General features: G+C 35.3%; 2 protein-coding genes across 6 annotated transcripts; both read left to right on the top strand.

Annotated features, from left to right (window-relative positions):
* The first annotated feature begins 72,403 nt into the window (after window positions 1-72,403).
* ADGRL4 (adhesion G protein-coupled receptor L4) lies at window positions 72,404-197,556 on the top strand. Of its 5 annotated transcripts, XM_036829550.1 has the most exons (18): window positions 72,404-72,774; window positions 74,126-74,275; window positions 139,923-140,075; window positions 149,560-149,709; window positions 150,179-150,249; window positions 151,038-151,217; window positions 151,329-151,512; window positions 152,952-153,068; window positions 156,706-156,911; window positions 162,855-163,028; window positions 164,252-164,455; window positions 166,530-166,750; window positions 166,881-166,947; window positions 193,298-193,389; window positions 194,969-195,137; window positions 195,492-195,550; window positions 196,269-196,285; window positions 197,282-197,556. In XM_036829550.1, exons 1-17 carry the CDS (start codon window positions 72,753-72,755, stop codon window positions 196,282-196,284), a joined length of 2,235 nt encoding a protein of 744 aa, XP_036685445.1. In that variant the 5' UTR covers window positions 72,404-72,752; the 3' UTR covers window position 196,285; window positions 197,282-197,556. The 5 variants fall into 5 exon arrangements, with proteins under 5 accessions (XP_036685445.1, XP_036685436.1, XP_036685462.1 ...); XM_036829541.1 differs by having other exon boundaries at window positions 196,269-197,556; XM_036829567.1 differs by lacking the exon at window positions 139,923-140,075 and having other exon boundaries at window positions 196,269-197,556.
* Window positions 197,557-254,799: 57,243 nt separating this feature from the next.
* LOC118899041 (jupiter microtubule associated homolog 2-like) lies at window positions 254,800-276,432 on the top strand. The gene is given in 3 exon segments (XM_036859996.1): window positions 254,800-254,937; window positions 275,852-276,191; window positions 276,194-276,432. Coding segments are annotated over 3 exon segments (717 nt in total).
* Window positions 276,433-288,358: the final 11,926 nt, after the last annotated feature.

Here is a 288,358-nt window from a genome sequence, read left to right as displayed (position 1 = left end):
AAAATCAAATACACTTTGCTATATACAATCTTGTTTATTTAATTTCAGAATTTGATTTTTTTAATTTGTGTCTTTTGACCACCTTCATCTAATTTCCCCTCCCCCTACCTGCTCACCTCCGGTAACCACAAATCTGATCTCTTTTTCTATGAGTTTGTTTATTTGGTTGGCTGGTTTTTGAAGTATAATTGACCTCCAATACTATGTCAGTTCCTAGTGTACAATATAGTAATTCAATATTTCTACACATTAGAAAATGATCACCATGATAATTCTAGTTACCATCTGTCATCATAGATGTCACCAGAATTTAAACAGGAAAGAAGATTGAAAATGAATAAATGAAAAGCATTAGTAAAATTCTATAGATTTTTCAATCCAACACATATATTTGGAAAAGTATATTTGGAAGGAAAAGGGATATTACGGGATCTCCAGGTTGTTTATTACATTATATAGAGATCTCTGCCAGGTAATTTACTATGATCAAATGCATCTGGATGGGTGTGTATGGAGCTGTTCCATTTCAAAAAAACAGAACTGTGTATTAATCTCCAGATGCAGTGTAAGCCTTTGTAAAGCACCAAAGTTCTGTATAGCTCAAATGAGAATTAGCCTCCAAGTGTGCAAAATAGATCAGGCTGTGAACACACATTTCTGACCTGTAGTTAAAAGGGACTAGTTTGCTTTAAAGAGGACAAAGAAAGATTTTGTAAACCAAAATCTTTAAATCAAAGAAAGAAAGGGAAAAAATCTGGGGTGCTGTCATTTTTACTGTGGGCCACCCATGTTCTTAGAGCAGCAGTGCTAAGGTCACTGGGCTATGATTAGCAATGAAAGGCTCTTTTATCATGTTGAGAGATTCAGTTCATGTTCCCACCAACACTTGGATGTTTTCGGCATTATTTTAATACTGTCTTCTGATTTTAACTTCTATTTAAATGCAACCTTTCCTATAAAGGCAATGGGTCCTAATTCTTTCCATCAATTCTGATCTTTCACTGACATTCTGTTACAGCTTCTCTACATTCTGATTCTAAATTTGCATTGTCTTCCTTTTCTGATGTCTAAAATCGTGTAGGGGTGTAGGTGGGTTTGGCCCTTATAACTGCTGCCTTCATCTTATCTGTACAAGATCCAGCCATGTGTTTAGCGGAAAGGAAATTGACGTAATATATGTTGTTGTAAACTGTGATAATTGTAGAAACTTTGCTGGACCTATCCATAGGAGGGAGTAAAAAAGTTTAGTAACTGAGAACCGCAGGAGCTTTCCCGGTGTCTTCCAACAAGAGCTGGAGGTCTTTGTTGTTATTGCAGTTTTTCCACTTGAGAAAGACACAGTGAAAGAGGAAAGAGGAGTCGTGATGTCTGTTTCCAACTTCAGGGTAATTGAGGGATTGGATCATTCTGCTGAGAGTGCACCAAAGAGAAGAAAACCCATTACTGGAAAGGGGCGAAGAAACCCGGGAGAGGCCAGATTGCCAGAAGTGTGGATCTCACAGCACTGAACGCAGGCGTGAGACAGGGTCCCCCGCAGCTTCAGACCGAAGGACTCCTTCCTGCCCCTACACTGATCGTGAGTGAGTCTGAGGACATGGAACAAGCTGGGCTTAGTGGGAATTTTCAGCTTTCCATATGCTATTCACTACTGCCAGGCTGCGTTATGTTAATTAAACCTCTTCTTCCAAAGTGGTGATTACAAAAGAGGTCTGCCAACGTCCAGCATAGTGTAGAAGCCCCGGAAGAAAGGATGGAGATTCTGCCATGAGACGAGGAGAAGCCCAAACACCCAGACCCAGGCATTTTGGGGAAAGTATAGTCAAAACAAGATTAACTGGTTTTTGGATGTACAAATAAAGCAGTGAGCTCAGACCCCAAAAAGAGCACAGTGAGTGATAGATAACTTGTAGCCAAATTTACTAATTAGAATCATCTCAAATGACCCGGCATCTCCTGCCAAGGACATCAGTAAAAAAGAGTAGATGAGCACTTTCCTCTGCAGAGCCACTGTGCCTTTATACCCACCTGCTCCCCCTTACATGGTGTGGTTTGAAATGGGAGGTTTCACACAGCACTGAGAGAATACGATACTGAAACATTTGTGTAAGGAGACCCCATTTTTGTAAAGTAATGGCAAAATAGCCTTATATGACTGCTGATAAATGACTAATAGATGATAGATAGATAGGTAGAGATTCAGAAGTGATACAGAAAAGGACAGAGGAGAGAAGAAGATAATGAAATTTAAAAAAATACAAAAAAGAAACTTCTTTTTAAAAGTCGCAAGCATGTGTATTATTCAATTTGAATGCTGTATTTTTATAAGATTTTGTGTGTGTACATGTAATGACAAAAATTTGAAGAACCTCAGGTAGTCTGAAATACTGATTCTTGAAAAAAGTAAAAGTTACTTCTATACTCTTTTCATGTTAATTCCCGAACAAATAAATATCTGAACAGCCATTAATTGTTATGATACCTTTATTGGAACCAACAAAATGTCAGGCATTATTCTAATTTGGGGGCCCAACAGTCTCCTTCCTTCTCATTATTCCTCTTTACACTTCGTAAGGACAATAAGGTAGTGTGATGTGCCATGGGCTATGAACAAGAGGCTTTATGGTGGAACCAACTCTACCAAATAAGAGTAGAGGGAGTGGGGGACACTTTCCCAATAGGGATGAAGAATGGAGATGTTCATACATCCATAGTACAAATGTGAAAGATAAAAGTTTCTAACCATGTCCTGGACACACACACACACACACACCCCTTTACTCTAGAGTTAAAATTGTCTCCAAAAACTTAGTGATTTTTTAAATATATAATTTTTAAAGTATTACTTGATTCTCCCTTAACTTTTCATTTTCTTAAGACATTTACTTTTGGGTAATATAAAGGAGGATCGATTCTTTACAGCAATTGAATAATCACATAGAAAATCACCCATCTCAAATAGGTACCCAACCTGGGGTATTTTTGTTGGTTTTTTTTTGTTTGTTTTTATACCCACCTTGTTTTTATTCTCTCCGTAGTCTACAGTATGTGGCTGAAGATGTAATTTGATTCTTGGCTATCCTGTAAAAAATTAGTTTCATGTCAGGAGCCCAACACTATTGTCCTTTCACTGGCAAAACTCCCACTGTGGTCAATCAGAGCTTTCCTTCTGACCTAAGGAGAGTGCAGTTGGGTCCCAGTGCAGGAGAAAATGTGAGCAAATACAAGGGCTGTTTGGTCACCATAGATTGCTCAAACACAGGAACATTTGAGTTCCTCTAACTCCCGCTGGGCTGCTGACCTTAAATTTGAGCAACAGAACATCAGGAGGAGAGGCCTGCTTTGGAAAAATCCTGTGTCCTTTTTCTTTAGGTATTTCTGCAGCCACTTAAAAATTTCTCATAAGTTCTATCACAGGGATTAAATTCAGATACTTGGTTAGCTGAGTTTGTGAGGGTAGAAGCAGGGATGATGAAGTTGGTAAGAGGAAGAGAAGGGAGGAGAAGGAAGAGGATTGGACCAGATGAGAAATTACATGGGGGGATGAAAAATAACTTTCCATGACTATTTTTTCAGAGGATCCATAATTACAACAATCAATACAACAGAGAAACTACAACAACATAACCTAGTAAATTATGTTTTTAATCCCTAAAGCATTTTTAATATTTTCAAAGTCAGCAAAGTAAGCCTATATGATTTTTCCTTACCTTATGCTATTACAAAACAAAAATATTTACTAGAACACAGAATATAATATCTGAATTATCGCTTGAGTCATTTCACTTTAGTCATGTATACTCAGGAGCAACTTGACTATGAAGTATTCTAAGACTGAAACCTTTCTTTCTCATTATTATATATTCTTTCTTTTTTTTTTGATTCATTGATTGAAGATACTTTATTCACTATGCATTACAGAAATTATTATTTATTGACAGGATTTTCGGTTGATATTTTCCTCTGAGGTGTCATCTTTCACTAAAAGAGCATGCTTGAATTTACATTTGTAATGAGTTTCTAGTGAAATGTAAATGGTTCATGGAATTTTATTTCTTATTGTGGAAACAACACTTAACATGAGATCTACCCCCTTAACAGACTTTTAAGTGTACAATACAGTATTTTTAACTACAGGTACAATGTTGAAAAACAAATCTCTAAAATTTATTCACCCTGCATAACTGAAATTTCATTCCTGTTGATTAGTAGCTCCATGTCTTGCACTTATCCCAGCCTCTGGCAGCCATTTTTCAATGCTTTGCTTCTATGAGTTTGGCTACTGCAGACATCTCATATAAGTGGACTTGTATGTACTTAAAAGTATTTGTCCTTTTATAAATGGCTCATTTCACTTAACATAATGTCCTCAAGATTCATTCATGTTGTCACATATTGCAGGATTTTCTTCTTTTTTTAAGGCTGAATTCTTTATTTTTTTCAATTCAGCTTTATTGTATTTGACAATAACAATGACATCTCTTTTTTCTATAAGTATTTACTGAAATATAGTTGATTTACAATATTTCAGGTGTACAGCAGTGATTCAGTTTTATACATATATTATATATATATATTCTTTTTCAGATTCTTTTCCATTATAGGTTATTACAAGATATTAATATAGTTCCCTGTGCTATACAGTAGGTCCTTGCTGTTTATCTATTTTATATATAGTAGTGTGTATCTGTTAATCCCCAATTCCTAGTTTATTCCCCTTGCCCCCTTTCCCCTTTGGTAATCGTAAATTTGTTTTCTATGTCTGTGGGTCTATTTCTGTTTTGTAAATAAGTTCATTTGTAACATTTAGCAACCTAAATGTCCATCAATAGATGAATGGATAAAGAAGATGTGGTACGTATATACAATGGAATACTCAAGCAGAAAAATGAATGAAATAATGCCATTTGCAGCAGCATGGATGGACCTGGAGATTATCATACTAAGTGAAGTAAGAGAAACACAGATATCATACGATATCACTTTTATGTGGAATCTAAGGCTGAAATCTTGACAGAGGTTTGAATAAGGATAGAGAAACACTAAAGGAAACAACTGTTGATTAAAACAATTAAAATACTGTGGGGGCCAAGATTGAAGAGGTCAGAAAATATGGACACTCTCTCTTAACTTCAGGACTGGTTCAATCAATTTGAATTTTGCTAGATTTTGTGGTTTGCCAGCCCCAAGTCTATGATTCTGAAGCCTGTTGTTTTTGAGACTTGATGCACCTTATGGTAAAAATAAACAAAAATGAGATTCAGTGACTGAAAATCTAATTATAGAATTATTCTTTTCCTTGTGTTTTCATATGACTTCCAGTTCCAATGGACACTCACTATGGAGGCAATTAAGGTACAAAAACCCATACTGAATTTGGAATCAGAAGGCATCAACTTGAAATGTAGTTTGTTCATTTACTAGCTATAGGATTTGGGGAATTCAGGGTTGGAGTGGAGGTTGTTAAAACCATTCTTCTCTTGATACACAGTTAACTATTGATACACAACAAACATGGATAAATGTCAAAAGCATCTATTAAGCAAAACAAGCCAGATGCAAAAAAATGTATACTCCATGACATAATTTTTACGAACAGACAAAACTAATCAGTAGTGAATCAGAAGGATGCTTGCTGCAGGGTGGGTGGGGAGGGTGAAGACAGAGGTGAAGTCTGACTGGAAAAGAAAATGAGGAAACTTGGTGATGGGTATGTTTAGTATCTGGATCTTGGGGTGTTCACCAGGTTATATATATTCAAAATCACTATGCAATACTTAAGCTTTGTGCTTTTTATTCTACATAAATTATATCTCAATAAAATACTATAAAAATCCATGGAGAAGGGAGAAAGAAAATGAAAATATAGAAAAGCTTAGAATAACTTGAAGTAAGGCCCGAATATCCAAGAAGGGAAGAGAGGACAGGACACCAAAAACCAATTTGGTTTTTTCCATTTCCTCAGCCTGTGAAAAATGAAGAACTACAACTAGACCCAAGAAATCCAAGAGACAGAATATCCACTTTAAGTAGGATTCCTTTCTTGACAACCATGGGTCTGTCCTTCCCCATTGTCTTCATGATTCCCTCAAAACGCAAATTGCTTTCCAATGCATGCTAGGAGTTCATGAAACAAATATAACCTGTTTTGTTTTCTTTTTAAATCTCTACCTGAATCTATAAAAGTATCACTTACAAAAAGTTCAAAGTAGAATTGTTTCAAATTCTATCCCAAGTTCTTGAAATAAGCTGATGTGTGCTGTCCATAGATACAATACCATGTACTACCTGGAGTTCTACATTATTTTGCATTGTAATTCCAGAAGACTGCAGCCCCCTCCCCCCATACTCCATAACACGCACCACAACCCCCCACCCCAACACACACACACACACACACACACACACACACAGTGCAGCGTCGCTGGGAAATACCTTACTGGAGAAAATACCTTATTGGAGATCACACGTGAGTATTTGGGAAGATATGGTCTGAAATGAAATAGAATTATTCATTAATAATCACAGAAAATGAATCTGAGGCATCCAGTTCATCTTCTTGCCATTTCAAGATTTTTCTCTCCATTAAGATACTCATATAGTAATATAAACAAGTGACATTGCATTTTATTAATTCACGTTCTAATATGACTTTTGTATTCCATTTTCTATTTCACTAGTTGTCATGTATATTCTTATTGTTTTCATATTCCTCCTTTTGCCAATAGTGTTTTTTTAATAAGATTTTCTTTATAAAGTCAAATCTAAAATGTTTTGGTGTTCTATATAATCAATTTCCATAGTTCTATAATGATTGCTTCATAACATTCTATGGCTGGTATTATTTCCTTTGTTTTCATTTATAAAACTAATATAGGAATTGAAAATATAAATGCATGTGTGCAGTTTTCCATACCACTGCAAAGATTTAAATTTAGAATTTTTGCAGGACAGTTTGTAAAAACATAACAATATAATCAGAGAGTTAAAGGATAGTGATTTTCTGAAGGAGTATTGTTTTTGTAAAGCAAACTTATAACTGGATACTGAATGACCTGAGTGATTATATTTCTGGTTAATAAGCAGGTTTCTGACTCTCCCAGTATCATCATTGCCTACTAGGACTAGTCAACAAACCTGAGCATCTAATGGTATTCTTAAATTATCTAAAAAATTAAGGAGATATCAGTCAACAAATTACTCTAGTACTTGGCATTTTTATTAGTTTATTTTTTTGCTAAAAGACAAAAAAAAAAAACAAAATAAACAGTGTATGCAATAAATTAAATTGATGAAATATTTAAGTAATTGCCTCACTGATTTTCCATCATTGGAAACACATACACAAACACACACACAAACAAATGAGATGAGAATTAGTGATAAGAAAAGTCTGGAACATATTATCCTGCAGGAAAAAAAAAAATGTTGCAAGCAGAACTATTCCTAGAAACTTTTAGTATCCGGAACTATCCTTTTGGGTACAAGACTCCAGGCCATTGGTTCTCAGTCCCATCAGACTCAATACCTCCTTTATGCAACAAATATTTTTATAATGTCACTTTTATTCTCCCAACACAAAAATCACAGGTAATATCATGTATCAATGAACAATTTTAAAAAGTAATCATTAACTGTTCTATGAAGGAGAAAATAAAGAAATTGATTTATAACAAAATAATCTACATTAATATTTACATTTTAGACATGACTATGCTAGTAACCATAATGAATTGTATAGATGCTCACTCCTATAAATATCATCACTGTGAATGTACAGACAAAAATGCAAATTCACTGTATTGTTGCCTCAAAAATCAAAGAAATCACAGTGTGATTGTGAGAAATGATGAGTCACTCTTGGTAAAGTTCTTAACAAAAACAAAATACAATCTTTCCTAAATTTGCACAGTAGTTGCATTACCGGAAAAAATCTTCATATACTAAAACTATTCACAAAAATACTTGATTTTACTAGGCTCGGTTATTGATAAACAGGTCAAGAGCCATAGAATCAGTCATTGTACAAGACTTTCTACACAGTCAGGGCACCCAGCATCCCTAGCGATTGCCCATTAAATGACAGCAGTGTCTCTCCACTGGTCATGACAGCAAATGCCCCAACACATTTCCATTTCCCAAAGAACCTCTAGGGGATTGTACATCCAGTTAAGAACCACTGTTCTAAATAAACTACACTATGTCTGTTTGCTACTACAGGCAAAACATTGGTCTAAACAACTATAACAAAGTTAAGTCACTGTAAAAAAGAATCCCTGTACCTTCTTACTTTTCTCTTGCTTTTAGCCTAAGAGCCTTGAATAGAGTGGAGAGAAGCAGCTCCTGCACTCATTCCACCGTCTCTGACATCGGAGAGGGGAGTGCCTGCTATTACTGGGCCCAAATGTCTTGCCCAGGACAATCATGTTTTTTTAATTCAGTTTTTCCGAGAGCAACTAGCCCTGTTTGAGGTTTATGTGTAATCATAAAGCATGAGCCTAAACTTACCCCATTAAATAGTGTGACATCAGTAACAAAGGCTAAAACTTCCAGGGGCTGCTGACTCCTGTGCCAGGCACTGCACTAAGCCGTGTGGTACGTATTAATGCATTTCATTCTCATGACCCTATGAGGAAGGTGTTATCATTCCCATTTATAGATGAGGAAAATGAGAAAACTGAGGCCCAGCCTAAAGCCACACAGCCAGAAAGTGGTAGACCAAGATTGGAAACCTGTCATCTGGTAATCTGGCCATCTGGTTCCAGAGTCCTTGTGCTTAGCTACATATGCTATACTCTTCCTGGTGCACGTGGGTAAAAGAAGGGAAAGGGATAGTTATAAACTAGTCTGTCTAAAAACTTTAGAGCTTGTTGTTGTTATTATTATTTTTTTAATGTCAGATGATGTAGTTACTCCCTTCTTCTCTATCAGCTGCTTCCTCAAATTACCACTGTTTTTCTAAGATAATATCTGAAGCCCCTAATGCATAGGTCCTGTGGAAGTTACTCTCAGCTTGCTGCTCTTGGGGATGGCTCTGATTTTAGACTTATGGCGTCTTCCAGAATATGCACTGGCACATTGTGTTTCTACTTATAAATCTTGGTCCTCCACTTTTGCAGTTTTAATTAAATTGTCCAATGAACATTTTTATTCCTCTGATACACTCTAGAACAGTGAATTTATAGATACTTAGGAAGTCCGGAGATCTCATGGATCAGAAATTATAGTAGTGCAGGTTATAAGTTCTCTGAGGGCAGATAATGTGTTTGTTCTAGTTAGCACTTTATCTCCTAGCACAGTGCCTAAAACATAGCAGGTGTATGATAATGGTTGTTAAAGAAATAAATTAATAAATGAATTATATATAAGATTTGAGAAAACAGCTTGGCTTGAATTCACTCATCTTGATACTATTGCTATGGCTACTCTCTCTTCTTGATCAAGTTCTTTCACCTTTTATCATAATTGTCCAAACCTGTCAACTTTCTGTGGTTCTCTGTCAGACATGATCCAACTCATGATCCATGAGTTATCATGGCCCATAACTCTTGAAATTAAAAACAGCATCAAATTTGTATGGAAATTATCCCTTTAAAACAATCTCCAAAATCTTTTTTTTTATAACACTGTATCGCCATTTACTATATATTTATCAGAAATCAAACTACATAATAATCTTGTTGTATTTTAAGCATATTTTTTCTATGACAATGAAAGTTTTTCATTTGGAGAAGTTCCTCTCTAAACATTGAAAGGGAAGAAAAGGAAAGTAATATTTATATACATAAAGGTCAAAAATTGCTAGAAGAGTATTCAAAAATGAGTTCCTTCATTATATAATTTTCCTATGAAATCAGAACAGAAAACATTTAAGAGTCTATAAAACATTCATGGCATCATTAAATTGGCTTGTCTGTAAAGGTTTGCCTTCATTGCAGTGATATGTCGATGTGGGTTGATGTGGCATACAGCTGCAACAGCGACAGTACTCCACGCATGCATTTTGTTGGAAAGCACAAAGATTCAAAATGACAAAACAATTTGAATATAAAATATGTACATATGACAGTAAAATGAAGTGAATTAACCTTATATTCATTGTAAAGAACAATTCCTCAAAAAATATAAACCAAGCTTACAAATGCAATATTTAAATACTGTCCTGAATTGTATGGACAAATCAGAGTACACCTCTCAATGACACCCCAAAACAATTTTCCCCAGTTCTGATTGCTACTAGGTTTTGTCTTTTTAAAGGGAAATCCAACTTTTACAAGAAAAAGAAATAACTCAAACCAACTTCAAAGATTAATTGAAAGTCCCAACTAGGAACAGACCCTTAATTAATTCTCTAAAAATAGTTAATGAGAGTGGAAATGAACTACAGTTTCCAATGTAAAAATACATAAAAATATTCCCATCAGAGGAAATAAAGTAGAACCAAAAATTGGCTCTGGTATAGGGAGTCTCAGAATGGCATATGGAACAGGAGATCAGATGCTTAAAATCTTAGGGGGAAATAAATATTTACAAATGAAAAAAAAGTAAATGATATGTATGATTTTTAGATATTTGCAAGAATATTTTTTAAAAGTAACAAGAGAAGGAAAATAATCAAAGACTTGTCACTTTAGCATCGCAGACCATGGTTCAATCATAGCTCTCACTGTTGTCAAACTCAAAATTACAACATAAAACGTGTAGGAAGACCTGGAGAGAAGGTTAACCTTTTGGTAACACTGTCTGGAATTCTCCCATCCCTGCTTTGTCATATTTTAAGTCATTTTCCCTTTATTAGTGTTCTCTGAAAGTATTTGCATCTGCTCTCCTTCCAATTTATTTTCCCTCCTTGCATTCTGAAGTGTACCCTAAGCCAAAACCCCTGTTCATAACCCCCTCTGCCATCAGAATAGAGTAGATAGGTGCTGCTATGTCCACAGAAGTGCTTCTGGTCTGTCATCACACCCCTCAAGGACTGCAGATATTTTTTCTATTAGTCACCAGTGTATTTTCTTAAAACACTTCTAGGTTAACCAATTTGTACCCATTTGATAAATTCATTCATGTATATACGGAAAATAAACTGAATCACTATGTGCTGAATACACAGATGCTTCAGTGTCCTAATATTTAATATAAGTGTTTCTTTAACTATTTTAAAGTAATTTAGGGAGGATTTAAAACTTTTGGTAGCCAATCTGCAAACTGCATCTAACCAAAAAGGTGACAATTATAGACTTTGTTTAATGCTCCCCAAATAACAGCAATCTGGTCTTTCAACACTTCCAAAATCAGTTGAATGTATACAGAAGAGACTTCCTGGGTACCACATTCTGACTGTTAAATTAGAGGAGTCCTTCACTTAGCGTTTTTTGGTTTCAATTTTGGAATCAAGTAACTTTTAGAGAAGATGGTTTGAAACAGGAGAGTAATTAAAGACTCAGACCAGCTCAATGACCTTAAAACAGCTACTTCTCTGTGTCTCTGTTGACTCTTCATTCAAAAAATGATGTAACTGATAATATCAATTTCATAGGGTTAGAGAAAGAATTAAATGAATTAATATGTATAAAGTGTTTTGTATATTCAGGGTATGGCAGATAGTAAGGGCTATAAAAACATTTAGTGTCATGAAGATGCTGGTAATGATGCTCCAATCCAGAAACAAATGATGCAATTTCAGAAGCTATTCTAACATGACAAATACAATTATATATTTATATTTATATATCTAGTAAAGGCTTTTTAAAAGATTTCTTGTCAAGATTACATGACATGAGGCACATATGTGTACTTTTCCCCAATATAACAAATATCTACTATTATTTTCTTCTTTTGCTCTCTAGACTGTATAATCTGAAGACATATCTCTTCAGCTTTTCAAATAAGGATCATCATTGGGAAAGCCTTGATGGATTATATCTGTAAAGATGGCCCCATATAACTGAGGGCAGAATTCCAATGTCCAGAATTGATTTCCCCAGGGAGGTCTTACTGGATATGAAGTTTCACTGAAATTCACACCCAATAGCAAAGTGCAAGGAAGGTCACCATTAACCACAATGTGTTCACTTCTTCAGGTGAGCTCTTTACAGAGACAGCTATATTTAACCTGGATGTTCCTTTCGTAATCCACCAGGGATATATATTAGTTGAAAATATAAACCAGAAAGCTCTTGGATATGACCTAATAACTAAAAGAATTTTGTAATTCTTTGTGTTGTTTGCTTATGTAAAAACATCAACCTTTATAGCTCATGGGAGTGAAGACACAATTCCTGATCACCAAGATACATTTAAAGGTGTGCTTATTCCAGTGGAAAAAAGGATAGAATAAATGCTATGTTACTGCTCAAAAGTCCAATCTTGAACAGAGTTAGAAATGAATAAGAAAGACTGTTTTCCTTATTTAGTTACTTGGTGGAGTTTTTAAAAGCTATCTCTCCAGAAATAACAATTTTATTTCTCTCAATAGAAAAAAATATTATATTTGGTAAAGATATTTTCTTTTAGTTTGTATATATACTTTTTTCATTTATTGGGGGGTGAGGACTACATTTATTGATCAAGTGCATTTGGTGCTGTGGTAAGTATACAAGAGACCTTATTTAAGGCTTATTACAAAGAAGTATGATTATATTTTCTAACTTTATAGTTGAGGAAATTGAAAGTCCTTAAGCAATGTCCAACATAAGTAGAGCCAGCAGCAAAGTAAAATTTAAACCTGATTATGTTCCACTCCAAATTTTATGTTCTTTATACTACACTGTGCGGTTGTTCTACCTTACATACCTACTACTTTGGGTAAATTATGTTTTTTTTTTTCAACTGGTTGTTTAAAAAGTGTGGAAAATAAGGCTAGGTGTTTTTCTCAGCTTCCCTTTAAGTAGCTCAGCTATTATATTTTTTATTTTTCTGCTTCTTCCATTTGGTTGAAGTATCCTTTCTTTTTTTTTTTTTTTTTTTTTAAATTATTTATTTATTTATTTATTTATTTTTGGCTGTGTTGGGTCTTCGTTTCTGTGCGAGGGCTTTCTCCAGTTGCGGCGAGCAGGGGCCACTCTTCATTGCGGTGCGCGGGCCTCTCACTATCGCGGCCTCTCTTGTTGCGGAGCACAGGCTCCAGACGCGCAGGCTCAGTAGTTGTGGCTCACGGGCCTAGTTGCTCCGCGGCATGTGGGATCCTCCCAGACCAGGGCTCGAACCCGTGTCCCCTGCACCGGCAGGCAGACTCTCAACCACTGCACCACCAGGGAAGCCCATGAAGTATCCTTTCTGTTTCATCTTCTGGATTAGGGGATGCTATTGCTTAAGCAAAGATACTGATTGAATCATGAGTACAACAGATTTGTATGACCAGATCTGTGGCTACCAAGTGCCAATTACAACATCAAGGTAGCTTCCATGGTGCAGGAAATCTACTATGGAACATTTCTTTCCACATGAAAGCTAAGTTATTATAACCTTTGGGAACTTTTAGCAAAATAACCAGCATGCTATTAAGAGCCACTTCAGGAATAATCAGTCCCTGTACCCGAACAGCTGCCTCTTGTCAAAGGAGGAGCACCTCCACCAAGCTGAGGCTGAATATGCTACTTCAAAACCTGCCAACGCTGGCACCAAGACCTCATTCCCATGGGTAGATCCTGAGACACTTATTACCCAAATCAAAGAAAAACAAAGTGCTCTCATTACTAAATTGAGATTTTTAGAAGATTTTTGAATGCTGCAAACTATATTATTGGTTTTCAAAAGCTATTGGATTTAAAACCTGTTAATGGAAAATGAGATGATATGAAATATTCTCCAAAAATCTAAGAATCTCTAACGACATTTGCGAAGTCTAGAGCTAAAGGCCAACACAGCATCTACAGAACCATGAGGCCCAATCATAAAGCAAGAGTCATTAGTTTTCACATTTCTGGATGAATAAAAAGTATAATTACTTTGGAAATAGGAGGGAGACTATCTTAGAGTATTAAAATTAATCTTGTCTTTAGTTAATTAATTAAAATTAATCCTATGTCGGAGTCTATGAAGGCAGGGACCTCATCTCATTAATCATTCTACCCGTAATACCTACTCTGATATATGAATGATATGGTGCTTAATAAAATATATTGGAAAAAGGAATTAGTGAAACTATGAATGGATGACTTGATAGTGGCCACAGGCAGGAAAAAAAAAAAGAAAAAAAATGCTACATGACTCCAACATAGGATAAGAAGCTATGTCGGAAACTAAGAAGGAAGGTGAAGAGACTACACAATAAATAGCTTTTTTTCCAATTTGCCTACTACTGTCTCTGATGATATACAATCCTAAGTGAAGGTGTTAGTGAAAACTTTGTTAGTACTCATTTCCTATGTTCCAACCCCAGAAAAGTTGTATCTCGGCCAGATTGTGGTTTATGTCTTCTGTCTTCCCCCTGTTGGTCACTCTCCCATTTTTCCTAATGTCACCCTGACTGTAGAGCATACATTGCAATATTCCTAAGTCCCCCTGCCCTAACAATCTTGTATTACTTTTTAAAAAAACCAAAAAAACTTAATATTATAAAGGTTATACCAAGGCAAAGCACATCAGTCATCTTAGAATCTCCTCCCTAAATACACACTCAACTTCCTTAATCAATGAATCCAAGTCACCAGTTGTCATTAAGCATTCTTATTCTAGGGTCTGGGAGCGGGGGAGGGCTGTAAAACTGATGGGTTAAGTAACTCATCAACTCCTCCACATGAATGGCCCAGAACCCTACCTCAATAACTCACTGTGTAGATTTATTACACATTCTCAGATAAGTGATATTCACACACAATAGCATAGTAAAATCCCCAATAGTTTTTTTTTTCCACATAAATTATGCAACTAAAGTAAAGGAAATTGCAGGACATCCAACCTACACATTGCTAACACAACTTAGTAACCAATGATTATTTCAGGGTGTTCTTTTCCTCAGTTAAACCTATAGAGAAAAAGAAACCTGGAAACGAGAAAGACACACAGCTTCAACAGAACCTAGAAATGTGGCTAGTACTTTGTACAGTGCTAACAATTCTAATATTTTGTGAAATATATTTATAATTCAGTTCAAAGTAGTTTTACAATCCAGTCCTTGCCAATGAATAACCTTTTGTTTTGAGAATTCAAAAGTGGATAAGAAACAGTTTCTTGACCTTACTAATCAAATGAGGGATACTATTAGCATGCAAATAGTATTAATATAAAGCAGAAAATACATTTCAGAAAGGAAGTATTAAATCTTATGGGAGTAAAAGGAGAAAAAGCTTATATTTAGTTGGACAGATGGTTAGATGTTTTAGAATGAAGATTAGAGACAGGCATGGATACAGGGGACAGGGGTCTAATTCCATCCTGGTACAAATACTTAGTGTACTTATAAAACAGCAAATAAATGTGTTTGCTGAAATATAAACTATTTTCTACAGTGCTAACTCTATGCTATGCCCTATCCTAATAACTGTACATCTATTACAAAATTTATTATTTTTATTGAGATATAATTGATATATAAACTCATATTACTTTCATGTGTACAACACTGTGACTCAATATATGTATGTATTGTGAAATAATCATCATAATAAGTCTAGTTAACATCTGTCACCATACATACTTATGAACTTTTTCTTTTGATGAGAAATTTTGAGTTATTCTCTTAGCAATAGTTACTCTCTTTCAAATACACAATACAGTATTATTGAAAATTTAATAAAATATAATCCATACAACAACAAAGTGAGGGTAAGGTGTTAAGATGTTTTTATTATTCCAATGACAGAGCTGGGTTGGACCTGGGCAGCCTTACCCCACAAAGCTTGCTCTTTTTTTTTTTTTTGGACAACAAACATTTATTTCTCACAGTCTGGAGGCTGGGGAGTCCAAGATCAAGGGGGCAGCACTTGTCTGGTGAGAGTTGTTTCCTAGAGACGTAGTCTCTGGGTGAAGACAAAGCTTGCTCTTAAAGACTGAACCACACTTCTCTCACTTCTTCTAACTGTCTTACTGGGACAATGGCGTGAATGGTACAGTCATTAACAAAAGCATAGATGTCAGAAGGAGGAACTTCTCTGGGCAGAGAAGAAGATGAGTTTAGATTTCTATATTTCAAACGATACTCATGGAATTGGTTTAGAGAGGTGGAAAAAATTCCAATTTTGATTTGGAAATTAACTTTATAGTGCTGAGATTGGAATAAGTGAGATTACCATAGAAGGGGCAAAGTGTGAGAGAGAAGATGATGAAGAACAGAATCTTGAGGAAAGTCTTCATTTAGAACAGAAAGTAGCCTCAGAGAAGGAGTAGGCACGGTTGCTATTGTTTCCTAAGAGTTGGTTATGCCCTCTTAGGGCAGACTTCTGATTAGGCCAGCTGCTCTAAGTGGACTACATTCAACTTCTGACCCATCCAACACTCTCTGCAAGGCTTTGTATCTGGCACATAGGAGACTTTCAAAAATCTTTTCAAATTAAATTGGAAAGAACTAACATTTCCTGTATGTATATAGTATGTGTCATAGGTTTTCATAACTCTACCTTATTGACTATGCACAATTTCTTTTTAGAAATGAAGAAACTCATACATTCAGTAAATGGGGAATCTAGGAGTAAACTACAGACTTGTCTAATTCCAAATTGATTTTCAGCTTCTAAACTGTATATCAGAGATGTCTGTCTTTTGTTCATTGAGTTGCTTTTAGTGCAGTTTAGTTTTTATTGTTGTGGTGATAATGATTGTTTGAAGAAATGAGAAGGCTTTATCTAACAGGAAATAGTGAGCTGTCATTTTACAGTCATACTCATACTCTCGTGAAACAAAGTTCATGTGGAAGAAGAAACAAACGTGGTGACTGGAATTTGTGTTTCCACTAATTATTACTCCATCTAAACAAAATGAAGCAAGTAGTTAGCAATATATAAGATTTGTGAGGAGATAGTTTTGTAATATCACTATAGTTAGCTATAGTAGGCAAATATCATCCATCAGTCAAGAGATAGGAAGGTATCAAGACTAACAAACGCACACACACCCTTGATATTTGGACAAAAGTTCATTCTGTTTATAAGCTTTTGTACTTGGTGTTGTTTTTTGTTTGTATATTAGAATTTTCTTTTTTGTCACTTAAGACTTTGGAATTTATTCTAGACAAAAATCACCTGATTTGAAACTTGAGGGAATGGATTTAAATCTTCCTTTAAGGGTTATCAATGAGAACAAGAAGCATGTTAATAAAACACCATGACCAGGTGGATGAGCTATCTGTTCTCTCCTCCATATTCTCTCCAAATCCCAGGAAGAAAGGAGCAGGTCATGCAATTTCAGAGGAAGGGGAGGGGAACTGGTATTTCCTCTTTTATAAGAGGAGAAAGGAAACCCATCCATTTAGGGTGTTTGAGTTTGATCTTAATCCTTGTGATCTAGAGTTGTCATTTTTTTGTTAGATAGGAAAGAAAGTTGTGCACTGACCCAAAGAAAAACATAACAGCTGAATTATGACCCCTCTCCCCCCACCAGTAGCCACATGAAAGAACCTTCTGCATTACTAACTATTCAAGTTGACAGGGAAAGTTTGAAAGGGAATGTGACATAATGCCATAATGTAAAAGTTGGAAGGAAGAGACAAAAAGAAAAAAAGGATGGCACTTTATTCTCTATTTAGAGTTCTCATTCATAGGAGGAGAGGTTGAAGAAACAGTAACACTGTAAAAGGCAACATCAAAAGTATACTCAATTCTGACTATATTTTAGCCATTCACCTGTTTGCACTGTTCCTCATCCCTTAAAGTTTTTTTTGTGGTTTTCATAACAAATTTGATGTGTTTTAGAAAGCCAGTGTAAAAAGGGGAGAGAAACTAGAGTTGAAACTTACTCTTTCTTAACATCTATGTGGATGTTAATGCCTCATAAAGGAACTACTTGTATTTCCCCCTTAAGTTTGAGTTGATTTTGATAGTTAATCCTGATGGTCTTCAACATTATTGACCCATTATAATTTCCAGATAATGTTGATATTGTATGATTGGACAACACGAAGGACATTACATGATTTATTTCTTACATTAAAATGTCATTTTCCATAGCATGACCTCTGTCTCTCTGAACTAACCTATGGATTCATGCAACACAGTGAAAATCAGTGGAATATGAAGTACCAGTAATGATACATAATATGTTTGCAACAGATGTGATATTCAATGTGATTGAATGCACTGTGGTTTGCTGCTTCATTTAAGCTTGGTTGACATGGCAGATTCAATGTTACAGAAGAAGATATTTTTTCAAAAGCACCCAGTCCTCCAGCTTCATTATTTCAGTATTCATTGTATAATTTTACATTTCAATTTTAAAACACTCTACTGCGTCTGTTAGCATTTTAGGTCTTTAAAACAAAAATAGCACAACTATTGTTTTGAGAACAGAAGGAAAATTAATCTAATTAATAGAAAGTGCTAACTATTTAAATGAATTCAAATTTTGTCATTTGTTTGAACATACAATCTTTTTTATATATTACTATAACTTACATCAAACGTAATATGAAAATATTATCCTATCAGATTCTGTAAAAACCAGAGCTTAGTGATTAAGTCTAAAGCCCAAAGTAGGTGCTCAATAAACATGTGTTAGATTAACTAAAAGTTCTGATTATTATTTCTATTAACTAGCTATTTTAAGTTTGCAAGTTATAGAAATATAGTCACATAGATTCAAGCAGAAATAAGGGGGTGGAAATTATTGACTTAATAAAACTCCGAAGTCCCAAATTTTACCTTCAGGTATGGTTATATCCAGGGGCTCAAAAAGTCATCAGGACTCTGTTTTGTTTTGTTTTGTTTTTGTTTTGTTTGACCCTCAAGTCCCCCCAACCCCCCACCATCCACCATGGCCCTGCTTTTCTCCATATTAGCCTGATTTTAAGGTAAGTCCTTTCTTTCTAATGGTCCTGGCAGCTCCCAAATTCCATCTTACTACGTAAGTAAACAAGGCAGTGGAAAAGCTCTCTTTTCGAATAATTCTCAAAAGAAGTCACTGTTTATATTTCACTGGCCAGGCATGAATTCTGTAGCTTCTCCTAGATCTCAGAAGTGACATCATCTTACAGTAAAGGTGTGGATTAAGAGTGAAGAAGAAGTGATTTCCCAAAGGAAAACATAAGCATTATTTACACAGCATGCATCTTCTACACAATCTCACCTGAGAATCCAACACTTTCTTTTTTTTTCTTTTTTTTTGCCATGCCTAGTGGCTTGCAGGATTTCAGTTCCCCGACCAGGGGTTGAACCCGGGCCACGGCAGGGAAAGCAATGAATCCTAACCACTAAACCACCAGGGAACTCCCAACCAACTTTTTAGAATGTATTTCAGTCATGGAATGTCACCAGCATTACAATTCTGCAAGGAGTGTCTAATCTATTTCTAATGGTCACTTGTAGTTTTGAAGGTTATTATTTTAACCTTTTAGTACTTTAATTTTGTCTAATTTAAAGGAGTAGTTTATGGGAAGAAAGTATTAGTTATTATCATAATTCTCCCTGAAATTAGGCTCCCAAGCCACTATTTTGAGAACAAGTTTAACAACATGATTTTTTAAAATATTTATTTTATTGAAAATAATTCCATCTGAAAAATGACTTTAATTATCTAAAGAATCTGATCAGATCTACTAATAAATGAAATTGGTGCTAACAAAGTGATGATAATATGGTTGAGTTGTTCTTCTAGGACTGAGAGAAATTTATATATACATATAAATTTCTCTATATATAAACTACATGTATATATATATAGTAACTTGCCCATTCTCTCATGAGTGGTTCATATGTGCAAGACACCTGACTGGCCAGGGTTAGCTATGCAGTCTGTGATCATGTGTAAAAAAAAAAGCTAATTAGCCCACACAGGGATCAAACCCTGGACCTGTAGATCCAGTGTAGATCCGGATCAACTGTACTTACCAGCCATAGACAAGCAGGAGTGTCATTAAGTGTCCCAGAGTTCCTGACACAGTCTCCTTCCAGACCACTCCACTACAGAATGTGGTGATGATTCACCCAAGAGGCAGCCATGCATATCTCAGCTTCCTGAGGAAGGAACCAGAAGAACAGGCCAAGCAATCTTTAGAAGCTGATAAGGTTTAAGTCAGCACCCTCTTCATCAACATCTCCCAGGCCCCTCCACTGACCCCTTTCCCTTGGCACGCTGACATGTAATAGTTACATCATTTCTCAGAAAATGAAGCCCAGAGCCCAATGCTCTCCATAGAACTTTTGTTATTTGAAATCTGAGTTATTCTTTTACAAAATTTTTCTTTTAGAGGATAATAAATACAATTGGATGCATGTCTGGTTTCAAGTACATTAGCATTTAAATCTCAGTGACTAGACTCCAAGTTTACTTAAGGTAATTTGAACACATTCTTAATTGTTCTCTGTGTCGTATTCTACAAATTAGTTTGCAAAAGTATGTCAAGTACTTTCTTTCAACATCTAGTGAACATATCCCATCCTCTCATCACCACAACTTTTGGTTTCTCCCTACATGAGAGATGGTTTCTAGTCCTTGACCTATGTGATTAAAAAGACATATTTATATTTTATACATTTGTTAAAATGTATTTTGTAGGATTTCATAATAGAGCAATTGACCAAATGCACTTAAAGTGCTTACTTATATGTAGTTAAAATACTTTAAAAGGTTGGTTTTTTTTTACCACAGCTTTTCCAATGCATGATGCCTATAATTATATCAACATCAGATCATCACTCATTAAATGTTTTTGATAATGATCACCATGATCAGAATTTATAGGCTGAGCTTATCTTTTTAAAAGATATATGTTATTTTACAGGCCTTTGCTAAAACTATTCTTCTATCTATTACTTTATGGTGATAGTAGCGTTCAAATTTTCTGAAGATTGAATCAGAAAGTTTCTGATTTGATTTCCAGATACATGGATAAATAAACCTTAAGAATATAGGGTCAATTTTATTAACTGTTATTTCAAACCAAGAAGGAAGAAAGAAGGGAATGAAGGAACAAAGAAGAAAGAAGAAAATGAAGAAAGGAGGGAAGAGAGGATGGAAGGGAGGAAAGAAGAAAGGGAGGAAGGGAGAAACAAAGCAAAAATTGCTTAGAGATTTCCCATATATTTTTAGTAGTATGATTACATATGCTGCTTAAATCTACCTCTAAAAAACCAAAATTTAAAAACTGTATAGTACAGAAACTATCCCTAATCGAAAACAATTTCGTTAAAGTCAATCGGATATGAAAACATAGCTTTACATGCAATAGATAGTGAATGAATGTATTAAAAAACAGATTAAATGGCTGAGACATTTCTAAAATAGATTTCTTTTTTTTTCTCTTTCAAGCCAAAATACATGAGATGGAAAGCATTAGTCCATAAAGGAAAGAGAAAGGAAGTGACCATTTTATTTTAAACAATTTGGCAAGTCACTTTGCCCATAGTATTTGGAAGGACTCTTTATGTGAGTTCAGAAAACTGTGAAAATATTGTATGTTGTATCACTGAAAACATTACAGACAACCTGAAAAATAACAAAGTAAATACAATGCTATTTCAATCACAGAGAGTTAAATATAAGGATTTAAAATAATGTAACGTATATGGAGAGTTATAAACACATAATTCTAGGCACATATAGGAACAAGTATAAAATACTGTAATGAAAACATCCATTAAAATACATATGGGGGCTTCCCTGGTGGCGCAGTGGTTGAGAATCTGCCTGCCAATGCAAGGGACACGGGTTCGAGCCCTGGTCTGGGAAGATCCCACATGCCGCGGAGCAACTAGGCCCGTGAGCCACAACTACTGAGCCTGCGCGTCTGGAGCCTGTGCTCCGCAACAAGAGAGGCCGCGACAGTGAGAGGCCCGCGCACCGCGATGAAGAGTGACCCCTGCTCGCCGCAACTAGGGAAAGCCCTCACACAGAAACGAAGACCCAACACAGCCAAAAATTAATTAATTAATTAATTAATTTAAAAAAAAACCATATGGACTTAAGAGTGTCACTGAAATTCCACTATTAACTTGTAAAGAGTATTAAAGCTGCTAATTCAGCTGTTTAAATAATAGGAAGACTTGTAATAGGAACATATTAGGTCATTGTAATAGAAAAGCCTACATTTTATACCTCTTTAATGTTAGTTTTTCTGGGATATTCCTTATGTGTTTTATTAATAGCAGGACCCTTGTCTGGGTGTTATTTCAGTTACAGAAAGTCTATCTAGAACCCGTGTGAATGTATTTGGTTGGGTAAACAGCATAAATGAAAGTATTTTTAAATATCTTATGTCTGGTTAGCAGGAAGTGGGCTTAGGATGGCAATTTTACCTCTTAATAAGAATTCCATAAGGGGTCAGCATCCCGCAGTGTCAGCGTTTAGAACGTCTCTTAGAAAGGAAAGTTTGGGTTGCAATGAGTTTAGAGAATAGCAGTCAAGTCCTCATGACTGTTGAGAAGTGGAATCCTAGGAGATTTACTTACATGGTATTAAAATTGGTTTCTCTTGTGAGGTCACTTCTCAAAACTCTCTCAGAAAGTGTTGAAGTGTAGGTAATGAATTATCCATGATAAAGAAGGCGCGTCATCTATGGAATCATAGGGGGAGAAATACAGTATATAACATAGCTTACAAGGTAAATATGGATCAAGAGTCTCTACAATGGCTGTACACTTCATTTTTTTCCTTACATTTACATTACACTTATTTCAGGCTGACTCCATTTGCCTCCTGAGTATCCATGTTAACTCCAGTATTCATACCTTCAGTCTTATTCCTCTCCTCTGCTGGAATGTCCATTGCCTACCCATGTCTGTCCATCATTCAAGGATTCAGCTGAAAGATCACTCTCCCCCCATTACCCTGTTGAAAAGATCTTCCCAGTCCTTCGCTGTCTCTCTGCCTTCCTGTCTGCTTTCCCCTTTCTTTTTCTTCCCCCTTCCTTCTAGTATTGTGCTAGAAGCAGTGTCATAAATCTGTTTTGTTTTTAGGGGTTACACTCTCTTCCTTTATATACTGTGCTCTTGGTAATTGTCTAAAAATTTTAAAATGTTGATTCCAACTTTTGATCAATCAGTTAGCAGCCATTTTCTTATATTCATGTATACATTCAACACAACATTAAACTTACCCTTTAAATAAGGAACCTCACAGAAATGAGATCAAAATCTCACATACAGATCTTCCTTGACTTATGATGGGGTTACATCCCGATAAACTCATTGTAAATTGAAAATATCATTAAGTAGAAATACATTTAATACACCTTACCTACTGAACATCATAGCTAAACCCAACCTACCTTAAATGTGCTCAGAACTTACATTAGCCTACAGTTGGGCAAAATCATCTAACACAAAGCCAATTTTATAATAAAGTGCTGAATGTCTCATGTAATTTATTGAATACTGTACAGAAAGTGAAAAAACAGAATGATTGTATAGGTACAGAATGGTTGTCAGTGTGTCAGTTGTTTATCCTCGTGACTGCGGGGCTGACTGGGAGTTGGGGTTGCTGCCTGCCCAGCATCACCAGAGTATCCGCATGGCGTATTGCTAGCCCAGGAAAAGATCAAAATTCACAATTTGAAATGTGGTTTCTACTGACTGCATATGGCTTTTGCATCATTGTAGAGTAGAAAAATCCTAAATTGAAACTTCTTAACTTGGAGACCATCTGTATTCAACTCTTCCTAAAATAAAGACTGCTAGACACGTTTACAAATTATCTCATGGAAACTTTCCAACAATCTGTTCTCTCCAATTCCAACTGGGTCCACATTATGTAGGAGAGAGAACATCTAGCCAGACAGCAGAAAGCCTGTCTTCTGACTCTTCTCCGTTGCTTACCTGCTATTCAAAGATGGGCATCTCACTCTACTGATTTTAAACCTTGGTATTAAAATCAACTGGAGATAATAATGGCCAAAGTCCACACATGAAGATAGATGTGAAAATTGCCTCTGTGTTTCAAAGTGCTCTTCAAATATCAGGTACTAGAATCTCTTGCAAAGGTACACAAACACGACCTTCAATTTTTCACATAATTAACTTTTTAAAATGTAAATTAGAGCCACTTGAAATTTGTTCCTATAACAAAGTCACTATCACTTTCTAATGCATTCCTATATACAAGAGCTCCTATAAGAAGGAGCTGAGGTAGGGTGGAAGGATGGAATTATAGATTATTAGGATAGTCAGTATCCTTAAGCTTCTTCCCTGCAGTTTTTTTTTTCTTTTTTTAAGTTAATTTTTATTGGAGTATAGTGGATTTGCAATGTTGTGTTAGTTTCAGGTGAACAGCAAAGTGAATCAGTTATACATATACGTATATCCTCTCCTTTTTAGATTCTATATCCATATAGGCCATTACAGAGTATAGAGTAGAGTTTCCTGGGCTATATAGTAGGTTCTTATTAGTTATCTATTTTATATACAGTAGTGTGTATATGTCAATCCCAATCTCCCAATTTATTCCTCCCCCCAATCTTTCCCCCTTGGTAACCAAAAGTTTGTTTTCTACATCTGTGACTCGATTTCTGTTTTGTATATAGGTTAATTTGTACCACCCCTGCAGTTTTTTTTTTTTTTTTAAACTTTGGGTTTATTTATTTATTTATTTTTATGGCTGTGTTGGGTCTTCGTTTCTGTGTGAGGGCCTTCCCTAGTTGCGGCAAGCGGGGGCCACTCTTCATCGCGGTGCGCGGGCCTCTCACTGTCGCAGCCTCTCTTGTTGCGGAGCACAGGCTCCAGACGCGCAGGCTCAGTAATTGTGGCTCACGGGCCCAGCCGCTCCGCGGTGGTGATTCTCAACCACTGCGCCACCAGGGAAGCCCACCCCTGCAGTTTTTAAAGCTATCGAGAATCAGGCTCTTACTCTGTGACAGGGACTAATTTAAATGCTTTATATATGTTTCAAAAAGAAAAAAAGACAAATTCCTTCTGGGAATGAAATTTTTTAAAGCCCCAGTAGACATGGTTTCAATATTCTGGAAAAAAAGAAAAAAGAAAAAGAAAAATTAGGCTGAATTGCCCTGTTGTTAAAGGTTGGGAACTGGGGACCAAGGGAGGTGCTGAAAGGTGAGACTGAAAAACAAGAGGCAGGATCCCAATTAGGTTTTGACTCAGGGCAAGTTAGTGACAAGTTTCTGGTTGGGGAAACGTCTGAGGAACTTTTGAAAATCGTATAATTCTAGCACACTTTATTGAAACACCTGCATATCTTTGAACTTTAGTAAAGCCTTCACCCCCTTCCACACCCCCAAATACATATACGCTCTTATGGTAGTGGTACTATGGGGAGGGATTAAGAATTTAGACAGCATCGGGTATATGATAACATGGAAAAGGAGACTAGGCAGGTGGAGACAAACAGAAATCAGAACTGAAAGGGCCTGGTACACGTGTGCATCACTACGAGGCCTTAGAAACGGATTCAAACCTAGGATCTTGCAGTTATAAGTGGTGTGATCTTGGGAAAGTTCTTTTTCCATTCTGAGACACTGATTCATCAGGAGTAGTTGAGGATGATGTTCACCTCCACCTTGAGAGATTGTTGTCTAGATTGAATACGAAAAAAATATATGTATGACCAATGATGGTTATACGGATATACTCAATGTACTGTAGCCTCCTTATGCCTTTCTGTCCTCTATGAGTTAAATGAATGTTAAAATGCCATCCCTCCCTCTTTGACTCTCTCCAGTATTAATGAGGATATTTCTTGGAATAAAAGTTAAGGACACTGCTATAGAGAACCAGGTGGTGACCTTGACTACCTGCTATATATACTCCTTCCATGAGTAAACTCTCCATGCCCGACCTTTGGTGTGGATTTTACTGTAACTGTGAACTGGGTAAAACTACCCCTGCCAGTTCCTGTGACAACACGGGAAGCAAATCCTGAATATTTCTTCATCTTTTTAGCAAATTTACCTAAGACTCTGCTTCCCATCTTGAAACCATCTTGAAAATGGGAAGTGATCTGATAAACTAGTTTCCTTTAAGGTGGTATTAAATGATAGTCTAATGTGTAAACTTCTCTGAAGAATATGTATATGTTAAAAATAATAATAACAGAAAGCATATACTGAGCACTTCCTGTGTTAACAGGCACTTTTCTAAGCCCTTTTTATGTACTGTGTATGTTATTTAACTTCACACTACCACATGACAAAGCTACTTTTAATATTCTTATTTTGAAAATAAAAATAACAGTCCATGACTTTGAACTGTTAATTAATACTTCTGAGCGCTAGACCTCTATGTCATGTCACTCCCTTTTTATACTCCCCCGGACTTTTCTCACAGCTCACAGAATTTAGTCCACATTTCTATAAGGCTTCAGTGATCAACTTTTCCATCTTCATTTTGTAAACAGGTCAAAGTTTCTTCTATCTCTGTTCCTCCTCTATTGCATGCAGAGCTATATCCCCACATCCTTCATAACCTTGCCAAACTCCATTCGTCTCCGGGACCAAATGAAACGTAACTGTCACTGTAAAGTGTTTGGAGATGCTGTGGTTAAATCCACCTGTTCAGAACCTCTTATTACATACTCCGCCACCCTGTAAAACACTAACATGGCACTAATTAATATTAATTTTTATAAGCGTTAGCTCTATTTTTTCCCATAGATAAAAACTCCATGAAGGCAAGAATATGCCATCTGTTTTGTTTTTCTTATTTTCACCATTTTATCCCATTTCCTATCATACAGTAAACTGGACCCAGTACCTACCAGATATTTTCTTATATTCACACAGGTACATCAGACTCAAAATGTCCAGATTCAGCTCCTTAATCTCTCGCCAAAACCTTCCTGAGAATCTGTCTCCATCTGAGCAATGAGCATCTATCTCTCTACTTACACTCGGTCACCCAGGGAATCATTCTCCACTTCCCACTGCCTTCCCTCTGCTCATCCACAGTCATTAAGTTGTGTGGATTCTGCTTCTGAAACTTCCTCTTCTCCATTTGCAAAACCCAACATTCAATCTGTCTTGAAATATCCTCAGAACTTGTCTGGCCTCTTTGTCTATACTCAACCCCTCAAAAAGATACATTTTTTTCCCCAAAACACACAGCTGGTCAAGTTAATTTTTTGCTGAAAGTCTTTCAATGAACTATTTAACTGTCTTCAAAATATTGTCCCATATTTTTCTGTTGTCCTCCTCCATCCCCACATTCACCCTCCCCTCCAACCATATTGCACATCTCCTATTCTCCACGAATATCTGACCCTTTATGTACATTTTTCCCCTGCTTAGATTACTATTTTTCCTTCGGGAATGTAGCTAACTCTTATTTATCTTTAAGAATTGCCTGTCAATTCCTCTAGAAAGATTCTCCTCACTCATTCTTACCTCTTGCTTAGTTCTCCAGGGTTTGATACTTTCATAGCGCCCTATGATCAAATATAAATGTTTCATATTGTATGTTCATTATCTTTACTGAAATAAGGAAAATCAGATTTGGTTAGAACAATTCCAAAATTCAAAATTGTTAGAAAGAATACAATTTTTCCATTATTTGTAGTTTTGTTTGCTATTCAATATTTCATTCCTGTTCCAGTTTCAGTGTGAAAGAAAATCCAGACACCACAAGAGCACACTGAGGGTTGTGGTTTTGTTTTAATTTAATAATGAAACGTTTGTAATAAAACCCTTCTAATGGTATCATGAAGCCTACAGGAACTATAAAAACATTCAGCTTCCAGGGCTATTTTTTTTTTTTTTTTTGTAGCTCTAATTTATTGGTTTTTGAGATAAAAGCTTTAAAAGCTTCAAAAATAATGTGAGGTGCTTCCTGCTTTTTTAGAACTACAAAGACAATATTCCAACCAGAGTAGCATTTTCCTGCATTAAGGGAACCCAAAGGAATCTCTCCACGGAAGTGGCTGTGGTTTGCGAGAGATACGAGACCTGACCCCTCGTCTTTCACAGAAATCATGTGCTGATTTCCAAGAATTGGTTTCCTCTTCCTGTTTCACTTCCTTATGTTAGAGAGAGAGAGAGAGACAGACAGACAGAGGGAGAGAGAGAAAGGGGTTGGGGGAAGGAGGGAGAGAAGGAGGAAGAGAGGGAGAGAGTTTGAAGTTCTTTCCATCTGCATGATTTTCTATTTATCCTTTACAGTTTTGTGATTTATAAAGTTAAATGTTTGAAATGTGAAAGGAAAATGTATGGATTCTTTTTTAGCTCAAGCTTTGTGTCTTTTCAATGTTTTCATGAGCATTACATTCAAAATGAGTACTAAACTTATTATTTTACTTTTTATATGAAAGTTGATTAAGTAAGGTTGAGTATATATTAAATGTAGTTAAATTAAGAAAATTCAGACATTACAAAATAAGTAAATATTTAAATTGACTATGAAATATATATGTATGTATATATATGTATATGTATATATACAGTGAAATATCAATTTATATGCATAATTCACATAAAACTATTGACAAGGTAGCAATCTCTTGGCAGGATAAATTCTGAAAAACATTGCTTTAAAAATAAAAAAAAATCTGTCTTTATTAACTTGGCTGAATTTCTTCATCTGTGTTGTTCTCAGCATTTTGTAGCAAATAATACCTACCTCAGGTTTCTGCGTAGGTCAAATAAAATAATATACATAAAATTCCTGGCACAAATCTAGCATGTGTAAAACCCTCAGTAAATGTAAGTATTCTCTCTTCAGACATTTGAAATTATAATAGTTCTAAACATTTAATACTTGTTTTATGTTTTTGGTCATGGCCAGGTAATATTTTAAATTATCAGAAAAGAGAATGTACTCTTAAACTGAAGTCATGTCCTTGTTTAGTTACAATGATTTAGATGACCTGAGCATATCTTTTAATCTACCCACTATTTAGCATGGTAACATAGTATAAAATTAATGTCTTTGTTTTTTAATATTATAGATATATGATCTCAGGCACAAGGAGTGAAACTTGTGGTGCACAAGAAGAGGAGGGGGAGTTCTCGTTTCCCATTGTGGGAATATTTCTTGTGCCTTTGACACGTTTACATGATTTTTTTCCCTGCAGAATTCAGTAATCCAATTTCTTAATCTGTACAACAAGGATAATAACATATAATCTTATAATCTGTTCAACTTTCTTTCTCTTTCTTCCTTCCTTCCCTGCCTCTCTCCCTCCCTGCCTCCTCTTTCTTTTTCTTTCTTTCTTTTTCTTTTTTCTTTCTTTCTTTTCTTTCTTTCTTTTTCTTTCTTTCTTTTCTTTCTTTCTTTTTCTTTCTTTTTCTCTTTCTTTCTTTCTTTCTCTTTCTTTCTTTCCTTCCTTCTTTCTTTCTTTCTTTCTTCTCATAACCCAAAGCAAGGAATTTGCAGGAATGTTTTTGCTTTAAACAGTTTCATTGAGGTAAATTTGAAATAATAAACTAGACATACTTAAAGTTACAATTTAACAAATGTACTTAAAGTTACAATTTAATAAGTTTTGACATATTTATACTCTTGAGAAAACATCACCATAATCAAGGTAGTGAACATATTCATCTATATCTTCACCACCAAGGTTTCTTCATGCTCTTTTGTAATCCCTCCCCTCCTATCCTGCCCCTCCCAGTGCCCATGCAACCACTAATCTGCTTTTTGTCTCAATAGATTACTTTGCATTTTCTAAAGGTTTATATAAATGCAATCATACAGCGTGTAGTCTTCTTTTTTATTCATTCAGTTAATCATCATTTTGATTCATCTATGTTATTGTGAACATCGATAGTTCCTTCTCTTTTACTGCAGAGCAGTATTCTAGTGTGTTATTATTTCCAAATCTGTTTGTCCTTTCACCTGTGGAAGGACATCTGGGTTGTACTGCTATGAGCATTCTTGAACAAACCATCCTATGGATATACGCTGGAATAAATATCTAGGTATGGAATGGCTAGGTCGTTTGGCAGATGTATGGTTAAACGTTTTCAGGAAATGAGCAAACACTCTTTCCCAAAGTGGCTGCATAATTTTACACTCTGACCAGCAGTATGAGAGTTACAACTACTTCAGATCATTGCCAACACTTGGTATGATCGGTCTTCTTAAAGTTTAGACATTCTAATAGGTATATAGTAGTATCTCACTGTGGTTGTGTACATTTTTAACTAAACTTTTTATTTTGAAATAACTACTAATTCACATGCAGTTGTAAGAAATAATACAAAGAAATGCCATATACCCATTGCCGAGGTTCCCCAATAATGACATCTTGAAAACTATAGGACAATCAAGATATTAACATTGATACAGTCAAGGTACAGAACTCTTCCATCACCACAAGGATCCCCTCCTGTTGCCTTTTTACAGTCACATCTACCTCCGTTTTGTATTTGTTTTCTTTGCTTCTTGTTCCTCTGCTTCTCTTTCCTTAGCTTCCTGTGGGTAATCTGAACATTTTTTAAGATTATACCTGGATTTATTTATCGTGTATTGGAGTGTAATAGTGTGTATCACTTTATATGATAAAGTGGGTAGAGTGGTCATTCCAAGTATCACAACATACATACATACTTTATTACAGTAGATAGCAATCACTGTTTTACTGCTTTGAGTGAAGTATAGAAATCTACTTCAATTTAGGTCTTTTTACCCTTCCCACCTTTGAAAAATAATTATCTTAAGTATATATTGGGTACCACATGTAACTGTGTTATTTTTGCTTCAACCATAAATTATGATTTAAGAAACTCATAAAAAGCTGGATATTCTGTTACTTATCCTATTTTTATTCACTCTAATGTCTTTCCTTTTAGAAGTTCCAAGCTTTCTTCTGTTACTGTTTGTTTTCTGTTTAGAGAACTTCCTTTAGCCATTCTTTAAGGATAGTTTTGCTAGCAACAAATTCTTTCAACTTTTCTTTGCTCAGAATATATTTATTTCCTCTTCATTCCTGAAGGATATTTTTGCAGGATTTAAAATTTGAGGTTAGCAGTTTGCTTCTTTCATTATTTGAAAAATATTGTGTCACTTCCTTCTGACCTCAGTGATTGCACATGAGAAAACACGCTGATATACATTGATTTTCCTCTTTAAGTAATGTGTCATTTCTCTATGGTTGCTTTATATATATATTTGTTGTTGTTCTTGTTCTTAGTTTTCAGAAGTTTGATTATGTGTATTGGCATGGATCTATTTGAGTTTATCCATTTGGGGTTTTGCTCAATTTTTTGAAACTGCAGGTTTATGTCTTTCCTCAAATTTGGGAAGATTTTAGCTATTATTCATTCAAATACTTTTTCAAATACTTCAAGTACTCTCTTCTTCTCTCAGACTACAATGATATGGATATTAGCTCTTTGTTATTGTCCTACATGTCATTTTTTTTTTAACATCTTTATTGGAGTATAATTGCTTTACAATGGTGTGTTAGTTTCTGCTTTATAACAAAGTGAATCAGTTATACATATGTTCCCATACCTCTTCCCTCTTGCGTCTCCCTCCCTCCCACCCTCCCTATCCCACCCCTCTAGGTGGTCACAAACCACCGAGCTGATCTCCCTGTGCTATGCGGCTGCTTCCCACTAGCTATTTTATCTTTGGTAGGTAGTGTATATATATATGTCCATGCCACTCTCTCACTTTGTCACAGCTTACCCTTCCCCCTCCCCATATCCTCAAGTCCATTCTCTAGTAAGTCTGTATCTTTATGTCCATCTTGCCTCTAGGTTCTTCATGACTTTTTTTTTTCCTTAGATTCCATATATATGTGTTAGCATACGGTATTTGTTTTTCTCTTTCTGACTTACTTCACTCTGTATGACAGACTCTAGGTCCGTCCACCTCACTACAAATAACTCAATTTCGTCTCTTTTTATGGCTGAGTAATATTCCATTGTATATATGTGCCACATCTTCTTTATCCATTCATCTGTCTACATGTCATTTTTTTTTAAGTCTATTTGCTTTCTTTTGTTGAGATTAGGTAAATTCCATTGATCTGTCTTTAAATTCACTGATTCTATCCCTGTCATCTTCACTCTAGTGTTGAAACTATTCAGTGACATTTTTCAGTTATTGGATTTTTCAGTTCTATAATTTCTATTTGGTCCTTTTTTACAACTTCTATTTCTTTGCTGATATTTTTCAATTTTTTCATTTGCTCAGAAGAATTTGTAATTGCTTGTTGAAGCATTTTTGGATGGCTGCTTTAAAAACCTTGTCAGATAAAATCAGCATCTGATGCATCTTAATGTTGGCATCTGTTGATTATATTTTCTCATGTTGTGATTTTCCTGGTTCTACATAGAGTTGACATTATATTATGAGACTCTCAATGTTATTAAACTTTTTAAAGGAGGCAGTCCCCTGGGAAGGTGTAACACTAGGCTGATGGGTGTGTCCGCTCACCTTCCCACCGTGCCCCGCTGACACTGCTCCCACACTCATGGGCACTGACTCACACTGCTGAATTGCAGACAGCTGGGATGGAAGATCAGCTTCTCCTTGACACTGATGACACTTCCCCATTAAAAATAGGGCACCTATTCACCCCACCTCATTACCTCTGAAGGGGTGGTGGTGGGTAAGATCAGCTTTCCATTGATCTTGCTGCCCCCAAGAAGGTGGAAAGTGACAGACTGAAGCCCAAACTGCCTTATTGCTGGAGTCAGAAGCTTAACTCTCCACTGGGGTCCCCAGACACCAGGAGGAGGGAGGTGGGGCGAGCAGCATGTCAACCAATCCCATTCCCATCACCTCCTTGTGCCTCCTGCGGTAGGTGCTCAGCAGCCCACTAAATCTGCAACCCATGCTGACAATGGAGGAGCTGTGTGCAGAAACAGGAGTGTGGTCGGCCTTGCTCCAAACAGCTTATTCAGTCTCATGGCTGCCGGGTGGATAGGAAGTTCAGCTCCCCACTGGGTTTCTGAGACACCAGGAGTGGGAAGGAAGTGAAATACCCACTAGCATTTACTTGTACCACCTTGTTTTATTTTATTGATGTAAGGTGGGGTAGAAACTCATCTCCCCACCACCATGGAGGAAGGGGATGTGAATTCTAGGGATAATCAGCCATACCTGCACTGCCTCTTTACATCTCTTTGCTTCTGGGTGTGGCATGGAGGCTAGCTGGCCCCTAAACCACACTGATGTTATCCTGGTGGAGGAATGGGCGTGGCACGTGCATCTGCTAGACAGGTTGATCACCTCCCTGCTGTGCCTGCCAATACTGGAATTGGCTTCTGTGGGCAGGGATTTGGGGTGGAACAACACTTCTCCTGAAATATAGTATCTTGAAAACCAGTGTTTCGTATATTTTATCCAGGTTGGGGGCATTTCATGCAGAAAGGTAAACTTAGTCACTGTTACTCCATCCATTTATTTCAGGCTGGAAGCAGAAGCCTGAAATAAATCTTTTAAAATAATTATCAAACTTTTTGAAAAGATGGCTTTGAGTTGAGCAAAAGTGGTCACAGTAGCCAACATTGCTGACGTGCAGTCAAATGTAATAAACTGGAGTACATCAAAGTACAAGATCAAAAAATGTGTCACACTGGTGTCCTCTCCATAATGACCGCTCCCATGAGTGTGGGAGCAGTGTCAGTCGGGCACGGTGGGAAGGTGAGCGGACACACCCAACAGCCTAGTGTTACACCTTGCCAGGAGATTGCCTCCTTTAAAAGGTTAAATAAGATTTCAAAAATGGAGTGTTCCCCCAAAAGATCCAATCATTAGTAAACTGATGGCTTATGTCTAGAGTCTGTTAAGCATTCCTTAGTGTTTCATTGAAATGCAAACAAAAATAATGAAATGGGGATGGAGAGATACTTATTCAAATAAGTAAAACTGATTATCACTTATGTACATTTGTGAATAGCATTTATAGTTTAGCTAGTAGTTTTGGAACAATGTAAATTTCTTAATTTTGATAACTTCACTATGGTTAGGTAAGATGTTAACTACGGGAAGTTAGGTGAAGGGAATACAGAAACTCTTTGTACTAAGTTTGCAACTCCTCTGTAAATTTAAATTCATCTCAAAGTAAAATAGTTAATTAAAAAAAAAATTGTTCCCTACATTGTTATTATCACAGCAAATGACTTGAAATGTCAGAGTCATTTTCATACTACTCCCTGATCCAATCAGTCACCGAAGCTTGATTTTTATCTCTGCACTATCTTTTGTCTTCTGCAACACACTCTTTGCTCAAGTTCCCATTAGTTCTAGTTGGATCATTGCAATGACCTGCACATTAATCTCCCTATTTCTATGTCTGAGAAGGAAAAACTAACTTAATTGGGTCTCCCTCTGTGAATTGGCTAGAAGTGACTCATCTCATCATTTGGTAACCACTTAACTCTTCTGGACCACAATGTCTTCAACTGTAAAATGGGAATAATTACAAAGTAACAGTGAGACACAAATTATATACAATCTTGGAATCAGTGAAGTGTTTGCACTTTTAAATGCTAATGCATAATTACTTGCTAGACACAGCCAATAGCAAACAACTGCTTCCAGGAAAATCATTTTACCCATATGTTTTAGTTTCACAGGCTTCCTGTGATTTGCTTGCATAAAAATAGCCTCCAGTGGTGACACTAAAACCCAAAGCACACTGACATGCTTCAAGCCAAGTCCATCTTGGGGATTGCAATGGCCTCTTATTTCTACTTTGTTCAATTTCAGCCATGTAATATATAGTAATACAGGGCTAAAGCTGTTAACTTTCATTTTGTCACCTTCAGTAACTCCTTAAAGCTATATAGCTCCAGAGCTGCCTGCAAATTAACCTCAAGTAAAATAAGTCACCCTCAAATGATTGAATTGCCTTCCTGGATACATGTAATAACATTCATTGATGAATGCACCTGTGAGTACATGGGTAAAAACAAACAACAAATGTTTCAAAAAGAAATAATTTTTTTTGCAAGTTCAATTGCAGTAAACAATAAGATATGCTTTTAAGATTATTTATAACCTTTAAAAACCATCATCACCTTTATAATTTTTATAAAATTTTAAATATCCTTTATGAGAGGGAACACAAACTTTAGCATGCTTTACAGTCTTTTAAAATTAACAATATTTTGCAGAATTTTCCTTTACAAGTCACTGACTCAACTCAACCAGGACAGAGGTCCAACTCCTCCATTTTTTTCCTTTTTTTTTTTTGCCTTCATTACAAAGAAATCATCAGAAATTTCTTAATGACAAATAGCAATAAGATACCTTATGTTTTTGATTATGAACTGAGCATATTTTTAAAATTAACATAAATACTTGAAAAAGATGAAAAAGACCAAAGCAAGCCTTGTATTTTAGTAGAATTTTCCAGTTTTCAATAAAAGTAGCACCCAGACAGCACCATATGTTGGCTAGGTAGAGGGCGGAAGGGTGATGAATAATTCAGAATTGCCGCCAGAACCTTAACATCGTAATGGTTTTCATACTGCCTGGTTATTTCTTGCTGGACTCACTTAACTGGCAGAGTCCACGTTTCCTCACAGCTTTATTCAGTGAAGAAAATCTATAAGGAGACCTTAAGCCTTAACAAATTGCCAAGGGATGAGGCTAAAGATGACTGCAGATCTCTGCATATTTAAATATTCAGGAGCCTAACCTGATAAATATGGAGGGTAAAGCAGAAATTTAAGTGAAAGAAAGGTTCCTATTTGCTTCCCAGGTAGTTTGCCAGTTCACTGTGATGTTAAATAAGAACCTTGGCTTTCAATATTGACAGATGAATGATCTGACTCTTGAGGAAGAGTTATTATCCCGTAAGGACTCTGTGTTATACAAGCAATTCTGTTTTAGTTCTGGGGGCATAAAGACCCTCCACTATTACCTGCAGCTTGAGAATGCACAGCTGGAATGGCAACAGATTTGTTATTTGTAAAACATCCATGAATTTCACCACAGGCCTTCTACCAACATGGAAGCATCTGTGAGTCAAACCGTTCCCCAGCTGTTCATCCACTACCTGCGGGTTCTTACAGCATAACGCCCCTATTAATACTGCCGGTTACCCTGCGCCCCTAATGAGTACATACAAAATCATTCCTTTTATACTGCAGTTTAATGTATGAAATCCCTCCAGATAAATCCCTTAAGGTTCTTTATAAAAATGTCTTTTGGGAATTACTACCAGAGTTTCTGGGGCAACTCTCCACATTTTCATCTGAACCCCTGTTTGTTTCCTGAATTTTTTGCAAAGGGTCCTCCCTTCCAGGCAGATGCATTCTTGGTGCTTTCTTGCACAAATAGAGAAAATGTCCATGAAAGCAAGATTCAAAGGCTAAATAGAATAAAAACAAAATACCAGACTGGAGTTGTTTGAGGAGTTACCTTCAAAAGCACAATTGCTTCAGGACCCCTTAACAAATAGCTTTTCTTTTTAAGGCTCTTGAAATTGTAATTTCTTTAACAGTGACACACATATTTTAGGCTTTAATTAAAAGCTTTAGTGATACTAATTTGTATCATTGCACTACTGTACTTTTATTTCAAGACAAATTGTATGTATAAATTATTTGGTAAAAGGTATTTAACAACTTTACTTCAGGAAATGGAAAAGGAGTAAACTTTCATATTAAAAGCAAAACAATAATATATATAATGTTTAAATTTGCAAGGAACATTTATTTAACTTAAACACTGACTAATAATTACGGTAAATGAATGATTACAAGATTTAGTAATTCAACACACTTCTGCAAGTTTGTTGATTATTATATTTTGTTTTATAGCCCCCAAATTTCAGTAAGATCATGTTAACTGAGGTAATACACGAACCCTCTCAGCAGCAGCTTGCCATTTCTTCCACATCAGCAGTTCTCCATTTCTTGACATCAAATTGAGTACTCTTTCCAATACCTAACGTTTGTTTTTCTCTGGATGTATGTTTCTTTGTATCTAAAAAATATAGATTCAGTTTAATAAGAATATAGTATCAAGTGAAATAGCTTTAATCTGATATATCACTCATTAACAAAGCAGTATCAATAGAGTTTCACTTCTGTGTGCATGTCTAGAGTCCATTTGGATCTTGGTGTGATTTTTAAACTTCAGATATTGACAATCATTTTTAGATTTTAGCTATTTATTAGATTTGTTTGTACTCATAAATGAACACAAATATGATGTACTTTTTAAAATAAAATTCCTGTTATAGAGGCCACTTTCAAATGGGAAATAATATATTTGGCTCTGTACTCCAAGAAAGGAAATAAGTCAAATACCTTCTGCCTGCTTACATTAAAAGTAACACATTACCAGTTCATAAGTAGAAGAGTGACTGACAGTATGTATTGTGTATCCCAGTGATAAAGGATAGTGGGCTAAGCTCATCAGCCTCTGGTGAGTGGCCTGGTTACCCCCACTAAGCAATATTTCTCTAAAGATATAACCATTCTTTTTTCCATTTATTATTCCCATTCATATCATTACTTTATACACCTCTTTCTCACACCCAGTCTCCATTGAACGACTTATGGAGTCTTCAATCTCTTAGTCATGGAGAATGTGTGTTATAAATAGTTCCTCAGTGAAAGAATATCGGCTTAACTGAAGTTCAATTAAATAGCAACTTTGACTTATGTAGACCAAACTTATGAAACAAATACTTCTGTTTTAAATTCTCACAGAAAAAGTCTTTACTATTTTCAGTTAATTGTGTCAATGGTTATTTAAATTTTTGTTCTGAAGAATTACCATGTAGCATCAGAGGATTTTCTCAGTTATCACATTGTTTTGATTTGAAAGAATTCTAGTACTTGAAGTCTAACACTTACTTTTCTGTAAAGGTAATAATTCCTATCACTTCGCCATCCTCTTTCTTTCACGGCCAATCCCCACCAGTAACAGAAATGGGGCACAGCATGATTTTGATCAAGCACTACATGCTAAAACTCCACCAGCTATCACATATATAAATGTTTCAGAGACTAAGAAAGGTATTTTTAATTCAACTTCTGTAATACTATAGATGAATGAAAGATTATTATTACTATTGACTTTATAACGTCTCAATTTAATTTCTAAAATGCAGCATTTCATAAATGGCAATCTGTTATACGTAAATTAAGAAGACTAGCTACTTCCTTATTTAGCTTAAAATGAAATAGGCACGTAAATACCTGCTATATATAGTATGCATATAAATAGTTTAGTTGGAAGGTGTTCAAGTAGTACTTTTAAAAAGACTCTATGTTAAAGGAGTATAACTTGGTAATTTAGTAGCTCTTTCAGAATATAAATACCTATAGGCAGAATGGGAAAATTTCTGCCCATAGAGCACCAATCATAAGTTTCATAAGTAGGCATAAGTAGGCTGCCTGGGAAATGGTTAATTTTGTATTCCTTGGCCTTTGATATTGTTGGAAGCATGGGAAAAAATATTAATTGTTCAATTTTTTTTCAGTCCATTTGAGACTAGTATAAACAGTGAAAGCCATTTACCCAGTTTTCACCACTTGGAGCAGAAATTTCAAAATAGTAAAGACAGAGCAGTTTCCACTGGTCCACAGGGAATTCTCCAGTAGTGTCTTTAAAGAAAAATCATTAAAAAAAACTGGTGTAATCCTTTTTAGGTTCTCATTATTATACAATAATTATTGAAGGATATTATTTTAAAATATCAAACAGTTGCTTTTCCAGTGAGGGGACTGAGGTACTGAGATACTCTCTCTTAACTGAATTACTCAGTATGATAGATTTGCCTTAGAAATGGTGTTAAAACTATAATCCGAATTTCCTGACTCCTGAGCCTGTGTTTGGACAATTCTTTTGCCAGGATTCCTAATGTTTCAGTAACTGGAAAGGATCAGTAATTCTTTCAGGGCACAAGGGCATCATTTAAATACTCAGGAAGAAACAATTTGTCAACTGTGACATCAACTCCCTGAAACAGTTAATAGAATGGAGAGTTTACACCCATCAAGTATTTTATAGACCTTGGCTCATTCTAGAATCAGAAGTTGTCTTTAACTTTTTACCTTTTAAAATAAACTTAACTTTAATTGAATTTATGTATTTGTTTGTTGTTTGTTTGGAAGTCCAGGCAAATAATTGTAACCTTGTTTGTTCCATATACTCTCTTGCTTATCCGTATGAATTTTCAAAGAAGGAGTAACATGAAAGTGACAGCAAGGACAAACTTGCAATTTCAGAGTTTCAATCTTTTTACTTTAGATTACATTATGTATCTATTAATAAAGACTAACTCTCAATATTCAAATCTTCTCTGTAAATAATAAAATTGGAATGCCTGGTAGTAGAGCTAATAAAAAGTTGGCAGGTAAATATATTCCTATATTGTTACTGTTTTTGAAATCAGAATGAACATCTGAACTCAACTTTAGTACCATTACTTAAATGACTCAGTTGCAACTGTTTAGACTCTTTTTTTTTTTTTAATAAATTTATTTATTTTTATTTTTGTCTGTGTTGGGTCCTCGTTGCTGGGTTCGGGCTTTCTCTAGTTGCGGTGAGCGGGGGCTACTCTTCGCTGTGGTGCACGGGTTTCTCACTGCAGTAGCTTCTCTTGTTGCAGAGCACAGGCTCTAGGCGCATGGGCTCCAGTAGTTGTGGCATGTGGGCTCAGTAGTTGTGGCTCACAGGCCCTAGAGTGCAGGCTCCGTAGTTGTGGTGCACGGGCTTAGTTGCCCCACAGCATGTGGGATCTTCCCTGACCAGGGCTCAAACTCGTGTCCCCTGCATTGGCAGGCAGATTCTTAACCACTTCGCCACCAGGGAAGTCCCCTGTTTAGACTCTTGAAGCAAATTTTATCCATGTGTTGCTGATATTCTGATAAAGTCAAAAATTTGTTTTGCATATGACAAGATGAAAAATAAAGTAAAATGTCTTGACTGTTTTTTTAAAGGTTTAGACAAAAACAATTCATAATGGTAATATTACTAAGACCACAAGACCTGTAATCATGGCCAGCTAGTTCCAAATATAACATTTTTTCTAGAGTTTTATTTATAAATTGTACATCTCTGAGTTTGCGGAATATCCCATAGGAAAGATAAGGAGAATGAGGGAATGAGGGAGGGAGGGTGAGGAACGGAATGAGAGAAAGAGAGAGAGAGAGAAGAAGAAGAAAAAGAAGAAGGAGGAGAAAGAGGAGGAGGCAGGGGAGGAGGAAGGGGAGGAGGGGTGGGGAGAGACAATCACTAGAGAGAGCCCAGTGTCTCCTCCTGATATATCCTGTTTTGGCTAAAGGAAGGAAGGCTAAGCAAAGTATGGTTATGTAGTTTTACGGAATGTATTTACAAGGAACTCTGCACATAACACATAAATACCTAACTACTGTTAGATGAAGGCCACAGACCCTTCCTCCTTCCCTCCCTGTCTCATATCACTGTCTTTGTTTCTCTTGGTTTTCTCTTTTTCTTCAACATTTCCCTTTCCTCGCTTTCTAACTAAGTGCAATCTATCCATCTGAAACACAATAGCATGCTGACTTAAGTCTTTCTGCTTCTTTATCTTTCAAAAAAAACCACATTCTACAGTTGAAAACCCAAATTACAGTAAGAAATACACAAGGCATTAGTGATTCTGACTTTGATCACCAATACCAAGTAATGGACTTTTTTCTTCCTTAAAGTGAAAAGTTTATCTTGCACATAAGAGAACTGATAGTAACGAGGACACTTTATATCAGAACATTTACAGTTAAATTTGGTTCTAGAATTTGTAGGTGACATGGGAAACATTTCTTTCCTATTAAAAGGTTTGTAGTATCTTAAGAACATAAACTTTTTTTATTAATGCAATTCTGATTTGAGAGAACATTAAAGAATATTAATAAACCTAACTTTGGGTACCTGACTTTTTTTTTCTTTTGAAATGCTTTCAAGACTATGACGCTCTTATATGTCTATTATTTCCCTATTAAATACTTCTGGTATATCTGCAGATTTTTAAGTATATTAAGAGATTTAATATTGCAAAATATTTATGACCTATCCTTGAGTAATTTTATAGTTGCTTCTTTTGACTAAATACTGAAATCTATTATCATTTGTAAGTGTCAGTTCATTTATTCTAAATGTTTTCTGTTCATATGAAACAAATTGGTACTTCCTATATATTTAAATGTTGTATTTCAAATTTTTCTTTATGTAATATATTTTTCCAAACATATTTCACCATTTATGTACAGATCACAAGTGAAGTTATCAGTGCTGCTTCCACTGAGAGTAGATAAGTAAAGGGAATAATTGTCACTCAATCTGTCTGATTATTCCATTTTAATTTTGGGAAAAAATTGAAGTTGCTTAAAAACTTGGCTCTTGACATATTGCAGCTAAAGTTCTTTAACTTATGTCTTGAGTTTGCAAACACTGAAGGAAAGTGCCCATAAATATTCAGCTGCCTGAATAAATTAAGATCAAATATACTTGAAAAAGGATGATATGATAATATTCCTTTTGGAAAGAGGTTCTCACCAATTTACATGCAAGAATGAATCTATATCATTTAAACTAATTTTCAAAATGTTTGACAAAGAGCAGCATTATCTTCAGCTCAAAATTTTCTTCCCTAAAAGCATTTATATTGCTCGTGGAAATCAAGCTGCTGGGTTTTCTCTTGATCCTTCTAAGGGTTTTTGATCCTTCTATGGATTCAGACTCTGTTGTGCAGATATTGTTAGACAAAAACCATGAATATTAAGCCATTATTTTTACATTAGCAAGATTTCCCAAGGTGGGTTTTTATCATTTTAAGACATTTTTGTGTGTGTGTTACTCCCTTTTTGTCTAATCACCTCTAAAATTATGAACTCTACAAGAATAATACATGCTGAATAACAAAACAGCTTGAAATATTCATAACTAAGAAAGAAACTGTTAAATGTTCATAAACAAAGTTGTTTGGAGACTCCTTTATTAATTTTTAATTTATTTTCAGTCAATTCCTTATTTCTTCCAAATTCCTGTAGGGGATTTTGTTAATTAGTCATGTGTAAAATATTCATTAAAACCAGCTTCCTATTTTCTTCTTTTATTGCAAATTTACATTTCTAATCTTATAACCAAAATAAATGCCATTGGGTAGAAGAACCACATTAATTTTGATCAACAACTTAAAATAGAAGCTCATACAACAAAAGATATGGTAATATAAACTAGACTAATATTGAGGTACTATGTTGGTAGATGCTGATATTGAAATAGCAGATGGCTATCAAGTTCATGTTTGAAAAAAAGTCACCACTACATAAAATAGAGTATTATGAAATGTACTCTAATCTAAAATATAATAACACAAATGATATAATAGTCACTTTGTGCTTTTGTACCTTTGTATGTTAAGAGTGTTTCAGAAACAACATATACTTTAGTTAGGGATTCAAGGTTTATCAACAGTGGCAAAATTGATATTAAATTTAAATCATTGAGTTGCACAAGGTTTGCTAGAGCAGTAAACTTCACATTTTACTTTTCTAATTGGTTTTCTTAGTTGTTATTTATTGCAACTAAAATATTTTTTAAAATTTTGAATATTACAAAATATTTTACTTTTCAGTTACTGTTATTTGGATTCAATGTTACAAATAGCAAATACCATAGGATATGGCACATTTATGTGAACTTAGCATTATTAATGTAGCTACTGACTATTCCTGATAAGAATGTCAGTAAAACATTCATACAAATATCCTTAAAAGTAATATATGCTAGCTTTGTGAGAAATAAAGTTTCCAATGCCAGATATATAGTATTGCAAAAGGGAAATTCTTAGTCTGGTGGAAAACTTTTTTTGTAGTGGGGGGGGATACATCTTATAGTCTCACATTACTCTACTGAAACACTACAAGTTGTCTGTTCATACCACCTCTCTGTGGGAAGTCTATATCCCAATTTTAAGTCTTCAGACATGCAATTCAAATATGCAAAATACAACTCCATTTGGAAAAGTTGCTAAAATAAAGTAACATTATTATTTAGAAAAAAATCAAAAACAGATATTTTGTGAGAAGGAAAAGGAAATTATCCTTAAATAAATGGAATATTTTATTTGTTTGTTTTGGGGAAGGGAGCAGTAATTTTACTACCAAATTAAAGTCATGGTTAGTGACAACATAGTTGTACCATGGAGACATTTAACAACGTTAACCAAAGGTCTCTCAGTTCCTGCTTCATCTTCTGACACTGAGCCGCATGGAGGCAAAGATGTAGGTAGCACAATTTACTGGTTCTTTTAAAGAAGATCTACTGATTTAATAACAAAAACTACTGATCAGAACGTTAGGATATATAGACCAACATTTTAGGATTTTATTTCTTAAACAGAAAGTCTAACAGAAGTCTGAATTTTTGAAAGACATATGGCACTATTAAAGCAGATCTCTAAGTAATAGATAAAAATATATACAAAAAAAAAAAAGGTTAATCATAGAAGCATATGGCCAATCCTTAGAGACCACTTGCCAGGCTAATTTGAACTATCAGTCAAACTCTTTTGGGTTGTTTATTCTCCTAAAAATCCATCCAACCTGATTTTGATCTAGTCTGCACTGACTTCTTTATCTTGACCACAAAAATATCAAGAACTCATTCTATGGTGACGTACACACATAAGTTTATACCAGTCTAGTATTGTAATAAAAAAGTTAACATGCCTTACTGGGAAAGGATCTATGCTTGCCCAGTCTTAGGCAATGTTATTCTTCAACACTATGTTCCCTAATTTACACAGAGCCCTTTAGGAGATCTTAAGAGTCTTCTCTCTGTCTTGTATGTATAATTCTCCTTGATTATACACGTTGCATACCTTTCAGTTTGAAAATCATTTTCACATTTTAGGATGTAGGGTGGGGAGTAGCTAAAGAAGAATGTGAAGTTCAGTCCTCTCTTTTATAGATGAGGGCCCTGAGGTCAAGCACAGGGTGTTCAGTGAACAGAGGGCTGGCACCTGGGGCCACTCCACTAGCTCATTCTTCCTGAAAAGGAACTGAATCATGTGTGTGAATGAGTATATTATGAGAAAAAAAATAAGTAAAAATACTCAGCTCTGATCTGGGTTTAAATTTCAGTTTAACCCATAGGCTAATTTTTGAACATAGTTTCCTCATCTGAAACAGGCAAAAAATGTCTTGTCTGTTTTACAACACTGTTGTGAGACCCCAAATTGGAAAACAAAGCAAGAAAACCGTAATTGAGTATATAAGCGTAAGTTATTATAATTATATAGTAAATTATACCATCTATCGCTTGTTCTGGCTATAAACTTTAAAAAAATTAATATAGTCAATCCTTGCTGTTTCTCAAAACTGTTTTAAAATCCTCAGAGTGTTCTTATCTTTCTAGGCTGTATTCCACAGAAAAGACCATGAGTTTTTGCATAACTCAACAAAGTCTTTTTCCTAACATACCTTTTGATGATAATCAGTGTTTAAAGTTTTTGAAATTGTGTGTATGTGTGTGTTTTCTACAAGAGTAATTTGACAAATTTAATTCCATTTGGTGTTAGGATGGTAGCTCTCCCAAAGAACTAGTAACAACACTTTCTCAGAACTGTAAGAATGAGATATTTCTGAGAATATTCTCAGCTGTGTCTGAAAACACTTTTAAATGTAAGCTGTGGCTCCTTTTTAGAAACATCTCCTGACAACGAGTTTTTCCCGTTTAAGACACTGCCATATGCTCTGTTTCATCTCTGCAGAAATGTATTGTGTTGTTTTCTTTTGAAACTATTGAAACTTTGAGTAAAATTAGTGTCTTTTTTAATAAAGAATACCTACATTGTACTTTATTCTAAAAATATGTTCTCTCCGATCCTTCAATAGCTGCTAGTAAGTTGAGTTTTATAAAAACAAACAAAACAAAATTACAGTCTATAACCTAGGCAAATGATCAAAATATATTTTGTTTTTACTACAACACACTGTGAAACTTGACTAAAGAAAACTAATTAATTATTATTGTAAATGTATCTAGTTCCTTCATGGATATACATGAAATAATTTCTCATAAACATTTTATATCCAGTTTTAAAAGTGCCTACTATCTCAAATACATTTTATGAAATAATTAGTGACCAAACTCATGTAAAAAATCATAAAAGAGAAGTTTTATGAAGAAGATAGTTGATTTTGATTTTGGTTTTATTTTTTTAAAGAGTTAATTAAGCAATTATCCACAACCCCAAAACTTATTCACAGGAGAGCAAAACAATTAAATATAAAGTAATGTTATTGGTTATACTCCTGGGACTTTGTCATAACAAATATTTTTACTTCACTATGCAATAGAAAAGAGAAATTTATTTTCCACTATCATTTCAAATTCTAATAACAACTTATGCTCAGAAAGTCATGTGTGAAATGTAGTGCCCTGATAAGAAATTTGAACACTTTCTTATTCACATTCAAAAATCTCTTTAAGTTTAAATTCAGGTTGAAAAGGGAGGAATTTAAAAGAGAATCAAAGATTAAGAATTCATCATTGCAGAATGACATTTCTTTTGACAACGTAATTTGATTGCTACTCAAAAATAAATAATTTATGATTCAAATGCTGTGAATATTTATTTAGTGTCATAACTGTCATTTGTTTGGCTTTTTACCCCATGGATAAAGAAGAACAATTGCATATCTCTTATTACACAGCCAAAATGATTCCTGGTAGCAGAAAACCACAAATGGTGTGTACTTTAAAATGGGCAGCAGATTTTTTCAGTTGTCCTAATAAACCACAAAAAGAACCAATAGAATTTTCTTAATACCACTCCACTTGCTCTAAAGCCAACCCTTTATAAAACATGATTCAAAAGCAACATTAGAGAACTGTATCCAGGCTATTTGATAGATATTATTGATTTAATAAAAGAATAAAAAGATTCAAATTTTGAGGCTTTTCCAAAAATTAAGTCTCTGTGGGTTCCAAATAATATCTTTGTTTCTATATTGTCATTTTCTTTAGGAACTACCCATAATCCTGACTTAAGGGTCCAACACGGCATGCCAGAACGGATCACAGGTTAGGAATTAAAAACAACTTCTAGGAAATTAAGTTAGACAAGTCACCACTGGATTCTGGGCAGGAGTAAGTCATATTTTAATTAGAATACAGTGTTCCTGTTAAATAATGTTCTAACATTTTAAAACAACAATTTAAATTAATTTATGTGGAACCTACAAAGCTTCTAATTTATCATTTTTTTGTAGATCAGTAAATTCAACATCAGAAAACATTTTTCTGGATGAAGGATTTTGGACAAAACATTAACACTGTCTAAAATGCAATGAAATTTCTATCTTGTACTATTTTTGCTATGTACTATTTAGCAAAAATAGTACAAGATAAAAATTTGTACACTATCAAATAAATGGATTACTATGCTGATGGTAATGATTAATATTTTTGGCCTATTTAGCTAGACTCATTTTCATCCACACTTAATGTACTATTGGTAGTTAAACCAGCCTGCATAAACTAGATATATTTTATTAGAGAACTGAACCTTAATGGAAATCTGTTGACAATAATAAGATAATGAATTAATATACAAGTCAACTTGTTATAAAAAAATGATAGTACATTGAAGTAAGTCAGGAATTTTGAGATATAGTCACTCAACAAATCATGGACTGGGTTTCTCTTGGTCTGTAAAATATATGGATTGAATTATACGTTCCCAAATGTCTACCCAGGAATAAAGTTCTATGTTAATGGTCAGAATCAGAAATCAATATTGTTTTATAGATCACTAATAACATATCAACACTGATACTAAATTGTACTTTTGTGAGTCAAACATTATTCCATATCCATTACTTCAAATGATTCTCACCCCACCTTCAAAAAAATGCTATGAGGGAGCCAGGATAGACATTGCTATTATTACTATCCCCTGACATTGCTATTATTACTATCCCCATTTTACAAACTAATACTAAATGAGATTGTGTAATGTGCCATGGATGGAAACATAAAATATTCAACTGGGGATAGAGTTCAGATTATTTTTCATCCCGGGAGAATGAAAGTATTTTAGAATTCTTATGAAATATTGTCTCAAAAATTTTTTGAAAATCTCTGATCACAGAGCATTTTGATTTATATTAAAAATTAAATTTTTCATGGGCTAAGGGATAGATTAAAATATACAAAGATTGAAATGTTCTATTCCACATATGTAATAATATGTAAAAGCAAGAAAACTAACCCTATTTCTTTATTCTTCATTAAATATTTTTAGGAAATAGTGGGAAAATGATCATTTAAGTTTTTAGGTATTAGGTACTTCACCTTAGTAAGTTTTACTTGCATTTCAAACAGTATATCAGAACTTAAAAATAAATACAATTATTATGATGTTTAAAAGTACTCATTTTTCTCTGGGTTTAAGTATGAGTAAATAAATTATATTTAAAACCTCTAGAGCTGATTAGAATCAAGTTTAATCACATTAATTTTAAAGCCAATTAATTCAGTAAATATAAATGTGCACAAACTATTAATACCAATTTCTTTTAGATACCTAATATTAAGATTCCTCTGATTCAAACATGATCATGTTTCTAAAATATTTACTTACATGGTATCTTAAAGCAACCTCAAGAAATGATTATCCTTTAAATAATATGTCATCAGTTTTGTTGCAGTTCAAAAAATTTGAAATGCAGAGATAGAGATGTGTATCATTTATATGTCAAAGATATTTGAATATTAACTCTTGAAAATGTTCTTTCATTTCTAGTACTGATTTCCTGGTGAAGAATAATATATTTGAATGAATTGCAGGTAGATGAATGAATATGACAAATTAAGACAGTGAAACCTATATACTTCCTTCAGTCAGTTCATTTTGGTAGAAAGTTCATGACAACTTGCAGTTTTTCTTTTTTTAGTTCAGTGACAGTAAGTAAAAGTATATAACTGCCAAAAGGTTATTAGCGTATAGACTAAGGAGAGACTATTTTTGATTTGCTAAAAAAAAAATACATTTTTGTAGTCCAACTTTAAATCTTATTTCTGGGTGGATTCCATTCCATATTTCAGTAGACAGAAATTGTCTTTTAACTCAGAACAGAGTGACATATCTATTGAATTTTGATATCTACTTTTTTACAAAATTTATGAAAATAAAATATCATAATAATAGCTTTGGAGAGCATTGTAATTTTTTCGATCATGAAGTGAACTGAAAAATTAGGGAAGGAAGGAGGGAGTCCTGGTAGGAACAGGGAAGGGAAAGAAAATGGGAGTGGAGGGGAGGGGAAGGGAGAAGTGAGGAAAAAAATAATCCTGATTCCCTAATAAACACACTTGCCTTCCATTGCCTCGTATTCCATCACATTTAGCAGTTTGTCAGTGGCAGAATGAAGCAATTCACAGATTCTGCAGATTCCAGTTATACTTACAGGAATGGATTCAGGACTTCCTAAGAACTCACGGAGAAGATGAAATTTGGCAGGACCCAAGTGAAAATTCATTTCATCCGTTTTCATTTTATAGTGTCTAGCATGTATTTTTGATTACTAAATGGAAAAGAAAAAATGAAATTCTACCATATGAATTTCTATTAAATATCATTTTAGCTATCAGTTGTAACACACCTGTTATTTGATGCATTTCAGTCAATTGACATAATTATATATTTTTGCAACCTATATCATTCTATGAAAGAGTATTATTTTGCAATAAACCCAATTTATTAAAAATGTATTCAAACATCTTAACACATACCAAATATTTGTTTCCAATATATTTAAATATTCTTCAGTCTGAATCCATAAGGGATTGATAACATGTGGTTGTTTTTAAGTTAAAATGAGTCTCCGTTTCCATGATAATGTCATAATAGCCCTGCAAGCTATCTTTAGAAACATACAAGTCAGCACATGGCACTTAGATTTGCATACAATTTCAGGAAGTTTTGAGGCTTCCTGATATCTCTTCACAAAACCCTCCCAGATTCTGCAGCTCCATCAGATCTCTATAGTTTACCAGTTGCCTCCAAAATTTTATCATTAAACTCACATATCCATTACATTTTTAGTATTCCCCATATACGTACATATGTATTAACATATTCAAAAGTAGATTTTGAAAGGACGAAATAAAGATGCAATTAATAATATTTTACTGCATCCTTATTGATATGGCTTCAGAGTATCATCACCTATATTCTTGGTTATGATTCATAATTAATGATAATATATTATGTAAAACTTTGCTTCGAAAAATTCTTTAATTTTTTGGCTAAATTGTTGTCAGATTATATATGTCACTGTTTTTACTTCTTAAAATGATTCATAGTACAAGTATCAATATCTCACTTTCAAAACTGGCAGTCTATGTATTACAATTTTTATTTATATACATACTGGTTTTATATATATGTGTATATATATATACACACATATGTACATATATCATACTGGGTTATTATTTTGTATCTCATGAAGATGGCTCATCAACCAATCAAATTTTTAATGGGTAGAATCTTGCCTAAACAGGAATTTCTCAGAGAGATGCTGAAAACAAAAATATCCTTACATGTGTATTTCTATATACATATATTTAAATATCTTTAGTTGTGTCATGGTCAACTTTAAGTAAATGTTTAAATGCTTCCATCTTAACTTATTTAAATCTTCCCTAGCTTAAGTACACTAAATATGCACTTCACTGAAAATATTTAAGGGGATTTTCTGACTCATATTTCTACACTCACACATCTTGTTTAGATCTTTTCTTTGGCTGTGTCATTTTATAGAAAGAATAAAAGAAAATGCATTTTTCAACAAATATATTCTCTTTTGGATTTTCACTGCCAAATATGTTTTTACTGTGATGAGAAATGTTATCTTCTGTGAAAAAACACTTTATGTCACCCATTTCTCAAATTCACTCATTAAAAATATATTTGAATACATATTATATTATTTATTCATACAGTATTCTGCAAGGTACTGCAGATTCCTTTTTCAACAGTTGATATGTGTTTCCTTCCTTTATATAATAACTCTCAGTTTTAAATTAATTGAATTAACAGGGTACCACCCAAGTTTCCTCTGACAGTTTTTTTTTTTTTCCTACTCAGATGCACACTTCCTAAACAGTAGAAAATAGGTAGTGCTTATCAACCACAAAGAATAACTTAACTCTGTATAAATGGTCACATAAGAATCAGTCCCCACCCTCGAAATCTGAGTTTAGAATAAATCCTGGAAATAGTTTTATCAGGGAATATGAAAGTTGACTTTTCTAAAGTTAGCATGCTTATTCTTTACTGGTAAAAAAAAAGAAAAAAAAAAGAAAAAAAAAAGACTGATCTAATCATTTCAGAATTCCAAATTACATCAGAGATAGTGATTCTTAAAAGAAAACATATTTCATAGACCTACTCGGTAAGGTTTATATTCTATACCATGACAAGGTATTTTGGGAGTGAAAATGACAGATGTGAGGTACATTAGCAAAATAAATAGTCACTTCTTCCCACCAGATGAAGAGCTTTTATCACAGCAATTTATCATAAACCAGATAGTGATTTAAGAGGAGATGTTTGAACTACAGTATATATTGCAAAGTAAGTTAGCAAATTTGAAATTATGACTATACAACTGGTAAGCACTTTCATTACCTATTTTAATATTTTGAAATTAAATGGCATCATTTCAAAGGTGAAGAAGAGGAAAAAATACACAGTTATCAGAATACTTCAGGTAAGAGTTAGAGAGGAAGGCAGTTTAATGATGATTTAGTCAGTAATTTCTTGCATTTTTCACTCTGCATTTGTCCACTTACGTTTTTGGGGATCACTTGACTGATTTTGTGGGAAGTACTGATTCTTCCCACTGCCTGAGTCACTGGTTAAAACTTCCATGATTTCTGCTCAAGCATCCTAGAAATAAATACAATATCTAAGTTCAAAATTCAAATGTTTACAGCAGAGAATTTTGTATTAGTTCTATTTGGTTTTATTTCATTATTCTTATTATATCTGTTGACATTCAGGAAGAATTGTTTGAAGGCCATGTGTATCCAAAAAGACCTCTGCAGATAATTATACATAGTAATTTTTTTTTTTAATTTTTATTTATTTATTTATTTATTTATGGCTGTGTTGGGTCTTCGTTTCTGTGCGAGGGCTTTCTCTAATTGCGGCAAGTGGGGGCCACTCTTCATCGCGGTGCGCGGGCCTCTCACTATCGCGGCCTCTCTTGTTGCGGAGCACAGGCTCCAGACGCGCAGGCTCAGCAATTGTGGCTCACGGGCCCAGCTGCTCCGCGGCATGTGGGATCTTCCCAGACCAGGGCTCGAACCCGTGTCCCTTGCATTGGCAGGCAGATTCTCAACCACTGCGCCACCAGGGAAGCCCCCCATAGTAAATTTTAATAAATGACAGAATTCCAGAACGGAAACATACTTTGGTCAGGGAGAAACATTCAATCCCTAAGTTTCTCACTCATTTCATTAGACATTATGAACATATTCTGTCAGGCTCTGGGGGTGCAGAAATGTGAAAGACATAGCCCAAACCCTCAGGAACAACAGTTTATTAAGACAGTTAATATTAAATTCAAATACAGTGTAGGCATGATGTCATAAATTGTGTTTAATATATCATCAGAGAAACATGAACAGAATATTTCAATCTGTGAGAAATCCCCAGAAAATGCTTCCCAAAGCAGGTGATCTGGAGATGAGAGGGTGGCAGGACATAGAAGGTCTCCCATAGTGGAAGTCAGCTTTACCTCTGTCTATCTGGAAGGGTACATCCAGCCAGACAGGATACTTCCAGTCTTCTGAGCAGTCATGGCTTTAGGAACTGCTCCATGAAGTGATACGAGGCAGCATTAGGGGGGAATCTGTAGGCAGTAGAGTTCTAGAGAAGTTTAGGAGAAACCTAAAAATGGGCACACAAAGACTGATATTTCCTCTTCCAGCCTTTGTGCATACTGTGAGAAGGGATGATGTTAAGAGCTGCCACAGTTTTGTTACCTCTCTAAGGAGAAATAAGAAAGGAAAATTGGGGGAGGTCAATTGAACTGAACACAGTCTGAAACTTATTCAGTTACATTTTGCATCTGAAAGAACAATGACTTAAACAGCTTTCCTAACCCATCAAGAAAATCCAAAAGAGTCAAATATAGTTATAGATATTATAGATATATATACTAGTTACCTCACCATCGGCATATAGGCAGCCAAAAGGTGAGACAGAACAGGCAGTTTGAAGAACGTATCCCATGCTGATTGATCTATTTAGTCCTAAAATTCCATCTTAAGTGATTCACTCCCTTAGGTCTTGATATAAAAGCTTAAACATCCTTGCATAAGCTAAGTTATTATTAGCTAACATAGCAATGCACATTCTGTATATTGTTACATGATGCTATAATTACATAATGTAATAATATAATGGGTCAGATTTGGAGAAGGTGGTCGATGTTTGGGAGAGGACTAGAACAGGGGACCTAGTCAAGGGTACAAACGAAAGGAATGGCAAAAGTGGAAGTGAAGTTAGAATAGAGTCCAAATTTGCTTGAGTCATAATTTTGTCTAGCTCTCCTCCTAAACACAGTCTTCGAGATAAATTCTATATATTTCATTCCAGAAGGATGTATTTTACATCTAAAATTGCTTTTCTATTTACTTATTAATCAAGTCTACTGCCAACAGGGGGAGAGTTAGAAGAATTTCACAGTAGTATTTGCAGGTCTATTATGAAATAATGATCACAAATTGCTGCTGTTATTAAAAATTACTACATGCAGGAATTGTGCTTGATGTGTATTATCTCATTTAATGCTCATAGCAAAACCTCAAGGCTGCTGCAGTCTTTAAACTCCTAGATAAAAGCAAAACTCAATTGACCAAAACCACAGAACTTGTCAGTAGCACAAGCAAGATTCAAATCCAGGCTTTCTGAACTCAAAGCCAGGGCTCTTAACCACTAGGTTTGATGTGCGGCTCCTAGGAAGAAACATGTCAGTAATTAGCCATGGGGTATGGCACCTCTTTGCTCTAGAGATAATTATTCCAATGTTTTATTTTTGAAGGCTGAAGGAATTTATGGCAGTGTTTCTAAAATCTTTATTATACAATCATATCAAATTTCCTTGCCAAAAAATGTTGACACTGCTTTCTAAACTGAATACAGACTAAGTATTTACAAGGATTAATAATTCATTTTTAAAAACCTGAAAACACTCCTGTAACACCTGATGACTAATTTTCTTCCAACTATACGCATTTATAAAAATGAATATTTTAAAAGTTATGTTAGGATAGTGATAGATGCTCTTGAAATTTTATAGGAACAAAGAGTTAATATTCATAAAGTACCTTGTAATTCCTAGCTTAAAGGTACTTAATTTAAGAAATATACGGACTCTAATAAAAAGGTCAGGTGTGAAATGTATTGAACTGAAAGCCAGTTGTTCTTTGTGTGTAATTAATCCTGGAACTTGTATTGATGTGGACTGAAAAAGTATGGTTCACTGTGAGTCAACCTCCCTTGGACAGTTAAATGGAGAAACAATTTAAAATTGTGTCCAAGTAACATCAGTCTGAAGGACAAAACAGAACTTAACATAAGCATAGATGTATGATTACCATCATCTGATATTTGCTGGCTGCCTGCTGAGTGGATATAGCTAGGATAAATGCTTTAAGAGCTTTAAAGAGAGGGAGAACATCAAGGGTCAACAGCATAGGAAAAATAAGTTATATGATATGATCTAAATAGTTCTAGAATCTTCTTTAGATCTTCTTTCATTTACATCAAGCATTATTCACTCAGAAGTTTATTCTTTTGCTTATATGTTATTCATTATTTCATATGAACTATTCGATACAGATGAAAGACCACCTATAGGTATATACAAACTATAAAGCAAAATAACAAATCAGATACCACCGTATACATTGTCTACTCCTCCTGTATCTCTTATTTTTGTCTCTCATTGAGAAGTAAACACTACCCTGAAATTTTTTTTTTTAGTATATTCCCTTGTTTTTAGTGGTTTTAGCACAAAATAAAAAATAAATTAGTTTACTTCTGTTTGAGATTTATAAAAATGCCATCACACTTTACATCAGCTTCTGTGACTTGTTTTGTTTTTTCTCACCTCATTATGTTTCTAAGATGTATCCATTTGTTTCATTTTTGGTTTTATTTATTTTCATTAATAAATAATATTCTATTACATGAATATACTTTAGTTATTTATCAGTTTTCTTCCCTACGTTCAGGTAGGTTGTTTCCAGATTTCTGGTTTCTGTTTGTTTGTTTTTGGTGTTATAAACAGAGCTGCTATGAACATTTTTGTGTATGTCTCCCAAGCCTCATGTGCAGCAGTTTCTCAGATTATATACCTAGGCATAGAATTGCTCAAGGGTAGATATTAGAATTTTTTCCTAAATAAATACACTAAAATATAAAACTTCACTTGATCTACATCCACACCAACACTTGATATTGTCAGGTAACTTACTTATTGCCAACCTACACTTATCCCAATAAAGTTGGGACAGCAATATTTTGTTTTTTTAAAACTCTATTAAGATTTCCTTCCAGTTTAATTCAATCTATAGATTAGTTAATGGAGAAATGACTGCTTACATCTCTCAATTCATTTAAATTTTCTATAAAGACTTCCACTAAAATTTCATAATATTCTCCACACAGGTCCTCCAAATCAGATTATATATTCCCATATATTTTGTATTTTTTGTTTACAGTGTAAGTGGTATTTTTTAATTGTTTCAAAATGCAGTTAATTTTTATATATTGATCATCTATCTAACCATTTTGTTAATCTTCTTTATTTCTAATAATATATATATTATATAAGACAATATGTTATAATAGCAGCTTTGTTTGTTCTTTTCAATCCTAATTCATTGTATTTCTCTTTCTTACTCTGTTCACAAGGCTTTCAGTACAATGTCTCAAAGAAGTGAAAAGTCATTTTGGCTTTTTTTCCCTAATTTTAAAGCAAATATTACTAAAGCTTCCCATTAAGAGTGATATTTGCCATAATCTAAACATATTTTATTCTAATATGCATTTTAAAAATCAGGAATGAGTATTAAGTTGTATCTACTGATTCTTTTCTGTACATGTTGGTGCCATTGTATTACTTCTGTCTTCATTAGCCAGTTAATGCGATAAATTCACTTAAAGGTTTTCTAAAGTTGCATTCTTGGGATAAACTTAAACTGGTATTTCTTACACATCTGTGTATTCGACTGTTATTATTCTTTTCTGTACTATCCTTGCTTACTTTTGGTTTCAATGTGATACAGGCCTTATAAACTTGTTTGCCTCTTTTTTCTCTATTCTCTAAATAGTTGCATAAGATTTATTAAAATTATATGTTCCTCGAAAATTTGAAAAAACTCATCTGTAAAATTGTCTGGATTTGAAGTTTTTTCTATGAAAAGACTTCTAAATACTATGAAAATTGTTATAGGACTATTCCAATTTTATATTTCTTTAATCAGTCAGGAAAAATTATTTTTCTTATGAAATATGTCTTTTTGGGCAAATGTTACAAATCAATTGCAATAAAATTATTTATAATACTGCATTTATCTTTTTCTACTGAAAAACCACCTTTCTTGGCAAAAACAGCAAGAGTTAAAACAAGGTGCTTATTATAAGTTCTAACTGCTCTGCATATAACTTATATAATACTTGCAACAATCTTAGAGGCAATCTATTATCATTATCCCCATTTTAAAGATGAAGAAACAGAGGCACAGAAAAGATTGCTCAGCTCATAAATGGCAAAGTCTTAATCACATCTAGACATTTGCTCCAGGGCCTGTCTCCATGAAAACTGTCCACTGTAGTCCTTTATTTCATATCTTTTGCCTTTCATCACAAAGGTTATGGCTTTAGCTTTTTCCAGTTTAAAAATTCTGAGAAAAGTATTCAATTGGATTATGTTACTCTCTACTCAGCAATGGTCAGGATGTCAGAGTCTGTAGAAACATGGCTGCTCCCATACTCACCACATGGTTGAAGTAGAATTAATTTTACTTCCCAAAATAAAGAGAGCTGTATTTATAAAAGATGGTCAAGATTCTGGGCAGACAGAGGAATTGGACTAGGAAAATTATCAGAATAACAGGAACCATGCTATACTCAGAAGGAACCTTTTCCTTTTACAAATGGAGTTTTGTGTGTAGTAAGGAATTTCACCTTGTCCAAAGAGAGGTCTGGTCTTTGCCTTTGGTTCCAGAGTGGTAATCCCTAAGCTCTTGGAATGTCTTGCTTGCTGAAAGTATTCTTTTACCTGGAGGCTTTTGTCCACATCGAATAGACTATGCTAATAATATGATTTATTGTGTAGACTCTGGGTCATGCAGTATCAGCTTAACCATCAAAGGGACTGGAGAGTAAATTTAGCCACATAAGTGGCCAACCATCTCTATGTGACCAAAACCTCTGGACACTAAGGCTTGTGTAAACCTCCCTGGTTGGTTATGCTCCATCCATATTTTCATACCATTGCTGGAAACAGTTAACACTCTCCATGACTCCACTGGAAGAAGACAACTAGAAGTCTTGTGTTTGGAACACTCCTGAACTCAGCCTCAGGTCTCTTTTCCTTTGGATGATTTTAATCTGTATCCTTGCGTTGTAATAAACTATAACCATGAGTTTAACAGTTTTCAGTGAGTTCTGTGACTCCTTTTAATGAATTATCAAATTGAGGCTTATCTTGGCAAACCCTGAACTCTATAGGTGATTTCAGAAATAAGAGTGGTCTTGTGGGCTGTTTCATAAGTTTTGTAATGGCACAAATTTGTATGTCTCATGCCCTGTTCTCTTAGGATAGATCCTCTTTCAGAAAGTGCCTTGGTCCCTAATACAAAGATGTTTGTGGCAAGCAGCCTGAACAGGGAAACTAATATCCTCAATTTTTTATAGTGGATCTAATTCATTCTTCCTAATATGTCTATCTGTGTACATATTATGTATATAATATAAAACATAAAAATAAAATTGCTTGTTTAATGATCTATCCTTCTAAACTGTGAATTCCAGAAGACAATCATCTTGTCTGCCTTATTCATTCACAGGGTCTTTATTCATTTACTATTCAAATTTGATGAATTTATTGTTTAATTGATTTAATCATTCAATGAATATTTATTGTTTGTTATATGTCAGGTACTGTCCTACATACTGTGGGCCCAACAGTAAAGAGTTCAAATTAGACCAAAGTCTCTACTCTCATGGATCTTACAATCTATCAGGAAAAAAATATATAAACAGAATAAATAATTAAAATATATAGTTTCTCAGATGGTGATAAATGCTGTGGAAAAAAATAAAGAAGAGAAAGTGGAAAAAGCAGTGATAAGTTTAGGGCTGAGGTTTTAGGGTTATTAGGAAGGGTCTCATTTATAAGGTAGCATTTCAGCCAATGCCTGAAGTGCAAAAGCAATGTGACAATGCTGAGCAGGACACTGAGATGGACAAAGCATGGAAAAGCTAGGAGGCAAACTTTTCAGATGGGGAACCTGTAAGAATAAATTCCCCAATGAGGGCAGTACTAATGGAGTTGAATGGGGGAGTGTGAGAGAGGAATTATAGGAGGTGAAGTTAGAGAAGTAAGAGTACAGATTATGTAAAGTCCTGTGGTCAGTGGAAGAACTTGGGCTTCATTTCTGAATGACCATAAGTTGTCATTAGATGGTTTTGACAGAGGAGTGTCATGGTACAACTTACGTTTTAAAAAGATCACTCTGACTGCAGTATTGAGTGCAGATTGCTTTAGGGTCAAAAGTGAGAATATGAAGTCCAGTTAAGGTACTTATGAAGAAATCTAGGAGAGAGAGATAATGGTGGCTAGGACCAGGGTGAAGGTGGTGGTGGCAGTGAAAAGTGAAGTGATTCTAAATAGATTCTGAAGGTAGAGCTCACAGAATTTGCTGATGGGTTCGATTTTAGGTGTGCAAGAGCAGAGTCAAGAGTGATTCCAAGGACTGTGTCTCAAGTAACAATTAGGATGGCATTGTCCTTAACTTAAATGTGGAAGTAAACACAGTTTCAGATATTTTGTTTGGGGAGACGAAGGAGAAGGGGAAAGTTTAATTTTTGAAAATGTTTTAGGCATTCAAGTAAGTAGTTCTAGGTGCTAGGGATATAGTTTAAATATGGCAAGTGTAAACAACAAAGACATTAGTCTCGTCAGGCTTCATCGTGTTCATTTTGTTACGTCTTCACTACCATGCATAGTACATTGCTCTTAAGTGCAATATTAACAAATATTTAAGACATGAAGGAACAAATGTTTTATTAAAAACATCTAAAATCCTGCCATGAATTTGCCTTTATGGGAGCTGTGCAGTAAGAGTACTTGAGGATAGGGCCAGGAGTTTCCTCAGAAGGCAAAGCCAGATCTATTTGTTTCTGACCTCTATCCTTCAAGCAACTTGCTTCCTGTAACATGTTTGATTTTGAAGAGAGATATCCACGTGAGTCGACTAGGACGTTAGTCAGAAAATAGACCTCCAGATAAGTGAACGAGTTAATTTGAACACAGTTTAGTTTTATCTATTAGAACACCAGGTCACTTTGTGTAAAGCAATAACTGTGATTTTTCCATAATTGATATTCAGATGTTTTTCTGACAATAATTGGCCAAGGTATTTGGCTACCTCTCGTAGCCACTCCTGAAAAGAGGAAGTTTGTTTTCCTGTTGCTCTGACAGGAAGAGGTGGATCTACATCATCAAAATGCAGAACCAAATTGTTAGGACACAAACAAAAAAGAATGACTAAGTTAGTATAAGGTACTCTTTAAAAAATTATGTATCTGTATATACAAAGTTATGTGTGTGTTTATGTGTGTTTGCTGAGTTTGCAATGCTATAAACAAATCTCTTATTATGGATTGCAGGCAGACTGACTTTAAAATGCTTATGTGACAGGTGAAACCATGGGATATGAGATGGGATCCAAATACTGCTACTCACCAGTAGATAACATAGGACACATTTTATTCTTGCTAAGCCTGAGATCTTAACTTCTAAAATGGTAACACACCTTTAGCTCATGAAGTTATCTCGAATATACATGAACTTTTATCCACCAAATGCTTTAAAGTGGCTGGTGCATAACAAACATATACTATTCAGTAGTTATTAGTTATTACTGTTAATACTATTGTGTATGAAAATTTGTAGATTGCATAGAAAGAGTAGAAATTTTCTTTCTGTTCTCTACTTAGACTTATATTATACTAATCTTCCATATCATTGAATAGTCTTTATAAGTAACATTTAAAATAGCATTTGTCATGCTTATTGTGTTCAGTTTTTCCAGTATTCAAGGCTGTTTTTAAGAATCAATACACTAGTATCTTTTGTTACCATTATGTCATCATGTTGGTATTTTAAAAATCTGAGATCTGTATCATTATTTTATCCAAATGAAGATAACTACTATATAGTTAATGTGAAAAGACAAATCAATTGCTAATCTATAAGTCTAGCCAGTTCTGTGCCAGTGAGTCCAAATAAGCAAATGTATTGTGATATTGCAAATCTTCTTTTTCAATAACAATTCTTACTCTACTTCAAAGACATTCCAAATAAATGAAATATGAACATAACAGTATTGTAACTGTTATTTGGTAAGTCTGCATCAACACTTCCATTTATCAATGATAAAATGAAAGAAAAGGACAAACCAGGAAACTACTTTTTGTAACAAAACCAAAATATATACTTTGTCATCAATCTAAAAAGATGATATAAATGAATTTATTTACAAAACAGAAACAGACTCACAGACTTAGAAAATAAACTTATGGTTGCCAAAGATGAAAGGTCAGGGGGAGGGATAAATTAGGAGTTTGGGATTAACATATACACACTACTATTTATAAAATAGATAATCAACAAGGACCTACAGTATAGCACAGGGAACTCTAGTCAATAGTCTGTATTAACCTATATGAGAAAAGAATCTGAAAAAGAATGGATATATGTATATGGATAACTGAATCACTTTGCTGTATACCTGAAACTAACACAGCATTGTAAATCACCTATATCCCAATATAAAATAAAAATCAAACGTAAAAAATTAAATAAATAAATAAATAACAAGTTTGCAAAGCCAGGAATAAAACATTAAAATCTTATTTTAAGTGATCTCCTCAAAGTTATCTAAAGCATGTATTATTTGAAGACGAAAGATAAAGAATGAAGTATCTGGAGTTATTTTATAGCCTATCTCTGCATCATTCTATTGAATAGTGTAGAGTCCGGAGGAGCTTCTGCAGCAGCAGGCAATAATCTACAAAAAAATATACTTGTGAGTTAACATTGAACTATCGACACTTTTTTAAAGATAGTGCTTTTTAAAAAGAGATCAAATATCATTTTGCTTTAAATATTTCATAATTAAAACTATTTTTTCACTTTATAATATTTTGGTTCACCAAAAGTACTTTATTATATTAATTTATATTTGAGTGAAAAGTATATATTTACAATTCTACTCCATGACTTATTATACATTTATAGTTTATTGCATTTGAAGTATATCATATATTTACTCTCATCTCATTTTGTGAATTCAAAATTGTGTTGGTTTTAAATAAAAGAATAGCACTGATATCAGCACTTTGAAATTAGCCAAAAACCCCACAAAATATCCATTTTGCCCTATTATTACTATCACTAATTTTATATGACCATACAACATTGACTAGTTGTGGCACAGTTTCCTTAATTATTTTCTTTTGGTTGAGTTTTTAAATTGTTTCCAATATATGAATGCTATAATAAAGTGGCTGTACATATTTTGGTGCATAAAATTTGTCAAAATGGAGGAGTGTTTGTTTTTGTTTTTTTAGAATATATGTAAAGGACAGGAACAACGGAGTCAAAGGTGAGAATACTCTGAAGGCTGTTGATAAACACTGAGAAATTGCTCTCCAAATCAGTTTAGGTGTTTGTTTTTGTTTTGTTTGTTTGTTTAACTAATTAATTAACTAACAATTGCAGAGAATTTGCAGTAGGAGGTCACTCGTGTAAAGACATTCTTAGGCATTGTTGCTGTAACAATAATCACAGGATGGATTTTACAGGATAGATTTTCACAGTGGGCAGCAATGAGTAAGCATAGTATGTGATTCAAAATTCCATACTTATAGCTGAACAAGACAGGGTTTGTCCCTGAGGGAACTTATGGTCTGATGTGGGGCATTCTACTTATACGTAAGTAGCAGCATTGAAGCAGACCATGGTAAGAGTCGAAGTAAGGAAGTAAAGTCAAACTACCTGGAGAATGAAGAAATCAAATTTCATAAACAATCACAAATCACAAAGCGAAGGGTGTCCCTCATCACTAATGTGTACTTATAATGTGAAAAAACTTTAAACTATTCTTACTTTGTTCCTTAATGGACCATTATATTGAATCTCTATTTTATTTATAACTGAAAAACGTACTTCAAATTTTTCTTCATGTTTTCTCCCAAAACTTATTTTTGATTGAATCTCATCAGTATCAACACATTTCTCAGATAATAGGAATTGTAAAATAAAAAAGTTTATTTATGATCATGCAAAATAAATTTTGATATATAGCAAAAGATTTAAGATGCTTGATTAAAACGACTTCTTATCAAGATCTTATCAAGATCAAAATGTTATCCTCTTGCATGAAAATCCACCAGTATCTGCAAGAGAATATTACCTAATAATTGCACTTGAGAGGCAAAGCAGAACTGACAATTTTACTAACAAAGCTATTAGTTCTAAATATGTCGCTTAAGATGTCAACCACTTAGAAACCACAGGACGTTATCAATAAGCCACATTTACTTCACTCTCAAAGCCCAGGATCGTGTTACAGAAACACGTGCTATAGTTATAAATTAATAAAATTTCCCATTATCACTTACAGCACACTGGGATGCTTTTTTCATGTTACTCTGATAAACACTGTCTTATTTTTTTAATGACTGTCTTCATAATCTATTAAAGTCACCATGTCCACCCTCTAGAAATGTTTCAGTAACCCTTTGATTGAACAAAATCCTTATGGATTTCTTTGAAATCTTGAAGGTTTGCCATTATTTTTAATAGACTAAGCAAAATACTCAGAGGATGGAGACATGAGCAGTTAAATTACTTGGATTTGGGCTTGCCACACTGAGGTGCTTTTGTGTAGCATTCTTATTTTAATCAGGGACAATCTCTTTAATTTACAATTTAAGGATCAATTATCATAAGCGAATTATGCTCAAAGAATTGGGATAAAGAGAGATCTAACATTGAAAGATATTATCTCATAATAAGTACTGAGAAAACATTTATTTTACCCTAATTTTGTTTTAATCCCTGGACTCAATAAATAAGTGAAAAAATAATAATAATCTGAAAATAAAGATTTTAATTTCAGATATTTTTGTTGTGTTGATGTATGAAAGGCAGTCATACTTTTAAAAAGTTACTATATTTGTGTCTATGTAGAAATACACTCACATATATGCACATAGATACATATATATTTATACACATGTATAAATATACACATACATAGATATTAATATGGGTATGTGTATGTGTAATTCCCTCAACTGAAGTTCAGGGCCATGTGGTAGCCCTGACTTATCCTAACGTTCTTACTTCTTGCCTGAGCCTCAGTTTCCCTTTGCTGACAGCGTCTGATCAATACCTACTGGGAGTCAAGAACAAATTAGGTGGAGGCCTGGCATTACGTTGGTACAGAGTCCACTTGCAGACCGCCATGGTATCCATGGCTTGGTCCTGGTGTATCAATCACAACTCTGTCCTCATCTCCACCTCTCCCAAATCTAAATCATTGCTAGTTCAGAAAAACATTGTCAGTCGAGATTAGGTTTATTTATGCTTAAGAGTAAATCCCCAAATAGCAGTGGCTCAAACAAGATAGCAGGTTATTTTCCTTACATTAAAGAAGACTAGGGCAGCCAATCCTGCCGGCTCCGGGAGGCGGCCTGGATCCACGGTCGTCACGGACGATTCTACGTTATTACTCCACCAAAAGAGGCTGCAGCTCTTCCTCCTAGCCTAAGATAATGGCTAAGTTGTGATTTTTACCGCTGTGTCAAAAACAGCAGGATGGAAGAAGCAGTGAGAAAAATTAGTTTATTGAAAGGAGGTTTCTAGAAGTGAAATCCAAACTTGTGCTTATACCTCAATGACCAGTACTTAGTCTCAGCACTCCCAGCTGTAAAGTAGACTAGAAAAAGAGTAGGCCAAGTTCACAGCCTCAAACACAAGGTACCATTATTAGGAAAGACAGAAAAAAATATTTGTTAAGAAGCCACCAACAATCCCTGCCACACCCCTCATGACAGGCTATGTTCTTTGTACCATTATTGACAATTATTTCTTAGTATAATGTTTTTTTAAATTTATCCTTGCTTAACTATACCATTACTGAAGTCAGGAACATGCCATATCAACTTGTGTGATATGAGGAGCAGGAACTGCCTGAAAGTAACCCTGAGGATTCATGCTAGGTTGCCCGTCAAGATATCTTAGATTAGGAATTCTCTTTTCTGCATTAAGAGGCCGTTTTCTCTCCTACCCCAGTCACTCACAGGAGGAGTTACAGCCTCCCAACAGCCTTATAGTCCCCGATGTTAGGCAGCTGGTCCATGAAGCCAGATTTCTTGGTTCTCAGGAGTCTGTTACCCTCTGAAAAAGTCAAGTCTATAAGGTTTGCCTTATAATAACGGAGAACAGAGGGACAAGTCCCCTTCACTGGACTCCAAACATACAAGGTGTGTTCAGCAAAGCACCTATGCAGGGAAATTTGCAAGCCCAAGGTCAGAAATAGAAAAGCAAGTACAGGTCCTGCAGTCTTCCCATCATCCCCAGGGTAGGGCTGCTGGTCAAGGCTTTCCTGCTGTACATGAAGTACAGACATGCCTTTAGTGGAGAGAGCCCTGCCTTCCCTTTTGGTAGGATCAGTAGGAGACCAGTCTTGTCAGTTGTATAGGAAGGAATTATTGGTCAATTTGGGTGCCAAGAAGTCTGAACTTTGATATCAGCTGTTGATGAGAGCTGTCTGGGAAAGTACCTGGGCACCTTGGGTCCCCATGAGAAGTCAGGTTTGGCACAGCCTCTCCTGATAAAGAAAGCAGAGGGGCATCTCCAGTCCCGGCTCAGGAAACCGGGAATTAGCCCCTAGGACCATCCTGGAATGTTTCTGATTGATACAATGTACTTTCGAATCTCCAGATTATCACACAGAATTTGCTATTCAGTAGATACTCAGTTATGTTGGCTGGAGAATGAATGAATGAATAGAGGATATCTGATGCTACACCTGAAAGCAACATTGAGAAATACACTAATACTTGAATTATTTGTTCCTTTATTTAAATGAAAAAAATAAATAAATTCACCTTTGTATAGATTTGCTGACCCGTCAGTGTGTGTTTTCTCATGAAAGAGCGAACCTTTCTATGACCCTATCAAGGGAGATACAGAGTGAGCCTGATTGGAGTAATGCTAAGAGACTTTATCTTGGGAATTGCTCATCAGAAAGTTCTTTTTAACTTATTATATTTCTTTCAGTCTGATTCCAATCACCTTATTGAATAGTTCCTTTAATCGTAAAAGAAAAAAATATTCATGATAAAACAATTTCTCACTGAGGACAAGAGGGATAAATAGGCCATTGCAACTGGTTTGAAGGCACATGGAAGAGCAGGAAGGCCAGGCATAGTCAGTGCTGAGTTTCCTTTTCTGATAGAGATATCAGGCCAGGTAGGTGAAACAATACCTTTGGCTTCAGATGATTAAAGAAATTTGACATCCCTTGGGTATATGATGTGACTGGAAGCCAATGAGAATGTGGTCTTAGCAGTGATAAATATGATCTGGAGCACAGTTCTCCAGATAAAGCAGAGCACTTCAGAAATGGTTTATATTCTATTGTTCCTAGTGCCTTAGTTAATTATCAGACACACTGTACAGACTACTGCTTTTATTGGGTAATAATACTTGGAGATGATTCAGTGTTAGAGTGATTTGATACTCTAAGTACAGATTATTAGATTGAGACACGTAATACACATTAAAAGTTGCATCTGGGCAAGTTACTTTACCATATACATACTTCTTCAGTGCTCTGTAGCACTCCACATGAACCAGGAAATTTACTTTTAAAGATTTGCTAAGACTAGAATAATTTGTTGGCACATTATCTCTCAGTAAATTTTTTGCACAGTGAAAGTATGAGTTACAATTCAAGGATAATTCTGTTAGGACTGAACATTTTATGATGACAGAAGTACAAAATTAATCCATTTTTGTTGACAGCCTTATAAGTCCTTTAAAAGAAATAAAAACAAAAAGAGAAAGATGATATTTAGCCATTCTATTGACAAGGATAGTAGGGAAATGGAACGAAATTAGTATATTTATAGGACAACCCCTAAGACCATAATTATGTGGTTCCTCTCAAATGCTTTGGTAATGGACCACAGGACATTGTAAACAAGACACATCACTTAAAAATTTTACACCTCGACCTTAACAATCTTAGCACTGAAAGTATAAACAATACATAAAGTTAATTTCAGCCTTCAAAAACAAAAAGAAGACAGTCAACAGAGGATTCATGATTTTAAAGTAATATGCATTGTTTAAATGTTTTTAAAAGTACTTTCTTGCAAGTATAAATAAAACTCTTTAATTCTTATAAATATGAGGGTAATGGGGGACATATCACAAAATTCATTGCTAATGAGAGAATACTGAAATTATTAAAAATAAATGAAGAATAATCATTAAAAAGAAATCTGGCCAATAGTATAAAGTAGTATCCTAGAAGTCAAATAAAAACTACTGAAGAGTGTTTAACATGTAGCTCATTTTTTTTTAAGGAGAGGAAGTGCCTAAGTTAACAAAAATGTCAACTGCTTACATAGAAATCTTATTTTTATTTTCTGATTTAAAGAGGCAAAGTGAAAAAAACACCTTGAAATAGGATATCAACCTCAGGATTAAAGGGTCAATTAAGTGATAATAATTTAACTGCAGCTTCTATCTTTCACAGCTAGACAATTTCACACCTAAACAATGTCATTACAATTATAGTTTAGAATTCTTTTAATTTTAAACCTATGTGTTTATATCAGGAAAGTTACTTATAAATACCTGAATACCCACTAATGAAAAGAAATTTTTAAAAAAACAAAAACCTCTTGATCATTCAATGTTCTGGACTCAGCAATCATATTTGTCACAAAAATAAAATAATGTGAGAATTTTTTTTCATATCATTGCTCTTTGCACCATAAATAATTTTGTTTACATTTTACAAACGAGATTCATTTCCAAAAGACATCATTTTAAATACATTTTCCCTCTGTGGAACTCCATTCACAGAAAAAAATGTTCTTGGAATTATCACGAACTGATCATCATTTTAGGTTTCCATCACTTTCTTGTAAGTCATTGAATAAAACAAATGTGTTTATATAATTTCATATGACAAAGAAACCTATTTTTATTCATACATTTTTAAAATATCATTATACTATGTTACTAGAAAAGTAGTAGTATAACTAAAATTTGGAAAAATCAATAAATATTTCAGAATTTTGAAAGAGAAACTAGTGCAACTGGTTTGTGAATAATTTTTGACATATATGAGAACTAAACTCTGTTATCTTAGCCCTCCTTGTTTGACAGTGTTAATGTACAAGTTATATGTCGATGATGCCTTTATATTACCATGACTTTGAGAAGAGTAAATGTTACCTTTAAATTTTTTTAATTATTTCTGTATAGGCAAGACTATTTTAGCAATTGGTTGGCTAGAGACAGTACTTTTATATTTATTTATGGTTGTAGATGGAGATGAGGGGACAACTCATGGTCTGATGTCCACCTGTAATAAGATTTTTAAAAATGAGATCAGTTACAAATGACTATAAGCTAATGTATTTTATTTAGACCTCCAAATAGCTTTCTGTTTTTTAAGTCAATCCCTTCTTACAGAAGGCTATTAATAAAACAGATTACAATAGGAAAACTAAATCTTGTCTGAGATTAAAAGTTTGTGACAAAGTAGTAAGTAAAGAGTAAGAATAAAAAGATAATTCTCAAAGTGGTAGGAAGTTAATAATGATGACCCCTGGAGATTTGAACCAGAAGCTTGTGTCTTCAATATGCATGTTAATAATAATGGATGATAGTCAAGAACAAGCAGCTGAAATATGCTGACAGTTTGTAATTACAATATTTAATTTTGCTAAAAAAATTGAGCCATATGGAGAATTGTAAGAAGGTATAATAAACTAGTGATTGAAGAACACAAAGGTAGATGAAATGCAATATAAAGCACAAAGTATTACATACTTAAAGAAATAATTTAAGTTACTTGTACAACCTGATGGATTCTGTAACCTCTCAGGATATTATTTTGGACAACTCAATGAAGAAGAGCAATCAACTATAAATGAATCAATGCTACAACATGTTAAAAGCATAGGTAAAAAGTACAACAATATTAAATAGATGGTGATTTTAGCATGGTTTCTATTTTAGAAATATTGCCATTTTTAAAAAGTGAGGTCAGTTTCATATTTTTGTAACATGGAAAGGTTCAAACAAAGGAAAATGCATTAATAAAATAGCATAGAAGTCAGTTATAATGAAAACAATTAGCATAATACACATACTTCTCTTTTTTTGGCCAATGCCTGGCTTAAAAACATCATTTCCTAAGTGTGGGTGCTAATTTATAAATCTTTATGAACAGGAACCATAGAACAGAAAAAACATACAAAACAGAGAGATTTGCAAATGTTAAACAGAATAATGGAAATATTTAGTGGGTTTTATGAAGGCCACAAAACAATTGAACAAAGCAGGCTGGGAAGGAACTCGGATCTCCTCTCTGCCAGCCAAGGTTGAAAATTACCAGATGCTTTTTGCATCTCCTTTCACTAAAAACAATTAGTACCATAAAAGTTATTTAAGTGTTTCTGTTTGGAGCTTTGGAAACTCAATTTTTAAATTGTTCTTTTAAATACTAACTTGAGTTTTATAATTAGAAAATTAAGTTGTTAAAAGTGCCTCAATGGAAATGTGTATTAAAACATTAAAATTGTTTGATACAAGATGTCGACAGACATATAGACTCAATATAGATTGAGAGTCACAACTTACCAGGTAACTTGGTTCAGGAGTTGCAGCATCTCTACGCTGACTATTTAAGATCATTAGTTTAACAGTAGACAAAAAAATGGTTCCCTACTGTTTGGGAACTATAGATTACTCTACAGTTAACTAAGAATTTTCCTGGCTTTTTCTTTAAATTGAAATGCAAAAGATTGAGATTGCCTATATCCCAATGACATGAAATGTATCTAGAAACCTAAAAGACATTTGAGGCAAACAGTTAATCTCTAAAATGAAAGATTTTTCATTTCTGATAAACTTGACTACACACTATTCTAGGTATTTATTAATTTATTTATTCCTTCAATCAGCACCTTTAAAATTACATGCCTATTATCCTCCAGACACTGTGTGAGGTGTCATGAAGGAAAAAATAATTAGATTTCTTACCTTCAAGTTCTAAGAGACCAGGTTAAGAACCATTAATAGAGAAGTTCACCTTGCGGAACCTCAATCCTTATCCATTCATGGAACTTCCCTTACAATGAGGAACTGATGTCCCACTTTGGTAAAACTCTTCTTGGTGTGAACATTGAGTGTGTTGCCATCCAATTACTCTTCCCAACCTTCCACATAACTCAATTTTCTTTTTCTTTTTCTTTTTTTTTTTTTTTTAACCTTTTGCCGTCCTTTTGCCAAGTGTACATTGTTAATTCTAGGTTTGACTAAAATTGACTTGTGGTGGGAAAACATGTTTGGTAAACTGTAATCCTTTTGAGGGTCTTATGGGAATAGAGACAATATGAAGAAATCAGGAGCTACCTAAATTAAGAAATTGGTGACAAAGTTTCCATAGTTGAGAAAATTCAAATGATGTGTGAGTAATGATGATATTTAGAGATATAGTCACAGAGCTGGCCAAACACTTAGAATTCAGTCACACTACCAACGCTCAGGTGAGGAATCAGACAGTCTCACAGAGGCCTCATGAAGGGGGTCCAGAAGCTGCATGTGTTTCTCGTGCCAGTCTCTGGGGCACCATAAATACATCCATGGATAAGGTCTTCATTTCAACTGTGTACTAACTTCCTATATTTGATGTTTTAAATATTAAAGGTACTAAATGCCCAATAGTTCTGAAATGTATGTTAATGACCTTAACAACCCACAATGATCTACTAAGGCAGGCATTGTTATTTCCATGTTACAGTGGGTAAACTGGTCCCCGAAGAGGCTAAAGAATCTATTCATAATAAAAGTTAGAGCTAAACCCAGGTCTTCACAGTAAATACTTTCCATAGCAAACTTCAACCTGACCAAGAACCTTTCAAGGAAACCTGTTTAAATCCTGGCACCTTACAGACAGACCCAACATAGAACTAATCATGGATTTGATAAGATCTCGCATTGCAGGATGAATGTTTATACTAGTGTATTAAAACTGCAATTAGGTAGGCAGCTTAAAAGGATTTTACTTCCATGTGTTATATTTAGGCCAAAATCAAGCTCTAAAGGATTGTTATATCTTCAAAAGACTAGAAATGTCTCAGTGGTACCCAAATGAAGATCGTTGATAACATTTTAAATTTAAAGTTCTATATTTCTTTGAGAATACTTCTTTAACATATACTTTTCTCTCACAAGTAAAATATTTGGAATGAAAATTCAATATATTTTTTCTCATTAATGTAAAGACAACATATCCAAAATTATTCAGTTATTATATTTATTTCTCAGGAAAATGACTTTGAGTAATAAATTAAGTAATTTTGATTTTTACAAAGAACAATCTTAAAACTATAAGCATCATTAAACACTTCATGCTCACATTTTACTCTCCTGTATTTTCTTGATAAAAATATATGAATATGTGACAAAGTGAGAGAGTGGCATGCACATATATACACTACCAAATGTAAAATAGCTAGTGGGAAGCAACCGCACAGCACAGGGAGATCAGCTCTGTGCTTTGTGACCACCTAGAGGGGTGGGATAGGGAGGGTGGGAGGGAGGGAGATGCAAGAGGGAAGAGATATGGGGACATATGTATATGTATAACTGATTCACTTCGTTATAAAGCAGAAACTAACACACCATTGTAAAGCAATTATACTCCAATGAAGATGTTAAAAAATATATATATATATATGTGAATAAACTTTTACTTTTTAATAAGAACACACATGCAAAAAGAAAGTTTGGAAAATATTTTTAAATTGCATTTTACCTCATTTTTGTTATTTTTAAGCAATGCATGGAGAAAAATAATATTTTTTTAAATTGGTTGTCTTCTATTATCTTTAGTATAAAAATCAAGACTAAGCATGTGTGGCAGATCTATGGTGTAAACTATTTTATGACAGTGATTTTAAACATAGGTACAGTGTTTCAGTTTATAATGTGTCTTAGGAAATAATATATTTCTATATTTATGCCTTTTGAATGATGAGTATACACAATGACTTCATATGATAAGTACAGTGCAATGACTTCGGAAAAACTAGCTTCCCATAAATGGAGCCAGGTCTTCAGAACACCTCGAATTTTATATTATAAAACTGGGCTTGTTACTTTTTCCCCTTCGAAGCCACTCTTCATCCTATCTTTCCTCTTTTCGTGAATGGTTCCAACCTTGTGCTCACACAACTAGAAAATCTTCACACTCTGTTTTAAACCTATCCCTCAACCTTAGCAAGTCAACCAGATGTCAATTTTCTTTATCTAATCCTTTCTCCAATCTGTCCCTATCTCCCCCATCCCAATACTCCTATCCTGGTTCAGGCATTTGTAGTCTTATTTCCTGGACTATTCTGGCTTCCCTGCCTTTGATGTCTCCATAACATCCCTCATTTAGACTGCTGCCAGAGAGTTTTATTCACTGAATCACTGCCTAGCTTATTAAAAAAAAAAAAAAAAAAGGAATTTAGGGCATTTAAATCACCTTTCCAGACTTCCTGGGTAGCAATAACTGATGACTACTCATTTTTGCAATACCCTTCTCAGAGTGGTACCACTATAGAAGGAATATAGCAGGGTGACTGAGAGCACCAACTCAGAAGCAAAATAGCCTGGGTTTGAATCAAACCGGTCAGCTAGACTAGCTGTGTGACTCTGGGCAAATCACACAACACGTCTGTTCCTCATTTCCCTCATTTATTGTGGGACCACACTCAGGAGCTTTTTGTAGGAATTAAATTGAGCTAGAAAGGGTCCAGGAAAATGCAATAGAGAGCCAAGGAAATATGTCTATACATAAGTACTTGTATCATTGTGACTTGTGTCACTGTGACTAGTTTTAGCCCACTAAAACTAGTTGCCCCACTATTTAAAATCTTTTTGGAGTCCAAGGGTCATGGCTTGATCATCTTTGTGAGGGTACTCTCTGTACAAAGTAGATTCTTAGCAGAAGTTTGTTCAATTAAACAGAATGTATATGAAATGTGACAAAGGTGTGCCCAACTGTTTTTAGGTGGAATGACTTGTGTCAGTGACACAAACATCCGTTATTTCTTTTCTTTAAATCAGCTTTATTGAGGTATAATTTCCATGTGATAAAAGGCACAATTTTAAGAGATGAGTTCTGCCAAATGCATGCATTTAGGTAACCAGCCTCCCAATCAAAATGAATAGTATTCCCATTACCCCACATTTCCCTCTGTGTCTCTCTGCAGTGAATCCTCACTCCCCACTCCAACCTCAAGTGACCACTGGTCTGCTTTCTGTCTTATAGATCAGCCTTGCCTGCCAGTCATTTTTAATTTTTACACTAAAAATCTTTCCGTGTTTCAACCTGAACGATCCGTATCTATGTAATCAACTCATATGTAGTAACATGAAAGGAAAGCTATACACGATGCACCAGGTGTTCTGGGGAGGGGGCTGGTGAGGAGAAGGGTAAATTTTAGTTGAAAGTGGAAAACAGCATCTTGTACTTCATAGCCATTTAATCCTCGACACTTGGCTTTTCTGTTTGCTTGTTTTTTACTCGGTCATTTTAGACACGATCCTAACCTGTAGGCTCTGTAGGCAAGACAGAGTATCTTTATTCTACACTCTGGAACCCGGAGGCCCCACAAGGTGCGGCCTCAGTGCTGGAAACCAAGGCCCTGTTGTTTGGATCCAAGTTTCCAGCCTACTTCTGGGCCCAGAGTTCCTTAGGGAAACGCGTTAGTGAAGAAAAAAAAAAAAAAAGAAAAGCTGTGTCCCGGAATTGAGGTTGTAGGAAGGACCCCTGATAGGCAGTTCGGTAGGTTCTCTCGGGCCGGGGGACGCTCCACGGGACTCCGGAACGCATTGGCTTTGAGGGCGGCACCCTGAACGCTGCCTGCGGGAAGGGGACAACATCCCCCCGAGGGGTGCGCGGAGCGCAGCGGGCTGGCAGCCCCGAGGCCGGGGGTGAGGTCAGGGTGGCTTGGGGGCCGGGCCCGGACGTGGCCTGCAGACTCAGCGCTGGACGCGCGCACTCACACAAAAGAGGCCGGAAAGTGGCGGGAGGAAGCGGGCGCGTCACGGGGGCCGCAGCCGGGAGCCTGGCGCGCCCGCCCCGCCGCGTCCCAGGTACACGGCCCGCTCGCCCCGCCGCTCCGCCACCGCCACCGCCACGACCGCGGCGCCGCCAATGAGACTCCTCCCGCTCCTAGGTGAGTGCCCGCGCCCCGGTCGCCCGGGCTGCCCCGGGCCAGCACCTGTAGGGGACAGGCTATTTCCAAGGTGGAACTCACATGCCGAGTGCGTTTGGCCAAGACTCCAGGGGGAATTGACACAGTCCTTCTCAGGATGTTTTTCTCCTTGGCCTTTCAACTCTGGAGTTCGATATTCAGTACCCAGGGACCAAGTCATCTTTTTATTCCTGCTGACAGTCCTCAAAGTCCCAGACTTTGACCTTTCTTCTCATCTTCCCCCAAGACATTTGGGAAATCCAAACCATTAACACTTGTGGGAGGTTTCCTGGCCTTTCAAGGGGACTGCTGGCCCAGACTTTGGGTTCCTTTAAAATACCATTTCGATGATACTGTGCAGAAAGATAACAAATCACATCTTTGAAGCCGAATTAATTCTGGTTTAGACAGTATATACAGCCCTATGTGAGGCTGGGATTTAGAAATGAATGTTTAAGAATCTCTTGTTACCAGATAAGGACAACTTATCTCGGATGACTGTTTTCAGAGTAATGACTTTCAGGATTCATAACTGTCCATCCCAAGCGGGTTTGTCTTGAGAAGGCCTAGGACAACAATAAAAAAGGAACGTCCTACCCTTTTCCTTATCTTTTCCTAACAGCCCACAAAATACCATTGCCAACTTTGTTTTCAAAAACTCTGAAATAAAGGCTTGTTCTCGCTTATACTACACGTTATTGGTCATGTTTGTCTGGTGTTCCATTTCTGGAAGATCGATCTTTGACCAGTATGTTGAGTTGATTTTTTTCCCCTCTAATGGGAGAAAATGTAAAGGAAACTTTATTATGGAAAAGGCAGAATTTTAAAAGATAATTAGAACACAGAAAAAATATAATAATTGCATTTGTCCTCCTGAATGGTATGATATGTTGCTCTTCACCTTAAAATAACACAGATTTGACTTTGACAAGACACAAATACTCAGTTCACCTTGATTTCTTTCTGCACAGAATCATTCCCAGGGGAGGGATATTACTTTACAATCATGCAGCTACCTTTAAAAGTATCTCACCTCAAGGTGAAGGGTCCAGTGATGTAAGAATGCTGTTTTCTTTATAAAGCCAGGTTGCTTACTACATTTTAGCTTGGTTGAGGTTTACTTGATAAACACTGAGACTGAAGAAAAGCGTTACATTTTTTACTCACTTGCTCATGTCCTGTTATTTACCTAAATTCTCCTTTGGGAAATTCTCATAATGCATTTATCTAAATGGAAAGAAAGAAGGATAGTAATGTATATATCGTCTAACTCAACAGTGGGAGAAGGTTTTTCTTTTTCTTTTTGAAAAGGTGTATTCTCTATTTTCTTTAGTGGGTTTTTCCACTTTGCTGAATTGTTGCTACACTCAGAATTGTACCAGGACACCTTGTCTCCCAAATGCAAAATGTGAAATACGGAATGGAGCTGAAGGCTGCTATTGCAACATTGGGTTTTCAGGAAATGGTGTCACAATTTGTGAAGGTAAACAATCTTTATTACCTCTTTTGGAGTATATTGTAAGATTAAATTCTGATATGATTGCTTTTTTCTTATCGAAAAGTTAAGTTGTCTTACTTTATACTGTTTGGTTTCATGCTATTGATTAAAAAGCTTAATTAACGAAACGATAAGTTTAAACTTCCCAGGTCAAAATTTATACTTGATTATGGACTTTTGATGACTCCATGCATACCTTATTTTGGGTAAAGATTGCCCTTGAACTTAAGCTGGAAAACTAGGTTCTGAGAGCAGAGTCAATACCTTCAGGAACAAAAGAACAGAGAATTCATGAAGTCCAGGCTATACCCGTATGTGTTGCCCTCAGATACCTTCCTTAGTACTTGCCTATCTAAATTTGAGAATACCATTAAGAGATTCGAGGTTTTCTCCTGCATACCCTGGATATATACCCCGGAGAAAGAGAGAGAGAGAGAAAGAAAATTTTGAAATATATTCTTTTCTGAAAAAGTAGATCCCATTTATGGAACTTTAGGCTAGAGCCCAGAGCAAGAATGCCAGGAAAGTTCCTTCTAGGCTACAATTTAGCCCATTGACTTGATGAACAGAACACTATCCCATAATCAAATTTAAGTGATTTCTTGTCTGTGGTCTCCATCACCACCATGCCTCTTCTTTCCTCAAGCTTCACCCAGTCTTTATTCTCTCTTTCATTTTTAGTAGAATCTAGTTTAACTAGGTCAATAGAACAACATTCTGTGTAGGAGAGAGCGAGAAAAAAAAAAGTTCCAAGCTATGTAAATTAGTCTTAAAATATGATTAAATGGCAGTTTCAGACTGGAACTGTGTGGTATTACACTCCTAAATGTATTTAAGATAACATGGACTTTTTCTAATTAAGCCAGGATATTGTACATTGTTAATATTGCATGTGTTTGCTTATAGCATAAACAAGTTGCGTCTCGTGATTCAATTTGATAGGCTCTTAAAAAAGATTAAATACGCAGTATATAGTAAGACCAGACCTCATCATAATTAGTTTAATGCTTAAAAATGTGGAGCAAAGCTACAGTTGCTTAATGGTGCATTAGATCAGGCATTTCTGCTTGTACATGCAGCCGGGATTTGTAATTTACTATTCTACAAGCACTACAAAATTCTTTCCATAAATAATCTTAGATTTTTATTGTGCATTTAATTGAATGGCATTATGGCAAGTTGATAGTTGAGTGACCTTCAAAATATGGCATCAAACATATTAGTGCGCTTTTCCACTAATCATTGCAAATTGTACCAGAGTACTTCATAAGCAGTGTTGCCTTTTTGTTATTTAGATACTTTTCAAGTGTCATGACTACCATCATTAACATCAATAATTTTTCACAATTTGGACCTTCAGCAGCCAAGCAGTTCATAATCATGTTTTTAATGATTTTTTTTTAAAAACACATCTTCCATTATCCAATGCAATTGTTTTTCCGCCTGCTGTTTAGTAAATAGTCAGCTGAAGGGCAGAAAATATTTTCTGTTGAAAATAAAAATATTTCAAGAGCTTTGGCCCTGCAATTTCTTTTTATACAGAACACAGTTTGTAATGGGAATTTCTTTTCTTTTCAAGTTCTTCTTAAATTCCCTTATTTAAAGAATGGTACATATACACTTGTGTTAATATTCACTATCTGAGGTTTACAGTATCCTCTTAAAACTGTTCAAACAGTGGTTTTCATCTTTTTCACATTTTATTAATCCACTGACTAATTTGGGACACTTTTTTCAGTAAATATATTTAATATGATTTTTGGAATCAGAACACTGTGTTTTCAACTGCTGACTCGTCTAGGTTATATTTTGGGTTTGAAGAATCTTGTTGGCTTTTTTCATCTCTAAAGAGATTCCCCATCTTTCCTTATCTTTCTCTAAGATTGTTAGTAGGTCTCTAAGAAATCATTGGACAGAATTTTTGTTACAGAAGATGCCTGCTTTTTGAGGAGTGAAAATTGTTGTTTTTTGGCATCATTAACATCATCTTCATCATCTTCATAAAATCTGACTCCCTCCAAGGCATGCCAAATAAATGTCATGATAATAACCCAACCTTACTAAATGTATTCTGTTCCAAGAGCTAGTTTTGAACAAGTTATTTAGACTTTGGATTACGTGGTCCCACAGAAACAAGTTTTAATAGTAGTGAATTTATTTCACTTAATTATCTTTTTATTGAACAAGTATTTGTTGAGCACTTTCATCATCATCATTATCATTATCACGATCATCATCAGGATAGTTAAGATGTATTGTTCACTTAGTCCAAGATATTAATTAGCATAACATCTTCATCCGTTATTATTCCCATTTTATCTATAAGGAAATAGAGTGTTAAAAAGGTTAAGTGAAAATCTCAAGTGACACAACAAATAAGTAGTGGAGCCAAGATTTGAGCCCAAGTCTGTCTAATTCCAGTGCCTGTATTATTACTCACTGTGTTTGACCATAAGGCCTCTGCTTAACAGATACTGCTATGCCCTTGGGTTAAAATAATCAATAAGAAATTGACCTTGATTTCTAATATATCTGAGGACAGTTACAGAACTATGTTAATAATTTGATACAATGTTATAAAAGGTATTAAAAGAGGTAAGTTTGAGATGTGCAGTCAACAGCAAGGAAGCTTTCCAAGTGGAGGTGACATTTATGCTCAGAATTGAGAATAAATAGGTTTTATTAAGACCAACAAAGTGACAGAGAGAAGTCAGGCAAAAGGAATCAGCAGTAATAAAAGCCTAGAAGTTGAACATGTGTGTGTTTTTTTTTTAAGGAGCTCCAAGTATTTCACGCTGGATATATATCACAGGTATCTTAGTTGAGGGGTCAATGGCAATTAAGTCAAGATGTCAAAGGTATGGACTTTATTCTGTTAACAAAAGAAAGCCTTTGGCAGGTATTAAGTAGCTGAGTTACATGATAGATTATATGTATTAGAAAGATGACCCCATTAGGTAGAGTAAGAACGGATTAGCAAGGGTCAACTCACAAAGGCCATTTACCCAACCTGTAAAACCAATAGTACAGTTCATTATACTTTATGCTCCATCTACCCAATGTACTTTAATCTTCATATCAAGCAGTTGAAATAAAAACTACAGATGCTGTATTTTACTTACAAACAGTATTATTGCTGGTTATAACTAGCTTCTGTTGAACTCCACACTACAGCCCTTTGCATATGAGAGAAGCAGGACTCTGAAAGCTTAAGTGAGTTCCCCAGTGTCCCAGGCTAAAGTGATAAAGGTAGGACTCAAACCCTGGAATCTCAGCCTTCTCTAAATTACCAAAAATGTCAGCGTATTACCAGTCACCTGACATAATTAGTTTAGTACAGATTTTTAAACCAAAATTGGTATAACAGTATCATTTTAATAGGAATTTATTTATTACCACTTTATTGAGGTATTAATGGGAATTTATTACACACTTATCTTTATGCTGACATGTAAGTGTATTTTAAGATAGGAGGTGAAAAAGTGTGGAGAAATTTGGGGGAACATTTAAAGGCTTTTGAAATTGTTGATGATGTTTAACTATAAAATGTAGGTTATTTTAGTTCTTTAAACGTATATTACTATTGCCATTCCTTATGGTTCTCAGTACATTTTTGGCTACCTTCTAGTGCACAGTAGTTACAAATATAGGAAGTTAAAGATCCCTCCCTCCTCCCCCAGGTAATTATGAAAGTGTTAAAAAAGGGAAGGAAGGTTAGAATGGCTGAAAGAATCTTTGGCTACACCTAAAACACTATATTGCTTGAGTTGGAATAAACTGAGCTGTGAGAAGCAAGAAGCAGGAACCAGGGGAACGATGCAGTGCAGTGCATGTTTGGGTGTAAGGATGGGGGGTGGTGAGAAAATAGTCTCCCTACTCTCATCTCAGCTCAGTAAGTGGGGCTGTTTTTTGGGAAGTTTCATGGAACAAGAATGGGTAGGAAGAAAACAACTGCCCCAGGTAAGGAGAGGAAGGGTCAGGAAGGACGTAATTGACTACCAGTACGCATGTATAAAAATCTTTTCAGAGGTTGAGACATGCCTATTATGAACAACATCACAAGCACTTTACAGAAAATAATGAAGTCTTGGTGCCTGACTCAGGGAGACATACTGTATGATTAAAAAGTAGTTTTTCATTATTATCTAATAACCATATGTATGCTTGTAAAATTCAACTGGAAGAATATCATAATAAACTAGAGAGCAGTATGAGGCTGGTAAAGGTAAAGAGAACAGTGTCACAATAGCTATCTAAAGAGCAGAATGTGGGAGAAGTATTAATTAAAATAGTCCACTAGCATGAATCAGCCCAGGATAAAATAAAAGTGCTGAGGACATGTGATTGCTTCCATAACAATTTTTTCTTTAGTAATAAAGAGGATGCTCATCAAAATAGGCAAACCAATAGTCATTAGAACAGATTCAAAGCATAAAAAATGTATATGTCATGAATATACACATCAGTTAACACAATTAGATATACTATCTAAACTATGTCCTACAAATAATAACCGTAGCTGTAAATATTTAATGAAATGATGATATCCGTAATAGAAATGTGAACAGAAAAATAACTCTTACATACTCTTCTTTCCATCACATCTCAATGATATTTCATATTTAATAATGACATATACATATAGTCAAAGCTATATAACATACATATACCTTTTCACTTTTATGAGGTATAGTCACATTCTGTATGTGAATGATTTTTCAGAACAAACATGCCAGAATAACAAACTAATTGGTGTCACCCATTTCTCACTCAATTAAGTATCATTGTGTAAGATGGTTTAATTATGAAAATGATGCTATCAGTGCTTAAAATTTTATTAGAACTCTTACTTTATAATTTATATGTGTAATATAATAAATTAAATTTAAATAAATTATTTAAGTATATATATATTTTTTCCTATCCTCAATGACAGTGAGATTTGGAGAGTGGATTTAATCTTCAGAAACAACTAAGAGAAACTTTTAACCAAATCTGATGGGTGAAGTGGAAGATTAATTGCCAAAATGGTTTTAAGAAAATGGTGTGTGGTTATAAAGTAATATGAGGTGAAATACTTTTCATGAGTAGCATGGAACAGAGACAGTTTTTTAAGTTTTGAAATGTTTTGATATTGCATATAATAGCGAGATCACTAGAATAAATGTACTGACTTTCAAGTTGTTAATTCTCATTGGGATGCTTATGTTCTGTTATTTGTTTAAAGATAGTTGTATTATTTTCATGCATTCATTTCATAAGCATTATCTGTTCATCATGAATCCAATTCCAAAGGGCATTGTTAATATCTCTAGCTCTAAAAGTAACAAAGATAAACCCAACACATTGTTGAACTAGATTCTAAGTGTATACCAGCTTACTTAGAAATATTTTTGTTAATACAAATATTTTATGAAATAAACCTTACAATGTAGGACAAAAATGTCATAAAATGTATCAGTGCATTTTGGGGAACAGGTCAAGCATTTTCTTATATGATAAACATCATCATTACCTTTTTAAAACATCATCATTACCTTTACTTATTTAAACAATTGGAATATTCATTTTGGCCCTGTCATTTTTGAAACCTAGCTTTGAAAATTTAAAATATGGTACCCTTAATAATTTAGCATACCAACATTTTATTTCTGTTACCAAAAAAGATGGTCCATCAGTTTAGTTCTGTCATGAACATGGCAAATTAAATAGTCTGGTTACCAAAGTTAGTCTATTTATTGAGTGAGACAGTTGGAACAAAAACAAGGAAAGTTAAAGTTTATAATCGTCTTTAAATTGTACTGATATTTAACTTCTGTGGAGTTACATACCCAGAAGATAGAGTGGATCAAAACTTCCTGCATCAGGTCCCTCTAGAAAAGTGATTTTTCACAGCAGCTTCTAAATCTTTTTTGTCTTAAGGCTGCAAATGGGTATCTTTTGAATATTTGTTTTCATTTCTCATCTGGCATCATCAGCTCTCCTAGTAGTTCATCTACAACTTTTCTTATCCTTTTACATTTATTACATTTTGTAGTATTGCAACTTAGGAGTACAGCATTGAGTAGCAGCCAGGGCTAGCATTTTCTTTAATTTTTCCCTTTCTCTCTCTCTTTTTCTCTCTGCCCCCCTCTCTATGTCTTTCTCTCTTTTCTTCTTATTCCAGTCCATAGAAGGTGGTGTCTTCTGGTTTTTAAGTAATATTTAAGGAATATTTGAAGATTTAGAAATCTATGTCTCAATAGCATTACATCCACATCTTCCTTCATATGTAATATGTTACTAAAAACTCTTGAGGAAGCAAAATTTTTTTTGTAAAACAAGTGTATTTTTACATACTCCAGAGGAATTTCTTAGGAAAATGAATACTAACACAAACTTGGAAAAGTATGAACTCTAACGTGCTTCTAGATAGCTGTGTATCAACTTTTTTTAAAGTGAGGTGCATATTTCCATGGGCATTCTTGTACTGAATGGAAAATGTAACCTGTTTAAAAAATGATAATCTAAGTTAACCCAAGGCTTACATTCCAGGATGCATGATTTCTGTGAACTTCATCCAAATAAATAAAATACCTTTGCCAATTTCAGAAATTCTTTTCCTTGTAATTAGAAATATGACCTCTTTCGTCTGTTGACAAGAAGGGTTACACAATAGAGAGAACAAACTCAAGCACAATAATTAAGTAGAACCTGTTCAAAAAATCCACTCTATAAGATTACAAATTCTTTTACCAGATAAAAATAGAAAAATAAAAGAATAAACCATTATAGAAACCATCTTTATGCTAGTATTTTATTTATTTATTTATTTTTGATTTCTCAACTTTTTTATTTATCAAAATTGTTATAAAAAAAGCTTCCATATTTTTTCCTAATAAATTGTTTCCAATCCAAGTTGTCACTATAATGGTTCTATGATATTAATAATTTGAGCCCTAATACCCTGCTTAAAATAATCATTTATTTGTCTTATGAATAAGTTCAGGGTTCAAATGCAAAAGTTTTAAAAGGATATACTGTAAAACATCTATGTCATCCCTCTGAAGGAAAGAAGGAGGGGAGAAAGGAAGGAAGGAAAGAAGGACAAAACATTGAATTTGCCCTCAGTTTAGCTGCCACTTCCTAAGGGAAGCCCTTCCCAACTCCAGACCCCCAGGCATCACAAATAATTGGCAGTTTGTACATATTGACCATCTTTACCCATTTCACCCACCCTCCACCCCCTGCCTCTGGTAACCACCAGTCTATGTATCTATGAGCTTTTTTAAAAATTCCATATAAAGTGAGATCATACAGGATTTTTCTTTCTCTGTCTGACATATTTTACCTAGCATAACGCTCTCACGGTCCATTCATGCTGTCACAAATGGCAGGATTTGCTTCTTTCTCATGGTTGAATTTTATATATATATATATATATATAATTTTATATATATATAATTTTATATATATATAAATAAATAATTTGGCATATTATGCCAAATGTCCTTTATCCATTTATCCATCGATGAACACAGGGGTTTCCAAGTCTTGGCTGTTGTAAATAATGCTGCAGTGAATACGGGGGTACAGATTTCATTTTGAATTAGAGTTTCTGTTTCCTTCATACAAATACCAAGTAGTGGAATTGCTGGATCATATGATAGTTCTATTTTTAATTTTTTGAGGACCTCCATACTGTTTTCCATAGTGGCTGCACCAATTTACATTCCTACCAACAGTGCACAAGGCTTCCCTTTTCTCCACACCCTTGCCAACACTTGTTAGTTCCTGTCTTTTTGATATTAGCCATTCTAACCTGTATGAGGTGATATCTCTTTGTGGTTTGATTTGCATTTCTCTGCTGATTAGTGATTTTAGGTGCCTTTTTAATTACATGCTGGCCATCCCTGTATCTTCTTTGTAAAAATGTCTATTCAGCTCCTCTGCCCATTTTTTAGTTGGATTTTTTTCTTATTTTTTTGCTATGAGTTCTTCATATAATTTGAATACTAACCCCTTATAAGATATATGATTTGTAAAAATTTTCTCCCATTCGGTACGTTGTCTTTTCATTTTGTTGTTGGTTTCCTTTGTTGTGCTTTTTAGTTGGATGTAGCCCCACTTGTTTATTTTTGCTTTTGTTGCCTTTACTTGGATCAACGTCTTTGCATAAGTTCTGGAAACAACTCTTTCATAGTTTCCATGGATCGTTTTTAGGGGAGAGGGTGAGTGAGATGAACTACTGGTGAAAGGAGGGTCAGTGTGTCGAACTATAGCCTCTGTTACTGTAGGTGGCCTCAAGGCCACAACTGATAGTCATTGTCTATCACCCCAAAAGGAAACACTGTACCCATTGAGAAGATACTACTTCTCTCTCTCTATCAGGCCCTGGAGACCACCAATCTGCTTTCTTTCTCTATGGATTTACTTATTCTGGATATTTCAGATAAATGGAATCATACAATGTGTGACCTTTGTGTCTGGCATCTTTCATTTAGCATGATGTTTGTGAGAATCATCCACACTGTAATATGTATTAGTATTTCATTCCTTAAAAAAATGTTTTTGGCCGTGTAATTGTTTGATATTTAATTGCTCCATTCCTTTTTATGACTGAATTACTATTCCACTGTAGGTATATACCACAATTTGTTTATTCATTCATCCATTGATGGACTTTTGGGTTATTTCTGTGATTTTTCTATTGTGAATAGTGCTGCTATAAACATGTGTGTACGTAGGTTTGTTTGAGTGTTTGTTTTCAATGATTTAGGAGTGGAATTGCTGAGTCATATGGTAATTCTATGTTTATCCCAAAAAACACACCCAAAGAAACTTCCTGAAAGTCTGTCCTTGTCTCAGAATCAACTTTTCAGGGAACATGACCTGCAACAGTATGGACAGTGTCCCATGAGAGCTTATTAGTATTTTATTTTTAAAAAGAAAAGGAAAAAAGAACTTGTGTCATTTGAGTTTTGCTGATCAGCTCCACAGTTTTAAAACTAAAAACTTCTCCATATCTCTTCCCTCTATTTGTATAGCTGATTCACTTTGTTATAAAGCAGAAACTAACACACCATTGTAAAGCAATTATAGTCCAATAACAATGTTAAAAAACTAAAAACTAAAAACTTCTCTTATCTAACTGGACAAGGTCATTTTTTGCAGACTAAGTTTCAGGAATCATTTTTCTAAGTCATCCTGTTTCATGTTTATCTCACTGGACAGTTATGACAATGAATGAGATACAAACTAAGAAGTATCCTGAGATCTTAAAGAAAGGTGTAATATGAATCTATGATTTTGGATTTTCCCAACTAATCTATAATGAAACGTGAAAATGTTTCTTCATGTAGAAGTCTCATTTATTTTTGATTACTTTTTAATCAGTATTATCTACATGGATTCATTGCATATTTAGAATCAGAAAAGTAATATCAGATAACTAATAGCACAGAGCATTAAACAGAAATAGTAAATATCAACACAGAAATTCTGAGTTCTAATATCAATAATCAAAAACACTTATTCAAATTTCTCTGTTAAATCAATCCTATATAAGACTTACTATCTGATTTGACATTATCAGAGTGCTGGGTTTTTTTTCAAGTGAAAACTATCAATTTGTTTTTACTGCAGGCTAAAATGTTGATTCATCATATATATATATTTATATACGTACGTCATATAATATGTGTTGCTGATGATAAAGCATCAATAGCAATAAAATTGTATATCATTTTTCTAGCATTAGTTTTCAGTTTTGGCATGCAAAGTGAACATGGCAGTTGTACCATCTTATATTTTATGTTCAGTCATATCTTTAGGAACTGCTAGGAAATTTAAATTAAGTGAAAATTGTGCTCTAAATGTGGAATTTTCATACATTTTAAACCTCTGTTGCTTTTCAAGAAAATATTGGCATAAAGAAGAACAAAGGAATTTGGAGATAGCACCTTTAACACCATAAAGTGACTCACTGAGTCTCAATTTTTTCGCTTTGCTTATTAAAATTCTATTATTTTGTCAATATTTTAAGATTGCTAACTTCATTTTGCAAAATTGATGATATTTCTTTTGTTGTTGGAATGTCAGTTTTCTACAGTCCCAGTTTTAATAGGGCATTAGCATACTTCATAGCCAACTCCCAGTTATTTTGGAAGCAAATTAACCAGTCTTCTGATTATCCATTTTCGCATTATTTCTCTTCTGCCTTACTTAGTCTCTTTAATGCTTAAATAAGGAACTTCAGATTTACAGCTTATTCCGAAAAAAGAGTAATAATATTGGTATTAATTTGAGTGCTTTCTCTGAGCTACCGTCTATTCTAAGCACTTTACATGAATTTATAAATTTAATCCTCATAACAACTCTGAAGTAAAAGCTAGTATTATTCTCAATTTATAGGTTAAATAATTTTCCCAGAGAAAGTAGCTTCAAACAATCTTCTCATATGATCCTCAAACTACTATGTGAATTGTCTGCAAATAATGAAATTGAATCTCATTAAGAAAAAAATGAATTATTTTGGTTCTACCCCTCCTACCTCGATTCTGCTTTTTTTGTGCTACATTATCAAAACAACTGATAAAAAGAAAAAAAAAATGTGTGGTGTGTATATTTATGATACCTTAGGAATAAGTGCAGAGAAGTTAAAACTATTTACAAGTTTTAATAGCTTGATGAAAATCATAGGCCAGGAACAATTGTTTAACTCCTGTTTATCTATCTCTTTCAAGCCCAGTGAATTGAAAATAAAATCAATGAAATCAAAGGAGGCTCATGAGAAGTCTACAAATTAAGAGTGAACTTCTCAAAGCAGAATCCAGTGCTACAAATGGGGTTAGTTCAATGTACACAGAGAAGGCTTCAGTGAAGATGGTGTCTTTTCCCTGTGGTGGTCATATTCCCAGAAAGGGAGTGGAAATCTAGGTGATTGGTTGGGACATTATTTTCCTAAAACTGTACAGATTGATCTCCCTATTTCCCATTGGTGTTTGCTCCCAAATAAAGCCAAGAAAATACTCTCAAAGGAAACTTTGTCATCTGCCTGTCATCACCTAAGGTGCAAATTAATACTACCTTTCTGCCCACTCCCCACCTATGCTACCTGGAATAATGCCTGAAACTTGCCCCACCCATGTATGCAGCAAACCCAGAACTCTTGCGCTAAAGAGGTTGTAATTGTCAGGCAAAACCTGGGTCATGGTACCTGTGATAATCAACATTGTTCTTTAGTTATAAACATAAGGGTCTTTTAAGGATAACCAGTCATTGGAGAAAAGCCAAAAATACAAACACAAAGATGAATAAATAGAACTGGCCTGAAAAAGATACTTTCTAGGGAGAGAAAAGAGGTTGAAGGAAAAACTCCAGTTGATACCCTCAAAGAGATTCTCAAAACTTTTGCATCCTAACAAACAAAACAAATAGAATAGGCTTCTGTGTGTGAAAGAGCTATTATACCAGAAAAAATACTTTCTTCTTTGGTATATCCCATAACCTTTGTGCTACTCAATTCCTTGTACCTCCTTTATCCTTTTATTCATCCCCTTTCTTAGAAATCCATCAAGACAATAAGCTGGTAAAATTGTCAGTAATGCAAGCAATTCTTAAAAATCACCAGAAGATTGAGACTAAAGTCTCTATTCCTGGGTTTTCTCTCCTATGAAAATGATCACACACCGAACAGGGAAACTACAAATTTCAAATTTTCTTACACATTAGTAGAAGATACCCCTGGACTGCATAAGTCAGGATATTCTTAAGTTCATCAGCTGAGTACAATCCCCCTTTTTATAATAACCCAATTTCACCCCCTTGTGATCTTTTCCATTATCTCTGCCTTCACCTCTCCCAAATTCCTCCCCTAGTTTATCTCAAAGGTGAAACAGGGTAGTCAATGTGTCTTTTGGCCCTAATTCCATGATTTGCTGGTAATTTTTCACATATAATCTCATTAATATGGGGATAGAGCCCATACTTGGTAACCAGGAATAGTGCATTGTTGTTGAAGAACTTCTGCTCCATTTGATTGAACTCAAACTTTGTTTTTGACTTACTTACAAATTCTGTGGTTATAATATTGTAATTATCTGCAGTTTCCAACCTATGTTGTTTGTTTTCCCTGAGTAATTTCCTGAATTCACTGGCTAATACTCTTGATAGTTCATAAAAAAGATCTATTTTTCTCCTCCAATAAAATATATTTATCTTCTGATCTATGTTATTCCCAAATTGAGGCAATAATGTGCAATAAAGCAGCAGAAAAATAATACCCAGAGACTGCAGAACTAAAAGGCAAAGATGGAAAAATACGAGAACAACATGGAGAACCTAATATTCATCTAATAGAAGTCTTATTAAAGTAGGATCAGACAAGATTTAGCAAAGGAAATAACAAAAGATATAAGACAATTTCCCAGAGCTTAAGAAACACATGAATCTTCAGTTAAAAGAGTCCTCTAATATTCAACTGTCTTTTGCATAATATGTTTGTGCCTTGCTTCTCAGCTTATGTTTAAGGAATACCTATTGATATCTTGCAATAAAAGAAGAGTATAGTTTACTCCATAACCTGTCATTTTTATTGATACATTCAAGATGTTTATTACCTTTATGTACCTAAATAATAGAATATATAGGCTGCTTCATTCCTGTAGCATAGGTGAAAACCTACTCAAATCATGGGGACAGAGTGAGAAAAAGTGCTTTTCAAAACAACAGTTGAGTGACTCTTACCATCAGGAGAGTGAATAGATGCCAAGCAGCCAAAAATCAACAATGACCACTACAAGAAGAGTTTCTATCAATCCTTTGGGCCTCCATTTCTACATCCATCTACTTTCATTTAACCCTTTTCTGAGACTAATTCTAGTTTAAGAAAGGAGGGGTATATTTTAGAAATACTGTGATATTACCCCATCATCTAAAAAATAAAATAATTACTACACCAAAGTCTTATCTTCCAGGTTCCCATTATTGGATCCCTTTGTTATATCCTTGTATCTCAGTAACTGAGAGCCAGCCCTGTAATTTGAACCCTCCTAGTATGTCATGCTCGAGTAACTAAATTCTCTGATAATAAATTCTCATATGACTGTGATGAGGTCTCCAAGCTTGTTATATATATTCTAGTCCTGTTCAACTGGGACTGTTATGGTAATGGTTATTAATGTCTCTCTCAGCTTTAAAATTCTTTGATTCTGTTATTGTGAGACTTTCATTTGGACTGTAGTCAATATACAGTTCATCTACTTTTTGGGTAACTAATGGATTTTCGGCTCAATTTAAAACATGAAAGTGAAACAGATATGGATTTTGGTCTCTTGCCTCTAAACTCAGTGCACTTTCCACTCTACTACCCTGCTTTTTACTGCGATCTCTGGAGCTGGCATGACCGATGCAGGTGAGGCTTTCATCTACTGCTTGTTCTCCCTTCTCCCTATTCATGGCCGTAACACCATCATGATACTCTTTTCTGCTGAACCAGGATGTGACCTCAAAGTTCTTCTCCAGGCAGATGTTACAAATCAGTAGAGGCAGGCACATAAATAAAACTTATTTTCCATTATTTCCATGATTGTTTTCTCTGGTGATTTCCTCCTTTGAAAGGAACTTCTGGACAAATCTTCAGTGAACCCCCCTGTATTACAGTGCTAAAAAGTAAGGTATTAAATAGGATATGATCAGCAAGAGGAGTGCTATATCAGAGTCACCTGAATCATAAAAAAAGAAACAAGAAGGCTATAAACCTTGATTTTTATATTTGCTCCCCTCTGGGAAAGGTTTAGTCACTGTTGTATGTGGTTGAGAGAACCCCTTTTGAATAAAATGATACACATATTCATTATGTGGGGAGGAGGGTTATGATTCATGTGATTTTATAAGTACCATTTCATGAACAATCTGGAACCAAATGCTACAAAATAGAACTTGTCCTTGTGTTGCAATTTCAAAAGAACATTGATGATTGTTTATTTATAACTGTGATGGGCCAGGGATGTTGAGAGTGGACTTGATCAGAGGGGCAGTCTTCTCAGCTGGAAACCTGTAGCTAAATTTCTCCATCCTGAGGATTTCATATAGTTCCAGGCATCAAAATACTTTGTGTCAGACTCAATAAATGGGACAGGATAATCAGCTGTGTGTGTGCTCAGGAAAGAAATCAGGCACTTTTAATGTTGGAAAAATTATAAACTGAGATTCATTGTCTAAAACTCAATACACATGTCACTTTCTTTGCAAGGCCTTATTTCTATATGTTAAGAAAAATTGTTTGCTTTTTCATCTTCTCATAATTTCTTTTTTATTTTTGCATCAGTTCATGATATTGGAATAAGTGTTGATGGAGTCTGCCTGCTTTTTTTTTTTTTAACATCTTTATTGGAGTATAATTGCTTTACAATGTTGTGTTAGTTTCCTCTGTATAACAAAGTGAATCTGCTATATGCATACGTCTATCCCCATATCCCTTCCCTCTTGCGTCTCCCTCTCACCCTCCTTATCCCACCCCTCTAGGTGGTGGCAAAGAACTGAGCTGATCTCCCTGTGCTATGCAGCTGCTTCCCACTAGCTCTCGATTTTACATTTGGTAGTGTATATATGTCAATGTTACTCTGTCACTTCATCCCATCTTGCCCTTCCCCCTCCCATGTCCTCAAGGACAGGAATAAAGACACAGACATAGAGAATGCCTGCTTTTTAATAGTGCCTGGGGAATCCCAACAGTGACTGCTGTTTGAGGAGAGTAACTAATTCTTATTCTTGAGTGGATCCTTGGAAACTACCAAAATTCCTTGGATCCAATCTGTAAAATACTATGGATTGTTTGTGAGTGGTTACTCTGATTGGTTGGTGCCCCATTCTTATTGTTCCTTGCCTATGCTGAATTTATTAAGACACTCTGGGTGGTATTCCTGCTTGCATGGACCAGCACCTAGATTTGCTTGAATTCTATACATTGTAAGAGACCCATATAGCAAGATTACATTAGGTATAACCCCATCCCAAATATTTTGCTGTAAATAAAGACTATCCATTATAGCCAGATAGAAAGTGTGCATGAATGATCAGTTTGCTTAATAAACTTCACATTGGTTTTCTCCAAACTGTCTTTCCCTATTTCATTTTGAGTGATCAACTGTGCAAGACTGAATTTCCATTAACTTATCTATTGCTCTTTTGAACATTTTCATGAATTAGGAAGCAGTATGTCCTAAAGCAGGGCCATTTGCGATATTGGCACTAATACCTTGTGATGACCTCCTGTTTTTGAAGCACCCTGGCCCTAATCTTCAGAGTCCCAGGAGTCACATTGACTACGGTATTTTTTTTCTGCATCTGATGTGTCACATATGCTGTTTTCATAGAAATCCTAGTAATTGTGAAATTATTAGCACTTGGAAAAATGATATTTTCACTTCTAAGCATATTAGTACTTTGTTCTTTCTTTAATTTCAAAACAGAATTTTATTCTGTGTTGTTGAAAATATCTGTCTCACATTTATCACTCTTTCCCATGAACTAATCTTTTTAAATACAACATTACATGAAGCTGTATTTATACTTCAGTTACCTACTTAAGGTGAAGTTTTATCTTTTTTTGCATTAGTATGTACAAAGTGAAGGACAAATTTTATTTTGTTTTTTTATCAAACTCTAAATTTGATTAAATAGAATAAATTATCACATGAATGAATGGGGAAGAAAAAAATATTCTTACTCTCTGTAACTTTAAATTACTTCATTAGAATTTTAATACTTCCAATATATAAAGATTATGAAGAAAATAGTCTTCATCTATAAAAATGTTGTGTTTAATTTTTTAAAATGTGTTGTAACCCTTCCTAAGAGTTATTCACTTCCTTGCTTTAGGAAACATTCCTTTCATGCTATCTAGCAGTGCTGAAATCAACTAAAAGAGTATATGTTTAGGAGGATGTGGGAAAAATGCTTTGAAAAACTCTAATGTATTATCTCAGATAATTTCTTCTTCTTGTCTTCTTGAGATATGATTTTATATCCCATATTTTACCAACCATCAAACTGGTGCCAAGAATCTGAATTTATTTATTTATTTATTTATTTATTTTATTATTAACTATTTTAATAGCACTAATCTGTGTTTCAAAAGATAGTTTAAAAGTTAAACCTCCTTACATCTTCATCAGTAAAATCAAAATATATATCCCAATACAAACGGGCAAAGGACAATTTATAAATAAATAAATAAAATGGTCAAATTGAGTAAGTTTACAACATCATTAATAACAAAAACCATTGAAATTAAATGAAATCTGAATTTATAATAAATAGATTTTTTAATTTGTTGGTCAGCTGTATGAGATAATACCACTATGTAGTGTACATTATACAGCATCTGTATAAATGTATCAAGCATTTTGAATGTTAAAAAACAGAACAAATCATTTTTGTCTGCCATGAAAGTTGTGATTTTCTGGATATTAAAACATTAAGGCAGTATTATTGATACATTTCAGCTCCTTTAACTATTTTGGTCCATTGCCATTGAGGGAAAAGGTACCAGGACTTAAATTACTGTGGTCTCATATGTAATTGTGGGTAGAGTGAGAATAAGGATTTTAGGAGAAAAAAACATTCTGTTTAAAGAAATTGGAATATAGAGAAAGAACTCCAGCACCTGAATGTAATAGACGATGGTATTTTATATTCAAGTCAAAGAGTTTTCATTAAGAATGTGATTATTTTGAGTGTCATTGGCCTGAAAAACTCGATTCCTGCAAAGTCCCTTTAAATGGAATTTACTGCATGGTAATGGTATTTCCCATATTAACGTGATTTTTCCCACAATGTTATGTTCTGATAATTTATATTACCAAGAAATCTGGATTAGTATACAGTATCAGAGATTCTCTTAATAACTGTTTAAAAGTTCCCAAACAAATTGCTAGAAGATAGAATGCCAGACTGTTCAAAGCCTGTACTTATTTTAAGGAGGAAATTAACACTTTGGTCCTTCATTTGCCATGGAAAAAAATAAAGACATTCTCTAGGAAGATTAGAATCCAGCCAAACATTGTAGGCTATATATAGCATACAAAGCCTTGTGCCATTTATGAAAATGCTATCAGGGAGAAAACCCAATGACTGAGTTTCTGTACTGTATATTTTAGGGACACAGATTTAATTTAGAGATTATGGTTTGAAAATAAAATTTACTGTAAGAGTGTTTTTAGCTGATAAGAAATTGATTTTGTGACCTTGTTACACATTAATTGAAATATCTGGCAATATGTCTTGACGAGGTTTAAGGAACCATACACACTTGGAACCATATCATTCCTTCATGTTGAACTTGCTAGTTAATCACTTTGTTACCATTACAGGGAAGGAAACTACTTTTTGTGTGGGGTCTGAATAATCTCCTATGGCATAACAAGTGGTTTTTATGTAATTGACATTATATTTAGTTGTTTCACTATATTGAAGGTGGAGTCATTTAAGAGTGTTATCCTTATAGATTAACATGGTATTTTGTATTTTCTAATACTTTAAAGGTTATATTTATAAAATCAAAAATAAGAAAGTGTGTGCACATGAGCATAGACATAAAAATTATTTGTTATTTAAATTATTCAGTGAATTTTAGAATGTAGTTTTTAAGAACTTACAGTAGAATGAAGTTAGTCAGGTTATCAGTGTTCTACATGTCTTACATGCTAGCTTATTTAACAGGTGTTAACTCAGGACATATTTACAGAGGAAAAAATGAATTGCCGAGGAGAGTTCAAACAAATTGTGAAATTTGTAAAGTCTTACCAAAGAACACTAAAATATATATTTTTTCCTTGAGATTCTTTGGGTTGACTAACCAGGTCAGTTATATATGCAATAATTATGCAGGAAAGTGGGCATCTCCACTTTTTTTCTCTTTTGTGGATATAACCTCAGAACTAAAATTTGGGTCATGTTTCTTTAGTGACATCATGCTGTTAGCCTTCTGCAGATCAAGAACACATACTGAGTCTTAAAGAATTTGTTATTAAAAATGTCATTGGAGTCATGTTTAACATTTAAGTGGGAAGGAATGTGCTGTTTTTTTGTGCATTTTTGATAATTAAAGTTGACATGTGCAGACAACTAAATCAATTTTGACGAGATTGAACAGAAGTTGAGGTGGTTCTAACACTTGCTTGATAGTTTTGTATTTGTGGAAAAATTTTGATATTTTGAAATAAGAGCGTTCTATATCCTTTGTGTCAGAAAGGTTCTTACGCTAGCTAGGTTTCCTGGTGCCATATGGAGGATCTGTTCTGAAGATAATTTCTGAACCTTTATAAACACAGAAACCTATTGAGAATACTAAAAAAAGTACAACAAATCTCTGTTGTATATGCAATGCAGGAAAGCAAGCAGATGCTTGGTTATAGTGTTGTGTTTGTTTAACGAATGTGATGTTCCCTGCAGCAGTTTCATAATGGAATACCATGTGGAGAAGAATTTTTTTTAAATATGTTTTGGACTTTGAATTTCAGTTTATTAGTAGACAAATATGTCAGAAAATTTTCAATAGAGGCATTAATTGTTGTTTAATAGTCAATAATCTCTTTATACTTATCCTTTTAAACAATCAGATGGTTGCTTTAAGAATAAAGAAGTATGAAGTTAATATGAATTTAAGCAAGGTTTTAGATTATAACCCATAATACACTTTCATTATTGTGTTTAGAAAAGAAAACTTAAGTCTTACTGATTACTGGAGATAAAGTTTTCAAAAAAAGATTCCAGCGATTCATAAATTATGATCCAAGGACTTACTACTACTAATGCCTTAATATTTGCAGATCAATTCCTTTATTAATTGAAAAGAAATTGTCCTTACAACAATATTAAAACCGAATGACACACTTACAAATATGACACACTTAGAGAATAGAATTTAAAATAAAATTTTGACATACGGTAAGTATTCAAATCTGGAATACCAAGTACAAATAATAAATATAGGAGGGAAAAAATGGCTATAGTTTATTTCAAAGTAGATTTCAGCAGATGAAGCATTGTAATGGAGACCCACTTTGAAAATCTGTACCTCAACTTTTTAGATTCAGACACTGTTGACACTTTGAACCAAGATCGATCAAAAGAAGCAGAGCTATAGAAGAAGCAGAGCTATAAAAGAAGCAGAGCTTCTGAGGAAGGCATCCCTGGGATCGAATCCTGGTTCCATCATTTGCTAGCTGTCATATTTGGACCAGTTTCTATGTCTTTGGTATATAAATAGTCTTATCAACTTCAAAATATTTTTTGAGGATAAAAGAAGATAATAAAAATATAGCACTTAGTTATGATACTGACCATATAGAAAGGCCTCAGTAAGTGAACCGTTATTAATGTAAATCTGTCAGTCACTTTCTGCCGCATTGTTTTGGGTAGGTTCATTCTTTTTCTACTTTCCCAAACTATCCAGAAAATCAGATGAAGATCATCTAGGCAGTTATGTTATAACAACAAGGTGCTCTTCTGCTTTTCCCAGACTCCACGAACAGCAACACATATGAGCACTTAACCATATACCTAGAATGAGGGTATATTAGTCCCTACTTGCTAATAGTTTATTAATCCTCAGCTTACATTTTAGGCTTCCTGTGTCTGAAGGAAAAAAAAATTAATCATTTACTTATTAGTAAGCTTTCTTTTTTTTTAATACATCTTTATTGGAGTATAATTGCTTCACAATGTGGTGTTAGTTTCTGCCGAACAACAAAGTGAATCAGCTATATGTATACACATGTCCCCATATACCCTCCCTTTTGAGCCTTCCTCCCACCCTCCCTATCCCACCCCTCTAGGTGGTCACAAAGCACCGAGCTGATCTCCCTGTGCTATGCAGCAGCTTCCCACCAGCCATCCATTTTACATTTGGTAGTGTATGTATGTCAGTGCTACTCTCTCACTTACGTCCCAGCCTCCCCTTCCCCACTGTGCCCTCAAGTCCATTCTCAATGTCTGCATCTTTATTTCTGCCCTACCACTAGGTTCATCACTACCATTTTTCTAGATTCCATATATATGCATTAGCATACGGTATTTGTTTTTCTCTTTCTGACTTACTTTACTCTGTATGACAGACTCTAGGTCTATCCACCTCATTACAAATAACTCAATTTCGTTCCTTTTTATGGCTGAGTAACATTTCATTGTATGTATGTGCCACATCTTCTTTATCCATTCTGTCGATGGACATTTAGGTTATTTCCATGTCGTAGCTATTGTAAATAGTGCTGCAATGAACACTGCATTACATGTATCTTTTTGAATTATGGTTTTCTCAGGTATATGCCCAGTAGTGGGATTGCTGGGTCATAGGGTAATTCTATTTTTAGTTTTTTAAGTAATCTCCAAACAGTTCTCCATAGTGACTGTATCAATTTACATTCCCACCAACAGTGCATGAGGGTTCCCTTTTCTCCACACCTTCTCCAGCATTTATCCTTTCTAGGTTTTTTGATGATGGCCATTCTGACTGGTGGGAGGTGATACCTCATTGTGGTTTTGATTTGCATTTCTCTAATGATTAGAGATGTTGAACATCTTTTCATGTGTTTGTTGGCCATCTGTATGTCTTCTTTCGAGAAATGTCTATTTAGGTCTTCTGCCCATTTTTGGATTAGGTTGTTGTTGTTTTGTTTTGTTTTTTTTTGATATTGAGCTGCATGAGCTGCTTGTATATTTTGGAGATTAATCCTTTGTCAGTTGCTTCATTTGTAAATATTTTCTCCCATACTGAAGGTTGTCTTTTTGTCTTGTTTATGGTTTCCTTTGCTGTGCAAAAGCTTTGAAGTTTCACTGGGTCCCATTTGTTTAGTTTTGTTTTTATTTCCATTACTCTAGAAGGTGGATCGAAAAGGATCTTGCTGTGATTTATGTCATAGAGTGTTCTGCCTATGTTTTCCTCTAAGAGTTTTATACTGTCTGGCCTTACATTTAGGTCTTTAATACAATTTGAGTTTATTTTTGTGCATGGTGTTAGGAAGTGTTCTAATTTTATTCTTTTAATGTAGCTGTCCAGTTTTCCCAGCACCACTTATTGAAGAGGCTGTCTTTTCTCCATTGTATATTCTTGCCTCCTTTGTCAAAGATAAGGTGACCATATGTGTGTGGGTTTATCTCTGGGCTTTCTATCCTGTTCCACTGATCCATATTTCTGTTTTTGTGGCAGTACCATACTCTCTTGATTACTGTAGCTTTGTAGTATAGTCTGAAGTCAGGGAGCCTGATTCCTCCAGCTCCGTTTTACTTTCTCAAGCTTGCTTTGGCTATTTGGGGTCTTTTGTGTTCCCATACAAATTGTAAAATTTTTTGTTCTAGTTCTGTGAAAACTGCCATTGGTAATTTGATAGGGATTGCATTGAATCTGTAGATTGCTTTGGGGAGTATAGTCATTTTCACAGTGTTGATTCTTCCAATCCAAGAACATGGTATATCTCTCCATCTGTTGGTATCATCTTTAATTTCTTTCATCAGTGTCTTATAGTTTTCTGCATACAGGTCTTTTGTCTCCTTAAGTGGGCTTATTCCTAGGTATTTGATTCTTTTTGTTGCAGTGGTAAATGGGAGTGTTTCCTTAATTTCTCTTTCAGATTTTTCATTGTTAGTGTAAAGAAATGCAAGAGATTTCTGCGCATTAATTTTGTATCCTGCTACTTTACCAAATTCATTGATTAGCTCTAGTAGTTTTCTGGTGGCATCTTTAGGATTTTCTATGTATAGTATCATGTCATCTGCAAACAGTGACAGTTTTACTTCTTCTTTCCAATTTGGATTCCTTTTATTTCTTTTTCTTCTATGATTGCCATGGCTAAAACATCCAAAACTATGTTGAATAATAGTGGTGAGAGTGGACAGTCTTGTCTTTTCCTGATCTTAGAGGAAATGCTTTCAGTTTTTCACCATTGAGAATGATGGCAGTGGGTTTGTCATATATGACCTTTAGTATGTTGAGGTAGGTTCCCTCTATGCCCACTTTCTGGAGGGTTTTTATCATAAATGGGTGTTGAATTTTGGCAAAAGTTTTTCTGCATCTATTGAGATTATCATATGGTTTTTCTCCTTCAATTTGTTAATATGGTGTATCACATTGATTGATTTGCGTATATTGAAGAAACCTTGCATTCCTGGGATAAACTCCACTTGATCACGGTGTATGATCTTTTTGATGTGCTGTTGGATTCTGTTTGCTAGTATTTTGTTGAGGATTTTTGCATCTATGTTCATCAGGGATATTGGTCTGTAATTTTCTTTTTTTGTAACATCTTTTTCTGGTTTTGGTATCAGGGTGATGGTGGCCTCGTGGAATGTGTTTGGGAGTATTCCTCCCTCTGCTATGTTTTGGAAGATTTTGAAAATGATAGGTGTTAGTTCTTTTCTAAATGTTTGATAGAATTCGCCCGTGAAGACATCTGGCCATGGGCTTTTGTTTGTTGGAGGATTCTTAATCACCGTTTCAATTTCAGTGCTTGTGATCGGTCTGTTCATATTTTCTATTTCTTCCTGATTCAGTCTGGAAGGCGGTACTTTTCTAAGAATTTGTCCATTTCTTCCAGGTGTCCATTTTACTGGCATATAGTTGCTTGTAGTAGTCTCTCATGATCTTTTGTATTTCTGCATTGTCAGTTGTTACTTCTCCTTTTTCGTTTCTAATTCTGTTGATTTGAGTCTTCTCCCTTTTTTTCCTGATGAGTCTGGCTAATGGTTTACCAATTTTTCTTATCTTCTCAAGGAACCAGTTTATAGTTTTATTGATCTTTGCTATTGTTTCTTTCATTTCTTTTTCATTTATTTCTGGTCTGATCTTTATGATTTCTTTCCTTCTGTTAACTTTGGGGGTTTTTGTTCTTCTTTCTCTAATTGCTTTAGGTGTAAGGTTAGGTTATTTAAGATTTTTTTCTTGTTTCTTGAGGTAGGATTGTATTGCTATAAACTTCCCTCTTAGAGCTGCTTTTGCTGCATCCCATAGTTTTTGGGTCGTCATATTTCATTGTCATTTGTTTCTGGGTAGTTTTTGATTTCCTCTTTGATTTCTTCAGTGCTCTCTTGGTTATTTAGTAGCATGTTGTTTAGCCTCCATGTGTTTGTATTTTTTACAGTTTTTTTTCCTGTAATTGATATCTAGTCTCATAGCATTGTGGTCGGAAAAGATGCTTGATGCGATTTCAGTTTTCTTAAATTTACCTATGCTTAATTTGTGATCCAAGATGTGATCTATCCTGCATAATGTTCCACATGCACTTGAGAAGAAAGTGTATTCTGTTGTTTTTGGATGGAATGTCCTATAAATATCAATTAAGCCCATCTGGTCTAATGTGTCATTTAAACTTTGTGTTTCCTTATTTATTTTCTGTTTGGATAATCTGTCCATTGGTGTAAGTGGGGTGTTAAAGTCCCCTACTATTATTGTGTTACTGTCAATTATCCTTGTGGTAATTTTTCAGACACCTCCTGCTTAAAACCCCAAAGGTCAGAAGAATTTTGAGGCCCAGCCTTCACACTCTGTATTCGTACTGAAAATCAAGATCAAGTGAGCTTTTGCCCTTCTGCTCCACAAGAAGTTTCTGTCCTCCCTGAACTCCCCTTAGGACACCTACATTACCATTTGACAGGTGTACCACCCCTGTCAAACTCCCCACCTGGCACTGTCCCTGGAGTGGATCACCCCTGGCCAGAGTGTGACCGGGCACTTGGTTCCAGAAGCAAGAGGCCCTCGGGGCTAGCCCCCCCCACCTCACCAGGTCAGTGAAAAAACGATCAGAGTAGTGGTATTTCACTGGCAGCCCGCAAGTCCGGTGGATCCCGCCCCACCCTCTCACAGGGAGCGTGGTGTGCCAGGGGCCTCCCACTTATTCTACATCTCTCATTCTCTTCACCATGCCAGACTAGAGTTAAGCTCAACAGGGTCTTCTTTCTCCTCTGATTCCGCCAAGCCTGTTCCCTTGGCTGTGTTTTCGCTGGATAGTAGGTAGGGACAGTGGGAATCTCATTCATCCATTCATGTGCACCACTAATTAGATGACGAGGTATTTGGCTACCTGAAGAGAGTCATAGTTACTCCCGCCATTTACCCAAGCGTCATTGAATTTCTTCACTTTGACATTCAGAGCACTGGGCAGAAATCACATCGCGTCAACACCCACCGCTGGCCTTTGTGAAGTAAGCTTTCTTTAAAGAGCGATTTTCATTAAATTACCTTTGTACCAATCACCTGGTCAGCTTGGTGGAAGACTGAATTTAAAGTAGAAGCACGTTTAAAAAGAATATTTAGGAACTAATTTCTTCCAAATTTATATATATATATATATACATATATATATATATATGTATATATATGCCAATAAATTATTTTTAAAAATGTTTAGCATTGAAGACGTGGTACCTAGTGGAGGAGGTAAAGTACAGTAGGAAACATTTAAAAAGTGTAAATTCTGATAAAACAGTTTAGTCCACTTACTGTGAATATTTATCATAATTGAGTAATAAATATATTAATATTGCTTGAAAACACAGGATTTACATGAAAACTTGAACAAATCTACATATTATGAAACTAAATATTTTTCTTTGGCTTAACAAATCTCCCATTGAAATTAGCTATTTAAAAGTATATGAAGATTGTATAAAAAGTAGATGTTAAAAGACCCCCCCCCCCCAAAAAAAAGAGTAAAGAGAGAGCTTCTCAACCCTGCTTACATATTAGAATCCACTCTGGAGCTTCTAAATTGCCATTCCTGGGCCCCATCCATGGCCAGTCAGAATCTCTGGTGGCAGTGGCACACAAGCATTGGGAGTTGTTTAAACTCCCCAGGTGATTCTAAAGTGCATGAAGAATTGAGAACCTTTGTGGTAGATGAAGCTTTAAACCCCTATGACCCTTAACATTCTGGAAGTGAAGCTGCTGGTATGGGAAATGAATATAGGATTTTACCTGATCCTAATGTTAAGCTTTTGCAACTTTGAATTAAAAGAGAAAAATAAAATGGAAACAAGAAAAACCCCCACAAGCATATAAGAGAACCAGAGAAAATGCTCTACGGACATTCTCATATCTTATGGAAGAGTGACCTTAAGAATGCTTATATTAAAAAAAAATGCTTATATTAAAATAAAAAAGTATATGAGGATTGTAAATCAACTATATTTCAATAAAAATTTAAAAAACAAAACAAAAAATGAAGATTGATAAACAGATACACAGAAAAATAGATATTTCTCTATATGAAGTTTCTTTTTTTATTTAAATATTTATTTATTTATCTAATTTATTTCGACTGCACCAGGTCTTAGTTGCGGCACACGCAGTCTTCATTGCGGCATGCAGACTTCTTAGTTGCAGCATGTGGAATCTTAGTTACGGCATGTGGACTCTTAGTTGAGACATGCATGTGGGACCTAATTCCCTGACCAGGGATTGAACCCAGGCCCCCTGCATTGGGAGCATGGAGTCTTATCCACTGTGCCACCAGGGAAGTCCCAATATATGAGGTTTCTTTTGATTATTATTATGCAATTTTAAAAAAAGACTTGCAGGATACTTTAGCTTAAAGCTTATTTGAATAGAGAAATATATATATATGTGTGTATATAAATAACAAGATCATTATATATAATAACAAGATCACATATATATGATGCTTATATATAATAATAAGATTCATTTGCCATTGAATAAGGTCATTCTGAGAAAAATATAAAGAAAATAATTTTGCAGAATGGAAGGATGAAATATTTGGCACAACTTTGTTTCAAGGATGGGAATTTCAATATAATCTCTAGGTAGAGTCTTAAACTCTGAGAGAAATCTAGCATCCATAGAATAACCTCCTAGGACAGCACTTATCAGGATTTTCAGTGTCTTGGAGAAATGACATGTGTTCATTGACAAGAACTCGTTGAGAGGAATGATTGGAATTACTCTGTTATGATTCTGCTCTTCCAAGGCTGTTCAAACATTCATCAATGTAACATCTCATTCTGAATGAGGATAGATTTGAGTGAAAATGTGTCAAGACACCTTTATTCAGTTCAGCAACATTTCTGAGTTATGGTTTAACTTCTGTCACCCCAAGATGATCAAATATTTACTCACTGCATTTGAACCATCTGCACTTTCTTGGAAACCTTTCCAATAAATGAAAAGTAAGCTAAATACAAATTCATTTGATTAAGAATGAAAAGTCATCTTTCTGAAACTAAATCTCAACTAAATATATATATATATATTTTTTAATATTTATTGAACAGCTACGCTGTGCTAGGTGCTGGGGGTATAGCTGTAAATAAGAGAAAGTCCTTGTGTTTTTTTTTTTGTTTTTGTTTTTTTTAATTTATTTATTTATTTATTTATGGCTATGTTGGGTCTTCGTTTCTGTGCCAGGGCTTTCTCTAGTTGTGGCAAGCGGGGACCACTCTTCATCGCGGTGCGTGGGCCTCTCACTATCGCGGCCTCTCTTGTTGCGGAGCACAAGCTCCAGACGCGCAGGCTCAGTAGTTGTGGCTCACGGGCCCAGTTGCTCCACGGCATGTGGGATCTTCCCAGACCAGGGCTTGAGCCCGTGTCCCCTGCATTAGCAGGCAGACTCCCAACCACTGCGCCACCAGGGAAGCCCTCAACTAAATATTTTTTAAAAGTCAAAACAAACATCGCAGCAGTTGGCCAGTGGTGAAAATCCCAATCAGTCTCTCCTAAGTCTAAATTTACTCTATTATTTTTAAAACTTGTCATTTCAAAATTATTGTCAAGGAGGGGCTTCCGTGGTGGCGCAGTGGTTGAGAATCTGCCTGCCAGTGCAGGGGACACGGGTTCGAGCCCTGGTCTGGGAAGATCCCACATGCCGCGGAGCAACTAGGCCCGTGAGCCACAACTACTGAGCCTGCGCGTCTGGAGCTTGTGCTCCGCAACAAGAGACGCCGCAATGGTGAGAGGCCCGCGCACCGCGATGAAGAGGGGCCCCCGCTTGCTGCAACTAGAGAAAGCCCTCGCACAGAAACAAAGACCCAATGCAGCCAAAAATAAATAAATAAATAAATAAATAAATAAATAAATAAATAAATAAATAAATAATATGGGAAGGATTGGCTTTTAAAAAAAAAATTATTGTCAAGGAGCTGATGATGAATTTAACTTTTGAAAAATGTGACAAAGTGTTTAAACCCTTAATATAATAACATTTATTTGCTTTTCATTACTTTTATTTTGTAACTTGGCAAGAAAGTATCAGGTTATGTCATAATTCTTCACTTTTAAATTTTTAAAAATTTTTAATTCTAATACATTTGTAACTTTCATTCTAATTTTTCAATATTCCTAAATTACAGACACACAAAAAATGCAGCTGCTATTAAAAATATTTTAAAGAATATGATAATACCTTATCGTAAATTTAAAAATCCATACTGTAATGTAGATTACGTTTTTTAATGATAGAGCAATAAGGTTGAATCAAATCAGGTGTTCTTTGGTGTAGTTTGCCATTCATTAATTCATGCATTCATTCACTCAAAAAATACGTGTTGAGCACCTATGATGTGATAGGCACTTTGTAGGGTTAAATATAAAGCAGTGAATAAGTATATGTAGCAGTTATGGATTCTAGAAGGATAGAGAAACATTTAAACCACCATTACACAATGATTACTTAATCATTTGAGTGGTTCCAGTGATCATGGAAGCTTCATAAGGAGACAATGTTTAAACTGAGGGTTGAGCTGGGAATTAGTTTGATGAAGCATGTGCTTGAGGATAGAAATGGCAGGTAGGAATGAGCATTGTATGCACATATGAAAGCTCTAATGAACGATAAAGAAATACAAATTCTAAGAACAAATATAAGTTGCTGAAGTAGTTAGTGAAATGCTGTAGTTGTAGAACATGTATCTAAAATGTAGGTCAGTGGTCATATTATGTAGGGCCCTGATGTTATCCATAGAAAAAAATGGATTCTATTTTCAAATATTCACATTTTCTTCTACAAAATAAATGAATTGAAGGCCAGCAAAGTGTGGAAGCAGGCTCAGCAAGTGGAGGATGTCTCATGGGTTGGGGGTAGTGAATTTTGGCTTAGTCAAAATTAGTGACCAAAAAGACGGAAGAAAACAGATAGGAATGATATTTAAAATGTAGGGATCTATAGGTCTTGATGATGAATTGGATGTTCCAGGTGAGAGACAGGGAGATGTGAAGGATATCTCTTAGGTTTGTAGTATGAACAATTGGGTGGATATTGATGCATTTGATGAGAAAAGGAAATATACATGGAGAAAAATCATTAGTTTTGTTTTGTATGGTATCACTGTCATGCTATTCATACATCTAAGTAGAGACAACAGTACATGTTGGTCTGGAACTTACAGAAGTCTTGAATAGACAGAAATTTTTTGGAATCATTAGCAGAATGTTGGTGTTAATGGAAGCCATGGAAGTAAATATGATTACCTATAGAGACGACATAAAAGAGATCATCGAATGAAAATAAAGAAGAACTAAGCTCAAATCTTTAATCAGCAGAGAAAGGAAAATTGACATAAGGAATTTAGAAATGTGGCCTTAAAGGAAGGGAGAACTTGTGTGTTATCGTTAAAGCTAAGGGAATGGGTATTGCAAGAAAGAAGAAGAGTTCACAGTTTCAAATGCTACCGAAAGGCCCAATGAAAATTAAAAAACACTCAATAACTGTTTTAATATAGAGATCAATGGTGGCATTAGCAAGAACTACTTTGGTGAAATTTTGGTGACTGAATCCAATCGAGAATGGGTTGAGTAATGCCTGAGAAGTAAAGACATTATTTTAAGTAGTATAGCTATGAAAGTAAACAAAAAAGCCAGTGTGGAAATTGACCAAATATAAAGGCTGTTGGAAAGAACTGAGCAGAAAAAGAGTAGAAGATGAGAGAAAAGACTAGAAGAAAGAATAGGTTCAATGACGACAAAAATGGATGGGATTTTGAGCAGAGAAAAAGTGAGGCTAAATGAGGGTTTAGAACAAAAGATTCTGGCTTACTTGTAGACACAGGCGCAGGTTTGTCATCTAGAGCATCCTCATTTGCTATTTCAAATCCTTCAGTGGTGGGGGACGGAAGAGGGAATAAATGTGGCTTGTCTAGGAAAATGACAGGAGTCTTGGAATATTGAAAAGGAAATGATAGAAACAAAGAAATTATCCACATAAATTAACCAAGCAGTATTATTTGCCAGTGCCTAGAGCAGGATGCCAGATTACCATTCCAGTGATGCCATGCTTCCTGTCTTCTCCCATAGACAACCGTCATGATTTCTGTCTTAATCAATTCTGGCTGCCATAACAAATACCATATACTGAGTGGCTTAAACATCAAACATTTATGCTGGAGGCTGGAAAATTCAAGATCAGTGTGCCAGCAGAGTAGATGTCTGGAGAGAACACTCTTCCTGGTTTACAGATGGCCATTTTTTGTTGATACTCTCACTTGGTAGAGAAGGGACACTCTAGTCCCTTCATCCAATTAAAAGGGTGCTAATCCCACTCATGAGGGCTCCACCCTCATGACCTAATTACCTCCCCAAAGCCACACATTCACATACTATCACATTGGGATTGGAGCTTCAATATATGAATTTTGGGGAGATACAAATATTCAATCCATAGCAGTATCCCTTACCAACACTGACTGAACATTGCCTTGGAATTTTCTCAAAACAGTGTACTGATCAATAGCTACCAGATAATTAGAATTGACATGGACATCAATCACATTCTAATTAATGATGGTGATTTTTTTGACTCTGTGCTCATGCTATAAATTAGAATTTTTAGACTGCACATCCAATATATATACATTTACTTATAAATTATGGCCTTCTACGTTATGATCAATAACTACTGAACTGTAAAAAGGAAAAGGTATTTACAAGTGAAGAAATGTTAACAGTTTTCCTGTATATCAATGGATTGTTTTGCACGTGCTTTGCGGTGCATTTCCCCCACTGTAATTTGGAAACAACTGGCACTGATGAGGTCCTCTTTGACAAGTATACCGTGATAGCCTGTCTTATATATGCCATGTAACTATCTGAAGTCATGCATGGAAATTGTAATTATTGTACTTTCTGTTAGATATTGATTTAGATATTGAGACTTGAAGCTACTTTTAACTCATGTCCTTGGTAGTAAAAAAATTCATCTGAGATTGAAAATTTACTATTAAAAATAGCACTTACAGCTTCTTCCAAAATATCCCTTTTAAATTATACCATCATGCCACCGTGATTTATCTGTTTTTGTCCTGTGACACATATATTGAGATTAAAGTGCCTTCAAAGCATCTTATTGCTACAGAATACCTCCCTTATGGTCAAATACATTTTTAGATTTTCTATCCAATCTCTTTTGCAAAATACATTTTTTTTCTGTTCTGATAATCTTTTGAGGTGTTAAATTGTTAATAGTCATTTTGAAAAGGACATCAGCTGCTTTTATAACTTGGAAAATATTTGAATTTGAGTAGAAACCTAGTTCGCATTTGCATTTCAATTGTATTTTATTAGTTGCAAATATTATTTCGTATCACATCTTTTGAAATTCTGAATAAGAGAAGAAAAAATGATGAATACTGCTTTTTTTAAAAAATTGATACCTTTGTTGCAGATTTCATTGCCCAAAAGACACTTAGTCATATTTCTGTCATATCAAAACTTAAATATGAACCATATTTTTCACATATTGCTTAAGCTTTGCCACTCATGTCTTCTGCTGTCTGAGGATGTTATTATATGTAATTTTTGTTTATCATCTTCATTTACATGGGCAATGAGAGATTATATATGATAGCTATTAACCATCTGAAATTACCATTGGAGGAAGCATATTATGTTAGTTGTGCAAAACAACTAAAAAATCAAAGACAAGATACTGCTGTTAAATTTATCAAATCAGGAACAAACTCTAATCTTTTGTTTATAAATACTATTTTTGTTTTATAAAAGTGATATATATGTATATATATATATATATATATATCCTCATTATAAAAATTTCAAGCCATGTAAAAAGTACAAAAGAGAAAGCAAAACATCACTAAAATCCCCAGGCCCCCAAGTCAGCTTTTATGTATTTAATGAACACTATTCTGGAGATCTTTCTATAGGTACCTATAAAAGGACATGATAGATAAGGGAAGTGATTGATAAGTGATAGATCGATAGATAGATAGGTAGATAGATAGACGGACAATTATAACAGTTGGATTATTATTTTACTGAAAGGTGTCCACTCTCATTTTACTAGATTTAACAGAAGAAAAAGAATAGACTGTTATAACTGAAAGTATATAATATACTATATACTGAAAGATGCTGACTCATTTTACTAGAAGTTAACAGAAGAAAAAGAAATTGAAATGAAACTGAAGGAATTGCTGATTGCAGGTTTCTTTTTTTAACCACAAGAGAAATAAATTTTAAAATAACTGTGTAAATATAAGAAAAAATATAAATAGAATCAGCGTGCTGAGATAACTTTTTAACTGCTTATTTTAATTTCAAACAGTACTGGTTTGCCTTTTGCTATAAAAGATTAATTGATTATCACAGTAACACTTCTCCCTTACTTTCCCTTTTTACCTGGTTTTTGTTGCTTATCCTATCAAGCCTTATACTACTGATATTCTGTTCTACTACGATTCCCATAGAAGTTTAGTCTTGCTTTTATGTTTAAAAGCTTTTAGTGCTTCCCTTGAGGAATTTTCACTATCGATGCTGCATTTCTGGGGATTAAAAAAATATCTTCTCTAATTAGCTGAATTTCATCATTGAATATGTTTTTTCAAGAAGGTTTCTGACCGCTGTGTCCTTTATGCTCCTGTATATTTGAAAAGGTTTAATAGCTCCTTTCATACTTGAAAATCTTGTCTGGACATACTATCTTTAAACCAAACAGTCTTTTCTTTAGAACGTTGTACACCATTTTTTATATCTTCTGACACTGACTGCTCTCATGTCAAAGATTCAGGCTAGTGTGACTTTTAACTTCTCATAGATGACATGCCTTTTCTGTCCAGATGGATACATTCAAAATGTATCCAGACTATTTGCTAGAAGACATTTTCCTTTTCTATGTATTTTCCTTTAGTAGTATCCTTGATCTTTAGCTTGCATAATTAACAAAACGAGACAAAGACAATCATTATCTCTACGGACATAGAGGACAGACATGTGGACACAGGTGGGAAGGGGAGGGTGGGACAAATTGGGAGATTAGGTTTGACATAAATACACTACCATGTGTAAAATAGATAGCTAGTGGGAACCTGCTGTATAGCACAGGGAGCGCAGTTCAGTGCTCTGTGACAACCTAGATGGGTGGGATGGGTGGGGATGGGAGGGAGGTCCAAGGGGGAGGGGATATAGGTTTACACACAGGTGATTCACTTCATTGTACAGCAGAAACTAACACAACATTGTAAAGCAATTTTACTCCAATAAAAAAAAAATTTTTTTTAAACAACTACATTTAAAAAATATATATATATGACTTAAATATTTCAACACCTGTCACTCACTCTTATCTGAATTATTACTATAGTCCTATGTTTTAGTTTGATATTTTTTGTCCCTTAAATTAAGCACTATTATTTTGAAATAATAGTGGTCATATTCATAGAAATATTAAGAGCTATAACTTGCTTACTTTGTGCCTGGAACTTTTCTAAGATCTTAGCTTGTATTAACTCATATAATCCTCATGATACCTATCTTTCAGATGTGGAAACTAATATATTGCCAAGGATGACCCAGCTAACTAATGACTGAATGGAATTCAAAACACAGGCAGGCCAGCTTCTGAAATGTTCTGAACCACTGCTCTGCTGTCTCTTTGAGTGTACTATTGTATTTACATAATAATGTTGTTTTAAATTTACCTGGTTATTTATCCATTTCTTTCTCACCATTCTGTCATGTTTACCATTCCTTCTTTCTGGGTTCAATATTCTTTGCCCTGAGGTTCACCATTGGTGTCACATTTTACAGTGTTTATTTGAAAATGTCTGAATTTTTTCTTGTACTTTAACGTAACATTCTGAGTTAACATAATTTTCTTTAAGAACTTTGAAGGTATATGGTATAGTATTTGTTTGATGTCACTGTTTTACAAGTCTGTTGTCATTTATCTTTGTAGGTCCTCTATCTTTTCTCTATAGTTGTATGTATGAGTCAACTCAGGCTGCCACAACAAAATATCATATACCGGGTGGTTTAAACAACAGAAATTTATTTTCTCACAGCTCTGGAGGCTGAAAATCAGAGATCAGGGTGTCAGTATGGTCACGTTCTGGTAAGAGCTCTGTTGCTGGCTTGCCGATAGTCACCTTCTTGCTTTGTCCTCACATTCACCTGGTAGAAAGAGAGAGAGAGAGAGAGAGCTCTCTGATGTCCCTTCTTATAGGGGTCTAATTCCATTGGACCAGGGTCCCACTGTCATGACCTCATCCAACCCTAATTACCTCCCAAAACCCCATCTCCAAACATCATCACATTGGGGGTCAGGGCCTCAACATACAAATTTGGGGGGACACAAACCTTCAATTTATAACACTGTTTATAAGAGCATCTGTTTATAAGATCATCTCTGGTGTTTCACAGTGATGTGTCCAGGCTTAGATTTCTTTCATTTATCTGCCTTGGAATTTTATTTCCTGTATTTAAACATTCTTATCTTCAATTCTGTAACATTTTATTTACTAACTCTTAAGATAATGACTCATCCTCATTTAACCTCACTGGAATTCCAGTCGAATATTCTCTTTCTATCCTTCATGTCTCTTAAACATTTTTTTCATTACCCTTCTCTTTGTCTATATACACCACCTGTTAGGTAACTTCATCAGATCTAGCTGTACATCAGTATTTTTAACAGCTAGAACTAATCTGTTGTGTAACAGTCTGCTAAATTATTAACTCCAACTAGTATTTTTTATTCTAGAACTTCTACCTGATTCTTTTAAACTCTCTTGAGTCCTTAATAGAAATATTTTTATTGCTTTCAGATATTTTAAATTTCATCACTTATCACTTTAATGTTTTAAACATAGTTATTTTATATATGTATTCAATAATTCCATTTTGTAAAAGATCCTAAATTTCTTACTTGTTGGTGCTGATCCTCAGAAATGGCGTGTGTGTGTGTGTGGGTGTGGGTGCGTGTGTGTGTGTGTGTGTGTGTGTGTGTTTAGTTTTAGTTATAGGACTTATTTTAGCCACAGTCATTATGTGTGGGGTCCTGTGATGCCTGTGTCAAGGATCTTTCTATGGAGGAAGAATATTCATTTTTGCTCCTTGCAGCTCCCATGCCCCCATCACTGCCACCTCAGAGTCACTTTCTACTACTTTGTCAGCTTGGAGTTCCTGCAGACACAGGCATGTAGCTATAGATTCTGAAATGTGTTTTTTGCCCCCCACATATTGCCTAGGCCAAGACAGATAATTTTTGTCCCCTCTTTTCCCTGGTGAAGACCTTGGTAAATCCATCCTATCACTGAGTGTGCAGTCCTTTGACGATCCTGACTTTATGCAATGGTTTTAGTCCCGGCCTCCCCTTGTGCTGGCTCAGTCCTTTCCTCCCAGAGAAGTCATTGAAAATTATCACCCCTAAAAAGTCTTTTGAGGCTTAATTTTACATCCTAGTTTTTATCTTTCTCTTCATTTTTGTCTCTGAGGATTTTTTGTACTTTCTAGTATTCTCAGTTTTACCTTTAAGAGTACCTTTGTTTTATTTGTCATATTTTATCTAGTATTTCTATTGTTGGAGAAAGATGTTAAGATTATCTAGTCTTTATATAGTTACAATAAAAATTCAAAATTCTTTGTAAGTCATCTTATGACTATGAAGAAATCTAGCCTGAGGGAAAAAGTATCAATTCTGGGAATGACAGAGCAGAAAGAGGAAATAACCTTGATGACATGGTTGTGCTGGTAAATTAATCAACCCTGTAGTCACTCTACTGCTGCACTTTTTCTTTTGTGAGATAATTAATTGCCTCATGGTTTAAGTCACTTCGAAATGGGTTTTCTGTTACTTATAGTCAGAAGCACCTTACACGATCTATAATCAGTTTGTTTGCTTTGATTTCTCAACCTTCCTGACCTTGATTGTAAAGCCGTATTGGTGTGAGCTGTTGCCTTACCTCTCATAGAAGAATGTTAAAGCAAGGTGTTGTCTGGCTCTAACAGAAATGCACACGTATTTTGAAATGGTGCTTGCAAATATGGGAAATATAAGTGAGATTTTCGAGGTAAACTGCTTAAGTTTAGAATTGCAAAATGAATCAGAAAAATATTCAAAAAATAATATTTAATTAAAATATATGAATGCAAAAATTATATAAAGCTTAAAGAAGAAAATTATGCCATCATTTTCTTAGAAGACCCTGAACTCAAGAGAAAGCAAAATAGACAGGTGAGGTAGATTGCAAAGAAGACTGAAAATAGAGGTAAAAGGTGAAAGTCCAAAATGAATTGTAAGATATGTACAACACGAAGTGAAAATAGTGAAATCTTCTGTAATTACATTAAGGACATTAAGGGACATAAAAGAATGTTTATGTAATGATTTAAATAATTCAATTTTATTAATTTCTGTTTTACATTAATTATTATATGAACATAATTCATAACACAAGAAAGAGATATTTTAATAATTTTTAACAGCCACTTTTATAAAACCAGGGAAAACTAGGATATCAAATAGACTTTTATTTGTTCTTCTAAGACAATATCCCTAGCCTTTCAGGGCTTTTATGAGAATTAAAGTTATATTATATGGTTCATATGTTTAAAGAGAGTAAAAGATCATCAATAGTACTGTGAATATTACTAATAATAACTGCTAACAATTACTGAGCACCTACTCAATACAGTAACTTTCATTTCAGTCATATCATCCTTATCAGTCATGTGAAGTAGGTGTTCTTATTGTAACCATTTTATAAGTGAAAAAATAGTTATAATTTAACTTTTATACTTAAAGCAGCAGTGGAGTAAGCAGACACAAAATAATTTGAAACATCTTGAAGGGAAGGGGCATGATATAATCATGGCTTCCTTGTAACCAGTCTTTGTCTGTATTAGTCACTTCATATTCACCTTTTTTTTTTTTTTTAATTTTTATTTATTTATTTTTATTTATTTATGGCTGTGTCGGGTCTTCGTTTCTGTGCGAGGGCTTTCTCTAGTTGCGGCAAGTGGGGGCCACTCTTCATCGCGGTGCGCGGGCCTCTCATTATCGCGGCCTCTCTTGTTGCGGAGCACAGGCTCCAGACGCGCAGGCTCAGTAGTTGTGGCTCACGGGCCCAGTTGCTCCGCGGCATGTGGGATCTTCCCAGACCAGGGCTCGAACCCGTGTCCCCTGCATTGGCAGGCAGATTCTCAACCACTGCGCCACCACGGAAGCCCCATATTCAACTTTTTTACTTTCAATAGACATTTTTTATACTGCCTTCTTCGAAGTTTGCTTGATAATGTGACTGCTTTTGGAGGAAGGGCTTTTGAGGGGCAGGAGTGACAATTAGAAGGCTGATGCCTTTGGCAAGAATTCTGAGAGGTGTCACAAAGATCAACACAATTTTGGAAAATGACTATTCAACCAGAGACAAAAGGAGTACTCAGGGCTCCAGTAATAGGCTACAGTGTATAAGCTGCTTACATGGAGGAGATTAACCTACTGTTCTCAGGCTTAAACAGTTATGGTGCAAGAGGAAAGGGGTTTAAACTCTAGCAATAGAAATTTAGGTTACATTAAGGGAGAGTTTGTCAGGGTAAAGGTGTTATGTACTAGAATGAGTACAAAGAGAAGTTGTCATATCTACTTTTCTGGAGGTTTTTACAAATAGTATAACTCCTCATTTATCTGGGATGATTTAAACATGAGCGATGAACTAAGTGACCCTTCTAGTTCATTTCCAGCTTTGTAATTCTTTAAAGAAATAAAATATTTCTTCAGAACCTCTCATAAATTCCATTAGGCTGCAGTTAGTACTCTCAATGGTAAACTAGTTACTAAAGATTTCATCTAAATTTTCTGATTTTACTATACAAATAAAGCTTTAACTCCTCAGTGGCTATAAAATTTTCTGTTTTAAGAATATTAAGTAAAACTTTTTTAATTGTAGAAGTTAGAACTCTTTTTCAGTGGAACACTCAAATGGACTTGATTTATAGGTCTCTATTGGAGACCATTATATTGTAAAAAGCAGTGTTTTTTAAACTAAATATTTATTGTGTTCTTATCTGAAAAAGTTGGAAAGAAACAAAGATGTCCGTACTCTTCAGAAGAAAGGCCAAGTTAAAAAGTCTACAGTAAATAAAAAAAGGATTGAAACTCACTATGAATAAGCGTTGGGAGAAGATAGAGCACATGGGAGAAGGGAATGCCTTCCAACTGGGAAGTGTGTGCCTATGCGTAGTTGAGAAATTAGCAAGGCTGGAAAAAGATTAAATCTGATTTATGTCCGAAAATATTAGTATTTTTTGTTAAAGTGAGGTTAAGAAAGAATAATATGTCAGAAGTAATATGTTAAATGGTTCTGAAAATGAGAGATATGAGTTTGAAAATCTTCAAGTATTTCGTAGATCTGAAATACTGGCTGCAAGGGTAGGGTGAGACGAGAGACATAGCCAAGGGCTGGATCATGAAGGAACATCAGTATCAAATGATGGGGAATGGACTTAAATATCAAGCTATGGGATTTGAAGTTAGTTTTGAAAACAAGGCTTTTTAAGCAGTGAAAGGCCGTGATGACATTTATATTTTGGGTCTGTAGCTCTCACGACTGTGTGAACAATGTTTATTTTTGAGGGTTATGCAACCATTTAAATTATGATAAAAGTTTTGTTTCTACGTTCTTAGGAAGGCCAGCCACATTTGAGAGATAATTATGTGAGCTATAGATAAGACTATGGTGTTTTCTTGGTTTAAGTTTTAGGTGTATTTGGACCTGTGTTTTTGTTAAATTTTACCCATAACTGACTCTAAAAATTGCTGCTGCTGCTAGTGGTAAATGATAAGTATTGACAGTCCAAAATTTATATTAAAATACTTAAAATATTAAACATTGTAAAATAGATATTAATTTATTCATTTAAAAATATTAGTGTTAAAACATTAAAATGTAGAACATCAACATTAGATTATCAATCTAATATATAGAATAGAATATGTTAAGATAGAGATGAAAAAAAGAATAAGATCTTTGGCATTCGATTAATTTAGTCCTAACTCCAAGCTTTCCAGGTTTGTAAACTTTGAAAAGTCAACCTCTTTGATTCTAATTTTCCAACAGGTAAAATAGAACTAATAAAATCTAACCCACAGGAATTTTTGTGAGGATCAATTGAAACAACACATGTAAAGCACTTACAGATTTGAGTACCTGGAAAGTACTTGATAAATGTTAGTCTGCTCTTGTGCATATTTGTAAAATACTCTAAGGTTTCTTAGGAAATCCTTCTAAAAGGGAAGAATATATCATATATGTTGAAGAGGAAGGTTATAAGAAAAAGATGATAATAAAAACAGAAATATCTGGCAACAATGGCCTGAAGAATTACACAGGAGAGGAATTGAGGCATTGATTATTGCAGGCAATTTTCTACTTGGAAATTGTAGCTTTTCATCTTCCACGTTCTTGTGGGCAAAGATAGTGCCTTTCACTTTTACAGTGTCAGCTGTAGGGTAGGCAATACATTTTTAATACAAAAATAGTTGTGTAGGTAACAGAACCAGTGATGCCAATAGATGGTCTGCACTGATCCTTTGTAGAGGGCAAGAAAATTCCCCAAGAGTACCCCAAGCTCCAAAAATCTAGAACCTGATTAATAGCACAGAGATTAGAGTCAGGAATATAGATCACAATGGGTACTTTTAAACTTGAAGAGAAGTGGAATGCTGATGATATGTGATTTAGGGTCCGAGAACCAAGTGGAAGTCTTACTATTTTGGATGACAAAGAAGCTGATCCCAAACCTTTTTCACATGGCCATTGTAATAGAGGATGTAGAGCAGAGTGGGAATTGGTTATGGATATTTATATGGTTGCAAAATTTGGTGGGGGGAATGCTATTAATTTAGAAATGTTAGTTATTCATTAATGTCTGATTTATTTAATGAGTTTATTTTCTCGTCTAGTGGCTTATACTTCTTAGGTAATATTTTCTACCACAAATACAAGATAGGGGTGACTGTCTACTATTTTGATTATGTTAGTCTTTGCTAATTAATTCCAAGTAAAGGTTATACCTGTGTTGTAAAATGCAATCACTAGTATAAATAGTCTATAGCCAAATTCTAGTAGTACCACAGGAAAAATAGTACTTATTCTCCAAACTACTCACCAATCCACACACATAGTATTACTACTATTACTATTACTGCTACTACCCACACATATATTTGTACATGGATCTGTTTCTGGGTTCTCTATTTCTTTGGTCTCTTTGTCTATTCTTGTATTAGCACCACATGGTCTTAATTACTGTAACTTAATTACTGTTAAGTCTCTACTGATAAAGTCATTTTCTTCTCTTCAAGAGTATCTTAGAAGCATTTAGCCTTTTGCATTTTTAAAAATCAACTTTACTGAGGTATAATTTGCATACAGTAATAGTCACCCATTTTAAATTTATATTTGATAACTTTGATAAATTTATAAAGCCGCATAACCAACACCACAATCAGTATATAAAATATTTTATCACCCCCAAAAGTTCCCATATAATCTATCATAGTCAATCTTGTCCCCACCCACAAACCAGACCTGAGGCAACCACTGATTGACTTTCTGTCACTTTAGATCTGATTTATCTCAAATACATACAGTCATAAATACATACTTTTTTGAATATTGACTGCTTTTTTTAGCATAATGATTGAGATTTATTCAAGTATCAGTAGTTTATTTCTTTTTCTTTCTGATCAATATTTATAATTTATTAATCATTCACTTGATGGACATTTGGGTTGTTTATAGTTTGGGGTATGAATAAAACTGCTATTAAAATCCATATACTAGTCTTAGTATGGACATATGTTTACATTTCTCGTGAGTGCCTAGAAATTGAATTGCTGGTTCATTTGGTAAGTATATGTTTATAAGAAGTTGACAAGATGTTTTGCAAAATGATTGAACCATTTGACTTTCCCATAGATAATGAGAGATTCAGTTGTTCCACATGCTCATCAACATTTGCTGTGGTCCATCACTTTAATATTAGCTTTTCTATTAGGTATGTAATGGTAGCTCATTGTGGTTTTAATTTGCATTTCCCTAGATACTAGCAATGTTGCACATCTTTTTACATGCTTCTTGGCAATCACTATCTTTGCTGAAGTGTCTGTTCAACTCTTTTACCCAATATTATTGGTTTTTCCTTATTATTGCATTTTGAGAGTTTTTAAAATACATTATGGATTGAAGTCTTTTCTGAGATATATTCTTTGCAAATATTTTCTCCCAATTTTTGACTTTACATTATCTTAACAGTGTCTTTCAAAAATCAAACATTTAGCTTTTTGGTGAACTTTAGTTTATCAGTTTGATCATTTATTGATTTTGCTTTTTATGCTGTATCTAAAAAATATTCTTATAATTCAAGCCACAAAAATTCATCCTATGTTTTACATTGTGGTCTATTTTGAGTTTTTTTTTTATATGGTGTGAAGTAGGGATTAAAATTCTTTTTTTTTACATATCAGTATCCAACTATTTTGTCACCATTTTCTTAAAAAACTATCCTACAAATAAAAAGTGTAACTTCTTCCCCTTACTTTACTTCCTTTTACTTCTTTTTATTCCAACCTAAATGCCCTTTTTTTCTTTTTCCTGCCTTGTTACACTGGCTAAAACCTCTAATTTAATGTTGAATAAAAGTAATGAGAGCAGATATCCTTATTTTGTTATTCACCTTAAAGAATAAAATTCAGTCTTTCACCATTAAATATAATTTAAGATTTTTTTGTAAAGTCCTTTATGAGATTGAGGAAGTTTCCTTCAATTTCCAGTTTGCTGAAGATTAGTTTAGTTAGGAATAGATTTTGAATTTTGTCAAATGCTTTATCTGCATTAATAGAGATAATCAGATTATTTTTCTTTTTTAGTTGGTTAATATAGTGAATTATATTGATTGTTTTCAAAAGTTAAACCACACTTACATTGCTAGGATAAACCCAGCTGGTCATGATGTGTTACGCTTTTTATGCATTATTGGATTAAATTTGCTACAGTGGTGTTTAGAATTTTTACATCTGTGTTCATGAGGGATATTGACATGTAGTTTTCTTGTAATACCTTTATCTGATTTTGGTATCTGGGTAATGATGACCTCATAGAATTAATTGGAAAGTATTTTCTTTTCTTGGATTTTCTGAAAGAGCTTGTGTAGCACTGGTATTTATTTCTTAAGTTTTTGGAAGATTTTACCATTGAAGCCATTTAGGCCTGGAGTTGTCTTTCTGGGAAAGCTTTTAATTACAAATTCGCCTTTACCAATAGTTATAAGGCTACTCAGATTATCTTCTTTAGTGAGTTTTGATAGGTTGTGTTTTTTAAGGAATTTTTCCATTTTATCTAGGTCAAGGATTGGCAAAGTTTTTCATAAAGACCAGAAAGTAAATATTTTAAACTACACAGGACAAAATCGAGACTTTTATGTATGAATAGTGTTTATGTAATTATTTAAAATGTACTCACTTTAGATTATAAAAACCATCCTTAGCTCATGGGCAATACAAACAAAACTAAACTAAATTAAAATGAGAACAGACATGAGTGTATTTTTCACCTCAGATACTGAAGATTTTATTTTGAGAATTTTTAAAATATTCTATATCTGTGTGTAATTTTTGCACATATGAGAGAAACTGCTGAAACCCAGCACTATTAAACATACTACCTAATGTCCTGTTTTCCATCTGGCTTGTGGGAACAGAACTGTTGCTATGTGAGCAAGGGGTACTGTTCTCTTGCTCTTTCAGATGGTTTGTTCTTCACATGAAGCACTATTCAGTATTTTGCTGAATCCTCAACATGAACTTTGCAGTTCTTTAGGATTCTCTCTCTCTCTTTCTCTCTCTCTTTTTTTTTTTTTTCCTGTTCTGCAAACTCTAGCCACCTTGGTCTTCTGGCACTATTAGCTCCATCTGCTCAATTCAGGGAATTCATGAGACTGCCTCTGGGTCATGGCCAATAAATTTTCAAGGCAGTAAGCTTGCTTCACTTTTTTTACTCATCTCACAGGGATTACTGTCTTTTGATATCTGTTGTCCAGTGCCTTGAAAACCATTTATTCATATGTTTTTCCTGTTTTGTTGTTGTTGTTGTATTGTTATTAATGTTGGTTATTTCTAGCAGGAGAGTAATATGATCTCTGATATTCATTTTAGCTCTTTGTGTTTTTATGTAGATTGAAAGAACCAGCATAACTAGTTCCACAAAACCTAATTTTCTGTGGTTGGGATTTTGTTTCAAAATGCAGTGAATCTATACATTTTTTGAAATGAATATTTTGGTAATGTTGATGTAACCAATCCATGGACATGGTATATGCCTGCTTTACAATAATTTAACATTTCTCAGTAGTGATTAATGATATTTGTAGTGAGCTTGCAAAATTTTTTAGATTTATTTCTAGATATCTGTTACTTTTCTGTATTTTAAATTATATTTTGATTTTATTGCCTATTTCTGTAAAAAAGAAATGCAAATGATTTTTTACCTTGATGTTTTATCTGATGAGCTTGATACATTTATTTATATTTCTGATAATTTATCAAATCATCTACTATTTTATTTTTTTCTTTTAATATTTATACCTTTCATTTATTTTTATTGCCTCACTGTATCATCAGTACAATGATGAATAGATGTGGTAAAAACAGACATCTTTATCTCATTTCTCTTCTCAAAGGAAAACTTTCTTTTCACCATTAAATTTTGTGTTTACTGTATTATCCCTTTTATTACTTGCTTATAGAAATTTTCATCAGGAATAGATGTTGAATTCAATAAAGTCTTTATGCTTTATCTATTAAGATGACCATGCTATTTTTTCTTTACATTACTAGTGTGGTAAATTACATTGATTTTCAAATGTTAAACCATCTTTGTATTCTTGTAACAAGTCAGAGTTAGCCATCATGTGTTATCCATTTTTGTATTTTACTGGATTAGATTTGCTGCTTTTTTTTTTTTAGCATTTTGGCATTATTATTTATGAATGAAGTTGATCTGTAATTTTTCTTTCTCATAATGTCCTTATCAGTTTTTCAGATTTTTATATTTTTCTGGCTTCTTAGAATTAGTTGGATAGTATTCCATCTCTTCTGTTCTCTGAAAGAATTTTTGAAATGGCATTATTTCATTATATTATCCAGATGGTGCACCATACAGGCCTGGTGTTTTGTTTATTTTTAATTACAGATTCAATTTCTTTAATAGTTAATTTTATATTTTTTTACTTATTTTGGTTTACAATAACACAGGTATTACAGAAAATGGAGAAAGAATGGTCTTTTCAGTAAATGGTGATGAAACAATTAAAGATCCATATGGAAAAATGAAAAGCATACCCTCTATTTACATCATATATAATAGTTAGCTCTAGTTGAATTGTAAACCTTTATAAGAAATGAAAATCAGGTCTTCCCTGGTGGCGCAGTGGTTGAGAATCTGCCTGCTAATGCAGGGGACACGGGTTCGAGCCCTGGTCTGGGAAGATCCCACATGCCACGGAGCAGCTGGGCCCGTGAGCCACAACTACTGAGCCTGCGCGTCTGGAGCCTGTGCCCCGCAACGGGAGGGGCCGCGATAGTGAAAGGCCCGCGCACCGCGATGAAGAGCGGTCCCCACACCGCGATGAAGAGTGGCCCCCGCTTGCCGCAACTAGAGAAAGCCCTCGCACGAACCGAAGGCCCAACACAGCCAAAAATAAATAAATAAATAAATAAAGTAGCTATAAAAATTAAAAAAAAAAAAAAAAAAAAAGAAATGAAAATCAGAACAGCTTGTAGAAGATTAAGAGGATGTTAAGAAATGATGTCTTCAACAGGACAAAGTAGTAGTAACCATAAAAGTAAATATAAATGGGATTAGATTAAAATTAAATATATTTTTTTCTTCAAATGACATCATTATGAAAAGGCAAACCATATAGTGGGAGAAAATACATGCAACACATATTATCTGTCAATGACTGTTACATAGGATATGTAAATGCATTGTGAGCATAAGAAAATATGATCACACTTATTAATAATCACAGAGATTAAAAGTAAACAAGTCAATACTACACACCTACCAGGATGGGTAAAATGTTTAAAGATTGTCAATATCAAATGTTAGTGAAATTTTTGGACAATGGGAACTCTCATCAGTGCTAGTATGAAAATAAATTGATATAACTACCTTGGAAAACAGTTTGGCATTTTCTAGTACGCTTGAAGATAAGTATGCCCTGTAACTCAACAGTTCTACTACTTATGCACCAAAAGACATAAAAATATTCATAGAGCAATATTTCTAATAGTTAAAACTGCAAACAGTCCATTTGACCATTATCAGTAGAATATATAACTCAATTGAGGAATATTCATATAATGGAATAATTTTCACCATAGTTTCTATATTATAATTGTCATATCATTAATTTATCATGAGATATTTATTCTAAGCAATCATTAGTGTTTCCTTCATCATAGTTACAACTCAGAAACCATTTTGGTCCTATTGATGAGAGATATCCAGAAACATAGTAGTCAAGAGTTAAGATTACTTTATAATCATATAAAGAAACTCCCAATTTCAATTTGGTGCTAGAGAGAAAAGTTGATCTATTTATTCATTTTTTTTCTCTCTGTGATTGTATGATTGTAATAAGATCTGAAAAACAAATGTTTTCACCTGCCCACTGCGGTCTATTTTCTAGTCTTGTTAGTGTTTCTTCAACATATTAAATAGGTGACTACTGGTAGGCAGAATAATGGCCTGCAAAGGTATCCATGCCCTAATCCTTGGAACCTGTAAGTATATTATATTACATGGCAAGAAGAAAGTAAGGTTGCAGGTGAAATTAAGGTTGCTGATCATGTGACCTTAAAGTAGGACAATTATCCTGTATTATCTAAGTGGGCCCAATGTAATCTCACAAGTGCCCCAAAATGTGGAAGAGGAAGGCAGAAGGGTCAGTGTCAGAGTAGTGAGATGAGAAAGACTCAACTAGCCATTTCTGGCTTTGACAATGGATGGGGGGCATGAGCTAAGAAATGCTGGTAGCCTCCAGAAGTCAGAAAAGTCAAGAAAATAGATTCTCTGCTAAGGCTTCCTAAGGGGAACTCAGCCCTAGCAAATTATTTTAGCCCAGTGAGATCCATTGCCATTTGTGCCATTACCACCAAGTCTGTGGTAATTTGTTATAGCAGCAATAGGAAATTAATACAGTAGCTGAGTATGTTTCCTTGGGTATAATATTACATAAAAGTGAAAAACATAACTGAGTACATTTTTTCTTTTTTTTAACCTCACAGGATTTTGGAGTCATATTTTTAAAAGAGACACTATAAAATTTTTTTTAAAACCAAATGGCACAATTGGATTGCCAAAAAATACCTGGAAAAGTAGAAGAAAATAGATCATGGTACTAAAATTCACCTGTATCTACAGGGAGACATAACACAGGGTTGTGATTTTTAGCCCCAATTTTGTAGGTAATTATTAAATAATAATTTAAATCAGAGTACTTACCCCAAGAGTGCACGTGTGTGTGTGTGTGTTCAATATGCTGATTGAGCAAGAAACGAGAGTGTATTTTTCTCTAAAAATTATTGTCAATATATTTCAATAATTAAATAAAGAAATCAAAGTTAAAGCTCATGGATAACTACCTAAAGATTTTGTCAGTTGCCCTAAGCTTAATTTTTAATTAAATTAGTCAAAAGTCTTGGAGTTGTTGAAAAGGAGAATTATAGAATATGAACATATATGAGGAAAACAACATAAAACAAAAACCCTTTAGTAGTAATGGATATTTTAGCACATTTTACAAGTGGAGATGGATAACAAGCAGGTCAATTTATCATAAAGATTTTAGATGGCAAAATTTGTTGAAAAATGTGTTTTATGTGTTTAACATTATATAAATAGACTTCCTTCCTTACTTATTTCTTTTGACATTTAACTATTTTCATATATGATACATCTCACATCACTTAGGAGAAATTGATATATGTTACATTTTATTCAAATTATAGTTGCCATATGTTGTACTTGCTCATAAAATACCCCTTATCTGAAACTTTAAGTATAGTCATAAGAATACCTTTTAAAGCCATATACATTTACATGATAGGTTTTAAAATAATATTTTTAATTATAAGTAGAACAGTCACTCAGAATCTTTCATTTCTTTAGAAATGAAGGCCGTCTCTCTCTATATATAGCTGATATATAATACCTACACATATATGAAAGGAGTTACTAGATATTTGCTCTGTTACATGGAGCAAAAATAAACTCATTTCTTTTTAAAATGAGTTTATAAATTAGGGGATAAAAAGAGTTCTTGGTTTAACTCTAAGATCTGAAACAAAATTAAAGAACCTGTTTTTTAAAATGCTTTGAAACCAGCTCATAAAGAAAGAAAAGAAGACTAAATTTGGAAGTAAATCAAAAGGAATAAAGTGGAGCAAACTGGATATATGAAAATGCAAATGCTAACAATCTAAGGATGCGACCTGTCTGGCTTCTTTTAAAACCACAGAAATATGTGCTTTGCAGATGAATTCAGTCTGACATTCAAAGCTGAGAGGCCCACACCTGGTGGCAACAGGGTCCAGGGGCAATCTTACTCCTCAACCAGACTTCCCACACTTTTGGTGAACAAGTGAGGCGGCAACAACAGATGGAGTGTCGTTGTGGAACAAAAAACATTTGGGGGGAAACATGTGCAGATGTATGCTGGCCATGAAACTATGCAAAAGGTCTTACAATTTGAGACATTAATCAGAAAACAGAACCCTTGCAGAGAATTTGAATAAGATTTGGCACTAAGATTACATTCGTGAAACCAAATAGCCAATACCATCCTCCTCATCTTCAAATAATAAATTTTATTTCCCAGCATGTTCCCTTTCTAATTCAACAAACTCCTATCAGTGTGCTAGTTGTGAATATGTACAGTTCTTACATGATAAAAGGTTTGCTATAGGAACGAAACTATTTTTTGTATAAGTTCCTTGTTCTGGATTTTATTCTTTTTAACATATTTATAATTTCCATTTGTTCTAAATATGCTACATTAGAAAACTTATGAGTCAGTAAGATTTACAATGAAACCTACTAATTCTGATCTTAGAATTACACAGTAATGTGTTTCTGTTTACTGTCTTAATGAAGATTTGGCCATAAATATTAGACCTTAGCATTCATACTGATATAAAATCCAGTCAGACTTGTCATCCTATTGATACAGTATGGTGATAAATACATGCTTTACAGAAACAGAGGTAGGATTCCATAACCTAAGCAGTGGGCTAAAAATAATTATTTACTTTCCTACATATTTACTCAACAGTTAGTATGCTTTGTTATCCATAGTATTTGTACAGAACCTTCAATGTACCGGTTACTCCCTGAGGACATTTGCTGTTTTATTTTTAAAGTCTTTACTTTTAAAGCAGCTTTAGGTTCATAGTAGGTTGAGAGAAAGATACAGAGATGTCCTGTCCACCCCCTAAGCCAACACTTGCACAGCCTCCTCCATTATCAACACCCCCCCACCAGAGCGGGATGTTTCTTACAATTGGTGAACCTGCACTGACACATCATTACCACCCAGAGTCCATAGCTTATATTAAGGTTCACTCTTGATGTTGTGCATTTTATGGGTTTGAAAAAATAAGTAATGAAATGTAGCCACCACTATATTATCATATAGACCATTTTAACTGCCCTAAAAATCCTCTGTGCTCTGCCTATTCATCCCTCCCTCCCAACTTCAATGGATTTTTAATGTTTACAGTAACTCTTCAGTGGACATTATTAATTCTGTTTTGCTGATGGGGAATTTAAAATGTGGACAAGTCACATAAGATTCGAACTTTATTCTACATGACTCTTCAGTCTGTGTTTTCTCTCAATCTCTTATGGCTCTTTTCAACCAGGATTCCAAATAAGAGTTTCATGGTTTTTTTTTTTTTTTTTTTTTTTTTTTTTTTGTGCTGTCATCACTGTTAAACTGAAATGAACTTTACTTTCTCATTGGAGAATAGTTTTTTTGGCACTGTGTTCATTGGAGATAATGTAAATCTTGCTTAATATTTTAGAGTGCCAGCTCAGCTGTCAGATTTATAACCCAGCTCTGACCCTCCAGTGCTGTGCCCTTCAGCCTGCTGCTTAACGTCTGTCTCTGTGCTTTCAGTATTTGCATCTGTAAAATGGGGGCAATAGTTTTCAAAGGTGTGTTTTAATATTTAAATGACACAGTTAATGTAACTGCCTAGCACATAGTAAGTGCTCAATCATTATTATAATATCATTATCATTATATATCATTATATATATCATTGTGTAATCATTATTATAAGAGATAGATGGAAATGGGTATAGTAGTTTTAATGCTTACAGTATCTTGTTCTTTCCAGCTATTGGTTTTCAGGGTAGGTTATTTAAAAGAGGATTCTGGTTTTACTTGTTATTGGGAAATCATTTTATTGTTTGCTACAGAAATGTTGGGTTGTGAGATAAGGAAGTGATCCATTTTTTTCCTTAAATGAACACTTTATGGTTTAGGTATCTCCAAGAATACTATAAAAACTGAAATGTTAGCATGTTGTTCTATATTATTTATTTTTATGTTAGCCTACAAGTTTTGCCGGCTATGAACAAGAAAGTACAAGGAGTTCATTTCAGTTTCCAAATATCTCCTTTTCTAGCACAGTTAAAATTGAATCATCAGTTAATATTTCACTTACATTTTATTCTTATAACAAAGTAGTCAATATTATTCAGATTATAGGGGTTTTTAGTCATATTTAAGTGTGATTATTTTTAGAAATTTAGAATTTTAGCCTTTACATTAAAAAAGGAACCTCCAAAAATATATATTTGCATTTTATCAGAACTGTGGACTATACTATTATAAGCATCAATTAGATTTCTATACTATGACTTAGGTGAATTTCTGTTTTTAAAGATTAAAATACTAGGAATAAAATAGCTTCACAGTTTAACTTATTCAAATCCATTACAGTCACTACCTGATTTATTGCTGAAAGCAATTCTACAGAAATTGTAAAAGGAGCAATATTAATATCACACCATTGTAGGTGAGAATACAGAGACACAAAGTAGTACTAAGTGACTTGCCTGGAAAAACAGCCACTTGTGGTAAATAAATGTTTATCTTCCTGATTTAAATTCTTCATACTTTTTAACACACCAACAAGCAGAACTGTATTCTGATTACACATCTTTTCTCTTCCAGAATATCTGGTACAAATCATTTAGCCAGAACCAAGGAGTTCCCATTTTCAATGTCTGTACAACAAAGGCATTAGGCATAACTAACTGCTATCATCACAGGCATCGTTAAATGGGCTTTGAAAGAGACAGTTTTGATACTGTAACAGAAAACATCACAGAAGCAGAAAACAGTATTTTATTTGATGAGTTTAACAATATCTGAACTAATAAATTAGCTGTCATCCTTGCCCTGTGTGGAGATAAGGGGGATGAGGACATATGCAGATGCTTTTCTTGACATGCCAATTTGCAATTATCCCATGACAAAGCACAGTTGTACTGACTGATGAAATATTTTAGATAGACAAAAAGGACTTAAATGGAAGAATTTTATTAGGTTTTGAAATGACATTGCTAACAATAGTGCTAGGGGAAAAATAAACATGAATACATTTTAAGTAGATAGTAGGGATGCAACCTAATACCAACAACCTAGAATGTCCTTGCTGTTTTCACTCACTTTTGCATCATATATGGGGATGTAAACAACTTAATTCTAAGGTTATTGTTGCAACCTTTTCTGCTTTGTACTTTGATCAGAAATAGTGTCTGAACTAAAAATGAGATACCTCTAAGACTTCAGTGGCTTGTCATAAAAAGATGTTATTAAACATAAAAAAATGCAGTAACTGCATACTCTGAGCTAGAAAGGCACTAGAGTGATAAATGTACATTATACAGTAATATCAGGATCACTCTGATCTTGAACATTCATTTTCAAGTTGAACAAAGTTTTTGAATCAGTCTCCTTTGCTCTTAAGTATTCACATTTCAAGTTATATAATCAGTTTTACCATCCCATATTTATTTTCCGGACCAGTCAGATCACTGGTCCGGAAAATAAGGCATCATGTCTTTTCCCAGGGTCTGAACTATTAGCTAAATCATCCTCACACAGCTCAGTGTACCTAAACAGTGGTATAAGGCTGCAAAACTGATGGTGGAAAGCAATTTCTAACTGACCCTTAAGGCAATTATGTTAGGGCTAGAAGCGTGATGTTTGATTACACCTAGTATTATTTTCAATTTAAATAGCTATAAATTACTCATACATTTTTTTGAATAGCAACGATTTTTTTAAATCAGTGAACTCTTCTAAGAATTGAAGAAATGTCCATATGTTTATTGTATGCCCCATAAAACAGTTTCTTTACATGCTTTAATTATTTCTTGGGGCCTTAATTTTATTATGTGTAAATTAATTTTTATCTTTTTTACTAAGAAATCCTATAAAACAGTCAAGTGACTATGATTTAAGACCAGCCAGACATAAATGATAAAATAATCGTTTTGTGGCATGCTTTAAGATAAAGGTAGAGTTGTCCTAAAATATGAACAAATGTCATATTTAATCCTGCTAATATGAAAACTAGGAGTACCAGGTTCATTTTACACAGTCCCAAAGGAGACCTCAAATATCCAAATCCAATTAGAGCTTTCCGTTTCGCTAGAGACTTCAGAAGGCAGAGAAAGATAATCTTGGCAGCACCCTGGGAGTCCGAATACTCCTAACTAGACAGGGTGTATTAACTTTTTTTCTGGGCGCAAAGGAGTTTGGGATCAGGTAGGAAAGGCAGACAGGTATACAAAGCAGCAGAGAAAGGTTGGAGCAAAGGAAATATGGAGCACGAGTTGCCTGACAAGCAGCATAGCCTCTGTGTTGCAGTGGGAACACTGGTACAATTTATACCTCTTACAAATCCCATACTAAGTTTTCAACAGTTTGTCAATAAAAAGTGCAGGACATACTCTGATCTGGGTGCAAGCAAGAAGATTCAATATCATGGTCTCCTCATTGAGCAAGCATTTCCTATGCATCTGCTATGTGCCAGATATGTACACTTGACTGAAAATACAAATATCAATAACTTGTGGTCTCTTTCCTTGAGAATCTCACAGTTTAAAGTAGGTGGCATATTTGTAGATAGTTCATCAACTTACAATGGTAAAATACAGAAACCATATTTTAATAATAATAAAATGTGAAAACAAGCTTTTATGCATCCTATACTTTTGCATATCAAGTATTCCTAAGAAAAGGTAAGCTTCCATGGCCATTTTTCTCAAACAGATTGGCACCGTATCTTGTGTTACTTAAAATTTGTTATTTGATTAGTTCTATTAGCCATAGGTTTTATGTATGTCCTCACCATTATTGCACTTTATTTTGTACATAGTGAGATACCTGTCAGATATGAAAGGATGGAAAGAAAGATGGAAATAGTATTGAAATTAAATTACTGTATTCCTTTCTTTTAAAAAATAAAAACTATGTATATTATATATTATATATATATTATATATATTATATATATATTATATATATTATATATTCACACATATGTATATACATATATATTAGTTATAAAACAAAATACATAAATGACATATTTTTGAAGAAAGATCAATATGATTTATGGGAAATATTTAAAGAAAAATATGTCATCCTGACATTGTCAAGATAAAGTTTATTCTTGGTTGGAGAAGACAGGGAAGAGAAAGGAATCAAAGATGTCTTCAACATAGGACTGCAGGAGGACTCATGAAATGATGGTGTGGATGCAAAGAACTTGAGAGAGGCAGAATGGCTGTCATCTTTGAAGAAGGAGGTAACATATGAAAACTTCCCGTGTTTAGTATAGGGAAATGCTGAGAGAGATAAGTGGGAGTATCTAGTAGCTGTTGAATTAAAATGCAGAGAGAGATCAAGGATGTAAGGGAAAAAATGTAAATCCCCAGGGGTAATAGTTGAACACAGAGAGTGAATGATGTCTAAGGAGAAGCACAAAGGCTGCTTGCTGACTGAGGCACTTTAGGGATGCATTAAATGTTGATTACAGCATAGCCTGAAGTCTTGCCCATGCTCTGCTCTCCAGGCCCTGTTCCAAGATGCAGGGCTGCTTTCACACGGAGGAGGGGATGCTTCTTACAAATTGGTGCAAAAGTTTCATATGCTCACTTACTCCCATGCCTACAAAGCTGTGTCCACTCAGAGAGGGCACATTTTTCTAATACGTACAATGGCGCCATATCAAGGACATATATACAGTGGTGCCATATAAAGGTTATACATGCAGCCCTGATGGCCTGGCTCCAGGGTTGTTGTGACTGCCAGTAAAAAAAAACATTGCTTGGCTTCCCTGGTGGCGCAGTGGTTGAGAATCTGCCTGCCACTGCAGGGCACACGGGTTCGAGCCCTGGTCTGGGAAGATCCCACATGCCGCGGAGCAACTGGGCCCGTGAGCCACGATTACTGAGCCTGCGCGTCTGGAGCCTGTGCTCCGCAACAAGAGAGGCCGCGATAGTGAGAGGCCCGCGCACCGCGATGAAGAGTGGCCCCCGCTTGCCACAACTAGAGAAAGCCTTCGCACAGAAACGAAGACCCAACACAACCATAAATAAATAAAAATAAATAAATAAATAAAAATTAAAAAAAAAAAAAAAAAACATTGCTTGGCCTTTGGCATACAGTAGGTCATCAACACATGGTGTCATAAAATGTGGAACTGACACTAAACAGAATCAAGTGACTCTAGCCATCTGTGCTTGTTCAAAATGTAGTTTATGTAGTTAAAATGCCAAACAGTCGATGGAGTAGATCATGACCAGCTTTTTAAAACATACTGAAATAATATAGAATTGGAAATATCAACGACAGTAAATGACAGAAGGGTAAATATTTTTTATGAAAAAGTTGTTTCACTGTATTTATAAATATATCCAGTCATGGGGATGTATGCATTTCCTACCATAGGCAACTGTAAAAAAAAAAAAAAAAAAAAAGTTTGCAAACCTTAACCTAGGAAATATATAGTAAAGTAGAAGAGTTATGACAGTATCAAATTTTCTAACTCCACATCCAGATCACAGTTGGCTTTGCAATCTATATGGTCTGGGATAGAGGTAATTATGTTAGATCACTCAAAATGGGTGTCAAGGTATAGTTAATGTTTCAAGAGCAAAGGGTCATTGTCAGATTTATGGTCTATTCCAAAGGCTTATGGTTGCCAGAAACCTGATTTAAATATTTACTATGGCATTTGTGTGACAATTTTAAACTCTAGATATTATTTACAACATATATAAAATCATAAACTGCCCATGGGCACAGATATAGTTAAAAAAATCTGAATAACTGTTGTAAAATGTAATAGCTTTAGAAATATCATGGTGCAAGCAGATGCTTTAAAAAAAAGCCACATTTTTATTTCAGCGAAATAATTCATATGAGGATATGCCTCCAAGTAAGCATCTTTCTTAAAAGGTGTCAGAGATATTTCAAATAATTAGTAAGCAATAGGAGGTGGGATTCATCATTGTGTTTTTCAGGATGTCTCACTTATTAAACTATGGATGTTATCTAAAGTTAGCCAGTATTCTTCAAAATGTGATTTTGAATGGCTGTAAATTATCACATAATTCAAAATATTTGTAATGGGTATTTAGGCGCTTGCTTATTCTTACCATTATATAACTTCAGTGAAAATTCTTGAACTAAATTTTGTTGTATCTTTGAACCTTAGAATTATTACCTAGAAGGGAAATTCCTGGGGAAAAAGATGTGGCCATTTTTTCAGGCTCTTGATTTAACAGTGAATATACTTCTGTTAGCAAGATATGTGAGTGCTCTTGTAACACCAACTCTGGCTCAGTATTCTCTTAAGTTCCTCTGTTTTCTTCTTTACAGTTACGGGAAATTAAAATGTTGAAGTGTTAAAGTAATGTAAAAAGAGTTCAGACCAATAAAATCAAAGGAAATACAAGTTGAACTGCATTACTTCTGTAAATTGCTATTTTTTGGAAAAAAAAAAAGGTCATGATACCAGGTTGCCCACCAGTCCATACACTGTTCTAACACTTTCCCCAAGAGAAAAATCCAAAAATCAGAGTGGAGGCAGAATCGGAGTAAGATGTTATGGAAGATGTTCATGGGTCTTTGCTTTTTCTGCCCTATGCCCCAGTCTGGTTTTAAAACTTTAGTAGTAGCAAATAAGGAATACAGTGTGGGATAGTGTCATAACCAATGACCATGGACTATTTATTGATCACGAAATAACAGCAAATCTCTAGCTTTAATAAAAATGGTGGTAAGAATTTTTAAAGGTGTCGTGCTAAATTTATAGATGATAATTGACCTTCATTTGCTCTTTAATTTGAGTTCCTTTATTAGTAAGGATAAATATTTATTTGCAATTTTATATCTCGAGTTTCTTTTGTGAATTATATACTCATTTCTAGTGTCAGAAAGCTACAAAATTTCCATTATAATTTCTGATTTCTTCTGTCCTATGCATTATTTAGAAGTTTTTGGGTTTTTGTTGTTGTTGTTGTCTAAAACTTTGGATAATTTTAATTAAAAAATTTCATTAACTTTTAATGCTGTTGATAACTAATTTAATTCACTGTTGTCAGCAATACTATTTTATATTATATATTTTGAAAAATAATAATAGGGAAATCTAATTTAGCATGTAAGAATTGAAAAATAAGGAAAAAGTAGATTAGATTGAGGAATTTGAAAAATGAGAGTTAAACTCTTGCCTTCCCCAAAATAAAAAGGTAACATAGAATTGAACATTAGACAAATACTGCTTTTCATTGTTAGTTTGATATCAAGATGAACTTGTTGGCTGATAGAGAAATAAGTTTCAAGTCTGTTGCCATTTCTTGCTCAGATATTAACACATTTAGGAATGGATAATAAAAGGAGCAAACCTAGGAGAAGTTGGTATTACCAATGTGGGCATCAGGAACAAATATTACTCAGGCATTGGAAATCTGTCAGAGCCTAAAACTGAGTGCTGAGAAGTTATATAAATTTTCAGGGCTATACAATGCAACAAAAGCAAGCAAAATCCTAGTTTAGCTAAAAAGAAAATGCAAGCAAAACTCTGATAGCTTTTGCATTTCAGTAACATCTGCCACATCTAAATGTAGTGAATATAGAGGTGAAGGTTATGATCACAAGTTAGGGAAGTCATCATATTATCATAATATATGTACTGTTGGATACCAAAGGTAATTCCAAATTATATTAGAATATAATGTGAAAAAGGATGAGTCAATTTTATGATAAAGAGAGTACTATGTATTTGTAGGGTAAATGTTTAAACTTTTAATAAGTGTAGATTGGATATAGTTTTTTCCCAAAATATTTTATCACATTGATGAAGTGACAAAATTTATGACATCTTAAAATTAAGGAAACAAGGTTTCATTAATAATTAAATCAGGCTGGCAGTAATGTGGGTATTTTTGATAATAAATGTGCCATCCCTATTTTCGTTGTCCTCCGATTTATTTTCAAGCTTGCTTTAATTTAAAGTTTAAGTGTTTTTATTATTAACAAAATAGTTGGATTGCATCTGTAAACTAATCTAACACGCTGTGTCTTATAATGGGGAAATATGAGTCTTTTCCACTTAGTTGATATATTTGATTGATATTTTTATTCTATCAAAATTATTTCATGTTAGCTATTTTATTTTTACTTATAGTTTCATTTTTTTCTTTTATTTTTTTCTTAATCAGTTTACTTTTCATCCCCTTTCCTCTTGTTTTTTTAAAAATTAAATTGTAAATTCTGTCCATTTACTTTTTCTATTCATAATCAAACTCACATTTTTGTACTTTACCAAAATTAGGTACACATTTTGTACTTTCCTTTCTACAGTGTGCTTTACTTGCCACTGTACTCTATCCTCAGCCTGACCAAAGTAATATGAACCCACTATATCCAGACTATTAGGTTTTCCTTCCAGTAAATTTTTATAAGAATCCTAATTATCTTTTATATTGCACATTCATAATCATACAGTCATCATTCATTTGAATTTACATACTGCAGGATTTGCTGTCTACCATTGTTACACCTCCATCTCATTTTCCCTTGTTGAGCTCTGTCTCCTAAATTCATTATTATTTGATTCAAAGGTATCTCGAATGTTTTCTTCACAGAGTGCATGGGTGATCTACTCGTTGAATACATGTATTTCTACAAATGTTTTTCATCCTGATGAGTAAAAGATTTCTTTGGCTGGTTAGAGAACTAGAGAACTGGTCTCATAGTCATTTTATCTCAGTGACTTACACATGGTACCCTACTGTCTCTCAGTTATGTTAGCAAGAATCTGATACTATTCTGATTGTTTTTCCTTTGTAAACTGGCAAATTCTTTTGCAACTGAGAGCTTGTTACTGAACCAAACTTGGGTCTGCTTGCCCGAAGTGCAGCAAATCCAATCTGCTGACACCAGGTTGTGGTGAAGGGAAGTACAGCGTTTATTGCAAGCAAGGAGAACAGGCAGCTCATGCTCAAAAGACCTGAACTCTCTGATGGCTTTTAGGCAAGGGTTTTTAAAGACAGTGTTAGAAGAGAGGGTCGTACGATGCATGATCAGGGCTTTTGTACCCAGAAAGGCCCCCCCGTGCAGTCCTGCTTGGTTTACGTTCCCTCTTTTCTTTGATACTCATCAATCCTGAGGGGAACAGGGGTAGGACAAGAAGGGGATAGAGAAATTATTTGTAAACTCAGCAGGGGAACTCAGTTTTAGAGGGACTCGGTTTCAAGTTTGTAAGATTTTTCTATCATGGATTTGACTTTCCCCTGGAATATGTATTATTTAATGATTAGAAACAAAAATCAATAAAATTAGTTTCTCAAAAACTATTTCATAGCCATCACTCAAGCACCAGAAGGACTATATATGAGAGTATTATTCATTTTTACTGTTACAGTTGATAGATACAATGAAATGAAAAAACTTCAGAATAATTAATTTATAATGTGAAATAAATGTATGAGGATTTTTATCCTACCGTTTGTATCAAACGAACAAGAGAAGTGGTTTCCAGTGTCTAGTGATTTATTTTTCTCCTGTTTGCCTACTCTGCTTACACTTGGTTTTGCTTGTTTGCTCTAAAATGTGTGTGTTAATAATTCCTACCAAGAATGGACCAAAAAAGTGACAGTAGTATAAAATGAGAATACTTTCTTAAGTGCTACATTTCCCTTGGAAAATAAGTAAATGCAAAAGCAGCAACAGAGACCATCCTATACATTTTTTTTTTCCTGGCTTATATAGCCTTTGCAAAATCTGATCCATAGTCAAAGGCACACTTCTTTCATAAAATTTTCAAGTGATACTTGTTGTTTCAAACAATTAATAAAACACACATTTCCACTAAATAATTGTTTTTTAAATAATAAATACCCAGCATGAACAATTTATTCTTATGTAATTCTACTTTCTTTACCATGGTAAATTCTAACATTTTGCATTTGATGTGTCTGACTTTTCCTTTACTAAATTGGACTTATTTTATAGTTATGGGAAACATACATTTTATACTATGTGTTTTATAATCAACAGTGGTAACATAGGAAATATATCTTCAGCACTGGGTTTATTTTTTTCTCTGTCTTCTTAATAATTCTGCATATGTCAGTATGTTTATGTGGAGGGGTGGGTTATGTGTGTATCATACTCATATTCTGGGCTGCACTTGAAGAGTCAGGTGCAGAAGAAATTCCCAGAGGGGAAGAAAGATATAATTCCACGTGTCTCCTTTGATACCTTTCCTTGTCTTGTATAGCAGTTGGTAATGATAGTTCCAGCGTGGAAACAATAACTCCATTACTTTTCTTGACTGACTGAACCCATTCTGGTTTCATTGCAGCTCTCCTTATTTTCTTTCCCTTCTGCTGACCTTTTTCTCCCCCTTACCTCCATAACTATGTGTTTACCTTCATATTACCCAGAAAAATATAAACCATAGGAAGTCCATAATTGAGGGGGCTCGTAAGGATGATTTTTCTAAGTTCATTAAAGAGTGCTGGATATGAGAAGAGAATTACCAGTGTTACTGAAAACAAATGAGCCTAGGAGGCTGCCTTGGGGAGAAATAGGAAAAAAAGCTTGTGAGTTGCTCCACCTTTGACTTAGAGGGCCTGTTTCACATATAATCACACAATGGTTATAGTCATTTTAGTGTTCAAATTTACGGAGCAATACTGGCAATCATGTCCAGAGGGAAAATGTGTGTAAGAGTGACGCTGCTGTTAAAGTTCTCTGGCTTTCAAGTTGTTATAATCAATTTGAGCCCAGCCAATAATATTTCAAGTGCTAGAAAAAGAAAGGGGAATATTTTCTCTTTTTTAATTATTTTTCCCCATCTGTGGTCAATAGATTGAAAAATGGAATAAAAATTAAAATCTTGTTCAGATTCTGGAATGCCAGTGACCTATAAAGCTAGTAAAATTCTACATTATTATACAGGAAGTAATATAATTATATGCTTTGTTGCCAAAAACATGTCATTACCAGGGTACTCAATATCATTCTTGAATTTGGAGAATTATATACCCACTACTTATGCCTTGTTTAGAAGCACACTTTACAAAATACACCTCACTCTGCAATACAAAAGTATAACTTGGTCTTTAGAGCCAGGCAGTCTTAAATATAAAAACCACATCCAACAGATTCTCTAAACTAGCATGATGTAATGCATCTGAGCTTTAATTTCCTAATAAATAGAATGGGGATAATATCAATTATTGTGTTATTGTAGTGATTAAATAAACTAAAATGAGCCATCTAGCAGAATGCCTGAAAAATGTTTCCTCTCTTCTTCCAGATTATTCGGTATAAATCATGCTGATCTAGTTTTTAATGTAAGCCAATAACTAAATATAAGCCAATAACTAAATCAGTAACTAACCATCAACCATAGGAACAAGCTGCCCAAAAACATATTGAGAGAAGATATTTCTGGTATATTCATTTGTGTATTATTTTAAAGCTTTGTGTAGTTTTCCAATAGGCTGGACTGAAGCATGTGGAACCCCAAGGAAGTTTCTGGTCAACACTGAGACCAAAGAGGTTAAGGAGCTTCCTTGGTCCTTTTTCTCTACCCTCACATCCTAACCTCTGGACTTTATCACTCAGTTGGCAGGAAGAGGCAAACTCAAGTAAGTAGAAGCATACAAAGAACAACAACAACAACAACAACAACAAAAAAGGAAAAAAGAAAAGAAAAAGGAAAAACAAGAGAGTGTGATAAGGCCCAAGGCAAAGTTCATTTAAACTACTGAGATCAAAGCAGGAGGAGTCAGGAGAAAGGGTCCATCTAGAGATAAGGGCAAAGGAAGACAGCAGGCTTGTTCCCTGCACTGGAGCCTAGTAAATGCCAGGCTCTTGCTTCTGACTCAGCCTCTGGAAAAGAAGGGAGTCTTGAGCTCCACCTTGTGTTTAAACAAGTTATGGCTTCATGGTTGACTATCCAGCTGTGGATACTCGCATCTCAATGTCCTAAAGGCACCTCAGTCTCTCCATGCTCAAAAGTGGGCTCACTCTCTTAGCCCCAAAGTAAGCTCCTCCTCTGCTTCTCTCTGTCGTCATGAGTCAATGTACCCAACAAATCCCTCCAACTCAGAACCTGGGAGTCATCTTCACTTCCTCTCCAACTAACTCATATCCAGTTAGTCTCCAAGCCACACTAATATTTTAAAATCATTTTATTATGAAAAATTTCAAAGTCACAAAAATAAAAACAAGAATATAAAGACCCAGGGACTTCCCTGGTGGTCCAGTGGTTGAGACTTCGCCTTCCAGTGCAGTGGGTGTGGGTTCAATCCCTGGTCGGGTAACTAAGACCCCACGTGCCGCGCAGCATGGCCAAAATAAATAAATAAATGTAACTTTGTAAAGGAAAAATACAACCTTAAAAAATATATATAAAGATCCACATGTCAGTCATTACCCAGATGACACAGTTTTCAGTTCATGACTTATCTAATTGAATCCTACCCACTTTCCTTTCTCTCACCAGATCACTGACTTCTAACATGAAAATATTTCTGATCTAGCCCACCTCCCCTCCTTTCTTGACTTCCTTGACTCTGTTTTGTTAGCTTTTCATGTCTTACACTGTTTTAGCAGGTCTACCTGGATCTTAGCTAATTTTCCTTATATTTCAAAAATTGTTTTGAAATTCAAGTCCAATCAGATTTCTTCACTACATAAAATCTGATGATGGCCATCCTTTACCCACTGAATTTAGTCTGAAATTCTTAGCAAGTGTTTTCCCGGCTTAGACCATATCTGTCTGCATAGATTCTGGCCCTACAGCCTCTACCTTCATGCCCGGTGTTCCACAATATAGTTCTCCTCTAAAGTATGATGCTTCTGCAGGCTTCAAGCATTTGGGTGAGTTCTTTCCTTTGTCTGAATGGATCATTGGGGCCCCTTTTGTTCGTCTGAATTCTTCTTATACTTCAGTGCCTGGCTCAAGCATCTCTTCCTCTTCTAAACCTTCTGTGCGAATAAGCTTCTCCCTTTTATCCTGAAAACTTGCTGAGGAAACCATCTCTTCTCTGAGTTACCAGTGTACCGCTAAACACCTCATTTATTTGTTATACACACCACATCCTAATAATTTGGGTTTTTGTCTGTCTTCTTCAGCAGCCATGGATCCTGTTATGTTACAGGCTGTGTGTATGCCTTTGTTCCTGTAGTGCTCAACCTGGTGTGTTAGGCTTGAGCCAGTAAGAAGTTTTGCTGAAAGAATGCTGAATATTTCTCCTTATTAACATTTTTTGATAATTTTTAAATAATTTACCTTCTCTTTAATGGTGTTATAATGAATTTTTCAAGGGACATCCTAATCTAAATATTTATTTTATAATCCCACAAGAAGTATTATATATAGAGTCACAGAGAGTGGGTAACATAACTGATAAATTGATTTAAACAATGGAAGTAAGAACACAAAAGAAGCAGACATATATTTTCCTATATTGTACCCATTCCAAGAAACTTTCTCCTTGAAACTTAATTATTATGGACTTAGACACTGGGAAGTTTAAAGCTATTTAAATAATTCAGATTTATATATTACTTCACAAAGATAATTTTTTTGCCTATCTCCACTATCTTGGGGGGAGAGAGGCAGTTACTTTCAGATAAGTGGTATTTCAAGGAACAAGATTGGAGTCAGACCATTTAGGGAATTCGCCTATATTGTATATCCAGTCCAGAAGATTGGGACATAGATAAGAAAATGTTTTTATTTCCAAATTCTTGATAAGGAAGCTAAGAGGTCAAGTGTTCAAAACTACATAGTAGGGAGAAACACAAAAATCAGTGTCAATCTTTGTTTTTTTCTTCCAGTTAATGTATTACCCAAGACAAAAATATGTTGGAGTCAAATACCATATTGATACATTAATTTGTTTTTAGAAACACAATCAGGTGATATAAAGTGGCTCATTTTCTTAGACTTGACCAATAACTCAGACATAGTGAATTCTTTTCCTCAGTATTTTTGCATATCATTTTTGCAGCTATAGACCACAGGGATACAATCTTCATCATTCTCTGTATTACCAATAACTGATCTGAGAGCACAATTTCTTTTAAAATTAATATAAACTTCTCCCAGTATGCAGTGAAGGGAGTCAAATTTTGAAATAAAAATTGAAACTTTTATTTTAATAAGAACTCAATTACATGCTCCTATGTTAACTTGCTTTAGAATGTGAACTCGGACAGCAGGGCACAGATCCTGACTTTTTGATTAATTTTTACTTATTTCCCAGTGTAGACATACTCACATTTGGGAACTGGGAAACTCCATAAATATTTGAGTAACTGAATGATTGAATCAAACCCAAAGTGTGTGAAATATTTTTCTTTAACTTGATTTAGGTTCTTGTGTGTCAATTTGTGAGATACTCTCAGGTAATTATAATAAACTAGTCTAATTTATTTTGAATGCATACATAGACATATACGTTTGCTTTCTGAGTATATATGTGCATATAGTCATACAGAGTTGCATAATATCTCTGTATACAGAATAGATCAATTAATAATACACGCATGTTAATAAAGTATTAACTCTTCAACATTTTATATAATGGCCATTCATAATTTCTCTTACTTGATTATCATATTTTCAGCAATTTTCCTTAACTCCTCCAGCATTTATACACTTTAACGTAGGGGTGACAAATGCCTAACCAAATGCTAAATGTGAAAAACACTTTTAAATATGCTTTTCAAATTTTAAAAATTTTAAATCCTCTAAGTGAGGTGTGTACTTCCCTATATCATAAGCCACACCACCTTCTATTGTCTGACACTTGGTGGAGTCAAACTTTACGTTACCCTCCTGCCTGGCCTAAACAAGCTTTTTGAGAGCTCAACCTTTGCACTTACATGTCTCCAAGTCGTTGGCCTCTAAGGGGAGCTCAAAACTCTTCTCTTGCTGCTCTATCTTTCTACTCACCCAAGAATAAATCAGGTCACATGCTGGGAATTAGAACTTTCAAAGGGACAAGGGATTGAACCCAAAAGAGGTGCCAGTGGGAGTGTGAAAAGAGACCTGATGCCATAACATGAAAAAATATTAGGTGACAGGCCTGGCCTAGCTTTGCTCTAGACATTGGAGAAAATGATCTTGCTTCTTGTGGACTGACCAATTTTCTCATGAACTGGTTTTTCCAAGCAATTGAAACGGTCTTGTGCCAAAAGTAGAGTCTGGATCCCTGAACCATTGTGGGAGAAGCCACACCATCGACCTGAACACTAACCTTGGCCTCTGACTAGAGCAGCAAATAATCTTTTATTGTGCTGAATCACTACATGTTGGGATATATTTGTAGCAGTTGGCCTATTATAATTCATGTAATAAGTGAAAGTGATAAAACATAAATATTAAAATAAAATTATGGAATAGAGCTGTATAGGTTGAATATATTGAAAGGATAGGATTTGCAAATCTTACCTGACTGTCCATAGTAATCATTTAAAAAAAAAAAAAAAAAAAGAGAGGAATTCACCTCTAGTTGTCTGTCATATATTAACTTCTATACTTATATCTATAATGTTTGAAAATGATTAAGTGGAAATAAATTTTACATTAGAGATAGAATACAAATAAATTTTCTATTTTCCTTCTGAAATCTCTACCTCAATATCTCTTCTTCTCTCAAAATAGACCCATAATCCATTAGATACATTCTTATCTTATATATTTGCTTAAAATGATTCTCACAGAGGGAGCAGGATGCAACAGTTAAGAGAACAGGCTTTGGACCAAACTATTTGGCTCTGTAACTAAATGGCTGTTTGACCTTGACAAGTTACATTTCCTCTCTATGGCTTCTTGTCCTCATCACTTAAGAGAATAATAATGGTACCTGCTTCCTAGAACTTATGTAAGGATTAAGTAAATTAGTATTTATATAACATTTAGGAAAATCTCCAACTCTTAGTTATCAATATACCTGTTCAGTAAGCTGTGTTTAAATTAAATGTTATACAAATCATCCTTTTAAAATAATTTTTTTTTATTTTAAACCAAATCAAACCAAATTTTTTAAATTTTTAACCAAATCAAACCTTGGTTTGATTAAAATGGAGAATAGAAATTCAAGACATTTTCCAAACTCAACTCGTACCACTATCCCCCTATGATTTCTCCCTGTGTCCCTGATTAGGGTTCCCTCTACCTCCAGAAACATCTCAATCACCCTTAGGCTTGCATGTTTGCCCCAAATTTTGCTTTCCTCTTAGTGATTTCCTTCTCTTTGTCTAACCAATACTTATCTACCTTAAATTAGCCAGTTTGGGTCTGTTAGTTTCCTAGGGCTGCACTAAGAAACTAGCACAAACTTGGTGGCTGGAAACAACACAGATTTGTCCTCTCACAGTTCTAGAGGCCAGAAGTCTGAAATCCAGGGGTTGGAAGGTCCATGCTCCCTTTGAAGGGTCTAGGAAAGAATCTTAGCTTATGCCTTTCTAGCTTCTAGTGGTTGTTAGCTGTCCTTGGCATTCCTTGGCTTGTAGCTGCATCACTTCAGTTTCTGGCTCTGTCTTCACATCGTCTTCTCCTCTGTGTCTCCATGTCTGAATTTCCTACGTAGTATAAGGACACCACTCTTGGGGCCCTACTAATTTAGAATGACCTCATCTTAACTTGATTATATCTGCAAAGGTCCTATTTCCCAATAAGCTCACACTCACAGACACTGGGGATTTGGACTTGAGTATATCTTTTTGGGAGACACAGTTCAGCCCACAGGAGGATCTAATGTCTCCTCCAGCCCCTCATAATCATTTCTGAGAAACACTTGTTTTCTATTTCATTTATTTGACAGACAATATAAGTCTGCTTTCTGATTTTTAAAAAGGGTTTATGAACCTATATATATCTTTTCTGGTAAATTACAGTATAAGAGTATAAGGGTAAGGACCATGGATCATCATGTAATTTTTTTTGTATTTGTGTACCCTTCCATATACAGTACAATACATATGATAATGAATAAATACATTAATGAATAAATGAAGGGATGCAAACCAGGTAACACAATATTCTTCTGGGGAGTAAGTGACAAAAATAAATGGCACATGATTAGAGTATATCAATGTGTAATCTCTGATTTTTCATTTTTAACTTATGGTATGCTTTTGACTGATTATAAAGAGTATTATAATTTCACAAATAAGATATTCATTGACATTATAATAATTAACTTATATGTAAAAATTTGAAAAATAATCCAATATAGATTCAATAGCTATGTTTAGTGTTTTTGAAGTAAGAGATTCTATTTTGCTTTGCAACTGCAAAGGTTTCACATTTAAACAAAAATAACCAAGTATGGAATGTGGATTCTTTTTTTTTTAATTAATTAATTATTTATTTATTTGGCTGCGTCAGGTCTTAGTTGCAGCACACTGGCTCTTCGTTGCAGCATGCAGGCTTCTCTCTACTTGTGGCACCCGGGCTCTAGAGTGTGTGGACTTAGTTGCCCCGTGGCATGTGGGAGCTTAGTTCCCCAACCAGGGATCAAACCCACGTCCCCTTCATTGGAAGGCGGATTCTTAACCACTGGACCACCAAGGAAGTACCTGGAATGTGGATTCTTATTATTAACTTTTCTTAGAAATAAACATCACATACCTTAAACTATTTAACGGGCAAAATTCCCAAAAACTGATGGAAACTAGGAATTCATCTCAATTGTATAAAAATAATGTTTTAAATTGATATGTCCACAGATGATAATGAGTGTGGAAATTTAACGCAGTCCTGTGGTGAAAATGCTAACTGCACGAACACAGAAGGAAGTTACTACTGTATGTGTGCACCTGGTTTCAGATCCAGCAGTAACCAAGACAAGTTTATTACTAATGATGGAACCATCTGCATAGGTAAATTCAACTATCTAACTTAAAATTTGTACCTATCTCTTATTGCTTATACCTCCAGAGATTAAATAATATTCAAACCAAATTCTGTCAGTCCTTGATTGTACCCCATTGTTAATACTATCAAAAACTTCATTAATTCCCTTAATTCTCCAGTATGGTGTCAGTTACTATGGTATATTTATCCAAGGGTATAAGAAAAAGAGATTTTTTTTTTTGAGAATATCAACCAGTTTACCAAAAAAAAAAAAAAAAATCGTCAAGTTATGAGATCTAGCATTGGTGGCAAACAACAGAATAAATGTTTACACTTTAAATAATATATTCCCTCCAGAAAATTATCATTGGTATCACCAGATATTGATGCTTATATAAATATGAACTCTGAGATGGACCCTACATTTTCCTAGAAAGTGTTCAAGAAAGCATTACTTGTGAAAAAATTGTCCTAGTGCTTTTACTGCTGCCTGCTGAAAGTTTGTCACACTTAAGATCTGCATTCTGTTTTTCTAAACACTAGAGTCCTATTTAGAAAATCATCTCAGATTCACTAAAATGTCTTCTGGAGGGATATTAATTTCAATTCAATCCCTAAGTGAAATATTGTGAGTCTGAAGAGAGTATCTAGATTTGTTTTAATGTCCTTCTGTTGTATTTTGGTCACACACTTGATTTATCAGATCCTATAGTCTGAGAAAAATAATTGCATAGAAATTTCAAAAGATGAACAATTTTCAGAGACAAATTCTCTGGAGCCAAAGACTTTAACTTTGAAAATACATTATGAATAATCTTAATCATGGTTTCTAAGAAATTGTCCAGTTTACCAACAGCTAGTATAATTATGATTGATAATAATCTACAGAATTAACAGATGAACCAAGGCCCTGAGAGTTAATCACATAACCAGGGGTAGATATGAGACTTGAACTCAGGACCGTACATGCAACATGGGCAGGAGTAAGGTGCTGCTTCTACTTTCCGTAGTTAGATAAACGAGAGATGTCTAAATCAATAGAGATCACACTAAAACCTTTGATGAGCTTCTAGTGAGGTTCTCATCAGTGAGCTAAGAAGAAGTCTGGCAATGTTATTATTAACACACATGATAGTCACGAGATAATGTTCGAAGAGAATGTATCATTGAAATGTCTGTATCAAAGAAATTATCCTGTCTTGTGTATTATTGTTCATAGCATTTTCTCTGCTACATAAACCAGGTAGATTTTATTCTCATATTATAGCCAAGGGAAGTTAAGAGCTATTCCAGATTCACACATTTAAGATAAAGGGAAGATTAGAATCACAGTCTTGTATCTAGAAAGCCATTGGTATTTCCACAAGAGTCTTAAATGTGTGGCCATTTAAATCTCACATGAATCTGGATCATGCAAATGCAGTGGATCAACTTTGCAAGAGCATAAATGATTTAAAATATGAGAAAATAATGCTATTTCTGTTGAATTATAATTTTGTCTTTATTGTTTGCAGCAAAAATTTTTATTGGATTATAGCATTACAATATATGTGAGAAATTAGAATTTTCCCAGAAAACATAGTACCCCACTCTTTGTTCTTCTCAAACCTAAACTCTTGTCTCTAGTTTTAGAATGTTATATAATGTGTGCCTATTTTATCTTTAGTAGATAAGTTCGAACTATGTAGCTGTATAAGCTTTACTAGAAATGTTCTAGTTAATGAAGAAATGCAACTTATAACATCTTACTCACTGGAATTTAATACAATTTTAACTGTGCTCTCCATTCCCTCTTGTCTCTAGAAGACATCTGTCTTTTCATCTGATCATGTTTACTTTGACTATGCCTCAGTTCACAAAGGGATATATATTTCTCTCTCTGTATTCCTTAAAAGTAAAGAATTCCTGTTTAGAAAAAAATTAATCACAGATACAGAGAAAACACACACACAAAGATAATTGAAAGCCAACATTTTACGGGGGTGTAATACATTTGTAATGTAAGACTCTTTCTCCCAGTACTCAATTATTATTGAGATACTGTGGAAGGGCCCTACATTTTTGCTAATTCCCCTTTTAGCTATTTTAAGTAATCAGTAAACAATAACTTAGATTAAAACCCAATACCCAATATTGAGTCCTTCAATTTCTACCTGTTTTGTTTGATGGATTATTCGGTGAAAAAAGTCATTCTCTGGAAAATTGTTATTTCTCACCAGTTTTGTTGTCCTTAAAGATTAAACTTTTTTCAGAAGCAGAACAGCTATTTCTTTTCCTTTTTTTCCCCCAGTCCTATAGTAATTTTCCCTGTGCACTGTGATAATCCTCAGGGAATTTGAACAGAGAATCATAATTCTGTTTCCTTTTTACATTAGTGTATCACCTTGTAGTATATTGCTTCTGATTTGAAAGTTTAGCTGATCCTTAAATTCGACATGTCTGGTAATTATAGTCATTAAGAACCTCTATAAAAACATAATGAGGAGGAACCAAGATGGTGGAGTAGACGGACGTGCTCTCACTCCCTCTTGCAAGAACACCAGAATCACAACTAGCTGCCAGAGAATCATCTACAGGAAGACACTGGAACTCACCAAAAAAGATACCCCACATCCAAAGACAAAGGAGAAGCCACAATGAGACAGTAGGAGGGGCACAATCACAGTAAAATCAAATCCCATAACTGCTGGGTGGGTGACTCACAGACTGGCAAACACTTATACCACAGAAGTCCACCCACTGGAGTGAAGGTTCTGAGCCCCACATCAGACTTCCCAACCTGGGGGTCCGGCAACGGGAGGAGGAATTCGTAGAGAATCAGACTTTGAAGCCTAGTGAGACTTGATTGCAGGACTTTGACAGGACTGGGGGAAACAGAGACTCCACTCTTGGAAGGAACACACAAAGTAGTGTGCGCATCAGAACCCAGGGGAAGGACCCCAGGGGAGACTGAACCAGACCTACCTGCTAGTGTTGGAGGGTCTCCTGCAGAGGCAAATGGTGGCTGTGGCTCACCTTGGGGAAAAGGACACTGGCAGCAGAAGTTCTGGGAAGTACTCCTGGGCATGAGCCCTCCCAGAGTCTGTCATTAGCCCCACCAAAGAGCCCAGGTAGGCTCCAGTGTTGGGTTGCCTCAGGCCAAACAACCAACAGGGAGGGAACCCAGCTCCACCCATCAACAGTCAAGTGGATTAAAGTTTTACTGAGCTCTGCCCACCAGAGCAACAGTCAGCTCTACCCACCACCAGTCCCTCCCATCAGGCCTCTTAGATAGCCTCATCCAGCAGAAGGCAGACAGAAGAAGCAAGAAGAACTACAATCCTGTGGCCTGTGGAACAAAAACCACATTCATGGAAAGATAGACAAGATGAAAAGGCAGAGGGCTATATACCAGATAAAGGAACAAGATAAAACCCCAGAAAAACAACTAAATGAAGTGGAGATAGGCAACCTTCCAGAAAAAGAATTCAGAATAATGATAGTGAAGATGATCCAGGACCTCGGAAAAAGAATGGAGGCAAAGATCAAGAAGATGCAAGAAATGTTTAACAAAGACCTAGAAGAATTAAAGAACAAACAAACAGAGATAAACAATACAATAACTGAAATGAAAACTACACTAGAAGGAATCAATAGCAGAATAACTGAGGCAGAAGAACGGATAAGTGACTTGGAAGACAGAATGGTGGAATTCACTGCTGCAGAACAGAATAAAGAAAAAAGAATGAGAAGAAATGAAGACAGCCTAAGAGACCTCTGGGACAACATTAAATGCAACAACATTCACATTATAAGGGTCCCAGAAGGAGAAGAGAGAGAGAAAGGACCGGAGAAAATATTTGAAGAGATTATAGTTGAAAATTTTCCTAACATGGGAAAGGAAATAGCCACCCAAGTCCAGGAAGCGCAGCGAGTCCCATACAGGATAAACCCAAGGAGAAACATGCCAAGACACATAGTAATCAAATTGGCAAAAATTAAAGACAAAGAAAAATTATTGAAAGCAGCAAGGCAAAAACGACAAATAACATACAAGGGAACTCCCATAAGGTTAACAGCTGATTTCTCAGCAGAAACTCTACAAGCCAGAAGGGGAGTGGCATGATATACTTAAAGTGATGAAAGGGAAGAACCTACAACCAAGATTACTCTACCCGGCAAGGATCTCATTCAGATTCGATGGAGAAATCAAAAGCTTTACAGACAAGCAAAAGCTAAGAGAATTCAGCACCACCAAACCAGCTCTACAACAAATGCCAAAGGAACTTCTCTAAGTGGGAAACACAAGAGAAGAAAAGGACCTACAAAAACAAACCCAAAACAATTAAGAAAATGGTCATAGGCACATACATATCGATAATTACCTTAAACGTGAATGGATTAAATGCTCCAACCAAAAGACACAGGCTTGCTGAATGGTTACAAAAACAAGACCCATCTATATGCTGTCTACAAGAGACCCACTTCAGACCTAGGGACACATACAGACTGAAAGTGAGGGGATGGAAAAAGATATTCCATGCAAATGGAAATCAAAAGAAAGCTGGACTAGCTATACTCATATCAGGTAAAATAGACTTTAAAATAAAGAATGTTACAAGAGACAAGGAAGGACACTCCATAATGATCAAGGGATCAATCCAAGAAGAAGATATAACAATTATAAATATATATGCACCCAACATAGGAGCACCTCAATACATAAGGCAACTGCCAGCAGCTATAAAAGAGGAAATCGACAGTAACACAATAGTAGTGAGGGGCTTTAACACCTCACTTACACCAATGGACAGATCATCCAAAATGAAAATAAATAAGGAAACAGAAGCTTTAAATGACACAATAGACCAGATAGATTTAATTGATATTTATAGGACATTCCATCCAAAAACAGCAGATTACACTTTCTTCTCGAGTGCACACAGAACATTCTCTAGGATAGATCACATCTTGGGTCACAAATCAAGCCTCAGTAAATTTAAGAAAATTGAAATCATATCAAGCATCTTTTCTGACCACAACGCTATGAGATTAGAAATGAATTACAGGGAAAAAAATGTAAAAAACACAAACACATGGAGGCTAAACAATACATTACTAAATAACCAAGAGATCACTGAAGAAATCAAAAAGGAAATCAAAAAATACCTTGAGACAAATGACAATGAAAACACGATGATCCAAAACCTATGGGATGCAGCAAAAGCAGTTAGTTCTAAGAGGGAAGTTTATAGATATACAAGCCTACCTCAAGAAACAAGAAAAATCTCAAGTAAACAATCTAACCTTACACCTAAAGGAACTAGAGAAAGAAGAACAAAAAACCCCCAAAGTTAGCAGAAGGAAAGAAATCATAAAGATCAGAGCAGAAACAAATGAAATAGAAACAAAGAAAACAATAGCAAAGATCAATAAAACTAAAATCTGGTTCTTTGAGAAGATAAACAAAATTGATAAGCCATTAGCCAGACCCATCAAGAAAAAGAGGGAGAGGTCTCAAATCAATAAAATCAGAAATGAAAAAGAAGTTACAACAGACACCACAGAAATACAAAGCATCCTAAGAAACTACTACAAGCAACTCTATGCCAACAAAATGGACAACCTGGAAGAAATGGACAAATTCTTAGAAAGGTATAACCTTCCAAGACTGAACCCGGAAGAAACAGAAAATATGAAGAAAACATAATGAAAAACTCCAGTACAGGGCAAGAAATGACCCTAGCAAAATTCTATATCTTTAGTCTATATTCAAATACTATTTTCCATGGATGAGGTAATTTCGTTGCAGAAGGCTTTGAGTGAGATTTAGCATCCTGCCTATTTTTCCTCTCCTTGGAATCAGAGTAAAACAGAACTTCTGGTGCTCAGCTCCGAAGAGACCTTGTTCTAGACCCGCATTTCACAAGTGGGGAAACTGAGGCATCCAATGGTAAAGTGACTCTCCCAAAACCAAATGAGTAGAACCCAAGAACTTCTTCACGTTTTCTGTGTGCTTAAGAGCAGTGTTAACTACTTGTAAATTTTTATGTCCTATTGCCTTAGGTACCCTGATAAGTACAGATTTTTTTTCTGGCTTTGAATAATATTAACATTCAATTTTGTTTTTGCAAATTGATTCCACTAATTAAACATTGTATCTTTTTTCTTTGCAGTCTATGAGTTAAACAACATTAGAAAATTCAGTTATTGGTGAAAATTATAAGAATCAAAACAATCATATGACCATGTTTTGAAAGAAGATTATGATAAAATACTGCTGGGTTGGCTCATTGTAGACAGGAAAAACAAGCATAACCTTATTAATGAAAAAGTAGCAAATGAACTTTTTGACATGCAAAACAAGGAAATGCGTGTTATGATGTACTTACATTTAGCGAAATCGAGTTATTAGTGTTGAGTGTTAGGTTGGTAGTGGAAAAAGTGGATCAGTTATTAAATATAGTTTGTCAATTCTAGCCTGACTGAAATAATTATACAGCAGGAATTTAGCTTTCATGAAAATGGGGGAAGGGGTTCTTTTTCTCTTTTACAGCTCTAGGGAGTACCAAAACATGGCAATTTAATGAGACACTCATTATCAATGTGTTTTCTCCAAACCTACATACTCACAGGGCTCCTGCTATTAAGAAAACACACAATATGAGTAGAATCACTGGACCTGATTCCCAATTACAATATCAGGTACCTACTATATCTTAGGCACCCCTCCAAACACCTTTACATACATTTCCTTGTTTGTTATGAAAAAGAACTCTTCTGAGTTAAGAGTATTTTTATAATACTACCCAAGGTCACAGAGCTAATGAGTATTAGAATCAAGATTTGAATTAAGGTCTTCTACAGGGCCTTTGCCTGTAGGAAGGAGGATACATAGTGGTTTTATTAGATTCAATTAGGCCCTACAAGAAATTGCAAGAGATGTTAGTATGGATCTCGATGTAAAATGGCAGTCACATTCATTTTGGCTAAGCCAGTTTCATCCCTTTTGGGCATGGGATACTCTTTCAGTATTTTATGAATCTCTTTATATTACTAGGTAGCAAGGAGGCATAGAGTGATATGCTAAGGATAGTGGAAGCTCTTTGACTACCCTGACACACAGCCAGTTGTGGTGGTCACACACTCTGTACCTGTTACTAGGTTAAACTCGGTAAGTTCTACTGCTGAGGCCCAGAGTGAGAAGGATATCAAATTCAGCAAACCTCATATCTACATTTTAGTAAAAAGTTAGAGAAACAATAATGTAAACAAGGAAAGTACAAACAATTTAGAAAACATGTCTTTGACGGGATGATTAAGGTTTGAAAAACATTACTTTGGTAGGGTGATTAATATTCTTTTAGAATATTTGGAGTCAGAATATAAAAATTTGCATAGTCTTAATCTCAAATGTTTATCTCCCAGGGTATGACCTCATTATTTTTACAGATTAACGTTCTGTCACTTGGTGAATTCAGAAGCTGAAATACCCTAGTTGGTCCAAAGCTGACGTGCTGGGATAGCAGACAGCTGAGTGGGTGCTGGGAGGGCTGGAACCAGAGAAGAGACCCCAACATAAGGACCTCAGGGTATGGAAGATGCACAGGGGAAAACTGAAACCATCAAGAACACCAAGACTGTACACCTGTGTCCAAAGTGCATGAGGAAGAATGCAAATGGAGTTTGTAAAGCTAAGATCGGTATGCTGCTGAGAGATTGGGCTTAGGACAAAGTTCCCGAGAAAAGTTGCACTTTTGAATGATTTTGAAATTGGGAGAAATCAACACTTCATTTTCAGTTAGCCATAGAAGGTATCTGAAAATATGAAGTGGGGGTATTCAGAGAACATAGCTTTCTTTCCCATGAAATAAGTTGTTCTATTTATGATACTTCATGGATCTCTTCACACCTTCACTGGGGTATTATCCACATTTGGGTACTGCACAAATGACTTCTTCAGCACTGCTCCAAAAAAGACTAGTCTTTTGCTTTCTCATATTTTTTTCTCATTTCATTGATCTCATGAAAAATAATAATTCTAGTCTGCCCTCCCACCTGACTTCTTCACTTCAGCCCAACCTGGAATGTTTTTGCTCATGATTCTCCAGATCCCAAGAGCCAACCTGCTATCACTCCCTCCTTTATTTCTGTCCTTTTTTTGTGTGGAGTGGCAGTTTATGAACACATATATATAGAAATTCGAGGAAGAGGGTGAGGGTGCTAGGGCAGCATTTGTTTATTTAAAAGTAGAGAACTTGGACTTCTAGGTAGTACAGATCGTGACTATGAAGACTTGGCAGAAGAACAAGGGGTTTTCTACCTCTTTTTCAGGTAGTTAATAGTCTTCCTAAGTCCAGTACCCTCACCTTCTTAACTAATGGAAATTTCTTCAAGAATTGGCAAGAGACTTACTGTCAGTTCCAGTTTCTGGTGGTGTGAGGTTTAATGGGTTTTTTTTTGTGTGCCATTATTGCATTTTTAAAATGAGAAATGAGGATCAGCTACATTTCAGATAACTCGCTAGATGACATCTTAATTGGACTTTGATTACTCCCCCTTATTATGGCAAACAGGATTGTGCCACTCTATGAGTCTTTAAAAAATCAAATTATATGTGCAAGATTACAGATTAATGCATTAATCTAACATAGAGAAGCTCTAAGATGTCAGGGCTAGGCTAGGAGCACAAAAATCTTTACATTAGTTTAAGTTAATGATCTGGACTCTTCAGTTCCTTGGAATCATTCCCTATTGGAACTCTGCCTACTGGCAGAGTATTTATTCTGTATTTATAACTTTCAGACATATTTCACTATTCATTATAGTACGTAAAATTTTAAATTAAGAATATAAATTATGTGAGTTTATAACTTACCATTTTTATTGTAGCTTTGATATATTGCTACTGAAAATCTAAGACTTAATTCTGTACAGTTTGTTACTTTACCTTTGATGACCATGTATTAAGAATCATAGTAAAATATAACCTGAACAAAAGTATTAAATTCTGGTAAAATTTTAAGGGAGTGGAATCATACATTCTGCTACATCTTAATTTTTAGGTTTATTTATATGGAAAAATGAGGCTTTGGAAAGAAAATGGGCTACTCCTTTTTGCCCTCCAGATTACTCTAAACTGAGTTGTTACAATCAATTTAATTTAATACTAGAAAACAAAGAATTCTAAATGTATTTTTTAAATTAGGTCTTTAATTAGGAATAAATATTACATCATCAATGATTGAAATTACTCTAATGACTTTGTTGATGAATCATGCTATTCAGAAAACAATTCAAGGGTTGGTCTATGAATAACATTTTCAATATATTGTCAAAATGGATTGACCAAATCAAAGTTAAAAATATATATGCAGCTAAGTTTGCTCTGTCATTTTCCAAATGATGGAATTTTTCTTGCTTTCTTGTAAAATTTGATATGAAATCACTAACTGTATGTAATACTATTATCAACAAGGTAGCAACTATATGAGCACTAAATTAAAATTTTAATTTTTCAAATATCCCCAGATATAGACGAATGCAGTGAATCATTTGCCTGTGGTGATCATGCAATGTGTAAAAATGTGGATGGTGGATATAACTGCTCCTGCAAGGAAGGTTACCATACATCCACAGGAAACTCACAGTTCACACCTAATGATGGCACTTATTGCCAAGGTAAATTATATTATTAAATTTTATGTATTATCAAAGCACTATGTAAAATATGTACTACACAGTTGTGAAGTATCAAAGAGCTACATCTTCCAAGAAATGTGCTGGTAGTCCTTTATCTATAAAATGGAATAAGAAAAGTTACACTTTTATTTAATGAAAGATGTAGACCACATGTTTTATGTAATTACCATACCCTGTTTCCTTAGGGTAACTACAATTTTCTATTTTCCATAAAATATTGCATTTTAATGAATAAAAATAAATGAATTTTTATTATGAATAAAATTTTAAAATGAATAATGAAAAAATTTTTTAATGAATTTTCATGAATAAAATAAACGAAAATGAAACTCAAATGATAAGAATGTTTTTAATGTCTAAATAGGTGAGCGAAATCACTGGAATCAATATAATTATCTTAGGAAAAATATTTTTTAAGACTTAATATATAATCTGTTTTTTTCTACAGAAATTGTGAATCCAGACTGCCATTTAGATGATATCTGTATTGCGGCGAATATTAATAAAACTTTAACAAAAGTGAGTAAAGGTATTGAATTAAAAATACACTCTATTTTGACATTTTGGTTTCAGTTTAAATCTTTCCAAAGTCGCTTTTTTTAAAAGAGTAACAAGCAGTTGATCTTCATGTAGAGTTGAAACTGTTTACTTATAGAGATCTAAGTATTTGATAGGATTAATTTGAAATCCCCCAAGTACTGAAGAAGACTTACATATTTAATTTAAGTTACTTTTTCACTATTCAGTAGAGTGGAAAGTTATTTTCAACATGTAAAGAAATTGGATGGATAAAATAGTAAAAACACACTTTGACCCCAGGCCATTTTCAAATTCTAAGGAGACATAACTGAATGCAACTAGATTTTGTACATCAAAGTAAATACTATTTCAAAGAGTAAACAAAGTAGGACATTCATAAAATTACTGTCCTGAGATTAGAAGTATGAGTCTCACATGACTCATTAACAATGAGGTAAAAGCAAATTGCCATTTTATCATGTAAAAAAATGTCTCTGGTTAATTAAAATCTAATTCAAATTAAGTTATAATTTATTTTAATTAATTTTAAAATGATAAATTCAAACGTATTGCCTTTCTGAAGTAACTTCTATGCTTTTTAAGCTATTTGCTAATCCTTTGTAAATAATTTCAGGTTTCATTGCTTTGTGTTATGGTTTAGGTGTAGTCTGATAACTTAATGTATAAGAGAAAAAACTCAGAACATATTTATCATGCAACATTTATTCTTGAAAAGATCTAGTAGTGCTTTAAACTGGTTTCCTTTCTCTGGACTCATTTTTGTTCAGATTAGGCACATAGAAGAACCTGTGGCTTTGCTACAAGAAGTCTATAGAAATTCTGTGAAAGATCTTTCACCGACGGATATAATTACATATATAGAAATATTAGCTGAATCATCCCCATTACTGGGTTATATGAATAGCACGAATTCAGCCAAGGACACCCTTTCTAATTCAACTCTTACTGTAAGTATGTTGAGCTTTAACTCAATATAATTTAGGCTTAAAATTTTCCTTACATTTGTGATTAATGTAAAAGTCCAACATTTTTAAAAGATATACTTTTTTTTTCAACAGGAATTTGTAAAAACTGTGAATAATTTTGTTCAAAAAGATACATTTATAGTTTGGGACAAGTTATCTACAAACCATAGAAGAACTCATCTTACAAAACTGTTACATGCTGCCGAGCAAGCTACCTTAAGGCTATCTCAGAACTTTCAAAAGACCACTCAGTTTGATACTAATTCAAGTGATATAGGTAAGAAGCCAAGGTCAATTTCAAAGCAATCGAGTTTTCCAAACAAGCCATTCTCAAAAGAGAAGAAAAGTCTTTAAAATATTGTTAATTAAACTGGCAGTTGTTTTATCAATGTAGACATGAATGGTGATGCATATCACAAGAGTAGTTATGAATGAAGTGTGAATAAAAAGGATGAGTGCCTAAGATTTGCCACCTACTTATAGCCTCCACCTTTTCCTGTCTCTGAACTGTTTAGCATTTAAATGCTCAGAGACCATTACTCCCTTGTCATCTTATGACTTGGTAGGATCTGTCTTGACCGATCATAGTACAGACAGATTTTCTGGGTGTAGTATATTTCATTTTTTTAAGTTTAATTTGTATTGAAGTATAACACACAGACAGAAAAGTGCACATATGAAATGAATATAACTTGACAGATTTTCACAAAGTGAACACGTCTGTATAAACAGCACCCCAGAAGACCCCTCATCCCCCCGGCAGCCACTCCCTGCCCCGTACAGGTTATACCATCCTGACTTCTAAAACCACACCATGAGCATAATTTTTAGTGTCTCTGCAATAGTTATGGATAGATCATATTTTATGTAACCATTCCCTATTTTTCTAATGTTGAACCTTGAAGATGTTTATTTTTAACGTTGAAATCCTTTGGGCGTATATCTTTGTCCTGAATGTAGTATATTTAAATTTCTCATTAGGAATCCTTTGCCTTTCGATAATATAAAGCAATTAGCATAGCAAATTGGAATGTTTCCTGCTTTATGAAATCTCATATTTAACACATTAAGAATCTGGATCAAACTGAGGCTGCCTGTAAAGTTGTTCTGAGGAAACAAAGTACACTTTCTGCAGTAATCATTGCATATACACCCCTATTATATTTTCTGGTTGTTATCCTGCTGTGCACCTATAGATATACAAAAATCATTATCTCATCAGGATTCACCAGTTACTCAAAATTAAGGTAGCAAGCATTGTGACCATATATAGGAGCCTAAATTTCTATGATGTTCCTGCATGAAAAAGGTGAAAGTGCACCAGGTAAGGAAATTATTACTCAAGAATTTAAGTCAATCACTCTGTATATAATATATTATATTGTAGATATCATCCTCTAATACATTGTAGTTGCTTGTCTGCTTTAGTAATTATGATTCATAGCTTCTTTGTGTACATACATATTTTCTTTTATTTTATTCAATAAAAATAGAATTAAACCATGAATGCTATAGTGAAATCAAACAAATAAACATGAATCAGATTTTTAAATACAAATTATAATGTCCAAACATCATGTTCAGAATATGTTCATTCTACCTGCCGTAATTAAGAAGTTGAAATATAACAATGATGGATGAAATTGTCTCTAACTAAATAAATATATTGATTAAACTAATTTCAGAGAATTTATTATTTTCATGATTTTGTTTCAGCTCTCAAAGCTTTCTTTTTTGATTCATATCACATGAAACATATTCATCCCCATATGAATATGGACGGAGATAATATAAAGATATTTCCAAATAGAAAAGCTGCATATGATTCAAATGGTAGGACTTTGACAATCTTATATACAATATTTCAATGTTTTGCAATAAATACCATACATTTGATTGTATCATATGTGCATATAACTTGTGTGGTTTTCTATAGAAAAATATTTTATGTTTAAACACAGAATGTCCATATTTATATTTTAGATTTTCATTATGATAAAAATACCTGGGTAGAATTTTAGCGGATGATACCTAGATCCTTCTTGTCCTTGATCCTCCAACTCTGTAATTGTCTAATAATGTTAAGATCCCAGTGGAAATATACAAAGGAACTGTGATTTTATTCCTCATTTTGCAGCAGTCAGGTGCTATAATTTTCATAGAGTTCTTCTAATATTTCTTCTTCAGTAATCCTTCATATTCCTCATTGTGAGACTGAATTTGGGATTGTATGAGGAAGACAAATAGAGGTAGTGTTCAAAAAGGTAGAAAGTTATTGTTTAAGCTTGGATTTCTCTTCCACTCATTTCTTAGTTTTTGTACACTAAACTTCAACTAAACTAAAGGCAGGATTTCTTAAGAAATGGGACCCAAGAATGCTAGTACTAGCAAGTGACTTTACAATTATCTAACCTAATGTCCTCATTTTATGGATAATGGAACTAAGGCACAAGAAGCTAATGGGTTTGTCTCTATGTACATCAACAGATAATACAGAACTAAGACTTGAAGAGAAGGAGTTAACAAAGAAATCAGCCCTGACCAGCTTTCCCTTGTCACCTAACCACAGGCAAACTAGCAGCTGCTATTTTAATTTAACCATTTATCTGCTTTCATAGTGCAATGCACTTAGAAAAAAAAAAATCTCTGCTGATAATAGAATTGTTGCTGTTCACATATAGGTCAAAATATATTACCTATAAAACATGAATTATAATATTTTCTCAAAGCATTGTGAGTGGTCATACGTACAAACGGAAAATATATACACTAACACACATGTCACTTTTACAGACATCACTTTATTAAAAAATATGTTGTCTTTATTGTTAAAAAGCATGTTGCACATTCATTCTCAGAAGACCATCTTTTTAAAAAAAATTTTACAGCACTAATGTGGGAATTTTTTTTCTAATCCATTGATATTACCCTTTCCATTTTTTCTTGTCATTTTTTATTCAAAAGTAAGAAACAGATGGCCATAAAAAGCAAAAATAACTAAGCCATACTGCCATTGAACCCATGGCTCTTACCCCATTACATCATATTCTAATTAACCAAGCACACACGTAATATTTAGGAGCAGATCCAAAGAATGTGTTAAACTGTTGTATTTTCAAAGACAATTTGAGTAGTATTTGGAAGTTTAGAATAAAGACATTGAAAATACTTATCATAGTGACAGATGATGAAATTGTCATGGAATTAATATCTCAAAGAGATCCTGTCTTAGTGTATGGTAGTTTTGTTACATTTCATAATCACGCATGCAAACGCTGACATTTGAAAGGGACAGTAATATCAGCTCTCAAGAGATCAGAGGGAGAAAATTTATTTTCCTCATGGTTGAATCTTCAAAATAAGGACAAGTGTAAGAAACTGATCAAACCCACTCAATGATGTCTACATGTGATTATTCATTTATTGACAAAATTCCTTAATAAAAACATTCATTAGTTAAAAGCTGCATAGTGTCATTAGGAGGAAAATAAGGGTGGCACAGATGGATTTTTAATCTTTTTTATATACTGAATTTTAGTGTCTATCATTAGTGAATGAACCCCTAGTTTACTGAAAATAGGTACAGATCTGATATGAGAGTTAAAAGCTAGATCAGACCTAGAATTAGTGAGAAATCATGGGAATTAAAATAGGTTCCAAATGATTTATTTAAAAAAATGAACAAATACTGGATCAATATTCATAAAAAGGGATTTTGGACCATTCTACGTGGCATGAGTCTCCTTTTACCCAAAGTCAAAAATTGATGTTAAATAAATATTTTCCTTTAGAAAGTATCTGAGTGATTAATAGATTTTTAAATCCATGTTATCTCTTTGGTGCTTCATTTGATTTTGTACCGCCCACTACTACAACCTCTGAGAAGTTGCTGTTGCATGAACTGGTTCATCAGCTGGACTAGGTCAAGTTCCCCTAAGAGGTTTCCAGGTTCTGCTTCCATCCCTGGTCTGTCCATAGCAAATGCTGGGCTAGTTGTCATCTGGAGCCATCACAATTTCACTAGCCCAACCATGTTATACTAACATTATTTTTTTGATGTAAGTTTTCTGGGCTGGCAGTTTAGGAAAATATGTAATGTATCTGAATTTTAGCAAGGCTCTTAGCAGTATCTTGGGGTGCCTTTTTATACTAAGATAGAAAACGTGAATAGTGACACATTTTTGCAACTTCTAGCTCACATAACCATATCCAAAGAATATTAGTTATTAGTGTGATATTGAGATGTGGAGGGTTCCAACATTATATCACAGACCTTTGTTTTTGATGACATTATCAACATTTGTATTAATGATTTTGATTCATTTATGCTTTTCAAATTATTTGCTGGTGTCACAAATTTGAGGGAAAATGAATATGATAAGAGTTCTTCCTAATTTGTCCAAGTATCTAAAGCAAACATATAACATTTCTAGTTAATAAGTATAACAATAATCATATTAATATAGCATCTTAAATTTTACAGAAGACTCTCTCATATAATCTCATTTGGTCTCCACCTTATCCTAGTAAATAGCCAGAGGGAATATCACTACCATCATGTTATACATGAGAAAGCTCAAGTTTACCCAGGGACACACAAGTAGGAGAAATGACTGAAACCAGAACTTCTAATTCCAAGAGTAAATTCTGAATATAAATTCCTCAATTTACTGTCCATAATTCTGTACAACAGAGAAGGAATGTGACCTAAGTGACAACAGGGATTTTAAAAGATAATAGTTGTTGATGTTGAGTTGTTCACACACTTAATATCAGTGATAATGAGCTGCTGATAATGATCTCAAAAACCAAGGCAATTTGAGATCCGTTAAAATAGGTGTAGTGTCCAGGCTAAGGGAAAAATAGTCATGTGATAGTCTGTACTAATCAGGTAACATTTCTAGTATCTGGTTATGTGCTGATGCGCTGCATTTGGGGAGTGTCAGGGGTTCGGATAAATGGCTGCCTCGAAAGGCAATAAATTCCCTATGCTGCGTCGGCATAACTATATGTCATCAATTTTAAAAGGAAGCATTTCAGTGGGCATGAGGTTGAACTCAGTGGCATCTCACAACTCTTTCAATTCTGAACTTTCTTAATACTGTAAATCTGTGATAATTTTCTCCCAGTATCTTTCTAATTCATATATTTGCCCAGCAAAGTAGTAAGTCAAAATTTTATTTTTCAAGTGAATATACTTACTCCTTGGTTCTTAGTCAGCACTTGGATGTAAATTTATCTAGGACTATTTTTCTCCTACATATAGTCTGTGCCAAGGGGATGCTACAGTCCACAATCAGTTTCAGAGTCACAGAGGTCAGAGAATATGTCTTAATATGGTTCGATGATGTAAGCATAGATATATTATGACCCACATTTCAGTATCTGGGAATTTGTATGACTCCCTTTGTCTGGTCAATTTTTATGTTTATTTTAAGAATTTCACTGAATACACTTATTTGATTGACAGGCAGTGTTGCAGTTGCATTTTTATATTATAAGAGTATTGGTCCTCTATTTTCATCGTCTGACAACATCTTATTGGAACCTCAAAGTTATGATAAAGCTGAAGAGGAGGGAAGAGTCATCTCTTCAGTAATTTCAGTCTCAATTAGCTCAAACCCACCCACATTGTATGAACTTGAAAAAATAACATTTACATTAAATCACATAAAGGTAAGTTGTGTTTCTGTTGACTATTGATTATAATTGTGAAGCATTCAGAGAAATGAGCATTTTTGTGTAGTGTCACTTTAATTGTATGTGAGTTCTTGAGTTTAAAAATTCAAAATTGAAATAAAAGAGTAAAGTGGTTTCAACTAATTTTTCTATAAAATATTTTTGTACTTTCAGTGCTCTTTAAATTTTATAATAAATACCAAAGAATTTTATGTATTTGATTCTCTGAAATTAAGCTACGTTTTAGTTTTATTTTTAAGTACATTGTTCATTTTGGAAGTCTCCGGCCCTTCAAGGAAGAAGTTATAAAAAAGTATTAAAGAGATAAATGTTACTTGTATAATGAGGGAGGTGTTTGGTTAATTGTCATATAAAATAATACTGATTTGGGTGCTGATTAAAATAAAATCATAGAGAAGTTCATAATATTTCATAAAGAAATCATCTGAGACCACTTTACTCTTTTATTGTTATTCTAAACCTTTTTTCAAACCCATGTATAATTAAAACTATACAATAAAAAAAATGATTAGAAATAACTAAGTATTTAGGGTTTTTATAGACCTAAAAGTGAACAGGGAAACTCAAAATCATATTGTTTGCTGCATTTTTACAGTTAATGGTTTCTTGGGCTTTCAATTGAATTTCAATCCTAATACATGATTAAATTGCCTCAGAAACTCTATTTAGAGAATCTTGAAGCTGGGCAATTGTATTTGCATGTTTATGGGAAACAGGGGATTAAAAGAACATATAGTCAGCCCTCCGTATCCATAGGTTCCACATCCATGAATTCAACCAAACACAAATGGAAAATATTCAAGGGAAAAATTCCAGAAAGTTCCAAAAAGCAAAACTTGAATTTACTGCAGCCCATCAACTATTTACATAGCATTTACATTGTATTGAGTTTTATAAGTAATCTAGAGATGATTTAAAGTATACAGGAGGATGTGCATAGGTTATATGCAAATACTACTCCATTTTACGAAAGTAACTTGAGTATCCGTGGGTTTCGGAATGCGCAGGGGTCCTGGAATCAATCCCCTGTGAATATCAAGGGGCCACTCTATATGCTTCCATACAGTGCAAATGTGTCACTGTAAAGACAGACATCTGATGTAGAAAGAAACTAAATGTATAGAAAATGCAAGTAAATGGTAGCTCAAACCTAAACAATGGTGGGCATTCTGTTGAGGGAAAAAGAAGGTGTGAAATGTTTTAAGAATGGAAACTAAATTTAGATATTTTCAAATGCTAAATGCAAATGACCTTTTGATACTAGAAAACAAACATTGTTCTTTTGCATGGTCTCATGGTTTTTCTACAGTTTTTTTTTTTTAACTTTTATTTATTTATTTATTTATTTATGGCTGTGTTGGGTCTTCGTTTCTGTGCGAGGGCTTTCTCTAGTTGTGGCAAGCGGGGGCCACTCTTCATCGCGGTGCGCGGGCCTCTCACTATCGCGGCCTCTCTTGTTGCAGAGCAGAGGCTCCAGACGCGCAGTCTCAGTAGTTGTGGCTCACAGGCCCAGTTGCTCCGCGGCATGTGGGATCTTCCCAGACCAGGGCTCGAACCCGTGTCCCCTGCATTGGCAGGCAGACTCTCAACCACTGCGCCACCAGGGAAGCCCTACAGTTTTTATCAGTGGAATGTTTTGGCAGCTGAAGAGTGCCAAGGGCAACCCACTTCGCGCATCTCTGTTTGACACAGCAACAAAACGAAACACACATTTACACAAGAGTTCTTCACCATAGTTAATGAGAAAACTTGATTGTCCTTAATTGTCTTCTCTGTTCAAATTCTTTTCCCATTCAAAGTAATGACCACTCTGAAATTTCATCTCTTTCCTCTGACAGTACATTTACCCAATCCATTGCTTCCCTCTGAGAATAAAATTTGGATCCCATTTTATTCTCTAGGAAAATCAAAGTTATTTCATATATAACACCTTCCACTTCCTGATTCCCTGATAATTTACTTGCAACTTCACCAACTAGTATATACTTCATTACTTTAGAGGAATATTAATTATAGTTGTTATAATAATACAGATAATAATAATGATAATAGTTATAGCAACCAATACTTTAATAATGCTTATATGGAAACACGCTTTGTTCTAAATTATTTACTTTAATTCTCACAAGAACCCTGTGAGGTATGTACTGTTATCTCCATTTCACAGATGAGGAAACTGAGACTCTGAAAGATTAAATGCCTTGCCCGTGGTCGCTCAGCAACAACTGGTAGAACAAAGTTTCATACCCACAGTCTTTCTCCAGAATCCATTCTTCTGCAGCTAAGATACTCTCCTGCCCGATGCTATTCTCTGAATCCTTCCCCCACCTACCTCCCAAGTAATTAAGCTTTGTCCATTACCTCAACTTTCCTGGATCTCTCCACATTGGTCCCAGTGTCTCAGCTAACAAATAGGCTGAAGTTTCTGGCTTCCTACAAAATGGGAAAGCATTTTCCATTGATCCTCTATCTCCTTCACCCCAAACTTAATAACTCCTCTTATTTTTGTAAGCTTTAAAAAAATAGGTATGATCTATTGCCTTCATCTATAGAAAATGTGAATTTAATTTTCTTATACATATCTTCCCCTGTGATCCACACACTCCCCCAACTATTCATCCTCCCATGCTTCATCAAATTTTGGGTTAAATCAGCTTTCAATGTGTTATACACAGCTGAATCATGAGGCTGAACCATTTTCCAGGTATTAGTAAATTCCTTTAATTTAGCTTGCTTAGATTTCTATTTATCCATTACTAATTAGTCCCCAAACTTTCTGACAGTACTGTAAATCTCCTTATAAAACATTCAAATACATAGGATTATCAGCTAAATTAATGTTCTGGAGACATCCTTTTTAGGCCTCTGTGAACTTGATCCTGTCTGGATGGTCTACCCTTGGCCTTCTGTACGGCTATCAGACTGGACATCTCTGTCACCGTCGTCCTGGGCATGCAACTCTCCTCTCTCCTGTGTCAGATTCAATGTTTCCTTGAACCAGTGATTCCTCTTTCTTGGTTTATATCTCTGTATTTTGGTGGCATATTCTCCAGTGACTCTTGAGAAAGGTGCCCAGAAAGTCAAGTTTTTGAGCTCTTGCATTACCTTTTTAGCTAAGTATATACTATAGTTCTATCTTATCCGTACACTTAGATAAATTCCATGGTATAGAGTTATAAATTGTGCATAATTTTTTCTTCAGAATTTTCTAGACCTTGCTCATTGTTTTCTAGCTTTCCAGGTTAACCTGGGGAAGCTGCATGCAATTAATATTTTACTTAAAATTTACATTCTTTTGCAAGTGATCTGTCTCTTTCTCTCTCTCAAACTTTTGAGATCTTATCTTTATTCTCAGGATTCAATCAAAGATGAACCTTGGTGTGGATCTTTCTTTATTAATTGTACTAGGCATTTATGTGGTCTTCAGTTTTAGCGAATTTTCTATTATTATTTGTTTGCTAATTTCTTCCTCTCCAGTATCTCTGGTCTCTTCTCTTGTTATTCTTATGTAAATATTGGACTCCCCAGCTGAGCCTCTAAGGTCTTTTTTTTTTTCATTTTAAGCTTTCCTTTACATTTTTATTTTTTTTTCCTGCTAACATATTTTATTTCTACTTTATACTTAATTATAGCTGAACACCCTTATTTTTTGAACTCTATTTTGTTTCATGGGTGCAGTATTTCTCTGTGGTAGTATTTATATTTTTAAAAAATCTGTGTTCTACTCCCTACATTATGTTGCTCCTGATTTCCTCTGTTTGGCTTGTTGGCTTTTTGTTCTTTGTCTTTCATGGCAGAGTGTGTCCTCGGAGGTCTGGTGGTTCATGGCCATCCATCCATATCTAATAATGAGACATTTGAAAGATGATTGTGTGTTCAGGTGGCTTGTGGCAGTGGTGTGCTTCCCTAGAGAGTTATTATCAGGCTAGTTTCTGGCCATTGCACTGAAAGATCCTGAAGATCACTACCTAAAAGTCATTTCTCTTCGGCCTTTAGTTTCTCAGAAACCTTTTAGTCTCATGCCTAAAGACAGAAGCTCACTGAAAGGATTAGGAGAATAAAAAGAAAGTGGTGGGCAATGGTGGGTGCTCAGCATGTAGACAGACCTTCACTTAACCCCTGCTTTTTGAGTGATGCACTCTCAGCTGACTCTAGTTCCTCAATTCTAGAGTCCTTCTGGCTCCTCTAGCTTATCTGTTTGTTTGTTTTTTAACAAGAGTGGGATTGGGTATTTTCCTGGCAGTTTTGGGGGAACTGGATGTAGAGTTTCAATTTTCTTCACATAGCTTGACCTCTTTGAAAAATTTCTTGTCATCTCTCCAATTTCAGTTCAATCACTGTCTTCCTAGACTTACTCCAGTCAAATTGGCCAGTGCTCCAACCATTGATCTAAGTGTTGGATTTTGTATATAGGCCATTAAAGCGACTGTCTAATTGTATTAAAATCATCTGGGCTGGGCTTCCCTGGTGGTGCAGTGGTTGAGAATCCGCCTGCCAATTCAGGGGACACGGGTTCGAGCCCTGGTCTGGGAAGATCCCACATGCCGCGGAGCAACTGGGCCCGTGAGCCACAACTACTGAGCCTGCGCGTCTGGAGCCTGTGCTCCGCAACAAGAGAGGCCACGATAGTGAGAGGCCCGCGCACCGCGATGAAGAGTGGCCCCCGCTTGCCGCAACTAGAGAAAGCCCTCGCACAGAAACGAAGACCCAACACCGCCATAAATATATAAATAAATAAATTAATTAAAAAAAAAATCATCTGGGCTTCCGTCATCCTTGAGGGCAGATGCTTCATCTTTTCAACTAAGAATCCCTGGCTCCTAGCACAGTGCCTATATTTGATACTCAACTAATATTTTCTTTAATGAATAGTTGTCTGAAGATTTGCGTTTCGCTCTGTTTTACTCCACTTATCAATGATTAGTCTTGCATATATTTTTTGACATCTCTTGGTCTCTCAACACAATACCCACTCACAGGGCTCTTTTGAGGATCAAATTAAACAAAGTAGGTAAGAAAGCACCTAGTTAACTATGAATTGTTGTATAATTGTAAACAGTTTTTATTTCTACAAGACACAAGCATAGGTATACAGCATTCTATGAATAACTTATTAAAACTTACAGTGCATTAGGTATTGTATTATGATTAGTTAATATTAATATATGATAAGGAGAACTCTGCTATTTATTGAACAACCTTCCTGTAGTCTATTTGATCAGCCCCTGTCTATCTCTGATCTTACACTCACTACTCTTTACCTCATTCTTTGCTTGAACTGCACTGGCTTCTAGATGTTTCTGGAAGACCTTCATTCAGTCTCACTTCAGAGCTTTTCCATTTTCCATTCAAACTGTCCAGAACCCTCTGTTCCCAAGTCTTTAGGGCTCACACTCTCACTTAATTGAAGTATTTGCTTAAATGTCATCTCCTAGGAAAAGCCTCCTCAGATTACCTGTGTTCTCCTTTCCCTGGCTTATTTATTTTGTTTAATAATTTCTTATCTAATCTCCTCATTAGAATGTAAGGTCAATAACGCAAACACTTTTTCTGTTTTGTTCAGTGGTGTATTTTTAGCACCTGGATCAATGACTAATATCTAGTGCATACTCAATAAACATTTATCGAAGATAATGAGATATGTCATGCACCATTCTAAATGACATATATGATCTCAATTGACAATAATTCTCACAAATTCGTGACACAGGATTGATAAAATATAGCATGGTTGCAGTATAAACTTCAATTTTTTCACACAACAATAGCATTCACTTATTAGCATTGATTTTATGCTTTAGTTTTTAGGCATGGTTTTAATTATATTGCTATGCAAAATGGTGTTTTAAATATAACCAAAACGATGTCGTATGTGTAACTTTTTCTCTTTTTCCCATCAGTAAAATGTCTCTTTTTCAGACCACAGGTAAGTATAGGAGTCAATGTGCATTTTGGAACTACTTACCTGACACCATGAATGGCAGCTGGTCTTCAGAGGGCTGTGAACTGACATACTCGAATGAGACCCACACCTCATGCCGCTGTAACCACCTGACACATTTTGCAATTTTGATGTCTTCTGGTTCTTCTATTGTAAGCCAATTTTCCAATTCATATTTATAAATCTGTTTTTTTTCTTCTTCTTTATGTCATTCAAGAGAATATTTAATTTTTATATGTTTTCTTTGGGTGTAAATAGCATATTTAATTTACTGATACAATCTCAACATTACCTTTTTTTTAGTCTTTCTTTTCTTACCTGCCTTCTATGACATATCTAGTTTGGATCTTTGGTTATTTTTAGTGTAAGACTTACCTAATCTATAATATCTAGTAGATTGTGTATTAAATATCTATCCATTGACTCTTAGTTTTTAACGCTGCTTTTAAGGACCATTTATACATTTTAAAGTATCATGGACTTTAAGGGCTTCTGCCTTTGTATTGAAAGTTTATTTTTACTGATGACAAATTCATTAAAAATATTTGATACCTGGTCAATAAGTATTAGCACATTCATAACAAATGCCATGTTTTAATAATGTAGAACCCTGCAAGATTTTTAAACATGAAAAAATCTTTCTAAGGTGAATAGCTTCATAATATGTACTTTACATCAGTAATATCTTGCTTTTACATTATATAGGTTTTTATTTTATATCCCTGTATTAGAATCTATAGATTACAGGCTCATTTCCCTACAATACTTAAAATCCATCAAATACATATTATGACTAAATAAATCTGCCTAACCCTAATGTCAGTGATAAAGATGATTTTTTTTTCTGAATGTTAAATAAACAAAGAGGCCTCTTAAAACCATCTGGTTAGAGTGAAACCAACCTTTCCCATTTCAAAGTCTCGCAACTATACTGTTTTGTTATTCTATATATGCAGCATTTCTGATACCTTTGCTTAATGTGTTTAAATGAATTACTGCATAGAAATGACTTGTTCTTACCACTGATAAAGCTGCTTTAATTAACCATTTTCACATTACAATAATGAATTGCCTTTCTAATATCAAGAAACTGATGGTGATAACATTGTTAAACCATATACTAATATATACTATGCTTAGGGAAAAAGATCACTAATTACAGAACTGTTAAAGTGCTACGTGATTTATATCAGATTTTCTGAATGTTGAACATTTTCAAAAGTACAAAATTTTCTCATCTAAATGCACATTTGTATTTTTACATTTTATGAACAGTTTAATGTTTCACCAAAAAGGGAAGTTCATTATATGTTGTAGTTCCTTTGACGAGCTACTGAGTTATTCTTTTAACAGTTGTATTATTATTTTCCCTTAGGGTATTAAAGATTATAATATTCTTACAAGGATCACTCAACTAGGAATAATTATTTCACTGATTTGCCTTGCCATATGCATTTTTACCTTCTGGTTCTTCAGTGAAATTCAGAGCACCAGGACAACAATTCACAAAAATCTCTGCTGTAGCCTATTCCTTGCTGAACTTGTTTTTCTTGTTGGGATCAATACAAATACTAATAAGGTATGTAGATCTCCCTTACTCTCTATTTTTATTTTCTAAATTTTTACTTTCCTAAATATGTATGTCATAGAAACATATATGAATTGGAATGGAATTGGAATTAAGGGCTTAATGGGGCAAATACACGATATACTTTGTTCTTAAGGTGTTTCTAAGTTTGAGAATGCTAACATATGTGAGCAACTTGCTTAGTAATTCCATTAACCACAGTGGCCCTCATTATGATGAACTGCAAAAACTTGTCAGCAAACTGAAGAAATAACCTTGTTTTGTTTTTTGTTTTGTTTTGGTTTGTTTTTACATGGGCGTTAAACAAAAACAGAGGGGAGAGAGGAGTTGGAAAAAATGTTTATCTCAAGACAGGGACGGAACACAAAAGTGGCTAAGGTTCATAGGTTGAAATATGATGAATTAGCTCAACCTAGTAAATGCACTTTTCTAACCATTTTCCACCATTATTGATCTAGAGCCTTATCAAATAGCTCCCATCTTGAGCTAGTCTGGGTCATCCTAGAAGCAGACAGTAAAGTGGGATAAAACAAGCAATAAATTTATTAAGCGAAATGGCTGTGAGAGAAAACGGGAAGAGAGAGACTTGGGAGAGCCATCAGACCAAGATGCAGGCCTGAGCCTGAGTGAAGGAAAGAAAGGTGAAAGGATGAGTTAGTAGAAGCACTTTACACAGCAGTGCAGTTCTAAGGAAAGCCCAGTTTGCCTGTCAAGGAGTCCTTTGAGCAGACCCTCGGCCAAAGTCACATGGCAGGTCTCTCAAGAACAGGAATGTCTTGCTGTGCTCAGTCAGTGGCTGTCAGCAGCCATCAGGAAACGTGAGCACATCAGTGGCTTCCCTGTATAGCAGCTGCAGCCCGCCCTGCAGCTGGAGACCAGAGAAGTGCATCAACATGGCCACAAAACAGTAAATTGCCTCCATGTTTCCATTCTTACTAGTCATCTTTCAACTACTGAGACAAACCATCAGTTATCAAGGTTTTCTTCTGAAGTAGATGCCACAAAGCACCTATTTTAAATAACCTACACGAGACTGTAAACTCCGTATGTTTTTGTTTGTTTGTTTTGCAGTGGTATTTATAACACCTGTCAATTCTGTGCACCTCCCACTATCCTCCAATGCCCAATTCCTCCTTCAGCTTCACCCCACCGTCATCCTCACCACAAAACTATTCCTTACAGTGTTTATTTTCAATTCTATTTCACCTATCAAATTCTTCCCATTTTAAAGCCGTATTTCAAATCTCACTTCCTCACTGAAGGGGTTCCCAAATTTTAATCACCATCCCCAACCTTATATAGTACTCTCGAATCTATTTTAGTAGGTAATCTCATTATGTTTGAATTATACTCTATTTTATTAAGTGCAATAAGTATGTAAATGTTATTATGTTATCTCACCAGTAATAGATTGTGTTAGTTCTGTTACTACAGAAGTGTATAACTATTTCATTTTCTGTTATTTCTTGTAAGCCTAACTCTAGTTCTAAGTGTGAAGTCAATACTAATAAATAATATTGAACTGAAATCCATCTCAAATTTACCTGATAATCTTGTAACTTCAAGTGATCATATAACGGATATTTTTGTAAAATATATCATCATTTGTCTGTTTTGTAAATTCAGTGCCTTCTCTTAATTATTTATGATGTTTTGTTTAACATAGTATTAGCAGTAATTTTCATTCTTTGAGCATGATTAAAATAAAGGAAAGTAAAGGCAGCTCCAAAACAGAAATCAGCTCAAATCATAACAGTCACTGTGAGATAATCAGGTGACTAATCCACAATTTATCACATAATATAAGTGTATAAAAAGTATAAATCTCTGGACAAGAATAGCAACTTAGTTCTATTACAGGACTGGTGAATGTTTCACATTGATGAAGCACAGTTCTTTTAAATCAGTTGGGAATGGTACAATTTAAAAAACTGACACTTGACAGGGATATTTTAATGTGACCAAGCATTATATAAAATGGCATAATTTATGGAGAAAGTCAAGATTTTATGTTACAATAATGTTAAAGTAAACATTGCTTATGGTTTCTTTCTTTGCTTTCTAGCTCTTCTGTTCCATCATTGCCGGGCTGCTGCATTACTTCTTTTTAGCTGCCTTTGCATGGATGTGCATTGAAGGCATTCACCTCTATCTCATTGTTGTAGGAGTCATCTACAACAAGGGATTTTTGCACAAGAATTTTTATATCTTTGGCTATCTCAGCCCAGCTGTGGTAGTTGGATTTTCAGCATCATTAGGATATAGGTATTATGGCACCACCAAAGTGTAAGTTAAGATGATCTCATAAATATTTGGAATGCAATTCTGAATAAGCTTTGTATATCATTGGAAATTTTGCTTTGTTGAAGTACATACAAGCATATGTATAGATTTTTATCTCTTATTTACTTTTCAGATGTTGGCTTAGCACAGAAAACAACTTCATTTGGAGTTTTATAGGACCAGCATGTCTAATCATTCTTGTAAGTATATATAAAATTGCGGCTAGAATTCAAAAAAAGTTACAATTTAAGGGTGCTTAAAATTCTCAATAATCAGGCATTACTTTGAGGGGAAAAATGATTTTGAGCACTTTACAACAAAGCATTTATTAATACTAGACATATATTGCATCACTATTGAGAAAAAGTATACATTTTAAACTCAAAGCTATTATAATTCATTTGCCTCTCTTGGGAGGATGTATTTTTGCACTACATATAGGAAAAGCATTTTTCACTTATCAGTAGTATCTCAGCATACTTCAATACTGAGAGTGTGCGAACCAGCTGATAATCTGGCATTTCAGATGTTTACGTTATTTAATCTTTTATCAATGATCAGTGATCTTTGAAGATTAGACTGTCATCTTTATAGTTTTATCATCCTTATGTACCCTGTCATCACGAAAGTGATTTTAAACTAAATTGCAACATCAGAGACAAGAACCCACTATTTCCCATGAGCAGGCAAGTCATATATTGATAGCCCTATTTCAGCTGGGAAGAGGGCCTTTTAATTCTTATTGGAAGTGGTTTCAAACCTACAAATTTGGCAGGTGTTATATGTTCCATTCTAAATAAAGACATTTTTATATGTCTCCAGAGCATTTCTAAGTGCCGTAAGTTTTCAAAGCCTCTCTGAATATAATAGTCTGTCAATGAATCTGGGAGGTCTGACAAGGCTGTACAATAGAATGAGTTGTCAATGGAGGAGTTGTGACAATATTTTGGACAACTTTGTCCCATATGTTTTGGCCATAGCTAGCTATCTTTTTCGAATTCTTTTCCTCTCATTCTCTCCCCATGTGTTTTTATGGGTGTGAGGAAGCTGCTAAATGGAGAAAGACTTGAAATGCAAAGCAGAGAATTTTCTTCAAGGTTTACTTTTTAATGGTGTGGGTGAAATAAAGTGCATTCAGGAACTATATTTCCTAATCATGACAGAAAATTGTATATAATTCTCACAGTGAATCTAGTAATATAAAAAGAAAACATTGGCAAGATTTCAGCTAAAACAGTTTCAGAGTTAGTTAATTTAGAATTCCAAAATTTTCAACCCACATGAGAATAGAGGCTGAATGTGTCCCATCCGTATATTTTCATGTGCTGCCCTGATATGAGTATTTTGCGTGAAAGCACTGTCTAAATTTTCTAATTTTACTGATTCCCTCTCTACGGAGTGGGCCATCTCTCATATTGTTTTGTATAAGTGAAAGTTCTTTGGATCAGTGATTCTTAGAGTTTAGAGGAAAGTAATGGCCTAGAAAGTTCCTGAAAACAGGAAAAATAGGAGCATATTTCTCTAAAGTAAGAAATAGAAAGTGTTCCCTGAAATTATTTTTTTTTTACTTTTGCTTCTATAAGGGAAAAGATAACTTTGGATTATCTTATAGTAAGATGGACAGATTTTAGATGGGTTTATCTAAAAATGAGTCCTATAAACTTTCCCAGAAGCCTAAATGAACAATGTCACACTGTCCTAGTCTGAAATTAATGAACCAATATATCTTCCTTACGGTTTCTGTATGATAATCATTCCATTTAACTAGAGGGTCAGGCTATTTAAGAAATGGATAAGGCCTTTCGGTTTAGTCTAAAACTGAATACTGTTTATCTTTTTTATATCTTTGAAAACAGCAGAAATTCTTTAAATAATTATTGAATGGAAGTGAATTCCTTTACTCTAGTGATCTCTGGCTTTCTGTGCTAATGCTGGCATATTATTATTATTACTATTATTATTATTCAGCTGTATGATACAACATTAAGTAAAAGTTCTCCTGTTGTCCCAGAATAGTATTGCATTCAAAGATAAAGTATAAGAAATATTGAGCACCCAGACATTTGAAAAAGAGCCACCAATAGTTTGGACCTGACACTTCCCATGGATCTTTCAAAGAGACAGTAGGACCAGGTGTAGCCCAGTAAGGGGACTAAAGAGTGGGGCTGAGAGGGTCGTGTCTCGGAGTTAGGAGTCCTTGGCCTTTGAGGGAGTGCATTGTTCTCTATGAAAAGCTTTTTCTTACCCTAACAGTGAAAAAAAAAAATGTACTCCCCCATCTCCATGAAGACAAGTTGTGGAGGAGTACTCCAAAAGGTCTGTAGGGAATGGAATCGGAAAGAGTAAGAGTAAAACTCTCATCTTGATCCCGGATTGATGTGACTGTGGAATTTTCATGTCTCCTTGATATACAAGAGCAATATATGAACAATTTTTATGACAGCTTGACATATGTCCCCTGACTTTGGGTCAAGTGTGAACATAGAGCCTAGACTTGCTTTTAGTTTCCTGCAGGCTGCATGCTTATTGGACTATCCCCTTGACAGCAGGGAGGAAAAGGATTATTATAGAGTGTGCCTGGGAATAAAATGACGGGGCGAACACACAAAGGCTTCAGCTATCCTATAAGCACAGAAAAGTTAGAGAGGGGAAGAAAAGTTGTAGTGCTGCCCAGAAGGTTGTCAGGTCAAGTGAAGTTATACACAGCCAGGAAACAGGCTGAGTACAGGTGATGTTGAATGGTGGTGTGGCTGGCCCTCTCTGAAAAATGGAAGGGGCCAAGATGGAAATGAAATACTATAAACACTAAAAAAAAATCACATATACCATCTAAGTGTAAGCCATCACATAAGCCAAGATTACCGGCAGTAATAAGAACCAACCTAAACCAAAGTGATGTCGTGAAGCTCTCTCCATCCACAAGAGCTGATCAGACCCTTCCAGCCCCCAGCAGCAGAGGAGCTGAGCTTTATCAATGAAGGAACATATCCTAGAATCAACCATGCCACCCCAACAGTCATCTATACAGATTTACTGAATTGAAAATTGTCATCCTATGTTTGGGGATATTCTGGTAGGACAAGATGCCAATCCATATCATTAAGGTCACCGTGTTAATTGGGTGGTCTGGGCATGATGGGAGGACAGAGGAAATATAAGAATTATCCCCTGCCCACTATAGTGTCAATGAGGAGAAAGCAAGATGAAACAAATGACAAAGAATATCATATAATAAAATATAAGTGATACCGGTGAGATGTGGAAGAGGAAGTCATCATGGAGATGAGGAACTCGTTTGTGGATGGGGAGAGAAGCAGAGTATACTTTGCATACAGTGGATTCTAAGTGTGAACTTAAGTGTCTCCCAAGCAGCCCTATAAGCGTGCCAGATTCCTTTTGAAGGAAAACAAAGGGCACAGACAAAATAGTTGCTATTGTAAATAAGGCAGTACCAGAAATCAGAAAATTTCATCATCTGTCTTTTATTAAGAAGATTCAAGAATCATCTTTTCATAGACTCATCACTTCCTAGTCTACATGTCATTAACTATTTACCAAATTTTTACCTCCATAAAACTTATCCGTTTCTTCTCTATTTTCACAGTCAGACCTTTGTTATCCCTTTGAGTCATTGTTATTCCTTACTAAGATTATAGTATTAATAACAATAATAGGAATTTTTTTAATTTACAGTTTGTTGAGCAGCTACTAATTTTAAAAACAGACAGCTAATACTTCAATACTCAATCTCCTTAAATGACCTACATTGTCATCATCCCATTTTATAGTTAATGAAAAATAGAATTTGATTCAAAATATTAAGTGATTTGCCCAAGGCACTGAAATCTACAAATAAATAATGAGGCTAGAACTTTAAACTAGTTCTGTCTTAATCTAAAGCTCACCTTTTCATTTTAACTTGCTACTTTTTCAGTTGCCTTCTAATCTGTCTTTCTGCTGCCATTCTGTACCATTTCATTTTAATCTATCCGGAATAAACTGCCCCAAACTCAGCTCACATAATGGGAACAGTTAATAAGAAAAATAAGAACATTAATATTAAGCTCTTGTATATTCCTGGTGCTAAGCTAAACATTCTCCATATGTTAGCACGTTTAGTTTAATCCTTCAACAACTCAAAAATGTGTGTGTGTGTGTGTGTGTGTGTGGTTTATTTTATTTTGAAGTTGGAGAAATTGGGGCATAGAGTGGTTACACAGTTTGCCGAACAATTACTAAGTACCTGAGCTGGAACTCACGTTCGTGAAGTTGAGTCTATGACCTACCTTCTTCATCCCATTGCCGATAAGTTCCCCATTGCCTATAGTCTAAATACCATAGGCTGGTGTATAAGGTTCTCAGTAATTTAGCTGAACCCTGCCTATTTTCAGCCTTTTCTCGCACTGCATATCTCCACAAAACAACTCACCAAAGAACTTTATCCTTTTTAGAATATTTGCCGCGCTTTGGATATTTTCTTGGTTCTTTGCACTCAATAATCCTACAACCTTGTGCAAAACTCTGCTGCCTGAAATCTTATCATTAATTACTGCACAACTTCATGAAAACCTTTCCAGATTTGTAACTAATCTCTTTCTTCAACATGCTCCCATAGAATTTTGAGTCAAACCCGAAATAGTACTTTTAATGCTTTGTTTTGTTTCAGATGATAATTTTCTGTCTGCATTACACTACTCATCTCCCACATCCAAATACCCAACATAGAGCTGTGAGTCTCTTGATTCACTGACCATAACTTGTTCAATAATCAGTGCCACTTGTTGCATGACCTTAGGGGCCACAGCCCAATGAGTCGCAAACGAGTTTTCTACACAGCCACATTCACAATGCATTCTCTATGCGCGAGTGGACTCTACACTGTAAAACTACCAGCCCTCTTACTGATCACCCCAGAACACAGAAGGTAGCAAATCCTTAATAATTATCTGTGTATTTTAATTGATCCGTTAATAAAGACCATGGTAATAAATAAGGCAAGAAGAAACACCCTGTGATCTTTCTTAAGCTATATGACTTCTGTGTTCTGGATTCCTAACATGTAAGATGAAGATAATGATGCCAGCCCAACGCAACAAAGATATAGTAAATACAAAACAATTTTTTTAGAAAAAGCATCTATTCTTTAAAAATTAAAAAAGGAAAATACACAATAATTTGGAGGACAATCTTTGGCTTTCTTAGCTTTACCTTTTGTATTAAAAATTAAGGGGCTTCCCTGGTGGCGCAGTGGTTGAGAGTCTGCCTGCCAATGCGGAGGATACGGGTTCGAGCCCTGGTCTGGGAGGATCCCACATGCCGCGGAGCAACTGGGCCCATGAGCCACAATTGCTGAGCCTGCGCGTCTGGAGCCTGTGCTCCGCAACAAGAGAGGCCACGATAGCGAGAGGCCCGCGCACCGCGATGAAGAGTGGCCCCCACTTGCCGCAACTAGAGAAAGCCCTCACACAGAAACGAAGACCCAACACAGCCATAAAAATAAATAAATAAATAAACCCAAAGTTTAAAAAAAAAAAAAAATTTAAGTTAAAACACTAATTTTAAAACCATAATTTGCACAACAAAATTTTGTATGCAAGGTTCTGTATGTTTGGCCAATATAGTGTGTGTGTGTGTGTGTGTGTGTGTGTGTGTATGTATATATACATATATATAAGCATAGGTCCTAATTTTTAAAATATTGGTGAAGATATGACAGCATTTGTTTAATTATAGCAAGATATTATTATGATAACCGTGCTTGTACATGGAATTTGTTAAAAGTCTCTAGTACACTCTGCTGGAAAACGTTAACTGAAATGAAACAAAGTGTGAAATGTCTTAAAGAAAAGCAATAGAAATTTAATAGAATAAATAGTATTTATTTTCCAGAATAAAGATAAAAAGTAAGTGAGCCTTCAAGTTTAAATAGATAATTAGTGGTGACTTTGTTATGCCTGGCTTTAAATGAGAGATAAAATTGCTCTCTCAGCTTTCTCTGAATAAATCTGGGAAGACTTGTACTTGGAAAAGAAATTTTTATAGAACAACTGGCAATGGGTTTAATTCTTACATGGAATCCTTGCATTTCTTCTATAGAGTAAGAACCAGTTCCCAGTAAATGATATTTGCTTGTTTTTATGAATGGAGCCCTGGGGCATGTCTGGTTTGGAGTTATAATGGTGATGCCTTTAAGATAATATGTAAATGAATAAGCACAGAATTAGTTCGCACTGGTGGCTTTTTCTACCCCTAGGTATGTTGTTTCAAAGGAAGATTCAAGCTTTCAATTTACTCTGATAAGTGTTAAAACTACTTAGGTATTTGAGCAGCAACATTTTCAGCATTGATCAAATAAAAGTACTTCCTCAGGTGTTTACTCATTAATATTAAGGATCTCTTAGAATTCTGAAGTGTGAACCACTGACCCCACTGATTCTATCTACGAATCACTACATTTAGAATGTTAAGATTATAACTATACATGAAAAGACCTAGCCATGCTTTTGAAAGATTGAGCTGTACAAGAAAGAGATTTCTAAATCTTTGTAAAGCAAGCTGCAAACTGAAGATAATTTACATAATTTATTTCTTTCTTCAGTATTTTTAATCTTTCATGCTGAATTCTTTCAACTAAAACTGTGCAAATGATTAGATTCAAGTACACAAATATAAAGAAGAGTTTGTGAAAATAATTTAACTTTTAAGTAGAAATTGAAGTTTCTCATAGATATGTTCAGTATTGAAGAATTTAATTTGCTTGATTGAGGCAAATACTAATTAAGCTGTGTCCAAATAAGGCATTTTCTTTAAAAAATGAGAGCTTTCATTTCAATTTAAATCACAACTCTTATAATTCAGTGTTTCTATATTGCTCCTTTACCCACGTCTTTTTAGGTTGCCCAGAATTCCACTCAGTTTTTTGTGATGGTCTCCTCTAATTGTTCTAAATTATGTCTACAATCTCTTAATTCCCTTTCACTAGGAAATAACTATTAAAACCTACTCAAAACTGAATTCCTCACATAAGCCTTACAAGACAGACCATGTCTATGTATATTTATTATTATGTAATGTATTCTTATTACATTTTTTTTAAATTTCACACATTGCCCAAGCTTGAAAGAAATGCAAATATTACAAGACTATGTAAAGTAAAAAGTGAACATTTCAAAACATATTCATATTCTCCATGACTGACTACTCTTTTGCTCAATATTTACTTTGTATCTTTCCAGACCTTTGCTATGCATACACACACACACACAAATACATATATACCACACATAAATATGCATATACATATGTATAAATGTAAGCAAGAAATTTGATTATAAGTTCAAATAACCCAAATTATTTATAACCTGCAATGTATCATATTCATCCTTCCTTGTTAGAACATACAATCCTACCATTTTTTATCATTGCATATTATGAGTATGATCTAATTTATTTAACCACTTCCTTATTGATTTTCTTCTTACAAATAATACTGCAAGAGAATCGTTTCAATACAGTTACATATATCCATTATATAAATTTGTTATGAAGTGCTTTTGAGAAGTATAATGTACAGCACAGGGAATATAGTCAATAATATTGTAATAACTTTGTATGGTACATAATGTATAAAAATATCAAATCACTCTGTTGTACACCTGAAACTAATGTAATATTGTAAGTCAACTAAACTTCAATTTTTAAAAAAGCTACAAATGCAAGTTGAGGCAGATTTTTAAATTTCCAAATTGCCTCCGAAACATTTACTTCAATCGATACTTCCATTGACAATATGTAAGAATGTCCGTTTTCTGACATTTTTGCCAACACTAGATAATTTTATCTACTGTGGTTTCTAATGGCTAAATCGGAATATATAAACTGAAAGGAAGAATTATGATAGACCAAGATTCTGCAACAGTGCCATCATTAACACGTAGGACCAAATCTTTGTTGCGGGACCTGTGCTGTATGGAAGTTTAGCCACATCTCTGGCTTCTACCATCACCACCAGCTCCACCATCACCACCTAGGTATGACAACCAAAACTGTCTCCGGACACAACCAAATGTCCCATGGGGGGCAATACTCCCAAATCTTTTGACTGGTAGCTACTAGTGTAGACTTGGTTTTTAAGTATCTTTTATAGGAGTGCATTTGCAGCTTTCTTTAAATGGCATAAATATAAGGAAGAGAATTAAAATCATAGTTCAGGCAATGTCCTTTAGATGACCCCATTAAAGCTATATTAGAAACACTCTTCACTGTAAATTTTAAATTGTGGATAACAATTTTAATTACATGGATAACATTTTAATTACATGTGTTAATTTAATGGCATCATATTTGTTAGATGCATCTTTAGTGACCTCTGTGGTTCAAGGCACTTCAGTATTCTACCCTTTTCTCCATATTATGTATTAATAAGAACTTCAGAGCCTATAACATTTAGCTACTTTTTCATATTATTCTGACCTTCTTGAAACAGGTAGCTGGAATTTAAAAAAAGGAAAAGTGGTGCTAAAAAAGAACTTAACATAAATAATACATTTGTAGTTTTCAATGTATTCCCATTCATGGGAGTTATATTCTTACCGGAAATACCTTCACAGATAATCTTCTTGGGACTTGTTCTAAAAAATTTCATAAAATTTGAATAACTTCATAAAAATTATCGATCCAAAAAAATATTGAAAAAGAAACCCCTTGGGTCTCTCAAGCCCAATAAGAAATAACCAGCTCAATTAGAATTTCACCAGCCAAGGTGAAATTCATCCCTGGTATTTTTGTATAAATGCAGCTTTACATTGAGGGATGTTACATAATGAAATGGTGAGAGGGAAACACTAGGGATGTTGGAAGAGCAAGACAGTCAATTAGAATTATTATTCACTTTACGTTTGTGTAGTCTTTTAATCTTTACAAAACCCTTTTAGCATCTCAGTTAATCTTCCCAAAAGCTTCGGTAATACATCGAAATTAAGGTAGTAATAGCATGTAATAAGAGATAATATTTTACTAGATTTTCACTAGATCTAGTAACTATAATCTTGACTTATCTATTTATAAATACCTATGGGGGTTCTACTATTCATAGCTTTTTAAAGTGTACCAATTCCTTGAGAACTGGTTAAACTAAAGCAAATTATGTACATTCTTATGTAGCTAACATACGAAATCTTCAAGCTACTACTCAGTAAGAATACATAAAAATCCTTAACCTTAGCCAAGAGCACACTACATATTCTGATCATTCTTTTACTTCTGCTCATCCTCTTAGTGTAACACAGCGTCCTTACCCAAGCTGGTCTGCAAAAAGAGTGAGCCCTTATTTGAATCAGTCTTTGTTAGCATTTGCTGAGCTCTTGTTCTACACGTCTGAAAATATTTAATCTTCCCTGTAAGTATTTATCATGTCCCTCTGTCCCCTTCAGTACTCTCTGCAAAATATAAAATACTCATTCTGAGAGAATGGACTATCTGCGTGACTCTGTCTTGATTTCTATTTCTCATATAAAAATGTTGTGTCTAGTTTCAGGGCTTCCCAAGAAAGGAACATTTACAATTCCTTCTGATGAAAAAAACATGCCTCCTGGTGGTTTCTGTTCAAAAAGAGAGCCCAAGTTGTTCAGTGTTAGTGCACAGCCTTTATTCATTAGAGATTCATTCACACTCATTTGGGTAAGAGCCACCATTCTGACTGTATTTTAAATAAGTGGAAACTTATTTTAAGGCTTATAGAGATTAAGCAATTTACTCAGGATCACCCAGCTACTGAGTGGTAGAGGCAAGCTCATGCTTTCCAAGTTTACATTCTGTGCTGTTTCCCTGTCATATATTCTTTCATCTTTCCTTGCCCAGGAGACTGAAGGGAGTAGATCTTTGTTAGGTCCACGAAAAACTTGTTCCCATCTCCCAGATTCCACAAATGGTTTCAAGGTGAGTTTTCAGAGACACAGCAACTGCATTCCTTCTAAAAATTATTCATGAACTTTCAATTCTTTGTTTTACTTAGTGAAGATGTCAAAATAAATTATTTTTCACTGAAAGTGATGGAGATCTTGTCTACTATAGATGTCTCTTTCCCCATTTTGTATTGCTTTATCTAAGTACTTGCCAAGCATATCTAACAACTAATCAAAAAATCCTACCTGAAATCCTGACTGTATCAGACTATAGATCAGTATATGGAATACAGATAGTCTGGATGTTTACTGTTCTTTTAATTGATATTCATCAGTAAGCAATTTTCAATGTCCTGTATGACATCTAATTGCTCAGATTCCTTTTTCAGTTTTTCTCCCATCAAGAAAAAGCTGAAAGGTAAATTTGGTGTTTCAGCCATTTTTAATTGTCCTTAATTCCATACTTCTAATTAGCAGATCTATTTTCTTTAGAAAAAATAATTTGTTCTTTTGAATTCTTTGGAAAGTCCATATGATTTTTTTAACTAACACTATCAGTATAGGTAGTATTAAATCAAAATAAAAGTATAGAGAGTATGTAAAGAAAAAATAACCTGGGAAAAAATAAGTACAATACTTTGAATGTTTCAGAATAGGTCAAAATTTTATCAAATATTAAAACCCCAGTTAAGGCTGTGCTAGAAACTGAGGCGATATAAGTGGAGAGACCTTGCTCCCAAACAGTGTATCAGGTGGACATGTATACACAGACAACTCTAAGACAACACTTCAGTAAGCTTGAGGTAACATCTTGGAAAAGCAAAGCTGAACATTTCTTCACCCCCTGTTTACATCTTTCATGGCTTTACATTGCTCCTGGGGTCAAGTCTAAAACTTTTAACAAAGCCGAGGATAAGAGTGACCTATTAGGTTATTTATCATCAAAATCAGGACCTTTCTGAAAGTGAAAAGTAGGTAATAAAAAAATACTCGAAATTGGTTTCGCTGTATTGGTGGACCTATAAAACAGCTCTATTCAAAAAGCTATTTTCAAAAGTAATTTTTTTTCTACAGAGTAACACTTATTTGGAACAGAGCACCACGTGCCTGATAGACATTCTGAATGACAATAATAGCTTCACAATGATAGACGTTTTGAATCCTTCTTCCACTACCCCGATACACGAGGGAGGTTGCTGTCCCTAGCCACTTGTGCCTGAGCGTATTTGGGTGAAAGGTGATGCTTACATCATATCTGGATAAGGTCCGGAAAGAGGTGACATATTGCTGGTTATCTTCCATATTTAGGCACATTTGAAAGTTAGAATGTTCACTACACACGTGATTCTCACACGGTACCCCAGGAGCCATGGCAGAAGCTGGAGGTGGAGCTTGCCAAACATATCTGAGCTTATCTTAATAAGATGAAAACAAATAAAAAACTCAAGTAAATTCTGAACTGAGCAGAACACTGGGCAACAGAAGTAACAAATACTGGGCCTCAGCAAACAGGGATAAAGTGGACGCTGTCCCTTGCAGGCACTGCATGCTCTGGCCCCTGTCTGCTGATCAGCCTCATCTCTCATGACCCTCCCACGGGCTTTTGTGTTTCAATAACATTGGCTGCTTTATAGCTTCTCAGAAGTTCTATGTAGCTGCCCATCTCAGCACCTCCACACTAAAACACTCGTAGCTTTCCTCTGTCTGTCCTTCATCCAGTTAACTCCTTTCAGATATCAATTCAAACAGCACTTTCTGAGGAAAGTCATCCCTGACTCACTGGTCTATAATGAATCTTTGTGTTATATGCCTACAAAGAAGCCCCTTTTTTTTTTTTCTTTTTGAAGACTTTCCTCCATTTATAATTACACGGGTGTTAGTTTGAATGACTGATCAATAACTGATTCGTATCTGTCTCCCCCAGGAGACTGTAAGCTCTATAAGAGTAAAACCTTATGGATTTTTCTCTCACTATATTATCCTTGAGGTTTGCCGAGTAGTAATCACTCAAGTAATATTGTTGGATGAATAAATAAATGACGCACCAAGTACAGTAGTTAGTCAAAAATGTTAATTCTTTTCCCCAAACGAAATTTAAAGAAAGAAATCATCATCGTGGAAATGGGGTTATTTTGGGAAGACGTCTCAGAAGAGATAACACGTGAAGAAGTCATTATAGCATATCACTTTTTTAATTGAAATATAGTTGATTTTCAATGTCGTGTTTCAGGTGTACAGCACAGTGATTCAGTTATACATATATTATATATATGTATATTCGTATATACTCAGATTCTTTTCCTTTATAGGTTGTTACAAAACACTGAGTATAGTTCCCTGTGCTATATAGTAGGTCCTTGTTGATTATCTATTTTATATATAGTAGTGTGTATATGTTAATCCCAACCTCCTAATTTATCCCCCCCCCCATAAATTTGTTTTCTGTGTGTGTGTCTCTTTCTGTTTTGTAAATAAGTTCATTTGTATCTTTTATTTTTTTTAGATTCCACATATAATCGATATCGTATATTTGTCTTTCTCTGTCTGGCTTACTTCGCTTAGTATGATAATCTCTAGGTCCATCCATGTTGCTGCAAATGGCATTATTTCATTCTTTTTTTACTTTATTTCTTTTCACCTTAGGAATAATGGCTATATCTATCTGTCTACCTAGATCTATCTTCATTGGCATTTTAGGTTTAACTGAATTAAATGAGGTCCTAGCCAAATAATGTCAGAGTTTTTAAAAAGTAGTATGATTGGTAAAAAGCACATATTATGGAGTCCTTTCTATGCCCTGGATTTCTAATATGTACATGAGGATAGCAATGCCAACTCTATATACAGAGTTACTGTTTAAGAAAAAGAAACAAACAAAATTTAAAACATCCTTTAAAAGTTAAAAAAGGAAAACTTTTAATAATTTGGGGGACAGTCTTATGTCCCTCTTCTATTTTTATCTTTTATATTGGTGATAACTAGATACATCTTTGAATTTAATTGTTAAAGTTCTATCAGATGCTAAGTAACAGCTTAATGATTTATATGTTTGTATAAACTTTTTAACTGTTACTAACCTCTATCCTCATTTTATACAGCAAGCATATACGAGGAACATTTTTCCTTGCATTATTCAGTTTTCATTGTCATATTAAATAGAACAATTGTTGTAAATACTCTTCACATATAGTTTTTCTCCTTCACCTTTGTTTTCTAGTATCTTTCTATGGCTTGTAACCATCTGCAGTTGAAACCAGCCATAAAAACAAGCTCATGAAATTCACTTACACCCATGGAGGCCACTTTACCCTTCGTGTTTATAAATTTCTAGTTCTCTCCACCTTTTAATTCTGTTTGGAGACTAGTAAATTATTCTTTCAAACATTGAAAATATCCAGCTATTAAAATATTCCTAATGGAAACATGTTAAAAATATGAAGTGTGAATTTTTTTTAATTAATAAGATGATTATATATTGCTATGGAATTTTAGCCATAATAAAACAGAGCAATTATTTAACTGTTACCTCAGGGGGGATGTGGGAAGATATTTTCCTAATAAGGCAGTTTTCTGCCCACTTGTTGATTAAGACTTTTGTGTGCCCAAGTCTGATTAACGAATATACCTCATAAAGTCCATAGGTCTGTGGTTTCTGTTAGATGCAAAATGTTGCATATATCCCAAGGTATCCATTCATAAAACAAAGGAGATGTAACTTAATTCTTTCCCTTTTCTCAAAATTATTCCTAGAAGGTCATTATACTTTGATAACTATTTCTCTCAGATTCCATTGGTATATCTATCTACAGATTATAGATTTCTAGTGAGATATTGTTTTGTCAAAATCTGCAAGATGCAAGATGTAACAAAATATAATTTTTTAAATGTTTAGTCAGATTAATGGTTGAATGTTCCTTTACATAAGCCATTAAGGATACCTGGATTGGGGTATACCACCCTTCATCCTCTTATTCATTCAACAAATGTTTATTAAGCATCTTTTATATGTCAGACTTTGTGCTATACCTTGGGAATACATCAGTGAATAAAATATTAAAAAGTCCTTACCCTTATGGATCTTGGAATCTAGACCAGGAGTCTACAATAGCCATAGCCTGTTTTAATAAATAAAGTTTCTGGGGGACACAGTCACATTCATTTGTTTCAGTATTGTCTAAGGCTGGTGTTGTTTTTTTTTTAACATCTTTATTGGAGTATAATTGCTTTACAATGGTGTGTTAGTTTCTGCTTTATAACAAAGTGAATCAGTTATACATATACATATATCCCCATATCTCTTCCCTCTTGCATCTCCCTCCCTCCCACCCTCCCTATCCCACCCCTCTAGGTGGTCACAAAGCACCGAGCTGATCTCCCTGTGCTATGCGGCTGCTTCCCACTAGCTATCTATTTTACATTTGGTAGTGTATATATGCCCATGCCACTCTCTCACTTTGTCCCAGCTTACCCTTCCCCCTCCCCATATCCTCAAGTCCGTTCTCTAGTAGGTCTGTGTCTTTATTGTCGTCTTGCCCCTACATTCTTCATGGCCATTTTTTTGTTTGTTTTTTAGATTCCATATATATGTATTATGGTATTTGGTATTTGTATATGGTACAAATATGGTATTTGTTTTTCTCTTTCTGATTTACTTCACTCTGTATGACAGACTCTAGGTCCATCCACCTCACTACAATTAACTCAGTTTTGTTTCTTTTTATGGCCGAGTAATATTCCATTGTATATATGTGCCACATCTTCTTTATCCATTCATCTGTCAATGGACACTTAGGTTGCTTCCATGTCCTGGCTATTGTAAATAGAGCTGCAATGAACATTGTGATACATGACTCTTTTTGAATTATGGTTTTCTCAGGGTATATGCCCAGTAGTGGGATTGCTGGGTCATATGGTAGTTCTATTTTTAATTTTTGAAGCACCCTCCATACTGTTCTCCGTAGTGTCTGTATCAATTTACATTCCCATCAACAGTGCAAGAGGGTTCCCTTTTCTCCACACCCTCCCCAGCATTTATTGTTTGTAGATTTTTTGATGATGGCCATTCTGACCGGTGTGAGGTGATATCTCATTGTAGTTTTGATTTGCATTTCTCTAATGATTAATGATGTTGAGCATTCTTTCATGTGTTTGTTGGCAATCTGTATATCTTCTTTGGGGAAATGTCTATTTAGGTCTTCTGCCCATTTTTGGATTGGGTTGTTTGTTTTTTTGATATTGAACTGCATGAGCTGCTTGTAAATTTTGGAGGTTAATCCTTTATCAGTTGCTTCATTTGCAAATATTTTCTCCCATTCTGAGGGTTGTCTTTTTGTCTTGTTTATGGTTTTCTTTGCTGTGCAAAAGCTTTTAAGTTTTATTAGGTCCCATTTGTTTATTTTTGTTTTTATTTTCATTTCTCTAGCAGGTGGGTCAAAAAGGATCTTGCTGTGATTTATGTCATAGAGTGTTCTGCCTATGTTTTCCTCTAAGAGTTTGATAGTGTCTGGCCTTACATTTAGGTCTTTAATCCATTTTGAGTTTATTTTTGTGTATGGTGTTAGGAAGTGTTCTAATTTCATTCTTTTACATGTAGCTCTCCAGTTTTCCCAGAACCATTTATTGAAGAGGCTGTCTTTTCTTCACTGTATATTCTTGTAAGGCTGTTTTAATGGTCGGAAGAATTGAGTAGTTATGATAGAGACCATATGGCCCTCAAAATCTAAACTATTTACTATCTGGCCCTTTACAGAAAAAGTATGCTAATCCCTATTCTACACTAGAGTGATGTAAGAAGAGATAACTGTCCTCTCCCATAAAATATCCTAGAATATCATATTGATTTATTAAGGATATATTTCTTATACTAAGGTATCTGATAATTTTATATATTGATTGTCCTTTGAAATACAGTTACTCCTTCCTTTTCTATAAAATTCTTAAAGATAGCTAGATTTTGACCCTGAAATTTCAATTCTACCCTAGAGGAGTTTTAACAAAAATGAGAAATTGTTTACATGAACAATAAAGAATTGACTTATTGTTGAATTATATCTAAGTATTTATTTTCCTGACATTATTTTAGAGGAAAATCCTGAAATTGGAAAAATGATCTTAAACTTTCTGTTGAAGACATATTGCCTAAAATAAAGACTGACAGATAAAAGTTCTGTTTTTTTAAGGTGCTATTTATAGGTCCAGTGAGACTATGACACAAAATAATGCTTATCCAATTGTTAATAAATATTCACTGTATTTATTGTTAGACACTTCAAATAGTTGAGACAATTTGGAATAACATCTTTCCATATGAATTAATAACTATTAGTGATAATAATTGATGTTTGTTGGGAATGTATATATTGAACACTATTCTAAGTACTTTACATTAATTATGTAATTTAATACATGCAAAAACCCTGTGAAATAAGTATTAATATCATCCATATTTTACAGACAAGGAACGTGCAATACAAGGAATTAAGTAAATAAATGTCAGATCTGGAATTTGAATCCATTTGTGGATTTTAACTTGACTGACTTACATGGACTTGCAATTTGTCTGGCAAATAACTCACTCCAGGAGTAGGAAAAAAGTCAGTTGTGTCATTTTCTCCTTCGTGTATACTTTAGCAGTATTCATTTTAATCCAAAGTGCACTTGGAGACATTAGATCTTACTTTTTTCATTTTATTAGGGTTACTTTATTAAACTACATAATGTGATCTGGAAATCCACCTAGCAGGTACACATACACTGCAGGAGGCTGAAAGATAACAAAGGGCGGGGCGGGGGAGGGGGGAGACTCCGCTACCTTTGGTAACAAGCACTTATCCCTCCCAATGGCTTCTATCTGACATGTGACATGTGATGTAGAAAAAGTGAGGGCACCAGTGTCCTCTGTATTTTAAGTAGTAAACCTTAATTTTTCCTTGGAAAAATATCAATAGGAATTCGAATGTGTTTTTCCTGTGCAACAATAGATTATTTTGCATTCCACTTAGACCACTGACATGAACCCAATAACCATATTTGAACTCTAAAGGATATAAAGCTTTGTTATTGACCAGCACAGGAAAAACTGTTACTTTCTTAGATCCTTGACCACAGAGAACAGAAAGCAAGTGTCTCCATTAGGGGATCACTGGCATAAAACACTACATCCTGTTCAGTGTTACTGGTTTCTTGACTAAGTTCAATGAACACTAATGCCTAATAGCTAACCAAGTCACTACTCATTAATGTTTTCCTCTTCTACTTTTAACCGTTTCTAAAATAAAGTTACTATTAGTAGTCAAAATAAATAAATGTCTAAACAAATTCTAAAACTTTTAGATGTCAATTTAACTTCTCTTTACCTATCCTTCATCTGTAGTTTGGTAGTTTTGCAGAGTTCTTAGGAGCATAAACTGTAGAATTTATCTACTAGGTATGAATCTTGGCTCTGCTACATCCTTACTGTTTCACTTTGGGCCAATTATTTAACTTCTCTATGCCTCTGTTGCCATAAGTGTGAAATAAATGTAATGATGCAGATCTTACTCGACTTACAGTGGGGTTATGGCTCAGTAAACCCATCCTAAGTCAAAATGCATCTAATACAGCCAACCCATTGAACATCATAGCTTAGCCTAGCCTACCTTAAACATGCTCAGAACAATTACATTAGCCTACAATTGGGCAAATATTTTAACACAAAGCCTATTTTATAATAAAGTGTTGAATATCTCATGTAATTTATTGAATACTGTACTGAAAGTGAAAAACAGAGTGGTTGTATGGGTACAGATATTTGTCAGTGTACTGGTTGTTTACCCTGGTGACAGCGGTGCTGACTGGGAGCTGAGGCTCGCTGCTGCTGCCCAACATCAAGAGAATATCATACCATATATCACAAGACCGGGAAAAACCAAAATTCAAAATTTGAAGTACGGTTTCTACTGAATGCATATCACTTTCACACCACCATAAAGTCGAAAAATCCTAAGTCAAACCATCGTAAATCAGGGGCCATCTGTAACGATGATATTAAGAAGGCTAAGAAAACTTACCCCATAAAGTTCATGTGAGGGTTAAATCAACGAATAAATAAGGAAAACTTGGAATAGTGTCTGGCACATAGAAAACACTCAATAAATATTAGTTATTATTATTTTTGTTATTGATTTGAGCCTCAATTTTATAGTAGCTATTGAGTACATGAAAAATGCTATTTTATACCAGAACAACTATTCATCCAATTGTATATCTGAGCAGTCAAAGCCTGGTAGGAGAGTATTGCTGTGTTTTAAAGTGTAAACCTCAAGAGATTGAGTAGTCAAGTATCAGGAATACTGTTAATACCCCAGAGTAATCTATGAGGGATACTCTCCTCTCATGATATTTAGAACTTACTTAAATATGTTGTTTTCAGATTGTTTCAGATGTTTCAATATGTTTCAGATTACTTTTTTTTCATATAATTTGTAGACTACATTCCCATTTCTCTGTAGTCTACACCCTCCTGAGCCAGGTGCTAATAATTTCAGGAGAGGAGCATCTCTTAGCTCTGTAGATATTCCCAAGCTGCTCAGTTCTGAGCCTCGGGAATGTTAAACACGATGAGGCTTGTGATGTTAGGAGAGAAATGCTTCCTAGCAGTGTCATGGAGGTATATGTAAGGGAAAAGTTATTCCACTCCACAATTCTGACAAAAGGTCAACAAACACGGTGGCATCACAATTTCTGTGGGTTTTCCCTAAATTTATATTAAGGCAATTTCGCATCTAAACTTTGGAAATTTAGTTTCTACATATTAATTTATTAGCAAAAGGTTTTTAACAGGTGCCAACCCAATCCATTGCTTCCTGGCACAGCCTCACCATGCAGATCTTGGGCTTTCCGGGGGAGTTCTGCCGAGCCTGGGTGTATTCTTTACTGGGCTCAAACCTTTTATATGTGCTTTCAGCCACTATATACCTTAAGGGTATTTTATCAGTCTTAGCACATACACACATGTTCAGGCTCCACAATGTTTGCAACTTCTGAAAATTTACCCCCTCTTCTTTTGAGATCTCTTTTCAAACAGTTATAGATCAGCCTTCATCGAGAGGATAATGTCCTTGGTGTTTTCTACTAAGAAGTCAGTGTCCTCAGAGTATTAAAAAGATCAGATGTGAAAATAACTTGAAAGCTAAGAAGTCAGAGTTGTCAAACAAACCTCCGAATGCCCACATACTTTGACTTTCAGATAAACAACAAATTATTTTTTAAGCATAAGCATGTCCCCAATATTGTATGGAACATACTTATACTAAAAAATTAATTTGTTGTTTATCTGAAATTCAACTTTAACTGGCATCCTATATTTTTATTTACTAATCTGGCAGCACTATGAGAAAGGCCTATAAAGGCAGGTATTATAATGAAGAAAATGTGACAGGTACCTGAAAGTACAAACTGCATTTATGACTTGCTGGAAAGGAAGTCTTTTACAAGTTATAACTTGTCTTGATCTTTTTATTTTAGGAAACACAGAAGCAGAATCCACAAATAATAAGTGCTTTCATATAATTGACTACCCATCAAATATCTGGAACATCCATAATATTTGAGTTATTGATAAATTAATATTTATTTTAAGCTGGATTTAAATTTTTTATTTTAAAAATAAGAAACACTGTAATTATAGGGTGTTTCATATCTATACCTATATAATTAGCAATAGAAACACCCTGTATTAGTGTTCTAATGCTGTCATAACAAATTATTGCAAACTTAGTGGCTTAAAACACCACAACTCTGTGAGTTCACAGTGCAGTAGGTCAGAGGTCTGGGTACAGTGCAGCTCAGCTGATTCCTCCGCTCAGAGTCTCACTGGGCTAAAATCAAGGCATCAGCTCTTCTGGAGGCTTTGGGAGAGAATTTGTGTCTGTGTTTATTCAGATTGTTGGCCAAATTCAGTTTCATGCGATTGATTTCTTTGCTGACTGTTAGACAGAGGTCAGTCTCAATCGGTAAAGCCTCCCACATTTCCTGACACATGGTCCACTTGGTCTTCTGTCTCTCAGACCTTCACTTATGCCTCATCTCTCCTGCCTTCTGTGGCATCTCTGCTGAATCTTTTCTGCCTTCCTCTTTCGTTTTTAAGGGCTCACATATTTACATTGAGCCCTTATTTTATCCAGGATAACTTTCTTATCCTAAAGTCTTTCTATCCTAAGGATAGAATTATAACTTTAATTCTATCTGTAAAATCCCTTTTGCTATATTCACAGGGTCCCAGACGTTAGGGTGTAGACATTTTTTTTTGGAAGGGGCATATTATTCCACTTACCATGTACCCCAATACTATATGAATATACTGTAACTAAGGCATGTAAAGAAGTGATTCCAACTGGGAAATAATTTTTAAAAAATCAGACAGAAGACAAAACTCTAAGTACTTAATTCCAATCTAGCTAGTAGATAATTTTTTTATTTAATAGATTATATCTTTTCACTTTAAAGCTTAAATTAAAAGCTACTCAGCCATCTCTGCAGTGGCCTAGGGACTGAGAATGGGTCTTTTTTTATGGCCTCTTGGTAAGCCAGTAGAAACCCACCTTTTGTCCATGGCAGAAGCAGTTTTGTTCTAGGCCAGTTAATTTAAAGGTAATAAAACTATTTGAAAGGATATAGCAATTGTGATCATGACACATTCTTAAATGAACCAGATCCTGTTTGATATATATGAAAAATTAAAGCATGAGACTAAAAGTGCTGTAAGAGAAATTTTCTCATTCTTTCTGGTGAGATCTGACATCAGCATATAGATGGCTTCATCAATTATTGAGAAAAAGACTAAGAAAAAAAATGACTGATTGGGATGCTTTATTCTGAAGTCTGAATTTGAAGCCCTTCGGTTGAATGTACCTGTAGGTCTAAATCTTTCAGAATTAGCTCTCGCTCTCTCACCAGCCCATCTATTTAAATTTCTAGTTTAAAAAACTAAGGCACTTAAAAATTTTTAATGCACTCTGTCAAGCATGTGGGCCAAACTTTGAAGTAACTGCATGTATCAATGAAGTGAAGAAACAAATCTCTGTATAGATAAACATCCCTTAAGATGAAGCAAGGGAACTGATTTTAAGCTTCCAGGGCTTTGAATGATTTTTTTTCCACAGCTATTTTCATTCTCTTCTGTAATCTAAAGTACAGCAATGAATTTCAGAGTTCTTATGTTTGCCATGTAATGTCCTTGTCCTGTTTATTCCTAGAAAAGTATTATGGACTCCTGGTTGACAAACTACAACTGTATTTTAAAAATTGAGACAAAAATGATAATGAATGACTTTGTTGATTCACAAGTCATTAATTAGCCCCTGTGCTTTTTTGTGACACTAACCTTAGAGATAAGTAATAAGGGAACCACAGCTTATAAAATCAGCACACATAGGTAAGCACTAATGAGCAAAAGTGTGAATCATTTTAAAGGCAACATTTTCCTAATTAAGGTTAATATTAATGATTTATATTACATTTTAAAGACTTACTGAAATATTTAAGTTTTTTATTGTTGCTGTAGCCATTGCTTGTAAACACAGGGTTAATAGTATCTTCCCCGCTATTTAACCTAAAATACAGATATTTCTCTATCAGTTCTCAAAGTCATTACTTCTGGAATAATTGCAAACTATTTCTTATTATTAGAAATACTTTTTAATTCTACATAATCTTGTTCTGAGCTTTTGTTTTTAATCCCATCTCAGACTGTTCATGATTACTTCATAAAACATTTCCTCCCAAAAGATACTTTTCTGTACCATGTGAAATGCATAGAGTTTCAACTTAATCTCCACCTCTAAGCCAAGTCATGTGCCTTTAGGTGATACTGATCCTTTGTTTAAGTTGTGTTTTTTTTTTTTACTCTATTAGAAAAAGAATTTAAAGTAGCTTATATATTTATGGATAAAGAGAGAATGCAGGCAGTGTAAAAAGAGTAAATTTAGGTTTTTCCAGTTATCCCAAATTTGCTGAATATTATAATATGACCTTGGATTTGACTCTGAGTTTGGTTAAGGAAAAAATTATTCTGACACTTGTTAAAATGGTAAGGAAGACTTTATTCCAGACTATTGTGAGAGGTGTCAAAACTATCAAAATAGGGGAGATTGAGCTCAACTCTGAATACAATAAGGACAACTGGAGATTTACAGCCAAGGAACAGGTTATGTGTGAGGGAGTGAGTGGGGATGGCAGATGAAAAACTACTAAGAGGAGATATCAAGTGTAGGGAGAATTCTTGCTAAACTTATTTTAAGAGCTTTGTTACTGAATGGCAGGCCAGGGTGATCAGATATCAAGGATGGGAGATGAGGAATTTGAAAGTGATCACATACCAAGAGTGGGAAAAATCCTCTCTAAGCTGATTCAGCAGGATTCTTGCTAAAACTGGGCGCTGCAAGGATGTCACTGAAGCTCAGGGTCGAGGCCTAGATGAGAAGAGGGCTCAGAGGAACTTGACTGCAGTTTAATTAAGGAAAGTCTTTGTCAGTTTCCTACTGACTAAGGCAAGGGAAGAACACGTTGACATACAGAATTTGCATTGTCCAAAACAGTAAAGAGTACGATCATGCTCTGCATTTCCATGGAATTGAATTCGGGTCTGATTTTATCATCTGGGTTTCAGTTTTTCACAAAGGTACACCGGGAGGCAGTTGGTAGGTAAAGAGCATTTAAACAGAGGTGGTGAGGGAATGAGCTAAGGGGATATCTAAAGGTCCAGCAAGGGCAATGGCCTGAAGTCATGCTTTGTGTGCTGGAGGAAGAACAGAGAATCCAATGTGAGTGGAGTGAAGTGATCAAAGCACAGAGAAGTAGGACTTGAGGGAAGAAGTATATCATTTCAGACCTTAGAATTTATTGTGAGATCTTCAGGTTTAACTCTGAGATGGGAAACCATTGGAGGCTTCCAACTAGAGAAGTGGTCTGACTTACATTTTAAAAGGCTCAACCTTTCTGCTGTAATGAGAAAGGATTGTAGGAAGGCAAGGATGCAAGCAGAGAGACCAATTAGGAGGCTTTTGCAATAACCCAGGAGAGGCATGATGGTGGCCTCTTCCAGGATAAGAGCTGTGAAGACGGCAAGTGGTGGTCATATTCCGAATATGTTTTGAAGGTAGAGATGAAAGGTTTGCTGATGAATAAACTTGATCGGCCAGAAAATGAGATAACTTTTTTTTCATGAGGTGGGATATGTTACAACAAAAATAAGTTATTTAAGAGAAGAATAGCAGTTAATTTTTGACATTTTAACTCATGATGCCCATTAGATTTCCAAGCAGAAAATTTAGATGGAGCCTAAGGATATTATTTGGAGCTACTGAGCCTGAGTCAGTGAGTATATATAGACAGGTCCAGCGACTGAGATCCAGACAAGTCACTTATTTTCTTTGTGTTTCACTCCTTTGGCTCTACTGGTCACTCAAGACTGGCTTAGAAATCATACATTAGGGTATCATCACCTGTGTCCTTCTACTCTACTCTGCAAACAACTGCATGGCACTTCCTAAATAATGTTGTACTTGCCTGTTGACTGGCCATCTCCTCCACTGTACTGTAAGTTCCTTGAGGAAAAGGACTATAGTGCATAAGTGATTCTTGAGTGAAAGAATAAATTAAAAAACCTTTGCAGGGCTTCCCTGGTGGCGCAGTGGTTGAGAGTCTGCCTGCCAATGCAGGGGACATGGGTTCGAGCCCTGGTCTGGGAAGATCCCATATGCCGCGAAGCAACTAGGCCCGTGAGCCACAACTACTGAGCCTGCGCGTCTGGAGCCTGTGCTCCACAACAAGAGAGGCCGCGATAGTGAGAGGCCCGCGCACCGCGATGAAGAGTGGCCCCCGCTTGCCACAACTAGAGAAAGCCCTAGCACAGAAACGAAGACCCAACACGGCCAAAAATAAATAAATAAATAAATAAATTTTAAAAAAAAAAAAAAAAAAAAAAAAAACCTTTGCATTTAAGATAAAATCTAAGTACTCTTCATCTTTTGTCTCCCTTGTCTCCCGCTACCCTTCCCTATGTTTAGGACACTTCAGCCGCCACTGCTGGTAATTCCTTAAAGGCATACCATATTCTTAAGCCTCATGGCTTTTTTCTATGCCATTTTGCTTCACAGAATGCTTTTCTCCCTCATTTTTGATCTGCTAATGCATTATCAGTCATCACGTCTGGTTTAAAATGTTAAATCTTGAGAGACATACTTCCCAAACCTTCATTCTAGCCCACCTTCATTTTGCATCTCCTAACAGTCTAAATTTGTGACTTAATAGCACTTTTCACAGTTTGTAGAACTGTAAGTATTTGTATGATTTTTTTTTACTATCTATTTTCTCAATAAGTTTATAGAACAAAGGGCAGCATCTGTTTTGTTCATTAATACCCAGACCTCACCAATATACCAGACACTTAGTTGACCTTTTATAAAATGTTTTGAATACATGCAAATAAAAAGCTCCATATATTTGTATTATTGTCATTGATAATACAATCAATGTATTTGTGATTGTTTTCATTGCATAAAACCATAATACCTTTTGATAAAAATGCTTTAATCTGTTTTATCTAACAATTGCGAAAATATAAGTTTATGGACTAAGAATTGTCTCCTGTTTGTCTAGCAGCACCTGGTTTTTATAAGTATGTAAACATTTTCCCTTTTATGTAGAAAACATGTACTTTCCTCAGCTAGATCACCCATAAAGAATGTTCCATTTTTACTCTTCACTATTTTAGCATATGATGTAAAAGCATATCCAAAATGTATATGCATTTCTGAGAAACCATAACAATATAAGCAACTATTTTTCAAATTTGTTTTATCAATAACAGAAGTTTAAGAAACTTTATTTAATAAATATTATAAATTTAAATCACTAACTTAGAAAATTTATGCATTAGTGAACAATTATTTTAACATTTAAAGTTATTTTATCTAATAACTCTTCTTCTGTTGAGTTAACAAGTTCAATATAAACACCTCATAAAAATTCTTTGAAGATTTTCAAACCAATAATGTTTTGACTATATTATTTATACTAACCAAATTTTAATACTTTTTATTATTTTAAAAAACATATATATGTTTATAAAATTAAATACAAGTGTTGTTACCAAATTTATTTAAAGAAGTTATAGCTATAGAAGCCTAGAAAATGCTATGTATCTCTCTTTCATAAGTAGCAGAGACTATTTATAAAATTAAATATTATTAAATTGTCATTTCAGTTAGTTATTTGAGCATACAATAGGGCGAAATTTGTCAACTGAATCAATTTAAATATATTTTATCTCCCCTCTGCAATTGCTGAAGTCTTTCTTTGTATAGAAACCTTACTGTAATTAGAATTAATTAATCGTATAATTGAAGTAATAACCATTTGGAAGCAGGAAGAAGGGACTAGATCCATATTCCTCTAAGAGTTTCTCTCAAGGACCTCTCCATGGAGATATGACAACATGAAATTATCTGATCCATTATTTTATACTGCTTTTTATAATAGTAACTAGTAAATTTCATTTTTAGAAGCTATATAAAATCCTTAGAATATGGAAGAAAAAACAGAATTTTTCTGTAAATTTCTGAAATCCTAGTATAAGAATTAGCTGAAAATTAAAATATTGCACTTTGCTACTGTTGTTACAAAATGACTTTTGAAAAATTTGTTTGGATTAATAAAATATATTCAATAAAGGATTAACCTACAAATTAATTCTATAATTTTAATATTTTTAATTATTAGTATGCTTATGTTAAAATAGATATACATTTAAAATATACCGCTCAATTAATCCTCTGACACTGCACATATGACTTACAAGTCTCCAAAAGTATAAGAAAAGGAAAGAAAATAAGAGGAAGTTTTTCATAATGCAGTCATTTTAGAAGGGGTAAAAATTCTGTGCATTCTATATAACCGATATTGTGGAATATATATAATAGAATATAAATGTTTATCAAAATGCATATGCCTTTAAACATATATTTCACTGATTAATATTTTGAAAGTTTATGAGATTAAATTTAGGGAAAGGAAATCTCAACATAATATTAGGAGAGATAGCTAGATGAACCATACAAAAGAAAGTACATTCAAACATTTTCTAACAGTAGAAATTACGGGTGTTTTGTTGTTTTCAAATTTCCTTTCAATTTCTCTTTTCCAGTTTAAATTTTCAAAGGATTGACAGAAGTATCACTAAAACTTCTTTTCAAAGAAACAGCACACAATTTCATGAACAAAAATTTGATTTCTCAAGTGTTCATAAGGTTTTTCAAACCAAAATTTATCTTAATATGTATATTAACCATATTGTTGGCAGAAGATGATAATTCATCAATCTGTAGACATGATTATAACATCTGAAGAAGTTCTTGAACAGGTGCTTAATACAGTCTGGCAAATTGTACTAACTGTGATTTGTACTGACAATTTTCAGTGATATTGTAAAGATCAACCACATATTTGGTTGCTAACATCTACCAGAGGGTTTGTACTTCTTAATATACATAAAAATGCCATGATTTACTGGTTCCTATTTATTTGATATCTTTGCTATTTGTTTATTTCCTTTATATGTATCTAGTTTACTATGAAAATTATCTCTGTTGAAATTAATTTATGTTCTCAGGTTAATCTCTTGGCATTTGGAGTTATCATATACAAAGTTTTTCGTCACACTGCGGGGTTGAAACCAGAAGTTAGTTGCTATGAGAACATAAGGTAAGTATTTCTTCAACTGTATTTTCTTTAGTGATTAAAAGCTTTAGTAACTTAAAGTAGAAATAATTTTTGGAAGGACAATTTTTAAATGATTTTTTCACACTTTCCCCCATCATATTTAAAATACTAAATAGTATTGCTAAATAGTATTTAATATGTTTAATAAGCCTATAATCACCACAGATTAAATGGTAAGTAAAGCAATCTTTTTGAACATATTCCCCTTTGAAAGAAAAGATGATGACTGCATTTTAAGACAAAAGTTGGCCTTAGTGATCTTCTTTTGCAAAGCATTTCTCAACGCTTAGCAACTGTGTTTCTGCCTTGTGATTTCTAGTTTGCATTCTGCCATGGTTTTTCCTCAGCTCCCTCCTTTTAAAACTGATTTATTGAGACCTTGAAAATGGTTTGTTCAGGAAAAACTGAAGTGTACTGTAGGGAACATTAGAAACAACTGACATTTGGGTCTCTTGGGAACACTCCTGTAGTTTCAATATCTTGCACAAGATTTATAGTTAGGATTTAGCAAATGTTTGATTGATTACTTTCTTTTACTCCTCACCATTCATAGTTACATGTAGTTTGCTGGCTTTAATAAAGTTGAGAATGACTCATTTTCTGTGGTACACTGCAGAAACATCTTCTGCAGTAAAGAATGATTGTACTAAGAATGAATGAGGATAGCTAGTGGGAAGCAGCCGCATAGCACAGGGAGATCAGCTCGGTGCTCTGTGACCACCTAGAGGGGTGGGATAGGGAGGGTGGGAGGGAGGGAGACGCAAGAGGGAAGAGATATGGGAACATATGTATATGTATAACTGACTCGCTTTGTTATAAAGCAGAAACTAACACACCATTGTAAAGCAATTATACTCCAATAAAGGTGTTAAAAAAAAAAAGAATGAATGAGAAAATAAGTATTAGTTGCCTCATTTTCAAGGCAGTGTCCTCAGTGAGCAGGATTGAATATTGTTTTACCAAAACTCACAGGCAATAAGTTGCAAATGTGTAAAAGTGAGTATGTGCCTGTATTTTTTAAGAAATCAGCATTCTAACATGAATTTACTTTGAGGTAACTGTATTGCAAAAGCAAAAAAAAAAAAATCTTGTTTTATATTTTACATGTTCTCTACTAAGCCTGAAAGGAAAGCAGAAGTATCCTTTGATGTCCTGCCCATGTGCTGACCTAAATCCACATGGTATACTCTTCAAGGTTTCTCAGGGAGAATACTTCCTAACAGCTATCTGTCTTACCTTTGGGAGTTCCTGCAACATTAGATTTGAGATCAAAGCCTACACACAGATGAAAATATTTTAAGATTAAGGAAATTCCTTGAAAAATACCAGATTTTAAAAATGCTGCCTTGAATTTGGAAGCACATCCCAGCCACGGTGCACTAGTATACCCTAGCCCATCCCATGCAACTGTAGCATAATTTGTCAGTTTCAAAATTGTTGGTGGTCTTTACTGAAGATTTCTTGGTTATTCAAAATCTGACTTCCCGCATAATTTGAGGAATTTGAGGATATGTTAAGTATGCATAGCTTTCTTAGCTGGAACGTTGCAAATTTGTTCTAGGTCTTGTGCCAGAGGAGCCCTTGCTCTCCTGTTCCTCCTTGGCACCACCTGGATCTTTGGGGTGCTCCACGTTGTACATGCATCGGTGGTGACAGCTTACCTCTTCACCATCAGCAACGCCTTCCAGGGGATGTTCATCTTCTTATTCCTGTGTGTTTTATCTAGAAAGGTAAGCAATTTGTTACTTTTGTCAACCTTATAGCATATTTATGTAGCATCAGTTACCAAATTGATAAAAATTCTCATTCTCGTAGATTTATGACTTGTGCCTTTATTGCCTAAGTGCAGTACATTTTCGTGTCAAAATAATCAGAAGGCTTAGCTGTTCATAGGGAAATGTGCTTTTAAAAAACTTGCTAGTAGGAGTATAAATACAGCTTATATTCACTTGAGCGTATTCTGACAGATCATCAGAAAGCAACAATAATTTAGAAAACCAAATATAACAGTTTATTGTGATTTGAAAATAATTTGATGTGATTGTTACAATTATGTTTCACGTTTCTTACTTTCTTCTTTTTAGATCCAAGAAGAATATTATAGATTGTTCAAAAATGTCCCTTGTTGCTTCGGATGTTTGAGGTAAACAGAGAGAACTATGGGTCGTTATTGCTACACAGAAATAAAAAAACCAAGCTGTGGATGGCCAGTGTATAAAAAGGACTCAAACAAATTGTCCAACTGTTAATACTAATCAAATATCTTAAGTCCATTTTTCTGTTTACTGTGTAAGAACTGTAGATAATACGAGATAAAATTATGTACCATATAGCTATAGTAAGCTTTCCTACATGACTTAGTTAGCTATGTCAAAAATAGTATTGCAGATATTTGGAAAGTAATTGGTTTCTCAGAGTGATATCACTGCACCCAAGGAAAGATTTTCTTTCTAACACGAAAAATATATGAATGTCCTGAAGGAAACCACTGGCTTGATATTTTCTTGATTCATGTTGCCTTTGAAACTAGTACCCTATCACCTTGGTAATGAGCTCCGTTACAGAAAGTGGAACATAAGAGAATGAAGAGGTAGAATATGAAACAGTAAAAAGGGAATGACGGTTGTAACAATGAGACATATTTTGAGCAAGTTCGTTGTTTTGTAAACTAGATGGGAAATTAGAGATAAAACAAACAATTGAATAAACACATCTTACCATTCTGTGAATTGTTCTGGACTTAAATTTCTACCGAAACAACTTAGACCTGTATTTGTTTTATCCATTTTCTATTCTAATATTCTATAAAAACACAAAACTTCACAAAAAAAAAAAACTAAACATTTCTGTTCTGTTTTTAGGTTAACATCAGAATGAGGTATATGCTCTTTCTATACTTATTTCACAGATTGTGACTTCAAATGCTTATTCAGTAGTATATAAATGTGTCAAAATATAATATTGTTCATGCCTGTAAATGTAAAAATTGTGTATATAAACCTGAAGTACTCTGTTCCATAACCTTTCAGTGTAGTGAAAAATATTGTATCTCATTAGACTAGCATATTTGAGTTCTTTATTTTTTTTAATTTTAGAAATATTGTAGTTCACATCACAATATTCTCTTTTAACTTACTACTTTTAAAAGGGCATTGTAAATATGAAAGTATTCATAAAGTGAATTGCTATTTTTCTCTGTTCAGAAAAGTACACATTTAAAAATGTTATTTATAACAAAGAAATCACTGAGAACTGTATAAACTTTCACACTGGATCTATTTTCTGACAGTTTTCCTCTATTAAGGCATATATGCTAAAATGTAAGGCTTCTATCTATCTTCAAGTTTTCTTATTAAAAAGTAGAAGCAGTGATCTTACTTCAAAAAATATGTAATTGTTCTACACATACCTGTAAAAGTGTGCCAATACACTAAATGTTGTGATTTTAACTTAATTTCTCTAGCTGTTCAAGTGAAGTCTGTCAAATCTTACTCTAACAAATAAAATGATATCTGAATGAATCTTTCTACTGCTTGGCTGAGGCATTTCTCAAGAAAGATGAGCTGCCTGCCAATGTCTTAAACATTTTTAGAGTATTTGTGATAACTTTTTATTTGATCTTTTGATCTCTTATATGACCTATTATTATCATTATCATTATAGGACAGTGCTATTGGAATAAGATACTAAAAAAGTAATCTGTTCAATCAATGTATACAAATTATGTGTGGTGGGCAGAATAATGGTCTTCCCAAAATGCCCACACCCTAATCCTCAGACACATGAATATGTTAGGTTACGTGGAGAGGAGAATTAACCAGCTAACAGCTAGTCCGCTAACTTTGACGTGAGGAAATTATCCTGGATTTTTCAGGTTGGTCCCATGTAATCACAAGTTTCCTTATAAACAAAAGATGGAGGCAGAAGAGGGAGCCTGTTAAAGCAGTGCCATACGAGGCATACTCAACCATACATTGCTGGCTTTGAAGATGGAAACAATCCACAAGCCAAGGAACGTGGGCAGCTCCTATAAGCTGAGAAAGGCAAGGAAATGGATTCTCCCGCAGAGCTCCTAGAAGGAAGTCAGCCCTGCTGTACTTTTGTTTTAGCCCAGGGAGACCCAGTTTGGACTTCTAACCTCTAAAACTGTAAAACAATAAATGTATATTGTTAATTTGTCACAAGATTATTGATATTTTTTGATAATTTGTTACAGCAACTATAGGAACTAATACTATGGAAATATGTACATAATAACATCTTTAGATATAAGCAAGTATTCATATCAGTAGGGAAAACCTTAAATCCTGAATCTTGTTTTCACGAACCCTCCCATAGACATCATTGGGTGAAACCTGTATTCTTTAGTATGAGATTTCAGACCTTCTCATAACTGCTCACTTACCTTTTTACTAGGTAAGGATCTCTCTTTTTTTAAAAAAAGAAAAAAACAGGTGTGTGCACACGTATAAATATATATTTATTGCATAAATGCCTCATAGCACTTGCCCCCTGTTTTTATAATCAACAAGAAAAAGAGCTCAAAAAAGGTTTTCACTGGGCTCAGTTTAAAAAATACAAAAATGAACATTACGATGACAGGAATGTGTTAAGATGCTGAACTGAAAAGTACATACAAAAGTACATACAGCTGCTGGAAACACACTTTCAATGTGCGGGTCCCAAGCCCTCAGGTGGAGGAGTGCAATGAAGCCGTGTCCCCAGAGGCCCTGCAGCTCTGCCTCAGCAGGACCCAGGGTGACCCGCTGTCTGGGGGCTCACCCCATCCCCAAGTGACACTGCCCCACGGTGTGGACATCACCCACGCCTTCAAACACCCACACACCACACACTTAATTAACATTAAAAAAATTTAAAACCACTCAAAGTCTGTGAGATAAAGAGAACCTACCCCCCTGGTTCTCACGTTTGCCCTATGAGTTTCTTCAGTTCTGCTAAACTGTTTATCTTTCCCAAGACTTTCTATGGTTTACCAAATCCCCTATTTCTGAAGCTTCCTCCTTGTTATCACCATTACTCTGACAAACATCTGCTTATACCTAATGTATCTTTCTCTATGAAGCCTTTCTGGTTTCACACAAGGAATTAATCAGCTCTACTTTTGTGTCATCATTCCATCCAGTACTTACCTATTTTAACATTTATCACATTGTATTGCAATTATTTATCCCGAGCTCAAGATGTTCATTGTACCAGGTTACGTTCTTCCTTTAAGGCAGATACCTTTTCTTTTTTGCTTCGTGAATCAATGTCACTGCCTTCTTCTGTTTTGTGACCATGTGGTTGATGTGATAAGACAGTCTGGACCCCCTGAACAGCCTGGCTTTTGCTCTTTTGCTTTAGGTACTCCATACTGGAAGCATATTGGGTGAGCCAGCTTTCTCAGGTAAAGCCCTCCATGCTTATCTCTAACGTCATGCAGTTTAGGTAGAAGAGATGGCCCAGCAATCTCAAATTGATGAAGTGGAGCAGGGAGAGGAATTAGGCTACCAATGTAGCCTTGAGCTCGTAACATGGCTTCAACTCAGTTTTTCCAGGGAAGATCTTTGGGGATTTGTAAGAAAGTTGCCAAAGAAGTAATAAAGTAGTGCTTTATTTTCCATTTGGCTGTTATTCCTCACGTAACACTTCTTCATTTGATAGTGAGAGGAATAAATATTAGGATTTGAGATTCAGTCTCCTCAACCTCTAAAATGTATCACAAATTCATTAATAAATATTAATTTGCAAACTCTTCTTCATGAGCAGCTGGGGTTGGGAGAAGGGTTATAGTATTTCAAGGGATTCAATCAAAGAACTTAATACTTTAAGGTGGGTCTCAAACAATGAGATGAATGGACCCGAAAGAAGTGTAAGATAAATTCCCTTACTGTGTAAAAACTTGTTATTAACTGGAGACACTATAATCCCCTAATTAAAAACTCTGTTAGTTGATTGATTACACTGTGGTTAGGAAAAATATATTTACACACAATATAGCAATTAAAAAACGTACGAGAAAGTCTCTAAGCAAATACTCCACAATCTTCATGCTAGGCATGACCAACAGTCTATATATACTCATTTGATGATGGCATCATTTCTTCAGTCCTTTTTAATTCAATGCCCCCCCAATTAAATGATAACCCTGCATTTCTTAATTTTCCATATATTTAAAGTTATTGCACCCATCTTCAATGACTTACAAAATATGAGCCTTTTCTATGTACCAAGATTATCCTCTAATTTTTCCAACATGAAATCTTTGAGGAGAACGTGAATTATTGATTCACTATGGATCAGAAAGAGTACCTATTATTCAGATTTTTCTGCTACCTAGAATGTCTTCTCCCGTGCAAATTCTGCCCATGATTCAAGACCCCTAGTATGAAGCCTCTCAGATCAATTTGGTGCATATTAATTTCCCCAGTCACTACAACTATAGCACTTACAAAGTGTACGAAATAACATAGCATTTAATAGGGGTTGTTAAGTCATCGTGCAGTGTTCAAACTTAAAACTTTTAGGTTTTATACTACAGATATGAGAGAAATAACTGGAAGATGGCATTTAAAGGAAAAAAAGACTTCTTCCTGAAATTTGATACAGATTTCAATTGTGTGATCTCATTTAATTCTTACAATAATATATGAAATTTTATCCTCATTTTTTAGTGTGAAAAGTGCTCAGTGTCACACAGCTAGGAAATTGAAAAATCAGTGTTTAAACTGAAAGTCATAGCCCCTTCTGCTCCCCCATGGAAACTCTGAGGAACTTGCTCAGACTCTCTCAGATAGGAAGTTAAAGCGACTGGATTCATACCCAAAATTTCTGCCTCTCAGTCTAGAGCATACTCCACTGTTCCGTAGCTATAAACTCATATCATATAAGGATAATATTCCTGTTTACAATTATGTTCTTCTGGGTATAGAGGAAGTATGACATTCTTTTTTAACATGTCTCTTCTACATGCATATGCAATTTGAAATGTGTATTTCATATGTTTTAAGGTGAAGTATTTTTCTTCTTTCCTCTTTGCTTTGCTGCCCTTTCTCTGCACATTTATTCCTAACCCCTATGCCCACTTACACCCCCAACCAGGCAATTTATTTTAACTAGCTGGTATATATTCTTCCATTTTTTTCTTCCTGTTCATATCATCATATTCAAATCATTAATATTAGATCACATTTTAAAAGCATCTCTCTTATCACGTGGAAAGCTAATGGGTATAGTTCATTCATTCCTTTTAAGTGACTGAATAATATTCCATACTAAGGATGGACCATAAATTGCACAGCTGGTATGCAATCTGGATTAATGCAATAATACATTGGAAGACTTCAGTATCTTTCAGGAGTAATGTTCTCCATGCTATGTGGCTTGGTTTTGTTGTTAAAAATACCCAATGCCAATGGTTATTTTTTTTCTTATGATGGATGTGGACCCATGTTGATAAGCTAAAGCACTGTAAACCTTTCACTGATATAGAAGTTGCTTGTTATTTCTTGTAACTGTTCAGTGAAAATCATGCCATGGATTTGAGATCCACAAAGCTCCTTGAACATTTTCATTTAAGTGAAAAGGATTTGAATTACTTACACTAGATAGAAGGCTTGAGCAAGCATTAAGATCAGTAGGCAATCTGAAAGTACAGAACAGTTTACTTAGTATTTCATTCAGACATTATACATCATAGGTTTGTATGGTAGTTATGATTAGTATAAAATGAGAGGGTTAGTTTAGCTGCAATGGATCTCTTCTGGTGCCAATGTACCACGATTCTAATTTCAACCCCCCACTTTGAGGCATTGTAAATAATAAAATCTATAAAGTATATTACAATTTTATACACTCAAAAATAAGGGGAAAAATAATAGGCTTCTTGCAAAATTGTTCTTAAGAAATGTGGTTTCATTTCCTATTGGGTTGCAATTTGCCATATATCAGCATCCAAGGGCCAGGCTGCTCAACCTGAAAATGATTATTTTCTTTCTTTTCCTTAATGTATCAGAAGTGGATCTAAAAGAACCTCCAGTATGCAGGGGGGTTAATTATCCTGGCAGTCAGTTAAGCTTTGTAAGTTTTAGGTGATATGAGCAGAGCCCTAAAAAAGACTCCACGCTACTGCTGCCTGCTGTGAAGAAAGAGCCTTGTGCTGCCACCACTGCAAATATTGTTCAAATTACCCTAAAATTCCCCTGGTTTTCTGTGCATCTGGCTCCTGGAGAGCGGCACAGCTCCAGTGAGGTCATTTATTCTGTCACTTCAGCCCACTCGGCAATCATGACAACTATATATTCCACTCAATCTAATGCAGGAGGCTTTTGTGAGAGACCTTCTATGACCCGAGTAAGGAAAGTAATTACTCAAAACAACATCACTTCTTTTTTTTTTTTTTTTTTTTTTAAATACAGACTCCAAGGAGCTTTTTTTTTTTTTTTTTTTTTAACCTTTTATTTATTTATTTATGGCTGTGTTGGGTCTTCGTTTCTGTGCGAGGGCTTTCTAGAGTTCTGGCAAGTGGGGGCCACTCTTCATCACAGTGCGCGGGCCTCTCACTATCGCGGCCTCTCTTGTTGCGGAGCACAGGCTCCAGACGCGCAGGCTCAGTAATTGTGGCTCACGGGCCTAGTTGCTCCGCGGCATGCGGGATCTTCCCAGACCAGGGCTCGAACCCGTGACCTCTGCATTGGCAGGCAGACTCCCAACCACTGCGCCACCAGGGAAGCCCCACAACATCACTTCTTGTTTCTCAAGTGCCCCCCACTCCTCAGCAGAACTACCTAAATGCTCCCCAATTTGATCTTCCCACTCTGATCAATCTCTCCAATTCTCCTAAAGGAATGTGTAAATAAACAGCCACCTCTCACATCTTAGAACTTTACTTTCCGAAAGGCAACGCGGTGTGGCGGGTCTCTCTGCAATCAGAGTGCCTGGGCTAGAATTCCTTTTCTACCTCTAGTGAGATATGGGATCTCAGGTTAGTTATGCCCTGTGACTCAGTTTCTCAGCTAGGAAATGGGGATAACAACAGGACCTACTTCATCACGTTGTTGTGACAATTAAATCAACTAATATATGGAAGATAATTACTACAGTGCTTAGCACATAGCAACTGACATTAAAGGATTAGCTATGATTATTATAACCTGGGTGAACAGATATTGGCTGTGCACCTACTAAGTGCCAGGGACTGTTATAGGTATGTGGTGGAATTCACTAGTAAAAAGCAAATTAATAAAAAATAGACATACATTTCTTGTATAAAGTGAGGATTTCCACATTGTTGATTTATCAGCAAGTTATTTCTGAAAGAGGTGAGGAAACAGTAAAAACAAAAATCAGTCACGATGAAGTCAAATTGTAGGTTCACTTTATTGTCTACCACCTCCCAACTTACCTTTCCATCTCCACCCTGCCCCATTCAAAACCTGAAACCATGCTCCTTTAAAACATAGTCTTGATTTCTTTAAAGGCAAAAGCAAATGAGCTATTTTAATACTTGAGAAAAAAATAAAAAGGAATCTTCAGTAGAAAGGAAGAAATATTCTTTAATAAATGCCTCGTAGTCATATGTAAAATGCATTTGTTTTTACCTATTTTTATGCTATTTAAATTTTCTGCATTGTTTCCTGAACAATAAGATGGCTTTGTTATTATATAAAGGCAATTTCTAGTTTCCATATTTAGTAAACTAGATATTGCAAATTTTTGAAATAAATGAGCCAGGAATTCTATTAGTTACTAATTTAAGAATTCAGACATTTTACTTTATCTGTCACCGTCACCTGATACCTCATCATTCTGATAAAGAATGCCTCAGAGGTCAGAAACATAGTTCTTTATTCTTTTATGTGCTAAAGTATGACCTGTTTAGCATTGTGTGATTTTTTTTTCTCAAGTAGATTTGCATGCATAGCTTGGATAAGCTGAATAACTCTACACAACCAAACATTTTTTTTTTTCTACTTGTTGGGACAAATAGAATAGGAAGCTCACTCTTGCTCACTAAATCTCTATTTCCTTGAGACCAAGAGTATAATGCTGTTTCTTAGTATCCTTCTGTTTTCTTTTTAAATCTCAGAAAAGGTAAGTGGATTAATATATATTTTTGGACTTGGACACGATGTGATTTTATACATGGGGCATTATGTACATTCAACCTTTTTACAAAATAACTTTAAGGCACTTTGCAAACATGGATAAAATATAAACTAGATATTTTAATGCAAAACACATACAAGAATTGAGTCAAAGGGGAAATAAGGGTACAGCCATAAAATGGAGTTAAAACATGAGTGCTTTATACATTCAGGTTCTGTCCTGTTACCTGCTGCAGTGTAACCACACCACTCCAAAACCCAGTGCCTTAGAAAAATAATTTATTATTGTTTCTCACATTGTTGTTGGTTGATTGAACGCAGTAGGGTAGCTCTCACGCAGGGTTTCTCGTGAAACTGCACTCAGGTGTTCACTGGGGCTACAGCCATCTGAGATGGCCATCCACTACCATTTTCACAGGGGCTGCCAGCCAAACACCATTCATGGTCTCTCCATGACATTTGGGTTTCACACAGCATGGATTCTGGGGTCTTTGTGAGAGCATGTCCAAAGCAAACATTCCAAAATACCCTGGTAGAGGCTGAAAGGCTTCTTACCACCTGGCCTCTGAAGGCATAATGTTTACTTCTACCAAAGTAGTGACAAATCCCACCCAGATTTATGGGGTTGGAGAAATAGATCCACCTTTTAATGGAGTGACAAAGTCACACGCATAAAAGCGTATGGAATTGGGAAATATTATTGAGGTAATTTTAGGAAAATATAATCTGCCATAAGTTTTATGCTCTTGCTAATGTCTATGTATCCTTTCATTAGACAAATAGGACAGTTAATAGGACTGTTTCCTGAAGTGTCCTTGAATATAGTCCAACGAAGTCACACCAAAGAACAATTCAGTGAAAATAATAAAAGCCATAAAAGTCCCAAATTATATGATCCAGGTAACTATGTTTTGCTATTATATCTGAATCCAGAGGTAGCTTTAAAAATCCATGTCTATATCAGTATTTCCCATACTGTATCCTAGTATTCCAAACACCAGTATTCTGATTAAAGTTAATAGGGCCTATTTGAAAAAATAAAATAACATAGGTATTCCATAAGTAAAAATTTTTGAGAAATCCTGCATAGTTTACCCATAGCCACTGCCCAACTCTGCCACTGACTGAGTCAGCCTGTCAATTCTTTTAGTATATAAAATATTTTAAGAATTACTGCTGTTTTGATCAGCTCGGTGCTTTGTGACCACCTAGAGGGGTGGAATAGGGAGGGTGGGAGGGAGATGCAAGAGGGGGGAGATTTGGGGATATATGTATATGTATAGCTGATTCACTTTGTTATAAAGCAGAAACTAACACACCATTGTAAAGCAATTATACGCCAATAAAGATGTTAAAAAAAAAAAAAAGAATTACTGCTGTTTTAAAAAACACACAAACAAAAATGTTGATGCTAGCTTAATGTAGTTTTGCCATACCTTTTAAAACTCAGAACCCTTCTTTCTTCCCCTTGAGTACACTAACCAAGATCTGAGAGACCACACAGCACATAGATTGGGAAGTACTGATCTGATACAGTACAGAGTTTCCCCATCCTTCCACTGTCACTCATCCATAATTATTGACTCCATCAGTAGAGTTGGTCAGAAATATTGAGTAGCACTCTGTTTGACCATAAACTCTAAGTCAAGTACCTGTCAGTTGTGAAATGAAACTCCTTTGCATTCAATTAATTCAGGAATGTAGTTAATAATTTTTCTGTGAAAACAACAACAAAAGAGGACACAGTAGCTTTATTAAGTAGCAAACCAAGGGCACACCTCCCTCATATAACATAACAAATGATGGGGTGATGGAGAGCCCAGACAATTCCCAATCTGTGGCATAATGAGAGTAATTTAGTTGAAGTTCTCCCTGGCCAATATACAGGCAAATATCAAGCTAAATGAACTTTACAAATACATTGATCTTAATATTAAATTTCAAGGTTATTAGTGTAAAATCCAAAGTCAGTGTGAAAATCTACTGTTTTTCTTTCATTCACTTGATAACTTTCAAAGCAGCTTCAAGTTTAGAACCTACTTGCAAATATTTAGCTCTCAAAAAAAACTATTATCCTAAAATTTAGATGAACATATTTTCGTTTTGTAAAATGGCACATAAATTATTTTGTATTACAATTATTATTCTGTATTTAATCATTGTGTAACTAGTAAGAATGTAGCATTTTCTAAACAAATGTGAATTCACTAATATTTAGTAAGTGAATGCATAATCAAGTAATTTTTTATTGAAGTATAGTTGATTTACAATGGTGTGTTAATTTCTGATGTACAGCAAAGTGATTCGGCTATACATATATATGTATTCTTTTCTTATATTCTTTTCCATTATGGTTTATCAGAGGATAATGAATATAGTTCCCTGTGCTATACAGTAGGAACTTGTTGTTTATCCATATTCAAGTATTTTTAAGGTTATATAATGTTATCCAGTTCTGACTCGGCTCTAGGAAGTTGATACTATTTACAGAATAATATTTCTACATAGTGCTCTGACTAGAAATAAGAGAAGACAAATATTTAATATCAGAAAAATTAGGAAGCAAGTTTACATATACAAGGAATCTATTTCAAAAGTTTGGTATATTTAGTGAGACCAAACTTAAACTACGTCCTATTTTCTCTTTCTGTGACAACCTGAGTCAAAAAGCTATGACCTAAAACATATTGTACACTAACACTTTATTTCATCTCACCCAGATCTAGTTGTGGAACTTTTGCACAACAAAATGACAGATTCAAAAATAAAATGGTGCTACCCATAGCATTAAAGAAATTTTGAGTCTCTGATTTACTATGACAGTGTACAAAAGAGAAAGGGAAATAATGAAGTTGTGTTTAAGGAAAAATGAATTTATGAATTAGTGAGGAAGTTAAAGATATTTTTAAAGGAAAGTAGTTTGCAGGGATACCTCCCCTGAAGCTACACAAAATTAAAAATGCATCTACCGAATCTGAAAACAGCATTCAATGATACCTTCTTGTCTACCCTTTTAATGGATGATTTGTATGCAACACTTCCAAGTGCAATGAGAGTATTACAGACTACTGAATCAGACATAATCACCCAATAGACCCAGCAGGGGAAGCTTGAGATAATAGGGAAAGGGTGAAAAATCCCATGTTCAAAAAGTGTTTTTCTCTGAAACCACGCAAGCAACACAGCCTGTGAACACTGAACACATCATTACGAAGCCTTAGCCGCAGGCTACACCTCTCATTTTTAAAGGGAAAATAACCACGACCAAAAATTAACCTGCTTCCTTTAGCACTCTGTCTCTAATAAGCTAAATCTCAAAGTGAGTGATAATTGCCTTTTGGTGGCACTACAGGCACTAATACACTTGAAATGAAGACAGATATCTTGGTTTTAGTTAAATTTGTTTTCAAGAGGTGACACTCCAAAAGTATTGTATGCTAATGGAAACCAATAAGGGGACCTGTATACAGTAACCTGATCACTGAAAAACAAACACACCAAGAAATAATACCAGTTTATAAGCGAGAAATGATAGCTAAATTTAAAGAATCTCCTCCCTTATTGAAAGAACACATCCATGGGGACTCCCAAAGCCATAATCCCAGTCTAATAATGAGAAAAATATAGTCACATCCCAGGTGAAAGACATTCTACAAAAATTCCTCAAAACTAAGTCATCAAAAACGTGGAAAATCTGAGAAATTATCGTAGTCACTGGAGCCAAGGAGACCATAACTAAATATAGTGTGGAGCCCGCAATGGAATTCTAGAACAGAAAAAGGATATTAGATAAAAACTAAGGAAATCTGAATAAATTAAAAACTTTACTTAATAATAATGCACCAGTGTTTGTTCATTGATTGTGACAAATGTACTAGGCTTGGGTATACAGGAACTCTGTACTAGCTTCACAATTTTTCTGTAAATCTAAAATTTTTCTTCTAAAATAGAAAATATTATTTTAAACATTTAATATTTTTTTTAAATTCACCTTGAAATATAATTCAATTCTCATGTCAGAAAGTGAAATTATATTTGCAAGTGGAAAAGATTTGTTTTGCATTCTTTATTTATAAGCTGTACCCACCATGCAATCTCTGTTTACTTTCAAATACACAGTGTTACTTGGTACTGATAAAGTTCTGCACCATCACTCAAATAACATATGAAAACAGGAAATAACCTCAATGTTTGACCTGAAGTAAAAGTGACCACATTAACACCTACCTAACAGCATATGTAATTGCCCTGGCTGACTAATCTCTTTAAGGTTTTGACCCTGACAACAAACACTAAATTAAAATGCTTGAGTACAGCAAAGGTGGCCTCTGGCTCTGGAGCATGGAATCAAAAAATGCTGGACATTTTCTAAGGTCAGAAAAAGGGTGAAGACCCAAGCTGATAGAATGAACAATCCAAAGAAGAAGGGCAAGGTGGTAGAACAACTTCTGAGGCAATAGGATTTCAAAAGGGAAAAAAGGAAATTACAGTAGCTTCATTTGGGAGTCATGATACAAAATAGAGGCTTTATACAGGGTGCTTTAGTGTCACCTGCCCTCGTATTTGGAGGGCACCATCAATGATGAGGAGTCTGAGCCAACTAGGACAACAGCTTTTATATTCCTTAACTTTCAGAGTCTAAGCTTGAGACATGAATAGGAATTGTCTAAGTTAAAGTATCAGGTATAGCAATTTTGAGAACTGGAAGAATGAAGCCCTTAATAATTAAGTAATCCTATGTGAGAATGCCCCCATTAAACCCTTGGCAAAGAAGCCCCACACCAAGAGGACCATCAATAAAGGAAACTGTCGATAGAGGAAACTGACATACCAGTGTCTCTGCCCCTCCTACGGATACCCACTGAAATCTTTCTAACTTCCTTCCTTCAGTCTATTCAAATCTGTTTCTCTGATTCACCTCATTGACTTCTCATTTCTCACCTTTGGACTTATCATGGTCTTACCTCCTCACCCATTTCTGGCTCCTTGCCCTATAGTATGAGTCTATTCTGATCCAACATCGAGTTGTGTTCCCCAGTCTTCAGTCTGGGCTGAACCATTCCTCTTTGTAGCCCCACATAGAATCCAAGACACCAGCCCAGTATACATACCTCTCGGGGACTTTACCCTATAACATACTCCTTTGATACAGCTGAAACCTTTTAATCTACTCTAGTTTCATCTCAAGAACTTTTATGTGTATATGATTTGATAGTGTACAAAAACACTTCCACATATATTTATTCATCTGATTCTTCCACAAACTCAATGAAATAGTCAAATAACAGTTTCCCAATGTTAAAAGTAAATTCTAGGAATGTTACTTGCTCTAAATCCCATAGCTAGTGACTGGGATTTTGAGTACTAAACCAAAAGTACACACATCAGGTACAACACATTCTGTTAGTGTGGTTTACGACCTATGATTGACAAGACTAGTGTGAAAAATCTAAGATCACAAATATGCCAAATGAAAACAAATTTTTTCCAATGCTATTTTTGAAAACTACATCTCTATACTAACCACAAACACTTGAATAATCCCTCAAAATAAGCCTCTTTTCTCAACTCTCCCTCACTACAAACTATAGTCATGTTCTGGAATTATTTGGGGGATTAATCATTTATAGGAAGCAAGAATTTATAATTAACCCCTAACTATAATTGGTCACACAATTATTCTATTTATCTTCCACCATTTCTACATGCTCTTCATGTTTTGTACCAGACTCTCTCGTTACTACATCATGGGATTGTTACTCACTCTAAGCCATCTGAAACACGGTTATGATAACAAATTTACCATTTTGGGTATGTAACTTTCAAACAGAATATATTTTAACACCCTCCTATTAGTCCTTATCCAAAGCTAAACTTAGCCGAACATTCAAGACCCCAATAAATTACCCAGCTTTGAAATTCATCTGTATTGCCTTCCATACATTTCAGTCATCAATTTCTTATTATCCCAAGTAGGTGCTGATCACTAAACTCTCTATCCCTGGATTTTATATTACATTTCTCTCCCTTAACTAATATCTTTCAGTGACTTTAAGATCTCAGAATCCACCTCTTTTAAAGAATGTACCTGATCGTCATTATACTGTCAGTTAAATCCCTCTCTGATAGTATTATTTTCAGACTATGTTTTTCATCTGGAGTAATGGTGTTTCAGATGTCAGGGGGAAAATATGTTCTCCATCCTCTGCCAAAACCCATGCTGGGCACTGAGAGCATGGATTATGCTCTAGTTATTTATTGCTTCATAACAAACCAACCAAACTTAGTAGTATAAAACAACTGAGGTGTGTTTGTTTGTTTGTTTTCTGCCACCTAATTTAGGGTCAGAAATTCTACCAGGACACAGTGGTGTGGCTTATCTTTTCCCCTTTATGTCTAGAGCCTCCTCTGTGAGTGACACAAATGGCTGGGAGCTGGAACCTCTGGGGCTATAGGGTACACTTCCAAGACAGTTAATTTACTTGCATGGCTGGTGCCTGGGCTGGGATGACTCAAAGGCCAAACTTAGCTAGGACTGCCGATCAGAACATCTACATGCAGCCAAGCCAGTGGGGCTTCTGGGCCCTAAGACAGACCATCCCAAGCAGAAGCAGTCCAAGAGACCATGGCAGAAACTGTAATACTGCTTTTAACCTGTCTTCAGAAACCCTGCAGCATCACTTCTGCCATCTTCTGTTAGCTACAGTCCAGATTTGGGGGCAGAGTGAAGGAGTTAGACTTCACCTCTTGATCAGAAAGTGGTAAGATCATATTGAAGAAAACACATGGGATAGAAGATTTGTTGCAGTCATCTTTGTAGGATACAGTCTTAAAAATGATCATAAGGCAAAAATAAATTTTGTTAGGATGGTGTTCTATGTCAAGATATGTGCTGCTTACCTCATTGTTTCCAATCTAGAAAACATAATCTCCACTATTAGGTCATAATTGTAGTCATATGTTGAATGGCCAACATCACTTTCTTTCTGAGAATTCTCCCTTCAATACCTGTAATCTTGCAGTGCTATTACTTGGGGTTCCCAACACACCTTGGCCACTGAAGGTGAGGGAGTCAGGGAGGGAAGGGATACGACCAAAATCAAACTAATCATAAAACTCAACTTTGCAAATCATTCACGGGAACTACATGCCTTGTTGGACCAATCAGTCTTTTCTGAAGACAAACATTAGAGAGAGAATATCTATGTCCTCTAGTTCTATTAAGCTGGAAACATGGAGAATGGGACCCACTAGAAGCCTCCTTAGCAACCACATGTGTAAAGCTCATCTGGAGTAGAAAAAATACAAACTGATACACAGCAAGAAGCAGAGTCACGGGGTGAAGATAAAGGCCTGATAACGTCATTAGAGCCCTAGATTTTTTTTTTTTAATTTTTATTTATTATTTATTTATTATGTTTATTTTTGGCTGTGTTGGGTCTTTGTTTCTGTGTGAGGGCTTTCTCCAGTTGCGGCGAGTGGGGGCCACTCTTCATCGCGGTGCGCGGGCCTGTCACTATTGCGGCCTCTCTTGTTGCGGAGCAGAGGCTCCAGATGCTCAGGCTCAGTAGTTGTGGCTCACGGGCCCAGTTGCTCCGCGGCATGTGGGATCTTCCCAGACCAGGGCTCGAACCCGTGTCCCCTGCATTGGCAGGCAGATTCTCAACCACTGCGCCACCAGGGAAGCCCAGAGCCCTAGATTTTAATGTGCATGAATCTAGATCCACCCTTGACTTCCAGGTTACCCAAGTTTTTTACTCATGGTATTTAAATTGAGTTTCCAGTACCTGTGCTGAAAAAGCCCTGCTGATCTGAGTAAAGTCCACCTACTCTGTCACCTATGTATAAGAATACTTGAAAGAAAATCTTTAACGAGGAATAAAATTCAATCGAAAAAGTTAATGTGAAAAGAAACATATAGAACAAAAGAAATTCTTATATAGGTGACCAAGGCACAAATTAACAAAGCAACTTTGAGTACAACAACATGAATTACAATGTCAATTTGCTCACTTAGAAACTGGTAAGAAAAAAAATTTTTTTTTCAAGAGGAAAGCCAAAAGAAAATTTTTGAATTTTTTGAATCAATTAAATCTGGGTTACTTTTTACTTATGCATGTCGCAGATCCACAGTTCATTTTCTGTATACCTGGTAGAAATCTCACTCCATAGCATTTGGTGCTAGAAGAACCAATATTTGCTTTAGTGACTTCATTACTAAGTCTTTTTAGTTGCTTGTTCTCAAATGATCAGTTGACTTTCATTACTAGTCAATGGTGGTTATAATATTGAACAATATGTACACATTCCTTTATACTTCAATGTATCTTTTGCATTCACTCAGGATGCTCAGTAGAATACTTTCTCTTCATTTTTTTAATTCTTCTTCATTCTAACCTGAGTCATCTTTCAACAAATGTTTAGTGAGGACATACCATATGCCAGCTACTGTGTTAAACACTGAAGATACAAAGTTGTGCAGGATAAATTCCTTACCACCCAGTCTAGAGGTGGGAATTATGCTGAATTTACTGCCTCAGTAAAACTGAAGTCCAGATCACATCATGAATGTCCTTGTTTCCATGCTTCTATTTAAGCCATTTTCTCTGCCTTAAATGCCTTTTTCTCCCTATTTCTTTTCCATGAGCTAAGTCCTCTACTTCACTCAAAGAACTCTCTAGTTTCTGGACTTGAATCAGATCGAGATTTTTTTGTTTGTTTTTGAGGTTATGAAGAAAGATTTTAAAAATCCCCTTTCTTTAGTTAAAAAGAATCACTCAATGATTAATTCATACAGAAAAGAAGTTTCCCGTTTACCAAATACGTGATATTTTCTGCGTAATATTGCTAATCATCACCCTTGTAGCAATCATTTAGGGAATTTCCTGTTTAATGATTGCTTATTCTGTTTCACATTGTCTTTACAACAATGAGCACCGATTATGTGTCTGGAACTGGGCTGGGCACTATGTCACACAAGCACAGTGGTATATGGCCCTACCACACAGGAGGACAGAGCTAGCCAATATGACACAAAGAAGCCAATTAGAGAACAAAGTATTGTGTAAAAAACACATGACATAAACAACCTGAATAATAAGTCATAGATAATAGGACAGTACTTATAATGTTCAAAAAGATGACAAAAAGGGAGGATCAACATAGGACAAAAATCCTTGAAGAGGCTGGATGAAGGTGATAGAACATGATTCTTATAGAATGAGTGAGCTGTAGCTAAATGAGTAAGGTGTCAATAGAGGGAAGGTGCATGGCTTTTGCGGAATAAGCGTTACGGACTAGGGTGTAGAGGTGGGGCCATGCACAGTATGTGGAAACACTTGAAGGAAACTGGTCTCACTATGTCAGTGAGCACACATTAGAGGAGTCAGCAATAAAATTGAAAAGTGAGGGAAGCATCCTGTTATCAGGGAAACTGAAATCCAGAGAGAGAAAGTTTAAACATTTTTATGGTCATAACAGCGAGTCACTTTAGGTTCTTGAGCTGGAAAGTTACACGTGCCCTCAACCAGAGGCTCTGGCTCAGGAAGCAAAGATGGACAATTCTTGGCACTGAGCTGATAACTAACTGGGTCAGAGTGGGTACGCAGCCCAGGGATAGAGAATCTGCCCACTGTGAATGATGACGATTATTATTAGTTAAGGCAATCAGACTGACTGCATAAAGGACTGTTCAGGGGAGAGAAAGAGTTAGAAAGAGGAAACATGTAGTCAGAAGCATATCATGAAACCATATAGTCCATATGGGAGACCAAGAGAGAAGACAATTTCCTCCAATAACCTCCTTGTATGTAAGGTGAACAGAGCAAAACTCCATTCTTTGGTTCTAGAAGCCTAACTAACACATTGGCATCATGAAAGTGATACTTTAGGAATATTTATCAAGCAGCACTGCTGAATCTTGAAGCTAGGTAACAGAAAAGCAAAGGGAACCACTAGGAATATATTGCAATATGTAAGCAAGCTGGACTTGGGAACATGAGGGCTAGAGACTGAGGTCATGGAGATGAGCATAGGAATAAAGAAACACAAATGTGTGATGATCTGACCATCATCAGAGCCAATTCTCTAATTGAGTGCCATAGATAAATAATTTGTAGGGGGACTAATAAGTAAGGCTTTTGTTCAAAATTTTAACAAGAGAGAGAGTTTTCTTTGGTTTCCTCCTTTGATTTCCTTCCTCCATCCCTCCCTTCCTTCCTCCATTTTTTCCTTTCCTTTCTTTGTGTAATGTAAAGAATGTATTTGTTGAACCACCAGCCCTCAATCAGGCAATCAGATTAACTTGGATAACTGTGTCTATTTGTCCTGAGGAAAACAACAGTCGCTTATCAGCAAAGAATGGCTTTCTCAAAAGCCTAGTGTTTTTTAAAATAAGTAACTCACAATGGACAATAAAAAAAAATAATAATGAAGTGTATCACCCACGGTAATACATGGGTTCTAAACACAGGCAACCACAGCAATGGCTTAAAATCTGAAGGGTAGTTTGGGGGCATGTGCTTTTCTATTTTCAGTGCTGAATTTTCAGATCTGTGTACCTTGTGGCAGAGTGACTACCATGCAAATTCCCCTGTGACTCTGCTGAGCTGTAAACCAGTTCATTGCAGCTGGGTTTGTGCTTAGCACTGTTACCAGGGAGCATTGGAGGAAAGGAAAAATATATGGCAGTCGCTCTCAAATTTTAGTGTGGGTAAGAATTGTTAGGAGGCTTGTTATAATATAAAAGCAGATTCCTAAACCCTATCCCTAGAGATTCTGATTCAGTAGGTCTGGGGTGGGGCCCAGATACCTGCATTTTAATGAATACTCCCCAGGTGGTTCTGATACAGGCAGTCCTTGGACAATGCTTTGTGAAACTCTGAATTGTGAAAATAATGTGCTAAGCGATCCATCCAGCACGACCCCATAGTAGGCAGTGCATCCTCCATTATGTCAAGGAACACGTTGTATTATTGTGATTTGTTTATATTTTGTCTCACTAGAGTGTGAGCTTCTTGAGGGCATGTCTTGGTCAATTAATTTTACATCCCCAGTGCCTGGAACAGCAAGTTTAATGAAAGATAATCTAAAGTTGATGCCACAAGTGCAAACAGAATGTTTCCCAATGACTGAAAGAGATAAAAGAACATTACAAATTAGAATCTACTGTTTGCCAGGTTATTCCCCTACTAAAATTTACTGTCCCAAGCCATATCTGGGATCCCACTCTGATTTTGGGGGGAACTGTTCCCTCTCTTCCAACCAAACTAAATGTTACAAAACTAAATCACCACCTTCTCATATAAACTTACCTTTCTATCCACAGTGATTTTTTTTAAGTGGGCAACTGAATTTGAGCTAACCTTGTGACCGAGGTTCATGGTCAATGTCATGGGATTTGTTCAAAAATAGACACACGCCCAAAGCAGAACTGTTCAGTAATGTCAAGGACATTTTTTTTTTTTAAGTGGAGCTAGTGTAATACATTTTTCACTTTCTTATAATCACTCATTTATTTATTCATCCAGTAAACTCATGTCACTTCTCTGTTCAAATACCAAATACTGACAGTGAACCTCAAGTCTCTTGGTGACCTGGCCCATTTCCTTCTCTCCTGCCTCTGAGTTCCTTCACCTCAACTGCTCTGACTTCCACCTCACTCCACTCAGTCACAGCAGAGACAACTCTCCAGTCCAACTCCAGCCTCAGGGCCTTTGCACTGACTGTATTCTCTGCCCCAAATACTCTTTCTACCCCCCATATTAACATGGTTCACCCCCTCACCTTCAAGTCTTCATTTGGAACTTGCAACTGCCTATTTGAGAGCATTCATCTCCTTTTTCCCTGCTCTACTTCCCTCTCATTTCATAGAATTTCTCACTGTTAAACATAGTAAAAAATTTTGCTTTTACAATTTACTTTTATATTATAAAATTTACTTTTATATTATAATTTGCTTTCATACTTTATAGCTTCCTTTTACATTATAATTATTATTTGTTTTCTTCCTCTAAATCCTCATCTAACGTGAATTCCACAAAATCAAGGATCTTTGATGCATTTTAAGTATCTAGAATAGCGCTTGGCACACACTAAGCACATAATAATTCAATAATTTAATTTGTCCAACCAATATTGGAATGTTTCTATGTGCCAGGTAGTTAAGCAAACAGATCAAGCCGCTGTTCTCATGGAACACATATGATAGTGATGAATACAGGTAACAACCAATAAATACATAATATAATGTCAAGTGCTGATAAAATGCTTAGAAGAAAATAGAACATAAAAGAGAGAGAATACCAGGGGTACTATATTAGAGAGGGTGGTCAGGTCTTTGAGATGGGCTTTGACCAGAATCTTGAAGGAAGTGAGAGAATGAAAATGTAAAGACTCTGAAGTCGGGCTTCCCTGGTGGTGCAGTGGTTAAGAATTTGCCTGCCAATGCAAGGGACACGGGTTCAAGCCCTGGCCTGGGAAGATCCCACATGCGTGGAGCAACTAAGCCCGTGCGCCACAACTACTGAGCCTGAACTCTAGAGTCCACAAGCCACAACTGCTGAAACCACGTGCCACAACTACTGAAGCCTGCACGCCTAGAGCCCGTGCTCCACAACAAGAGAAGCCACGACAATGAGAAGCCCGCACACTGCAACGAAGAGTAGCCCCCGCTCACCGCAACTACAGAAAGCCCACGCACAGCAACAAAGACCCAACACAGCCAAAAATAAATAAATTAATTAATTTTTTTAAAAAAGAAAAAAGACTCTGAAGCCAAGTTTCTAGGGCTTGAATTTGGCTGTGCTATTGATTCACTGTGTGACACTGAGTAAGAAACCTTTCCATGAATTAGTTTCCTTCATCTGTATAATGGGGATAAAAATAGTATCTTTCTCAGAGGTTTGACACTGAGTATTAATTTATAGGTAAAGTCCACGGAACCGTACCCAAACACAATAATTACTCTATAATTGGCTATTACTATTGCTATCTTGGGGTGGAGAATTCCAGAAGAGGATTTGCAATGGTAGCATGCTTGGTAGGTCCAAGGAACAGCAAGGAGACTTAGTATGGCTGGTTGGAGGAGCCAGCGGTATACTGGAAGGAAATAAGATTTGAGAAATATCCATGGGCCAAATCATGGGTTTGTACTCATGAAGGTGACAGAGAAGAGCACAAGAAGTCCAAAATACTATGTTCCCCCACTGAATGGATGGAGAGAGGCATTCTTCTGTAGGAGAGGACAAATTTTATATGCTGATGAATGTAGGGATGAGAGATGAGCAGAAAAAAGTTTGATGACACTCGAATTGCTGGGATCCCCAGAGATAGTTGGGTTTCTCTCCTTACCAAGAGTGATGCTCTTTCCATCTGAGAACCACCTCATAACCCTTCCAATAAGTCCACCTTTCTTATCTTAGTGGAATGAGAGGGCAGTTTCCGTTTGTCTGAGTTGGGTTTCTATCATTTGCAACCCATAGTGTCCAGAATAGTACACCTCCTAGTGGCCATACAAAATAGGTACAGCTATTATTATGTTTACTTTAAAAACAAGAAAAAGGAAGTGCAAAAAGTATTTAAAAAATCTACTAAATGGATTAACAAAGAACTGAAATCACAATGGTTTTATTTCTTCATATTTCTCTTAAATATCTACCTGCATTGGGGTTAGGAAATATAGATGTTGCTCCAGACTGCCTGGGTTCTTAGCTTTTTCATTTAAAATTCTGCTTTGTCATAAATAATTTCCTCATTTACAAAACCAAGCTAACAGTAGTGCATACCTTAGTGGGTTGTTGCAGTGTTTAGAAGTTTAAACAAATGTAAAGCACTTAGAACAGTGCCCAGCATATGGTAAACTGTCAATCATATGTTGCTGTTTTTATTGTTGGTGTTAGTAGTAGTAGTAGTAGTAGTAGTAGTAGTAGTAGTAGTACTGAGCTGGCTGGGCCAGAGCTCCATACAAGTATGTCCTATTTTTCTTAGTTTTATATTGTTATGATTGGCCTATGAATCAATTTCACCATTCCTTCCAGAGATGGCAGCACCAAATTCACAGCAGATCTATAACTATCCCACTTCTGGCTCTCCTCCTGTAGAGTTGCCCATTTTCTATCTTGACATTGACTGTATCCTCCTCCCTTGTGTTCACCTTGAAGAGAATTTATAATTGTTCAAAGTCCAGTATTTAGTCCTTCTCATTTCACTTTACGTTCCTTATCTGGACAATCTCACCACCTGCCCAGCATCAACTATCAAGTTGCTTTAGATGAATCCCCAAATCTACTGTTATTGTTGTATTAGTTTCCCATCACTATTCTAATAAATTACCACAAACTTAGTGGCTTAAAACAACAGAGATTTATTATCTTAGAGTACTGGAGTCAGAAGTCCAAAATGGGTTGACAGAGCTGCATTCCTTTTGTAGGGTCTAGAGGAAAATTTGTTTCCTTGCCTTTTCCAGCTTCTAGAGGCCATCTGCTTTCCTTGGCTCACAGCCCCTTCCTCCACCTTGAAAGCTGGCACTTGTGCATCTTCCAATCTTTTTCTAACTCTAAGACCTCTGCTCGCTTCCATCATCACATCTGCTTTCTTTCCCGTACAGAATTTTGTGATTAATTTGGGCACACTCAGAAATTCCAGGATAATCTCCCATCTCAAGATTTTAACTTAATCACACCTGCAAAATCCTTTTCTATGTAAGAACACATATCCAAAGATTCTGGGGATTAAGACATGGACATCTTGGGGTGGGGACTACTGTTCTGTCTACCACACTAGTTTTGATTTTCCCCCAAGTGTTATATTTACATAAAATTGCCCAATCTTCTGCTTCCAAAAGTTCCAACTCTACTTAAAAAATATATTAAAATGTAATCATTTCTCAACACATGTTTAAGGAACCTACTCTCTCTCTTTCAACTAATGTTGCATAATCATTATTCCAGTCATCCTGACCAGAAAACACGATGAAAGGGTAAGATGATATTCAAAATGTGATCACTGGGGGGAATTCTGGCTTGAGTATTCAGCTAAGAAACCTGTAGCCAATCTCTCTTAACAGCAATACATCTCAGATCCTCACTTAAATATAGGGATAATAATGATAACTACTTAATAGATTCCTTTTGAGAACTAAATAAGATAATTAATGAACAGAGCATATCACATCGTAAGTAGTCAATAAATGTTAGCTAGTTCCCTCATCCCCTGTATTAGTCAAGACAGTATAGGTTTGCTGCAGTAACAAATAAACCTAAAATTTCAGCGGTTTACAGCCACAGAGGTTTCTTTGTCATTCACAGATCATGCCTCTCTTGGATCAATGGGCTCTCTGCTCTGCATAAGCATTCAAGAACCAGGCTGAAAGAGAAGACACCTTTTCAGACACTGCAATTGCAATGATAAGAGGAAAAGAGAGAGCTCTGGAGGTTCATACATTGGTGATTAAGTACTCAGGCAAGAAATTACACACTTCATTTCCATGTACAACTTATTGTCTCAAATTAACCACATGACCCCATCCAACTACAGGAAGACAGAAAGTGCACTTAATGTGTTTGGAAAGAGAAAGAACTGGAATTTTTTGACTAATAACACTAATAATAGCCACATCACCAAATTCAAACTATTTGAGCCCTTTTTAGATTACTTTTGACATTACTTTTATATCCAGGCCCTATTTTCACTTCAACCACCATTTTTAGAGTTATGCTTTAAATGATAGTTTGCTTGGACTGTGGCAATAATCTTACTGGTTTCACCAAACTGGTTTCACTTCCACTCTCTCATATCTTTAATGCATACTTCAAAGTGATGGTATTGTCCTAATCATATCACTTCCTCCTCCAAAAGCTTTTGACAAAAGCCAGCTTAATATAATAGTTAATAGTTCTGGCCCTGGAGTCAGATCTAGATTGAGAGAGATATGCTATCAGCCAGATAGGTGACTTTGGGAATATTACTTCAACTCTCTACTAAGCCCCAGCTAGGTTTTGAGGATTAAGTAAGATAATGTTTGTAAATTGCATATTTACCCACTATTAAATTTGATAACCATAGTTCAATAAATGTTAACTCTCATTTTCTCCACTGCCTAAAGAATAAAGTACAAAATCCTTACCATGACATTCAAGCCTTTTGTAGCCTGACATCGACTTAATTTCAGTCTTGTTTCCTCTGTTTCATGCTCCCCATGAACTTTATATTACAGCTCTACCATCCTGCATTCTATCAGTACAGCATAAACTCTCTTACAGTTATGTCTTTTGACAGACTGACCCAATATCCAGAAATGCCCATTCCCTCTTTATCCTATAGAAAGCTCCCCCCTAGTCCAAAGCCTATCTCAAACATTAGACGCCTCCATGAAGCCTTCAATAATTATCTAGTCAGAGTGAATTACTTTCTTCCCTTCTTCCTGGTATATTCAGTATAACTTATCTCCTGTGCCTTGGATTGTGGTCTTAGGTTTGCAGCCCTACTAGATTCTAAGGCCCTTGATTCAATTCATCACATATGGACCGAGGTGCTACTATGTACCCAGAACTTGGCAAAGAACTGTGGACATATTAATTAATACAACAGATGTGGATCCAGCCCTCTTGGGCTATGCTTTTCCTCTGGAGTCCCTTGCCCATGAGTGTTTGTTGAATTGAATTATTTTCTTACACGAGGCAGACTGGAGAATCTTTACATTATTCCAGACTCCCTCCTCTGGATTCTCTCCAGGTTCGACGTATCTGCTTAAATTGCTTTGGTCAACTCTAAACAGGAGGCTCTTTAAAAAGATTTACAAATGCTGAAAACTGTGAGAGGCTTAACTCATGTTTCCTACAGTTACACTCCTGTTTATATCCCAGAATCAAACTTTGCTTCATGAACAGCAAGACTATAAGGTGGCTGTTTTGCTATACATTAAAATATGTGTTGGGGAAGGGCCAGATTCTCAGCCTGTATAGCTATAAACATTTTCTCCAAATTGCCTACAATGTGGTCCACCCCACAAAGAATATATACAAAAACAAAGCCTCGAAACAAGGCATTTTCCCAACTTGGAATAAAATATAAACTACCTAGCAACTCTCCAACACTTCTTTTTTTTTAATTAGCTAATTCAGTGTGCCAAGAAAATATATCCCCCAGTCCCAGGAGATGCCTTCTCTGTGAAGTCTTGCCTGCTCACCTGTGTTCCTGGCAGAAAATTTGACTTGATCGTTTGTATTCCCAAGAGATGAAAATAGCAAGGTGGGGAGAAAGGCCTCAGTTTCAGGAGCCTGACGATCCTGGGTTCAAATGATGTCACTTAATATAAGTATACACATTAGCCAGCTAACGTAATCTCCCTGAGCTTTAATTGTCTCCTTGGTAAAATTCAGATAATATATATTTCATAAGGTGGTTGTGAAGATTAGCAAGACGGTGTATATTAGCTGTTTAGTAGGTGTGGGATGTTTAGAATCACCTGGTTTATGGCAGTTATTAGCTCCTGTACTTTCCTCTCTATCAGCCTATGTTGCCAGACCCTGAGTGTCTTGAGAACAGTGACAATTTTTGAGAATGGTGATTATTTCAGCCACTGCACCCATTGCCTTGCACAGTGCTCAGAAAATAATTGTTTAATAGATAATTTATAAACTCTGGCTATTTACAAGTCATGCAGGCTTTCTTTGACATCCATTACCTACCTGCCATTAAGCCCTCTGATTCACTGCCTTTCACTTCTCACTGAATAGTGACCCAAAGCTTAAAGCTAGTAAGTGGACAGTTATTTGAATTGGTGTTAGAGGATTAGGGATTTAACTACTGTAAATGAGATGTGGACGGAGGATCCTGTGCTAAAGAAATATTGTTATAGTCAACTTGGAAGAACTGACTTCAAATCTAATATTTTTAGCAATGACCTCGGAATGCCCTTTAAAATTAGAGTGCATTTATCTCTTGCTTTGAATTTTTCTTTGCATGTGGGTGTGTGTAAGTATTCCTCAACAGTGAATCTGCTAAGGGGTAGCATTTTTTTCCTGTGAGTAAATGTGTATGCCCTTTCAGAAAACATGAATAGAGTGACAGTAAAAGTAATTGTAATATCAGACTAAATTCAAATTTAAAAAGTGCAAGGTCTTCATTTTACAGTCAATACATTTAAAGGGACAAAACCCAGTTTGGGTACTTCTGTCTTTTAATCAATAAAATGCCTCTTTCCCTTATTAAGCAGTAACAGTCAACTATTTTCAACAACCAATTTGCTCTATCAGTGAAGTAAATCATTACTAAACACCCGGTACCCATGTTACAGTTCTCCATCGTGCCCTGAGCAAGAAAATGGAAACGAAAAAAACGTATTTTCTTTTACATTAGGAATTAAAAACCAACAAGATATAAAGGAGAGTGAGTTTTCAGGCTAACATAAAAGCCTCATTTTCATCTTTTCCTAAAACCAGAGGGAATTATCTATCTATAGTATACACTCTCTAATGATGCCTTTTAAAACCCACTCATTAAATACAAAAGGCCAGTAGATTTGTGACAGCTATCACCTTGGCAAATACAGCAAGCAGAGCTAGGAATGGTAGACACAGCCAACCTAGAAGAAGGAAAGAAAAGAAAAGGCTATTTTACTTCAAAAACAGGTAGTCAGAAGCAAGAGGGTTGAAAAAATGGAAAAAGGATCTTTTCCCCTGTCCCTCACATAATCAGCATAAAACAGTGCTGGCCACTTCGTCAGTACTCACTAAATATTGGCTAATCAACTCATCCAGTGAGGGAAAACTGAAGTCTTCCGCTACTGGAAGTATATTCTCAAGAACAGAAGGGCTTTTTACTAAGACCAGAAAGTCTCTGGGACCACGGCAGGTAGAGAATGCAGCTGCGTGCAGACCACACAGATTCTTCAAGCGATTGGACTTATTATTAGTCATCTAGGCGGGGCAAAGCTCAGAAAAGATGAGCCGGGAAAGACAGTCAGTTGAGAAAAAGACTGGCTGTCTCTTTGCATTACTGCATGGAAGGGCTTCTTTCCTGGCACAAGAATCTTCTAGATCTGTAGGGCTGGAGATCTCCCAGCTGTCAAAACCCTCTCCTCAACTTCCTGGTTCAGTGACAAACCAGAAGTGTCGGTCAGGCAGAGCTTGGTTGCAGCAGTGCAGCTGACATTCCTCCTCGGCTGCCCGGACCTGGAACGTTCTGGAGAGAACCTACTTCTACAGGGTCACTGGGGACCAGCGCAAATCCAGGTGGTGTTCTGAAGATCCTGGGAGCCACAGGTGCCAGAGAGACTGAGCAGCCCCCCTGGGTGAGGCAGAAGGGACTGCAGAGATAGGCTTTGGGCGGGACAGGAAAGCGATGCTATTTCTCATGCTCGCACTGGCATGGAAAGGAAGATATTTCTTCTTGGAAGCCAGACCCAGGAGCAACCTCTGCTACTATGGGAACAGCTGTGGTAGCTCTTTGGGGATGGCTGAGTTCCAGAATTCCGGGTTGGCAATCCGAGAAACCTCTCTAGTTTCTGGCTCTGAATTGAGCATCCCACTAAAACTGAATGTTTAACTGGAATAAACAACATTTCAGTCTGTTGTTTCAGGTGCAACTTATCCCTACTAAGTTTAAAGATATAAGACCAACTTCCACACTTTGAGTTTCTTCACAACCAAAAGCAATACAAATACAGATTTTAAAATCCTTCTGAAGATTTTCATCTCAATGCACTGGGACTTGGGGATTTACACATATAATTCGCATTAATACTAATAGGCATTAGAGTATGCGCACGGATTCCCTTGTGTCGAAATGCAAACATAATCATATGGATACTAATAAATACATTTTTAATCCTGATTTTATGCAGATTTAACATAGTATTTTATACAACATTTAGCAGACTCTTTGGAAACAAAGATTGTCTCAATTAATTCTCCCCAAAAGAGACAAACACATTCATACAAACTCCTATTATTTCTTTATGAATATTGATTTCTTTCGTACAGATGAGGAGGCTTGGCTAAATTGTTGGTAGTAGTTTAAATCTATGCAGTGTTAAGATTTTTCAAGTGTAAAATGTTCTTTGTTTGCAACCATACCCTCTTTACATGTACCAACCTCACGACCCATCAGAGATTTTTTTCCAGGTGATATTTTAAAACTGAGAGTTGTGACAATCTTTTTACAGTGTTTTAGTGCCACCTCCTGGGAAAATCTTTAAAAGCAAGAGATTCCGAAATCAAACGAACCTATGTTTTCCAAGCCAAGAAACAAGTAGCTGAGGGAGTCTACTAATTGTCACAAAAGAAAATAAAACAATTTCTTTTTTTAATGAAGAAGAAGAAGAAGAAAAGAGAGCCAGTCAAAGAAAAAAAGGTTTTTGTTTGTTGTTTGTTTGTAAGGATAAAGGGAGAACAAAATCAGAAGGAACCAACCATAGGAAGAATGAATAGATGTGAGACTGATGCAAATGTGGTTTTGTTGCTGTTGTTGTTGTTACACTTAAAATTTAGCATATTTTTGATGGACACATTTTCACCTCACACCGATCAGAATGGCCATCATCAAAAAATCTACAAACAATAAATGCTGGGGAGGGTGTGGAGGAAAGGGAACCCTCTTGCACTGTTGGTGGGAATGTAAATTGATACAGCCACTATGGAGAACAGGATGGAGGGTCCTTCAAAAACTAAAAATAGAACTACCATACGACCCAGCAATCCCACTACTGGGCATATACCCTGAGAAAACCATAATTCAAAAAGAGTAATGCACTGCAGTGTTCATTGCAGCTCTATTTACAATAGCCAGGACATGGAAGCAACCTAAGTGTCCATCGACAGATTAATTGATAAAGCAGATGTGGCACATATCTACAATGGAATATTGCTCAGCCATAAAAAGGAACAAAACTGAGTTAATTGTAGTGAGGTGGATGGACCTAGAGTCTGTCATACAGAGTGAAGTATGTCAGAAAGAGAAAAACAAATACCGTATGCTAACACACATATATGGAATCTAAAAAACAAACCAAAAAAATGGTCATGAAGAACCTAGGGGCAAGACGGAAATAAAGACGCAGACCTACTAGAGAATGGACTTGAGGATATGGGGAGGGGGAGGGGTGAGATGTGACAGGGTGAGAGAGTGTCAGGGACATATATACACTACCAAATGTAAAATAGATAGCTAGTGGGAAGCAGCCGCATAGCACAGGGAGATCAGCTCGGTGCTTTGTGTCCACCTAGAGGGGTGGGATAGGGAGGGTGGGAGGGAGATGCAAGAGGGAAGAGATATGGGGACATATGTATATGTATAACTGATTCACTTTGTTATAAAGCAGAAACTAACACACCATTGTAAAGCAATTATACTCCAATAAAGATGTTAAAAAAATTTTTTTAATAAAAATAAAAATAAATTTTGTAAAAAAAGAGCCCATATGGTATTTAAGAAAGAAAATTAAATTTTAAAAATTTAATTACCTTGAACTTGATATAGAGTAAACTGCAAAGACACAATGCTCAGTACAAGCAAGGGATGATTTATCTAAATTTAACAATACAGCTGCTAACAAAGCATGTGGAGTATCTAAAGACACGATTGCTGAAAGGTCGTGGCCTCTCAGTTGAGTATAATGAATTCTCCAATAAGCAGTTCAGCTTCAGGACATTACGGCTTATAAGGCCTTCCAGCCCGGACTCCCCACCCACTACTTCCTAAGAGAAAAAACAAGGGAAAACACTCTTTTTTATTTAAAGATCTCATTTAAAGAAACAGTCCATGGGAAATACAACTCTACTTCAAACAAGAAGTGCTTATTGAATTTGAATGTTAGGATCTGGGAAAAAATTTAATGGAGGCCACTAAGCCTCATCACACAAAGCTTAACGATAATTGTGGAAAGATAATTCAAATTTTAAAAAATCTCCACATTTTAATCAATCACAGGTTTATTAGGATGTTTTTTTAAATAAAGTATTTTTATCTCCCTAGGACCGGAAAGAGGAAATTTAAGAGAGGCTTGAAGCAATGTTTTAATTTTTTTAAGCCAACAACCTTGAAAAGGCAGTCTCTTTGAGCCAATTAGCACTTAGAAAATGAAACATTTCTTATTTGGATTAGATCATTGATTGTTTTACTTCCATATTGTAATGTGCCATAGAATCATTCCACACATATATGCACAAACATATGCACAAAGACACATGAAAGAATCTTTTAATTGTTTCCTCAATTTAAAGCAAATTTTAGGTAGGCCCCCTTGTCTGCTCTTCCAAATTCCAGCCAGATGATTATTTGTATTTCAATGGTACATGGAAGAGTTACAGGCTAAGGGTTTATAGATTAGGCTGCATCATACTGAAATGACTTATTTTTTCCACAGTTAGGAAAGCTGTTGGAGAAGAATAAAAGCTATTTCTATAAATACCACCAAAGAAGACAGTTAAAGTGAATACATTCTTTTCCTTAAACCAGGATTTCAATCATTTTTATGTCTATTGTCCAAAAAAAGCCCTAATATTATATAGCTCTTACCACATTCTCAGATACTATAATATTATCTTCTTGATGCACATGCCCAGCTTCTATTAAATACTAATGCTGGTTCCACACACACATCCTGAGGACACGGTAGCCCTGAGCAGGTTTTACATCACACATAGGAATGTGGGGATATGGTTTTCTTGATGTGCTTTAGCCATGCATTAAAATGGATTATATTTCCACTAATGCACCTCATGAAAACAGATTGTCCTGTCTTCAACTTTTATGGATGAAGAACAAGGAGACGGACTTCAAGCCATTACCAATTCAAACTGGTTTAAGAGAAAGTAAGAACAGTGGTTTAACGCCAAGTGGATGTGTCTACATTATACATCTCTATCATTATACAACACTCGTCTTTATTGTGTGTGTGAGAGTGTGATTATATATGTTTGCCTAGCCTTATGATCCATTGTGTACAAACAAAGCCACTTTAGTAGATAAAGCCTACTTTTCTTCCATGTCATCTAGCTGTAGCATGTCTCTCCAGTTCTCCCATAGTCATTTCTGAAACTGACTAGAAAAGTGAGGATCCTAGGTGGATATCACTAAGTATCCATATCAACTTGTAAGCAAAATCACAAGAGGATATTATTATATTGAGTTGAATGAATGATTGATTTCCACTCTGCTGTATCCCAAGAGCTTTCAACCTCCAGTGTTATCTTGACATTGAAAAAATTCTTCCAAAATAGGTTGGGTTTTATTTGTATTTAAATAAGTTATATTTTACACCTTTTCTAAGGTGTATGAAATACAATTAAATAAAAAGCTATCGCAACTACAAAAAAAATGTAAGATTCATGAAGAAACAACCCGCTGTTTTTAGGACTCTGAATATGAGCTGATTCTTGAAGCAATTTTTTTATGTGAAAAGAATTACATATGTACTCATACAAAAAGTCTTAAAGGCTTTGAAGGGAGGTAAAGAAATAATATTTTAGGTATCATCTGTAATGCAGAATATTTATTGTTTTCTCTCTATTGGTCTTAAAACACTATCTTAACCTCAAGATCATTTTGTGCCTGCAGAGTTGCAAATAGTGAATTATGATCATGGTGCAAACTGACAGAATTTAAAATAGCTTTTCTTTTAGGAGAAAAACAGTGCCATTTTTATATAGCTTTATAAAATATTTATTAAAGTATAAAAAACCTTCCTTTAATTATTCTTTCCTATAATAATATTTCTTAGTGATACTATATGGAACTTAATGCTATGGAAGTTATACAAAAGAGACTCTGTACTAACTAACAAGCCAAAATCTGTAAATAACCCAAACGTCCTCAACTGGTGAATGGGTAAACAAACCATGGTACAGAGGTTATACAATGGAGTACTACTCAGCCACAAATACGAGAAAACTATTGTTACACACAATAATTCAGGTGACTCTCAATAACTGAAGAGAGAAGCCGGTCTTAAATGGTTGCATACTGAATGATTCCTTATACAATAGCATTGTTAAAGAGACAAAATGATAGTGATAGAGAACAGATCAGTAGTTGCCAACGGAAATGGATGAAGGGAAGGTGTGACTACAATGTGATAACACAATGGAGTTGTTTGGGATGAAGTACCTGTTTTGTATCCTGGTATGGGTGGAAACCATACCTGTCTTAAAAATTCATATAACTGTAAGCCAAAGTAAAAAGTCAATTTTCCTTTATAATAATTTAAAAAAAGATCCTATCTACCTATGTACTAGACATAAAGAAAACTGGAATTTAAAATTTATGACTTAAGTCATTGATAAGAAACAACCATGAATTTACATAATTTTGTTTATAATAACATTTTCTTCATTTATTTTATCCACTTAATTCATTTTTTCAACAAATAATTATTGAGTGTCTTTTGTATCTTATTATTATGAACATAGGTGGTTGAGAAAAGTCAATCATAGCTCTTCTTTAGTAGAAATTCACTATTTGTTTATTCTACTTCCTCACGTCTCACTTCTCTTGAACCCATCTAACCGAGGTATTACCGCTACCATTCCCTTGAAACTGCAATTATAGAGGTCATCAGTGACCCTTATATTGGGAAACCCAGTCCTCAACTTACTTGAATCAGCATCTTTTGGCACAGTTACTCACTCTTTCTTCACTTAGCTTCTGGGACTCCACCACTCTTTTTTTTCTCCTATCACACTGACCACTCTTTATTTATGATTCTTTGCTGGATTCTTCCTTTCATCCATATTCCAAATTGTTTCCCTGTTTGAGAGCTCAGTCTTTGAGCCTATTCTCTGTTAATATTCACTTCATAGGTAATTTCATGAAATGACTCCCAAATTAATATATCCACTGTCACCTTCTTCCTTAATTGCCCAAATCCTCTATCAAATTGCCTAACAACTCCATTTTGATGTTTAATAGGTATTTCCCAAAAAATTTCCACCACTACAAACAATAACAACAACCAAAAAATAATAATGATAACCCCTGCCCTTTGTACCCTCTTCTCTGTCTCAGGAAATGTCAATGCCATACTAGAATTTTCTCAGACCAAATCTTTCAGTCAACCTTGACTCATTCTTTTTGGAAGACAGGTGTACAATGAAGCTGAAAAGGAGATATTGGATAGACACACAATATAATTGTAGATCACTTAAATGTTTTTTTAATTAGAGTAAGAGAAAGCCATTGCTTTAAAGAGTGAGTTTACATAATTGGGTTTGTGTGGAAACTATGTTGGGTGGGATGGTTGCAAAATAGAAGGAGGGAGGGAGGGAGGGATTTATGACACCAGAATAACATTCCTGGAGAGAAATGCTGGTATCCTAGATTTGTGGAAATTGAAACTGATAGGATTTGATTATGTATGGGACTTGGAGAGTTTCTAATGCATACAACTAAATAGATGGTTGTGTCACTAGAAGAGGACCTGTGTTGTATGCATTTTTGTTTGTTTTCTTGGAGAGATGGGTAGAAATCATTTGTTTAGTTTTAACATGTTTCATTTAAGGTGCTTTTACCACAACCAAAAGAAATATCAACTAGTAGTTGCATATACTTGCAAGCAACTATGGGGGGTAAGTAAATCTTAAATATATGTAAGAGACATATTCCTGAGTCATTTGCATATTGAGAAAAATTTAATCCATAGGTTTTAGTGATATAGGTTATGGTGTAGAGTGTAAAATTAGAAGAGAAGATTACTTAATACTGACCCTGGCAATGTCAGTGTGCATTGGGTAAGTAGAGAAGAATGAACCCCCAAAAAGAAACAGGATAAGTGACCTGAGAAGAATGAAGTGAAAACATTGTGACATGGAAACCAAAAAAGAGAGTTATTTCAGGAAGGGTGAGTCTAAAGCACAGGATCCTGATGGAAGTTCAAGTAAATTACTGATAATTGTCTGAAAAATTTAGGAAGATGGGTATCATTTGTGGTCTTAACGTGTTGTTTTGGTGGAAGGATGAGGTCAGAATACTGACATAACTAAATAAAAAAGTAATTGGAGGGAAGTAAATGGGAAATTTTAGGTGATTGTGTTGAGAAATTTGGATAAAAAACTTTTAAGATGGGAAGTAAGAGAAGGCATGAAACTAGGAGCAGCTAATGACTAATACAGTGAAAGCAGGAAAAGATAAGCAGTCAAGCTGATTGGAATTCAGGGCTTTTCCAGGTGAATATGATGAGGGGGGAGAAAAACAGAGAAAAAAGAAGTTTAAGACACTGGCAAGAGTGTTGTTGAAATGATGAATCATAAAATTTAAGCCGGATGACAAGCCATGAAAGGTAGCTGTTGACAAATGAAGGAATGAATGGGTAAGAATGGATAAGTGATATGGACGGTATTGAATAGTTGACAAAAAGGAATGTTGAATTAATAAGCTGAACATATAAGAGGACATGGTAAAGAATGTAAGGCTTGAATTATTTATTTTAGAGAAAAAGAAATCGGAGGTGATGGCATGATGTTAGGGACAACCCCTGGAGTGGATTGTTAAAGTGAAGTAAAAGAGAAAGTCATTGGAACTGAAGAGGTCAGAACACTGAGAAGCCAGAACACTGAAGGTTCATCCTGTGAGCAGCGAAGATACATAAAATGATGACAGTAAACTAGGCAACACAGTCTTCAATACATTGACTTGAGGAAAAAGAATTTCATTACAAGAGAGTAGAAGAACAATGGACTGGAAGTAATAATGGAGATAAATGGGGCCATCAAAGCCTATTTCCTGGTCATGAGTTATATTGGGTGAGGGAGAGTAAACAGAAAAGGGCAGAAGTCATGTCTGCAGGAAGGAGGCCATTCTCTGTTAAGACAAGACGATGGAGGGAACACTGAGATATCCACTGAGGATACGGTAGGGGTTGCCAATTATGGAGGAGCAACTCCAGAGGATATGGATGGTTTAGAAGGTGCAGAACTGCAGCCCAAGGACAAAGTAGTACAGAGTATTATAGAAAATATGGAACATCAGAGCACAGATGGGCCACAGAAGCAGACAACTGGGATTTCTAACTGATTAAAACAGAGACCAGAAGTGTGCAGAGTTAGATACAACAACAATCTTGTTGAAGACAATGGGTCTTATTTTATCATTTACCCTGGTTAGTAGGGATCCCAGATGCCTGGAACACTGCATATTATGTGGCTTGGCTGTTAGAAAATGCTAAGACTGTCAACTATACACACTCTGCATGGATCCACAAACAGCTGACTCAGTTGCTAAGCCTTCAGAATGAGAGTTAATTCAACTATTTGGCAGATTCATGATTTAAAAAAAAAAAAAACTTCAAAGGCTATTGATAGATGTAACCTGCCTAGGCTTCTAGATTAGAAAAGAAAGATGATATGGACATTTAAAAAAATGATAAATTATAAAATCATGTTCAACTTTTGGCATGATTAATTACTTTTCAAATTAAATATGACGTTAAATTTCTTAGCATATGAGGTTGGTCTTCAGACTTGAAGCTTTTGGCTTATCCTTCAAATGCAGCAAAATCCTGCTCCCAGGTAGACATAACAATATCTAGTTAAAAAGAAAAGTTTCTTATTCTGAGCCTCTTTCACAGAGAAAAGTACATCTTAGGAGGCCAGCAGACATCAACTCAAATCTCACTAACCATAACTGAGTCACATGCTCACATGACCCTGGCCTAGCTGCAGGGATGCTTCAAAGCATGGTTTGGGGGACAGTTCAGCCTCTATGGTGAGAACTTGACTACACTGGCAAAGAAGAAATGAGAGGGAAGAAAGATGACTAATGGATGGGGCCACCAGTGCCATCTGCCTTAGGAAGATTAGGTGTCCTTGTAAGTGATGCATGTGTGTGTGTGTGTGTGTGTGTGTGTGTGTGTGTGTGTGAGAATACATCTCTAAATACATTAAGGAAATATAGTAAATCTTTCCAGTTTGTCAAATGTCTCTTAATTTTGTTTATAGGACTTATTGTTCCTTATAGAAACTTTTAATGTTTTGTAGGTCAACCGTTTCCTTTATAGTTTCTGGCTTTACGGCATGCATAGAAAAGTTGTCCTCTATCAGAAACTCTGAAATAGTCACTTCTATTTTCTTCAACTGTTGTCAAAATCTTACTTTTTAATATTACATGCATTGCTCTATCTGAAATTGATTTCAGTGAGGTATGGATTTTCATTACATTTTACCCCCAAAGGCTAACTAGTTTTCTCAGCATCATTTGTTGAATAGGCCAATCTGCTATCCATGAATTTGAAATACTGCATTAAAGAAATGCTAAAAATCCATAAAACTCAGACAGGTTCCAAATTGTTATTTTTTTAATTCACCTACTTAATTAATGCTGCTTTAGTCTTGAATTTTAAAATATGAATGGAAAGCAGAGAAAGAATGGAGATAAACCTGCCACGTTCAGTCCAAAGTATACCTGGAAGATTACAGGTTTGCACCCACGTTTTAAGATGAACCAAAACAACCTCATGAATAGACTTCTTTGGAAGTGAGAAGACCTGAAAATGCCTCTCCCTGACTTTGTCAGCCCCATTCAGCCACAGGCTCTAAAGATATTCTGTCTTTAAATTCCAGCCCCGTTCTGCCGAGCAGCCAGAATATTTTTCATACAGAACAAATAGTTATTGATCTCCTACTGTATGACATGCACTGTTCCAGGAACAGAAAAAAAAAATAATGGTTGAGACCAAGTCCATGCTTTTACTACACAAGGAAGCAAGTACACAGCATAATTTTATACAGTGCTAAGTACAAAGAAGAAAGCAAGTGGGGAGATGAAAACTGACTAGAGTCTGCTGGGTACCTTCAAGTCGGTGACCAGGGAATGCTGACCTGAGTGGTGATCTGAAGACAGTCAGGAGAGCCTAGAGCATTTTAGGCAGAGGCAATTTCAAATGCAAAAGTCGGGGACTGGAATGAGTTGAGAATTTGGGATATTTGAGGAAAAGAAAAGGCAGGAGTGCAGTGACGAATGGGGGTGGGAGAGTGGGAAATGAGGTTGGAGGACTGGGCAGGCCAGCAGATCAAATAGGACATCATGGGTCTTGGTAAGGAGACTGGATTTTAGACCCACCAGCTAGGAGGGCTTTAAATGAGCTCACTGCCCTTAACACAGAATCTCATATATTTAGGAGATCCTTCACGAGCTTCCTGGCTTTAACTTTACTGCTGCCATCAGAATCCTTACTCTAGCCTTTTCCTGCATCTCGTCGCACTAGAGCCATTGGTAGCGATGATCAGTGAAGAAAAGACTCTTCTAACCATGCTTTTACAGAAAAGGCAAATCTGACTTCATCACTCTTATTCCTTCTGTGGAATTTTTCCTGATACTATTTCTTTTTCCGGTGTTTTTTTGCACTCTTATGTTAATGACAGTGCTTAATATCTATCAAGGTCACTTACTGTGTACCAGGTAATGTCCTGGGGATTTCCCATGTATTAATACATTGAATCTTTGCAATGATGCGGTGGAGTAAGAACTGTCATTGTTCCCACTTACAGATGATGAACCTGGAGCATAGACTCTGCCCTCAGTCACACAGCTAGTAAGTAAAGGAGCTGGGATTTGAATACAGGAATATGTCCAGAGCCTTAATATCGAGTCATTATGCTTTGCTGCATCCCCAAAGCTTTTGTCAATGATGCTGTGCATTGGACTGATGCTGAGGTTCTTGGAGAAACAGCAGAGAATTATTTGAGAAACGCAACTTCTGAATAACAGGAGCCCACAATGTGCCTATTTATTAGGCTTTGTACATGTGTCTCTTTACTTAATACTCACAATGACCCTATAACACAGGCATTTCTTTTGTCTGGCACTATATCCGATTTCTAATATCACTACACTACTGCTTCTCAGTATCTAGCAATGCCCTAAGCATCCTCAGAGGAGGGTCTGGGACAGCCATTAGAGTCATCCTTAGGCCAGACGACTGTATGTTTTTACCTTGGTGGATAAATATTCAGGCTTGCCTGAGGTCCAGTGACAATCCTTCTGATTAATGGAAGACAATAGATATCCAGTGCCCCTCTTTGATTGGCTCACCCATTGCTGGAGCTTATTGCTTGAGGGCCACAATTAAGCAATTGTCTGACCCACGGGAAGTGTTCAATCATGTTCACTGAGGAGATGAACAGTGCCCCTGAAATGCTAACAAATTCAGCCTCTCACCCTGTTATTTTTAGAAACACAAATATAACTCTCCTTGTTCACTTCCATTTCCTTGATTGACTCTTATCTAACTACACATATAGCATGTGGGCCAGGCACTGTGTTAATTACTTAAGAAACAATTTGGGACCCTGAAACTTACAATCTAATGAGTGAGGCACTACTTTTTGCAGATAAGGAAAATGAGGCATAGAGAGATTAATTTACCTTTCTAAAGTAACAAAGACAAAGCTAGTATACAGTACAGACAAGCTCAAAACACAAGAAGCCTGTTTCCAACTTCTGAGCTCTTAACCACCTTGGCACTGCCTTAATATGGGCAGTTTTGTCACTGAGAACCTCCCCATGTCTCACTAGCCCAATGGCAAAAGTGAGAGGCCATTTATAGTTATATTTAGATTATAGTATCTTGAAGCCACTATCCCTTTACTTGTAATAATTTCCATTTTTTCCAGAATTCACTCTCCATATAAATATTTACACAAATCCTCAGAGCTGCTTACTTTCTGTCATAAATAAGTCCCTTTCAGAGCTCCCCTGTTGCCAATGGCATCACTCAAGGCTGAACTCCACAATGTACTTATAATTGATGGCGTCCCACCCTCCCCCAGCTGATTCAATTGCCTGCAGCCTCATAGACTGCCACCGTTACCCGCAGTGGACTGTCATTGCTAACAGTGGAGCCAGATATTTAGAGTCTTTGAGAGCCCATCTAAAAGGGACAGCAGTCCTCCCAGATGCAAAACATTCTGTCTCCAAGGATTCATAGGTCAAAGAGAAGGATGTGCTCTCCTCACTTACATCCAATCAGAGACTAACCACAACAAAGCTACCTAGACCTGAAATTATACTCTTCAGCGGCACAGCACTTTCAGTTCACACACCTGTCCATTTCCCCGGAGAAAAACCTGGATCTGAAGAGGCTCCCACATCAGCTACTCCCTGTGCCCCACCCTGGCGCTCCCCTCTGATGGGCCAGCACTGCTGCTGTCCTGCCACCCGTCCACACTCTTCCTTTCTTCAGACTGGGCTCCTCTTAGAGCCTTCTCTCTTTCTTTCCAATATTCTGTCATTGTCTGGATTCACTGTAGAAAATCAGGCTTTTTTCTTTTTATACTAAACTTCAGTGGAGCAAAAGAGGTCAAGGTTCTAATAATTCTCCATGCTCCACTTCCAGAAGTCTTCTTTGAACTTTCATGTAAACCACAGCCCCATACAGTGGAAAGTGCTTCCCAGTTTTACGAAGCAAGCTGTTCAAAGAAGGCTATTACCTAACATCATCTACTAATGGACCTATGCCTTGGCCTTGCCTATCCGGAACAATTTACTATTACATTTTGCTTTGAGATTTTTTTGGTCTGCCATTGTGACTTTTATCCATCCTCACCACATTCCAAAATTCAGAATATTAACCAACACAGATATTTTGAAGTCTTATGTTCAAACCTATAATTCAATGTCCATAAATTACAGAAGATCTTTTCCCTCAGTCCCTAAGCATCCTTTATTTTTTCAAAATCTTTTAAAATTCTTAATTGTTCTAAAGTTAGTTTCTTGTACTTTGCTCTTCTTATATCTAGGAACTAACAAAATAAATAAAAGATGTGCAAACTATCCTTCATAGCAATGTATATGTGTTTATTCCACTCCAATTATGAAAAGTATAGATGACAACTCTTTCAGAATGATTTCCCATAAATAACAGTTACAGTTTTAATTATTCATCAGGAAGAGAAAAACTCAGTAACAAGCTTAAATACTACAGTTTTCTAAAGCTCAGTCAGCTTTTCCAACACTAATTGCTTAAGAGTTAGAATAGTCTGAGGTTCACATGTACTAGATTCTAAATTAAGTCTGGAATTTGAATTCTAAATTAACTCTGAAATGAGCTCTCTTCAGACCACATACATAGCTCTAAATCCTACAACCTCTTCTTCAAAAGACAGGAAATTTGAAAGAAGTTAATTTTTTGTTTGCGGTGGGGGGAGGAACGGCGGGGAGCCTACAATTCAGCTTAATCCTTCAAAATGGCTAATCCAGAGGGAGGAAGAAAGAGAGGGAAATGGCTTGTTTACAGCTGTCCCTTTCCTGGTTTCCTAGAGAGAAGATTTCAACTGATTTTTTAACCTAAATCTAGGCTTCCCAGAAATCTGGTGATGGGTCGACTAGAGTCCCCACAAATTCATGTCCAACCAGAACCTCATAACGTGAACTTTGTTGGAAATACTGTCTTTGCAGATGCAACTAAATTCAGATAAGGTCATACTGGATTAGGGTGGGCCCTAACCTCAGTGACTGGTGTCTTTGTAAGACGAGGAGAGGGCACACAGAAAAGCATATAAGAAGATCATGTGAAGACAGAGGCAGAAATTAGAGTTACACTGCCACAAGTCAAGGTAAACAGAAACTGGAAAATACAAGGAAGAATTCTTCCCTAGAGCTTTCAGAGGAACCATGGCCCTGGTGACAACTTGATTTCAGACTTCTAGCCCCACCAAAATGTGAGAGAATACACTTCTTTTATTTTAAGCCACCCAGTCTGTGATACTTTGTTATGGCAGCCCTAGGAAACAAATACGTATGGGAATATTCATTTAATGCTGCTGCTCTGGGCACACCAGAACACAAGCTTGAGAAGCATTGGATAAGTCATTTTTTCACCTGGAGTTTTAATCATTAAGAGGTACAGACTCTGGTGCCAAGTTGTCTGGTGGAATAGTCAGCTCAGGCTGCCCTAGCAAAATAATATCGACTGAGTGGCTTAAACAACAGATATGTATTTCTCATAGTCTGGAGGCTCAGAAATCTAAGATCAAGGTGCTGGCCAATTCAGTTCCTGGTGAGAGCTCTCCTCCTATCTTGCAGAAGACCACCTTCTTGCTATGTCCTCACATGGCAGAGAAAGAGAGAGAGAATGCTCTCTGGTATCTCCTCCTCTTATAAGGATACCAATCCCATTAGATTAGAGGCCTATTCTTATGACCTCCTTTAATCTTAATTACCTCCTAAAGGCCCTACATCCAAATATGGTCGCATTGGTGGTTAGGGCTACAACATATGAATTTGGGGAAGACACAGTTCAATCCATAGCACCAAGGTTTAATGCAAGTCTTCCACCTTTTAGCCATGTAATCTTAGATATGTTATTTAACTTCTCTGCTGTCAGTTTTCTTCTTTGTAAATGGTAATAATAAAAACTCCCCCTTCACAGGGTTGTTGTAAAAATTACATATATTAATATATCTAAATTATTTTGAACAGTGTCTTACACACAGCATATGCCGCATAAGAATGAGCTATAATTATAATTATCAGGACATACATAAACCTTGATTTGACCCTGGTTTCTTTTTTCTTTTCCTTTTCTTTTTTTAATGTTCAGTCCAGTAGAATAAAATGGTTCTTCTTATAATGATGGCCTTATAGAAGAACATGGTATTCAATGACAGCCACATTTTTAGATACTAAATACAAAGTTTCATTTGGGCATTCATTCATAGACTGACTTACGCTATCTCTGAAGCTACCACATTTATAAACATTTGTAATATTTGTACAGCAACTCTGCTGTTATTAATCTTTGTCAATATTTTCCATCTTCCATGGGGCCATAATATCACTGACCACATGAAAATCAGAAGAAAAATCTGCTGGAGATCCTTTACTTCAAACATAAGTGTTTTTCTTTTTTTAAAAAAACTTCACACAAGATGATGACTTAGAGCTTGTAACTGTAGAAGATACATTTACATGTCACTCTAAGTGTGGCTTTTCTTTTAGATCCAAGTTTTTTTTTAATTATTTACTTCTCTTGTGCACATATGAAGAGTGAAGTGATATATTGCCTCCTTTAGTAGAAGAATTTCAGAAATAGTTAAAAGACCCCAGTTTCATATTAGTGTCATCTGACGTTTCAAAAAATTTTAATTTATCTCCAATAATGATTTGAATTTTTTGTACAATTCGTGGGGTAAAAATAAAATTATTGAAAGTTGATTCTGTCAAAAGTTAGATATCTGACATTCTTATAAACACTTTTCTTAATTAAGTTAGAAAGTTTAGCACTACAGTGATAAAACAAATACAAATATTGAAGAATAACAACATAATTCTACCAGTGTTCCTATAAGTTAAAAATATATAAGATATTCTTAAATTGGTTATCATGCATGTATAATTTTCATTTGCATCTAAACAAACAGCAGTGTCCTATAAATAAAAACAATAGCTATAGTTGTCAAAATTTACATATACATGTATATAGATTAACTATAAAACCTTTTCTGATTAAGTTAATGTTAAATTAAAAAAAAATACATTCTCTCTGAGACTAACTTATTCTTTTGCTGCCCACGTCAATAATATTTTGAAAATGTTGGCTCTTTGAACAACTGCTTTGTCAATCTAGCTAAATGTGCTACAGTGGTATTGAACATTTTTTTAAAGAATCCTCTAAATGTTGATGTATTTTTTCAAAACAAGAAAATAGAAATGTTAAATTATTCAACAAATGGAGTCCCTTCCAAATTTCATATCTGAAGATTTTAGCAAATTGAAATTATTGACAACTTGCAAACTAGAACACATTGAAAGATTAATTACTTTTAAATTAGCCATGTAATGCAAATTAGAAGAACATTTGAAAAAAAGTTTTTAAATAAAGTTAACAAACCCATGGTAAAATGTATACTTAAAAAAGTACCAGTGACATAATATTAGAGATAATTATGACTAAACCATGACTAAAGTATGTGAAAATGTACCAAGAATAATTATTCACATTATGTTCATTTTTAAGCGAGGTATTTAGTTTTTAAATATTGCTTTAACAAACACTGTTTGGGGAGAACATTTTTGTTTTGAAATAATTCTTGAATATGATCATTTTATGTCTACAAATGAAATTAATTTAATTTGTCTACTCATAAGTGAGTATTTTAAAATCATATTACCTTAATTAGTTTTAATCCTCTTTCACTCCTTAAAGTGTTCTGGTTTGGAAGATAAACATATGCTCACCTTACTTATAAACCTTGTAAGACTTTGCCTTTTACTCTGATGGGAATAAAAAAAAAACATGTAGAGCTAAAGGGCGATGTGATACAGCTTATAGATTATATAGAGAGAATATACATATTCTTTTATATTCTAGGATCACTTTATCTGCTATAGTGATCCAGTTTAGAGGATGAGGTTTGCTAAGAGGAGGTGAAAAGATTCTAGGTCCAGTTCGGGACATTAAAGTCAACATGCCTGTTAGACACCTTAGTGATACAGGCAAGAAAGTAGTTGGACATATATGAGTCAGGCTTAGAAGAGGACTCATCTGGAGATATAACTATGAAAATCATTATATATTTAGACAGCACTTAAACCCAGAATATTGGATTAGATTACCCAGGAATGAATCTATGCAAAGAACAAAAGAAGCCAAGAAAGTAAATCTCAAGGCCTCTACCATTTATAGATAGAGAGGCCACCAAATGAAACTGAAGAGAAGTGTTCAGTGTAATAGGAGAAAAACCAAAGCAGTAGGGTACACTGCAGGGCAAATGAGGGAAATGTTACAATGAGGCAGGTGATCAAGTTTACGAAATGGTGCTGATGAGCCAAGTATGAGAGGAAGTGAGAACGGACCATTGGACTTAGCCAAGTAGAGGTCATAGTTGACCTTGACAATAGCTGATATGGTGAAGTGTTGAACTCCAAAGACTGACTAGAGAAGAAAAATAACATGGTGTCTGAAATTTGCTTTTATGTACTTCAGTGAAGGAAGGAAGGAAGGAAGCGAGGAAGGAAGGAATGAAAGAAGGAAGGATGGAAGGAAGGAAGAAATGAAGGAAAGAAGAAAGAAAAAGAAAGAAAGAAAGAAAGAAAGAAAGAAAGAAAGAAAGAAAGAAAGAAAGAAAGAAAGAAAGAAAGAAAGAAAGAAAGGAAGGAAGGAAGGAAGAAAGAAAGAAAGAAAGAAAGGGAAAGAAAGAAAGAAGGGAAGAAAGAAGGAGAAAAGTGTAGATGTAGATAGTAAGGCAAATAATTGTTAAATCTGGGTGATAAGAATATAGGATTTCATTATCCTATTCTCTCTATATTTGTGTATGTTTGAATTTTTCAAAATAAAAACCTTAAAAGAGGAGAATAAAAGCAGAGAATCGGAGAAGCAATTGTACACAGCTTTTCTGAGTGTTTAGTTAGAAGAGGGAGATAAGAAATGGAGGGCTACAGGGGCGTGAGCTGGAAAGGAAGTGGAGGCCAGAGAGGTTTCTTTCTAAAACTTATTACTTATTTGTACGATGATAGTAATTATCCAATAGAGAGAGGAGACTGTTGTGCACAGAAGGAAAATGGGACGAATCCTGGGAAGAAAACTGAGCAGATGAGCTGGGAGGGAACCCAGTGGAGGGTTTAGCTTTAGATAGGGGAGCGGCATAGTTATAGGAGTGATGTAGGCTCTATGGACATAGTTTATGTTAACTGGGTACTGGGCTGGAGGAAGTATGTGGCATCTTTATTCCAATTTTTTCTATTTTCTTGGTGAAATAAGCAAGGCCATAGGCTGAGAGTGAAGATGGATAAGAGAGTGCTTTGAATTTAAGAAGCAGCAGGAGGGCTTCCCTGGTGGCGCAGTGGTTGAGAATCTGCCTGCCAATGCAGGAGACACGGGTTTGAGCCATGGTCTGGGAAGATCCCACATGCCGCAGGAGCAACTGAGCCCGTGAGCCACAACTACTGAGCCTGCGCGTCTGGAGCCTGTGCTCAGCAACAGGAGAGGCCGCGACAGTGAGAGGCCCGCACACCGCGATGAAGAGTGGCCCCCGCTCGTCGCAACTAGAGAAAGCCCTTGCACAGAAACGAAGACCCGACACAGCCAAAAATAAACATAAATAAATAAATAAATTTATAAAAAAAAAAAAAAAAAAGAAGCAGCAGGAAATAGCTACGTAGGAGAGCAGAAGAGGGAAAGGATTATGAGTTCTAGTGGGTTAGGCATCATGGCTGTGTGCTTTTTTTCTCCACTGTGTTACGAGTCCCAGTGTAAATGCTGAGTACAAAGAAAATTGAATTCATTTAGAGTTCAGATTTTTCAGACTTGTACTCTAAAGGGCAAGACAATGAAGGCTGTAGGCAAGGCATAAGAAGGAGAGACAGTAAAAATGTTATAGATTGAACAGACTGTAGGTCTCAGTAGGATGTACAGAGCATAACAGGGATGAGAATCTGGGTGATGAGTTTATCTGTATGTTGATTGCATTAAAATGTAAAATTATTTTCATTAAAGCACATCACAAAAGTGGAAAAAGAACCTGAAAATTGGGGGGGAAATTATTTTTTATATTCACACATATGTATGTATAATACACTGTACATATATCTAAAATATATTTTTAAACTTCCTAAAACAGTAAAAAGTAAAAACAATGCATTAACGATTCACAAAAAGAAGCCAATAAACACATGAAAAGATACGCCACTTTACTAATAATTAAGAAAAAATAGATTAGGGTCACAATGAAATACCATTTCATAATAATCAAGTTGGCAAAAATTTTTAAAGCTGCTATATTAAGCTGCCATATTTCAAATATTGGAAAAGTAGGGAAGCATCAGGAATGTCTATACATTACAGTGGAATTGGGAATTGGTGCCATCACTTGGGATAATGCGTAAAATAGCATTCTGAAGGAAGGAAGGAAGGAAGGAAGGAAAGGAGGGAAGGAAGGAACAAAGGAACGAAGGAAGGAAGGAAGGAAAGAAGAAAGGAAGGGCGGAAGGAAGGGAGAGAAAAACCATTTAAATGTCTATAGCAGGAGAATGGAGAAATAGATGGTATATTCATACCATGCAGGAAGGAATGAATATAGATAAATCTCACAAACTATGTTGAAAGGAAAAAAAAATGAAGTTGCACATTGAAACCAATTATATATAAAGATTTAAGTATTCAAAACAACACTATGTATTACTTAGGGATACATATATATTTAGAAAACTATAAAGAAATTCATTATAATGCTAAATAACAATGTTAGGATAATGGTTACTTCTAGAGCATAGCTGGGTTGTGTACAGGAAAGGTTTGTGAAGGAGATTTAACAGTATTGTCAAGTATTTTCTTGAGCTAGTTGGTAACTACATGGGTATTTGATATAATATTCTTTATATCCCTTTGGATGTATTAAATGCTAAAATTTAAACCTAAAATTCAGTAATATATTATCTAGCAACTTCAGAACTGGTACCGTAAGAGAGTCTCCTATTTTCTTTCTCTCCTCATTTTGTCTTATCCTCATACCCCTTCATCTTTTCCTTCTTGTTCCCTCATTCCAGCATATATTGACTCACTCCTTACTGGGTTCCAAGTACTGTGCTTCAGAAATGTATACATTTCTTTGAAGGTGCAGTCTTTTACTAGCATTCTAAATTTTTAAAAGGACCACACTGAGGAACATGTATATATGGATAGGTAATTTCCTTAATCTTAAGCATTGAAAAGGGTAAAAATATTAGAGCAATTATTCTCCTTTGAATTCATCTATTTCCATGAAATCTCATTAGGTAAACCCAATAGCACTTTTACTCCCTGAGGCAAGCAAAAAACTCTTACCTTAAATCATATATGAAGTGTGACAGACAGACCAATTTTCCAAAAGTTCAAGGTTTTCTATTAAAATTTCTATTCAGGTGTTTTTTATTTATTTGTTTGTTTCTAGATGAGAAAATGTGCCACTCTAGCTCACACATATTTGTCATATGGACCTCAAACTCTCTTTCTAATCTCAGCTTACATCCTTCCAAATTATTAGCCAGTGCTTGGGAAACATTTCACTCACTTCTCTGAGAACCTGCTAGTAATTTTAGCAACCATAATGGGCAATAACACCTAGTTTCTACAAATTTTATTTTCGTCTCTACTCTCCCTTTACTTAAATCATCTGTAGGGATTTCTCTTCTCAGATCAAGTTCATGAATGAATTTGCAGTTGTCATTTTGATTGGCAGTAAAGCCAGTGTTAGGTTATACATGACTCAGAATAACATGCATGTGAAATTGTTTAAATTGTCTGCTTAAACTGTTAACCGCAGATAGAAATTTCCTAGAAAGGAGACTCTGATTTTTTGGATGCCTCCCATCTGGAAGATGGCTTCTAAGCAAAGCAGCTTTGCCCAGGTTAAGGAACAAAAGTAATTTAACTCCATGAGAAGGGTTACATGCTTACATAATACATTGTTGCTATTATTACTTTGAATAAACCGTTACCTTTTAGATCGATTAAGGATAAGAAAAATAAAAGATTTTATTTTACGTTATTTATTCCTTCCCCTATGCCTTTCCTTTCTTTATGTAGTTATAAATTTCTAACCTGTATCATTTTCCTTCTACTCCTGGTGGTTGGCATAGTGATGATCTTTGCTATTCTCCAGGTAGTTGGAGTCTTTCCCGCGGATTAGTAATTGGTGCATGGTGTTCTGCTCAACACTTTCTTTCTCTCTGTCTTCTTTCTGGTACCACCATTATGCATAAGTTATAACTTTTGTAGTTGTGCCATAGACCTTGGGTATTCTGTCATTTTTTCCAGTCTTTTTTCTCATTGCTTTTTAGTGTTAGAAGTTTTGATTAAGATACCCTCAAGCTCAGAGATTCTTTCCTCAGCTGTGTCCAGTCTAAATAAGCCCATCAAATGCATTCTTAATTCCTGTTAGTTTTTGTTTGTTTGTTTGGTTGGTTGGTTGGTTGGTTTTTTTGGATGTCTAGCATTTCTTTTTAATTCTCAGGAAGATGAATTCTTTTATTTGGTTGCACCTTGCTTTCTCTCTTTTTGGCCCTGTTTACCTGATGATTGAGTCCATTTTCTTTTTTTTTTTTTAATATTAATTAATTAATTTATTTATTTTGGCTGTGTTGGGTCTTCGTTTCTGTGTGAGGGCTTTCTCTAGTTGCAGCAAGTGGGGGCCACTCTTCATCGCGGTGCGCGGGCCTCTCACTATCGCGGCCTCTCTTGTTGCGGAGCACAGGCTCCAGACGCGCAGGCTCAGTAGTTGTGGCTCACGGGCCCAGCTGCTCCGTGGCATGTGGGATCTTCCCAGACCAGGGCTCGAACCCGTGTCCCCTGCATTAGCAGGCAGATTCTCAACCACTGCGCCACCAGGGAAGCCCCATTTTCTTTTATATTTATTTTTCCATATTGAAAGTTCATTGCGGTATGGTTTTCTCCATTTGGATATAAAAGAATATGTCAATATAGATGTGATTTGCATTTTTTATTACAGGTAATCCTGAGTCTCTTTTACTATGTTTATTAAAAATTTTTGCTTTCTCTTCTCTGAAATCTCTGTGTATATATTTTGTTTCTTTTCTGTTGAGTAATTTTAGATTTGTAGTTTTATATACAAAAAATATCCTCCTTTTGTAGTTTTCAGTTTCTGCTGATTTATGACTTACCTTTTCACTTTATTTTTATGTGTCTTTGGAAGAGCAGAATTTTTAAATTTTAATGTAGTAAAATATATTAATTCTTTTTATTTTGGTTTTGCTTTGTTTATCTTGTTTAAGAAATACTCTGAGGCTGTAAACATAGTCTCAAATTTTCTTGTAAATCTACTACATTTTGTCATTTACACTTAAACTTTCAATCCACCTGAACTTTTCTTTTGTCGATGGTATGAGGTACAGCCCCAACTTTATTATTTTTTCTACAAGAATTACAACTTTTTCTCTACCAGTTGTTAAATAGTCCATCCTAACATATTTCCTTGCAATGCCACTTCTGTCACATAGTAAGATTCAGTATATACTTGGGTTTGGTTCTATATTTTATATTCTATTCCACTGATCTATTTGTTAACTCCACACTATCTCAATTATCATAACTTTATAATTAGTCTTGATAACTGCAAGAACAAATTTTTCCACCTTGTTTTCTTCCTCAGGAGTGTTATGGCTATTCTCGTCTTCTTGCTTGTCTATATAAAATTTTAAATCAGCTTGACAAATTTCATGAAAAACTCTGTTTGAATTTTGAGTGGAACTGCATTGATTCTTTCAATTAATTTAGAGAAAACTAATTTTTTTTTTTTATAAATTTATTTATTTATTTATTTTTGCCTGCTTTGGGTCTTCGTTGATGCGCGTGGGCAGTCTCTAGTTGTGGCAAACAGGGGCTACTCTTCATTGTGGTGTGCAGGCTTCTCACTGTGGTGGCTTCTCTTGTTGCAGAGCATGGGCTCTAGGCTCACGGGCTTCAGTACTTGCAGCATGCAGGCTCAATAGTTGAGGCTCGTGGGCTCTAGAGCGCAGGCTCAGTAGTTGTGGCACACGGGCTTAGTTGCTCCGCGGCATGTGGGACCTTCCCGGATCAGGGCTTGAACCCGTGTCCCCTGCATTGGCAGGCAGATTCTTAACCACTGCGCCACCAGGGAAGTCCGAAAACTAATATTTTAATATGGAGTATATCCTTAATTGTTTTCAATAACTTCATAAATACTTTGCACATCTTTTGTTGTATTTTTACTAAGCATGCTAGTGACTGATGTATTGTTCTTTCTTTCCAATCCTTCTGCCTTTTATTATCTTTCTACACTTTGGAGGATCTTCACTATGATTTACCAAAAGTGACGTTGGGCATCTTTGTCCTTTTCTTAGGTTTAAAGGAATGTTTCGGACAATTAACAATGATGTTTACCTTTGACAATGAGATGGAAGTTCTACCCTGGTCCTGATTTGTTAAAAATTTTTATCATAAATGGTCGTTGAATTTTCTTTTAAACTCTAGAAAAGATCAAACCATTTTTATTTTTTAGTCTTTTAATAAGGAAATTACATAGAATATGTAACATTAAATGAGACAATGCTTTTTTTAGGTCAGGATGTAATATATGTTTTATATACTGTTGCATTCTATTTGACTAATTTTTTAATGATTTCACCTACCTTGCAGGTACAATTTTCCTATTTCTTTACTTGGCTTTCAATCAAGATTATTAGTAGCCTCATAAGCTGGGGTGCAGTCCCACTATTTCCATTCTGTAAATAATTTGTTCACGATGAGATGGGTTTCTTCCATATAAATAATAGAATTTGCTTGTAAGACCATCTGTGAGGAATATTTAGTGGTATTATTTTTATGGAGAGATTGTTAATTGATTCAATGTACTTAAGGCCTATAGGATTATTTAATGTTTCCATTCCTTCCTGAGTTGGTTTGGTAAGTCAATTTCCTGGGAAGTTTTTCCACTCCACATGTTTTCAGATATATTGGCATACATTTGTTTATAATATTCGATTGCTATCTTTAAATCTCTGCTATATCTGTAGTTATGTTACCGTTTTAATTCTTGACAGGATTTGTATTTTCATTCTCTTTTTTTTTTTATTGTTGTTTCGTAATCCTGTAAAATGTATTATTGTTTTATAGGCACTTCAGTAATCATTGTTTTAGCTTAGTGCTCTTTTCCTTTGTATATTTGTTTTATATTGTATTAATTTCTCTTCATATCTTTATTAGATTTATCTTTCCAATTTATTTAGGTCTATTCTCTTTGTTGTTTTTTTAACTACTTAAGTGGGAGGCTGAGCTCATTAATTTTCAGTCTTCTTTATTTTCTAATCTAAGCATTAAAGGCTATCCATTTTTATCTAACCAACTTAGTTGTACCAATCTAATGTTAATATGCAGTGTTTTACTGTCATGCAGGAAAAATTTTTAAATTTAATTTCTATTTTGATTTTTTCATCTAGTCATTATTTAATTATTCAATTACTTATGTATTTTTTAACTTCCTAATATAGAAAGAGGCTTTACTAAATATCATTTTACCACTTATGTCTAATTTATTTTTGGAGTATTTTTGTATTTTATTTTTCTTCAGCTTTTTTTGAGTTATAATTGACAAATAAAAATTATACATATTTAAGGTGTACAATGTGAGTGCTATGTGTATACACTGTGAAATGATCACCACAATCAAGTTAGTTTTCACTTATTACTAATGTTAAGTAATTGTAGTCAGTAAATATTGGTCTGTATGATATCAATTTATTAAAAATTGTTGAGATTTCTCAATAACATAACATTCATTAAGACAAATTATATAACTACTTCACGAGCATTTGAGAAGAGTTTGTTTTCTCTGATTGTTGGCTTCAACATTAGATATACAGATCTACGATTAAATAAAGTTTGGTAAGCATATTGTTCAAATTCCACTTGGTTTGATCCATTTTTGCTTTATCTATTAGTTAAGTACAAGTACAAGTTTAGAATTATTACATCTTCCTGATGAATTAAACCTGTTATCATTATGTACTAATCCCTTTTGTCTCAAATAACATTTTTATCATAAAGTCCATTTTTTTCTTCTCATAATAGCATCTATACTATTTCTAGTATAGTTTCTTTTGCCTTGTATTCACCGTATATGACTTCTTCCATCCTTTTTTATTCAACATTTTGGTGCCTTCATATTTTTGGTTTGTTGCTTGTAAAGAATCTGTACCTACAACTAGACTTTTAAATTCCACTTGACAATTTCTGTCTTATAAAAGAAACATTCAGTCTACTTGCATTTGATTAATGATATATTAGGCCTTGTTTATGCCTTTTTTTATGCTTTCTATTATTCCTGCTTTTATATGTCTTATTTTTCTTTGCTGTCTTTTTGGGGAGGAGTTTTTTAGGAATTTTCACTTGTTAATTGTTACTATATTTTAAATCTACACATATGGGTGCTATCATAATATTTTTATTCTTTTATGAGTTACACTTACACAATTTTCTCAGGAGTACCTAATGTAAAGAAAATTTAAATATAATCAGTAGATTAATTCTCCTTTCAAATACCAAGATCTTTGAATGTTTTATATACCCCAGCTTATGTGGTATTATAATCCTCTTTTGTCATTTTTACTTCCTCCAAATTGTACATGAATATTATTATTTTTTATAATTGGCATGTGTGTGTATTTATACACATATTTACCAATTTATTTCCTCACCATTTTTTCTTATATTTCAGACTTTCTTCTAGGATCGTCTTCCTTCTTCTTGAGATATATGCATTACTTGCAAGTTCTTTAAATAAAGATCTGTTGATAGTAAACTCTATTTTGTTTACTTGCAAATTACTTTTCTATTCCCTCACTCATAAAAAATAGTTTTGCTGGGTGCATAAATTCTCTTCACACTTAGAAGATATTTTCCATTATTGTCAGGATTACAGTGTTACTCTTGAAATATCAGCGGTCAGTATAATTACTGTTCATGAGAAGATAATTTGTGGCTTTTTAAAATATTTGCTGTAGTTTTTTGTTTGTTTTTGTTTGAGTATGTCACAGTTATTTCACTACAAAATATTGAGTTGTGAACTTTTTATTTATTCTATTAGTATTCATATAGCTTTTCATACCATATAAAGTTCTTGAAAATTATTAATTATTATCTCTTCTAGCATTAATTCTTAGTCATTATTTTTCTTCTTTATTTCTGAAACTCTAATTATATTAATGGACCATGTTTATCTATCCTACATATCTTTTACCTCTCATTCATGCTGTACATCTTCTTTTCTCTCTGCTACAGACTAAATAATTTCTTAATGTCTCCTTTAGTTCATTAATAATCTCTACAGATTTATTTAATCTGCTGTTTAATCTTCACTTTAAATTTAATTTATTATATTTTTTTGCTCTTAATTCTCTTTTTTAATTGAATATCAGATATTTCTGGTGTTTTTGATAACTTCTTGCACATTGCTATTTTTTTACCCCATTTTTTAAACAATTAGAATATAATTATTTTATATTCTAAATCTTATAATTCCAGTATCTGAAGTCCTTATATGTCTTTATTGTGTTGTTTGTGCTGGACCTCAGACATAATGGCTTCTTTCTTGAAATATCCAGTATTTTTTAATCTGAGTTAATATTTGACAGGATTTAGTCTGTTGAAATCCTGAGGACATTTTCTTGGGTCTTTTTTCCTCCTGAGAGTACTTATATGTCATCAGGAAAACTACTAACTTGGGACTAATTTAAGTTAATTTCTTGGCTTGATACTCTCCATTGACATGGGTTGTAAAAATTTGAAATCGAGAGTCACCTGAGAGAGCTTTATGTTTGTAAGTTATCAGATAAGCCTATCATTTTGATGATGACCATTATTTTTATCATATTTTCCTCTTTTTTGAGATGGAGACAGACAGGTATCCTTGTATGTTCCTTTTGTTGTTCATAAAATTTTTGGTACAATATTGTAAATCAACTATACTTCAATTAAAAAAAAAGAAAAATGTTGGTAACCTACCATTTTACTAATACATAGCATTACTGCAGTTGTGTCCCTTTATCTCTCTAACTCAGTGGGCCTAAGGATAATGTCTAATTTCCTACATGCTATATCATTTATTTTTTAAATTTTTATTGAAATATAGTTGATTTACAATATTGTATACTATATCATTTATTTTTAAGATCTACGTACCTGATATATGCATTGCTTTTTAGGAATATCCCCTAGCTTTTGATTACTTAATACTCACTGCTTTGGTTTTAGCAAGCTATTCTTATTTTGGTATCCCTGTTAATTTTTCTTACTTCATCACAAGCTCAGTCACTCATTTAAATATAAGCTTGTTAAAATTTACCCAGGATCAAGTTATATCAAAGAAAGAAGCATTTTGTTTGTTTGTTTGTAGAATATCCAGTCAATCAGAAAACTGGAAGCAGAGGTCTCTAATATAAATGTGGCTGTTTCTCAGATTCTTTGATCTTAAATGATTTAGGAGAAGACAGTCGGAGACCTGAAACCAAAATTAGGGATGATCAGGATATAAAACAGAATATTTTCCAAAGTTGGCACTCTCCGCAACTTCAACATGTTTTATTCTACTTTTTGATTTCATATCTTAAGTCAGAATTAAGAGGCATGTGATTTGCTAAATTGTTATTCTAATATGATTTCAAAGGTCACTAGAATAAGTTAATTTTGTCTTTTTAAGTGTTATGTCTTCTGAGACTTAGTAATTAGAAATTGCTTCCAATCTCTATTTATTTATTTATTTGCACTCTCCCATTGCATTTATAAAATTACATAGAGAAACTGAAATTACATGATAAACACATATATACTATCAAACACTGTTTTTGATTAACAGTATAGATACTCTATAAAATAGTCTGCAAATCTATAATAAGAAAGGACAATAATTCTGCAATGATTTTAAATCTTAAAGAAGAGTATTATATGAATCTAAATATAAGAATTAAACCTAAGAAGGAACTATATTCATAAATCTATAAAATCAATTTTTCTGCTTCCAATCTTTAAATGATTAATAGTCATCAAAATATTGTTTAATAATGTTACCAAAAGCTTGGCCTCTCTGTACACTGGTACCAAATCAAATCTCGGAAACAGAGTTTTGGGTGAAGTAGAAAAGGATAGCTTTATTACTTTGCCAGGCAAAGGGGAACACATAGGGCTCCTGCCTTGAGAAACTATGTGTCCCAACCGGGGAGGATTTGATGAGGGTTTTATAACAGTGGTTCAAAGGTGGAGTCTCTGACAAGATTAAGGTTGAGCAGGGCCTGCACTGCCTTAATCTCATCTCAGGTGGTCTCTTAATCTTGATGATCTTCTCTGGTCCCTTTAATCTTGCCTCAGGTGGTTTCATGGCTGCTCCTCCCTTGATTAGCAACTGTTGGAATCTGCCCTTTGGAACTCAGGGAAGGTCATGGAGGCTGGAGCCTTGCTTACAAGAAACAGGGGGAAAAAGGGCCTCACTCGGTTTCAATAGTTATTATATGTATATATATGCACACACATGCCCATGTATATGACTTCAACATGATTTGAAAGAATAGAAAATTAACCACTTGTCTTGGTTCAAATGATGCTAAATAAGACTGTCTACAAAATCACCAAAGATAATGGAAAACAGGTTAATAATCTCTGTGTAATCACTTTCATTTTCTGAAAAATATTTAGACTTACTCTTGAAATAAGCTCATTAAACTTAAAAACCCTGAGTGTGTAGTAAATCTGACAATGACTGGAATGCCATGTTAGGGGCTTTCATGGATTTCTTTTGCAGTTAATAATGCCTCTCTTCTAGGATTGTACGTAAATAATCTCTCATAGATCCAAAGAGAAACTCTGTCCTCACTCTAACTCAACATGGATAAAAGCAGAAGCAAATTGCTTTGCCACGTAGACAGCTGAGGTCATTGAAATCATTCCTCCGTTGAATGATGTTTGAAATAAAAATGTGAACAAAATGGAACAAAAATAGCAAAATAAACAAACTTCACGTTACATGAGCCAAAGAATACTTCAAAGTATATGGAGTAATCAGTGACTGGCATTTTTATAATTATCAGATTAAAGAATGTTTTCACTTCTAAAGACATTTTACTTTTAGATGATTAGGTGGTTTTGCATTTTCTAGAGTAAAATCAAGCTCTATATTTGAGTTAACACAAAGAGGTTTGATTGAGCACAAAGAACCCTTTGGGCATTAAATTGCTTATCTTATCTCTCTTCTGACCTAGTGTCATCCTGACCCTGTGTCACGGTGACCTGAAGTTGACAAAAATGAGCGTCACATTCCACACATGTCAAATCTAATGACATATTCAATTGTTGACATAATTGTCCTTATTCCAAGACGTTATTATGTTTTACAAAATAACAATTCTAGATAGATACCATTCAAAAAGGTAAATCTTTGTGACATATCAAGTCTTTCAGAAAAAAAGAAAAATTATATATTTCTCTTTAAAATGTACTTCCACAGAAAAAGTAATGTACTTCCACAGAAAAAGTAATGTTTTATTATTATTTAATGAAAATATAGCATATGGGATAATTGTAATTAAATTTTAAGAAAGTAGCATTGATTTCATTACATCAACAAATTTTTTATGAAATCTCACTTTAAAATCACATGGTAAGTAATACCGAATTTTATGGTACAACTTTTTAAAATTTGCTACCTAAGCAAGTTCCTTGTTATAATATTACAACTTTTGAGAACTAAATAAATCTTATTGATGATCTTATCCAACTCCTTCCTATTATAAATGGGAAAACAAATGTCTGGAAGGATTAATATGATTTGACCAAGGTAACAAATTTACAAAGTGACAAATTCAAAACTGACATACCAATCTCTTGCTTCCCTATGTCAAAATTTTAATGCAAAATTACTGGAAGAGAAATAAAGTCTCACACATATCTAATTTCCATAATAGAAAAGGAATTGCACAATATTATAATATTGCAAGAGAAAATTCTATAGAATATGAGTATGGTTTTTCTAAGCTATATTTTGGCCTTTGACATTAAAACCTGGCCACAAGACAAAATTATTTTTACCATAAAATTTGAAGTGCAATTATTCAGCCAGGTCCTCTAAGAGAAGCAACCCAGACAACAGCCTGAGTTGATGAACCTCACGGCAGATTGCAATCAGGAACATTCACTGTAGATGAGGCATGTATTATAAAATACAAACTCCAAGCCAGTTGATTACTGTTACAGTTTGGGTTATGACATGATGATTAGCAATGTACTTTTCCTACAAATATTTTCTCTAAAGTTAAATGGATAAAATATATGCGTGGAATTAGTGCCATATTTTATACAGAGTTGAACTGGACTTCCTTGTGGTCATGTAATTATTTCTTTACAGTGTTAGCTGTCACTTTTAACTACAATTTCTGTTGATGAGTGGTTTGGGAGATTTGAAAAAAAATATGGAATCTGCAGAGAACGTGCAAAATTAAGTATAGAGATTAAAAATTATATGTCACCTTTATTCCCACACAATGACAATTCAAATACGTCATTTCATGAATAAGCATTTGCCTGTGTACCAATGTCACTAAATACCAACATTTAAAAATAGAGAATGTTAAAAGTTTTGATTTTTTTAAACTGTAATATACTGGCACAGGATATACTAATCTTAGGTAACATATCTCAGCAGCAGAACATATATTGGGGGATATGACATTAAGTCATTTCCATTCTAATGATGTATTCAGAAGTCAAAGTAAATATCATCTACCATAGCTGCCTACTTGATTGTTCTGGTGAAAATTTACTAGGGTGGCTGAGAGCAATTTTCCTAATCCCATTTTTTGTCCCTAAACATATGATATCACTAAACCATAACTCATCATCATGAATACAGTGAGAGGAGTACCCAGAAATATCTGCTGAATTTTAATAGTCATTAACATAACTCTGTTACCTGAAGGGAATCTGTTTGCAACAAATAACACCAGCATGAAAGCAGTATTTCTAAAGTGATAATTCAAATGCATTTCCATTTCATATCAAGGGGTTTTTGCAATTCAAAGCATACTGCATTCATTCTTACACATTTATGCTCTGTGCACTCTTATTTTTACTGCTACCAACGCTGCCAAGTACCAGATGCACATTAAAGGTATTAAAGTGGGTGATTCACAAATGTCTTCCTTATCACTGAGGAGAAGGATCATATTTTCCCTCATAAGTGTTAAAATAACATCTTAACCTATAAACATCTCTCCTCAAGACCTTTTGTACTTTTATGGAACATTATTCTTCCTTTCCTTGTGAGTTTCCTACTGAGGGATAGTCTATCGGGGCGGGGGGGATTAGTTGGTAAACCCATTTTTGTTTTTGTTTTTGGATATCATGAATTGAAAAAAATTAGAAAATATTTACAAAGGCCTACTTAGTTTCTTAGAGTTTGAGGACGGTGGAGGAGGCAAAGAATATAGTGTCAAAGACAAAAGAGACACTTTTTTGCAGTCTAAAATTTTATGCTGACACATAACATGAGCCATTTGCTAGCTTTTCAAATACTGCAGCAAAATGCTGGATCAAATAGGTCCTAATTAATCCTAAAGCCATTTACATAATGTTGCACATACTACTCAATCAAAAATGTTTCTAAATCAGCTCCCTGTAATCACCCCTGAGGTTTTATAAAATTGAAGAAATTAACATCATTGCTTTCCTGGAAATATAGGAATACAGGGAATAAGATGGGACTCTGGACTTGCAGTCTCCTGTAGCCCATTAATACATGATAAGTGTGGTATTTGTTGCATGAAAATCATGGGTTGTTGGATATATTTTATAAATATACAATCACCTCATTAAGTCAGATAAATAAGGCAAGACTGCAGTGTTCCACACAAATCCAATAGTGCTGTGCCTTTCTACTCAGCTTCATGTCTTGCTGCCATATTTTGTGCTCAGGATTGGTCAGGACTAAACATGTTCAAAGCCTAAAATTTGACATGGGTATCTTGCCTCCAAAACTGAGAATATATTCAATCCCACTAGAACTTACACTGTTAAAGGAAGATATGAGGTGGCAGAGGTAGTCAAAAGGCAAATCCTGGAAGCCACTGTAAGCCACAGTATTATGGACTGAATGTGTCCCCCCCACAAATTCATATGTTGCAATCCTAATGCCCAATGTGATGGTATTTGGAGATGTGGCCTTTGAGAGGTGATTAAGTCACGAGGTTGGAGCCCTCATGAATGAGATTAGTGCCCTCATCAAAGACCCCATTGAACTCTCTCATTCCTTTTTCCAACTGGGGACCAAGCAAGAAGACTGAACCAGGAAGTGGGCCCTCAACAGACACTGTTGATCTGCCAGCATCTTAATCTTGGACTTCCCAGCCTCCAAAACCTAAGACATAAATTTCTGTTGTTTTTATAAGCCACCCAGTCTATGATATTCTGTTATAGCAGCCTGAACTGGCTAAGACATAGTAAAATGTTTCACTTTACCTATCAGTCAAAAGATTTTAAGTGGGGAAACAATATTAGATTTGCATTTAGAAAAGCTACTCTAGTTTCATGTAAGATAGAGATTTGCAGGAGGCCAGAACACTGGCAGGGAGATAAGTTAAGCAAATGCAGTTATAGGTCAAAGAAATGGTGTTTGAGTAAAAGGTTAATGAATATTGTCAAGTGGTCAAGCAGTTCCTGACTAGCAGCATGGTGGCAGCTGCTAGGTTGGCTTGCTACATTTCCATAGGTTCAGTCAGCAAAAGACAATGAACCTGAATGGATTTTGACAGTTTATTACTTACACAAAGTAAAGCAGAAGCAAGATCAGCATGGTTTCAGCTACCTATGACCCCAGTTCTGCAGAATGACACAGGACTTAAGGCGCCAGATGACAGCACAATTAGTACATTACTCTGCTGTGGAGAAGCCATCTCTAGACTGCAGTTAAGTGGTGGTTTTATAGCCTATGTTGGGGAGCCGGTGGTGAGGTGGGAGGTCCCATGTCTCACCATAAGCAAGGAGATGAATGAGAAACTGCCTTGTGGTAGCCCCTCCTGCTAGACAGGGAGCCCCCTGAAAGGTAGAGAGGTGGATGAGAAACAGTCCTGTGACAGTTCCTCACAGGACTACCTGCCTTGCTATATTACAGACAGGATCACAAGGCATTCACTAAGACCTGGGTCAGACTAAAAATGAAAAAAAAATCCAATTAGAAATGTGCAAAAGGCATGACAGATATTTCATTGAAGAGGACATACAGATGGCAAATAAACACATGAGAAGATGGTCAACATCATTAGTCATTAGGAAAATACAAATTAAAGGCACAATGTGATATGACTACATACCTATCAGAATTGCTAAAATGTTTTAAAAAGCAGTTTATTAGAAATGCATAACAATTATAAATGTGTACGTACCAAGTAATGATTTTAAAATAGATAAAGCAGAATCTTACAGAATTAAAGTGAAATAAAGTCATAATTATAGTTGAGGATTTTAATACCCCTGCCTCCTCAGTAATGGATAGAATACATAAAGGTATATATATATATAAGTATATAAATTATAAGCATATAGAACATCTGAACAACTCTTGCCCAAATTTCTCTTTTGGCTAGCTCGAACCAGAAACAGAAAGGGAAGGGAATTTTGGAAAATATTGTTGAGCTGCGCCAAGATGACACGTTACAAAATCCTGTAATTATTGAGATGGCTGCTAAGAGCAGCAATCAATCAGTTTTTGGGAGCATTCACCTGGAAGCTATATAAAGTTCATCTCAGGTAAGAATATCTTTGAGAAGAAAAGAAGAATTAATTCGTTGGCTCTTACCAAGTATTGATTGAATATTTGCCCCTCAGGTAAACTTGTAGCCTCCATTTTAACTGGCTCCAAAAAACACGATGGGGCCTCCAATTCTGTGAGAATATGGTGATCTTAATTTTTCCCAAAGAGAGGTGATACAAGTTTAATAAGTCAGAGTTTCCTTCCAAGTAGAAGCCAGCCACAGTCTTTGAAAAATCTTAATTTCCAGAGGGTTAGTGAAACATGCTGCAAGACTCACTGTAACCATTGACCTTGAGATCTTAACTGCGTCACCATCTCCCTCCTCCACTTCCCACTCTTTCAGCCAAGCTGGTCTTGGATACCTGCCTAGTAGGATGACACAGACCTTTAGCCCAGAGGGATAACTAAAATGCTCTTAGTTATATTGTCTTTGCTGTGTTATCATTGCTATAAGTGCCCATTTGCCACTATCATTGGGAATGAAAGCACCAGAATCTTGTGGGGCCCATACACGCTCACCCTACCCCGTACTGTGTAACAGCATCCCAACATTTTCCTGGTGATCAGAGTTGATTACTTTCACAAGTATTTATTTTCTGCCCTTTGGACTGTTGACATGAAGAGCTCAAAGTAGTAAAGTGGTAGGCTGCTGCTTCCTGTTCTATGGACACGGTGGCCTTTTTTGTGTCTCTGGAAGAAATATTTCCTCCTTGGAAACCAGGATCTCTAATGTGACAGACGAGTAAACACAAATTCTGTAAGTGGAACACTTGAAGTGATGGTGAGGGGGGCCAGTCATACTTCTAGTTCTTGATTTCCAGACCTGTGCATTTTAACTATTGAAACACTGTACCATATCAAGGCCATTGTTACATATTTGTACCACATCTTAAAGGACAGCACCCTATCCTAACATGATGTTGACCCTAAGTTGGAACATTAGCTAGAGTCCCAATAGGTTATTCACCTGTTCTAATAGGACAACTGCTCCTGGGTGTTTTGTTGTATAGTAGGACTTTTGAGATACTCTCACTTCTTGCTTATCAGTTGCATACAACATTATGTCATTAATAGAGAATATTCAGAGAACTTTTCCAGAAGAATGAAGGCAATTGAAGTCTCTGAAGCCTATACTGTGTTAGAGAGTAAGATTTTTCACATGATCCCAGAGGCAAGACAGCAAGTGTATATCGTTGTCTCTGCCATATAAAAGTGAATTGCTTAGTAATTAGGAAGAATATATGTTAGTATATATCAGATAAGTAATTATATTCTAAGTGTGTAAATATATTTCAGTTAAGGTGTAGGATATACCTTGAAATAGCAGCTACAGTTGAGGTTATTGCATGGCCAATTTTACAGTAATCCACTATCATTACCATAATCAATTTCATTTTATGGTGACCACACAGGTGGAATGAATAGGAAGGGGACCTATACACCTGCATCATTTTAGTGTTTGAGGACAGCAGTAATCTCTGAAATTCCTCCCAGTATATGGTGTTTCTTCTTATTTACCATTGTGGTTGGGCAAGGGAGGAAGGGAAATGGCTAAATTTTTTTTCCGTAATAGTTTCTTACTCCACAGATCAGGAACTAATATGAGGGTCTGCCAGTTCCTAAGTATACCCTAATTAGTGGTATTCTATCTTACTTCTAGAAACACTGAAACAATAGTCACTGCCACAGTGGTCAAGGGACCCAGATTCACATTATAGACTCACTGCCCATTTTGGTGATTATAAAGACCTTAATTCTGGTGATTAAGTGCCACGATCTGGCCTTTACCATTCCAGAATCATCATCCCCATTGACACTAGGAAGTTCTGTTCCGTGGCAGCAGTTCCAACAAACTATTATCAGGCTTTCTATGGATGTTGCATACCCTTATCACCAGTGCATTCCTTATTGCCTTTATGAACAGTCAGATGGTGGTTTTTGGGTATTTTTAGGTAAATCTATTCTAACATTTCCATCTCCTTGAACTTGCAGACCCCTTCCTCAATAATATGCCAAGGAAATCCTGATGTCTTCTCCCAATTTACTGTAGGCTGTCATCATGCTTCAAGAAGCCATACTAACTGTTAGGACTGTTAGGACCATCTCCAGGTGTCCTTACCAAATATTAAAACCTGGTTCATGAGTGAGGACTCTCATGAAAATAAATCTTCCCCTGTCCAGCTTTATAGTCTTTCCCACCTGATCTAACATCCTTAAGATCCACCTCAACACACCGTCCTGTTTCCTGCTGGTACATATTAGTGAGGTTCAACAATTCTTTCCTATAAACCATTTTCTCCTGGGGCAGGCACTATACTTCCTCACTCAGGTTCTGCAGAGACCTGATCGTGATCATCAACCTGGTGGAAATGAGAAGTGATAGGGGCAGATGTTTAGGAGGATAGATGTCACCTTGCAAGTCATTTGCTTCAGATTAGATCTGAGGCATGGTCTCCAAGCTTCTCGTCTCTGGAAAGGGGAGAGGGCTGTTTTTACTAGCTTAGAGTCATTAGGGAAATTTGAGTCTTCAAGATTTTCAGGTTCACCTACGGAAATGTCACCATCCTGGTCTAAGGGTCTCATTCTATTCTATCAGTTCCCTGATTTTGACATACAAATTCCTTTGAAACTGTGCATTCAGTGCTCTGCCGCTCTTACAATTAGGTTCTGGGCCTGATAATTAGAACAATTTGCCTTGCAGTTACAGGAGACAGCATACCTTTCATTGGCAGTTGGCTGGCCTGAGCCTATCACTTGTTTCCCAGGTCTTCTGATGAAGTTAACAGAAGCCAATCCCCTCCACGTTACAATTCATAAAAGTATCATAGCCCTACATGAGCCCTAAATAGAACCACGGCCAACATATATTCTACCATTTCACCTTCTTTCCATATCTCATTCTCATCAGTCAGTAGGTAAAAGCCTCAGTAATGATAATGCCACTACATGCTAGATGTTAACACTGCAATCCTGTTACCAACTGTTTTATCCCAGGTCATCAGAAAACAAAATTTGAGGCAAAGAGCTTGGTGCTACTGTTTGATTAGGTAACACAAGCTAAGGGAGAAGGAATGAGAGATGAGGGAAACACAGCACAGAAAGCTGTGTTATCAAGATAGATAGATAGATAGATAGATAGATAGATAGATAGATAGATAGATCCATCGATCTTAGGAAGCCTTTTGGGGGTAGAGTGTGAATGGAGGAAGGGAAAAAAGATTTATATACCAGCTCCCATCTCTCATTTGTCAAAGGATTGTCCCATGTGACATTAAGTTTCCCATACATCTGTGTTGCTCATATGTGAGAATCCTTTGAGGACGTGTGACATCCCACACCTCAGTGTCAACAGGAAAGCCATAGACCAGGAGGTGAGAGGCATGCAGCAGGGGCTGAGGTGAGACATTGTCAAGTTGCAGCTGCTGTTGTAGCTGGAAGAACAATTTACAGATGAGTATAATAGGAGTCGAAGTAGCGCATAAAAATGTGCCATGGAATCACCACTTTATTATGAGGTTTCATCTCTTTGGTCACAAAATGATCTTCTGAAGTACTAATCTGGCTGATATGTGACTATATCATGAGTTTGAATATAGGTGCAAATGCTATGTTTAAAATAAAAAAGCAATTGGCCATTAGGTGAGACATTTTAAAATAATTGGTGGCTTACTTTTTGCTTGGTCACTGTTGAAGAATTAGGCCACACAACTGCTGTTACCTGCCCACCTGCCTTAAGAGTCAGAGTATCCCCAGCTGGCCTATAAAATGAAAGAACCAATGACCATCTCCAGAGCTGCAGAAGACAAAAAGGCAAGCACAGGTCATGTGTCCATCATGTGCGCATACTATGGCAGTTGTGTCTGATGAGATCCTCTGATGAAGGGTATGATCCTCCTCTGACTAGAAAATGTTGCATCCAGTTTTCTTGAGGACATTAGTCACCAGAATGATCTTGCCCACCCTTCTCCTGCGTCAGCTCATTCCAAACCCAGCCTGGAGTGATGAGAAATGGACACTTTTAACCCTCCTCTTTAGCTGAAGCTCCTCTACTTTCTTTCTCACCAGGTCTCAAGAAGACATGAGGCAAAAACAAGGTTTACTTGGCTTAATCCAACTCTGTATCTCCGTATGATACATCAAATATTTTTAGTGAAAAAAGGAGTTTCAAGCTTACAGAAATAGAAAATAAGGGTTGAAATATTTTTAGTAGAAAAAAGGACTTTCAAGCTTACAGAAATAGAAAATAAGGGTTTAATCAGAACATCATCAGTAGACAACACTCATGATCTGTCAAATGCAATTACATTTATTTTTTTCATTTCTTCAACACAAATCATAGGGAATTTACCATGTACTGGCCTGCACCAGGTGCTGAAGCTCAGAGAGTATCAGTCAGCCTTCACTTATACGGTTACCTGTGGACATCTACACTCAAGTTGTTTTGAGAATTGAGTCTTGTAGATAAGGTGTTGCTTATAAGTTTTTTCTATTATTTCCCATACTCGGCTCCAAACTAGCTGTATGACTTTGAGCAAGTTAATGAACTTCCCTGGACTCATTATCTTCTGTAAAAGAAGCTTAAAATAGTATCAATACTTCTAACATAGGCTTCTGATAAAGTTTAATGTTCAGCAGCATGACTGACACCTAATGTTAGTATTTTCACTCCATCAGGAAGGCTATGGATGCTGCCGTCACCCAGGCAAACAACACATTGTCTCGTTTATAGTCACATGTTTGTGTGGGAAGATCTTCTGGGTCCATTGATATCACTGGTTGGAGAAACAGACATTTCTCTTCTTTCGATTTTCTCTGCAACATGTTATTTTTATTAAAAACTTTGCCTCATTTATTTTAAATGTAGTTTATGAAATACAAACTGAAAAGGATAAAGATATGGGAATCTAAACTAAAAACGCATTTCTCATTTCTTTCTATCCAGGGTTCCCACATACATGCAACACACAACTGTGGGAAACTTAGTGCCCCATGAGACAATCCTTTGACAGATAGAATATGGGCACTTGAGTTGAGTGACAAAAACAAATAGAGTATAAATGGTATAAGAATTCTTAGGGTGAATTTGTGTTTAGAAGTTCACTTGCCTTTCATTAAAGTGGAACAAAAGAGCAGAATGTGTATTGGTGTCAGAACCGAAATAACAGATTTCTTAGGCTATTGGCAATATTATATATTTTAAAAGCATGTAATTTTTAAAAGTTAGACACTTTTTAATCTAACTTAATTGCAATATTTTCTACTTTTTGGGGGTATTCACAGAACCAAAAATTGTATTAGGGTAAGTACTATTTTATCTCAATTAATTATTGTATCTCATTATATTAGTATATATGATAGTTTTTCATAATTCAATATAAAGTATAAAGTATGTAGGCATTTTAATATAAGTATGGCTTTCACCTTTGCATGTGTTCTTCAGAGAAACAAAAGCACATCCATTATTTAAATCTATTCCTTATATTTCATTAAATAGCATTGAACACGCTTGTAATTCTAGAGCTGTATTTTATTTTTCAGAACTTAACTTCCAGAAAGGGAGGGTTTCTAGTTCTCAATATGAAAAGATATTTCTAGTGGACTGCCACAACAGTACTTGGAAAGGATGGGTTGTAAACAAAGAGTAAAATAGAAATCACTGGCACAGAACTAAAATCCAGTCTTATTAGGGTAAGAAAATATGTTCAATTTGAAAACTGAAATTACCTTCCTGTACAAATTTTTTGAGCTTTGGAGAAATAATTAAGTTTCATCATATGTTTTGCTTACTCACACAGAATGTAACTAAGACTGTTATTTTTATTTTTTACTTATTTTTTATGCAGTAGCCTAAATTCCATTTCACACTTTTGCCAGGTAATTCTCAGCTCAAGCCAACCTTGGGCTTGAGGGATTTCTTCTGCTTTGTGCTCAGGGAAACAATAGAGCATAATTTTGAATGCACAGCAGTTCATTACAAGATCAATCTGATTATACCAAAACCATATAACCTCATATTATTTAATCAACTCATTTCATAAGCAGAAAACAAATGAATATAAAAGCAAATAGTTTACTGCTACTTGATATTTACCATAATTAATATAGTTTTCTGGTTTAGCATTTCAAGGATTCATACTACATACATATTCAACAAAGAAAAATATCCTGTTGCATGCTGATGTTGATGTTTCCCATCTTGCTTTAAAATATGTCTTCACACAAAATCCTGCACTGCAGAGAAATATATGAAAATAGCCCCCTCAGTTTTTTCATCATAAAAGCATTATTTGACTTGGGGTAATTTGGAGGATCACAGAGTAATAGTGCTTTATGAAAAGGATGTTTCATATCTCTATCTGCACCTATATCTATATAGAGATATATATCTACAAGAATAGATCCTTCAATAAACCTTTAAAGGAAAGTGTCCAGAGTTTAAGGGTTCAGTATTTCTCTATCACCCATAAGTCTTCCACATGAAATAGGCTGGAGCTCCAACCAAGACTGGGTCTTTAGAGATTACCTCTGGAGTTAATATTCTTCTTCATTTGAATTGCTTTTTCTCCTTCTTCTCTTACATCATCACTCTAAAATGAACTGAAATTGTTCAATAAGCTCATAAACAAACTACTCAGTTTGAACCTAAAGACCACTTCAAATTCCCTTCCCATTTATCAGGGCCAAAATGGTCTAGATTTGCAGCAGTTTGGTGCATACTTACTTAGGGTTCTCAAGAAAAATTGTGTCAATTTTTCTGCACCACTATGCAACATCCAATTTTTTTTTTATCATTTTCCAAGAGTATTGTCTTTTTCATGACAGTATTCCACTTATAAATATTAACTAATTACTAAATCTTCTATTGCCTGGTAGCACATGAGGTCTTGTTGATTTCAGTGATAGGCTGAGGTGAAATCTGCTGATAATGGAACTTTGCAGTATTCCAAATGTGAATGCCAGTTGTAGCCACAAGTGTTGCATATATTTCTTAAGTTTTTCTTCAAAAATTAAATGTAAATTAGATATTTTCCCACCAATCTCTCTGCTGAAGTGCCACAATCAGCAGTTTAGAATTTCCATTGGTTTTCTCAAAAGAGCATATTAATAATGATTTCCTCACCTGCTTATAATTCTCTAAATTATTCTGGAAAGTTCTGTCACTGTAAGCTTGTTTTTTAAAAATATATTTTAAAGTATTTATATGTGTCATTCCGCAACTCTCTCTAGAACTATATAAATTCATACATTGTCATTCACATAACTAGAGTCTTAAAAAATTAAGTTAATATAGAATCCATTTCTCATTTATAATATTTGAGGACATCATTAAAGTTTATGGCTTTTAGAAAGAAAAATATGCATGTGGTTAGTAAATTAAAAATCCTAGAGATGTCAAATTAAAAATAAAACACTTTTTACCTCGTACACTAATTCCAAACATTTTTTTTCTATTTACCACTGTTAAATAGTTACTATAGGCCTCTCCAGAAAAAAATAAAATGTAAATCCTAAATATTGATACTTGCATACATACACACATACACCTCTCTGAATATCCATGTATATCCACGTAATTATCTTCTTTAGCAAATTTGATGAAATAGCTCACTCATGTACATTGTTCTATTCCTTACTTTTTTCGTATACTAACATTTTTTAGAGAGATTTCCTCTCGGCATATATACCACTTCTGTTCCATTATCTATGCCCTTTTATGAATCATATCAGTGGGCTGCCTTACCCTTTGGCTTTAGGTTGGATTTGGCCAGTAAGAGGCATGAGAGGAAATCAGAGGGAAGGAGAAGAGTGAAGATGAGGTATTTAATCTCCCAGACCTCTCTGTGCTTGGTTACCTCAGGCTGGCTCTGCCTCTACACTGCAGGTCACGGCTCCTGACAGGTAATCTTTTGCCTCCAGCTGCCAATAATAATTTCCTTCCCTCATTCCTTCAGGTTTAAGGATGGTAATGACCTCTGCTGTCACTAATCCCATGATCCTGCACCATTTCCACTATCTCCTGAAGTTCCCTTTTTATCTTGCCCATATGTTTGTAAAAGACCCTTGATTATTTCCAATAATTGTTAATTTGAATAAGCTATTTGTTTGCTGTTGTAGTTGTATTTTACAAGGTAAGGATTTGGTTCTTATATGGATGCCCGTGGAGCCTCTAAGAGAGGTTCGAGTATTTAAATAGTATCATTTTGGCAGCTGAATGGAGAACAGATGACAGAGAGAAAGAGTTGGTAGCAGAGAGACCATCGAACGGGATATTATAACAATCCGGATACGAGATGATGGCGGCTCACATGAAGTGGTCAAAGTAGATGTAGGGAAGTGGTTGAATACTAGATACATTTTTTAACAAATCTGATAGGATTTTCTGATGGATTGATTTTAGGATATGAGAGAAAGAGAGCCCCCCCCCCCAAAACTTCAGAGCTTTTGGTCTGAGCAACTTGAAGAATGGAAGTGTCTTCACCAAAATAAAGACGAGTAGATTTTAGGAAAAAAATCAAGAATTTGCATTTGGAAAAATTTTAATTTTTCAATATCAACTAGACAGCTCTATAGGAAAATATAAATCTGGGCTTTCAAGGAGTAAACATGGGAAAAATCAATACAGAGACGGCATTTACTGTAAGAGACTGGATAAAACTGATAACATTTGTAAAATGTGTAAAAAGGGAAGGTGAGAGAACAAAGTCTTGGGACAATGATGTTTTGGGGCAAAGGTTGGAAGAAAAATAAACCCTGGAAAAGTACAAAAGCCAGAAGACAGTGTAGTAAGAGAATAATCGACAGATTTTGAGAAGTACATAAAAAAATTGCTTCGAGAGATAGAATGATGAATTTTGTCAAATGCTGCTTAGAAGACAAGTTACAATTGACCAATGAATCGGGTTGCAAGGAAGTCATTATGGGGCTTGACAAAAATATTGTGATGGCAAGACTTCATTATGAAATGGAAGAAGTAGAAATATAGACAGTAAATGTAGATTACTCTTTCGAGGGATTCTCATCAAGATCAACAAGATCAAAAGGGAACAGAAAAAGGGGAAATTGGATAGTGTCCAAAGGAAGATATATACTTGGTGTTAGAAGAATGTGAAATTTTTCCTATGCATTTTTCTACAATCTTTTTTAAATAAAAAGCAAGGTTTTCAGCTGAGAGTAAAGAGGGGAAGGAGGGTTGAAGTTTTGCAGACACAGAAATATATGTAATAGCCATCTCAGACAGAGGTCAGCAAACATTTGTCCCAAAGAGCCAGATATCAAATACGTTAGGCTTTGTGAAAGATAAAGTCTCTGTCACAGCTACAACTTCTGTGTTACATTGTAAAAGCAGCCACAGACAATACATAAACAAATAAGCATGACTGTGTCAATAAAATTTTATTTATAAAAGCAAGCAGAGATGTATTTGGCTCACAGAAGGTAGCTTGCTGACCCCTGATCTAGAAGAGTGAAAAAAAAAAAGAATGGACAAGAGAAATGCAATAGAGTTTCCAGAAAGCTCTCAAGGCTGCTTTGAGGGTATAATCATAAATATAAAGTGGGACTAGCCAGGATGGAGTGGTTTTTCTTTAATCATGTTCTAGGTGCTTGTGGGCAGAGGTACCTGTGCTAAAGAAAATGTTGAAAAAGACATGCCTCTTTTATCCTTAGTTTCTGCCAAGATGTGAGCTGCTCTAGTCACTTAACCTCCCCTCTCTTTTCATTCCTTTCATCTTGTGCTTTCTTTTGTATGGTTGGACATCCTTCTCCGTTCAGCAGCCTGAGTGATTTTCTTAATCCCTCTCTCGGACCAGTAGTTGCCTGCGTTCTCCCCTTCAGGGTCTCCGCTGCATCATGTGCCATATTCCAAGCATGCCTCCCTAGGCCTTGCAGGAGCCGGATCCTCCCTCCGTTGCCTCATCTTGCAGCTCTTTATTCTCTTGTTATTACCCTCCATGCATTCTGATCCTGTTTCTGTTTCTCGAATGTATCAAAGCTTATTCTGTCCTCTGCTTGGAATGCTCTTCTTCTGAACCTTACCTAAATTCCTGCTCATTTCTCAAGCTCTGTTTAAAATGCCCCTCCCTCTTGGAGGCTTTCCCCAGCCTTATGAATATTCCCCTCCTCCCCCTCCATACCTCCTCCTATCCACACAGCAACCCATTAATTTTTCCTCTAGGACTCTGCCCTTCCCCTTCCCCGGGTTCAACATAATGATGCATTTATACCTGACGTCATTTGTTTAATGTCTAGATGGCCACTGAAGGATGAACCTCATGAGGGCAGAGTCCACGTACAGTTTGTTCCACCAACACACATCCCGGCATAGCCCTTGATATAGTAGATTTGTAATCAGGATTTACTGGTGAATGAATTAAGGAATTCTCTCAGATCTCATGTATTTTATGGTTGAGAGGTAAGCTAGGAGCCCCACTGCTGCTTTCTGTTACTCCTTGCATTGTTCTGCTCAGGCTGCCATGAAAGAATGCCACACCCTGGGTGACTTAAACAACGAGAATTCGTTTTCTCACAGTTCTAGAGGGTGGAAGTCCAAGATCAAGGTGCCAGCCGAGTTGGCTTCTGGTGAGGAATCTCCCCTCAGTATGCAGACAGTATCTTCTTGCTGTGTCCTCACGTGACCTTTTCTCTGCACAGGCTCACACAGAAGGAGGGCTCTGTGTCTCTTCCTCTTATTGTAAGGACACCAGTCCTATCAATAAGGGCTCCAACCACATGACCACATTTTATCTTTCCTTAAAGGCTCTATATCCAAATATTGTCACACGGGGGGTTAGAGCTTCAACATATCAAGTTAGTGGGACACAATTCTGTCCTAATACTCCTCCGCTCTAGACTAGGTCAGGTTCTCTCTTATATGGTCCCATAGTGCCCTGCTACACACCATTACACACTAGTCTATTACACTCCACATCTTACATGTCTGATTCCATGTCTCTCTGCTTGATACTTAAGTTCAGAAGAGCACAATCTGTATCAGTTTTGCTCAACATTCTATCCCAGTTATGCATACTACCTGGCACACAGTAAACACCCAAAACTACTTTTTGAATAGATGAGTGTTTTCTGTATTCAGAGCTTTATCTTACAGAGAAATCCTAATATTTGTGTGCTCCAACTAATTACACTGTCTTATGGGAAATATAATCCTTTGAAGATTTTTCACTTGCTTTCTACAGAGTCAATTTGAAGATAGAAAAACAAATTAAAAATTAAAATACAAAAGGGGGGGCTATAGTTTATGAGTCTTAACACATAGATACAAATGTGATGTGTGAAACTTGTTTGATGTTGATTTGGACAAAACCATAAAACAGACAATCTGGGGACAATAGAAAAAATGTAAACACAGACTGGATACTAGATGATATAAATGATTTTAATTTTGCTAGGTTCATGATAATGGCATCATGATTTTTTTAAGTCCTTACTTATTAGAGATAATGTATTTATTGGAAAATGACATGAGATATAATATCTTGGATTTCAAAAAATATTCCAGGAGAAAAAAGTAGAGAAGAGAGGTAAAATGAGATTAGTAAAGTGTCAATATTTGTTGAAGGTGGGTGATGGAACATAAGGATTCATTTATACTATTCCCTCCCATTTTTATGCTTAAAATTTCTATAATAAAAATTTAAAAAACAGATGAAATGGAAAGAAGTGCTATGCACAAAGTTATTGACTTTTTAAAATTTTTCCATGCAAAAACAAACCTATAATCCTTTAGGGGGATTAATTCAGTTATAGTGATGGTGCAGTATAATGGCAACTGGCCAAAAAAAACTTTGTTATTTTATTTGAACTCACCAAGTCACTGGCAAAACAACTTGTCATCCCTGTCAATATTCAGTATCCTGGGGGACAAAATGGAAGAATTTATGTCCCATATTAAAAATCACATCGTGAACTGAATACATAGAAATGCAACTTGGAAAATTTTGAAAGTATCATCAAGAGTAAATATATAAAGTTTGAAAAATTATGGTGCTTCATATCGATGGTTGAAATAGCATGAAAGGTAGTAAAATCACCCCATTCACTCCTAAAGAGCAATCTGTCTTGAAATCTGTCATGAAGTAGAGGCCTTGTTGAATTTAGGAATTAATTTTTCAAATGACTGAGGTAATTGCAGTAGTAATATTGAGATAAAAAGACTCCTCCTCATGATGTCATATTGGGCCACTTTATATTATTATTTATATTTTGTAGATATGATGTAGAAATGTTCAGAAATGCACTGCCCACAGGGATCTCTTTCATTGTGCCATAAAGATAACTCTTCAAAAATAAACTAGTAACCTGAAAGATGGGTTAAAGGGAAAATAACTCTTACAAAGTGCCCACTTTTTGATATTAACTAATCAAGGGCAATATTCATTCTTTCATTTAACATACAAATAATTTATTTGCATTATAATCTATCAAGTAGAAATTATCCTATAGATAAGTTGAGAACCAGAGTATTTTAGGCAATTTTCCCCAGGTTGCACAGGTAATAAAAGAAGCTCTCTGATTAAAGCCCAGATGTATATGACTCCAAACCTGTTTGCTTAACCACTTGTGTACATTATGTTACTACATTTATGAAACATCCATTGAGCACTGGAGGAGTTATATATGCCCTGGTTTAAGGTTGCAGCTTGAGATTTTAAAAACAGAAAGTTGATCTAGAATTACTGGTTGTTTGTGTAGGTGAAATGTCTCAGTCCTTTGGGGTACTATAACAAAAATACCATAGACTGACAACTTAAACAATAAACATTTATTTCTCACAGTTCTGGAGGCTGAGAAGTCCAGGATCAAGGTGCCAGCAGATTCAGTGTCTGGTGAGGACCTGTTTTCTGATTTGCAGATGGCTACCTTCTCACTGTGTCCTCACATGGCAGAAGGTGCTAGAGAGTCCTCTGGGGTTTCTTGTATAAGGGCACTCATCCCATTCATGAGGGCTCCACCCTCATGACCTAATCATCTCCCAAATGCCGGCCTCCTAACACTGTCACACTGGGCATTAGGATTTCATCATGAATTTAGGAAAAACACAAACATTCAGTTCATAACAGAGTCAGACCTCATAATGATCCACGGTCTGGCTCTTCATTGGAAGGATCATGGAACTATTTTGTCAGGTCCACCAGAGTTAATTAGACTCAGGGATCTGACTGACTGCTTCACAACCACAGACTCAGTATCAACTGGTCCTAAGTTAGGAATTAACTAAAAGATTTCTGCCACACAATATTCCCCAACACCAGTTTACATAACTTTAAATAATGTGAGCAGGGACTCAAGACACAGCCAAATAGCAGTTGCTTCAGGCTGTCTCACCACATATACAGCACAGTTTCCAGACCCTCCCCCACACTACCACCACATAGGCTATGTTTCCTGCAAGAGATAAGGTCAAAGTGGGTGAGGACCACTTCAATATGGAAAAACATACCCCCTCTGGTCCCTGTCTACCATTTGTACTATACTTGCCACAAGATCCCTTTAAGAGTACTTGGGATCTTTAATGAAAGGATATCTAACTATTTAGAAGAAAGATATTGCCACAATCTCTGGACGATTTCCAAGGTTGTATTTATACTGAGCTTCATCTTTCCAGAATGATCAAAACACTCTCCAGTCTTTGTTACAATTTTATAATAAATTGCGCACATTCTTCTAAAATTTTTGATATCACATGAATAAAGAAATGCATGTATGAAGGTGTATATGTTATATATATATTTATATATGTTGGAAAATGTTTGTCTTGCTGTAACGTAAACTATGAACCTTGGTTGATAATCATGTGTCAATATAGGTTCATTGATTGTAACAAATGTACCACTATGGTGTGAGATGTCCATAGCAGGGAAGGTTGTGGGTGTGTGGAAATAGGAAATACATGGAATTCTCTGCACTTTCCACACAATTTTGCTGTGAACTTAAAACTACTCTAAAAAAATTAAGCTTATTAATTTAAAAAAATCTGTCAATGGATTTTATCCTTAAAACACAAATAATTAATTGTTAACATCATTAATGTTTTTTCTTTTTTCCCTGTATTTAATGAACTATTTATGTATATATCTGGTCATAACAGTAAATTAAAATGGAGTTTAAGGCATTTCACCAAATATTTCTCATCTTTTAAAAAGTGAAAGTTAAAATTCATTTTTGTTAAGGTAAACTAACCTATATGTAAATTATACATCTTTCTCATAAGAAAATATTAATTCCTAATCTTGTGTTGGTGACTTTTTGTTTCAGAGATAAATATAAATGTATCGTTCTTTCCAGCATAAAGAAACCACTAAAGGAAATGTTTTCACACTCTTTTCAGCTTTCCTATTGTCTCCATAGATTCTATCCAGATGAACTTGTGTAATTCAGAGCAAACCAATTATTTCAGTCTTTTCATATGCTTATATTTTAGAATCAGATCAGTGAACTGAACTGATTAATGGGGAGGTTCAAAAAGAGATCAAAGTTTTTAACAGATTTTTCAATGAAGAAAATTACCAGTAGGCTAGACAAAAAGGCTAGATTGAATCTAATTATATGAAAAAAATCAAATACAACTGCAGTCAGTTTAAATAATAACACATCTATTAAACTGTAATGCACAGAATACCGTTCTATTTTAGGCTCCTTGAGGATTATTTACAGAAATTAAAATCTTATTTAAACCATTTTGCGCTCAAAAGTACAATGCTTAGGGCTTCCCTGGTGGCGCAGTGGTTGAGAATCTGCCTGCCAATGCAGGGGACATGGGTTCGAGCCCTGGTCTGGGAAGATTCCACATGCCACGGAGCAACTAGGCCCGTGAGCGTCTGGAGCCTGTGCTCCGCAACAAGAGAGGCCGCGATAGTGAGAGGCCCGCGCACCGCGATGAAGAGTGGCCCTCACTTGCCGCAACTAGAGAAAGCCCTCGCACAGAAACAAAGACCCAACAAAGCCATAAATAAATAAATAAATAAATAAAAATTTAAAAAAAAAAGTATGCTTAAAAGAAATATTAACATTATTGAAACTTAAAACATAGAAATTTGAAATGGGTACACCTAAGAGTTGCCCCTCCCCAATTCCAAAATTGACTATTTTCATAAACATTGGTTCATTTATTTTTCTGAATTAATGAACTGAATGTCTCTTTGCCATAACCCCTTACCCCCAATGGGAATTATTAACCTGGGTTAAGGGAGCGGGGGGGGGGGGGGGGGGGGGGGGGGGGGGGGGGGGGGGGGGGGGGGGGGGGTGGTGGGGAGTTGGTGGCCAGGAAGGGAATAGAAGTAAAGTACTTGATTAATTTCTTCTCCGGCCCTTCTTCCCATTTCCACAGGAGAAGAAGGCAAGAATTGTGACTTTGTGTCTAAGCAGAACTAAATTTCAAATAAGTTACATCTCTTGTGATTCTCAGAGCAATATTGGAGACTACAAAGGATGTGAGTCAGTGTGAAGATTCCTGGTGCTGTGTTCAAGTTCTAAAATCTCTGAATATTAGTGAACCCCACAAAAAGAATCCCAGAAGATCTGATGTATAGATTTTTGAGTTATCTCTTAGATTGAAAAGAATATATGTTGTGTATTCATATTTCTTCTGGGTCAAATAACAACTTGATTCCTATTATCCCTGTCCCCACAGAAAACCAGCATCAGAACCAGTGTTGTCTATGAAATGAACAATTTTATAAATTTTCAGTAAATATTTAATATCACAGGTAAGATACTTTATTTTTCATACATCATTTAAGATATTGATTATGCACCTCATATACTTGAATATTATGATTATTATTCTTTATCCATTTAAGGCGCCATTCTTAGGAGTGAGCACAAGGACTTCCTAAATATTTTCCTTATCAACACAGCCAGCTCCAGCCTGTTTTCCAATATCGCAGTAATTTTAACAGCTGAGCTGGCAGCAAGACATGGGCCAGAGCTGCAAGGAAAGTGAGAGCCACAGTCTTTTTAGCGAAAGCTAAAATGTGCTTTTGCATCTCACAATGGTTTTGCAGCTGCCATTCATCTAATCCCAGCAGAATGCCTGTGCCCAATTCAGCTATTTTCTATTTTTATACATAATCTGGTACCTTTTAACAAAATAAACGGGACTTTCTAATAAGGAGCTAACAATTTAATCTTTCTCTAGTGGCTCACCCTACACCTGTGTGTGTTCATCAGAGCTAGGCAAAGTTCTTCTGTAGCTTAAGAAATAATCATTGTCTTAACAAGTATGAAACAAGTATAATCATGGAGACTGCAAACCAAGCAGGGATCTTAGGTTGTCAAGACATCCCTTTTCACACATAGCCAGTGTAACCTTGTTTGGTTGATTTTTAAAATTGATTTATACAATGGAAAAGCCACAAAACTGGTATTTTCTAATACTGGTATGTTGTTCACAATACATTGCTAAAAGAGATCCTGAAAACAAAGTTAAGTGGGAAGGCACTGGATGTGACCAACTGTTGATACATTAAGTTACTTACAAATAGAAAACAATTCAGAATATCTCAAAACACAGTAGCTCCAAATAGTCTACAGAGCTATGCCAATTCCAACAAAAAAGAATGAATATTCACCTGCAAATGTACACATTCATTCTGTACTAAAATATTTTTGGCTAGACATTAGACACACTCCTGAAGGGTGTATTAGTTGTCAGATCATATAGGCCTTATAAAAAGGCTACATCATTGAACTTATATGTTCTTTTAGTTATCTATTGCTGCATAGCCAATTATCTCAAAACTTAGTGCTTAAAACAGAAAACATTTAGAGTTGATTCTCACTATTTACAGTAGTTATATTTTATAAAGTCACTGCAAACACAGAAGTAGTGAATACTGAACCATTGCTCCTGGGGAAACACAGGCTTAGGCTCCTGCAAGCCTCTGGCCACAAACGTTTTATCAACCAATCAATACATAAATTTGTTTTATGTGTATTACTCGTTAAAAACAACTTGTTTAATATATATTGTTGATTCATTAATATTGAACTCATGGCCAACAGCTCTATAATTCATGCCTGAGAGAAGTTTGTCTAACACATGTATTTTCTCCAAAAGGCACATCACAGCCTTCTTGTACTTAGGAACACTAGAGGCACTTCAGCACTTTGCTTGGGGCCATTGTAAACAACGAAATCACCAACAAAAAACACCAAAATGTGAAAAACGCAGCACCAAATAGACAATGAAAAGGACACTTGTTTACAGTATGAGACCTTGTAGAAGATGGCAGAGATCGCCTTGTTTGATCGTAACTGGGAAGAGGCACAATCATTGGGCCACTCAGATTTTTCACTGCTCTGCACATGGCGGTGAATGACTGTAAAAATGCCATGATGTTGATTTTATGGTTATGAACATATTTTAGCAAGTAGGCGAATTTGCAAATAGAGAATCTGTGAATAATGAAGACAGATTGTATTTTTTCAGTCTCTGAGGGACAGGGATCTGAGAATGGCTTAGCTAGCTCTTACTCATTCCTCAGAATTGAATTTATATGACACTTCCTCCTAGAAGCCTGTCCTAGATAAGACTAAGTCCTCTCTTTCTGTCTCTTGTGCCCACTTTTATCATATCACTTGTTAGACTAAGCCGTCATGTCATGGTAACACGTCTTTCTCAATACTCAGTTGTAAGCTCCTTCAGGGCAAGAACTGTGTCTTACTCCTCATTATATTTCCAGCACCTTCCACAAGAGTTGCCTTAATAGGGCTCTCAATAACTCTTGAATAGCTCAATAAATTACAATCTACTTTTAAGTAATGGGGTAGGTAATGTCAACGTGGAAATACTGAAGTACCTCCCAGTGTATTGTGTATTTAATTTTTAGTTATCAATGAAATGAACACATTTGCTTCTTTAAATACTAGCTCTGAGGACTACTTTGCACCAAGCAATTTACAAATATTGTACAAGTATTAATGGATTGAGATAGCTGGGGAAAAAAAAGCTGGTAAAATAACAAATGAATCGTTATTAATTTTAAATCAGTCAAATCTTGCACTGTTGAAAAATTTGCCCAGGTTTTTGTCAAAGACTGTGAGAGCTTTCCCTCCTTGCAAGCTAAAATGTTGGCCTGCCGTAGTTTCATGAAAGGAGAACACAACCACAGCAGGAATAAAAAGGAAGAAATCATTAGAGACAGTGTAACCATTAAAATGACTATAAGTGAATATTTTGAACAACTTTACGCCAATAAATTTGACAACTTAGGTAAATGGACAATTTCATCAGACACATACACACAAAAAATAGACAGTACAAAATACCGATAACTGTAAAGGAAATTAATATCATTTTTTTCCCCACAAAGAACCGTGGACTCAGATAGCTTCACTGTTGAATTCTACCAAGTATTTAAGGAAGAAATAATACCTATTATACACAAACTTTCAGAAATTAGTGGAACAGAGAACACTTCCCAATACATTTTATAAAACCAGAAAAACTTTGTAGTGAAATATTACAAGAAAAAAATCAGACCAATATCTCTCACAAAGATGCAAAAATTCATAACAAAATATTAATGAATTCAATCAATCCATGTATAAAAAGGATAATATGTCATGGCAAATGTAATTTAGCCCAGAAATTTAGTCTAGTGTTTCATTCAAAAATCAATGTAACTCAATACATTAACAGAATAAAAGAGAAAACCATATGACTTTCTTAAGAGGACAAAAAAAAAAAAACAAAAACCAAAAAAGGCAAAATTCAACACCCATTCATGATTTTAAAAAAACAACACATCAAACTAAGAATAGAAAGAAACTTCCCCTTAATCCAAGAAGGGGAATTTAAGAAAAGTCTAATGCTGACATGGCACTTAATAAAATATTGAGCCCTTTTCTCCTGAGATAGGAAAAAGGTCAAGATATTCACTTTTACCACTTCTATTTAGCACTGTATTGAATGTCCAAGCCAGTGCAATAAAGTAAAAATATTTTAAAATAAATTAAAAACCTAAAATCTAAAAATAAGTAAAACTGTCCTTATGTGAAAATGCCACGGTTATGTATAAAACTCTATGTAGTCTACAAAAAAATGGCTAAAATTAATAAGTGAATTGATCAGGATCACAGGATTCAAAATAAATATATAAAAATGATTTGTATTTTTATCTACTAGCATTTCAACGTACTTTACTAAATCCAATGAAATATATGCACAACCTGTATATTGAAAAATAGAATACATTGCCCAAAGGAATTAATGAAGACCCAAAGGGATAGATTTACCATTTTATGTATTGGAAGATTCAGTATTTTCAAGATGTTCCTCCTCTAATTTGCCCCATGGATTCAACACAATCCCTAACAAAATCCTAAAAGGATTTCTAGTAGAAATTCGTGAGAAAATTCTCAAATTCTTATGGAAATGCAAAGAACCTAGAAAATATCTTGAAAAAAAATAGAGTTGAAGAAATTACACGAACTGATTTCAAAATTTACATAACTAAGTGTGATTTTGGTGTAAGATAGAGAGATTCATGAACAGAATAGAGTCTAGAAACAGACTCACATATCTAGCCATTTGATAAATAAATTGGGAAAGAAGAGGTTTTTTTGACAAAAGTTGATTAAACTAAATATCTATATGAAATATGAAAGTAGACCCCAATTTCAAACCATACACAAAGATTAATTTGAGATAAGTCATAGGCCTAAATTGAAAATTCAGAACCGTAAAACTTCTGAAAGGATCCATACTGTAATATCCTAATAACCTTAGAATAAGCAAAGATTTCTTAGTAAGAACAAAAACAAAAAAACAAAACCACACAACTTTTAGCAGAAGTGAAATGGATTAATTGGAAATTTTCTGCTCATGAAAAGATTTCCCTTAAAAATGAAGAGATAAACCAAATGCAAGGAAAAATATTCATGACATTTATATGACAAAAACACATATTCAGATTATATAAAAACTCCTACAATAAACAATAAAATTATGAATAGTCTAATTTTTTTAATGGATAAATTATTACAACAGGCAATTTCCAAAAAAAGATATTCAAGTGAACAAAAAGCACATGAAAAGGCACTCAAAATCATTTGCGATCAGGGACACACAAATTAAAATGAAAACCACAGGGGCGGGAGGCTCCGGTGGCGGGCGACACGTTCCGGGCGCCGGAGGGCGAGGGAGGCCGGGCCGTCTCCAGGGCTATGAGGCCCCCGGGAGGAGAGCCGAGCGATCGTCCAGAAGCAGCCGCACCTCCACGCAGACCTAACAGGATGGCATCTAATATTTTTGGACCCACCGAAGAACCTCAGAACATACCCAAAGGGACCAAGCCCCGTGAGGGGAAAGGAAGTGGTATATTTGACGAATCCACGCCTGTGCAGACTCGACAGCGTCTGAACCCCGCTGGTGGGAAGACCAGTGACATTTTTGGCTCCCCAGTCGCTGCTGCTTCACCCATGGCACACCCAACGAACCCAAGGACCACGTGTTCCTGTGTGAGGGAGAGGACACACCGGACCTCAGAGCCGCGGCCAGCGCCTCCCCCAGACAAGAGCCGGGCGCGCCAGGTGGCCCGGGAGGAGCAGCCCGCGCCCAGCAGCCGGCGCCCGCCATCGGCAGCCGTGAGCCCAGGCTGCGCCCGAGGCCTCGCTCCCACAACAAAGTCCTGAACCCGCCTGGAGGCAAGTCCAGCGTCTCCTTCTACTGAGTCGCTGCTGCATCCCCCAGAGCCAGACAGGAAACTCAAGAGATAGGATTTCAAAACTGTAGTTTCTTTAGCCCGAAAGAGCGGGGTGGGGAGAGGGTCTGCTGGGGGAACACCTGAAGCCGCTGCTCCGGCTCCACTGCCATCATGAGAAGCCCGAGACCTCGCCTCCCGGAAACCAGGGGAGGAAACGTGATGCCTGGTGTGGGAGGAGCTCTTGGGTGGGTGGGAGGGGCTCTCGGGTGGGTGGGCGGGGAGGCGGTGCCAGGCCAGGTGCGCCTGAGGCGTGGGCTCTTCGCGTCCTTGGTGTGTTGGCTAGTTGGGTATCTAGGAATCACTGATACAGTAGCAGAGTTTAAAGCCTTTGAGAGGATGAGTATAATTTTTGTGACTTTCTGTCTGAATTAAAAAAAAAAAAAAAAATCCCACAAGGACTCAGAGGCAAAGAATATACAAATCAATTTTCACTGCAAAGTAAAGGAGCTGTTACAGTGGAGGATTACTGGACTGAATGTCAATATTATGACATAGTATGAGTGTGTTTCATGTTTGGTAATTGCAATCATTGTTGCTTTTGTTGTGGTCATCCATGTACAATGCTTGGTGTCAGTCTATTTATGTCTTGTAAAAATAAAAATAAAATAAAAAAAAAAAATAAAGCCTTTGAGAGAAAACCAAAAACCACGCGTCCGTTGCTATGGGATAGAAGAGCAAGACACACTGAAACCCTAGCAGGGTGGGGAGGCGGGTATCTGGATAGATCCCTGAGGTCCTGACGCCGTTTACCCTTCATGGACACGGTCTCCGTTCCTGCGACTTCGGCCTCAGTGTTTTGCGCTTCAGTTCCACAGATTTTCTTGAAACATCTTCATTGCTTTTCCTCAGCAGCTGTCAACAAAAAACCAAAATGTTGTTCTCAGTCTTACGCTTTATGGAAAGGTTTTGCACCCTGATCTCCCGAGGTGCCCCCCTTCTGCCCTCTCAATCCTTGGCCAGATCTTATGTAGAAATCTCTCCCTTTCATCCAGGAGAGACTGGTTTTGGGCTCTTTGCAGGCAGTTTTGCTTGTGAATTGTTCCTTTTTTCCTCATCAGCCTTAAGTCTAGGCCTTTGCTCCTCGCCAGTGATGTGGACAGTTTCCTTCACCAGCGATACTTACTTTCTGCAAGGCCACTAACTTCTACAGGACTTTAAAACTACCCAGATATATCCAGGTAATGGGATTGTTTAACTCCTTCATGTGTCTTCCTTTATATTCCTGCTGACAGTGGGAAGAAGAGAGGCTTGAGAACCTTGGGTTCTTAGGTTTGGATTCTGTCATAATAGCTCAAGAGCTGTTCTCAAGTACCAGCTTTACATCAGTAACTGTTGACTCTGGTCTGTTTCTGACATCTTTCTAGAAAAAAGTCTGTTGCTCAGGTACACCAAAGAGGAAGGAAAGTTTTCTTAGGCCACCCTTTATAAAGCTTTGCAGAACCTCTGGACCATATTCACAGTTTCCAGACGAGCCTTAGAGACCTTAGGCTCAGAGATTAAATAGTTTGGCAGTAAAATCTCAACCGGCCCATTCCATGGTATTTGCCAGCAAAGATAATGGGCTGGCAAGAATCGTGCTGCTGTAATCTGTCAGGCGAAAGTTTCTCCCATTGAGCCTCTAAAGGGCTATGGTCTCGGTTCCTGTACTGCAGTCACGTGGGACCAACAGTTTGGGTTGGAGCTACTGGTACGAGTGCCTACAAAGCTAATGCAGGTGCTAAAAATGTCTTCATCGTTGTTAAAGTGCAGTCGCACTCCTAGTGGCCTGGACGCTCAAGTGCCTGCAGGAGCTCCCTGCCAAGCTCCACATCCTCCACCGGCGCTGGGGGGTTCGCACGGTGCTTTGCCAAGCAAAGACACTTTGCCTTTCTGTCGCCCTGCTGACTTTGGAGCCAAGAGACACTGATTCCATGTGACTCTGTCAAGTGCTTCCTATCTCCTCCTTCCTTCAAATAGTCATTTATAGGAAAGTTGTCTGGAATTCAGAGCATTTTTTTCCACATTAAAAAATGTCATAAATGGTGGTTAGCTTTTAAGCTCAAACACACTTAGTTAGTTAAACAAACTAACTTGTTTAACTTACAGTAAGATGTTCCAAAGGTAGAAATGAACTGCTATTTCTAACTTTTTTTTTTTTTTAATATACAAGAAAATGATTTGTGAATTCCAAATTGGATCGCCAAGAAGACCCTGACGTGCTGCTGGCCCTCAGGGCTTCAGTCTCACTGTCAGTTACATGAGGGGAAGAGCTTTCTAGATCTGTCCCCTGGCAGGGACTTCTGGGGCAGAGCTGGGGATAGAGGCCTGGGGGAAGGAGGAAAACAGCCAGAGCAGAGCCTCTGGGCAGCAGTGACCACGTCGCCTTACTTTTGTCCCCATCTTCCCTCTTCCTTTCCCTCCTCGGGGCCATGGGCATAGGTTTAGAGAGCCCCGGGCAGTCTGGTCACTGGGAGGAGAAGCAGAAAAGCTTTTGCTCCTTTGAACCTGATGGGGGAGGCCATTTGTATTTGGAAAATGCTCTGTACGTTGGGGACTGCCTGTATTTGGAAGCTTCATTAACTCTTGGCATCCTTTTCTCCACCTCCAAGCTGCATTAAGAAATTACTCATCTGTATTTTTATTAAGCCTTAAAACTTTTTTTATGTGCATTTGGTGCCAACTTTTTGTAAGGCTGTATCAAAAACAACAAACCAGTGCTCACATGGCGATGTAACTTTGAGAGGAGCATTCTGTTATTTTTACAAGGCAGGAGTGGGTGTAGCCGTTGAATTAAACTTAGCAGTCACATACTGAGTCTTTGCGGGTTGGTCGTGTGCAGTGTGTGTGCGTGCGGGCAAGCGGGCGGACATGTTCACGTGTTTCCTCCACATCCATCCTCCAGAGTGCCTGAACTCTACTCTTTCCCTTAGAGATACTCATCGGTTGAAGGGGTTTGCCTTTTTGTTTTTTTTTCTTTTTTAAAACCAGAAAATGCCCGAATTAATCTTCTCAAAGTTTATGGGTTTAAGGTTTTTTTCATTTGAAAACCAAAGACTTAGCTTCAAACAGAATGGACAGGAATGTGGCAGTGTTCTTTTTAGTTCCCATAAATTGAAGGTAATGCTTCTTTTTTCTCTTAACGCCACTTGTTTTCCTGAAGAACTTGCCTCTGAGTTGACTTTGAAACTGCCATTGAAAGCCTGGCAGTGAGTAGATGACGTGCTGAGCTATTAGAATCTGCCTGTAGATTCAGGTCCTATAGAGAAAGCATAGATTGTTCTTCCTTCTTATATGTTAGCTATTTTCATATGTCCTACAAGCAAACTTAATATCCTTATGTGTATTAAGTGGACTCAGGGTGATGGAGCTTCTCAGACTGCCTGCCCGGAGATCTCCACTAGAGGAGGCTGCCTTCTAGAAGCCTGCTGCATCAGGGCCAACTAACTGGACAGCACTTCAGAAAGAAACCCAACACGGGGGACCTGACACTGTCTTCACTTGTTCGTCTGAGAGCATGTTCCCAGAACAGGGCTAGCCACTGGCACCAGTACATCACCTATTTGTAGCAGCTGCTCCAGCCACAGGCAAGCACTGAGGTTTTGGAGTGTCACAGCCTGTTTGTCTCCAGAGGCCAGGCAGTGGCTGAGTCAGAGGAGCAAGGTGGGCTCCCGTGCGTTCTGGTGAAGAAGGGAAAGACATCTAAGGGTTCCCTCTTCAGGTCCTGTGCCTTGTCCAGAAGTACACTGGCTCTTTGGATGGAGCATAACTTGTTCTAACGTCTTTGTGAGTTGAACCCTGCAAGGATGTCTACACCTCCTCCTATGTTATCCCGTTCATTTCTTCTGAACTCATCATATTCTTAATCCTTAGCATTCTTGGAGCTCATGCATGAAATATTCCTGTTCTGTGTGTGACTACAAAGTGTATCTGAACTTCAACTTAGGAAGAGATGAGAGGGACATTACAGGGACCCAGGTGACGTTTTAGCAGGCATTCGGGGTGGATACTTTGAAATTAAAGTATTGACAGAACTTTTGAAACCTGTGTGCCCATCTTACATTTTAGGGTCTTGTAATGAGAAAAAGAAAAAGTTGAATAACAAATTATCTTTACAAATCGGAAAGGAAGCAAGTTCTAATTCAGTTAGCTTGAGCTCTCAATAGTGTACTAGTATTCTTCAGTAAGCATCAAGAATTATCCAGCATATCATTTTGTTAAAACTCCTTTTTCTTTAACCAGCTTCAAGTAACAAATCTGCCCAAGCATGTTAGTGATAAAAACTAATAAAGTTGATGCCAAGTCAAAAAAAAAAAAAAAAAGAAAAAACCACAAAGAGATATCTTTTCACATCTACTAGAGTGACAAATAAACAAACAAACTAAATATAGGATGGAATGTGGAAAAATTGAAACTCTCATATACTGTTGCTGAGAGTATAAAATGAAAACCACTTTGGAGAATCGTTTGCCAGTTTCTTATTAAAATTAAACATACATCTACTCTACAACCCATCAATTCCATTCTTTGGTATTTACACAAATGAAATGAAAATATATATCTGCAATAAAGATTTATAAGTATATTCATAGCAGTTTTATTCATAATTGCCAAAACCAGGAAACAACCCAAAAGTCTATCTACAGGAGAATGGACAGATTGGGATAGTTTCATACAATGGAATACTAGTCAGCAATGTAAAAGAATAAACTACCAATACACATGACATTCTCAAAATTATTTGGCTAAAATGAAAAACCCAGACAAAGAAGAATACATTCTGTATGAGTCCATCAGTATGCAACTTGAGGGTTCACAAAACTATTCTACAATTACAGAAGCCAGAAAATCATTGCTTAGGGAAAGGGAGTTGAATCAACTGGAAAAGGACATGAGGGAACTTTCTGAGGTGAAGAAAATGTCCCAGGTATTATTTTGTGTTGTGAATGCACCAGTGAATAAAATAATCAAAACATATCAAATTGAATACTTAAGATTTGTGCATGTTATTGTATGCCAATTATGCATCAATTTAAAAAGCACTGAATTTACTTTACTCTTGAACCTGATTTTACTCCATTTATAGCTTTCTTTCTTAGTAAATGACAGCACAAACAGTTGTTTCAGACAAAAACCTAGGAATTCTCTTTGAATCTGCCCTTTATAACCCTATTTCCTATCATCGAATTTTCCTGAATCTGTCTTATAAATTATCATCACGGTGCATTTGGACTAGTAGCCTCCTAACTGGTCCCTCTGCCCCACTTTGCCTTGCAATCTATTCATCACAGTTTATGTAGTATGATATTTTTATAAAAACAAATGTATGGAAGCTTTTAAGGTTTTCATATTGATCTTATGGAAAGTAACAAAATATTTAATATTACTAATATTTTCTACAAAGTCATACATAACTAAAGACTAAATTTGTGTCATAACATTTCTTTGAAGACCAAGTAATAGCCTGGCCTCACAGATATATAACAAAAACTCAATAATAATGACAATTTATTGACTCTCAAAGATTTGCCAGGGACTGTACTAGGTGGTATATACATAATCTCTAATTTCATCAGCCTCCAATGAAGAAACAGAAGTTTACGCAGGTTAGTAACTTCCAGAAGGTTAAGTTCGTGTGTGGTGAAGCTGGAATTTAAATTCAGGTCTGTCTGTCTGCTGAATTTCAACGATGTTACTGCTAATTATGTTCATGGATCTTTGGCTGCATATAGCTGTGTTTTATATGGCTGAGTATGATAATTACACGAGCCACACTAGCTAGCTGGGTCAATACCAACTATTTTTCTTAGGATTCTTGGTGATCAGCTCCCAATAAATAACATTTGAATGGGACCTCCCAAATAACAGGGTCTCCAAGTGTGTCAATTTATGTATTCTCTTTGGTAAATCATCATCATAATAGGGGAAGTAATGTCAGGAGTTCGCTGGAAGGCAACAGTGTCCACATAATTTATTAGAAGACCATAAAGGATTTTCTAAAGTCAAGAAAGTAACTGTTAAAACAGTACTAATGGTCAATATCTGAGAAAACAATGGGAGGGGAAGCCCCTAAAATATTTTTGAAACCCCAAATGAAAATGTAGCAATTTGAGATCATTGGCAGATATGTTTACATGAGGCTTCTCTTTAATTCCACAAACTCTCCAACAGTGTTTAATCCCCATTTCAAGAAAATGAAATAGAAAACAGACCACAAAAACAACAGTATCAGTAATAGCTGATACACCTACTAGAAACTTGAGGACATTTGGCAAGACGTGCTTAAAGAAACACAATCAGCACTGTGTACTAAAGGCATAAAGAATATGTCTATTTTTCAGAATGTACTGAAGGTAAGAAGCAATTTTCTAGTAATAGCCAAATACATCTCAGTCGTTCAGGGTTTGGAAGGAGGCTTACTTCTTTTTCTCACTTATGCTTTAATGTAAATCTTTGTGAAAAGTGAAGTGTAGGAAGGAAGAAGGTTGGCTTGAGATGAGTTGTTGTATTTCATGTTGTGGCCAGAAGAAAGTAGTAAATCAGGAGACACTGGGGTGCAGAGGATACTACTAGCAACGTGGTGATTCAGTGGATTCATGTGCAAGCCTTGGAGAGAAGTTTAACATGTAACGTGTACAAAAGTATATCAGTTGACACAATCTCACTTTGGCAGGCATATAGCCTATAATATAACCTATAATAACCATGCATCTCTACTGGTCCAGAATAATAAATATTTTGAAGGGTAGGTCACAATAAATCAAGAGATGTCTCTTGGCACTAAGTTCCTGACTAACTTCTTTCTTCTTATAATATATTCAACTGTGCTATTAGAGACTTATTATGATTATCACTAAAAGTATCCTTCAAAGGGTTTTGTGACAAAAAGTGAGGAAATGTGAACATACATATTTTTTCAGAAAAGCTGTAATGTAAATGAATATTATATTTTTGCTCAAATGTGAGGTTCTATTTCAAACTGAAGAAACAGTTGGTCAGAATTCACCAATTGCACTGCACTGTGGAAGCATATTTCAGTAATAGAATGTAAATATGTCTTATATTTGCACTAAAGATGGTTTCATGAAGCTAGGGACAATTCCTATATAAGGTACAAGTGTATAAGTATAAGCAAATATCATTCAAATTCAATAAATCATTCTTGAATTTGTAATAAAATGTGTATACAAACTGTCAGATTTTTTCAACAGAGTTGAACTACATGGTCTGTTATGGACTGAATGTTTGTACCCTCTAAAATACGTGTGTTGAAACACTAACTCCCAATTTGACTGTATTTGGAGACGGGGCCTCTAAGAACATAATTAAGGTTAAATGAAGACATAAGGGTGAGGTCTTGATCCCATAGGATTGGTGTCCTTATAAGAAGAGACATCAGAGCTCTCTCTATCTCTCTTCCCACTCTCCTCTCACACCAGTGAAAGGCCTTTGGAGGAAATAACGAGAAGAGAGCTGTCTATAAGCCAGGAGGAGAGCCCTCACCAGAAACTGAATTTTCTGGCACCTTGATCTTGGACTTCCCAGCCTCCAGATGGTGAGAAAATAAATGTCTCTTGTTTAAACCAACCAGTCTGTGGTATTTTGTTATAGCAGCCCTAACTGACTAATACATGGACCTCAATTTCAAGCTGCCACAGCATTAGCTATGCAAAAGAGGAGGCTTCCCTAAGAAAATCATAAGAAATTGTTTAGCGATGTAGATCTTTTAAAAGTATTTATTTATTGTTTATATTTAGTCAAGGTAATTTTGAATATAAGTACTTCCTTAAAATATTTTCAAACTATTGCAATTGATCATGAAAAATATCACTTCAAGTAGATGCCTGCATATGTAGTCTTATCTTCCTAAATGTAATAGCTGGAATGCATCATTTCATTATGTCAACATGTTTTCCATTGGTAAATATTTTCTCTTCATCATGCATAACTCCTTGGTGCTAATGAAAGCTAAGGGACTGGCATGAACAGCTGAAAAAATAGGTATAGGTAAAGACCAATTTATTTTTTATAAGAAAGCACTGCTTTCTGGAAATACCCAGGAGAAATATTGATAATTGATCATTGCTTATATACAAATCTGAAAATACCTTGCAATTATGAAATAGTTTTCCACAAGAATCTCAGAGAACTACCCAAAATATATCTAACTTGGATAGCAAGAAACTTTTTTAATTTAAAGCACCTCTTGGACACTTACAGTAGAGGTATTTTGATTTGAATTGAACTGAGTTGATTTGAATTAAGTTGAATATCTTATTTCTTCCTATAAAAATATAAGGTACAGTGAGAAGCTACTTACCAATATGGTAATTATGTATTTTTTTATTTCATGAAATTTATTTCATACAATAAATACCCCCTATAAACCAAATATTTAGTTTTTATCCTGAAAACTAAGGCATATTCACCTTAAGAAGTACACGAGAGAAGATTATAAGGACAGAGATCTATTGCAAGTAATGGAATTTGCCATCATTTCCTTCCATTTCTGCCTGCTTTCGTAATGTAACCCAGCCAGTGTGAGACTGCAACTATTTCTTACACAAGAGGAGTCTTTAGATGCTTTTGTGATATTAAATGATAAATCGTAAAAGACCTGCTTGTGTATCATACAAATATCAAATGAACACATGTCAAAGAATTTATTTAATTGAGGTAACTGATATGATATTACAACCAGTCCAAAGGAGAAGCCAAAGAACTTCAAATTTATATGGAATAAATAAGTGTTGAAATAAATGTGCAAATGACTCAAAACTGGCTTTTTCCAGGGGAGGTACTTGAGGAGTGGGGAGTGAGGGAAATCAATTAAATTGCCACTTGACACAATTTATTAACTTATTTGCATGTTTATTGACAAGATTTCTTTCTCATTGCTAACAGTTATCTACAACTTGCAGAGTTCTAAATTAGCTCAAAGGCAAAAAAAAAAAAAAAAAAAAAGCTAGAATTAGTAACCCAGAAAGTATGATAGTCTAAACAATGCAAAGTTTTCCGTTGCAGACACCTAGTTACTTTTTGTTGTTACTGTTTATTTCAGATTTCCTAATATGGGTCTTCCCTTGCTATTTAGCTAAGGTTATTCTGGAGATATCAAGTCTACGTGCCAGGAATTACAGGAGTAAACAAAGCAGCCTTGCAGACTAATCCATGTTTGACCTGTCAGGATGATAAATTCAACCTTAGAATTTTCCTTTCCTTAGAGTTTCAGCTACGGTCCATTGTCCTCATATTACTAAGTCATCAGAGACATGACTACCGTCCAGGAGGACAGATTAATCGAACTCATAATGTCTAGACAGTGTAGGAAAAACTTTGTGCTTCAAAGGAAAACTGTACATTTTCTATAAGACATCCTTCTGGGTTGTCTGATTCTGACTCTGTGGAAGCTATTGTACAAAAATAATTCTTTTCTATCAACATACAAATAAATTCTGTGAAGAGACAAACTTCTCCTGTTGTGGAAAAGCCAGTTTTGCTTCCACTTGTCTATTCGTTTCAACATTCCATAATTCTATATATATTTGTATTTCTTTAACTTCTTTGAGCAGGTTGTAACATCTTAGCTTCCTCATTAATGAGTTAACTAAATTCTTTAATATGTACTCGTTCTTACATCTGTATAAGAATCAAGATTTTCCTTTCCTTTGAAAATTATTCTTTAACAACAACAGTGGCAAAAATGTATAGCATGACAGCCAACTGAAAACTATGCCTTAATTATAGCCAAATAGATCATATTGTATCCATTTCTATTAAGTCTAATAAATCAGCACTCTCTTTAAAGACAGGAGAGTTGAGTTGGACACTGTCCACGGAGGTTGACATAAGCCTCTTCTTTGAAATCACACAAATATCATAAGACAAATATATTTCTCAATAACTTTTTGAGACTTATAAATTATGTACTTCACCCAGTGTAGTGAGGAAACTAACTCTACTCAAATTAACTCTATAGATTGGGAGAAATAAGTTTGCATTCGGACTATAGGGAAAGAAGAACAAGAACATATACCAAAAGAAAAAGTTCACTATCTTTAGAAACTGTGGCTTGTAAAGTAAAAACTCAGAAGAAGAAATAATGATGCAATAATAAATTAGTTACCTATTATTAAAAATACTAATGATTATATATAAAAATAAAGATTTTTTAAATAGGGCATCTGTATCAGTGCAGGTTTTATGCACAGGCAGTGGAATGTTGACTGCTTGATGGAATTAAATTAAATTTGGTTCCCCAAATCCAGAGAATTCCCCCACTATTGCCTAAAATACTATCATTATTTAATTTTTTCTTCTTTTAGTTAGCCTTCTCCTTAGGACTTTAAAAAAAAATCTGTAATTCTGAAAAGAATGGCACAACAAGTCCTGTACACATCACTATGAATGTATTTATCAGATCTTTTTCCTCCACTACCTACAGATACTGGAATAATGTTGATAACATTAGACCCCAGGTGAAGGTGAGAGAGGAGAGAATGTTTGTAGGGGGCTTTAAGAGAGATTAAGGTGTCTGAGTCAGAAACAAATGTAAATTTAAAAGCTCAACACATCAATACCAGCCAAATTTGATCAATTTGTAAGTCTGTATTTATTTTTTACTTGTTCTGTCAAATGAAAGCTCTTTTCTTGATATCATGCATATTCACAATGTTAAAGAAAATTAGAACTGGATAATAATTAAGAAGCAAAACCAGATTTCATTTAAGAACTGTTGCAATAGGGGAAAAGAGACCTCAGTATAGAACTGGGCTCAATTCCAAATACAGCATGGAAAAAAATGGGAATTTTTAGCCCAGGAGTAGATTGGAGGTCAGTGGATGGAAAATTACTAGGAGAGAAACTCAAGGATAAGGGGGGATTCTGGCTAGATCTACTTGATAGGATTCTTGTCGAGGTCAGACCAGGGTGATCAGATACTAAGGAAGAGGAATAAGGAATTTGACCAGATATGGAGAGTCACCTGACACACCTGATCACATGGAGAGTGATCAGATATCAAGGACAGACATTGAAGGTGGAGGCCTAGAGAGGGATTAGAGGAGCATGACTACAGTTGTGTCAAGAAGAGAGTCCATGTCAACAATGATGCATCCAATACTCCTCTTTAAATGCAACCCAGTGAATTATAATTGGGTGAAGAGAAAGGGGTTTGGATGGGTGGGATTTTCTCCAAATGGAACTTCTACATGCTTATAAATGAATAAATTTAAATAAATAATTCATATAGTTGACAAATGGAGAGAAGAGTCTAAAAGCATATGAGACAACAAAGGTCTTTCCATAAAACTTCAACAGGAGAGCCACTCACTCTAAGATGTATAAGTCTGTATCTGTCACATAATCTCTCTAGAGAATAGTTATTAAAATTTTGGAATATGATACTGGCAAATTCTACTTCTACTGCCAATCCTGATGGAACTAGCTGCTAATCTAATTCAAAGTACAATGAGTGCATATAAAGCCATATCTTATTCTCCAATTCTACCAGAGCAGAAAGAAATAAGTTCAAAGAAGACTATCCAAACCTAGGACAGACAAATGTTTCTGAGATTAGATGTGATTTTTTTGCATTTCATTTTTAATATTTTAGCAGGTATCACTGGATATATCAAACTACCTCATTGTAATTTAGTCTCTGATAAAACACTTCACCACCTGGCCTAGTTCTTCCCAACACCTTCCCCAGTTTTCCCAAACTGATAGCAAAAGAGAGTCATTTGTTTTATTTCTTGATCTCCTTTTTTACATCACGTTGAGTGATTCCCATTTAATACATCTCATGAGCTGTTACTACAGAATGTGAAGGAATGCAAATGATCTGGCTGGTACAATTGGAAAAAACATTATAATTGCCTTGAAGTTAACAAGGGGCCTCTAATTAGACATGTTAATA

Source organism: Balaenoptera musculus, chromosome 1, assembly GCF_009873245.2.
Source record: "Balaenoptera musculus isolate JJ_BM4_2016_0621 chromosome 1, mBalMus1.pri.v3, whole genome shotgun sequence".
NCBI lineage: Eukaryota > Metazoa > Chordata > Mammalia > Artiodactyla > Balaenopteridae > Balaenoptera > Balaenoptera musculus.
This window is presented reverse-complemented; position numbering and strand designations above follow the sequence as displayed.

Excerpts from the sequence above, each read along its gene's own strand:
- ADGRL4 (XM_036829550.1), top strand. The coding sequence starts at position 72,753 with ATGAGACTCCTCCCGCTCCTAG. Across the intron at positions 164,456-166,529 it reads TCAATACAAATACTAATAAG|CTCTTCTGTTCCATCATTGC; the intron begins GTATGTAGATCT and ends TTTGCTTTCTAG. Across the intron at positions 166,751-166,880 it reads TATTATGGCACCACCAAAGT|ATGTTGGCTTAGCACAGAAA; the intron begins GTAAGTTAAGAT and ends TTTACTTTTCAG.